Genomic DNA, 288,358 nt, shown 5'->3' with positions numbered 1-288,358 from the left:
TTCCATGATAGTTGATAAAATAAACTCCTTGTTGTTACAAATTTCCACTGTCGGTAGCTTTTTTGAATGAAATTCTACTCTATACCATGATATTCACTGAGAAGATCAGCATAGAATCATAGCAAGCAGATATTCCACAGCTCACACCCATCTTGCAGGCTGAGAAAGCAGGCTGAGAAAAACAGCTAAGAGCTGCTGCTGTGTTCATGTGTCAAAGGCAGTCACTTTGCCCTCTCAATGGGACTGCAGGTATTTGTGTGTAAGGAGAAAGGATATTCCTGTAGTCAGAGCTCCAGGACTTTCAGCAAGCCTCACTATGCCTCTCAGCTTCATCTTTGGCCTCAGATAATTTGTCCAACCTCTACCTCTTTTCCTTAGGCTTCATGCCCACCTTTGCAACGCACAGTGAGGTCTATAGATGAAAACACTGCTCTGCCTTTGGCTATTGGTGACCAAAAAAAGGGGCAGGTTCCCTGACTGGCCACAGTCTGTGAGGGCTGGGTTCTGGCTGAACACCCTCTGGCTGAGTTAAGAAAATGCAGTTTGACCTTTGTTGTGCTCCAGATGCAGCCACCCTTAAAGTCTGATCCTGCTACCTTGTGGACTACTTATTGCCTGGGTTAAATGTGTCAGCATTCACCTATCATTCATAGTGAAGATGCTATTCAGCTGCTGACTGCAAAAAAAGAGGTTGTTGCACATCTTGATACACAGACACAGGACAGAGGGCTGTAAATAAAAAGCATGAGCAGACTGAGGAAAGTACAAGCAGTGCAAGTTAGGAATGTTTGGTGAAAGGGGAGTGGTAGCTGCCTGTATCTCAGCATTTTTAATCCATTTCATTGGACCCCAAAGAGAACTTTGCTGTGGAATTTCCAGGCATCACATCCTCCTCAGCCACATAAGGTTCCTTTGAGGTAAATTCAGTCAACATCACATCAGAAATGCTTTTTATTATTATTTCTTTCTCTTTTAGTGGCTGAGAGCCTCCTGCCCTTGTTTGTTCCTGGGTCCATGGCACAGATTGCCAACATGTCAAAACAAGTTAGAGCTCTCACTGACCCAGGTCAAAAAACATCAACCCCCTTTATTTTGTAGGTCTGTTTGTTTGCTTGTTTGTTTTTAATTGATGTTTCCTCCCACAGCAGCTGTCACATCCAGGTGCACCTTAAGATTTTTATAAACAAGCAAGACCACTTTTACACAAGGTAATTTTCTGCTGGAACTGGCCAGGTTAGTGCAAATTGTAAACATCTGAGGTGGGTGACTATTAAACAGGGAAAGCCTGGGACTGTAACTGTGCCTTCTGTATCCTTAGTTGTTATGTAGGCTGCATCTTGGGATCCTACCTGTGAATCAGGGCCATATTGTAGGTTACCAATGCAACCTCAGGGTAGGCAGATGGTCCAGCCCAAAGTACTTCACAGAAAGAACACAACAGATGGGTACAAATAGAGACGGAGGGAAATGATGGAGCAGAACTGGTTGGTGTGGTAGCACAGGCTCTCAGCACATCAGCAGTCTCTTTGCCCTGAGCAGGCTCCCTGGGTCTCTGGCTGTGCCCAGTGGAGACGTTAATGCCAGCAAGAAGCAGGAGAACCCCAGAAATCAAGCAGAGCCCTACTGTTGCTCCTTCTGTCCCATTTCTTGGTGTTAAGAGCCCTCACTCTTCCAAGGTCACTTCAGTGCAGAGACTGGTGGTGGTTTATGAGGAGCTGTCTTTCAAGGGGACAGATACTTTACAGAGCTTCTTTTTTTTTTTTTTTTTTTATTCTTTCCTTCATACTCTGTGGAGCTCTTGCCAGCCTCTCTTCTAAGTTGGAAGTGCCATGTGCTCTGTGCTATTCCAAGCTGTATTTTTTTGGCAAGCAGAGAAAGGCAGCCCTGTTATGCTGTAATAATAGTCACCCTCATTCACTGAGGCTGCCATGTGTTGTGTTTGTGAGCCAAACATATTTTTGATTGTGTGATACCTAAATCCACTACCCAATATTTCCCATGCTTGAAGTTTTAATAAAAGCCATTCCAAGTTGCCTATACTCCAAAGGGAGTGTGTAATCTCCTTATTATGCCTGGCCTGGCTTGCTGGGCACATGAATAAACCTGGCTGTGTGTCATGATGTCTGTTTGTATCGCCTGACAGTAATTGGAACAGAGTTAAATAAAATCAGTGTTTTGTCTTCCCTTAGATTGGACTCATCAGCAGATGGGGAATGCTGCCATTCTTTCTGGTTTGGTGGTTTGTTTTTTTTTTTTTTTGGCAAGGAGCTGTGTGGCTGACAGACCCCTGCTAGGATGGAAAGAGATGGTTCAGTGAGGTTCAGGGAAGAACTAATAATATGTCATTTACTTCTGTCACACTTAGAATATGGTTTGGTTTGATAATTTAAAATGTTGGGGTTTAGGTTTGGTTATTTGTTTTTTTTTTTTTTTTAATCTTAAAGGAACCTGCTTTATTTCCTATCTCCTGGTTTGACATCTGTAGCAAAATGTGAGCGTTTGGAATATGCAAAGTAAAATCAAAGTGCAGAATTCCCTTTGAAGCTTAGTTTCTAGCCTCCCTCCCTCCCTTTTAATATTAGGCCTGCTGTAATTTTATTTCTCTGAAATTTTCAGTGTAATTGAAAGAGTGTTGAAGGAACAAAGCAAATATTTACATTGCACAAATGCCACTTGATGTGATTAGTTAAAAGCAATCTATTTAAAATTTAATGTGTATTAAGCACATGCATACACGTGCATGCACACAGAGAAGCCAGCAGAATTAAGTCTAAGTTTAGGTTTCCTAGTAGCTTCCAGGCTCTGGAGAACAATATCTAGAAATAGATTTTGACAGGTTTTAAAGGAGCAAACCCTACCCTCTAACTCACTTCAGGGTAGCAAACCTAAAAAGCATTTAGAGACTTCCAGTGCTGCCTTCCAGTCCTGCGAGGAGCCTCCTCTTAAACCTTGGGCTACTTTATTCAGCATTAGGGGCCAGATGCTCACCAATCCACAGACCTCCATAGTTTTTCAGAGCTAGGTGAACAAGAAACTGCCCTTGACTCTTGCTGTCTGTCCTGCCTGGTGCATGGAGGCTGGGACAAACTTCATGCCTCAGAACAAGAGAGCAGGGATGAAGCTCTGACTGTGTGGTACCTTGGTGCAGTGCAAATTAGGCCAATGTCATGTGCTCAAAGTTATGTCTGGAGGAGCCTGAGAGGTGACCACATTCATGTTCATAAAGATGTGCAGGGCAGTGTCAGGAGGAGGGAGCCAGGCTCTGCAGAGTGATGTCCAATGACAGGACAAGGGGCAATGGGGACAAGCTGAGCAGAAGAGGTTCCACACGAACATAATGAAAAACTTTTCCACTGTGAAGGCTGCCCTGAGAGGTGGTGGAGTCTCCTTCTCTGGAGACATTCCAAGCCCACCCACATGTGTTCCTGTGTGACCTGCCCTGGGTGATGCTGCTTTGGCAAGGGGGTTGGGCTTGATGATCTCTGGAGGTCCCTTCCAACTCCTAACATTCTGTGAGTCTGTGATTTAAGTGTTAACAGCATTAAACTCTAGCCTGTGATGTTTTGCAATGTTTTCAGTCAGCATTTCCTGAAAACCTGTGTCCCTCTGCCCCACACATGCCACAGGCAGAGGTCCTGCCACAGCTGGGATCCCCCAGGGAAGCAGACATTCTTCATATGCTTTCTCCAATAATTCTTAACACTTTCCTAACAGTTCCACGTAAGCCATCTTCTACTGTTGGAAGGGTCAAGATTCACCAAACCTGCTCTGTCAATTAGAGGAGGAAATAGCACTTAATCCAGACAAAAAAGCCTGATTTCATGTTGCTGAGAATGTCACTGTAAATGGCTGGATTAAAAGAGAATCTTAACAAAATCATGGAGCACAGAGAAGAAGCCATGTAGTGTTTTTGTAGCAGATGCCTCTTGTTCCCTGTGATCCTCTTTTAATGTGGCTTTGAAAGTTGCCCAGCAGTGCAGTATTATTTAGCTTTGCTTTAAATGTTAAAACATATTTCTTTTTCTTTTTTTTTCCCCCCTCAACCTAAAGGAGACCTTTATGTGGAATTAATGCACAAATTCACAAGGACCATTAAGCAAGGATAATGCTGGAGGGGAAAAGTACACTTTGAACATTGTTTCCATTATTCAGAATACATGAAGTTTCAACCCAAATAGAAATGAAAGACTATTGAGGAAACCTTGCAAATACCTGGAATTCTGACTTTTACTTTGCTCTTCTTAACTATGACATGGTTAAGGAAGAAAGGAGAATTGTTAAGAGGCTTTGCTATTGCAAGGGATATAACCACAGCTCTGTCTTAACTATAGGCATGTGCAAAAGTTCATCAGGAGCCAGAAAATTCACTGAACTTTGATACATCAAACTAAAAGGCATAACACAAGCTTGAAAGCACAAGAAAACTTTGTGTGTTTGCCCCAAATTAATGACACATGAGGTTGTATTTCTGCCTCAAGATGAAATGATGCAATTGTGTCTCATGGAAAATAGTTTCTCACCACTGCAGGATTGTTAGGCTTTACCAATCCCATGCTGCTTTTCCATTGATTTTTGAATGTAAGGTAATTATAGAGATGTAAAAGTGCAGCCTTACACCTGGTAGAGCTGATCATCCAATAACTGTTTCCTGTGGGCTTTATTGTATCAATTTTCAGGTACCAACTTTTGAACCTTTTCCTCCTCTGCTGGTGTTGCTGGGGTGAGTACCCTTTGTTCTAAACAAACCCTCTTACCCAGAGCACCAGGTAGCAGTCTCATTTCATACAATTTGCTGCAGATAATTCTCTTTTACTGTGTGTGGTGGGACTCTTTTGGTGCTCAGCAATCAGATAAGGGCCTTGGACACTTGTTCTTATTCATGAACATGTCTGTGCAGGCCTGGCTTTATAAGAATTAAGCCTGAAATATTTGCAGAGTGGCTGTCCACAAACTACAGCAAAACAGCTTTTCCTCTCTCTGCCAGCATTCAGCACATCTTGCCACTAGTTTTGTAGAGAGGGAATGCTAATATTTGGGGTTTCCCCCCCTCTTTTTTAAAGAACAGATATTTCTGCTTTCTTGCAGGACTGGGGTTTGGTAGCTATTTTGTTCTACGGTAACAATCTTTAAAAAAAATGGGGAAGGGAATTATTATTGATTTCAATTCTTGCCACTGTTCAGGGTTTTTGTTGTTTTCTGGGTTTTTTGTTTGTTTTGTTATGGGGGGTTTTGGGTTTTTTTTTTGTTTGGTTGGTTGTTTTTTTGGTTTGGGTTGGGTTGGGTTTTTTGGTGGGGTTTTTTTTTGGGGGGGGGAGATTTTTTGTTGGTGGTGGTTTGGTTTGGTTTAGGCTTTGTATTGACAGAGCAGGAAATATAATAGAAGAGGTGGAAGTGGCAAGCCAGGGATAGCTTTTGTAATTGCCTACTCACATCACAAGGATTCTTGGCCTGACCTAATGTATTCTTAATCTTTCTTTACAATATGTGGATGTTGCTCACTTAAATGGATTTCAGCTGGAGCAGGATTCCCTAATTAGACAGGAACATGGGAGAAATTGAGCGTTATCTCCAGTTATTCAATTTCCAGACAGCCTGTATTAACCATCATGCTTCTACCAGTTGGTCTTTAAAGATGGAAATAATGCATCCAGAGATGATTGTTGGAAATTATTTTCAATAGTCTAATAGCTTTTTAATTTTTTTTAAAGAGCTTATGTTCATCAGCTGGAGCACAGAGTAAGCAGATTGACTCAATCAACTCAGTTATTTTGTCCCTCTTAGCTAATGACAGGCTGTACTCAGATATTAATCTAATGGGGAAGCTGTGATTTTTATTTTATTTAATTGGGGTGGGCATAATCTTCTAAGCAGTAGCCCATGCAGTCAGTGAGTAAAGGCTGTGGGATTCTCTGGTAAGTAAAAGAGCCTTATAGGCTTTAAATAAATATGCAGATTTGTTCATTTGTCAGTGATTTGGGTGATTCTTGGTTACTTTGTTGTACTCATGTAGACTCATCTATGTAAGGAAGATGGAGAGTATGAATTCTTTCTTTTTATCTGTGTTTATCTATGTGTTTTATCTGTGCTGTGCTTGGGTGTCTGTACAGATGCTCTGAGGGAAAGATACAAGGGAACTGATTTCCTCAAAGGTGTCACTTACAGGCACCAAATCCAGCTGTGATCAAGACAAAGGGATAAGCCTGGCCTCTATGGTTACCTAGAAGCTTTCTTACAGTGAGACCAGGAGGAAGCACTTCACAGAAGGGTGAATGGAGGAAGCCTGTAAGCTTTCCAGACATGTTTTCCCTGTAAAACATCCCACAGCTCACTCTGACCTCTCTCCCCTCTGCAGACCAGCTCTGCATTTTACCCTCTCTCCAACCCAAGTCAAACTCTCCAGCATACCTCTGCCAAATATGGCTTTTATGGGACAATCTCTGAACTGGAGGCTCAGACTGAACTCAGGTTGAACTGAGGGCATCATAAAGAGCAAGCCTTATGTAGAAGGCCTACAAGAAGGGTTTCCACCTGTAGTGCAGCTTCTGTACCTGTAGTTTCTGCAAACAAACAGGAAGGGCAGGTCAAGCCATGTAGCTGTCCACATTTGCAGCACACACATACTTTGTAAAGTTTTCCAAAGGATATCAGAACCCTAGGCAGATGAGTTGGTTCTAAGCATTGATCTTTTTAAATGACTGTATGGGGAATTGTTTTCATCTGGCATATCTGGCCACAGAAGTAGAGAAAACCTTTGAACAACTCTAGCTGTGAGACAAGGTTGTTCGTATTCCCCTCTTGAATGGTTTGCTGAGTTTCTGCACTTCTGGAGCCCTCTTGTTAGAGTATTGCACAAACTGATAAGTTAATGTCTTTATAAATCAGAGAGGTACCAGTCTGGAGAGTGAGTTTCTGTACGGAATCTCTATGATAGGTATGTGATATCTGCATGGTGATAGCACAGAGAGGAAGATATTAGCAAATGAGGCAGTGTTCAATAAATATTGATTCCTTTGCAAGCCCTAATGTATGAAATTAGAAGAGTTAACACAAGCAAAGGTGACCATGCTGAAGCACAGTCAATGTACACATCAGGATTCAAATACAGATGTCCTTTTGCTCTTTTACTAGGCCTGGGATAAACCATTTCACTGTCATATTCCATGGTTAAATAAAGTGCAGGTGGTCAGTTGTAGAGTTGTAAAGTTACTCTGTCCTCCTGAGTTTTGATTTTGAATAATGCTATGTGGGTCAGCTTCTACATTAAATCATAGCAAAGATCTCAGCAGTCTGTGGCTAAAATGATCTGTCTCCACTCAAGAGTTCAGTGCTAGCACAGGGGCACCTGTGAATCACAGGAGTGTGTAGGGAAAGGTGCATTTGGACCTCTGGAGGAGCACATCAGTGCAGTGAGTGGTGAGTGACCCTCTGCTGCTGCTCCAGCTCAGCAGCTTCTTTTGTGCTGGCTCTGGGAACTCTCCAAAGCTTTGTGTTGTGCAGTGACAGGCACGTTCCAGGGCTGAGCTCACTGCATTGCTATGCTGGTGTGAAATTGTTGATTAGAAGGAACTTCAAGATATTGACATGATAGGAGACAGATGTATTCCAATCAGTTAAATTTTCCATGAAATTGATTTTCCATGGAAAAAATACTCAATTTCCTTCAAGTGCAGTGGATAAAAGGTAATCATTTAAGTGCATCTTTTTCTGTTCTGAAAGCAAAGTGGTTGACTAGATGTATGTTATGTTTTTCCTGCAGAAATCCCACTTGCCTGAAATCACTTTGCATGTGAACAAAGGTTGCTTCAGTCCACCTTTTGTGTCTGGTTGTGATTTACTCCCAGAGACTACAATCACTTGCTGGGAATGTTCTCATCTGTGGGAATACACACCGCAGGCTGTGCCAGTTCAAGCTTCCACATTGTCAGAGGTTCTGGGGAGGATTTTCATGAAATAAAAGAATAACAAAGAAGCTCTGTTTTTCCAGAGTCTGAAAAGAGGATGATAAAACTCCTACCTCCTTTGGTTTTAATTTTGTTTGGAATAGCAAAACTTGCAGCTGTCAAGTAACAGATGTGTTTTGGCAGCAGCCTACAAGATGCTGCTGATTGCTGTGGTGCTCACATGCCTGTTGCATAGGCCAGAGATACTGTGTTTGGATGCACAGGGACCAGTAGATGTGCTCCAGAATGGTTAGTTCCTAATCTAGTAAGTGTTCATCCTCTGCAGAATGAGTCAGCTGCAGCTGAAGCTTTGACTTTCATCTGTACACACAGTTTGTTGCCTTCTGAACAAAGAACTGTAGCAGTGTGACCCCTTTTTGTGTTCCAGACAACAGATCCCAATTACACCTTGGAAAGCACAAATCCAGTTTTCCAGATGCTTAAACTGTAAGTTCCAAATGACATGAAAACATGAGGTATTGGAATTTCCTGCAGAATAGGAATGCTGAATTTTAGTTTTGCAAATATGTGGATTCTTTTATTAAATGTATCCAAGCTTTCACCAAATTCCTGGAGTGCTTAAAACCCAGAGGGCTGGGAGTCCTGGAACCAGGCTTGCCTACTGAAAAAAAGGGCTTCTGAGGAGCTGGAGACTTTAGAAGCAGTGTGGTTACTGTAAATTCAGTGCAGTTTGCCTGCTGATTTACCAAATTAAGAGGGAGCCTTGCAGACTTGGCGTGTGAGTTTATTTGTTTGAGAGTTTAGGGCTGAGTTTCTTTATCCCCAGGTTACCATCAGCCTGCTGGGATGATTGCAGCAGAGCCATGAGGAAATGAAGTAATTTTCCAATGGAAACTTGCCTGGTTTTCATCAGAATTTTAGCCAAATTAATCAAGTAAAAGGCTTTGATGAACTTTTTGGTATTTTTTTTTTCTAGTGGAAAATGTTCTGTTGGAAAGTTTCTAAATGGCCACAAGGATCTGTGCATCTGATTACAGCTCCAGTGGTGGTTGCTGGTTGTTTCAATTTATTTGTTTGGGGTGATCTGGATACCACAGACATCCTGACTGCCATCTTCAATCAGGAGAGGAAAATCTCTTACAAAAATCAGTAATACAGCCTGTGAAATTAACTCTTCCTGCAAATCAGAAGAAACACACTGTAAAACTGCTTTGCTATGTCATATGTGAGTGATCTATTTAGCTCTGACTTTTGGTTAAGATCAGAAATGTAAGGAGATCACAAAAATCTGTACAAATTCCTTATGTTCAGTAAAATCTCATTGAGTGGAGGCTGTCTGCTCTTGCCTTAGTGTGAGTCCAGGTTTCCCATTAATGGACAGGAAAATTGTATTTAAAAAATAAAATCATGTTGTGCCTCTTATACATATCCCATATTTTAATTCTCTCTTGCTGGTAAAGAAGCCCTAACTGATGTATTCCATGGGCAGTTTAAATGGTGCCCACCAGTTTTGCTCTGGTTGAGGAGAGAAAGCTTACTGGGAGGGTTCTAGGGAGGAGAAAGAGAGATAGGTAAGCTCCAGATATCAAAAGTGGCTAACTGCCTTGCAAGGGCTCTCCACATCTATAAAAGTGTACTGGCAGAGGAAGAGTCATGGAGCTCCTTGGGTTCATGCCTAGGCAGAGAATTTGGTCAAAACTGCTGGAATGGGCTCTGCAGGAATGGAGTCTGAAATGGCTCTGAGTCAACAGCAGCTGCAGAAAATGTGGCCTGGGGAGACAATGGAAAGCCAAACATGCAGGTGTGCAGAGCTGAGGGAATTTTGCCCTGCAAAAGTCAGTTAAATATTCAACCAGAGGAGATTCCAGCTCTGTCTAGACTCTAGAGAGACTTAACACACAATGAAATACCAGAATGTTTTTATCATAAAAATGGAGATGTGTTGCTGCATATCCACTGTGCTCAGATGTGTTCACTCTTTTTACCTACCTTTAGGGGTAGTTACTTTTCATTCTGGTGTAGAGAGCCAGCCCTGCAGAGTCTGAAATGCAACAGCTTTGTACCTCTGCAGTAAGAACTGAAATTGCCATAGAGCTCTGGAAGCTTTTCACATGTACTGGCAAATGTTCTAGGAGACTCAATTGCTGAATCACTCAAAGGAATGAAATCAAATATGCCAGACCAACACTTCACAAAGTTTGGTTTCAGGTATTTCAGGTGTAAGGTATGTGTTGGGTCCTGGTTGAATCCATACCTTCTGTTCATCGGTGATGGGGACATAAGGAGGATAAGATGTGGACTTGTCATGTTAGTCTGGTCACTGATTAATAAAGATGATTGTTGAGTGAGAACAGTAGACCAGTTCCTGCTGCAGTGGTTGAGTTATTCAGGTTCAGATCCTCAAGGCAGGGTTGTGATGTACTTCACTTGCTGATGTTTACAAGGCTCTTGTGTCTAGGACTCCACGTGACTTGGGCTCCAGTGACTGCATTTTCTGTTCTCTATCTTATGGTGCATACAAAGAATCCTCCTCCAGTGGTTTTGATCTGCTCCTGAGAATATCCCTGGGTGGTGAAGGAGCTTGCAAGTAGGCCTCCAAGGAATATGTTGCAGCTGGGATGAGTTATTACATTTTTGTTGACTTGTAACCTAAAATCTATATCCCACTGAGTCTCGCTGCGTAGCCATCATCTCTTTACCTTGGGATTATTGATTGTATTAAAATGTTCACTTAGTACTCTGTGCAGATAAGGTTCTGGTTGCTTTTATTCATGTTGCCACATAGAAAGGTTATTCATGGGGGCCCATTTCCAGCTGTTGTGCCAATCTGGAAAGCAGGATGTTTTATCTTTAATTATTTATTGCAAATCTTTAAAACAAAAGAAGTTGCTTGCTGAGTTTAAATACTTATTCAAGAGGCCATCTTGCCCTCTTTATTTCCCTCTTTTATTTTGGTGCAGCATCTTCAAATTAAGGATGCATCAAACTTAAATGGGCCTCATCCTTTATTAGTTATGCAAAGACTTGTGTTCCTCAGGAAATGTTTGTGGCAGAACGTTTTTTGATTCCTGGTAACTGTGCCTGCAGTGTTGTTCTGGCACATGTGTAGATGTGGATATCATTTGGTGTACACAAAACACCCACACTCCCGTGGTTATTGCTTTAGATTTTCTTTTTGTGTCTTCAAATCATGGAAACAGCTTCCTTTACCATGCTGATTGCCACCCTTGCTGGACCCTTAGTGATACACAGACTTTACCATGTAATTATGTCACCAGGATTTTGATTTTTTTTTTTTTAACTGCAGTATCAGACATAAGAATATCCTGTTGTATCACATTGCAGAAAGCTCTGGCACTCATACTCAAAGTCATCTTCTTTCACACCAAGCTGTTTCATCAAACAGACCTTACCAGGATTTCCTCCAGTCACCTTCCCCAGGGACCAGTTTGGTACATGCTTCTTGGTGCCTGTTATGACAAGCTGTAGAGGCCACCTTGGCTTAGGAAATGCTCTTTGTAAATGTAAGCATCATCAAGATGAACCCTTACAGTTCATGGAGAGGTTTCTACAAGTGAGATCCTAACCATTTTTCAAGGCCAGGTTGGATGGGACCTTGAGCAACCAAGTCTGGTTGAAAGGGATCCCTGCCTGTGGCAGGGAGGTTGGAGTAGATGACCTCTGGGGTCCCTCCCAACCTAAACTATTATAAGATTCTATGATTTTCCACTAACCTGAAGGCCTGACCAAGCAGTGCTAGGGCTCCCAGAGCTCTTTTACTTACTTCCAAAGCAGCTGGGTGCTGTGAGATGTCATGGAGCCACTGGCTGTACAGGTTGACATCACTCTTTGGCTTCAGCATGTGCTAGCTGCTGGTCAGCTGCTATTGCTCTGGTGCAAAGATAGTGGAACCACAACAGGCTGAAATGAAAAAGGCTTAATTTCAACCCTCAGAGTTTTAAGTTAGGTTTGGGGTGGTTTTTCTTTTCCCCAATATTGCTGAAAAAAAAATTTGGGGTAAAATATAATTTTGAAGGAAAATATTTCATTTATGCAGTGACTCAGCTGAATTAATTGTCCTTTTCAAAATAGCTGACTATGGTTCACAGGCTCCAACCTGATTTTGGGGTTAAAAAAATTGCAGGTTTGGGTGATATGATTTTTTTATTGTTGTTGCAAATAAGCCTCCCAAACAGTTAATTTGCCCAGTCACAGCTGCTGTCTCTTCTTTTTATGACAAGGCAAACGTGTTTCAAAATCCTCTTTTCAGTTCTGGGCACAGAACCTTAGAACCAAGGAGCTTGCTCAAAACTGGAACAATTTATGCTGTTTGCATCCTTATTATGGCCAACATTTTCCATTGAAAAATCATGTGGGGTTTAGATTCATAATGGTGGAAAGGCAGAAGACACAAAGCATGAACCCAGAGCAGATCACAGTCTAGAATTTCTGCTTCATTTTTGTACTATGCAAAACAAAATCCATAAAGTGAGTCTTGGGAGTCAGGCTCAAGAGCCTCTTGATTAAGAATTAAATTACAGGTATGATTTACTAAATTTGTGCTTGGGGAAAGAAGGATTTTGATGATGCTGTGATTGGTAAACTATGCATTTGCTCAGCAACAGATTAGAATTACTGCGAATAGCATAACCACACATGAAGAATGCTTCACAAATCCCAGGAAATATGTTGTCTTGTGCATTAAGCCACACAGCCAAAAATCTTTTTCCATAACTGATTTGCTGAAGTAAGCCCAAGGGGAGTGTCAAGCTGACCCCAGCTCTACTCAGGGTAAAGTTTCTTCTGCTGTTAAAGATGTTGTCAGATGAGCTCTCCCATCAGCTCATTTATCCATTGGTTTTCTTCACTTTGCTTTTATATGATTGGTTTATAACACTGAAGTGTAGAACCTTTTGAAAGCCTTTTTTTTCTGCAATGACTAATGCATTTTTATGAGGCTAATTATTACAAATTCCTGTCAAAATTGCTTGGAATTATACTAGTTATAACTTCTTGTTCTTTGTTGTGTAAGTTTGGCATAAGGGGATCCTTAGCCATGTTTTGGGCTTCAAGATGCTGTTTCATACAAAGAGATGGCAGCAAGATCTGGAAGGAGAAATAATCCAGTCATTGCTAAGTCCTCTGGATGCTAAGAAGCAGAAGTCTGTGGTATGCAAGTTCCTGTGCTGCAGAAGCTTGATTCAAGAGCCTATTTATTCTTTTTCCTCCACTTTTGTCTATGTAAGTCACATCTAGCTCATAGCATTCAGCCAACATGAGTATGGCAGCGTTGCTGCTTCCTGTGGTGCTTGGGACATCAAAAACATCCACATTGTACCATGCTACTGTAGATCTACAGTCCCTTTGACCAGCCCACTGTGCAAAGTCTCTGTGCAAAGTCTCTGCCCTTCTGTTGCTGTCTTGCTGTCTTAAGGCAAGGAATTTAGACCAGTGCTTCATGCAAGCCCAAAGTATTTGGTATTTCACTTCAATGGGTGCAGCTATTCAGGAATTCACCTTAAGTGAGTAGGACAAAGGAGATGGGAATGGTCAGAATCCCGTTTTTGAGCATCCTGAGATCACATCAATTACTCTAATCCAGAAGAGCCTTTTTGCTTGCAGCTCCAAGGGCTACTGCAGCTGCCAGGCTTTCAGAGTGGGTAACAGTTGCTCTCACTTGATCCATCCTTTGTATTTCACAAAGATTAAAAATTGCCCTGTTCTTCTAAAACCTTTCAATGGCAGTCATTGCAGCTCTGGAGCTTTTGACCAAAAGCAGCAGAGCTCTGAAAGCAGAACATTTTATATAGTGCAGAAAGTGCTTGATTTACATCCAGCCTGTGCCTGGGCTCCCTCACCTACAGGATTCATTAAGGGGAGAGCCCTCAGTCATTTCACCAGAGCAGAGAAACCTGAAAGACTGCTCTCTTCTAATAGACAACAAAGCATATAATTAAAATCAGCAAAAATAGCATTAGCATTAACCATAAGGCCTTGCTGGTGTCGTTTTCAAAGCCATGAAGGGATTTTGGAGTCTCTAAGATCTAATCTGTTTGGATTTCAGTAAGGCATTAGCTACAGAGCCATGTGGAAAATTATTACTTAAGCTGGAAAACAGTGCATGGAACCAGCTAGAAAACAACCCCACATTTGGTGATGTTAAAAGAGCTATTGGGCTGGGCAGGGATTAAGCTGGAATGTCCCCCAAAACAGTGTGTGACTAACTGTAGCTAAAGTAGGAATGAATTAAGTTACCAACGTTACTGATGATGTGGTGTTGGGGAGCTTTGCCCAAAGAAGCAGAGGATGGTGTGAATATAAAATTCAAGGGAGTGATTAGGAGCCTAGCAATAAGGATTTCACCTGTGAGTCTTGTAATCTGGAAGTGTCTGAAGAGGAAGATCAGAGCAGTTCTACATTACATCCAGCAAATCATTGGCAACGTAACCACGGTGTTTGTGCTGCTCTTGTGTGAGCTGGGAGTGAGACCCTGTCTGGAATACTGGTGCTCATGTCCTATAGAACCATTCTATTTATCATTGTAGAAATAATTCTAATTATTTCAGCTGCCTCTAAGATCATCAAGTCCAACCATCAACCTAAGGCCATTAAATCATGCCCTGAAGTGCCACAACCACATCTCCAGGGACAGTGACTCCAGCACCTCCCCAGACAGGCTGCTCCAATGCTCACCTCTACACAAGAAAAACTAATTACTACAGAAGAGCTACAGAAAATGCTTCCAGGAGGACTAGATGATCTTCTGAGGTCCTTTCCAATCCCTAGCATTCTGTGTGTGAGGATGGGGAAGCTTGACTTCAGAGGCAAAGCTAGAAGATCAAGCTTGTTCTACCTTGCAGGGTACAATCATTGTCTGTAACGTGTCAGGGGGAAGGATGGAGAAGGGGAAATATCCCTAAGTATCTTAGGCAACAGTGGTGCAAGGTTAAGGACCTGTAAATTGACAGAGAGATTTAAACTTCTTTTTGGAAAAGGCTTCTAGCATTTTAGGGCAGTTTATATTAGGAATTTGGAACAGGTTGCTGGTGGGAGAACTGCTGGCAGTGTAGGTGTGTGCTTCTGACATCGATGTGCTGTTTAGGAAACAGTAAGATAAAATTGTTTGATCAGTGGCTGACAGATCTGTGACCCAGGAGAACGCTCCTCTTCCTCCTTCTGTGTTAACAAATTGAAATTTGCCTGGCCTTGTGGAGTCTTTGGGTCTGTATGTCGATGTAGGTACAATTGGAAGGATGTCTGGGGCTTTTTCCCACCCCAGGTGTATATATTTTAATTTCAAGACCTAAAGTCAGTTGCTAGGTACTTACCATATGTCACGTTTAAACCATGGCTATAAAGAAATTTCTTCTTAATTCTGCTCCACAGCATTTGATACTGAGACACAACAGCTACAGGAAACAGCAACTAAAGAGCACTAATTAAGACTCAGAGTGCTTTCAATAAACTTGTGCTGCAATGAACAAATTAACTGACAAAGGGAAAAGACAATATTGCCCTCCAGGGAATGTGCTGAAACAGAGATAACTCCAAGTAGTTCAGCAGTCTTTTGATTTGGAGGAAACCTTGAAATATGAGTCTGGCCCAGTAGCATTTCCACCTGATGTGTCAGAAGGACTAAGCACAAAAATGTCATCGTGTTAGAAAACAAACAAACAAAAAAGAATTCCAACTAAGGAAAATGCATCCAGGAAAACCATCAGAAAGCTTAAGCAGGGAGTTATTCCTGCTGCTCTGAAGGACAAAAGAAGAGACACTGGGTGAAATGAAGAGACACTGAACAGATTTTATGGGAATTTGCAATGTGAAGCAAAAAGAAGCAGGAGGCTAGAACCTGCCATGATGATTAGTGTTCTGTTTAATCAATGTTGAGGTGTCACCAGTGAGAGATGGCAGGTGTCACTTCCCTGTGTTAGAACAAAGTCAGTTCTTGGGAAGAAGGAGATGGGGAAGACTGGGAACACAAGAGCTTCTGCAGTGCTGGAATAAATCTTTGGTTCTTTGGAATGCATGCAACTAAACCATACAGATTTTTTTTTTTTTGGGAAAGGGAAAGGGAAAGGGAAAGGGAAAGGGAAAGGGAAAGGGAAAGCCTGGAAAGTCCCAAACACTAAGTTGAAGGAGTTATGTTTGTTCTGTGGTCCAGCATTCTGTATAACTATTTGGTGAGGGAAAGCAGTAGCACCTTATTGCATGGCATCAAAGTCTTCCTCTTTGGAAAGATCACGAGTTTTAGCCTACCAGGGAGAAACCAACACATTTTGAAGTATTATCAAGGTTTTCAACAAAACACTAGCAACAGAAACTTGCCCTTCTCTAGGCACAAAATAAAATTGTAACTAAATTATTACTGACAGTTTCTATGTGTTGAGAGACAATGATCTGTGGCAGGTTAAGACAAATTGCTGTGATAAAAACAACTGAAAAATACATCGGAGCACGATTGCGAGGTCAGGCATTGCAGGGAGCTCCCAGATTCAAGTCAAAGCACTAGAGAATTATTAATGTCAGAATTTACATAGGCCCTTAAATAAGATTTGTCATCATGAATTTTAAACCTCAGATTCATGGGAAAACTTCCCTTTAGTTGCAGGGTGATGTTCTGTACTTGAAACAGGCACTGCATAGTGAATGGGAGTCACTGACAACGTGGCACAGGACTAGAGAAATGAAGAGCACACACAGGATCTGTGCAGACCAGCTGAGGCCCCAGCTTTACCAAGAACTTGGTGACTTTTGCTCTAGCTCATTACAAGATGTAAGCAATTGCTCTGAGCTGCTCCCTGCTATGTGCATCTGAGCACATAAGTCTGGCATTCAGATAGGCAACACCAATGCCAAGGACTTTGAAACGTGTTCATGAGATCTTCCCTACCAGCCCAGTGCATTCTGTGACTCTGTGGCTTCCTAACATGGGTTTTGCTGGAGTCCTTTCCTGATGGGCCATGGCAGGAGTTTTGATATGTTAGTCTTGTCTTCCCAAATATGCAGAACTTGTCATGGACTATCAGCTACCAAAAGCTTCTTCTCCTTCAAATACCATTACTTAGGAAAGACTGGCAGAAGATGCACATCTGGCTTCTACAGATGTTGCATATTTCTATCATGTCAACCTTTTCAAATATGCCAGACACTCCATCTCAGTTGTGTCAATGTGAGCTGAAATTCCCCCCACACCAAACCATCACATCAGTAATTTCTTCTCCACTTCTCCCCACCTTGGAGGAATCCCATTCTTGTTAACTTCTGATGTTTTATGGCAATTTCTGCAGAACTGTATTAATCTTTCAATGCACAATATATTACCAGAGCAAGTGTCTGCTGGAACTACCCAACAGGAATGATCTTTTGCATCCACTGAATATCACATTCAAAGAGTCTGAAACTTAAGTGCACCTCTTAAAACCCCAAGCTTTTGTCTGCCTAAGTAATGCTCATTTGGAGACAAGCAGACAACATCTCATTGCTGAGTATGATTCAAGACATTTCCACTGCAGCTCTTCTGACCACAGTGAGGCTTTGTATTTGGCTCACTCTTGGCCCACCTCCTGAAGTTTAGTGAATTTGCTAGCTTGCTATCTCACCTTCCCAACCCACCTCTCCACCAACCCAGCTGCTAGAAAGTGGCTGCAAAACAGCCAGACACTGGCAGGCATGGTTTGAGTGCAGGATGAAGGACTGCAGCTGATTTCAGACTCCATCCAGTTAGATCTGGATACTTCTCAAAACTGGCAGGCACCTTTGCTAAGTTGCTGTCTGCTCGTTTTTAATCGCCTCTATAATTTCAATCTTCTCCACCTACTGTGGACAATAAATTAAAAAGAAAAAATATATAGTCAGGTGAAGGCTTTATTATTAGGGGTTTTTTTCTGATTTGAAATGCCCATAAGCTTGCCACGTTGACAAATGTTCTTTGGTCAGTAAATAATTCCACCTGCTCTGCCAAGTATGTGCCCAGAATGAATGTGTGCTGCTAAATGGTTGGAAAAGACCATTATTTGCCTTTTCAGTCCCACATTTTTTTTCCTTAAAACAGAATTTGCAGCAGCCTTGTCTCATTTCTAGGAAGAGAGAATGCAAGGACCACACATGAATTTGTATAGCCACTATTGCACAAGCTAATTAATCCAGTCTTTATCCCAGTACCCAGCACTGAAGGCACATACAAGCACAAAGCCAGTTACATTCTGCTGCCCACAGATGGAAATCCAAAGCCTGCTAGCATTTGCTCTTTCTTCTCTACACCCTCTCCTTCTGCTCCTGAACCATACCAAACTATGAGGCTGAAAAGGCCAGAAGAGGAGCACAATATTTCATCATTAGACTTCTCAAACGTCCCCATCATTATTCCACAGAATCATGGAGTTGTTGAGGGTGGAAGCCACCTCCAGAGATCAGCTAGCCCAGCCTCCCTGCAAAAGCAGAGGCATCCACACCAGGTTGCTCAGGGCTGTGTCCTGTTGGCTTTTGAATCTCTCTCAAGAAGGAGACTCTGTAACCCCTGTGGATAGCCTGTTCCTGCATTTGATCACCCTTAGAGTATAATAGGGCTTTTTTTCTTACGATTAAACAGAATTTCCTGTGTTTCAATTTGTGCTCACTGAAGATCCACTTTGTGTCCTTTGATCAAACCTCTCTTTTTAAGTGACTTTTCTTTAAACTAAATATCCCTGGGGTCATTATCCATACCAAAGGGGATGGAAATAAGTTCCATTAAGATTTAGATATCCATATCACAGCAGCCTGCACAGCTCAGTGATCAAACATTCTGTACACCTTGAAAAGATGCTGCCCTGGAGAGTTTCTCTTGCACCCTGATGATCTTTAAGAGGCATTTACTTCTAAAGGACTTTGTCTTCTCAGCTGCTCTGGAGCAGCTGAGATCACTGTTGTTCCTTAGTCAAGTCAGGGTCATTTATTATTTGTCCTAATCACCAAAGAAATGTTTAACTTCATCATTTCTTTAATGCAGAGATAAGTGGATTACAAATGCTACCTGGTTTCCAGTGCAATTTTAGAAGCAGATTAGAAGAGACAAGAAAATTCAGAATCATACTGAAAGTAACCCTACAGGTGTTGCTAAATTTGACATCAGGAGTTTTCATGAAGGAAAGCTTTGTAATGATTCAACTTTTCTGTCATCAGCAAGTAGGAGGAGTACTGGAAAATTAACACCACGAAAAGCAATGCAGCTAATAGGCTCTGTGAATAAGGATCCTTGCAAAGCTATTGCTGTAAGAAACCTCTAGTCCAGAAAAACAAAGTGAAATTATTATTATTAAATATACTAAGGACTGTCCCCTATAAACATATGAATTAGAAGGAAATAATCCACACTAGTTTTTTTTTTTCCATAGTTATACAAAACTAACAAAAAACTCTGTAAGCACGATGTGCTTCCACTTCAAAAAAGGCAAGCCCTTCATTTTCTTCAGTCTTTTGCACCATGTAAAATTTACTCTTATTTTATCTGTTCTGGGTTTTCTTTTGTTTTGTTCCTCACAGCTACATATCAACCATGGCAAAACAGAGAAGAAGAAAATAATTTTAAATGAGCACTTTCATTTTGTTAGGAGGAGCCTCCCCTCCCTGAAAAGTATTACAAAAGAAGAAAAGAAATAGATCTGAGAGTAGTAATAAATTCATATCCCCAAGTGAGACCAGCAAAATAATTTCTTATTATACATTGAATGTCATTGAGGTTCACCACGCTCATGAAGGCTATGAACTGCACAGATTCAAGGGACAAAAGGAACAAGGCCATGAATGCACAGACATCTCCTCAAACATACTGAACAGGTTTCTCTGTAAGGTCTCAGATCTCCCCACTCCCTGCCAAGCTTTTCTTTATCACCATCTGCCTTTCCTCTATTACCTATTTTTTTTTTTCACCCTGAAGAAGATTCTAAGGCTGTTCTACTTTTAAATAATAAAATGGCCAGTGGTTTAAAACATAGTGCTGACCTAATAAGATTGATTTTTCTTTAGGGAAGAAAATGGGGGGGAGGGGGGGTGGGAAAGAATACCAACAAATGCACTTCAGCAACATGGTGATTGAGGAATCTATAGAAATAATAGGTTACAGAGTTAAAGCTGTCTCTAAGACAGGCTATTGCATTTATTAAGTTGGTTTATTAACTTCTACTTGTGTTAAAACAGGAGAAATAGAATTCCCATATCACACATGAAAAGAAGAAAAAAAAATCCAGGTTTCTATAATATGCACAGGTTTATTAACAGCTGTGTAACTCTCTGCTGCTTCTGAATCCATTTTTCATGTTTAAACACAAGGGATGGGAATATTGATTACTGAATCTTTCAACCAAGTTCTGTCCTCTGAGGATGCAAACAAGACTGAAACCTGCTAGAATTAGAGCTCTGTGGTCTAGTTTTCCCCATCTCTATTTTCTTTGTTGAGCTCTTTCTAAAATGCAAGGCATCCTAAGATCTTGATGTTATCCAAAAGTCTTTATGAAATACCTTATTCAATGCTTTTCAATAGGATCTGACAGCTCTAGTCATGGAGACCCTCTCCAAGTCACAAAGTGCTCCTGTGCAGGTTGAGAGCAGATGGAAGACCTGGAAATGGTTTATCAATGAGCTTGATGGCATGCCAAGAAATTGTTCCCAAGAAGGTTTGTACTTGATGATCAAACTCAAGAACTAAGAGGACATAGAAGTCCTTCACCAGTGGCAAGGCTCACCACATCTCTGGTGCCACACAGTCAGAGAAAAGAGAGGCACCTCCAGGGGCAACCCACTTCATGTGTTGAAAACCATGACTGGCTGTTTCTCTGCAGGACACCACAGCACCTCCTCTCCGTGGGCTGCAGAGCTCCTCACACACCAGCAGCAATGGGGACACATAAGACAGCCCTCAAGCAGTGCAGTTTACAGAGGGGGAGAAGGCAGACTAGAAGAAAGGTGCCATTTGTTGGGTGGGGAGGTTTTGTTCCCATAAAATGAGAGGATTTAAAACTAAAACTAAGCAAAAGGTTAGCAGAAACCAGATTGTCAAGCAAGTGCTCAAAGCTTCTGAGAAAATAAGTGGGTTCTAGGTATGGCTGAATCCAAAGATGCAGTCAGACCTGGACAAGGGCTTGTGGCAGGTATGATGCCATATGCAGCTCTGCTGCAAGCAGAGGAACACAGTAAGCAGGAAACAGATTGTGCTGGGCTGTGCAGGGGCATCTCAGCACAAGTGTCCCAACTGGCAATTATTTACAGCTAGTGGAGGAATATTTGACACTTGTTTGTCAAGCACAGCCAGGAGTCACTTAGAGATTCCCACTCAGATTCACCACAAGGACAAGAGGCTGCCAAGGAAGGGTCACAGCAGCTCCCTGTTTTCAGGATGAATTCCTACCATAGCAACTTCTGCTTTAGGCTACAACAGCCCTTTAACACCATTTGCTTGGCAAAGCCAGGACAGACTCTGCTCCTGCTACACCTTCTGCTTCTGCTGCAGCACTCCAGGCAGCTTCCTCCTGCAAATTCCCAGCTGAGCAGCTGCCTTCAGGTTGAGCTGAACAGGAATCTGAGCTGGGATGTACATATCTGGTGTACAAAGCTCCTGTTATTTCAAGTATGTCCCAGCTAACCACAGCCATGAGGAGTCAGCTAAGCATCCCAATGCCTATTGTTTAGGCAACTAGGACTATGATTTGTAGAGAGGAGAAGAGGAGGTATAGAATCACAGAAGACTAAAGCACATTTTTTTTTTTTTTTTTGCTCTCTTCCCCTCTGGTCAAAACAATTCCTTTTAATTGCAATATACTTTGCAACCAGAATGTCATTCTTCTTGGAGGGGACTCCCCACTGAGAATTAAATGATCTATTTCAGTAATACTTTCAAAAGATACTACAAGGTTTTTTTAAATCACCAGCTCAGAAACGTGTCCTAAATAAAATACCAACAACAGAAAAAAAAAACAAACCTGTGTAAGCCATGCTACTATGCAGAGAGTCACAGTAAAAAGCACACAACTAGAACCTATCTTCCATCAGCTGATCTTTCTTTGGTGTATAATACATTCACAAGTGACAAACTTAGAATAAATGGCCCTACCTAAACAAAAGGGGGGTGTATGAACAAAGCCTCGTGGGAAAGTTCCCATGAGTCTCATGAGAAAGGTAAATACTTCCCAGTATGATTCTGTTAAGGTGTCTGGAGTGATTTCCCAGGTCCTGTGAAGTCAGCAAGAATTTTGCTGTCACCTCTGGACTTCCATGCAGGGCTTTGTGCTCAGAGAGAAGCTAGCTAACCAAAGAAACATGGACAGCAGTAAAATTCACATCTCTAGTTCAGATTAACCTAGGCAATGATCATATTTTAAGTGAGTATGATTCATGCAGAAGTATCTGATTACCTTCAATCACCACTCTCAGTTTTAAAGGATGGCTCAATTATCCCAAAGGTGCAATTTTTCATTCCTCACAAATCTAAAGTCCCACTGAGCACATGGAAGGCAAGAAGGAATTCTTTGAATGCTGTGGCACTGAGGCTAATGGGAGATCTGAATGCACAAGAAATGCAGGATCTGGTCATGAGATTATTTGGGGAAAGAATTATAATAGTCATAAAATGAAGGATATTTTTTAAAAAATGCTCCAGTATCTCATAAGTTATTTCTTTTCCATACTCCATTCTCAGCTGGCTCACTGCTGCTTCTGCTCTCCTTAATCTTTCCTTTCTAATTCTTCTTTTAAATATTTATTACAAATTTGCACAGATGGAGGGAAAGCTGGAGATCTGAAACAAAATTAATTTAATAAGGAAAGGACTAGAAGCCCATTATTGGTTCAGGCAGCCTCCTTTCATGCTGTATATTGTAACTAGGAATAATTAATTTGAAAGTCCTTGATCTTTGGGAGCTTTTTCATTAATATTATTATTAATAATAATAGCAATTCGCATTCACTCTCCTCACTTCCCTCTTGCTGGCTGTAAGTACTTCAGTGCCTCTAGGCACCCACATGCTGCCACAACACAGAGGGTTGGATTTAAAAGCATTTGCTTGCTGAGCTGTATGACAAAGGGCCCTAAGTGCAGGCAGGCTGCTGCAGAGACCTCTTTATTTACCCTGATGGCAGCCTGTCCCATTCCACCAGTCGGTAACCTGACGGGTGTGCTGGGGTTGCCCACTTGCAGCCTCCATTTGAGTGGCAGCAAAGGGCTGAAGCATTACAGTGCTTGCACTTGGGGAGGGTGGGTGTTGTGCAAGGGGAGGTGGCCAACTTTGGAGCACTGAGAGCTGGAACAACACTGCAGCACCTCCCTCACTTCAGACATCTACGCAGCAGGCACAACCTGAAGCACGAGAGAAAACAGAGCCCTGTGCTGCAAATGCATGAAGTGCCAGCACCTCAGCTGGCACATGCACAGATCTACTGCTGCCAGTTACAGCCTCAGCAGATGGGGCCTGGACTTCAGCACAGCAAACTGCCTTAGGGGGAACAACAACAGATCTTAACTCCAGTCCTATCACCCAAACAAAACGTTTTGCCACACTCCAGTGAGGTGCACAGCACACACATGGGTTTTCACTTCAGCCTTTCCATTTGTTGTTTACATGATGGTTGCAGTGATCGATGCCAGAGGGTACAGCCCTTACTGCTAGACATGTAGGCATCGTTGGGAGGAGCTGGGAAAAGACTCAATGTGATGCAAGCCATTCCCAAAAACAGTTCAGCTGGCAGAGCAGTCAGCCACAGAGCACTGGATCTACTGACCATGGTCAGCATGAAATAAGTCCAGTGTCCTCACCAGGTCACTCAACTGCTTTTGATTTAAAAAGTAATGCATCCAAAGCTCAATAGTTAAGTGATACAGAATTATTTTGTACTGAATAATGCACTCTCAGGTGTAACTCATTCCAGGAAGCTGTAAAAACAAAGTGACAGACACACAAACACCTTGGAGAATCAAGACAACCCAACTGTAACTTTCAAGTTTTGAGGACAGTTCAAACAGTGGTTGGTGGAGGTTTCAGAATGTAAATACAGGGGGGTTGTTTGACTACACTTTCCTTCTTCCCCTACTCAATTCCCAACCAGATATCTCTAGCATTAGAGCATCAACTGAAATAGCAAATAAATAAAATAAACTACCAACATCCATACCAAATCCCCTCCATAAGCGAAGGTCTACACCAGAAAGCTCACCAGAGTGGATTCTGAAAGGGGAACAAATAGCAAACAAACCTGAGTGAGGAATAGGATGGGTGGCTAAGCCAGGATATTTTCTGTCTCCTGAGCAAGCAAACAAAGCTCCCTGAACAGCACAATTTAGGTATTCCCTTGTTATACCTTTTGATGCCAGAATCAGTATGAAAGTCCTGTCTAATCCCTCCAGGCAGGCAATCACTGGCAGTAAACTGCACAAGTCTGAACAAACTCTTTATGTTTTTCTTCAGCTTTTGCAGAGAAGTGGATGCACCCAGGGAGAAATTCAACACCTCTTAAGCAAGGGGTCTAAACCACTCTGGAGCATGAAAGGGACTCCATGTCTCCTCTGGTTGTAGAGAAACTCAATTCCCCATTAGTGAAGTGGTGCTAAAAGCACTTCGGTGTCTCACAAAGCATCTTCTGGAAAAGCACCATGGAGAACTGTACAGCATCCAGGTAGTAACCACAGCAGAAAGCCTAAGTGTGCTCCAGACAGTTGACATGAGCTAGCTTTGCAGTGTTCAATCTGTTTCCCCTCCAGACAGCTGAAGCAGTTAAATAATAGACATGCACTCTTCACACTGCTCTAAGCCTATCATCTAAGCCTGCTGATAAAGAACTGAAAAACTAAGATCATAAAACACAGATCTCAGGATGAATATTATGGTCCCTCAGTGCTGCTGAGAGACAGCAACACATCTGAAGGGAGAGGAAATCCATCAAAACCAGGCATTGGACTGCCTGTTGATTCCCACCTTGGCCAGTTACCACAGTCACTTTGCTGGCCACTGTATGACTGCTACATGTAACCTATGTGTCACAAGGTTGTCCTCTTTTCCATAAGGAAGTTTGTGTCTTGTGCATGGGAAGCATCAAGCATGGAAAGACAATAAATGGCACACAAAGTGCTCTTTGCCATTTATTAACAGACTTGTTGATATCATAGAAAGAGTTGCAAAATAGATAAAGCATTGCCTTGCAGCAGCTCATAACCACTTCACCCACACAACCTTTCCTGTTCAGATGAGTGTGCTTAAATCCAGCCAGTATCATCTAACTCCATGCTTTCAAAACGCACAAATCCTGTCTTAAAATCTGCACAAAAGTCAAATCACTGTATGGCAGAGCTGGAAATCTCAGTGGATTGTGAAAGAAAACATTCGTTTTATAAAAGAAGAATAAGAATAACACCAACCCAATAATAAGATGAGGAGAAGAAATGTTCAGGAAATGGTTTTAAATGTTCATGTTCTGTGACATAAAATCTGCAAGACAGCTGCAAAATGCATTTAAATAGAATCAAAGCTGTCACACAGTTACAGCAGAGCATTTTCAACCTCCTTCAGAAAGAGACTGTTTCAACATATTTATTTTTTGGTGTTTTGGTCACATATTTTATTATGCCTTGAGGCAGGATTTCTTTCAAACCAAACTTTCTGTATTTTCTCAAGATGCAGCATTTAAACTTATTGATTATTCTCCTTTGTAAATGTTTATGCTCTGACTCCCATCACATTAATTCAGGTATTTCTGTCAACTAGTTTGTCAACTTTGTTGAACAAGTTATTTAAAAACAAACAAACAAACAAAACTATTTGTGCACTGCATTTCAGCACATCAGTTTTATCCAGCATAAACTAAGAGGTAAATAGTATAAACCCTGAGGTATTTAACCTCTTCCTCTAATTGAGAGCTGAATGCTGTCATCTTTTTCTTTTAAAGCCACAAGCAACTCCCCAAACTGATCCCTTCACTCTTTTCCAGTTTTTAATTAAATTAATATGGTTTGAGGGGGAAAAAAAAGTGAAGTTGATAGGCCTGCTGGTTCTATTCCCTGGGCTCAGGTAAATTTGTGGTAGTCCAAAGCATGGTTCATTGCTGAAGACAGACAGAATTGGTTCCCTTCCTATGACCTGCCTTGAGCCACAAGAGAAGAAAGACAACTTGGCATCAGGTGCTGACAGACAGATGACATAGCTGTCCCTTGGGGGTTGGGATTAGCCTACAACTCTTAGTTTAAGAGCATTCCTCTGAAGCAGAGAAGATTACAAACCATATGAAAATGTTCCCCAACTGGTGTGATTTTTGCAGCTAGCTATTACAGATGGTCACCAACTTTCCTGACAATCATTTGTGCCAAGCTGTAGCTTGAATTCCCATGCTCACTTCCTCAGTACCCATAAAACAGGCCAGTGCAGCACAGGTGCTGATTCAGACAGGAAACACAGTCTGGTGACAGACAGAGCTCATCCAGTCACCTGCCTGTAGCACATTTTATCTGCAGCCTAGGAGAAGAGCAGTCAGTTTAGCCAGGACTGAAATTAAAACATCATGTGTTCTTGACAAAGACATGAGTAAAAGCTGGACAAAATTGTATTCCAGCAGCCAACATGGTTCCATTAACCTGCTCTCTGAAATGAAGTCATTTGCAGGGTATCGGCTTTAGGAGAAAGGAGGAAGGAAAACTGCTCCCTATCAAACAAAAGAACTCCATCGTGGTCCTGTCCCAGCCAAAGTGGGGAAAAAAAACAGAGAAATAATGATTTCTACAGACAGGGGAGGGGGCACCTTGTTTAAGGTTGCTGTATGATCATAGAATCATCAGTCAGGGTTGGAAGGGACCACAAGGATCATCTAGTCCCAACCCCCCTGCCAAGGGCAGGGACACCTCACACTACATCAGGCTGGCCAGAGTCAGCTAGGACATGCTATACTTCCACTAATATCCCTTTTTCTGGAGGAGGTACACAAGCATAATACGTTTGTAGCACCTCCCAAAAGAGCTGGGTGGAACTGTCACGTCTTGAGTCTTGACACATCTTACCAGATTGTGAGAGAGCTCTATCAAGTTTCAAATGGTAGCATCAGTCTCTGTTTCTAACCTATAAATCACTGTGTAAGTGTTGCTGAGTCAAACCAAACTGCACAGATCTGCTCCCTAAAAGTGACTGCATAGGAAATCCTCAGCTTTTGAGCTCCTACCAGTCTGAAACATGCTACATTAAAAATTATCCTCGCTCTGATGGCCAATAATCATCCTTTTACCTCAGCTGTAATTCTCCCTCTCTTTGATAGCTGAAACCAACAACCATTTTAACTGCCTCACTTCACATGACTTACCTGTTTCACTAAAACCCTCTGTTTTACACACTGATGTACTCTCCAGACTGAGGGAATCAATGTGCCAGTGTAATTGCTGGACAGCCATACCCCATTTGACTTGTTTCATCTTTATTACAGGCAAAGTCAGCGAAAAAAAAAAGATCAGTTGCTACAGATAAATCATACCTTAGCTCAGTGCAAATATTTTTTGAGTGTTTTTTTTATGCAAGGATAAGCTGAGAAAAAGGTGGCAAAGCAAAATGACAACGACAATGTTTGGCTTTTAGAAGCATTCGGAGTTGCATCATTAGTTAATGTGGGTTTGGGTTTTGTGTTTTTTTTTTTTTTTGCAGACAGACAGCGTTACCTTGTGTACCTTGTTGCATAAAACTATCATTAACAAGATATACTGCCTAATTATGCTGCTCCCTTCTACTTCTGAGCTGGATTGCAGCTATAAATTTCACACAGTCCAGGCACTGCATGCAGAGGCTTCTGACAGAGCCCCATGACCATGAAGAACAGAATGTGGAGAGAGAGTGTCATTCCATTTGACAAACTGACTGGTATCACTGTCAGCATAATAGTCCCAGATCTGCAGCAGAAGAGAACAACATTGATTGTCAACATCAAAAGGGTCAAGATGAATTAAATATTTATGGCTCTGGGCTGTGTTGACAGCTCTTGATGTGTTCTCAGAGTTGATGGCTCCAAGCTGATGCAGCTCTTCTGAAAGTTGGCCCAGGAAGTCTGCAGTGGTTTCTGAGGTTTAGGTATTTCTCTCCTCTGCTAGTGACAGCCATGCATTGCAATGAGCCAGCAGCCTGCTGCAGTCCTTCAGGAGGAGGACAGTCCTACACACTGCACTTTGCTCTGGTTTCCTGAGCCATTGCCATCCACACTTTTCCACAGGGAAGAGAAAAGCACTAATTACAGGGAAAACATAGTAAACTAGGAGTGGTCACACAGAAAGAAGAGATGGCTTTTTATATTTAAAAAACCCCAAACAAACAAAAAACCAACAAAACAGTTTTATATATCTACTCTTTCCAAATCTGTGACAAACCTTATTGTCCCAAAACTCAGGGGTGTTGGGTATTTCCCCCTCACAAGTGATAGAATGAATTTCAAGTGAGACTAACCCCTGGCTCAAGGCTGTTTGTGCATTCCCAATGACTGCAAAAGTGGTAACATTATCCCCAGTTTTTACTGGGTGCAGGTGAATGGGAATGATTAATGTAGCATTCCAGCAGCACAAAACCACCCAGGAATGTAATAAGTGCCAATAAAATTATTTGCTGGAGACTAACTCTTGTGTAACAAAGCTAGATTTGTCTTCCAGTTAGGTTAATAGTGCAAATTTCATATTTTCATGTGAAGCCTCTAAATCAGCACCTAAGAACACAACATGACTGAAGTACACATTAAATAGATTCAAAATATCTACTTAGCTCAGAAGTATAGACATGAACAAGGGATTGACATCTGAGGTGCCATTACTAGCAAGTTCCCAAAAGGATTGGGATGAAACCCTTTACAAAGGAATGCTTCCATCAGTGAGAACTAACTAAAGCAAACTGAGCGAAGGGAATTGATATTGCAAACACTTGCAGACTGATAAATGAGGAAAAGATGAGAGCACTGACAAAGACCCACTTGGGAAACAGGAACAAAATATGGTTTAAATCAAAACTCACTGAAATGTTCATCTGGGAAAAATCCTAGAAATTCCAAATGGAAATGTCTATGAATCATCCAAGCCTGTCTTCTCACCGTGATCGAAGCCATCCAGACAGATATTTGTCTAACTTTTCTTTGAAAAAAATTTCTAATGACTGAATAAATCCAGTGTCCCATTTTCCTTCTTAACTCACAAAGTTTCCCTTCACATCTAGACTAAAACACCTTCAGTTGCAATTTCAGGTCACATTTACTTCTTAGCCAGTCCCCAGAGGGCATGAAGAACAAGGCACACTTCGTCCTTGCAACACCCTCTTACAACAGCAGCCTGCAACATTCTGTTACCCCAACTCCCCTTGGTCGTCTTTGTGGAAAGACAGTTTGTTCTGTTTTTCTTCCCTGGTTCTGCTTTCAAGGCAAAGGAACAATACTCAGGAAAATAGTAATGGAAAAAGAAAGCAGAGCTTGTGGTAAAGAAGTGACAATGTGGGCTCCAGGCACAGTTCTGTAGCAAAGACTTGATCCATATTTTTTTTAAATGTCAAAAGGAGAGTAGATAAGACACTGCCTCTGTCTACAGCTTTAGTTTCCACATTTAAAAGGAGAATATTGCCACAAAGATATTTGGAAATACAAGATTCACCTCTTTCCTGGTAATCTGTTTCCTTGGTAAAAGACATTTGCTTTATCTCTACTGGTTTCACCTTCCATCAACTGTTTCTCACACAGCCTCTCTCAGCTAGATTAAAACACCCTTCAGTACCCTCTGTTTTCTCCCTTTATCCATTTTAATAACCCTTCTGCTGTTCCAAGGGAACTGTTTCATGAGCATGTAAGTATATTCCCATGGCTCTCTTCTGCATCCACAGCGCTGGCTGACTTCTCACCTCTTCTATAAACAGGTGCAATAATCCTCAGCTTGTTCACATGCTAAAAGCCCCAAACACCAGTGTTAAAATCACAGGCTTTCCAGCCAAGTAGGTCAAGAGTTAGATTGGTAGTCAATAGGCTATTGACCCTTTTCTCACCTCCTTTTTCAGCCAGGCTCTGCTTATAAGGCATGAGACTGTCCATCCTGCTCTCTCTCCTCTTGTGACTTAACACAGAAGTCCATCTGGACCTTGCTTCTCCTCCACTTCTCATCGTTTTATATTTGATCATTCATTTTATCTCTTATCCTTATTCTCTTTCCCTTTTTCTTCCTTTTCCACCACCATTCTCTCTTTGCTCAATACCCTGTCTCTGCTCTGTTCTTTGCATTCACCTCTCCTCCTCTCACTGTTGTTCTGTTCCATACCTTCAGGCTGACACTTTCCTTCCTTTCTCTCAGTGCTACTATCTCTCCTTTACATTTCAATTTGATACAAATCACAGTAAAGGAGAACAGGAAAAACCTTGCCTAGTTCCAAATCTTATTTTCAAGCTCAAGAAGGCTGTCACACTTAGTTTGACACTAAACATTTAATGAATGACTTAGACCAACAAAAAAAACAAAACAAAAAAAAAAAAGTAAGGCAAAAACCAGACACCATGAATATCTCTGCAGTCTAAGTACTACCTGCCTTATGAACTTCAGCAGTCAAGTCCTGAGGATATTCCTCAAGGAAGCCCAAATTCCAGTCCAGCTGACAATCATGGAGCAGGGCTTTGAGTCTGGGTATCCATCACCTGCAGCAGGGTCTGGCAGGTTTCTCTCATCTCTTTTGGCAAGCAGTTTTTAACTCACTTGCCTACTCTGATTCCCTCTCCACCTTCTCAATGATCTTTTAATTCATGTACATAAACTCATGCAAAAAAGACTTTAACAGATCTGCTTTTATCAGCTAAAAACACTTGGGCAAGGTTTCCCCCACCAGTTCCTCCAGCGGAGGAATGAATAACGATGCTGTTTCATCCTCTGACCTGCATGCAGAAGAAAACATTTTCTTTAGAAAACAAACCCCAAGATTAGTAGGTAACAGTTAATTTCCTAATTAACTGCACAGTATATTCAGTTTTTTTCCTTTACATTACCAAAAATAAGGTTAGGGTGGAGAAATGATTTTCTGCATTAATGACATCTGGTACCAGCAATTTGCAGTTATTTTGACTGGTACGGTACTTAAATTACTAACAACACATAAAACTCAGTGAGCTAATAGCATTCTGTGGCAGCAAGAAACACACTTTGTCAAGATTATATTTCCACAGGACCAGATTAATTTAATTACAATTAATATTTTTGCAGTAAATGGCACCGACAGACACACATGGCAAATAATTTGCGTACAAATTACTCCCACTCCTGCTCTAGATGGTATCAGCTCCCAAAAGCCACTTTACAACTATGTGAATTCACTGTCACTCTCAATCATCAAAAATGAAAATGTGGGCAAAATTTTGCTGAAATAATACAAGTTGGTTTTTTTTCTTTTTTTGCAAATACCATGTGTCTGCTGTTTCCTCCAAGGCTGCAGACTGAGCAGAAAGAAAGAAACATTTGCTGTAACAAATGTCGATGCTCACTCTTGGCAAGACATCCCTTCAGCCTGTAGAAGAAAAGGCTCTGGGGAGACCTTAGAGAGGCCTTCCAGTACCTGAAAGGAGCCTACAGGAAAGTTGAAGAGGGTATGTGGTGATAGGACAAGGGGCAATGGTTTTAAACTACAGCAGGGTAGATTTAGATTGGACATGAGCAAGAAGTTCTTCACTATGGGGGTGGTGAGACACTGGAACGAGTTGCCCAGACAAGTTGTGGACACCTCACCTCTGGAAATGTTTCAAGATCAGGCTGGATGATGCTGTGAGCAGCCTGGCCTGGTGGGAGATGCCCCTGCCCATAGCAGTGGGGCTGGAACTAGATGATCTTTAATGTCCCTTCTAACTCAAGCCATTCTGTGGTTCTAGATAACCACAGATAAGCATCTTAAAGAAACTTCATGGATCTACATTATCAAAAAGGGCATCTGCATGAAATGATTTTGTTAAGATTTCTTTGGAATAAATACAAGAAAATCTATAGGTTTAGTGAAGAAACACCTAGAGATAGGGGGCCCTCCTGGAGAGCAAGCACTCTGGTGGCAGCAGAGCTAACAGCACTGATGGCCTGGGGATTTGCAGTCTGTAGCTAGGAGGCTCCCCACCCATTGCTCCACCTAAGCTCAAATTCAGGTGTTCAGACCCAGCCCAAACTGTGGCACAGCTGTCCTAATCACCACCACTGTTCCTGTGCCCACATAGGGATCTTCAGGAATGGCCTTAGTCCCAGTTGTTGCCTCACTTTGCAGTCCTGTTCATCCAGCCCAGGTGCTGTAGGGCTCTGCCCCACCAGTGTGGCAGGGATGGCCCATCCTGTGCTGTCACCACTCCTGGTGGTAGGCTTGCTCTGCTGTTGCTGCTCCCTGACAAGAGAACAATTTTTTCCACAGTTTAGAGTGGAAAGGAACACTCTCCCATGGGAGCTCCAGTGTGAGAAGTCAGCTCACATTGCAGGCTTTTGCTCAAAGACTGTTATAACCAATTCACTTCAAGGAGGAACAGAGTGCCTTTCTTCAAATCTAGTTAAACCTGGTTAAGAAAGGTTAAAGGAATGGTCTGAGGGGCAAAAAGAGCAAATATGTACATATCATATGACTGTATGAACCTTCAAAGCAGTAATTCCATGCCATTTGTGGTTTTATCTCCTGTTCTCAGTCTTCTTTCCACTGTGTTTCCAACAGGAGAAATTCTTTTTCTACCTAAACTCTGCCTGAAGTGGCTAAGCTCAGATTTGCAAAGCAGCTCTGGTCTACCTTGATTTAGATATCTAAATTAGCACTTTAAAGGTTCCAGCAGGTGAGCTGACAATACTTCATGACAGCTCTTTCCTGCCACCATGCCAAATTTTTGTATTATTAATGCTGCAGACACCTCCACTTCAAAGAATTCTATGATGATTCAAGGAGCAGAGTCTCATGTATGCACCTGAAATAATTTCATGATGGTTGATACATAGTTCAGCAATATTAACAGGAAGGTGCTTCCTGGTGTTTGGCTCACAGCCATTTGGCATTCAGATTTCAACATGAAACGGAATTCGTGCCACATGTAAAATATGCTATTTAGATGCCATCATCAAGCTCATTCTTCAAGGTCACATGCAAAGCAGAACCAGGAAGAAAACCCAAGAGGTAAAAGCTTTAGCAAAATGAAAATACAGCTAGGTAAGAAGCACAGCACTTCCCATGTTGTATTTTGCATTCATAGAAGCAGCACAGGCTGGCAGTGAACAGAACTGGAAGTTGTTTGTATTGCCAGCATGTAGCTGAAGTGAAAATTCAGCTCTAGTACAACCATATAACCTATCAGGAAGGGGAATAAAATTAAAAATAAAAAAGAAGAGGGAAGGGGGGAAAAGGCATTAGAGACTATTCAGTATTTCCTGGGAACTCAAGTGCATGACCTAACAGGGATTTTCAAGGTTTGAATAGAAGGTTTTAATGCAGGAAGTAAGAGTTACATATGATGAAGCTCGATGAATTCCTATGATCCCTTATTCAACAGAGATTCATAATCACTTCTCCTATCCTGTGTTTCACTCTTATGCAGAAAAACTCAAGAAGATAAATGCTTGGAGAGCATAATCTCTTCTTGTAGAAGTTACTCAATGATTCACAGGAAGCCAAGTTGGAGATTAACATATGATGAACACAATTAGCTTCAACTTCTCCAGCATTTCTGCAATCTAAGATCATTCACTTCAGACTCAATTGCCCAATTGTTGTGATATCACATTATTAAGGATATTTTGCCAACAGAAAATAATGAGAGGAAACCAGAGCTCCTCTGAGGAACTCTGAAGTTTTAGGCATCTGATTTAATGATGCACCCTTCAGAGCTGTAGAGAGCAAAGGTTTTCACAGAATGCAATAAACAATGATTCCTAACCTTTAGCACTGGTTTTACCATCAGTAGAGCCCCACTCCCTCACAGTGAGAGGCAAACTTTAACTAAATGCAAATGAGAAGGAAGTGTCCTGCTTTTCCTCCTCCAGCTGACAGCACAGGCAGCAGGAAAAATGTCTTCTGAGAGGAAACATTTGACTCTGTCCTCTAAGGCCCTGTATTAAACAGCTCTCTCTCCACTTGATTAGAGCCAAAACATGGAGAAAAATCCAGTTTGGGAAGTGTTTTGGAACATTTGTCCCTCTCTGCTTACACCCAAGATTTGGATTAATAATTTTGACTTCTCCTTAAGCTTCAACTCCTCCACTACCCAGATCAGTATATCACTTCTGACTTTCTGTACATAAGAGTTTAGTAACCATGAGCATTTCTCTAAAGCTCCTTCAGAAATCCATGAGTACTTGGTTCTATAAACTGAGATTACAGCTATTTAATATTTTAACAGAAACAAATTCAGTCAAACAAATTGAGACCAGTACATCTGTCTGTTGTGTTTCAAGTACTCATCCTAAGAAGGCAGTCCATAACTGCTATATCACAATATCACAGTACATCAGAGGCTGGAAGGGGTCTCAAGAGATCATCAGGTCCAACCCCCCTGCCAGAGCAGGATCACTTAGGGTAGTCTGCACAGGAATGCATCCAGGTGGGTTTGAAAAGTCTCCAGAGAAGGAGATTCCACAACCCCCCTGGGCAGCCTGTTCCAGGGCTCTGTCACCCTCACTGTAAAGAAGTTTCTCCTCATGTTGAGGTGAAATCTTCTATCTTCAAGTTTCAACCCATTGTTCCTTGGCTTATCACTGTGAACCACCCAAAAGAGCCTGGCCCCCTCCACTTGACCCCCACCTCTCAGATATTTATACACATTGATTAGATCCCCTCTCAGTCTTCTCAAACTAAACAGCCCCAGGTATTTGCATATTATGAAATATATATATATTCACACATGATTTTTGCAAGTCTCCTACTACCTACAAGTTCATACTAGCTGCTCTTTTGCAGCTCAGTGTTCCCTTTCATGAGCAGCAGTCATTCAACAAGCTTCAGTGCACACAAAATGCACCTTTAACACCAGGTCTTCAGTTGAATCAAGCCAAAAGCAACACTAATGTCACCAAAAGACATGCAGCTTGTCTAAAACATTACCACTGACAGGGTAGGCTCTCTCCAGGCTGAAGCAGGCACAGAATTAACTTGTTCCCACTCTCACTGGGGCATATACAGGTTACAGTTTGCACATTACAGTCCTTGCTCAGTGGTTTTAAATTGTATTAAAAATATTTTTTAAAAATAAAATAAAAAAAAAAATCACCATTCAGTATAGATTAGACTATCAACAGATTTTCATATGCCTATCCCATCCTGGAGAACTTCACCCTGGCTTGACATGTTATTACACACTGACAGTTCAGCCAAAATAGATATTGATGTTTGGGCAAATGGTAAAACCCCAGGCTCACAAACAGTAACAAATAAAATCTCAACAGGTGCTGACAGGTTACAGCCACACACATAACCCTGCTGCACCATTAAGTGATAATGAGAAGATAAGAGCTTGTCACACACCCCCCAAAAATAATTAAATAAATGAGAAGTTGAGAAAAAATTATTTATTATAGTTCCTTTATTCTTATTTCTATTGCCTCTGGCACTTGAAAGATGAATTTAATAACATTCTGTTGTAGTGTGGTGGGTTGAAATTTCCCTCCCACATTAACAACACCAGACTAGCTCAGTTGGGAAGCAAATTTAGCTGTTTTTACAAGCAAAAACTACAGTCTACAATGGAAGGTAATGAATATATACAAAATAGACAGTATTTACAACATTTACAGATATGTACAATTAACAGAAACAGCACAAAACCCTCCTGGCCAAAGCCAGCAAACTTGTCCCTCTGCCTCCCCCTTCCCTGCCCTCTCCCAGCCCCCCTGTCAAAAGGAAGAAAGACAAGAAGCAGAGAGGTTGTTAGAACTTAGCTTTCAAGGTCAGTATGAGGGTGTGTTATCTCCGAAGCAAAGCCAGAAGAGAAACGCAGAAGCGCCCTGCTAGACTGCCCAGCAGAGAAACACCAGACACACTGAACTTTGCTTTGAGTACTGAATCTTAGAGGCTTCTGTCTCCCCAGGGGAAGTGTTTAGAACAATCATTATTTTGCTTTCTTACACCCAGTCGTGATTTATTTACATTCTTTTACTTTTCTGCTCGAACTCTGTGAGAAGAAACTAAAGGCATAGCCTTAAACCCACCACACTTTCATTTTAAAGAACTGAAACCAAACAAAAACCATTCTAGAGAAGCTTACAAGACTACCTCTTGAAAAACAGGAGCCACGTCAGAAGAAACAGCAGCAAGCTGCTTCTGTAGAGGGATTTGGACATGTAAACAATCCAGTCACATTGCAAAAGCATCATTTCTCTGCTATAAATATGCACAGGAATTATTCATATTCCTACATAACAGCCAGCTCAATGCACTCCCATCCCAGCCTGCCAGGATGGCTCACTTCTTATTAAGATATAGAACAAAAGAGAACAATAGAACATAATTGCTTTACAAATGGCTTTGTAGAGCAATTATATCATCAGTCCTGAGTGGTTCCACTTTCTGGGTGTTCTGCCACTAATATTCTCAATACATATTTGTCAGGAACTAAGTGGATATCACTGGAGGAAAAAAAACTGACATAGTAGAGAGCATATGACTTGATTCCAGGGTTCCAGTCCCACACAGTGTATTGAAAAGGAGTGGTTGGGAGCCCTCAAGGAGCCCTTGAGACAGCCAAAAGAGGAACAGCTGACAGCTGCTTCTGTGTACCAGCTTTACAGCTCCCAAAACTTAATACCTTCAGATTTATCTGCTTTTGAGGGCAGAGAACCACCTGACAATCTGCCTACCAACCAAGACAGAGACCAGTCTCAAAAGGCCAATAGGCTTTTTCAGATCTGAATGCCTTCTAGGTCCATCAATGACAGCCTACACAGCCTCTGCAATCAAGCCCTGCAAGAAATCATGCCCACATCTCCCTTGCACTTCATCTGCTAGGTAGGGTCATCTGCAATTGTGTTAGATGTGAGATGTTGTATCAGAGGTTAAACAGAATCATCTGAAGCTACATCTGCTACCTGCTGGTCAGCTACAACATGCAATAACCCACAGCCAAGCAGAAGATATGCAACCAGTTCAACACCTGCTCCCTCTTAGACACTGACTCATACAAGACTATTTTCTCCCCAACAATACCAGCCATAAAGCAACACTTTGAGGTGAATTATCTCTCAGTGCCCTTGTTCTAAGTATTATCTTTTCAGCCTGATACTTTGAACTGAAGTCTCATTTAGCTTACTGGGACAAATCTAGAGCTGCTAATGCTACTTCTGACTCACAATACACTCAAATTTCCTTTGCTTTGGTTCCTTCCCACACTTGAACACCTTAGTTAATCTCTCTGCAACAGTTACCCTTCTTTATAGCATGTAGACAGGACAAGAATAAGCATCCTATTATTCAAGTACTGCAGGTGCTGTTAGCATGTGTAATTACACAGGCTGAGGTGCCAACACTGAAAGCAGAGAGCTCAAATTCCCTGCAATTACTCAGGGCACAGCAAGAGTCTTCAGATTCCAGTTCTATTTCCTGAAGCTGTCTCTGTCAGGCAGATCCCAGTTACTACCTTATTTCAACATAAGAATCATATTAATCCTGTGCAGCTGACCATGACATAGTGACCAAATTTGGTAGTAATCTGCATTTTACAATCTCCTACTACAATTTGTAACCTATACACTGCTCAGGAATGCCTTGCTTTAAAAAGGAGAGAGCAAGCATCACCTGCATACAAACAATGTCTGGAGAAAATACAGATATCACAGAACAGTCTAGCTTAGAAGGGACCTTTAGGGATTGTGTAGTCCCACCCTACTCAATGAAGTCAGTAGAGCAGGTTGCCCAGGATGCTGTCCAGCCAGACTTAGCTCTGAACTGGACACAGGACTCTCACATCAGTTCTGTGCAGACAGGAAGGATCATCTGCCTCAGCCCTATGCTTTTCCTAATGCAGCCCAGGATGCACTGCCCTTGTGTCTTGCTGGGTTGTGCTTCCAGCAGGTATTTGGGTGGTTAAAAGTGGCCCATAAGGACCAAAGCCTTTGAACATTAGGCATCTTCCCATTGTCTGAGGAAAGCTTGACCTAATACTTCTTCCCAACCAGTTAGTCCATGGCAGACACTCCCCACAATACTGCCTTTATTGCCTGCCTGTTAATCTTGACCTACAGACTCTCCACTGGCTCATCACCCCACCTGAAGGCAGAGCTCTATGCATTCCTGCTCTGCCTCACAAAGTGCAACTCCTTCTCACCTCCCCTCAGCTTGACCTTTCTAAAGGGCTTGTATCATCCATGGCAGCAGGCCAGCTGTCTGAATATCTCTGTGATTCCAGGGAGACTACAGACCTAATTCTCAGAAGTGAGAGCACCTCCCCCATCACGTTGTCCTCTCAGCAATTCTTTATTTGTCTGTTAAAGTAATTTTTACAAGCAATTAAATAAGACTCCTGGGGTATATCTCCCTCCAACACTTTGATCAGAGGCTAAAAATGCTTCACATGCACTACTTAATACAGCTTGTACCTGACAGGTATGAACAGAGCCATTATATTGTCACATTCAATCCTCTGAAGCCACTAATGCAGCACAATGTGAGCGACGGTGTCAGAGGCTTAGTAAGGTACAGGGGATGAAGCACAGGAAGGTTAAGGTGAAAAAAAAAACAAAGCACCACCAACATTTTGGGAACAAATGAGCTGAATTCATTGTTTGCATAAGCCCAGACAGCAACCTGAAAGAAATGCAGCTCAAGCAATCACTCAGAGTAGAGACCTAGCTAGGATTTTATTTCAGCTAACTTGACTGTTTTGCAAACAAGGTATTTTCACCAGGACGTAATGAAAAGACACCAGAGCAATGCCTGAAACATTTCTAGCATTGTAGTTGGTTCCAACCCCTGCTGCTAAAACAAGCACAAAGTGTATTATGCCAGCTTTGCTGTGAGAACAGGAGTTATCACATTTCCCTGAAGGTGTGCATCCCTTGGTGTTTATCCAGAGGGAAAGGAACCATATATGAAAGCTAAGAAATAACCTACATGGTAATTACAATTAATAGCATTTACCTCTTACTGAGAGCTTTACATTTCTTAAATGTTTTCCAAACACTAATTAATTGCAAATGCGGGGGGGGGGGGAAACGTCATTGCATTATGTAGAAAACCAAATATGCTGTGATGTACTAATTAATGAGTATGTACCACTGTCTTGTACTCACTGTGACCTGAGCCTTTCCACAGGGTGGTCCATGTGGTTTGAGACTGTTCCCAGCAGTAAGGGCAAGAGAGCATTTTGGAATACTGATTTTTGTGATCCGCTTCCTTCCAATCTAAATTGCCAAGCAGGATTGCTCCACAAAAGGAAGAGTGAGAGAAAAGCAAAACTTGTCTTTAAGATAGACTTTGACAAAGACAGAGCCCTAGGATGCTTCATTCTGAATTTACCAGAGTAGAATTCTCCAATAACCAAAGATTTCCACAAAGTTTTCCAAACCTCAAAAGGCTACCTAACAAATCAAGGATCAAATTTGCACTGCATCATCACCAAAAGCAAAACCACATAGATAGGGGTTTTGTTTGATTGGGTTGGTTTAGATGGGAGCTTTTGGTTTGTTTGCTTTATTACCCCAGCAGACACCTTGAAATGAAGAAAGGCTGAGAATCCTTGAAATCATCAGAAATACTGAAAATACTACTACTACTTTTCACCAAACTATCACTGCTCTCTGACAGTGTAATGGGAAAAGGAAGTTTAGTTATCAGCTCACAAGACATCCAAGCAAACTCTTCATGGAATGTTGTTTATCTCAGTCAAAAAGCTGACCCATTCTCAATAGAACAGCCTGAAGAGGACAACTTCTTTCACTTCCCATCACTGCTAAACATATTTTTAGTGCTTTGGCACTCATACCTCCTCCAAACACGGTTTTCAAAGCTTTCTTTTTCATCTCTCCATAGATTAGCTCAATGGACCTCTTGTGAAGAGTCCTATTTCCTTGAGAAGCTGCTATTAGATCTTCTCAAAATCATCTTCCTGTGCTAAGTTACAAACACACTAAGACATGTAACACAATGTAGGCAAAAATATGCAGTCTATTGCAGAACTTATTCATCCAGGTTCCCTAAGAGCTTCACCTGAATTCAGGTAGCACTTCATAAGTCTCCATAGTAGATTTAAACTGTGATAGTTAAAAGCAAATGGAGTTTCCACCCAGAGCTCCTTACAGCAGACTTCTCAACAAGGTGGAAGCTTTGAAACCAAAATGCAGTTAGTGTTTTCCTTGTTATCAGTGTCTGAACACCAATGTGATAGATACATCATAAATGCACTTTCCTAGTGCATCAGGACAGAAACAGAGGGACTCTCTATCCCCTTTCCACGTGAAGTCTTCATCCTTGCCCTCAAGAATCTCTTGGAAAGAAATCTGTTTCCAAGCTCAACATAAGGGTGCAGGTTACTTTGCAACTGTCATTTTACTATAGATGCTGCTTTGGAAATCCAATTAAAAATCCAATACTTCAAGCTTTGTCTCATTAGTTTTCATCCTGCCTGACAATCTGAGGAAAATGAAATCCTGAACTGCCATTTAAAGAGTGAAAGAGAAGTGGTTTAATTTAAGGAAGTCACTTTAGAGGAGGATAGTTGTGTCTGACTCATTTTAAAGGACTTTATGTGCTAAGCATTTCAATGCCTTCATTTGTAAAGGGCTCTCCAAGCCTGAATTCTAATTTTGCCCTTTTACTTATTTTGTAACACAAAGTTTTGGTAAAACTGACAAGCAATGGCCACTTCTGCTCCATTTAACCTGAGGAGGCAAAGGCAGACTCACAACGTCATTACAATGTTAGGAAGCTCTAGTTTAAATCCCTGACTCAGGAGGTTCTTAGGGAAGTTGAAGAAATCACATGGATCAGCTCTGAAAAATACTTCAGGATTGACTGAAATAGAAAACCCTTAACATTTTGAGATATTTAAATAAAGATACAGAATTAAAGAGAGAGAAGAGCTTCTGAAGAATCCTCTACATCTTCTGGTGACTATCTACCTTTACAAGTCTTGGTCTGCATTCTCCATTTGCCAACAGCTCCAGGATGTGGGCACCTTCCATTCCAAATGCATTTGTGAGGATGAAGCTCAAAGCAATCAGGTAGTAGAGAGATGAGCAACATGAGCGGCCAGGACAGGGGAGTTGCTCAGTAGAGCACCTAAAACAAAATGGGCATCTTCCTATGGGCACAAGACTGCCCATAAATACCTTTCTTGCACTCCAGATGGATGCATTCTTATTAAGGCACTGTTGCCTCTACTGAGCACACACAGAGCACACCAGCACCCAGCCCCATTCAGATGAAAGAGCACAGAGCTTGCTGCCATCAAGGCATGCACTTCAGCCACCACTGGCTAGCTGAGAGACTGCAGCCCACCTCTGTCTTGTAACTGAATGTCAGAGAAGCCCAAATCACTAACTGCCACTGCCCCTCAGTCCTTTCTTCAGTTGTCCCAGGGGCCTTGCACTGAAGTTCACAGTGTCACTAAGAGCACTCCTGAACCAGTTTGCATTAGCAACAGGACACTGAACTCCTATGCAGCTCTACCTACAGGTGAGCAGTGTCAGAAGATGATAAGATCACTAAAAAGCAAAGTGCTGTGGCTTCCAGCAGTGACACAGTACATCAGATTAAAGAATTTCTGTTGTTAGATAATAATGAAGGCAGCAACAGCATCTACTTCTACACAGTGTTATTCACCCAGCCCAGCAAGGCTCCCATCACCAACCACTGAATCTGCCAGGGCACATCCAGGAAAGGGTCACTTCTGCATCTGCTTCAATTCTTCTACTCCTTCCCTAAGCATCTGCTCCTTACCACTCATGGAAGGTCCTAGAACTTCTGCTGAACCTAAACACAGATACCTGCATGTTCTAAACCAGACCCAAGGCAAAAGGGTTACTCAGTTTTTCCAGAGGCTCTCAAGAATGAAGATTAAGGGCAAATCATACAAATTGAGCCCAATACTTTTATTCTGCCTCGTACAAAGTCTTTCTACACACACACAATCCAACAAGAGAAAATGGCACTTTAAGCTGTATCACAAAGAAAACTCTCATAAAATCTCTCTTTCGATATCTTGTCAAAATCAGCATGCTCTGTGACTAGATGACTGTCAGGGTGATCTATAGCCCCAAGCTAGCACTGTAATATAAGCTAAATTGCCTGAGTCACAAGCAATGATAGAGTCATTCTACAGGAAATTGGAAATCAATTCTTGTCATCACTGTACATAACTCCTTTATCAGAGTTCCAGTTCACCAGTGTAATGCAAGGGAAAGAAGCCTGGAACTGACAATCATGGCAAGCCAAACAGTCACACATACATATTTAAGTGCAGAAGTTCTGTTGCTTTGCATATGGGAGGTGACAGGTGTGAGCAGCCTGACTGGGGAAAGTATCAAAGGTTAATGGTGGTCATGCACCAGGAAGCTGAAAAACCTGTGGTGTGCTGCATCCTGATACATCAGGAGGATGAATGTAGCTATGGTATGAGCCTGATAACTGAGGCCATAGCCAGCAGAGCATTCTGTGTGCAATGAGTCCTGGCAGAAATGGAACAACCTTCTGCTATGTCTCATACTGGAAGTTTTTCAGCTCTGGTGAGACCACACCTGGAGTACTGCACCCAGTTCTGGAGCCTCTACTACAAGAGGGATATGGACATGCTGGAAGGTGTCCAGAGAAGGGCCACCAGGATGAGCAGAGGGCTGCAGCACCTCTCCTATGAGGACAGACTGAAAGAGTTGGGGCTGTTCAGTCTGGAGAAGAGAAGGCTCTGAGGTGACCTTATTGTGGCCTTTCAATATCTGAAGGTGGCTACAAGAAAGCTGGGGAGGGACTTTTTAGGATATCAGGTAGTGATAGGACTAGGGGGAATGGAATAAAGCTGGAAGTGGGGAGATTCAGGCTGGATGTGAGGAAGAAGTTCTTCCCCATGAGAGTGGTGAGAGCCTGGAATGGGCTGTCCAGGGAAGTGGTTGAGGCCCCATCCCTGGAGCTGTTTGAGGCCAGGCTGGATGAGGCTCTGGCCAGCCTGATGTAGTGTGAGGTGTCCCTGCCCATGGCAGGGGGATTGCAACTGGCTGATCCTTGTGGTCCCTTCCAACCCTGACTGATTCCATGATTCTATTCTATGAGATGCCTTCATAATCATGATCAAAGCATCTCAGAAAGCAGAAGAGCAACGTCAGTGCTGGCAGGTTTATTCACTAGTTTTGCTAGCAGACATTTCATTCTTGAGCTGCACTCACATATACAGAAAGAACATCCTTAGCTACCAAGAAGCACAAAAGTTAAAGTGGTGACAACCACAAAGGGACTCCGGAAAGCCTGCAGAAGTCCACAGAGAATGAAAAATTAGATTTCAGCTGCACAAGCAGACAGAACTGCAATGTTGTAAGCAACACTACTCAGACTGAATACTGTATCTGCAGAGTCCTTTAAAGTCCATGTCGTCCTGCAGCATGAAGCACACCATAGTGTGATTTCCTAATGGGAAGCCATCAGCCTATGAGCCAGTTGTACTGACACACCTGAGAACCTCTCAGTCCAAGAAGATTAGCCTCTCCCCACTGAGCAAAGGTTCTACCAGTTGCAAACTTCTAACCATCTTGCAACAGGACCAAGGCAGAACCACACTGTTTGCTAGCACATATTATGCACACAGATAGAAGACATGAAGCAATCCAAAAAGCCTGACCATGTAAGAAACAGCTCATGCAAGAAAGGGTTAGTGCTTATGAAAAACTAACTGAAAAGGAAGCCAGTGCTGTAAATTATATTCATTACTGGATTCATTCCTCTCCCCTCCTTGCCCTCTCCAAACCGAAGCTTACTTTACAGCATCACTTAAAGAACCCAGAAGTGAATTATACCAAACAAAAGTTTTGCAAGTCATGAATCTTCTCCATAACTGCCATCATAACCATGGGAAAAATACTTTATAGCTGCAATAATCCTCTGTAAAGAAGATTACCAAAGTTAACAGCCACAATTGAACACTAACTGGTCCCAGCTTTGTTTCAGTCCTTAATTCAGACACTTTGTTAACTGCTAGTTATTGCTGAAGCACAGTGAATTCTGCTTGGCAAATCATTTTAGAGCGTTTCTCCATGTATTAAAAGGCCTAAAAGAGAGGTTAGGAAAAGCAATAAACTTAAAAGTAGGGAGAGCTACAGTCAGAGAGAAATCTTCTATCAATGCACAGCATTGTAGTGAGACACATCCCTGACATGAAGAAGTAATTTGCATGTTTACTGATGCATTGTGGATATTTGTTTAAAGCCTTTAACACAAGCTGTTAGCTATGCAGCACTGATTCATTTAAGTTCTGATGATTTCTCAAAGTTTTAATTAGTTCTGAGGAAATGCTTTATGTAGAAGTCACAAGTCACTGTGAGGTAGACCTCCTTCTTTCCTTCTTCTTGTGATTCAAACCTCACAGGAAGAATCCTGTGTGTTAGACTTGTGCAGAGAATAACACTCCTTGAACAGAGAGCTGCAGCACTTCTCTGGCTGCCACTCAGCACCAAGTAACCCAAATAGTGCCTATATTAAATCAAAGCAAGCAAAGGGATGCTAGACTTCACCAGTTTGAAAGATAACCAGGGAAAACTTCATGTGATAATTCTTTCTTACCACAAACCACCCAAAATTTCACACAGCTACATGTGACTGAGGAAAACCTACCTGAAGGATTTTTTTTTGTCCCTAAAGTCATTAAGCTGATAACAAACACACTTTTCACAGCAAGGTTGTATGATGGACTGATAAACCAAGAAGCTAAGCATTCAAGTCATCCTTTTGGCAGCCACCACAGAAAGCCCAACAGGACAGAGCCATTTCATGACATACTGAACTGACTCGTGTGGTGCTGCCTGTATCTTCAATAAGAGAATAAACTTCATTCTGCAACAGCTAAACTATAACCTTCCTAACAATGCCCTGGATACTACTTGATTCTTTACAGTCAACTTTGGTTGAGATACTTTAAACAAGCACTGACTGCTCAGGGATAAGCCCCTAAAGACAGTTAAAGGAATTCAGGGGGGATGAGAAAAGCTTAGGAGGGAAATGTAAGAAACCACTGAGAAACCCAAGTACAGTGCAGAGAGAGACTGCAATAGTCTTAATGATCCACATTCCTCTCTCATTGCTCTGTACTTAAGAATCACACCAGAAAGAATCGAGTGTAAAAGCCACATGTGTAACTCAGCCTCACCTGCCTGTGTAAGTGAAGCCAAAGCAATCACTCAGGACCTTACTCTGCTTGTGCAGCTTTTCACATTGCTCTGCTAAAAGCAATATGATGGCAATTACTGAATGTCATCACGGGGCTCACAAACTGCTAAAGAAAATACTAACTACAGCAGCATAATGACACATGATGGTAGTTAAACCATTCACATTTGCCAGCTAGGAGCACACAGATGGTCAATTGCTGATGTTTGGCTGATGAGCTGCTTGCTAAGCCACTGTAACTCAGGATCTTAGAAATAAATGCTAGGAGCTCCCACTGGAGAAAAAAAAAAAAAAAAACAAGAGTTTGTGTTCCAAATTGCTTTGGATGAATTTGATTATCAGGCCTCAGTAGGAACTGTGTTGCCCTGCAATGCTTCAAAAGAACTGGTACCATGTCTTTTACTAAAGCTTCTAGTGAAGCTTTTTTTGCCCCTGTACTCAGCACTAGTGAGGCCACACCTCAAATATTGTGTTCACTTTTGGGGTTCTCACTACAAGAAGGGCATGGAATTGCTAGAGCATGTCAGAGAAGGGCACTGAAGGCTTGTGAAAGGCCTGGAGAACAGGTTTGGTGAAGAGCTGCTGAGGGAAAAGGTGGCTGAGGGGAGACCTTCTCACTTGACAGCTCCCTGAAAGGAGGTTGTAATGGGGTAGGTGTTGGTCTCTTCTGCCTAGTATCAAGCGATAGGACAAGAGGAAATGACCTCAAGTTGTGCCAGGGGAAGGTTAGAATGGATACAAGGAATTTTTTTTTTTACTAAAAGAGTGGTCAGGCATTGGAACAGGCTGTCCAGGGAGGTGGTGGAGTCACCAGCCCTGGAAGCGTTCAACAAACCTGTAGAGATGGCACTTTGGGACACTGTTTAGTGCCCATGGTGGGGTTGGTTCAAGGGTTGGACTAGATCTTTAAGGTCTTTTCCAACTGAAAGCATTCTATGATTCTGCTCATGCTCTTTGACATCACGTGTTGCATCTTGGTGCCATACCACAACCATAATTTCTTTGGTACTTACAATGTGACTTTGATTACAACACACTGAGATTTGTAGAGACTAGAGGCAGAACACCAAGCTGGTTCAAAGGACACTTTCCCTCTGCATACCCTGGAGCTAACTATATGCATCTACCACAGTAGTGCAGAACAGTCAAAAAGTGACGATTATCCTCAATTTCCCCCAAGAACTGATGCTGCAGCCCCAGCCATTCTTCACTGTGGGTCTTGCTCCATGAAGCAGGAAGCAGTTTTCTTTCCACATGACTGCAAGTCACAGCCAGGAGTCCCAAGTGACACAGCACTGCAGGGCTAATGGTGCTGATGTATCTAGCTAGAACGAAAGCTCAGTAATAGCCACGGCAAGAAAAAATAAATTTATTTACTATGGTGGTGAGTAGTTTTGTGAACCCACAGCACCATCATCTGGTAAAATGCTTGCAGTGCTTCCTGCCCCTGCCACCAGGCTATTTTGAGCATCGTTTTAATACCTACCTCAGCATTGCATAGGGTTTTACATTATAAAACATTTCAGGTAATTATGTTTGGAATGAAAAAAGTAATTTGCTTGATTTTTTTTTTTTATCATTTTACCACCATTTTCTCCATCTTTCTAGTGTTAATTCCATTAATTCTTCCTTTTCCCTCAGTCTCGCAGGAGGGGGTTTTCAAAAGCAATAGATCTTTGAGTGAGTTCTGGAAAAATCTCTCATCCAGAACAATACAAATAAATCTCTAACCAGCTTTGCTAGCAGACTGAGAAAGACAAGCATAAATCCAACTATGGCTCAAATTCAGTCTTTTTACAACCTAAGAAGTCTATTGGAAAGGAAAACTGATGGTTGCTGCACTGCTTGTTACCTGTACTATTATTTTTAAACATTTCTTAGCTGTTCAATTCAAGAGACATTCCTTCCCTGGGAAGGTTTAACTCTGTCTCTCTTGCAGTCAAGTAGGATGTGATGACTCCATTGACTACCTCATTCTGAGGCACTCCACAAACCTGCTACAGGAGGACAGCAGAACAGAGCTTTTGCCACAGAGCAGAGAGCTGAAAGCAGACGTTCTCAGCTAGAAATTGTCATCTGGGAAATCAGATGAAACCCCTCAATTCCCATTGCCTTGGGCATCTTGAGAGACAGGAAACTGCACTCTACTTAGAGCTTCTATCACTTGATTTGCCACCCTAGCTCCTCAGCCCTCCCTTGTCTTTCCTGTTGAGAGCACACTGTTCGCATCCATATCATGGGACAGAAGCAGCTAGGGAGTTTTCTCACCCTGCACTAAGAGAATTCAGAACTGCTACCACACACCCTCCTGCCCTCAGCTTTAGCCCACCACGCACACACTCTGTCTTCATTGCACTTTCCTGCTGGCACTGAAGAGCTAACCTAAACTCAGCATCTCCCTGCACAGCGCACAGTTACTGTTAATGAGCCTCTCCCCTCTACATTTCAAAGCCCAAACAGACAAATAGCCAGCATGTCCTGGGTCTTCCACGTGCAAAGGTTGCCTCTTGCTTCCATTCATGATACCTGCTAGGTTGCTCTGACTCAACTCTCCCAGCACTGAGACACACAACGTGCTGGATGGATTTAGTAGTCCAGGTCACCCCTAGCTTCACGACCTCCTTCCAAAGCTGTGTTCATTATCTGCTGACTGCAGTTCCCTTACCATTCATGGCACTAGGGGCCAGAACAGGCACACACAGAAGCAAGACCACCAACAGCACTGAGTCCCCTCCACCGCTGTCAAAGATAATTGTATAACACAAACACCTTGCAACTATGCAAGCAAGCTGAACCCAGGGGGGTTTAAACTCATCCAAAGGGTTTAGACATAAGAATCATTTAAGTTAAACTTAGTAGCTACTGAACAAGTATCACTTTTAACAAGGCAAAACAAAGTTTCAGTGGTGAACAGCAGCAAGAATCAGATTTTAAAACATCCTTGTAAACATATTTTTAAAAAATAAATCAAAGTATTCACAGCTTGAAGAGTTTGGCAATAGCCTTCATGTAAACTGCAAGTCCAACTGGATGCCTCAGTTCTCTAAATAAAGCTCATGAACTAAACTGTGTGTCTTCTCTGCTCATGATTTCTGCTGCCTCCACCACCACTCCCTTTAAAAAAAGTTAGGTTAGCCAGTGCCTGAATGAACCTGCTAGAAAGAAGAGGACCCATAGAGCCAGCTGTAGGTAGAGATGGAGACTACATGAGAAGTGACTTTTATCCTTGTGAGACAGGGTAGAATTAGCCTGACCTTTTAGTTGTCGAGCAGGCCATAAGCCAATGAAAACCTCTTCCCACACAATAAATCCAAACTTTACAGCAGGATTTTGGTATCTGTCTGGGACACATCAAATCATCCTAGTTTTCATCCATTTCATCCATTGCCCATGGCAGAGGGTTGGAACCAGATTTTTAAGGACCCTTCCAACCTAAACTATTCTGTGATTCTATATCTGCTTCTCAAGGCCTGATGAGGACTTTGACCTGTTCAAATCTCCCTTGCAAAGTAGGGGACACAGCACAGTGCAGCATTCCTTGCAGTACTGAAGAACTCAGCCCAGGCATCAGCGTGATGAAACTTAATCACAGAGCACTTGGCCTGAGATGCCTTGGAATGCATGGCTCTGAGTGGTTAATAAAGTTGCAGTGAGGCATCTACCAAATGATTTTTAAAATAAACACCATTGATTTCCTTGCTGGGAAATGTAGCACTTCAGTGACAAAATCAGAAGTGGCTCAGCTACCTGGTCCCTGGGGAACAGGGAGGTGCTGCTGAAGACAGTAGGAATCTTATCTGGCACTGCAAGTACTGTGGTGTCTGTTGCCCATGCAGCTGTAGCTGGATTTATGGACCATTTCAATGGAGCACAGCAAGGACTCGGCCATGTCCATCTTCTACTCTGGGCAAGTGCTCTGACAATCATGTTTTTGAGCTGTTACAAGGGTGCATCTCTTATGTTCAGAAGCCTCGTAGTAGGAATTCTCCTTAAAAGTTTTAACAAAGCCAGTGTGCTTCAAGGAAACATTTTTCTCATTTTGAGAAGCCAGCGTTTTCTGATGTATAATGTGCCTCTGGGCACCTTGGGGGAAAACAATTTCATCATGTTTCATAAATACCTCCAAACAAACTTGCTCTGCCTTTTCCTTTTCTTGGTCACTTGCTCTTGTGCAGTCTCCTCAGTCAGCAGCAGTTCAGTTCTTCCATGGCAAAGGAACAAGAGAAGTGGCTGTGTTGGCTAACTGTGGGAGGTTAAGCCTAAGGGGACTGGGCTGCTCTCAACAGCTGAAGGCAGCTTGCAGTTCCCCAGCCAGAGGAAGTCTTTACATCCATTCACATACTCACTCCCTTCTTTTCCCAAAAGAAATGAGTTACAGAACTGTCTTTCCCTGCAACCACTGCACAGCTCACAGTCTCAGTTGAACACTTGTACAAGTGGGCCAGAAAGGCCAAGGCCATGCAGCAGTTTTCCAGTATGGATTTCCATTATTTATTTCTGATCTCCCCTGAAATGATGTCAAACTGTTCTCAACTGTGTTGTGTCCAGCAGTGACAAATGGAGCTGGTGGAGACAAACAACAGCCTCATGGAAAGCACACCCAAACCAGACCCAGATCACAGGCCAGGAATTCCTGCAGACTATTAGCTTAAAAACTAGAAGTCACAAAACAACCAAGTCAGTTAAGCCCCTGGAGAGCAAACCCACTGATGGAAGTGAGCATAAAAGTACAGTGCCAAAAGAGAACAGCTGCATGCAGGGGCATTTCAATAGATAAACACTCCAGAGTACCTCAAAGATTTCTAAGCACCAGCCAGTACCCAAAACACATTTAGTAATTGAACACAGTAATGCAGCTAGGAGCATGCACACAAGAAGAGTGTGCTGGCACTGCACAGCTCATTGTTTTGGGTCACAATTGACAGCTCTCCACTGATGCCAATTAAATGCAGCTGCAAGACTGAAATGGACAAAAGGGACAAAGTGCTGAGGAAGAGAAACAGAAGAATGTGAAATTCAGCAGCCATGTGTTACTCATGAAAGGCTGTTTAGTGAATGTTTCAACATGTGCCTTTGGTTATTAAAGAAAAAACAGAATGTACCTCTCAGCTTTAAACAAAAATTAATGAAAAATAAAGGAAGGTGTACAAAAGAGTGACTTATCTGCACTAGTGACTGCTTAGAGATTGTCTGCATCAAGCACTTCTATTAATTAATAGTCACAGGCATAAAACTTCAACAACAAATGGAAGATCACTGAAAGCTTCTAGAGTTGCAGTGTTTCTCCTAGACAGACTTTGGAGTCTGCAGGCATTTATCTCAAGTCACTAAAGCAAGTACAACTGTCTTTTGCTGTATCAAAAACTGAAAAGCTGCCAGCAATACTTATGCATTCTACAGAAAACATTCTGCATGACTTCCATCTGGTATTCATCAGTCTAACTGGATGCAAGGATGGCATATGTTAGTGTTCTCCCACAGCCTAGAGAAAGCAATCATCTTGCCCTTCTTGATGCAAACAGCATTTTGGGGGTTGTTTTTTTGTGTGGGGGGGGTGTTGAGGATTTTTTGTTTGCTTTTTGTTAGTTTGTTTTGCTGGGTTGGTTGGTTTGCATCCAGCAGATATTTTTATTTAGCAGTTTTTAACGTGCTACAAACATTCCTATCTAGGGAAAGGCCTCCTAGGCATTCTCAATGGAAGTAGCAGACCACTGGATGGTGTTAAGTCCAATTTTTTCCAGAGCAGAAGCCTGCCTACAATCACATCAAAAGACTACAGAGAAAGCACCAGGTGGTTTGCACCACTGAGAGAGATGTGGAGCTCTCACTTTGCCCACCCATTGGAAGTCCCTCTCTAGCTGAACAAAATCCAACATTCAAAGACACTTTGTTTTCCATCATTAGTAATGGTACATGGCTGCAAGCCTTAGAAACATGTGGATAAGCTAAATTTTGATTTCTCTTTGTAAACCAACATGTTCTATTTTCTGAGTGTAGACCTCCCAAGCCAGCTTTGTTGCAGAAGGGAAAAGGCTGTGTCTAGGTGAGGTTAGCTGCAGAGATGTGTGTATTTGCTAAAATCTGGACTGAGGACTTAAAGAATTGACACTGTTGCACTTCTGATCACAAAAGAAACTGATGAGCTAGCTGAACACTGAAAAAAAAAATCCCACAAAGGTTCCAGTTTCTGACTGATAAACCACTGCCACAAAGTTAGACCCAGTGAACTCGTGGCAATGTTCTCTTCCATGTAAACGGACAACAGATCAGGTTCCAGGCTGAGTATGAGCACAGAGCCTGCTCAAGTTTCAGCCAGCAGATGTGGAGAAGAGTGCTCTCTGCCAAAGACACACAAGCTTAGATTTGGAGTTTGTTTTTTGATTTTTCTTACTCCTTTCTTACTGATTTTGAAAGTGTTGCCATTAAGTAAATTAAACAATGAGAAACCCCAGACAGTGTTGGGGGAACAAACAGATGAATTCATCAACTATTAAAAACCAAAACCAGCAAAAAACTTCTCAGTATTCTAGATTCTATTGAAAACAGTCTTTTAGTCCTCTCACAACTATTTTCTTTGAATCTAATGCCCCAATCCTGCTCTCTGCATTCCATGGTATTAAACTCCTTGAAAATGAATGAGAAACACAAATTCAAATAGCAAGCTGGCAGCAAAATTGTACCAACTACAGGGAAATACAATAAAGCTTTCAACATCACCAGCTAAGAACAAACCAGTAAGGATTACCTCCAGGACTTTGCATTTCACAAGGAGGAAGAATAAACTTTTCAGCAGCATGGCCAAAAGGCATGGTGTGGAGGGGACATTAGTGTGGAAAACCTGACCCAGATATTTTTTTCTGGCTTTCCTATTTTCCCAGAATCAACAGTGCATTTATCACTGAAGGATATGCTTCAGACATATAAACACAAATATTTGTTTTTGAGAAATATGGATTCTGCTGAGAGATGAGACTGGCAAGATAGAAGCTAATAGATCTGAAGACTATGCTTGCAGAGCAGAGGTGCCATGCAGCAGACACCTCAGGTAGCTCACTCTGTCTCCTGTTAGAAGCTCTTCATTTCCAACATTAGTCCCACAGCCCTTTTCCCCCAGGCCCAATTGTGAATTTGTCTTTCTCAAACTGCAGCTCATCATCTTCCAACTGCATTTTTACTTAAGGTCCTACCAACACAATGGACAACAGTGTTACTATGACTAAACTTTGCCCAAGTTCTAAATAACAGAGGGGGAAAAGGTTAAGTATCAGATGCTTTTCAGTGGAGAACTGTTTAACAGAACCTTCTTCTCATAACAGAAGAGGAAGGCTGGATGGCCAGGCTGGATGTGGCTCTGGGCAACCTGATCTAGTGTGAGGTGTCACTGCTCATGGCAGGGGGGTTGGAACTAGATGATCCTTGAGGTGCCTTCCAATCCTAATAATTCTATGATTCTAAGATGCAGTCACATCTCTGCCTCATTTGGACAGACTGAGCCTGCTATTTGCAGCTGAAGGTACAATGCCTCCCAGGAAGGAAAAGCAGAGAAAATTGCCTTCAGGCTCCCACTGCTCAAGCACCCCACTAACCATAGAATCATAGAATCAGTCAGGGTTGGAAGGGACCACAAGGATCATCTAATTCAGAAGCCAGGTAATGCAGGTCTTAGCCCACCACCTCTCAGATCTCTAAGAAGTCTTCCTACACATTCTCCTTTTCTGCATTTTAAAGACTTACATACATATGAACTTGAGAAGTGCTCCAAAAGTGATTTCCATGCAAAGGTGGAGTCTTCCCTACACAGACATCTTCTGTGAGCGACTTCTCAGAATCCTGAGAGGAAATCTATAGTTTTACCATAGTAATGCTTTGGAACAGAAGAAACAATGGCTATTGATTTCAGTTATAGCTGCCCATTGTTCTGTTTTCAGCAGGACATGGTTCAGAAAAATGAACAGAAATGGAAGGAATGCTTTACAGCAGCATCGTATTAATGATTCAGAGGCTAATCATGTCTTATCGAGCTGTGAGCATCAGCCAGCCAAAAGCAGAAAAAATGGGAGCCATGTCATCAGGCTGCATATTTAGTCCATCTATTTAACATGTGCTTTATTTTTACATCATAGCACTCTACATGTTCAGTTGTGCACTCTCTAGAAGCAATTAAGTCTTAATAACTTGACACCTTGCCACCGCTCTCTCCTGTTTTGCCATCTACATTTTTGCATCAAGCAAGCGATATAAAAGTGAATAAAAATCTGTGAAGGTCCTTTTAACCTTGACAGTCTGTTGCATTGTGAAAATCAGAGTTGATCAAGAATTGCTCTTATTTCTCAAATCTTGCCTCTCATCCAAACACATGGATTTAAACATTTACGTGTCTATTCATAATTTATTGGAGAATTTGCAGCTCACATTACAAATACAAGTCTAGCCTGCAGGAAAAACAATGACTAATAGTTGAAAGAAAGCATTCCAATTCATCATCCTGAAGGACACCAATGCTCACTGCTTGGTCCTCAGGTACCAGTGAAGTCCGATTAGGGAAGTCTGACATCAAATATGTCACACAGAAAAATATATCACTTTCAAAGAGCAATAGCAGTTAGATCAGAGGCTGTGGTCTTTTTCTCTCCTGGTACATACCAGTGGGAAGATTTGTCTTTAAAGAAGTTCCCAACGATTTGAACCCCTTAAAGAAGCTGATGGGGAAAAGCTGTGCTTGGAGTTGTGTTCCCACTGCTGCATTCTGCTTCAGAGGACATCTGCCAGACTGTATTTCCTCTTTCCAATTTCAGTGTTAAGTATGGAGACAAATATTGGAGCCAGGAGATGCTGCCTCTTGGATACAGCTGCTGCTTATCTACCACCTTTCGCTTGTGTAGGACGGGGATCCTACTCTGACCACGTCTGCAGCTCAGCAGGACGTTGTCACAAGAAGACCTGTTTCTCCTGTCACAACATAGCAGCCTTGCCAAATGCCATTCAGAATTTGCTTGGGTTACATCTTTGGCATCCATGCCACAGACTGTTGATCCTTAGATTAATGGCCTAAAAAACACAAGCATCTCCCCACTGAATCAGGAAGCATTTGCACCTCTCCAAATGTGGCTTACTGAAAAAGTCTTTTGTGTCAAAAGGCTATGTTCATCTCCAAGGTCCTCCTCCCAAGGCACTGTGCACCTCCAGCATAAATCCAGACTTTGGGGATAAATAAAAGACTACAGTTAGTTTATGTTCTGTAGACTTATAGCCACATAAAGCATTTTACAAACAAAAAACTTCAAAGACAAACCAAAAGGGATGTAGGTTTACCTGAGGGCCAAGGGAGTCATGATGCTTGAAGAGCTCCTACAGAAAGGCTGGAGAAGGACTTCTCATAAGCAATAGGACAAGGAGGAATGGTTTGAAGCTGAGGGAGAGTAGGGTTAGACTGGATCTTAGGAAGAAGTTCATCAGTACAAGGGTAGTGAGACTCTGGAATAGGTTGCCCAGGGAGGTTGTGGATGCCTCCTCCCTAGGGGTGTTCAAGGCCAGGTTGGATGAGGTCTTGAGCAGCCAAGTCTAGTTGAGAGGTGTCCCTGCCCATAGTGGGGAGGTTGAGTAGATCTCTTCCAACCTGAGACATTCTTTGATTCTTTCTACTTCCTCCTCATTAACAGCAGCTGGCTCAGTGTATGCAGTGTTACATGGCATGACCATGGTCTGTGGCTGTGTGATCATGCTGTTCAGATGAGGGCTGTGCCTGCTTCAGTTTCCAGTTGCACATGGTGATGATTAAAGGCTTGCTTTGGAAAGGCACAGCAGCTCTGGAAGGGGTTCCTCATAACAAACCATCTTTCTAGTGTGTTGAATGAATCTCACATGAAGAGTTTCCAGTGCCCTCTAGCAGCCTAGAAGATATTTTTCTAGGATTTTAGTACAGATTAATTTTTTTCCTACCCTCTTCTGGGTGATCAGGAAATGATGGAATTTGAGATATGGGCTGGTCAGTTTTTAAGTCAAGTCCCTTTTGTCTGGACCAGTGGCTAGGAAGAAAGTAAGAGCAGAGAGATTTGCCAAACACTAACAGCTACCTCTGTTCCAATAAAAAGCATGCTGGCTTCCTGAATACATTATGCTAAATCTGTATGTAAATGAGACCTGTATAAATAGAATTGGGTATTAACTGACAGTAGATTTTTTTTTTTTTTAGTGGGGAGGAGGTGGGGGATGTTGTTACTAAAGGAGTTAAATTCTAACATCTGGTTTTAATTCTACCAGCTTATTTGTCTGTTTATACCTACAGGCTTTCAAGACATCACTCAACACTGCTAATTAAAGCTGACAAGTCTTGTTCACTGCAGTGCTTTCTTGTATCCCTGCAAGCCACTTACTCATGTCAGTGCTGTCACTGCAGGTGACACCACTTCTTGATGGAGAGATGACAAGGTGCCAGAGTGCCCCCACAAGGGATGAGAAGAGGTTCACCTTGTCCCTTGTCAGGCAGAGGAGGGAAGAAATGATGGATGGCAGTGACCGTTGCTCTGTCCACAAGCTTTTTTCTCATCTCCTGTCTGGGCCAGGATTTTCTACCACAGCTGACTTGAAACTCAAATCCATAGCAATATTCTCTAGCATATTTCTAAAATGACACAGAAAATGAGACCCCAATTTACCAGTATGATACCAATTATATTGGGAGGAGACATGACATGTTATAGACATACAAACACATATTTTGGCTTTCTCCTAGCAGTCAGAATTCCATCTGCAGTCATGCCCTAAGGAAACTTGCTGTTTGTGCTTCAGTCCAAACAACACAATGCTGATTCAAGAGAGCAGCAGTGCATCTGCAAGCAGTCCATGGCTATGAAAGCAATTGCAGAAGGGCTTGTTTGACTCAGATAAGATGATGAACCTTCAGGAAGAAGCCACAAGGACAAATGCCAACAAGTTTATTCATTGCTTTGTATACTAGACTTCAGACTTCATAAATACTATTGGTTAGCCACTTACATGTGTTTTTCTTGAAAACAAACCCTGTGCAGCCCACAGAATACTGGTGGAAGGTCAGCAAGACAGCCCACTGTAAAATCCCAGCCTCTGAACTCTGCTTCATTTTGTATTTGCCCTGTCCTGAGTGTGCTATCACCAGTGCAAGGCAGAGAGGTGAACACTGTGATCCACACTAGGCTGAACAGACCACAAGACATGCAAGGAGGAGAAATCCCAGACAGATAACAAGTCACTCAGTAGCTGTGTACATTTTTGCCCCCACACAAGAGTTTCACAATCAGAAAAGACTTTTTTTTTTCCCCTTTTTTTCCTTTCCCCTCTTTTTGGAACAACCAACATGCTTTCAAGTGTGTTTTTAAATCTGTTTGAGTCTGGAGGAGGCTTTTTGTACACAGACATGCCGTGCTTAGTACCTGGAGGCCTGGCTCCCTGGGTGAGGTGTCTAGACATCTCTGCAGTGGAAATCATAACTGCACAGCCTAGCACTCTATTGAATCCACTAGCTTTAGCATTAGGAGTAATTTCATGCCCCAGGATGCCATAATTAAACACATCTGTTGCATGAAAATTATCCACAGCCAACTTGAATGCAAAGCACACTACCCCCAAACTGTGTTCTCAGGATCAACTTTGCCTCCTAAGAAAAATCACATTAAATACCACACACAGTAACATCATCAGCAATGCTTCAGCCACTCCAAAACTCACCTGAAATTCCAACAGGTCTGCAAGCAGATCCACTTTCAAGAGAGATGGATTTAAATCAGGAATGGTAGTTTTGACAAGTCATATTCTAACAACCATTACACTGCATGCTAGGAATCTAAAAATTATGTATTCCAAATACTTGGAAAAAAACAATTAAAGCACTTTTTCAGTCCTCTAAGAAGCAAAAATAGTCATAAAGAAAACAACTGTTAATTTCAGCCCATTTTTTAGCTTCATTTGTCTACAGCTACACTTTCTAGTTCAATACACAAAAACATTATGACAGATATGCAAATCTGATATTTTCAGGCAGGAAAGGTGAATCCCTATATATGAAAGGTTGAAGTCTGATCTTTAAAAGAAGCCTGCAGCTGGTTTCTGTCATCTTTCTTTCTCTCCTTGATTCACAGCAAGAAGAGCCACAGCTGAAGGAAAATTATTTTGTGCAGACTGAGCCAAGAATTCACCTTTTCTTTGTGGGAAAACACCCTGGCACTTCTCAAAGATTTAAAAAAAAAAAAAAAAAAAAAGAGAGAGAGAGGGCAGATATAAAAATCAGGCTTTTCAGATGTTTGGATACAAAATTTTGCAAGCAAAAAAAAAAAAAAAAAAGAATCATATACAAGTGTATCCCACTAATTCAAACACATTTCCATTTCTTTCTTTCTTTCCTCCTCTACTCTAGCATTGGTACTGGAGTAGGAGATATCTTTGCAACTGTTGCTTCTACTCTGCAGAATAAAAGTAAATATTTTTTTTTATTTCCACTTTCCCTCCTCACACTTCCTACTGTTGCTTGATTTTCTCCAGCCTCAGGTTTGAGAGATCATTTATCTAATAATGCTTCAATTCTTCAGGTGCAATGAGCTAAAAAGCACATGAATCTCCTTTAAAACAAACATTTTCTTCCTACATATATATATATATAATTTTTTTTTTTTTTTACTCTACTGATGTGTGTCACTGAGAGCCTCTAAAGTACCCTTTCAAAGATAGAACTTCTGATGTTCACTTGTGGGATTGTTAAACCCTGGCACATTTCTGTCACTGTGGTTCTGCTCTGTCACGTTCCCTTCTCAGAGCCCTCCAGCTGCACTGGTTGGCTCTGAGAAAATAACCTCTCCAAGCAACACTAACAAGCAGAGGCATGGACAAGTGCATCTACTGCCTAAAATCAAGCTGTCCAACCTCCTTGGAAACTCAAGTTATTATGAGGCTTGCACAACAGAAAAAAAAAAAAACAAAGCTCATAACACAAAACCTCAGGAACACTGAGAGCTCACATCTATGAAAGTCCACTGCACATTCACATACAAACCTCAGAGCAGGTTGCTGTGAGTCTGTCTATCAATTAAAAAGAGTTGACAGCTGCAGGAAAAGTTCCTTGAAGAGATCTGCTTGACATTTAAAATGCATCAAAATTAACAGTGAGCACCCTTTTATCCGAAAAATCCTCCAAGAAATCAGTCACTCTAGAGGAGGCAACAGAAAACCAGCAAAGCATTCCCTCATTTCAGCAGTGCTTTGGGGATGTGAATGCTCCACGTTTTCTGGGTAAATGTTGCATTGCCTAATTGAAATGCAGCCCATATAGCACCCAGGCTTACTTCTGGATCACTAAGAAATTGGTCCGATTTGAAAATGTCAGGATGTGGTTAGCAATTCAAATGGCCACAGTGGTAATTACTGCTTTTCATGTTCCAGCATGTTGCACTGCATCAAAACTGACACAAATGCCTGGGTTTATAATATCACAGCATGGAAATAAATGTCCAAAATGATATGAAAATGTACTAGTAAGAGATTAATAACTGTTCTTCTAGGAAGAAAGATGGCTCCTTTCAACCACTATATTTAAAAAAAAAAAATTAAAAAACCTTCTCTGATAGCATCTCTCCTTGAGGGAAAGTGAATTATATTATCACTTGTAAGCTATAATCATTTCTGTCAGCACCAGTCAGAATATTTGAAGGAAAAGAGGAGGAGAAACAGGGAAGGGGCTGGGGGGGGGGAAGACTGTAATCTTATAAATAAGTCCAGAGAGATGCTACTTAAAGGTTCCCCTCTAGCATTTTGTTCTCTCTCCCAGCCAGCAGAGTAGAGCATATTTCAAGTGTTTTATTTGGATCATAAAGTGGAAGGAACTATGTGGATAGGGAGCAATGCATCATGAGTGATGTGCTCAGCTCTGCAATCTTTGGTACCAATGTGTCATTTTGAAACACGAGCCTAAAGCAATATGTGTCAGGGAAACTTTTTTCTTTCTTTCTTTCTTTTTTTTTTTTTCCCAGGGAAGAAGGAGGGAGAAAGGTCTTTTGAAGTCTAATGTGCCCCCAGAAGTCTGTTTATGAAATAAAATAAATAAGGCAAGTTAAGTCTTTAGTAGTTCTCTTGTGCAGCAGCCAAACCACATACCAGAGTCACTCAACTGCCTTCTAGCTACCAAGTGGTTTGAACAGAGATCTACACTTGGTACTTCTGCAGGAGCTATAGAGTGGAGACATCACTCAGCAGACCTCATGAGCAGCTTCAGTCCTGTTTTGTCACCTGATAGATCACACCACACAGTCTCTGACTGAGAGCACAATGAACAGACTGGTGCAATGTCTCCAGAGGTGCACCTGAGCCTCAGAGGAAGACCCAGGCTTTCTCTGCACACTCATATTTTCTTTCCACCTAAGAGGCTGGGTGTCCATGAAGTTAAGATGGAAAGATGTTGTGTTGGACAACGCTTTCCCCCTGCCCCTCCTACACAGCAGCATTCCTGTTTTGGGGAGTTTGTTCTTAGCAGATCTATAGCATTCCCTGTAACTCAGCAAATAATGAGGTGCTACTAGAGCTGCAGGTCCCTCAGAAAATTTCCCCGTCATAAGCTGATCCTGATGCCAAGGGGAACAGTTTTACATTACCCACACCCCTGGTCTCTCATTGCCACTCTAGTCTCTTTTACCAAGGTAGATGTTCTTGAAAATCACCCAGGGAAGCAGATCAGAGAGCTGACTGAGATTGAACCACAATGATCAGATGAACCAGGAGAGGACAGCACGGAAATCACTGGTTTGATCCACTCTTTCCTGTGGTTCTCAGGCACATAGCATAGTGGGCCAGGGAAATGACAAAGTTGCCATAAGCATAAGGTTTCCTCATGTTAACAGCGTCAAGTTTCCTCCTGTAACTTAGGCCAGGTTAAAACATTACACAAACAAAGCAGGCAGCCAGCAACTAGTCTCAGGAGACATCATGGCCATGTAAAAGAAAGTCAAAACACACATCTCTGCCTTCCAGAGGGAGGAAAGTCTGCAGGAGACAGCAACATGCTCAATACTCTATGACACACACAGACATACACTGATGCACTGAGCAGCCCACCTCATCATTTGAAGCCCTGCAAGCACTGCATCAGGGATGCTCAGCCCTCATATCTGCCATTGCCTTTGGCACACCCTGCCTCAATTTCCCCAGTTCTAAAAGAAGTGCAAGCATCTTTTTTTTCTGCCTTAATGATGTACTTTAACAGAAACAAGCACCAAGTCTTCCCTCATAACAGAAGGCTGAAGTATTTTCTCTGTCGATAATTCGTGAAGCATCGCTGGCACTGAGACAAACAGTAGCCAGCAAATTTGAAGTTTATCAATACACAAGAAAAAAATCACAGCTAGGGAAGCCTCTGCCACGTCACTTCTACTGGGCAAACATGCCAAGAACTTGGAACTTCAGGTGAGTTGACAGCAGATGTGATCTTAAGATACCACCAGGTGATCACCACATAGTACTCTACCAGCCTCCCAGTGCTAGGCAACCAGGTTCATCCTACAAGAGTTCATCTCCCTGGCTCAAGTACAAGTCTTCAAAGATTTTATCTGTATTTGCTGTACAATTTCTCATGCACAGGAGGTTGAAACAGTACAGACACAGAATCACAGAAAGTTAGTGGCTGGAAGGGACCTCAAAAGATCATCTAGTCCAACCCCCCTGCAGAGCAGGATCACCTATACCAGATCACACAGGAATGCATCTAGGTGGGTCTTGAATATATCCAGAGAGGGAGACTCCACTCCAACTCTGATCAGAATGACCTGATCAGAACTTCCAAACCATTGCTATATGGTTTGGCTGGCCTATGGATCTCAAAGCTGACAGCTGTGCACAGCAGGTGACACTGGTACTGCCTTTCTTGTTTGTAAAAGTATACTCAGATGGTTACCACCACTGTTTTGTCACCAAAAGTCTATTACCATTGTTTTGTCATGAAAACAGAAAAATAAATCTTAAAAATTGACACTGGAAATCATAAAAATAAAATCTCTCCTTTAAAGAAGATAGTCCTTTGTAAAGAAAAAAGAAAAAAAAAAAAAAACAAACCATCAAGCAAGGAATTCTGAGGTTTAAGCTACAAGCTGTGGGAGCAAAAACTTTTTCCATGCAGGGCTCACCGTACAAAGGGCCAACCTCATCACAGGGCTCCTAGGAGTGAGTTACAAACACTAATAGTAGTAGTAGTAAGTCATTAAAAAGAAGGTGGCAAATAGGCAAGCTGTATTCCCAGTAGATGAACACAGCCTAACAATTGACAATGAACACGTTTGAAGTCGACTTCAAGTAATATGCTAACAAGAATTATGTGCATCTGCTTCATGTTCCCTGAAAATAATGCCATCAAAACTGAATTCCAATGTTTCAAAGCTACTGAGAGCCTGAACGTGCCTTTGACTAATTAAAACTCACCACATTACTGAGGTTGCAAGCCTAGCCCTTTGGACATGAGTGAATTCTGGCTAAGGTCACTTCATCAAACAAAATAATGAATGTCTGTGTTCAAAAGGCATGAACAATCCTTCTTTTTTTTTTTTTAATTAACATATTGCTGTATTGAGGGAGATTTATGGAGTCATTTGAATTTTGGAAGACCCACAATAGCACTCTTCAGTCTTAATAATACAGAGACATAACAATATGCAATAAAATTAAAAGTAAAAGAAAAAAAAATAACAAAGCAGGTCAATGCTAAAAATTTGGCTGAATTATTAATAAGCCAAAAACAGTGTATGACATAAAACCAACTTTTTTTACTGAAGAGTATCAATTAGATTTCATTTTATTTAATTTATTAAAATAAATACGGGGAAAAAAAACAAACAAACAAACAAACAGAAACAAACCACCATAGATTTAACTCTGGTTTGAATACATCTTACTGAAGCTGTTGCATCTTCCAAGTTCTTTGTGTAAATTATAGACATTCTTTTTTTCCTAAGTCAAAAGTAAAATGAGAGCAGAGAATCAGACCTGGTCTCTAAACAGGAGGTTCAAGGTACCACAACAAGTTACATGTTTATTCTAGTCTTCATTTTTCTATAACCTAATCTGAAATAAAAGGGGAAAATTAAGATCATGGTACAAAAAAAATCAAGATTAGGATTCTCAGATTGCATGATGCAGAAAACCAGATTAGCACAGTGCTAATGGACTGAAATTCTGAATCTGCCAGGCACACAGCTGTAACAGACAGGAGGTGCTGGGAGAGCTTAGCCAAGGTGTGCAATTATCCCTGCACCAGCAGCTCCACATCTCAGTGCAACCAGTTCCCTATCAGGAGGGGCCTCTGGGTATCACTGCAATATAAATAAGTGTTTAGGTGAGAAACTGACAGTTTTAAAGACCATTATTTCCTTTGTGAAGCATGGAAAACCATGCTAAAGCATTCCCTGTGGGATCCATTCCTGTCTGAACACAGATTTACTCACTCTGCTCCAACTGACCCACATGACCCTAGACAATTTATTATTTTTTTTTCCTAGCATATTGGCACTGACAAACTCTGAAACCTACTAAATTAAAATAATCTTCTTATGCACCGAAACAAAACCTCCCTCATTTTACCAGACACTGATCTAATTATTGCATGAATAAAACTAATCAGTGTTAATTACACAGTTTAAAAGTGCATGCTGTGGACCCACAGATCACCACAGACAATAGTTCTCTAGGTGCCAGCTGGGCTTCAGGCTTGCTAAACCAGAGCTTTCTGTAAAGTTCTTCTTCAGAAAATAGATTGGTTTCAAAATATTCTCTCAAACATTCAATTATAGAAAAAGAATTGGAAGAAGTTTCCTACCATTTGCTTTCCAGTCAGTATACTGTGTCTAAAGCTTACAGTTTTGAAGATGAGGCAAAATGATTTCATGCATTTGTGGTGCTACAGCAGCAAAGGGCTGGATTTAGAAATCCAGAGCCCCACACTCAGCTGCCCTGAGAAAGCCAAACAGCAGTTTGCTGGACTACTGCAACAGGGATGTTATCTCCACCACATAACATTTTAGCATTAATCTGAAAGGCTGCCAAAGGACTTGAATCACAGATAGAGTGTTCAGGTTTAAAAAGAAATTAAATGTAACCCATGAGGTATTCAGCAGCTTTGTTTAATTAAGCAGAAACAGACCAGGATGTACTATTGGCCCTTCCAGAGAGAACACATTAAAGAAAACATGGGGCAGTGTGACAGCCTGTTCCCTTTTGTGCCATGTGGTAGGCAAAATCTGATCTAAGGCTTTCCAGAACTTCATGATCTGTGATCTGGGAACTCCAGTTTTACCTTTGCCCAGCTACAATCCAGCTCTGAGCTGAAGTATCAATGACATTCTCTTGCATACAAGTTCAGCAGCTCTGGGTTGAAAACCACTTTGACATTTCTGGCTTGGTAACCTGCCCTCAACAAATGCATTTGATGCTCACATAGAGCCCCTTGGCTGCTTGCTTCCAGAGCCATCTGTCAGGATGGCACTCTGCCTGCTTATGAGGTGATCTGCCAGTTTTACTGGGGCAGGGATGCCAAGAAGAGGTGGTTTTAAATGCACAGCCAGCACATTAATCCACTGCCATCTTGTCTTAATGCCCTTCCTCCACCACCTCAATGAAGGCAAGAGCAGCCATACAAGAAGGGGCCAGAAGCGCAAGCAGAGCCCTCTCTGATTCCTGACATGGCTCATTAACACAGGCCTTAAAATGAAGGCAAAAACATTGAGAGCTGAATGATTACAAAGCAACCTGCTCATCAAAAGCCTGGAAACATTTCAGCAGAAAAAAAATCTGCATATGGGCTTCTCCAGAGAAAGTGCTATAAACCCTGGAGTGAACCCTCTCATTTAAAAATGAAAATGCCTCAGTGCTGTTTAACATGTACAGCAAATTAAAGCCACTCCAGCTCTGACACTGTGCCTGTATAGAGAGATTTAATACATTTTGCTTAAACCAGGGCTGAAATTAATTTAAAATGACTTTTCTGTGTTGTTTTCTGTGTTTTCTTATCTCAACAGTGGTGACAAGCTTTCAATTGAACTATTTTATTGCCTGAATGTGATTAATAGGGATGTAAGCACAACTAGTTCCTCTGTAGCTTCATTTCTGGGAAGGTTAAAATCCTGAAGAATGAATTTAGTAGTATTTAATTGTCATGCCTGTCCCTCTAAGTCTTACATGTCTCTCATCCTAATAGAAGGCACTGAACAGAGAAGCCATCTGCAAGACTGAAGACTTCACTACATGCCACAGGCAGGGAACCTTTTGCCTGGGGAGGTCACACAGCCCGTGGTGAGGATAGTACAAGCTGCCACAACTCCCCCAGCCTATGACAGAACCTAATTCCACTTGGTAATGAGGCAGGAGAACTTTCATGGGATCAGAAAGAACTATAAATCACCTCCCATTCACATTTAAAGACTTGATGAGGAAAAGAGAGCAGTGAAGAAGGTCATGGACTGCAGGAACTGTAGTGAGAGGACTTGCACTTGTGCCAGGTTTCACACCAGTGATGGAGCTGAAGCAGTGAGCAATCAGGTAGAACATGTTAGCCATTGTGTGCCTCCAAGCCATTGACAGGCAGGCTCTACACTGCTGGCACAGGCAGAGCCTGTGTTCAAAACGAGCCCCAAGGCTAACAGCAACAACACAGGGCAGATCAAATCACACAACGTTAAAAAGCAAAGCTGATGCAGTTCCAGTGCACACAGGGGGTTCCTCTGAGGAGGTGAGATCCAGCCAGCACACAGAAACATGACTGACCCTGTTTTTGGCAGGCAAGAGATTTCTGTAAATACATTTGATTTCCCCAGTTCTGTGGCACACAAAGGTGCCAATTTTGAAACACATTTGAACACTGAGTGCAAAACAAATGCTTTCCAGTCCTGAATTAACAGTTGGGTCCTGTTTGGACAAAGCCCATTTGGGAGTTGGGGGAAGGAAAGGCACAACCAAAACAACCCCAAACACTTCATCCTTATTCTGCTCAGACATCTTAACATTTAGCTTCTCTCCACTTTTCCTTATGACTTCATCTTTGTTTCTTGCTCGCCAGATCCTTCCTCTACCCTTCCCACTCCAAAGTCCTGAACAGCTCTCAGAAAACCCAAGGCCCTAATTCCCAAATACAATCACCTACATTTGTGAACTCAGCCACAGCAACCTCCTATGCAGTTGTGTCTCTGCTGCACCAGAAAGAAACACTAACTGGACGCCCACTGAGCTAGCGTAAGCTCAGTGAGCAACATGAAACTCCACAAGAACAGAACAATGCTGATTTCCACCAGCTGAGCCCAGTTTCTGCTGACAAGAGGGACCAGCACTTCCACTAGAGGATTTCATGTTCAGTAATATCAGACTAAGTGCCTGCAGTATTAGGTGCAGCAGCAATCTCGATGCACAAGGCAAGTTTCTTGTTTGCTCCCCATAAGTAGCTGCCATTATTTCTGGCTGCTTGTCAGCTCCTTGCTCCATATAACTCAGCACTGTTAACTAACACCACTCAAGTGTTTCAGCAGAAAGGCACTTGCTATCAGTTCAATTGTAAAAGATAGAAGAGCTGTGAAGAATGCCTTGATATTTGTAGTACTAGTTGTGGGGAAGGGGGGAAAAAAAAAATTTAGTCTTGCCACAACCACGCATGCTTTTGGGCAGCAGGCCAACCATACCAACTTACACCAACCATTTTTAACACCCTCATTCCCATCACATCACCCAGACTCTTCCCATCATGCAGCCAGATGCAGGAGCCCCTGCAAGTGGCAGGAGAGGGATGTAAACATGCCCTTACTGAGCAGCTGCTTTCTTCTTTAACAGAACAGGGGAAGGAGAGGTCCCCACAAGGCAAAGCAGTCTCTTCACCTCCTTCTGACTGGAACATTAGAGCAGACAGGAGAGGAAAGTGCCTGGGACTTCCCCAGATAGTTGAATAGCTAACCAGGGCCATTAGCAGTTACCTTAAAACCTGTGAGGCTCATCTAATGTGCAGCCAGTACTGAACTATGCTCCTGAGCCCTAGTATGAGGAAAGCAAAGCATGGCTTTCTCCTTCCAGCCTTCCTCTGAGCTCTGCTCCCAGTTCTTTGGTGGAACAGAGACCTCAACCCACCTCTGACAGGAAACCAGTCATGGAATCTTAGCTCACCTCTTAAAAAGAGACCACAGAAGTCTGACACATTCCTTCCAGTGCTGCTTACTCAGGAAGAAATCAGCACCCTCCAGGCCAGAATGTTTTCCATCCAGTGTATGCATTGCTCAATTTGTGCATAGTTTCCTGCAAGATCTCTATTTATCTCCCATTTCAAAACTCACTGCACATTAAGCTAAATTCTTTCCATTCTTGCCACTTCTACACTATAATTACATTACAGATTTCCTAAGCTAAAGCTGTGAAAAGCAACAATCCACTCTGTGTGAATGGGAGCAGATTACACTCACTCAAAATTCTATAGAATTTGTTTATATTTGCTTGATTTGCAAACAGTTGTGGGGAAAGAGGATTACTGTAACCACCATGTTTGTTTGGTTTTTCAAGTGCTTGTTTTTCCATCATGTAGCAGATAACATCTGTAGTCATCATGTCTTAGCACACTGAGCTTCCAAGACAGATAATTATAGCAGAGACAGACAAGATAAGGCTTGTTGGAGTATCTCAGCTGATGCATTTCCCTGCAAGCACAAGAGTCTCCAGTGCTACTGTTTATTGATACCCTGGCTCTACAAGGCCCAGAAAGACAACCTCCTACTATTTTCTTTTGAGTGCTTTTAAGTTTTCAGAACTGGCAATACAATAAAAAAGAGTTTTCAGAACTGGCAATATAATAAAAATACAATGAAGGCTAAAGTTTTGACCTATCATTAATGGAAGCAGCTCAGGAGAAAGTTCCATTACATAGCAAGGTAATACATGACTGCTCCTACTTTTTATGCTGCTCAGGTCTTGCTACAATGATTTGGATTTTGCAGCCTTTCCTCCAAGGAAGTTCTTAATATGAAGGGTGGAAATCTAGTGAAAATAAAGACAAGCCCTGTGAGGAGAGGCTGAGGGATCTGGGGGTGTTTAGCCTGGAGAAGAGGAGGCTCAGGGGTGACCTCATTGCTGTCTACAACTACCTGAAGGGAGGTTGTAGCCAGGAGGGGGTTGGTCTCTTCTCCCAGGCAACCAGCACCAGAACAAGAGGACACAGTCTCAAGCTGCACCAGGGGAGGTTTAGGCTGGAGGTGAGGAGAAAGTTCTTCACAGAGAGAGTGGTTGGACATTGGAATGTGCTGCCCAGGGAGGTGGTGGAGTCACCATCCCTGGAGGTGTTCAAAAAAGGATTGGATGTGGCACTTGAAGCCATGGCTTAGTCATGAGGTGCTGGGTGATAGGTTGGACTTGATGATCTCCGAGGTCTTTTCCAGCCTTTTTGATTCTATGATTAATGTGTAACACAAAGGGAAGGTGCTCCTGACTAACACCTCCAAGGACTATATTTTCACTCAGACACCTCATTCTTTCCTTTAGAGAACCTGAGAACTTTAAATAAATATATCCAGCTCCACTGGATGCATTTTGGCTTGGAAATACCATTTCAGTTATCATGAGCCCATTAACATAGGAGAAGAACTGGTAATACCATGCTGCCAGAAGTAATTGCACATTAGTTAGCATATAGCCCCTGTAAGAAATGTCCACATTACTATACAAATTGCCTTTTCAATAAAAATTAAACTTTTATTCCTCCTTCTAATAGCAACAACATGGGTCCTTGGTGTTTTTAAAATGGTTTTTAAAAAAATAAAAAAATAACTCCTATTTCCCAGAGTTTTAGATGACTTGAAGCTTGACCCAGCAGTTGAGTGAGGAAGGAGAAATTTAGCAGATATAATACAAGCAACTTGGTTAAAACAGATGAGTGTGCTTGGAAAAATCTAGTATCCATTTTAAGAGCTATCAGCTCAGAGGAGACCATTAGGAGTGAAGGTAGGGTGGAAATATAACCACCATAACCACTCTGAATATTACCAAAGGCAGCACATTTCCAATTCACAGCTAATGTTTGAGCTATTTTGTGGGCAAAAGTAAAAGATAAAATACACATCAAGAAGACATTTAGTTCCCCCCCAGATTCAGAGCTGCTGCTTTCAAGATAGCTGCAGCTGGACAGAAGTCACCTATAAAAGTAAATATGTTAATTTTTATCCCTTTCATATTCTCAACTCACTTCAAAACTGCTTTTCCAGATCACCCAAATGTTAGTGAGTGCAGAAATGAAGGAGTCCTTCAGTTCAGCTCTAACAGATAGCCACATCTGCCATAAAACACAGAAATTTTGTTCTTTCCTTGCAAAATTCCAGTTTGAGATGGAAAGGGGATGACAACAGGCTGGCTGGGGGGATGCTTGCACTGTTTTCTTGGTGAAACAAAATGCCACAAAAACCCCACAATGCTAAGGAGGGGTGGGGAAGAAAAAAACCAACCCACCAAACCAATTTCAGGTGCTAGTTTACATTTTCAAACATCCCTAATCTAAATCAACACGACATTCAAGATAGGACGAATTTCAGTTCTCACAAGCTGGCACTATTTCTTTCCAGACTTTGATGTAAAATTCGACTATTTTGGAAAATAATCTTTGTTCTGCCACTATTACACTTTCTTATCTGGATAACTCTCCTTCCTACTATTACCTTCATGTAAAACACATCCTTCTGACTGGCTTTGTTCCCAACATGATGACCAAAAACTCATTAATAATTCTGAATTAGTGTGACAGGGATTAACACCTACATGTGATGAAAATGAATTTGTTTATTCTGTGAGACAGGGCACCACTTTATTGCACACATTGACTTTCTAACTTCACAGGAAAGGGTCTGATTTATGTGACAGAAGTAGAAAAACCTATCCAAGCAGAAATCACCAGCTGAGTACCTTAAATAAAATCCCTGACTGCTTCTGCCATGACCTTTCTCTCCAGCTGCCCACCAGTTTAGTTCTTTTAACCAGTTCAGTTTCCAAAGTTGTTTCTTGGGTTGTTGTGGGGTTTTCTTACTTCCCCTCATGTTTACCTAATATATATACTACCATTAAACCACAGCAGCCTCCTCAGATGACAGTCTCATTTATCACTAGAGCTCAGGGATCCTTGAATCAATCTGAACAGAATAAATCATTAGCCTTTTCTTCTCTGGAGAAGCTAAACAAAGCCATTGTCAGCTCAGAAAACAGGAGATACACATGGGGGACACTGGATATTCAGGAAGTCAACAGGAATGGGCCCAGAAGTTAGCAGATCTATAGCTTCCTAGGGGCCACATCCCTGGCTGTTCTGGAGAATCAGTCTGTCTCTCCTCACAGGAAACACTCAGTGAATCATCAGACATGGGGCCCACGTGGCTATGCCCTTTTCTGCACACACAGCTCCATTCTACATCTTCCTCATTTCTGTATTTCAGGTTCTCTTCCTTCAAGGATGTTAAGCTCCTCCAAGTAGAACACATTTTAGCTCTTTTAAAGCACAGTGAATATTTCATACCTGTGTACCTGGACAGATTCCTTAATGATGATTCCGTACAGATAAAGGAAAGTCAAAATGCTAGAGGTAAAGCAATAATCCCCTGAACAAAACCAGACCCCATAATCCACACAAGGACTTTTCAGATCTACTCTTTCATATAAAATCCAGAAATTTAAACATAAACCAAGAACTTTATGTTATAAAGGGGGGAAAAGTTACTCTTCAAGGAACAAAACTCAGTCCCTAACTGTAAGTGATTAGGGAAACAAATTTACTTTAGATCTTATCTGTAAGGATAGCTCCACACCCACACTTGTGGGCAGGACCCATATTTGCTCTGGCCATGCTCCTACCTAACTGGAAAGCAGGTAACCACATCAGGCTAGCACTGAGCACAACCTAACACTCCTTGTCTTTGAGCAAGGATTAGCAGCCCAGTTCCAATGTGAGCTAACTCAGTAAGACAGTTTCCAACTCAAGAGTTCATCTACCTATGGTTGGCCCATTCCCATCAGCCCATAGACACAGCTCTGATCCAGATGAAGGGCTGGATATTCCTGGATAAAATTCTTGGAGAGGAGCCAAGCTTGCTGCTGACATACATGGACACAATGGACAATGACCTCATCAGCTGTGCATGCTCTGTGCCTACTGCTTGGATGCTGCCAGCATGTAGAAGTCCTGGACAAAGTCTTAGTAACAAGGGACATTCCTAGATGGCAAATACCTCCTCAGTCTCTCCAGTAAAACTATGCCTGAAACATGAGAGTGGTGAGAGCCTGGAATGGGTTGTCCAGGGAGGTGGTTGAGGCCCCATCCCTGGAGGTGTTTGCAGCCAGGCTGGATGAGGCTCTGGCCAGCCTGATCCAGTGTGAGGTGTCCCTGCTCATGGCAGGGGGTTGGGACTGGCTGATCCTTGTGGTCCCTTCCAACCCTGACTGATTCTAGTCTAGTCTATGTAGCCAAAGTAGAGAGCATTAGAATCTGGTGATGGGTCTAATCCCTAGAAGATGGTGGCAGGTCTAATCCCATCATCATGCTGCTTCTGCTTTAAATCTAAACTCTCCATCTCAGCTTACATAAAAGGATAAGATTGTGAGCTCCAGGAAATCACTGTTCCAGACTATTGGCTGCAGTGCCAGGAAAGGTAATTCTGCACTTCAGAGAAAGGCCTTGGTGCATCATGCATGATAGACAGAAATAAAGGCTGCTTCTTTCAACAGTTATTTTTTACTCTATTACTATTTACTCTTCATCTTCAGTTTTTTGTTTGTTTCAGGGAGAAACAGGTATCTGAATGACCCACAGAGGCTGCTAAGTTTAAGTTTGTATCCACACTGCCACTAAGACAAGTGTTCTTCACACCATCAGGAAAGTTATTATCACCATAGATGTCAGTGCCAGGGAAGGCCAACTGGTCAGCAAAGCCTGGATGTCAGTTCAATGGTGTAGTTTTAAAGGCAGGCCCCTACATTTTGATCAAAAATCCCAGATAGTCAACCAACAGACTTAGAAAAAGAACATAGGATGGAACATTCCGAAAGGCTGAACTCTTCTTCTCGCTAGGAGTGGCATAGGGCTTCCATGGAAGGGCCAAGATTGGGGAATTGCTACGTCTACAGGCAGCAAGTGAAGTTATTTACACACTAGAGAAAACAAAAAAAAAATTAATCCCTGAGCAAGAGTTGAAAAGAACATGCCAGCAGAGACAGCACCACATCAGATTCAAAGATACGTCAAAATGTCCTGCAGAAACCCTGGCAGTTCCTAAAAGACCCTAACAGGAAACCTGCTGGGAGGTTGTACACTGAATTCCCTCCACAATGCAGGTTTTGCAGCCCTAAGAAAAAAAATATAAGGTTTGCAACCTACCTCCAAATAAGGACAGGAGGCATTTTTAGCATACCATTGTTACTCAAACTGAAAGCATGAGCTTGCTAGATGCATTTCTGTCCTGAGCTACATGAAAACACTGACCAAGACTTCTTTGTCCTAACTGCAATGAGCTGTTACCTATGCTCAGTCAGTTGTTTGCCCTTTGGGACAAAAGCCCTGTTTCTCCATAGCTATACTCACTGTGAGCAATGCTTCCTAACATCTCCACATCAGGATCAAAACTGAGGTAGCCCTGCTCCACGTCAGCAAACGCAGGCAGACTATAAAGAAGCCACTTACCACTAGCACATGGTGGATCCTGGAAATAATAAATGACACATCAAAGGCAGCTTCCCAGCTGTAAAAGATTCTCCTTTCTAGGTTATCAGCTCATCCAACCACCACATTACTTTGTTACAGTTCATATTCAATACAAAAGCAAACACAAGTGGTTTACTGGACTAAATATGGGATGATTTGATACAAACAAACCCCAAAAACAATAGCCTTAATATCACCTTTTCTGTTATTAGAAAGCACTTTTATGATAAAAACAAAAGGTTCTTGACTTTCAGTAATTCACCATTTGGTCCTGATGTACTTAAAAAAAAAAAAAAAAAAAGTCCTCAGAGGCTTCAAAAAGCCCTAAAATAGAGAAACATCTGCTAAAATTTAGGTGCAGCTGTTTAGAGAAGAGGTCCAATGCTTGGAAAGGCAGTATTTAAAGTTCCCTCTGCAATCAATAAAAATTCTATTCAAATGTCATGGGAGAGGGTGAAATATTTGCTCAGGTTCAAAGTGATTGTGTGTTTTTTGTTGGTTTGGAGGGGTTTTATTTTTTTATTTGTTTTGTTTTTAAGCACTTAGGTCTTTTGGTCGTCAAAATTTGGTCACCCTGGTGTTTCAGATTAAATCCAACCAGGTCAAATTCCAACCATGCCGTAGCTTGATGCTTTTCCAAAGCAGGTGAAGTTGTTTCAGTTGTAAGAATAAGGATGCCCAAAGCAGTTTGACTTTGGATACAGGAGACCTGCTGCTCAGTAGCTGCACTTCAGTGGTGAACAAAGTGACCCTGTGTTAAGCCTATTACCAGCTTTAGGCTCTTTTTAACAACTCTATAGAGATCTGCATGCAAAACATCTTACATGGCATCACTGCATTATTGGGGTTAATACTGAGTGGTATTTAAGTCCCAGATTAACACATTAGATAGTAGGATGCTTTTTGGTCAGAGAAGTGTGAATGTAGAATGTTATAATCCTCAGCCACAGCAAGGGGAGTGGTGTTCAAGTTGATAATTTAATTTTTTAATTGAAATGGAAGGAGCAGACCAACTCCAGTTGTTCAGCAACAGCATCAATCACTAAACCCTGTATTAGGGAGATAGCAGCAATCTGAGCACATCAAAGAAAAAAAAATCACAAACCAAATCAAGAAAAATACATGAGACTCAAACATGAAGCTTATATTTACCTGTCTAATGCTATCTGGTGCCTGTGAGTACAAAGCACAGGATAAACTACCTTGCATAAATTGGAGAATAAAGGGTTGATTTAACAAGGAAAAAGAAGACTAAGAGAGATTACATCCTTCCCCAGTTACTCAAATCAATGACTAAGGTTATGGAGATTGTCACATTTCAGACTCCATAACCTCAATATTTCTTGTACAGTCTGTACAACTCCAAGCATTATTTCTACATCATTTAAATAATGACAGTAATGCAGTTTTAAGAACATGATAAAACCTGAATAGTCCTTTATGTTTCTGTAGGAAGAGGAAGCAGGAAGGATTAGAACTGTAATTCAGAAGCATAATGTTGGTACATGGAACCAATTTTCCAAAAGATAAAGTGTTTGTCAAGGATGTATAGATGTCAATACCTTTTGCTTTGCATAATCACTTGAAATACAGACCTTCCTGCTTCCTGCTGGGCTGGGGAAAGAACAAGAGTTTTCTCATCTCAAAATCTACGTTTTCAGGGCAGGGATGTCACAAAACCTGAACTCCAGATGGCTCTCCCCTGAAACATCCCTTCTCTTTTTACCACAAAAGCATCATGAGCAGGCTGTTTAGACACATCAAGAGAACAATTTCTGTATGAGGAATAACTTAAGTAGGTGGTAGGAAACAGAGAAGGGAAGGTCAGAGATTTGAAATCAGAGGAAGCATAAATGGAAGGGTCACCTCCTGTGAACTGCACAGTGTGAGCACCCCTGGAACTTCTTGCTGCAAAGCCCTGGGGGTGCTTGCAGCTTATGTAAGTCCAAAAATCAAGCAGATAAATTCAGATGGCTCAGGGCCTTCCTGAGCCACAGAGAGCTGATGGACACAATTCAGAAGAACATCACTGTGTTCTTGTCATGTTCCTATATTCACACTCCAGGTATTCATCCCTAACCTGTGCTGGAAACAGAGCAGAAGCTCAAGGCACCTTACATCTATTCTAATACAGTCCCATGTTGATGGTTCTCCTTCAGGCAAAACCAGTGGAAAATGCTGAGAATTGAAGATATTCATGATAAAATATGCATTTCTTTGCTGACTTTTCAGTTTAACAGCAATGGGCTAAAGGAAACAATTTGATTTTTATTTTTTAATTAGTTGGGTCAAAAGAAGATGGCTTGTCAGAGTTAATCTTACTGCTGCACGATGCATGTCTGTGAGCACAAACGCTACCCAGAATATCCAAGTGACTTTTAAGAGACTTTTATGGGTATTTCACTCTCAAAGGATACTGGACGAGATCAATGGATGCCAACTGAGATCATTATGTATGACTTACCTTGCCCATTTCCTTCCCTTTCTGCCTTTGAGGCTCTCTCAGTGCAGTGAATGTCTTTCTGGGGAATTTCATTTAATATCTTGGCAGCATACTCAATTCTTCCTGTCAGATCCTTGAGGCAGTCCTATAAATAAAGGGCAGAATGGTTTATTACTAGAGTCAGCAAAAGAATTGTGCACGGTGATGTCCTTACTCGTAGCACAACATTATTAAAACATGCCTGCTCTTTCTGTGGTTCAGAGGCAAAGGGAGTCAAACAACTGTAACTTACTGGCTTCACTTTTCTCCTAGATCAATGTTAACAGTTTGCATTTTCATTTTGCTCCACATGAGCTGCCATCTCTGGCTCCTCTACTTCTGCTCACTCACACAAGCCCACACCTCGCTGCTCCTGCATGAACACATACTTCATTTGTCTTTGATCACAGTTCACAGTATATCAGAGGTTGGAAGGCACCTCCAGAGATCATCAGGTCCCCTGCCAGAGCAGGATCACTTAGGGTAGTCCACACAGGAATGCATCCAGATGGGTTCTGAAAGTCTCCAGAGAAGGAGACTCCACAACCCCCCTGGGCAGCCTGTTCCAGTGCTCTGTCACCCTCACTGTAAAGAAGTTTCTCCTCATGTTGAGCTGAAATTTTCCATGTTCAAGTTTGAACCCGTTGTTCCTTGTCTTATCACTGTGCACCACCCAAAAGAGCCTGGCCCCCTCCACTTGACACCCATCCCTCAGATGTTTGTACACATTTATGAGATCCCCTCTCAGTCTTCTCTTCTCCAGACTAAACAGCCCCAAGGCTCTGTCTCTCTTCACAGGGGAGATGCTCAAGTGCCCTAAGCATCCTCATGACTCTCCAGCAGGTCCCTGTCTCTCCTGAACTGGGGAGCCCAAAACTGGACACAGTATTCCAGGTGTGGTCTCAGCAGGGCAGAGTAGAGAGGTAGAAGAACTTCCCTAGCCCTGCTGGACACACCTTTCTTGCTGCATCCCAGGATCCCATTGGCTCTCTTGGCCACCAGAGCACATTGTTGTTCCATGCAGAACTTGCTGTCCACCAGCACTCCAAGGTCTTTCTCTGTGGAGCTGCTTTGCAGCAGGGCAGCCTCTAACCTGTCCTGGTGCCTGTTGTTATTCCTCCCCAGATGCAGGACCCTGCACTAATCCTTATTAAACTCCATGAGTTTTGCCTGCACTCAGCTCTGCAGCCTGTCCAGGTAACTTCTTCTAGCATTCAAGAGACCTAGAAGGAAGTCAGAGGGTTCCTATTCCACATCCACTGAAACTTTGACAGTCTGCTGCTGTAGTGGCCTCAAAACTTTGATTCAAAGAAAAATAAGAGCAGGTTACTGCTAAATGTACTAGTTTAAAAACAACCTGCTTCAAAAAGACTTCAAAATATTTATTAGTGTCCAGAGTAATCCATTCAGGGATGATTTACAAACACACATTGCATCCAGATTCATGATTTTACACTGATGCCCATCCTGTTTGTGCACACTATGTCCATGGCCTTACATGATATGGAAGAATTTTAGTATTTACCTTTAAAAAAAAAAATTAAGATATTTCAAACATGAGGATAGCCCTAAAACAGCACCAAACTCTACCATTTCACCATTTGGGAATTGCAGTCCTACAAACACTAACATCAAAAACTTCACCAGTTTTGAAGTGAGCAAAGTTGCTTAATATATTTCCAGCATGATTCTCCTCAAGCATCAAAAGTACTTTCATTTTCTTATTTTAAGTCATTAAACAGTGTTAATTAAAAACTTAAAACTTGATGTTATCTTCTAACAGAACAGCAAGGAAAAAAGTGCAAAAAGCATCAGAGGCATCTTACTCAGGTGCAGCAGTTTTAAGGCAAGCACATCCACCCTGTGAGTATCTCTTCACCTTTCTGAGCAGACAAATAGTTAAATCACATTGTTCTAGGGGCTTAGCTGAGGCAGATCAGTATGGCTCCACTAGGCCTTATTCACTGTTCAATCATAGAAAGGCTTAGGCTGGAAGAGACCTTAGAGGTCATCTAATCCAACCTCCCTAACATGAGCAAGGCTGCCTCTCAACTAGACCAGGTTACTCAAGGCCCCATCCAACCTGGCCTTGAACATCTCCAGGGAGGGGGAATCCACAACCTCTCTTGGAAATCCATTCCAGAGTCTTGCCCACCCTCATAGTGAAGAATTGCTTCCTAAAATCCCATCTAAACCTATTCTCCTTGTGATGGTTTGAAACTGTCTTTTTAATTTTTCCTTGCAAAGTTCAAAACAGAGAAAGAGTGTAAATAAGTCACTATTGGGTGTAAGAAAGCAAAATACTGATTGTTCTAAACACTTCCATTGGATAGATAGAAATGTTTAAGAACTATTACCCAAAACAAAGTAGGCACTCTGCACATTCTGCGTTCTGCAGTGGGGGCAGTTGCTGGGCTGTCTGGCTGCTGTTTCTTCTTCTCTTCTGGCTGAAGATAACACACTGACCTTGGCAGCTAAGTTAACAACTTTCTGCTTAACTAACTCTTGTTTTCTGTCCAAGGGGGTCTGGGAGGAAGCTCCTGGGAGAGGGAGGCCCTTTTGGGGGGAAGCAAAGGGGGATTGGTTGTGCTTTTCTGTTGATTGTATATATTTGTAAATGTCATGAATTTTGTATGTTTGTACATATTCATTGCATTTCATCATAGATTGTAGATTCTGCTTGTAAATACAGCTTTCATTCACTTCCAGACTGAGCTAGCCTGGTTATTGTCAGTGGGGGGGAATTTCAGCTCACACTGACACACTCCTTCACTTGAAATCCATTTCTCCTTATCCTATTGGTGAAGAGCCTTCCTGTAGGTTGCCTTCAGGTATTGGAAGGCAGTTATAAGGTCCCCCCCAAAGAGCCTTCCCTTCTCCAGGCTGAAATAAAACTCATTCTGTTCAGATCAGTCGTTGACTTTCTCAGAACACACAGCACAACATTCAAGTCCTGAATTTTTAACAGCAGGTTTCCGTGAGGACTTCAGTTTTAAGAGAGCTTCATTCGAGTGTAGTAACACAGTTCAAGTAGACTTCACTTACACTCAGGGGGGCTTTTGTCAAACAGAGCCATGGGGAACACTCACAGCAGTAAGCCCTGTGACCAGTAGTATGATTTCATCCCTACTGATGCCAGAATCAAAAGGATTTGCGATTATTGGAGTACTACAAATAGCAGCTGCCATCCATTAACACAACATCAGAATGTGAGGAAATAAAAAGCCCCATTACACATGGTTTGTAATTGTTACAAGCCACACATTAAACCTGCGTAAAGTGACATCATTATCTGAATGGCATCCAGAGGAATGAACTGCATACTTCAGAGCAAAAAGATCTATTCACTGGACATCTGTTGATGGCACACAGAAATTCTGATTTCAATTTATCTTGACAACAGCTTCAGAAAGAGTGTCTAAGATGATCTCAAGTGGGGAAAAAAAAAATAAAGGTTTCTAAAATTACTTCTTTAGATTTGTCTCAAGAAGGGGAAAAAAATAAAGGTTTCTAAAATTACTTCTTTAGATTTGTCTGAAATGTAAAAAAAACCAAAAATATAGATACATCAACTTAAATTATGCATCAAAAATAATTCCAAGATTCATTTAGCAACTAATGGAAATATTAAATATGAACAAGTAGATTCTTCATACTCTATGAATACATTTTTTTTTCTTCTATACAAGCACAATTAATATAAATAGTTTCATAGTCAAGAATTAAAGCAGCACTGTGGGGTGAGCCCTTCAGACATATTAAGCACAAAAAGAAAACCCTCTGAAATCATATGCATGTGTTTTGAAACACAAGCATGCAGTAATGCTCCTTGCTGCCTTTGGAACAGGTATCAATGTCAAACTTGGGGCTGGAATGTCATCACTGCTGGCAGGGCACTACTGTGAGGACACTCATGAATGCAGTGGTCCCACTGACACCATCAGGTGTTGTTTATGCATGATCCAAGTCTAGATGTCAAGGCAAAACAGAAGGAGCCAGCAGGGAATACACCATGGAAGAAAGTAGTTAAGAAGGAAAGGATTAGCTACATAGATACCAATAAAAGTGAATTTTTTTCCCCCTCTTCTCATTCCAAGGGAAAGTTAAGCGCAGAACTAAATTCTGCTGCAAACAGGAATGATCCTGATATGAAAGAGCTGACAGTTAGGTCTTAAACACACTTAAGAGAAACTTAAAATTGGACACACTTTGTACAATATTCACATTTGGATTGTAAAAAAAAAAAAAAAATCCAAACAACTCCTAACCTATATTCTGCTAAAGCACAGAATCACAAAATTGTCAGGGTTGGAAGGGACCTCAAAGATCATCCACTTCCAATCCCCCTGCCATAGGTAGGGACTCCTCAAACTAGATCAGGTTGCTCACAGCCACATCCAGCCTGGCCTTAAAAACCTCCAGGGATGAGGCTTCCACCACCTCCCTGGGCAACCTGCTTCAGTGTCTCACCACCCTCATGGTGAAGAGCTTCTTCCTAACATCCAGTCTGAAATATGGGGTCCTTTTTGCAAAAGAAAGGCAACACAAAAATAGACATTTAAACACTTGCCTTTTTTTTTTTTTTTTTAAATGAGCTCACCTGCATGTGGCTTTTACTGTCAAAATCTATATCCACTTTGATCTGAACCATGGAACACCTTTAAGGAGAAAAGGAGGATTGCTGTGGGTGGCTTGGCCTAGATGACCTCTAGAAGTCCCTTCCAACCAGTGCATTCTATGAAGTGATTCACCAAAAGCAGCCCTTCTCAGAAAGCATTTAAGTACTTCCCCAGAGGCTTATTCTTTCACTGAACAAGCATCTGAAATACCTTCTGCTTTTTGGACTAGATGCATCAACCTACAAAGCAGTTTTGCTGCTGGGGAACCTGACCACATTTCAGGAGATCTGGATTCCAACTTCTTATATTCCCTAGACTTGCTTTCCCAAGGGAGATAAAATAAATTATTTGATTTCTCCTGAACCTGGCTCCCCAGATGTAGACATCAAATACATTTCTTTGCATCCCTCTGTACCCACTGATTTGGATTTCAAAGCGTGCAGGTTTCAAAGCTACATTTGTGCAGTCCTCTAAGATCCTGATCCTGTTTGATTCCCGTTGGCATATGCTAATGACACATGCTGGGTTTACACCTATGACAGCACCAGCACTATCCAGATATGGATGCAAAAGCAGAGAACTTGAGGTGGTGGGAAATAATGTGCTATAGCTACAACAGCAGATGGTTCTGCAGAAACAGCTTTCCTCTCCATTTGAGGGATATGAAATAAGGAAGCAGAGTGCTAGACCTTTACTAAGAGGTTACAAAATTGTTTGATCAGAAAAGTTGTTCTCCTAGATTACCCAAAACAATAAATACACATCCACTGCTCTGGTGGAGTACACCACATTGCCATGAAGATTCAGGTCACAAGATGGCTGTAAACATCCTTCCCTCTCAGGTACAACACTGTAATACATTAACTTGACTATTTCATCTTACCAAGACCACATTAACCTTCCATCATTATGAGGTATGTACTGCCTAACATGAGAGACAAAACCAGCCTCATTTCAGGGCACATGTTCATTGGAATCAAGCTAGGTAAAGTCCTATCAGTCATTAAACCTGACCAGAGAAGAACTGATTGAATTATTTGTGCAAAACCAGTGCCATCTTGGGATACTTTCAGTTTCCCCTTTGTTAAAATTCACAGGAGTCCTCATTAAAGAGATGAAGGTGCATTAAATGAATGCAGAAATTAGAGCTAATTTTAAATATGCAGTGGTTTAACAGAACCTTGTAATCTGCTCAGGTGCATTACACTTGTGATTTCCTTAATGTTTCTTTAATGATTTTTGGAAGGAAAGTCTCTGTTGCATTGCAAACCAGTTTTGTTCAGACACATTTAAGTTTTCCCACAGTGGTACAAGCAAGTTATCAAGAGAACTAATTAGCTTGACCTCCTGTTTGCCCAGTAATGAGAAATGCATCAACCAGGTCTCTCTTTTCATGTCTGAGTCTGTCAATTAAAGCTCAGGCTTTCTATTCATCGTATTGTCCTCAGGAATATTTACCACAAGCACAGCCAATACAAGCAGCACCCTATCCACTCACCTCTTCACACCACCAGGTAATAGCTTTGAATTTTCTTCAGAGGAGGAAAACAACAGCCTTAATGAAACTTCCTTTGCAGGAGCCAGATAAAAATCCTTCAGAATTGAGAGTTGCTTAAGCAAATTAAAACCTGCGGACTCAGACACTAATGGACCTCTCAAGCAAGAGTCGCTCTCAAAAGACTAACCTTATCCTGATTTATTTGGAAATTCAGAGATTGCTACACTTGCATAAACCATAGATGCTGAGTTCTCTGGCACTCTAATAACACATTTTTGCACACACAAGTCCTTAGCTCATACATTGAGCCTGTTCTTACAAACGGAGCAAATCAGAAGACAAACCAAATGCAAAGGCAAATACCTGAGGACTAACAGGAGCAGTGGGAGCACCTTAAAGGTTTTGGGAATTGATTCTCAGGTGATTCCTAACAGATCCAGGAGACCAAAACCCCCAATATTCCAAGTCCCAACTTTGATCCCATTGTACCAGGCAAAACCAGCCCACCTTTATATAACTGCACCCCTAACACTTCCTTGGAAGAAAGTTAATCATAAAGTACTTCAGTTTCCAGCAGCTTTGGGCAGCAGTCAGTCTTAGTTGATCAGGTATTATTTGCTGTGCAGCAAGAATACACCAAAATCAGTAATAGCAGGCATTAGAATTCAACTGGTGTTCAACCAGCTGAATTAGAAGCAATGTCTTGTGGTTAGAGCATTGCCTGGGAACTGAGTTTCTTTCCTAATTCTGCCTTAGAACAAGCTTTTAAACCTCAGGGTGGCCATCAGTTCCTCTTTTCTCAGGCCATTTCTCCAGCTGATAAATGGAGATAAATATATTCTCTGTTATAGCATGCTTTGAGAACTATGTAATAGTAAGATTATATTAGCACTAAGGAGTAATCAGCACCCCATGGTAGATAACACTCCTTCAAAGCATGGGCAAAGTCCCACTGCACTTCAATTTTAATACAAAACAACAACAGATAATTAGCAAAGAGTGGCTGCCAGCCAGGCATCTTGTTTTCTCAGTCACAGATTTATATAACCATCATGAACTCCGTTGGTTCAAACTCCCTGTTCTCTTAATTTTCAAAATGAGAGCAGAATCCATCTTTTGCTCTCTCGGGCATCATGCCACCCAAGAGCTGGTGATGACTGCTCAGAATCCACAACAGGACAAGCTACAAAGTTAAAAGCAACCCTGAGCCTGTAAACATTTTTAATTTGGGGGTTTGCTTGTATCAGAATTTTAAAACCTTAAGTATTTTACCTTACCCAAAAGAAAAAAAAAAAAGTCACTCTGGGGGGAAAACACAACACAGAATATTTTTGGTTTATAATTAAATGGTAACATCTTAGAGAAATGTGTGACAAGGACACCTGCCAACATGATGCAGCCTTCTCCCTCCTGGAGATTAACCACATCATCTAATGAGAACAGACAAGCAGGACAGGTAGGTCAGCATGCTGGCAGCCAACCTGTGTTCAATGGGCAACTGCATTCATGGGGCATTGTGCAAGTTAACATGAGAAAGACCAAAGAGAAGTTTTCCTTTCACAGTACTCACCCATTTTAAACTAGAAACCACTCTGTAGTTTTTATATGATGTGGGAAGGAAACAAAACAGAAACTGGAAACAACTTGAAGATTATAGTACCCCTAATGCTAGCTGCATAATCGAATGGCAAAACTCACTCATTTATTACATCAGTATTTCTTTCTTAGTGCCATAAACTAAGCATATTTGTTGGCAGTTCTCCCTTGGCAGGAGCAATTCTTTTATTCATGAACCCCTTCATTTTAAGGGCTGACTCTTTAGAGCCCATTAGAACAACATCATCAACACATTTTGTTTGTTTGTTTGTTTTTTAATGCAAGGAGAGCAACGTTAAGCAAGCTGCCATTCCCATCTTGCAGAATAAATCTGTTCTTCTTTCCCACACTTCTATGCCAGTGCATAAAGCATTGACTTCTGCAAAGTTTCTTCTGATTTACATGGACATGGAAGCAGAGTCACAAACTCATAGCATGCTCAAAGGTATTTCTGGAGTGTCTCCTCCTGTTGCTGAGTCAGCATGCAGCTAGCCTAAGACAGCAGAGGAATTTCAAGTGCTGTTGTGCTGCAAAGGCAAACGTGCCTTGCTTCCAGGGCTGAGGATTATTATTCACATTTCCACAGTGCCCTGAGAGGAAGGCCCTATGTGCTAGCTCCTGTACAAGTCTCAAGACAGAACATTTTCTGAATATTTACCACCTAACCAGATAACAGCAGGACTAGAGCTAGAAAGTTGAGACAGAAACCTCCCTCAAAGTCTCCCGGAGCATCTGTGCAGCTCAGGGCCACAGCACTGTGTTTCCTCTCCACGTGGTCTCCCTCTGAGCAGTGCTTTCTGGCAGAACTTGGTGTCATCCTTCTGAACTATGACACAGATAGAGCCTCAGCTGTTTAGCATGATCATAGAATGGTTTAGGCTAGAAGGGATCTTAGAGATCATCTACTCCAATCTCCCCACTATGGGCGGGGATGCCTCTCAACTAGACTTGGCTGTTCAAGGCCCCATCTGAAGATGCCCTCCAAGAAGGAGGCATCCACAGCCTCCCTGGGTAGCCTGTTCCAGAGTCTCACCACCCTTGTACTGAACTTTCTAAGATCCAGTCTAACCCCAATCTCCCTCAGCTTCAAACCATTCCTCCTTGTCCTGTGGCTGGACACCTTTATGAGAAGTCCCTTTCCAGCCTTCCTGTCAGCTGGAGGTTGAGGATGATTATACCAAATGTCACTATAAAATACCAGATCTATGTGTATAACAGGTGATTTTCTTCAAGACAGGAACTATTCCTCTGCAAGTCTCTGGGTCAAAACAATTCAATGAACCATTGCAATTTATCAGGTATTTTAAAAGGCAATTTTCTAGGTATTCATGGAGCTCCTGCCTAAAAAACACACACTCTCCAGTTGGTTAGGCACATTATTAAAACATCTAAATCCAATCCTTCAGTCAGCTATTGACACCAACTAAAATTTATTATCACTATTTGTCCATGACTTGCATGTCTTCACAAAAAAAAAAAAAAAAAGCACCACACAAGTATGAATAATTCAGTTCTCATTTCACACTAACAGTACATTAATTTATTCATCAATTAGTCACAGATGAAAAGCAGAAGAAAAATATTCCTTAGCACTCCCAGTGCCAGATTTCAACCTGAAATAAAACAGTTCTCAGACATCTCAGAGTCTGTGTATTTTAGCAGATGCCATCATATTTACCAGCAGCCTTAGCATCAAAGTTGGCACTTGCAGTCATACCATCCTCCAACCCAAATTCCATCTTTCTACCTCAAATAATTCAATAGAGAGACATCCTCCCACATCGTCCTCTTTCCCTCTCTATCATGCAGGCAGAGCTTGGTTTGTCTTGCATAAAACAAGGAGCAGAGAGAGTGTGGAAATGCCAGCAGGGTTAGCACTTGCACTAAGAACACAGGTTGTCTGAAAAGAGACCTTCCCTTCAAGTCTAGTCAATACAGCAGGGCACTGCCAACCTCTCTTCTACTGCATTCTTTTTGTATGACAGATTTTTCGTGGTTCTATTAAAGACAAATATTTCAGTCAGGAGGTAACACACTCCACATAAGATGCTTGACTTGGAGGTCTGTGTCCAGCTGGACATCTGACCAGCATCAGCTCCAGTCCTTTGCTTATTGTGGGCACCAGACTGCAGTTCTTTGGTGGCAAAGAGGTTTCTAAAGGATTATTCTGTGCAGTGCCCAGAGCAACAAAGGTCCAGGTTACACTGGAATCTCAAGGTACCAGCAGAACACAAACAACAAAGTGGAGTTTAAGCAGGGAACAGTCTACTAAACCACGAATTTTATGTAGCAGCTTGTAGCACAGATATTGACTTTTTTCTAATGGAGTTAGGTGACACATAAATCACAACGTTTAGCTTTATGTCCCACAATATTTAGTCTTTAAAAAAAAAAAAAAAAGACAGACAAGAGATTGCAGCTGATTCACTGCTAACTCCCCACCTCAAAGCAGGTCATATGAACTCAGTTAAATCTGACTAATACACAGTTGTCAAAATTGGATGACTGTAACCTTTCCTTCCATGTGTGGCACAGGTATCTGCCACTGCCTTTTCCCTCTGATAAGGGAAGGGTAACCAAAACATCATTTCTGCTAGAACTGATCCTTAAAAGCACTAGCTGAATGGACACCTGAGAGGAGAGTGTTATTCATACCTCTCTGTTTACTCCACCCCCTGATTCAGGTCACAGCAAGCAGGTCTAATTCAAGAAGCTCAACAGACAAATCTGTCACAGCTCCCAAGGAGGAAACACCCAGAAAGGGTAATGCAGAAGCTCAAAGTCCTTGCTGCCTAGTTCTTTTTCCTGTTTTGCTTGCCTGACTTGGACAAAGAATATTTTTTTTCATTATTTCCTGCCTGATTTATGTTTACAGAGATGTACAACAGAAACCCATGTTACCCTTTTGTAATTAGATACTGTGCAGCCACCTGCCAGACTGTCTGTGCTCCAACAGCTCAGCATGTGCCTGTATAACCAAGGTACAGAAATCACTGGAATGCTGCATGGGGTGACAAACTGCAGTAAAGATCTTACAGGGAGGCAGTCTGCTTACTTACACCTAGGATATAATACTCTACATGCAACTCAAAAAAAAAAAAACAACCCAATACTTAGTGGCATAGAAGAGATGAACAGACAGGCAGCAGTATTCTTCTTCCTTGCTATTTTCTGGTCTTGTTTTCTGCCTAGGATATAACACTTTTAAAATTTCTTTTTCAGTCTGTGGGCACTATGAATGTATCAGCACTCTGTAAAGGTGTTTACAGATGTGTTTTATAAGAAGTAAAAACAAATACAATTTTCCAAACTGATCCTTCATATGGGAATGCTCCATTTGGGGAACATTAGAAAAGTCTTATTTTCAGAGTACCTGGTGGAAGGAAGGTGGAAACATCAGACCCTCTCATAAGTATGTTCACAAAGCCCCAGATATAACTACCTGCCCTGAAAGTAGGCTTGTGCATTATGCCCACCAAGGCATTACTGAAATATCAGTGAAACCCCTTGAGTGTCTAACTAGGCACTTTCTGACCTGAAGCAAGAGCCAGAATTCCTGGAACCACTTCAGTCTCCCACTGCAGTCAATGAATCCCTAAAAATCAAGAGGATTTGACACTTGAACAACATTGAAGCTTTGTCCTCAATGCCACAATTTTGCACAGAGCTGAGGTGCAGGCTGTGCAGGTGTTTCATGACCAGATGGCCCTTATAATCTGTACTTTAAAGGCATACTGGGTATTTTTATCATATATGCAAGCACATATCCATTTTCTCTTTGGGGACAGCAAACAGAGCAAGCAGATGATGACCTCACAGATTCCCAGTCCCCAACAGGACAAATTTTACTAGCCTGCTGCATGTTTATCCCTACTGGCTCCCTAGGCCAAAGGCACAGCAAGCTCATTGGAAATTGTGTCAGATCCTTAATACCAAAAGCTGCCTTCAGTGAAAATTGCAAATCACTGCTGGCCAGCAGCAAATCATCCTAACCAGCACCATTTACAGAACAATAAAGATTCACTCTGTAGGAAAGGATGTTTTGATTTCACTCTGTATCAGCCCCACCATGTTCAAGTAACAGTTACACCCCATATGCAAATGCACATCCACAACACCCCAACCACTGCACTTCCACAGGAAGGATCTTCTCAGCCCTGTAGCAAGAAGCACATTGTCCTTTGTCAGGTTCATTATGAATCTATCAATCCATTCAAAGGCTGAGCTCCTTCTATAGATGAAAATAGCCTCTTTATTCTGGCTGAAGAGTAGATAGCCTATCTAGGACACTAACAGAAAAACTTCAATTCCTCTACTATATACCAAATAATGCATCACCCCAATATTCATTTTCTCTAAATTGCTTCTAACTAGCCAAGTCAGAGGGTGCAAAGCACATCTCAGCGTGGAAAGCAACAATAAAGCCCACAGAGGAGACAGGGCAAAGACAGGTTGCATACTTATAAGAAAAATAAAGAACAAAAGGCCATTTACAACACCTCCTGTACAATAATTACACATAGAGTGCATTTGGCTAAAAGGGGGGAACCTGCAACAACTGCCAGTCACAAACACATTCCCACAACTGCCATTTCTGCTGGATGCTTCCCTCCTCATCTAGGTCACATTTCAGATGGCCTCTTTCAAGCCCTGTATCTGTGTCAACGATGTATGGGTTAGCTAAAACAAATCAAATGGAGTTCCACAGCATCCAAATGCACAGCTCTTCAGATCACTTCACAGCCTTGAACAACAGGGATGCCAACACAGGTTTCTGTCCCACAAAAGAGAGTTAACCCCCCAAGGCAGATGAGCAATCACATAGAAACTTTCAAGTTCTCAAAAGATGAAAACCAGACATGCTTAAGGGTATCCAACCTATCCTTGCCAGGGTCCAGCAGTCATATCATTTTCCTGTCACTGGTTCCAAGATGAAGGCTGCAGGCTGAGAATCAGCACTGACACCTGGTCTGTGTCCAGAGCAGACAAGGACATATGCACCACAAACCTCTCTGGCAAGCTTAGCATCCACCTGGATTCACTAGAGGAAGGGTGAAGCATGAATCATCTACCTGCAGTCCCCTCCCCAACTGGCTCACTGAACAGCTCTTCATAATAACTGGAAGTGACAATGACAGTTGTGCAGTAAATAACAGCTCTTTCCTTAAGATGAGAGGGGCTGGATGTCTTTTGGAGTAAAGCTGGCACTGCACTTTAAAATGCTGAGTCTAAACATTAAAAAGCCTTATGAATGACTGTGTCATTAAAAATAAATAAATAAATAAAATCCTGTGCAATATGGAAGTGCTCATCTCAGTCTGATGTTTTTAGCTGGAAAATAGGAGATATAGCTTCAGCATCTGTATATTCTTTGAACTGAAACTAGCAAATTCTGCAATACAGTATCCAGTTACCTGGTACCTGCTTTTACTTTCCAGTAATAGAGGGTTTATTCCAGATATGTATCAGATGCAGTCTTGAATGGCTTTACACTCACAGAGGCATTAAAGAGCAGAAGTAATACAGAAGGGCTCCCAAAAAAGATCAAGCAGGATCTGGCATGGCCCAGAAAGAGAGAAACGTCTCCCTTGGTGGGGGGGATAAGTAAAATAAGATGATCAGGTCCAGTACTTGCTGGCATCCCTACAAAAAGACAAAGATGTTAATAATGATACTTTTGCAAATTGCCTGCAACCCTGTTTTCTGACCTAAAAAAAAAAAAAAAAGCAAACAAACAAAAAAAACCAAGAAAACTCCTTTTAATGTACACCTCGCACAAAGTTGAGTAAAAGAAAAGAAACTTTACAGTAGCTACAATTGGAAAGTGAAACTGGTGCCTTGCTTAAGTCAAAATAATTACTGTAGTGAAACACCTTGCAGACCTTCTTCAGGCTGATATAAGAGAATTTAATCCAGAGTAGGATATTGTGATTTAAGAAAGCTACCGCTGGATTTGGTATTTTATAGTGACATTTGGTACAACCAACCTCAACCTCCATCCTACAGGAAGGCTGGAGAGGGACTTCTCATAAAGGTGTCCAGTAACAGGACAAGGCGGAGTGGTTTTAAGCTGAAAGACAGCAGGGTTAGACTAGATCTTAGGAAGAAGTTTTTCAGTTGAGGGTGTGGGACTCTGGAATAGGTTGCCCAAGGAGGTTGTGGATGCCTCCAACCTGGGGGTGCTCAAGGCCAGGCTGGATGAGGCCTTGATCAGTCTAGTTGAGAGCTGTCCCTGCCCATGGTGGGGAGGCTGGAGTAGATCATCTCCAAGATCTTTCCAACTGAAGCCATTCTAGGAGTCTGTGATGCAGGCTGAGGAAGTAAGTTGTTCTACAAACAGGTTCCTCCGAGGGCCATATTCATACAGCCTAAATTAAAGTCAGGTCCCTCTACTTGGTATTTTCTAAAAGCAGACCATGGTTCAGTGACACATTTCAGTCCCACGAGGTGCTGGGTTTTTCAGCAGTTGCTCCATCCCTGGCTTTGTCATCACTGACAAATCACAACAAACTTAAGTGATTTTAATCCATTTCTTAATGAAATTACATGATGGGGCTTCTTGGATTATCTCTCCTAAACATGATGGGCAATGACTGCTACTGCACTACTGCCTACCTGCCTTTCTACAGTCCTGAACAAATGCCTGGGTTTTTTAATGACTTCCTTGAATCCCTGTCATCAAAAAGAAAGATGCATAAATCCATATTCCCTTTAGAACACAATTAGGCAGAGCCTGTACACTCTTGATGCTGAGATCTCAGCAGTGAATCTTCTGAAATATCACAGCAGAGTCTCATCTGTTGCATCCTAGGGCCGAATGGAGAGGGGGGGGGGGGGAAATAATAATAAGCAGCACCTTCAGCTTCAATCAGCAGCACGTACCACGATAGCAAATTGCTGCTGTGTTTGAAGAAGGATCTGAAATGCAAATGATCAAGAGGCCATTAGAGACATTAAAGATTTACCAGACGTATGTTCATCCTGTTTTTATTAGGGGGGGATACAGGGAGAGGCATCAGTTCCAAAGAAACGGATAATGAAATACAGTTACCATATTCATGCTTTCACAGAACAGTTACGTGGCTCATTAAAAGCATGGTTAATGTTTCATGTGGGCAAAGAAAAAATGCTAACATAACAATAAATATTCCCCATTCAGCTCTGCCTTTAATGACTGTTATTTACATCAGTAATTTTGCTCACAGGATGGAAAGCTGACCCAGAGTCGCCTCACTACAGCCTAACCTTCAGATGACTCTCCATTCAACTTGCAATGGCCATACAGATTCCTCAGAGGGAAGAGCCTCTGAGATTCTTTTGCTGCCTACACTAGCATAGCATCAGGACTAAACAGGGTGATCTTGCAATATAGATTTGAACTCTCCAAAGCAAAGAGAGGATTCGAACCTATTCCTTTTCAAAGGGCACTCCTGACTGCTGCAAAAGCAACAATACCTACACATGTATGAATGAACTTTCTTGGGATCCCTTTAATTTTCATCTTTATATCATATTCATATCTAAATCATCTTTATGATCAGGGCTATAAGGTTAAAATCCCTACTTTTCAACTAAAATTGGACCTAGAAGCTTCTATTTTCAGTCAGCAGGCTTTGGGGCTGTATTATTGTCACAGTCACATCATGTTGTTTCCACCAAAACAGCTGGAGATTTCCAGTGCAGGAAGCAATTATGATGAGAAGTGTCAATGTGTCATTCTCCCCAAGTCAACTGTTTAACTTCACGTTATAGCATCTGACAAGCATCCAGCTCGTAGTCTCCACCAAGAAAAAGGAAAGAGGAGAGGGAGCATGCATGTGAGGCACAAAAGAAAAAGAACAGTTTACCCACTGCTGTGCAAGCAGATTTTGACATTGCTGACTGATGCCACGGTTGTGGTGCATTTCTAGAGTTTAATTGCTTTGGCAGAAGGCAGGCTTAGGTCTGTATGCATGAATGAACACCCTGCTTGCCTTGCCCTGACAATGCAGATACAAAAGTGTCAATCTAAACCCACATGCTAAATAATTAGACGTTCAATAAGCGGGGAGAGTGTTTTAGGAGGCAATAGTCACAATTCAGGGCAGGGAGAAGAGAAAACGTCCTGCCTGTCAGGTGGACAACAAAGAAACAGTTACTCAGCCATACCTTTCAGGCCTAAAAAGCAACAAAGAACACACCCATGGCACAGCATCTTCCCAGGGAACCTCCACACAGAGAATCACAGAATGTTAGGAGCTGGAAGGGACCTTGCGAGATCAATCCAGTCCAACCCCCCTGCCAGAGCAGGATCACCTATACCAGATCACACAGGAACACATCCAGGCAGGTCTGAACAGCCACATTAGAAAACAAATCAAGCACAAAACTAGACAATAACAAACCAGCAACATGGCTACACATTCCCAAGAGCAAGCACAAGCACCCTCCTCCTCCTCTGGGTCCTCCCTGCATGTACTGGCAATTGGGCACAGTCAGTTCACTCCAGCCTGCCAGAGCACACTGCAGCCTGACTCTCCAAGGGCACAGGCAGTTTTACCCAGAGAAAGTGAACCAGCCAGCTCTGTGTGAGCAAGGAAGCCTTGGCTCGTGCCAAAGTCAGAATGGTTTTCTGGTTCACAGTCTCAAACTCTTCACTTTGACCCACCTGGACAGGCCCTGGACAGAAACACAGAGCTCTATGGAATGGCTCTCCTTTCAGGAGCCTGCATGGGTCAAGCCTGTGCACCAAAGAATAGACTCCACAGGTAGCAAAAACCACTCCAACAACTTGGAGTCCTAATATCTCACTCTCCCATCAGGCTCTGGCACCACAAGCATCACGCTGTTAATTTTGAAGATAGCAATTTGTGAAAGTATTTGGAAGGGAGGCAAAAAAACCCAGGGCTGGGAGGGAACTTTACCAAAAAGTGCTTCAATACTTTTAAGTTGGAGGGAAGACAAGGAAGTGATACAAAACATATGAGATCCTGAGTCCCAGTTCTGCTCAGAGCAGGAATCTCCTGTTAGTATATTCTCCAGCTACACATGGTATATTAAATTAATGGAAACTCTGAGCTCTAGCACATGTTTAATAGTTACAGTCTGCTTTTCAGAGCAATGATACGACTTTCTTACTGTAGACCAAAAAAATCCACATATGGATGCATTTATGTCTGTTGAAAATACCCATGAAGGCTTTGATTCTACTCAACAATGCATATATTGTCCATGGTCAAACAGTGCTTTAGGCTGCATTAAGCGACACAGAAGTAAGCTGGTAAAAAGTGTCCCAGCTCCTTTTAACCCAGCAAAATCTTAATAAAGAAATAAAAACCAGCAGCAACCGGGAGAAAGATGTTCTTCCACAATTCAGCTTGAAGTCCAACAAGCCTTTTCTCCTCCCACAGGAGGGCCAAAACATCATTCTACAACCCAGACCTCTCGCACAGCTGTGAAAGACTGTGGGACACGGCAGGACATGGGACATCTTTTTCTGCTGAGTTTCATCCTACAAACCAAGTGTCACTATCTAGGCTAAGCACATTTGGCTAACCCTTGGTGGCAAAACCCAAAGCAAGAAAACCAAGGTCTAAATCCTCAATATATGCCACCCAGAAGTATGAGGGTGACATTTGCACCTTTGAATGGTGCTGCACACTGAAGTACATCAAGAATCAAACATTTGTGCCAGTACACCAAAATAACTGTGGAAACATAATTGTGTAGTCAGAAAGTTAATCAGAGATACAGGGAAGTCACAGATGCTTTTTAACTCCTGACATGCTGGGTGCACAGGCAGCGTGGATGCCTCTGAAACAGCTCCCTCCGACCACTTAACTTCTCATGTTCCCAAAAGCCACTAAAGTTGGGCCACAGGAACACCATCCCGTTCTCCTCCTCCCATGGGACAGAGAGACGAAGCAACACTGTCCCAGAACACCCAATAGCCACGCCAAGGCCGTGCCACAGCAGCCTGCACAGGGACAAGCAGCTCTGCCAGCCGAGGGGGATGGCTCCTGCACGGCTTTCTCCGGTGAGCCAAGGGTGACATCTGCCGGGGCTGGGACTGCTGCACAGCAGGACCCTCGGCATCCAAAGCAGCGAGGTGAGCTCAGCCCAGAGACCCTGCACTGCACACAGGGCTTTAATCTGCACACAGGGCTTTAATCTGCACAACCCTTTCTGCAAACTCACACAGCTACCAATGCTTCAGAGGGAGCCACGCAGACTCCGGAGGTTCTAGACAAACTGTTGGCACACCGTGTCAAACCCCTGCAACACGAAGGCAGGGATTTTGCTTGTGTCAGGAAGAAAGGAGAACTGTCCACCACAGAGCTGTGAAGGAGACAAAAAGCAGGGATGTGAAGGGGCCAAAGCATTCACAGCAATCCTTTCCAACTCTGTTCCACAAGACTTTACAGGGACAGTGATAACCACCCTAGAAGTGTAACAGAGAACATGCTCACAAGGGGAAAACAAAACAAAACCCCCTTCAACCAAAATACATTCAGACATTGCTATCTTAGAAGACAAAGAAAGATGCCCAATAGCTGGGCTTTAGACACAATAGTTGATAGCAGCTTGGAAGGAAAACAAAAAATAGGAACCATTGTTGTAATTACATCATCTACCTGCCCAAGTTTGCCAAAAGCATATGAAATTGTCCCAAGATAGAGGTTTGTACCACAGTGTCTGATGGCTGGCTGTAACTAAGTCTCACCACTTTAGTGCTTCTTTCCCCTTCTGCACACAAGATGCAGATATTTTTACAGTAATTCCAGATCTCCTCATGAGAGGGCTATCATTGAATGAATGGAAGCCTATTTTATGTGAAATTGTAATTGAGAACAGATATTCTATAGTATTGACAGATTCAGGAAGGGAGCTATAATGGAAATAATGAATGAGTCACTAGCAGGGAAAGCCAATGCAAAGCACCCAGGCTCCACAATAACACAGATCTGGCATTCACACACCAGGATTAAACTTCTGCAAGTCAGCTTAAAATTACAGTGTTTACAGCCAACACACTGCCACTCCTGAGCAAAGGCTGCAAGAGGTCAATATCCAGATCTGTTCAGAAGAAAATCTCTAGAAACCTCAGCAGAGAAAAATGCACCTTTGTGCAGCAAGTAACAGAGAATGAGATGCAGCTCATAGCATGGTTGAGTGTTCCTTACACTTCAAGCTCAGGCTGGGATGTCTTTACAGCGTCATCTTTGATTAGCTCTCCAGGATCTGTGGGCAGCACAGGTTTTGCAGTGACAATAGGGTTGGGGAGTACATTTTAACTCATCCTGGAAGTCACTCCCAGTCGTTTTCCTTCAGCACCAACCTCAAATGCATTCAGTTCCCTGTGATTTTGAGATAGGAAGCTCCAGACAGACTTGGGTGACAAGTATTTCCCATTCTGTTCCACCCTCCCCACCCTCAGACCTCAGGGCAAAGTAGGAAGAATGAGGGGGGGGCCAAGAGGGAGATGAAATAATCTCCAAGGGGGGAAAAAAAAAAAAATACCGCCCTCAGCCCTTCTTTCTGCAGCTCTAACTTCTTGTCTGCTCAGCTGCAGGAGGATGAAGGCACAGTAATAGAGCATTGCTGCCACCTTGTGCTGCGTGAAATCTCTACAAGCAGGGGTTTGCTTTTCCCCTTCCTATTTTTCACATGCCCAGAACCAACACTTCCATTAGCGTGTTCCGTACAGAGGCTGAGCAAAAGACGCTGGTCTCACCCTGCCAAGGGGCTGCCACTGCCTTTCAGATGGGTGCCCAGGCCAGGAAGCTTAGTGGGTTCTGTTCTGCCCTCCCCTGGTGGTCCACAGCCCCCCAACAGCCTCCCAGCCAGAGCAGAGGGTCCCAGTGCTCCCAGGAGCCTCTGCAGCCACACACTGCAAGGTGCCAGCTGTCCCCATTCCCCTGGAACCAAAAGGCACCTTTAGCATCACTGGATGGGAGGCAAGCAGCCTGTAATCGCTTTTCACTGGCCAGCAATTAGGGGGGTTGATTCTGACTGAAACTAAATCAACCAACTCAACAGCAAAGCTGATTTTACAAGAGCTGCTGGCCCAAAAAGGTTTGTGTTTGTGCTCAAGCACAGTTTGAATACAGCAATATTCTGATGAAGGGATTTTTGCTACCCTGATTTCTCAGAAAAGTGTTTGAAGGGGACTGGATGACACCGCAGCTCTCTGGCAGGTACATACAGAACATTTAGAGAGCAGCCCCATACAATTTATTAGAGAGGAAACTGAATGGTTTCTTCATAAATGACATGCAAAAGCCTATAAAGTAATAATAGAAAAAGATAGATATCCTACAGCATGTTTGAACAATCCATGAAAGCTTAATAGAGAAAGATTAGAAGATTCTACAGTTTCTCACAAACACACACTCCTGAAGAAAGGATATCTGAGCACAGCACTAATGCATTTTAACAGAACCATTTGTCTCATTGATATTTTTGACAGTTTTTTTAAATTGCACTTGTTATCTACTTTTATCCCTGTCTCTGAGATCAATTTCAATTAAAAACTAAGTCTAACAGCACATTATTGCAATTGTTCTTCCCCAGAGGCTTAACATTAACCAAGAAATTGCACCTTTGTCCAAAAATGCCAAAATATTTTCACATACTTTAAGTGTTAGTTCAAACAGATGCTATCACAGCAATAGAAAGGCAGCTGGTGAGCCAGAAAATAAAGGAAACTTCCTCAGAGGGCGATGATCCTTCATTTCTGAACTACCTTTCAGGCCTGACAGGGTCACCAGAATTTCTTGACTGCAAGCAGGTGTTGGAAAGCACCTCCAAAAGTTAGCTTTGTGGCTATCCTCTACAGCTCCCCTGCCCATTGCCACCAGAAGCTTCACAGAATTGACAGGCCCCTCATGTAAAATTCCTTTTGTCTCATCTGACCAAAGGATTGGCTCTAGCCAGATTTGTTCTTCATCCAAACATATCTCGGCCTGCTCTGCCAATTCTTCTTAATACTATAAAAAGCCAACCACCAAACCAAACCCTAAGCCTAGAAAGTGTTACAGAATTAACTGTTTGATGTTTTCTTTCCCCTGATTCCCTGTCCTTGTTCTGTGCTAGTCACTGACATTCAGCAAGATTTCACATATAGTTACAAAGAAGTTTTACTTCACTTCTGTTACTTCTACCTTTTCACTTGTTCTGCTAATTCAAACATTACTTTTTCTATTCCCTTCCCCTCCAGCATCAACACTGCCTTTTCTCTTTTCCTCCCCCATGTGCTGATTCTATACTTCAGGGAAAAAAAAAAAAAAAAAAAAACAGCATTTAGGCATGTGAAGTTGAGCACATGAATCATGAGGGAGATTCTCATTCTAGTCCCTGCTCAGCATCATTTTAAATGACGGAGGATGAAAAAAACCTCTGCTGTGAATCAACGAGAATGAAACTAAAACATGAAGCATCCTGCATCCCAGTCAGTCATGTTGTGGCTACAAACTACAACTGAAAGGACAGGTGCGTGCATGCCTCTCCACAGTGCAAAGACATTTTCACAAAGCCTTTTCCAAAGCAGCATGAAAAAAAAAAGTGAAATATCATTCTGACTTTGTCTCAAATGACCAAGATACCCAGAAGCTGTTAAAACGTTTCTGGCCAGAGAAAACCTTTAACAATTTGTTAATAAATAGAATTCTCTCTCTTTTTTTTTTAACTTCTAATTGGGACTAGCAATAAGATAAGGTTAGAGTTCAGAGAAGGAGATTGTACAAAGTAAGGGCATAGCTGTGGTGCTTTTCTCTTCTGGGTACAGTGCAGCAGCTCTGCTGTGGAGGCAGGCAGCCATTTTGCATCCACTTCAATTAAAGGCAGTCACCGGAGTGACTCGTCCTCAGCATGCTCCCTGACAAACACCCTGCCGTCGTTTCCACTCCAGAAGAAGTGCTTCTGACAAAGACTACAGACAGCCTTTGTGCATGGAGAGGAAAAAAAAATAATTAAAAAAAAAAAGAAACACAGCATTACTGTTCATGTCCATCCTCTAGTGAACATGCAAAGCATATGTGTTGTGACAGCCGCCCACGACAGGAGCTTGGCTCTTTCGCTGAAGCTGTCGGCGCTCATTGTTTTAGCTCTGGAGTCCTCCAGTTCAGTCCTGGAGCGTGAGCCAAAACTGGCTGCAACACAGACGGTGTGGAAATACCAGCAGACAGTCAATGGTCTGAAAAACTAATGCCTAACTCAGATATATCCAGGGAAGACTCAGCAGTTGGACCTCTCCAACATGTCCCACAGCACAACTTTCAAACAAAGGAATTGCAATTTTATCCTTGCCAGCCACAGAAGAGCAGTTCTCCAAGTGGTGACACCTCTGACACAGCTGCTTCCTGTCTGACACATCATTGTGCTGTAGTACAAACTCCAACTAATCTTTCTCATTAAGGGCCTCAATTTTACAATGTCACCATGTAGGTTCTATTGAGAAAGGTCATTCTCATCTTAAATAAAACATTTGTCTCCTAAAGCAGGAGTAATGCATATTATTTTCATTATGGATTAAGTGTGTTAATAGAATACTTCACCCTAATCCTGTTTTCTGAGAAGCATGGCTACTTACTGTCTCAAAATGAACTGTGTAATGAGAGTGATTTCAGCCAGCACCAGGCTCCAACAGGTTTTATGCAAACACCACAGATGTTGCGGTTAACATCCGCAGCCGATGATCTGATTAAGCCTGTGCTGAGTGGTACTGGAACATACCATGAATTAATTACCATCAGCAGGGTGAAGGGTTGAAGGTGATTAGAATTTAAATTTGTCATGTTTATACAAATAAATTGGGGCAAATGAATACACAGAAATACTTCAGTGTTTAAAAATCAATTTGTTTCCAGAGAAAAGAATCCAAGCTCTGGGTACAAAGCAGTAAACTCTAATATACAGGGTGTGGATTTCCACTGCAAGACACCTTCCAGCTTCAGTTATTGTCACAAATTCATGGAAAAAAAATTTGCTTGAATACAATCCTGAACTCCTGTTTGGTGGCATGACAGCATACAGAAGCACACATCGTACCAGTTGGTGGTACTGGGTACAAGTGGAGAGAGCTGCTCAAGTCTGCCCAGTCCCCTAATGACACAGGTCATACTGTCATCCTTGCAGCTCTAAAGTACCACTCCATTCTGTCAGAGAAATGCAGAAAAATCCCCAGGTATCCAGAGAAAGAGATGAATAAACTGTAACCTCTTAAGTGAGATCAGTTGAGATAGAGATTACAGTGTAGTCACATTTGCTTCTGGTCAAGCTGGATTACTTTGAGTTTCAGCCAGGAGTTAAAGCCATCCTCACATGTTCAGAAGAGGCAGGTTAACATGAGGATGAGTCTTAGCCCTAGGCACTGGGAATCAGAAGTGAAGAACTGAGTCCAAATTTTCTAACAGAAGTGTACTGAACTGAGAGGTCATCATGGTTTACTAGCAGATCTACTTCCTCCTAAAATCAGACATGGAACTCAAAATACCATGAAGAAATTGTGGCTTTCTGGACCATGGACTTGCATAATGTATCTCAGGGAAAGGATCCACCACTTACACCTGCCAGGCTGCCACTCTCTATGCATGAAAGAAACTGGTCAAGGCACCTGAGGTGGATACACTTCTGACATTATTTCATCAGCTGCTACCAAATCAGATGGTTTTCTGTTGTGCTCCATTCTTAACAGAGAAGAGAATTGCTGAACTTTGGATATAGGAGAACCCTGAAAGCGTATTCAAACATAAATTGTTTCTAAAGGTCTGATTGCTTGCAGTTTGGGACTGCCTTAGCTCAGATTTGTCATTTTAAAGTGCTGAGGTTAGCCTGCACTATGTACTGCAATGCTGCCTGGAAACCACAGAAGCAGAGCAGATCCTCACCTGAGGGTAGTCCCACTCAGACACCAGTTCTGCTGAAGTCATTGCAACGTGATGCTGCACACACACTGATGAGCTCTGCTTCCTGCCCTGGGACCAGTGCAGATACCACTGAGGAACAGCTCTGAGCTGGCTGGCATGGTTACTGAGCATAATGCAATCACATGAGAGCTTTCTAGGCAAAGTTCTTTTAAGGCATTGCTGGACCAGACTTCCAACATCTGTGCTGTACTCCACTGCAAGTCCCCTGCTAGTTAATTTGGAGCAAAGAGAACTGGCTGCAGACAGATAGCCACAAGGAATGATTTACTGTTCCCATTTTATATTTGGCCTAATTTAACAGCAAACACACAAACAGAGCAGGAACATGCACTCAGGTGCCACTCTTCCATGGGCAAGCTCTTCACTTCATAACTGGATTAATGTCCCACTGACCTCATCTAAACATGCAGAAGCAGCCAGCAAGAGAGCTACACTTTCAATGCAGTCTGCTAGACCTACACTGAGGTTATCAAACAATCTGCTAGAAGAGGATAGAACCTGTAGAAAAATAAATTACACTTCAAAAAGGAGAAAAACACATTCTGGAGTGGTTCCTTGCAGCACCAGCATGTACTTCCTTCAGCCAAAGCTTAAAAGCCTCACCTCAAAAGCTGCTTTCATCTTTCAGAAAACACTTTCAAAACAACAAAACGAAGCAGAAACAACAAAACCCAAACAAACAAACAAAACCCCAGAAGCCAAACAAAAAACCCAAACAAGAAAATACTAATAAAGCCTACATAACATTCTCCAGCTCTTCATTCCACAGCTCCACACAGTCTTAAACTCCTGCTTCCAATCTCACACACTGCCCCCAGCCTGTTGTCTTTAAACCCCACACTCGTAATACTTACCAAGCAGCTTTCTGCCAGCACTTCCCCTGGGGTGATAAGCCCAGCAATGGCCAAGCTTGCTAAAGCTGCTCCTGAACATAAACTGCTACTGAAGCATCAGGACACAAAGGGGGTGTCTGCCTCTCCCCAAGTAAGTTCCTCCTCACTTTGACCCCCTGCAACAAGCACAGCTGTTCCCTATGAAGACCCCCACCCCTGCCCCAACTGGCATCACCTGTGTGGACACAAGCAGCAACCACAAACAAAAGCTCAGAAACTTTTATTTCTGACCTGCTCTCAAGTCAAACATATACAAAACCAGAATTTCAGTTAAGCTTTTCCTCCAGCTGGAGCTATCTGAGGAGCAAAGCTGAGCATTAATCTAACAAGTCCAGACCTGCTTTCAAACACATTTTCCTTCACACTTCAGTCCTTACAGCTTGGCTAATAACACTCCTACAGCAGCAATTTTCATCCTGTGGTTCACAGTCCTCTGGGAATCAGGGAAAGGACCACAAACTATTCAGGAGAGCTCCTCAAGAGGCATCTGAGAAAACCATCTTTTTGAACACCCCAGAGCATCTTGCATATGGACCCATAAAACTTTTCAGGCAAGTCCCTTGAAATTTGAATGGGAGGCTCCAAGAGCTGAGACTGACAGCTACTGTTCACCAAGATATTCCAATGTCATTAGAGAACTCACTGGTTTAAGAGTCAAAAAATCCAAGTTATTTTGTCCTTCTAGCATAGTGATAGGACTTGTCACAGTGCTGTGCCTCAGTTTCTCCACCTGTGAAAGGAGAAAATACTGCATCTGTTTTGTTTGGGCATTTTTGAAGATTTAAAACCCACCTGAGGAAAAAAAAAAGTTATTTAAAATGTATGTGTTGCTGCTGTTCTGTCTCTTAAATTCACTTACATAAACCTATGCTCAGTACATCAGATAGTCACCTTGAGCTCCTGGGTCTCCTGTAATCAAACTCTGGGCTTCAAGCACTGGATGCTGAAGATCTATAAACCATCCTGTTTGACTACACATAAATAAAGGCCCTTGAGTTGCTTTAGTGTTTACACATCGAGGGGGGGTGGGAACATCACAATATACTGTAAATATTAACGTAGCTGGTGACAGTTACACCCTTCTGAGTCATATGTTTGCAAGCAATTGACACACAAATCCCAGCAAACAGGACCACCCAAAACCAGAACAGAAACAGAAGGCAAAAAAGCCTTGGTGAAGCAGCAGGATATCCATGCTGCCATTATAACACCATTAAGACAAACCTTCCCAGCAGAATCACCCAGTCAACACAGGAACAGAAAGAGAAGATTTCATATACCCTGCATGTTATCAGAAGCATTTCTGTTGCTGCCAGCTGTTAAGCAGAGCTTGGTAATGAGCTAAACCCTGAACATCTTCAAGGACACCTTATTAGTTCAAACCCTGAAGGATGTTGTTTCTTCAAGTACATTTGCTAATTTGCTGTTAATCATGCACAAGGTCTTGTATAAGGACTTTGTGCTACCTACTGTCCAGACACAAACTTATTAACATTACTCCTATTCCAGCAAACACACAATTATGGGCTCATAATTATATGTGTGTTTGAAATCTCAGACACAACTCTCCTGTGTTACATGACCTGGTCTTTGCATGGCTTTGTTTTAAAAGCCTCATCTGAATTCCTGCTCCTTTCATGGAGGAATCCCACAAAGGAGCTTTTGTATATGCTTATCATTTCTAAAAATGCATGACTTCATCAGAAGCAGCCTCATTTCTGCTCTGTGGAAGCATGACCCAAAGCCAGTTAGAAATCAGTAGGAGCTTCCCATTAGGTAGCTGGTTCCTTGAAAAGCCCTTGTACCTCCTTGATGAGTCATCTACTCTTTGTTATGTTATGCACTAATTTGTACAGGAAAAGAACCCTCCTGCCACTCTCAATCCCTTGTGTTATGTTTCTTCAAATTATAGCTTCCTGGAAGCTTCTGTTGCCTTTAAAATATAAATGTCTGTTTTGACCTCCTTCTCCCTTACTGACATCACAGAGATCAAGGAAGCTGAATAGGCTATGTCCTTCCTCTACACACTGCTACTTCTCCCAGTGCAAGCATTTCATCCCCAGGCTTGCTCAAACAGGCATGGTTTCAAGGCAGAAAGCTCTAGCTGAGCCTCCCAGAGGAAAGAGGACACAGGTCAGGAGCTGCCTCAGCTACAAAGAGCCCAACTCATGGTAACCATTCACTCTGCAGAGACTGTCTGCCCAAATTTGTCTCTACACAGAGACAAACCCAGCAGGATGCTCTCAGACAGAAACATGCACCCTCAGCAAAACACTGAACAATGAAGGAGAAAGAGGAAGCACTCCAGAAAAAAAAATGAAATAAAATCTTTTAAAACAGTGAGACTACAACTCTCATCCTAAACATTTGGGTTAACTTTGGCATGCTGAGCAAGACCTACCGTGATCCAGTGTCCTAGCACCAAAAATAATGCAGCCCAGCTGTGCCACACCTCACACAGCTGTGAACAGGGCTACAAAGGTGCTCATGCTGTTCTAATTAGTCTCTTAAGGGAAACAATTACCAAAAATTTTACTCTTTGAAAGACAGGAGGCCTGCTGCACTGTTCCCAGGGAACGTTTGCACTTCAGTCTCACATTTGTTTTCATCCTGTAGCAGAATGAGTACTTAGATTTTTCAAACACTTCATTCAGCACTGAAATTAAAAGCCAACTTCTTTTAAATGCATAATAGTCTGAAGGCCTTCACCTGGCTGCAGCATTAGGAAACCTACCACATTATGTGAAAGCTGCCCTGGGTTTGGCCTGGGCAGCATGCTCTTACTTCTGAACACCATTTTCCCCACAAGTGATGCAGCATGTTTGAAACACAGGGCATTAATGTCACCTTAGGAAAACACGATCATGGTGTCTCCTCTGCCTGAACCAGACCCTTGGAAAGCTGCCTCCTGACTTTAATCAACATAATCTGCAACTACATCTCTCTTCTCCTCAAACTAACTCCTTCTTAGGAATTCTGGATGTATACTTTACCAACAAACCACAGAACGTTAGAGGTTGGGAGGAACCATCAGAGATGAAGTCCAGTCCCCCCTGCCAGAGCAGGATCACTGAGGGTAGTCCACACAGAAATGCATCCAAGCTAAGCTATGCCTCAGTCAACCATTCTTGCCATTAATGAGAATTGCTTTCACATACAAATGCCTTTAGGATAAATCCTAATAGTAACTTGTGGGTGAAGTAACTACTATAGACTTCTTTGAACCACATATAAATCTTCAATCTGAAAAACAAATTACTAAAGTGCACAATGTTATCTTTTTGCCTCCAGACAAAAAGGCAAAAAAAAAAAAAAAAAAAAAGAGGAAGTCAAAATTGCTGCATACTTGCATTTTACTCATTTTGATCATTTGCACTTCGTGGTAAATCAATTTGTGCTGCTCCCATGAGGGTTTAGGAGTTCATATTTCCTTTCATCTGGCAACCAAATTCTTATCTAATTGTCCTGTACTGACATCTCTCTCTGAAGCAGAGTTCCTCAGGGGTAGCTTCAGGGAACCCAGGCTGCAACTGTTTAGCACAAGAGTAACCCAAACCTCTTTTTTTTGTTTTGTTGGGTTTTTTTCTTTTTTATGTCTCTTTGAAGTATTAAAGCTAAATGTTTCACACACAACACCAGTACAAATTCTACCTTTAAAATAACCCCAATGGGTTAAACTTGAGCAGCTCAACATTCTCATTCAGCAAGCTTCCCCCGTGGGTTGGTAGGAAGCCAGAAACATGGAATGGTTGGATATCTGTGTTAGTAGCAAAAGGACAACTGAGCTTGCTAAATCAACACGAGTTCTACACAGCAATTAGCAGGATCAGCAACACCACGCTGCTAGTAACATTTACAGGACTGCCAACAGAGAACTTGAGAAGGATTAAAAAAAAAAATACAGAGACTGAAAATGCTTTTAAATATCACATTGTTCTCACTTAATACCAAAGGTCACAAAACAAAGATTGTGATAACCTCATGCTGATGGTCCCATGCACAGTGCTCCTGCCACACTGATGATCTCACAAAATATTTAATTCCACACATTTGCTGATTTTGCTGGTGGAAGAGGTATTTTTTTTTTTCCTTAGGGGTTTCTCCATGGCTCACCATTCCCTTGCTGTATGGCGTGTGCCATTCCATTTATAGATACAAGAACATACTGCTTCATTAATGCAGAAACATCCCTGATCAGGGAAAAGACTTTTAAAGAAAAAAAAAAAATCAATTCCAACCAGGGAAGCCTGATAAAGGACTGGAAATCTCTCAGACAGGCACAGAAATAAAGGTGAGTTAGATCTTTAAAAGAATACAATGCACTCTGAAACTCAGCACTACAAACTCACCTGTGGCAAAGAAAAAGCTATTTCTGGTTTATTTACCCAAATTATTTTAAGTCCCACTCTCTCACCAAAGATGATTTTTTTTTTCCCATGTGTATTTTAAATATCCACTCTTGTTTACCCCAGATTGAGATTTTTCTTCCTTCAGCACAAGACACTGCAGGGAAGCCACAGCAAGAAGTCAGTGAAGAGGCTCCCACCAGAGACTCCAGAACAAACCTTCTGAAGGGCTTACTGGCAACATCCTAGAGGTAAAATGGACCCCAGCCCTCACCATCCACCTTCTCACAGCCTGCAGAGAGCACTGAAGCTGATACCCACCTGGAGACACTGGTGCTTCTGACACAGCCTGCAGAGAGCACTGAAGCTGATACCCACCTGGAGACACTGGTGCTTCTGACACAGCCATAAGCACCATAGGCCACCCAAAAGGTTTTCTGACTGAAGAAAGAGCTGTGACAGAGCTGAGGGCATTCAGGCCCCAAATGTACCACGTTCTGGAGGCTGGTCTCCCCCATCAGCCATTTCAGCAATGGCATCAAGCATGGCCCTTGCCACAGGGGTGACCCATAGCTGCCAGCACATAGGTCTTCATGAGGTAGTTTTACTAAGAGTCACTGCAAACACATTTTCCCTAAGCATCTCAGCAGGGCAGGTGGGAGCTACAGGTCATTCCTCCTGGCACCAGCCTCCTTTGGGCACTGTAGAGATGAGGCAGGGCAGAGGGAAAAGATGAAGCTGGGGAAATCAAATGTTGCCCAGCACACTGGGAAGGGACCATCAACCTCATTCCTTGATGGGAATTGGAGCAGGGGGAGAAATGGCCTCAGCTGGGGAAACCTACCTCTTCCTCTGCCCACTAATTAAAGCACCAAATCATTAAAATGAGTGTTTCTATCTCTTTCAGGAAGTTCCCTAGAGAGGTGAGCTGTGTTCCTTCCTTCTGCCTTGCCAGCAGAGGCTCAGCAGCAAATGCTGGAATGGCAGGACTGACCTGCTTCAGCAGGTGAGTCAGCTTCTAGCACCAATAAGGAAATAGGAATCCCTAGCTGGAAAATCATTGTTAGTCCAAGGCAATGCCAACTGTAGAGATAAGTGTGTTAGTTTTTATGTCTGGGGTTTCTTTAATGCTGTGGATGGCTTTATGTTAATAAACTCTTAACTAATCTTGCCTCAATAACCCCAATAAAACAAACTGGTGGGGAGGGAAAAGGTAGAAGGCTGCAGTTGTTAGACAGGAGTTTGCAAACATTTGGAGATTAAAGCCTCACACCAGTAAAAAGCCTAAGGCAAACAAATTCCCTCAGCTTTGCCCTGCCTGTGCATAGGCCTGGCTTGGAGGAGTGGAGCTATGGGAGCTGTAGATAGGAGAGGATGCTGAGCTCACTGCTTGTAATCACAAATCTTCTGTCCCTGAATCAAAGGGTTCATGGATAAAGCTAATTTGTGATAGTTTCAGGCCAAATTCATCTAGCCCAAGGGACTTTTAATTTTCTTCTAGTAATTTTAATCAATTAAATAGCACAGGCATTTTCTAAAATAAACAGCTCTGTTGCCTGATACAGCTTAGATGCAAATAGGAAGAAATGCACTGGGGCTGATACTATTTCTGCTTTTTTCCTCTTTAATCTTGTTACTGGAAATCCAATTATGTATAAAATTCTCAGATTGGGGGGTTTATATATATAATTTTTTTCTTTAACCCAGTATTACAGGCGGTGTGTGAAAAGCAGCCAGTACTGTTGTTTCTAGTGCAACATTTTTCTTTTTTTTTTTTTCACATCTGACCTGATACAACTCACAAGTTGTACAGTCTGAGACCTAGAGCTTGCAGAGAAATCCTTCAGCACCAATTAGACTGGTTTTCCTGAGGCTAGAAGCTGAAGGTCACCTCTTTCTTTCAAGATGGCCAGTAGTGTTTCTATTGTGCACAGAGGAAGTGCTCTGAATAGCAGCTGGATTTTCCTGGTGTTTTTTCCATGGTAAGCACTAGGGTGAAGCAAAACTGAGCATGGCACCCAAAATCACTCCAAATCTCCAGTGTGATATCTTTATGTGTGGTTTTTTGATCCCTGTGCTTCCATTTCCTGTGCCAATAATCACTTGATCTGATTCTATAGGGAAAACAAACTCTGTAATACTTCTTGCCATTTGCACAGCCCTGGATGAATTTTTTTTTTTCATTGCCTCTTAGCTATTCTTACATCACCAAGCATTAAAATTATTTTTCTGCTATGAAATGCAAAATCAAAAGAAGTGGTCACTTTACAGTAGTAGACATCACACACACACACCCCCCAAAAAAAAAAATCTGTTTTTTCTAGTATTTTAGTTATTTTCAGAACACTTTACGTAACAGGGAAGGAGGTGCTGTGAAAATCACCTATTTCTCCAGCTGAGAATCCTTCTCCTACGTAATCACTCTCATGTGCTGATTTTTTTTTCCCATGCCTACCATGACTCCTACAGTCTCTAGGCAGAAAACACTGAACTGTGAATGACTTTCCACCCCTTCAGGGATTCTGGCAAGTCTGAGTAATGATCACTTCCATTCTGAAAACAGCTGCAGCAAGGAATGTATTGGATTGCTAAAGATTTTCCTGACTAATAATCCCTCTGCATTTCTTCTGTGTATGGCAGAGTGATGTTGCCATTTGTGCAGTGTAAAATGTTCTAGAGCTCAATAGCCCAGCATAGATATAAAGCAGGGTAGATTTTTATTGCCTGCGTATGCAACACCTGTGTTTAGCTTTCAGAATATGAAAGGTAGCCCTGGGACTTCGTAGCAGCTACAAAATAATAACTTTCAGTGGGGAAGCGATGTAAATCTATGTTGCTTGCATTGGTTGGCAACTTGCTAATTTGTTCTAAACCTAGCACTAATGTTTCACTTGTGAAGCTCTGTGCAAATGTCTTTTTAAAGCTGGGAGAAGGCACAGGATCAGGAGTAGATCAGTCCTTGATGTGCTTGTCTCCATAATTAGCTGTCTATAGGCTATCCAGCTGTTTCATAAGGGTGTTGGGAAAGGCTTGTGCATTATTTGCTCAGCCGAGGAGTTTAGTTCCATTTTCAGGCATGCTTTTGAAAGAAGTTTCCTCGTAGTTTTTAATATGACACACAGCATGAGAACAGTTCCTCAGTTAAGAAAAAGGGTGAAAATCCTTCAGTTTGGAAGTCAACCTAGAGAAATATAATGCATAAGAAGATCCCCAGTGTATACAGCTCTTGATGGTAATGCTTGTGTCTCTTTTTCTCTATATCAGCTGAGAAAATAAGTACAATAAATTCTGCCAAATAAAACTCTCAGCATAATTCACCTACTTCATTTCTCTCCCATGGGTGAAGTTTGAACTACTGAGGTGACCTTTTATAAGCTAAGATATAACAGACCTCTGGTGCTACCTAGGAGCGTGTATCAGATTTTAAACTGTTGGGCTGAAACTCCCATCCCTGAAGCCAGACAACTGAGTACAGTAAAATTTTGCTAGCTCATTACCAAATGGTGGTCAGTTCAGCGTTATATACCTTTAAAAATATTTCTAAATTCCTTCTCAGTGTCATTTCCAGGGGAACATTAATTCATTTCACTGATGTGATGCTTGGGTTTCATTTTATCAGTTAGTAAGGCATTCTAGGTTCTTTCCTCTGTCAGCTTGGCAGTGCCAGGCAAGAAGCTTTAAGCTTGTTCTCCTTTATTAAAAGGGATTTGTGTTGTATTATTTTGGTTTTAAAGTGCAAGTGATACTTGTATGAAGTTGCAATGAGTCATGTTCTGTCATCATTAGGCAGACTAGGGCAATACTCCTCCAGGAACAGCCCTGGTGGCATCAATAAAATAAGTGAAATGCTGATTATCAGCAGAGCAATCTGAACCTTTGTTTGAGTTCATTGTTCTACTCCTCATCCCTGCTGAGTAGTAAAACTTTGGCCCTCCTTTCCATGTGTTATGTAGCTATTGAAGATTAGAAGCAGCATATTATCAAATCATAAAGAGGCTAGGAAAGAGCTTGCTAGGTCATCTGATCTGTCATCATCTTCCAGAGAAGAATCATTGCTATTCTAATCACAAAACACGGAACACAATCAAGGCTCTGCAAAGATCTTCTGCAGTGTGTGGATGGGTATCTATCAGAGGCAATTCTCTAGGGTGATGGCAGTGTTTCTAGTTATGAATTCTCCATTTGTTTTTCCCCAGTTTGCCATCACATACACTACAGCAAGCACTTCGTGTTTCTTAAGATAAAAGTATCTCTGCTGCTCTGAGGCAAAGCTGTGAGTCCTCTGGCAAGCAGTTACCCACAGACTCAGTGAACTGGAAGAAAGCAGGCTGCTTACCAGTAGAGTAGAGGGTTTGCAGTCTGGACAAGTGGCACTGTTTGACCTTCAGCTTGGGTGGTCTGACCAATCTGCCTGACTCCTGTTTAGTGTGTGGGAGCCGTGCAGTGCAGGATTATGCACATGTTTATCCCTGAAACCAAGGGAGTGCATTAGTGAAACTGCATGCACAGCCCTGGCTAATAATGCCACTTCTGCTGGTGATGGAGTCAATGACTGGAAAGGGATTATGTTTGTTGACAGAGAGCACATCTGGCTGCCATACAGCCGTGCACTCCAGAGGTCTAATTCTGTCCTGATTTACTCCCCATCCGGTTCATGGTTGTAACTCTTCCAGATGTGCCACATGTTGATAAATTAATCTTTTTATCAGTAACTAAACTGGCAGAGAACTTGGTCTTCTGTTTGTGCCTACAGATTTTAATCTAACTTTAGTGATACACTTGGGTTTAGGAGGCTGAATACAAGCACTTGCTGTATGCCCAGGTCTGCAGTGCCAGTACTTCTTGACCAAAGCCCATGCCTATTACAGTAGAGATCTCCAAGTCCATTGCTTTATTTAAAGGAGTGAGTGTTTTCCTCTTTAAAAGGTTTAATTTCTAGGACAGAAGAGTTGCACTGTAAAAATGCATATGTGTGTGTGTGTTTATATAAAGAATAATAATGATGATAAGCTTTTGGCCAATGAAAAACTTCCTTCTTTTCCGCAGGATTCCTCAGTCTTGCAGCAAGAACTGAACCAGAGTCTAGAAGTTTCTCCTTTTTTTTTTCCAGTATCTGTACTTGTTCTTAGGAGTGCTGCTACCCTTTTGAGACCTGCTTCTGTATACAATAGAGAGGAGCAGCATAAACTGCAGTTTGAAAAACAGTCATGGGATGACAGCTCTTGACAAACATGCATAAAATTCCTTTTTCCACTCTCAGATGGCTCAGATAAGTATGGGCAGTTCTAGTGCTAAATTTCTAATTAGATGTTTAATTAATCTGTGTCGTCATTCATTCCAGCTTTATTTTTAGTGGTTACTTTAATTGTTCCTTCTTTTATGGGTGCTTGTTCATCACAATAAAGAAATAAATGTATCTAGCAAGTGTTAAAGGAGCTACAATTTAATTTGCATATCTACTTTTCACCACACTGTGGCTGATTTCTCAGTGCTTTCTTAATCAGTTTAGAATATTTATTCTCAGGAGAGCTTTTGTTAAATTTTGTTTTACATATGTGACTTCTTCACAGCTTCCATTCTACCATTTAGGACAGGAAGTCAGGTGAAAAAAATCCAATGGACTTCTTCCAGGACAGCAAAAGCATTCTCAGCCACATGAAGAAAATCCAGTGGCTGTTGAATTTAGAAAAAAATATTTTGGACAATATATTCTATTGATGTTTTTATAGAATCATCATAGAGTGGCTTAGGTTGGAAGGGATCTTCGTTATCATCTACTCCAACCTTCTAACCATGGGCAGGGATTCCTGTCAGCTAGACTTGGCTGATCAAGGAAGGCCTCATCCAACCTGGCCTTGAATATTCCCATGGAAGAGGCAGCCACAACCTCCCTGGGCAGCCTATTCCCACCACCCTGGTACTGAAGAACTTCTTCCTATGATCCAATCTAAACCTACTCTCTCTTAGCTTCAAATCATTCCCCCTTGTCCTATTGCTAGACACCCCCATGAAAAGTCCCTCTCCAGCCTTCCTGTGGGATCCCTTCAGGTATGGGCAGGCAGCTATAAGGTCCCCCAAGAGTCTTCTTTTTAGGCTGAACAACCTCAGCTCCTCAGCCTATCCTCACAACAGAAGTGTTTTCCATGGCAGTGCCACTTTTGCACCCTTTTTGGCTCTCTGGTGAAGCAGTGCAGCTCTCTTTTTTTTTTTTTTTTGCAGATAGAGAAGGTATTTTTGGTAAACTGGTGAATTTAGTTAATTAAGTTTCAGACCTCCCTGCTCATTGATGTATTGTTGTTTTTTTTTTTTAACCATTGACATTGTATTTTGACAGAATCCAAATTCCCTTCACTTCAGTAACCACAGGGTGCTTTATGTACTAACTGTAGGGTCAGGTACCTTGTGTGCTCACTGCCCCTCTGTGTGTCAGGAATGTAGAACAAATGTAATTAAACTGATTTAGTGAGCATGATCCGAAAGAATGAGAGTGAAACTTGGAGTCAAGCTTCTGAGTTTATATTTAAGTGATGACAATGATTAACTCTTCCACTCCTTTCCTGTCTGTAAAATAGGGGTTTATATGTTTATACCTTTCTAACAAAAGCTTTGGGTTGCTTAATTACAACATTTAACACGACAGCTGCTAATGTGGGTGCTGCAGCATTAATTCTTTGGGATTTCATAGGATCCCAAACTTGATAAAGCACCTTTTTATGCCTTGTGAGGAATAGTCCAGTAACTCTGCAATGCTTGCTTTCTGTTTCTTTTCATTTGTTGTTTAGCTTGGCTTTTATTTTTTTTAATGTCAGCAATTTACAAGTGTGTTGTAACTAATTTCTCCACAGTAATGTCCTTATGCTGAACAGACTCATTCTTCACATACCAGGCTCAACAAGCTCCTGAAGTAGTTTTAAATACATAGTTTGCTGCTTTGAATGAAACAGTTTTCTAGTATAAGGACATGTTGGAAGACTCAGAGCTTGTCCTTTTACTGATTTACTTTGTTCCAGTGGCACTTTGCCCTTTGTTGGTTTTCTCCCTTGAACCATTTGTTAAAGAATCACAGAATATCTCAGGCTGGAAGAGATCCATCTTGTCCTGCACAGTCCATGTGCATGTGAAGTTGTGCAAGGAGGAAAATAGAAGATAGTGACACATACTTTGCCAACTCTGAGCAACCAGGGAGTTGGTATAGTGGTTGGTATATCTGCAAGCCAAGTGCAGAAGATGCAAGGACATTCACTATCAGTAGTTTAGATGATCTACTTTTTGCTCAGCTACACACAAACTCATGTAAAGAACGCATAGCATAAAGATCCTGATTCAAAAGAGAACCTAACATCTGTAAAGCTCTTTCTCATCAGTAAGTTGTAAAGGTATGAGCTATAGATGAGTAGTCAGATGGCTGCTCAAAATTACAAAGACAGTGGTTCTAAATGTCCTTTCCACTACCTGGAGTTTGGTTTAACTCCCCTGACCTCACTGGAGCTAACTGTGTGTGAACTACTGTAGAGCAGCAGAGAATCCTGTCTGCAGAGATTCTGCAGAAGTCTAAATGATATTTAATGAAATGATAGCTGTGGCCTTCCCCAATGAGTGTGTCAGATACAGGGTAATAGCACTTGGTTTAACTTGGCTAATTAGCTATCTAACCAACCTTGTTTATTTGCAGAGTCTTAATTCTCATCATAATGATCAGAACCTCTGTCCATGCATACTGTGCTGAGTTCCAGCTGCAACCACTTCAAGTTCTCCCCCTGCTTCTCCACATACTTAACCAACACTTTGTTCCTTATCCAAGTCTTGGACATGAGCTTCACATTACAGACTGAACAATCTGTCTTCTGCCATAAGCCATGATGCATTTTATAACAGCAAATATCCTCAGGGTTCCCAGAAAGGATCCTCTTTTAGCTTTGAGATTAATATTTCCTCAATAAATAGTCCTGTTTCCTGCACCTACCCACTGCAGTAGGCCACAGCTGTATCTCTTCAAGGACAAAAGAAAATAAGAGGTTCCTCTCCTGTTCTGCTCTGACCTGCTTGTTTCCACCTAGGGTTTAACAGCTTCTTAGATCTGAGAACTCCTTTGGAGAATCAAAGTGGATCAGTCAAACGGTTTAAATACTTGATTTCTAATGTTTTGATTCATAATTTTCTAATGTTTTGATTCATAGTATTTACTTTCTAATACAAATTGTCTGCTTTTTTTGCAAAAGGGCAGTTAAATGTGCTTATGATTAGCTCTTGCACTTTTTGTAGTACTTTTTGTATCCTCCTGAAATAACATAGACAAACCCTCCTAACAAAAACTGATTTGTAAAGAATTTGGTTGATGGCACTCAGATTGTTCAAACAAATGATCCTTTGGGTCTTTCTGTGTTTACAGTGAGGATGAGCTGGCTTCCATGGATGCTGATTTGATCTGAGCATTTAAATCTTTGTAGGCAGCAGTGAACTGTGCTACTTTAGTTTGTGCAGGTCAGACTCACAGCCAAATTCTGGGTGCTGAGTACTTTCTGTCATTTTTGAATAGGCAGAAAGACCATTCTGCTTAGAGTTAGGGTACAGTCCCTGTAATGCATCTTTTGCCCTGGGAACAATGTGCTTGCAAGAGTCTTGTGTAGGGAAAGAGGCAGGTTGCTTTCAAGTGAGGCAGGGGCTCACCAGCTCAGGGCAGTGCAGAAGGTGGTGTGTTTTCTGCACAGATAACTAGAAAGGTGCACTGCAATATGAATCTTTGCTTCCCTGTGTAAAGCCAAGATAAGTCTCCTGGCCTCTGCTGTGCCCAAATAAGCTGACAAACCTGATGAATGGAAGAGCTTAGTATCTCAGAATCAAGAAAAAAGCACAGAGGTGAATTCTGCAAACGTTCTGTTCTGAATGCACTTGAATTATCAGCTGTAGCTTACCAGCAGCTGAGCACGTGGCTCACCCTTCTGAATCCAGCCTTCTGAATCAAAGCCAAGGATGTAGCTGTGGATATGCCAGTCAGATGGGTTATCTTGCCTTAGAAAAGGGATGTCAGTGGCAGGATGTGCTTGTGATATTTTGAGGTTGGTTTTTAAGGAGGAATGCAGCAAATATCTGGCTATAAGCCCTGCTCTTATGTAAAGAATTAAACAACAGTGATTCTCCTCAAAGTAACTCTGTGCTCCAGAAGAGCAGCATGGCTGAGGGTCAGTGTTCCTGATAGCATTTGTGTTCTCAGGAGCACCTCTGGCTACTGATCATGCAGAAGCAGTAGCCTGGTGATCAGGTATTAATGGGAGAAAAAACTTGGAGCTGTAAATGCATCCCCCTCTTTCCCCTCTGAGGACACTCAAACAAGAAGTAGCAGCAGAGAGAAGCTTGCAACAAGTCAGAGATCATCAGGAATACACAGAAGGTCTCAAGGTTAAACAGCTTTGGGTGTGCAGTGTTACACTGGACTCCCTTTCAGATAGAGTAGAAGGAATTCCTGGGCTTTGCTGTATGTTGAGGATGTAACCTGGAATTTTCTCAGCCTGAAAGCTAAAGAGAGTGGAGGAGGTTGGCTGATTTAATGCTACCATTAAGAATAAAAAATTAATAGCTGAAATAAAGACCTTCATAACTTTTATTTCAAGGTCTGTGTATGGTAAATTAGCTCAAGGACCTTAAAGAAGACATGAAAGAAGGAGTCTTACATGAATTTTCCAAAGACTGCAGAAGAGAGGAAAGATAACAGACTGTGCACACCTGGCTCTGAGGCTCACAGCTCTGTTACTTCAGGAGCATTGTGTCCATGAAAAGAGGGCACTGCATTTCTGATCCAAGTGACCAGGATGTTGCACACAATCTCTGTAGCTGTCCAGAAATCTTATCTTCTGAACTTGAGCTGTCCTTAAAATTATTTAGTGTCATGTTAGTGTTCCCTTTATAGCCCTCTTATCTCTTTTCCAAACTTGAGTTTGGTGTACCCCACTTGAACACTTCCCTATTCACACCTCACTGAAGTGCATGCTGCAGTGTCCCATGTTTCCCTGTGCACAACCTTCTGCCTCTTGCCCCTGCATTAACCCTTGCTACTCCTTGCAGTAATGATAGTGTGAAGTACTGTTCCAAACATGGAAGAAGAGGATAAAACTGGGAGTTAGAGATGTGCTTTGTACTTCTGGTTATGCTGCTAGCTGACAGGCCACTTCAATGTAATCATTTAACTAGTAAGCATATGGAAGCAAAGGGGTAGCCTCTCTCTGCTTTATTGTTGCAGTTTTTCAAGGGAGATGCTTATTTTGTAGTTGTTCAGCTGTGTTCAAACACGCTGAAGAAGACCGGAGGTCAGCTCACTGGGACTGATTAAAACTCACAGATGGGAGAGGTCAAGCTGCACTCTGAAAGGGAGAGAGAGAGAGAGGGATGCTTTTTTGACCTTGATTTCAGCTGCATTTGGTAAGAGAAGCTGGCTGATCGCACAGGTGCCCGAGAGCATGCCTCTCAAAATGAAGATCATCTTCTTGGTGAGATTGTCTTCATTTAGTAAATTAAAACTTATCATCAACAACCTAGGGCATGGAGGAGATGGCCTCTTCTGTTAATGATTTTGTTGATTACAAGAACTTGTATTTAATTGCAATGTGCATGACTGGTAGGTTCCAGGCAAACAGTGTGTCATGGGAGAAACAGGGGAAAGTGAGTTTGTTCTGCCAATAGGTCAGGCTTGCTTTTTGTTTTTTTTCCCCATTCCTCCCTGTATGTTCTATATGCACATTAATCAATGCAGGCAATCTTTAATTAGAGGCAAATGGCACTTGCTGCTTCCCAAATCAATGTGTCTTCTAAAGCAGCTGCTAGCATGTAAGCAAAATGCTAGGAGGAAAATGGAACAAGCTCTGCTTTGCACTGAAGTCATCTTCACTGCCTGGCAAAGTCTCACCTCGTCTTTCAAGCAGGTAGCTTTCAAAGGAAAGAAAAAATATTTTCCTACCTCTATAAAACAAAGAGTTGATTTACAGCCATTTTTTGTATGGTTGGGTTTTGGTGGTTGGGTTTTTTTTTTAAACTGGGGGAGAAAAGGACCAAATATATATCAGTGAAATGCCTCTCAGAGGAGGGTTTTCAATACATGTATGAATGAATGAAATTTTAAGAGGAGAGTTTTCAATACATGTATCAGTGAATCACTATTGCACTGTGGCCAAGTTACTTTGACACTGAGTGTGTGGCTGTACAGAGGACCTGAAGTGGGAAGCTCATGACTCTTAGTCCCACTGCTGTGCTTTTGGCTGCCCTGCAGCAGCTGACTGCGGTCATCTGAAATAGTTTTAGTCTGGTGCAGCTCCCTCAGGTCTGCACAAAGCTTGGTGGGTGTGGGTGGGGTACAGGATGTTAAAGCTGTGTGCAGGCATCTTGTATGTTTGAGATGGAAAAAAAAACTCACAGAATCACAGAAACATTCAGGTTGGAAAAGACCCTCAGGATCACCAAGTCCAACCCAGAACCCTACTCTACAAGGCTCACCCCTAAACCATATCCCCAAGCACCACATCCAAACAACCTTTAAACACATCCAGGGTTTGATAGCCTAATCACCCTGAAGGAATGAGCTTGTCTGGGGTTTAACAATGACAGCATGGAACATGTAGATGGGTAACGATTATATACACTCTGCCATTTACAAACGTGGAGGAGTGCAGGGGTTTTTCAGGGGTTATTACTTAGGATGTTATGGATTCTTTAAGTTCTCATTCCCTGGAAATCCTTTCCCATGAGCTGATAGCTATTTTAAAATTCAGAGGTGGCTTTCAAAGGTGGAGATGTTTACTTTGGGTGAAGGTTTCCTCTGTAAATTGAAGGAGTGTGAGCCTTAACAATGAAATGCTCGCTCTGAAAGCGGAAATGCTTTCCAGCCTAGGTTTCCCACAGTGTTGTATATAGGATGCTTTGCAACATGAGGATAAACAACATGACAGTTTTGAATATACATCAAAACATGTGTAAGCTTGCCTAATATTTTTCACTTACACTGGCATAGCTCAAGATGGAAGTTTGGTTGTTTTGTTGTTTTTTTTTTTGCTAGGAAAAATGTCTTATCAGCATAGCTGGTTTTAAAAATTCTGAAATGTGAAAAATAAATTAAAACCAGCTTGCTCAGACTCTGTATTCCTTATTTCACACATCAGATGATTTTTAAACATGAATTCTGAATCAAAACTGGAGGAGGGGGGGGAAGAAATTTGGCAGCAACAAAAATCACTATCTGGTTTAGCTTTAAATTTGATGCTCTGCTTACAACAATATCCAAAATTCCCTGAATTGAAGCCTAGTTGGTGTCCCACGTTTTGTCCCCATGGGTGGTTTGGGCTATAAATCAGTAGTCCTGTTTTCTGTTCCTCTGCACTCTGGGCAATAAAGTGCACCTAATGAAATGACAAGTAAGAGCTTGCCTTACCAGGTCAGTAAAGTCAGATCCCTCCAGCATGTATCCCCTTGCACTGGGGAACTGAATGTCAACAAAGGCAAAGGGGTTTGTTTGTCTCCTGGTGATAGCCAAGAGTATGGCTGCATTGTCTTCAGTGGGCACGATTTTACAGTGGCTTATTGTCCTGCATCAGTTTCTCTAGAGGGCCACAAAGATGTTCTAAGGGCTGAAACACTTCTGCTAAGAGGATAGGTTGAGGGAGCTGGGGTTGTTCAGCATAGAGAAGAGAAGACTCTGGCAGGGACTTTATAGCTGCCTTCCAATACCTGAAGGGATCCCACAGGAAGGCTGGAGAGGGACTTTTCATAGGGTAGTAACAGGACAAGGGGGAATGGTTTAAGCTGAGAGAGAGTAGGTTTAAGCTGAGAGAGAGTAGGTTTAGACTGGGTCTTAGGAAGAGGTTCTTCAGTACAATGGTGGTAGTACTCTGCAGTAGGCTGCCCAGGGAGGTTGTGGCTGCCTCCTCCCTGGAGGTGTTCAGGGCCAGGATGGATGAGTGCATGTTACTCATGGTCAAGGAGTATCAGATGTAGCTCTGCACCTTCTTCCCTATTCATCCTGCCTGACTCTGGCCCTGAGACTTCGCTCACCAGTTCTCTTCCTTCATTGTTAAAGCTACTAAAATGATTTACCTGGCAAAAGACAGTTATAGTGCTGCCATCAAAAGGATGGCAAGCAAGCAGTTAAGGGAACTTGCAGTGATGTTTTGCTGCACTGACAGCTGATGTGACAATCTGATGCATTATAAATGCACACTTCAGAAGTGTACTTAATCCTAGCACAGAAGGATGCAAGAACAGCTCAGCTCAAACATGACAAATGAGGACCTGTGGATTGGAGCAGTGATGTGTTTCAGTGCTACTGGTATGATTTTAAGGTGAGTAGGAAGAGGCCTTATAGGCTTAATGTGTGCAAGGGATTTGGCTAGAGGGCAAAAGGGAAAGAGGCTATGAAGTTGTGCTTCCTCTAAGAAACACAATCTGAGCCCACTAACTGAATCCCAGAAGCATTTTGACACAGCTCACTGTAAAAATTGGAGATTTCAGGAAAATCTTTGCAGGCTAAAATGACTACTGAACATTTCTCCAAGTCAGTTGTTAAATCATTTGATGCACAGCCCAGGGGAGTTTAAGTCAGACCCCTGAAAAACCTGCAACCCTATTATGAGCTGACCTAGCAGACACTGTTTTAGGCATGAAAACTGCAGGAGCTGTCGCTGAATAGACCTTTGTCTATGTGCCAAGCTGCCTCTTGCTGCCCTAGAATACTGCAGAGAGGTTGGGATCTCTGGTCTAGCAGTTGTTTATCACCATTTGTTCCTGCTACACTGTGTTTTAGCTCACTAGGAGGAGTTCATGATTCATATTAATGTGAAATACACGCCTGCTAATGTAAGTCATCCAACTTGTACCAAACCCAGGGTCAGCACCATGACCATTATCACTAATGCTGTGAGGGGAAATGCTGCTAATGTGAATAATCTTATAATGAATAGTCTTTTTAATAGCCTCTGGTTCTGTATCTCATCCAGAAGGCAGGCACATGTTCTGATAAATTAGAGCTCTTGTGAAGGACGTGTGGCAGAAGCTTGTAAATTGCATATCCAACATAAAGCAGGCTTCCTTAAAAATTCTAGATTAGTAACCTTTGCTTTTACATCTTCTGGCCCTTATCTGCCTGCACAGGGCATTCTTTCCTTCTGTACCATTCATCTGTGATGCAGTGGTCATGATCTTTGTCACTGAGAGATCTGTAGAAGTAAGAGCAAGAACCTTTACAGTTTAAAATGAAATAATATGTCCCCTAGCTGGAAGCTAACACACACTCACATCATCTGTGCATCAAACACAGAGGGAAGGAGCAGTGCATGTTCAACTAGTGGATTGCATCACTTCACCCTCTTTAAAGCATTGAGGAAACAGAAATTTAGGCTAAAGCAAGCATCATGTGCCTTATTGCAGATTTTCCAGATAATGCTGTGTTTGTATTTGATGGATTTGTTTATTAGCTTGCTTACAAAACTGCTACGCATTGATCATTCTGAGAAAGTGCCTCCAGATAAACCAAGAATGAATCTGCTGCAGATACCACTCAGGCCATTGCTGGTTTATGGTAATTTGCAGCTATAAGGTACTAAAAATGTTTTTAATGAGGCCCATGTTAATAAAAATAACCACAGAATCACAGAATTAACCAGGCTGGAAAAGAGTTAGTAATAGTACGTTACAATCAGGTTCTGAGTTTTGCTCCTGGCTGGAGAACATAAGTGAATTTGGGGCTGGAATTTAGCTGTTCTTTGGCATTTGCTGCAATTGGCATGACCTCTTCGTATGAAGGTTAGAGGGAAGAGGAAAAACAGATTATGAATGGCAGGAAAGGACTTATGAGTGAGACTCCAGTTTAAACAGAAGAGCTTTAGGTCTGTTCGTCTACCTTTATGAACCAACATTTTGCTTCATTAGTACCACTGGACTTCATCTTCCCCCCTCTACACACAGAGTCTGCCAGGTTTGGTTCTGGAATTAATGACAAATATCAGTGTACCATCCTCAGGGCAAGAGATCTTCTGCAGCTTCCGGGAGGAACTGAACAAAAATTTTACAAAACAAGTTATTTACAGGAATTGTTCCTCAACAGCAAGTGGGGCAAGTCCTGCTCTGAATTTATGTTGAACTTAACAAAGCAGCCAGAAGGATGTGGACAGAAAAACACTTGCACAGCTTGTGGAGGAAAACTTAGCATGAAAAACTAATCAAGAGTTTGTTCATCAATGTTCATTTAGGAAGTTCCCTCAGCTTCGGGTCCCTGGAGGGTGAAAATATACTGGGGATAAACCCTCAAGTTTCCTTTCTTCCTGTGTTTCCCAGGCTGCTATTATTTGTGTCAGGGCAACAGATTAGCCACATAAGAGGCATAATAGGTAGATATAAAACCTCTACTCAAAATATTATCCAACTTGCTTTGCCTAGCTTTACCTCAGCCTATGCAAACTTGTCTTTCCCTTATTGTTAGAACATGCCAGTGTGTTTTATGGATTAGATAACCTCTTTGGATTTTTTGGGGTGGATTGTTGTAATTTTTGTGTGTTTTTTGTTGGTTGGTTTGGGGGACTTTTTTGTTCTTTTTGTTTGTTTGTTTGTTGGTGGTTGTTTGGTTGGGGTTTTTCTTTTTCCCAATTCTTTCAGAATCCATAAGAGATAGCCAAAGGAAACTTGAGATCTTGCTGTCTGCCCCAGTAGGTCTATTGTTCTGTTAGTTAGAAATGAGAGTAATTGAAATCTACATCAATTTAATTTTTAATGAATTGCCCTGTGTGACTGATTATTTTTAATAGTTGCTTTATGATCTTCTGGGAAATTTTAATTTTTTTTTTAACTACATTTGTAGGAAAAGGTTTTCACATGAGCATGAAGAATTTGTAGGATTTGAGTCTTAGATCCGAAAGTTTAATCTTTTTTTTAGGCTAAAGTAATTTTTTTCTGATGATGATCTCATAGTTAATCTTCGTGGTTGTTTTCTGAACCCACAACAGTGTTTTCCCAAGACCCTGAAGTGGGTCTTAATAAACAGCAATCACTACACAGCCTCTTTCCTAGTCATTAGTGACAAACAAAACCTAGCTCTAAGCTGTGGAGACTCACACAATCATCAGTGCTTGGACAGAGGCAATAGAGCCTTACCTTCTGCTCTATATATTTCTTAATATCTGTACAAACTTTGGCAAGTTTTCTATGGGAGTTTTCCCCTGAACTTACTTGAGGATCTAACTGAAGTAGACCAGAAGTAGCAGGAAGCAGGTGTACATTCCAGGGCTGGAGAATCTCAGTTCAGCAAACTGCACAGGTCAAAGAGTGCTACTAGAAAACAATTTTCCCATCACCATAATGATGAGATTATGCCCATACCCATATCGAAATGGCATCACAGGCTGCCATGGCAATCTTCATATAAAATCAGATTGGATGTAGAACTAACTTTTTTTCCACTCAGTTAAGAAGGATTAGGGACTAGATTTGGATGTTTTCCAGATCCCTTGAATTCTACTTTGTCAACAGTGGCATTGATTTGAAGGCAAAGAGATTATTCCACTTAATCTCCATGAAATATGTTCTTTCACCCAAAGAGTACATTCCTAGAGAAGGTTCAAGGGGATCCTTTTCAGGCTCGTTTGCAGACACACAGAGAATGCACAAAATCTGCATAGGTGTGTTTAATGAATCACTTTTCTTGTGCATGTCAGCAGTAAAATGAGGGCTAATGTGTGTAATCTTTGCATGCCAGCAGAATCTCAGTGTCAGGATAGTTGTCAGGGATCAAGGATGCCAGTCTAGGATGTCTTGCTGCCTACCATGTATAGCAGGAATTTACACACTCTTGCATTACTGACTTAGAAGCACAGGAAGCTTGCTTTCTTCATCCATCTCTTCCACCCAGCCTTGCAGCTCGAGGCAGTGTGAGAACCCTCCCTGCCACCTGGGGATGTGCACCTCATCTGCTACACTGGGGCAGTGGCTTTGCAGAGCTCCCCTCGGCACATGCTGTTTTGGAGGATTTATCCTCAATTCCAAGGCTTAAAGCAGGCTTTAGTGCTTGGGAGAAAACAAACAAGAAAATACTTGTTGGATTGGCAAATGTGCATGGCTAGGAATCAACATCCAATGGAAGGTTTGTTGTATGGAAAAAAACCTCTTTTATTTTTTTCCTTTTCTGTCTGGTTTTCCTTTTTTTCGTCTGAGTTAGACAAAAATATTTGCATCTACAGCAAATATCTGGACACTCAGGAACACATGGCCAAAGTAGGTTTTTTTTTTTCTTCACTGTTATCATGCATGTGAGTAGATCTTGATCTAGATTCCATTCTACCTCATCTAGATTCCAATCTACCTCATCTAGATTCCATTCTACCTCATCTAGATTGCATTCTACCTCATCTAGACTCCATTCTACCTCATCTAGACTCCATTCTACCTCATCTAGACTCCATTCTACCTCATCTAGATTCCATTCTACCTCAAGAAAATCAAAATTCATTTTCTCAGTAAAGCTTATCTATATTAAACTACTCTCTTCATATTCTTATCTTGCCATGGCTATGACTTTTTAATTGTTGTTTTGCCTAATTACTTGTCTCTGAGTTTTTTGGATTGAAGTAAAATAAATTTAAAAAACTAAATGTGGTGCAGAATTTGAGTGGTCAACTGTTGAGTAACTGAGCTCTACTTAAGTTGTGCTCACAGCATTTATTGATCCATTGTACTTGGACACATGATGTTTGTGTTCTAATTAAGAACATGAATGACTGGAGGGTAACTTCAGCTCTTCAGCAAGGACAAAGCCTGATTCTGAGTTTATATTTGTTAGTGCACTGACATCCCATAAAATAGACCTTGTGTGGCAGATTTCAGGGGGAGAGGAAAAAAAAAGAAGTTAAGAAGAGAAAGGTTCTTCATTTTCCTGCTATCTATTGCTATCTATTGCCATCCAGAAGCAGGACAGCGATGTGAAGTTTTGTACAGCATCTGCATGTACCGGAGGTTTGTTTCCCTTTCAGAGTTAGAGTTTAAATGCTTTCTGATCATTTTTTTTCTGATAAATGGTCAGAAGCTGAATGCATTCAGTGATGCACATGCAGGTTGTTTTTTTCCAGTGGTGACCACTGTGGCAAGTTTGATCTCTTTCTGAGGGATGTATGAGGAGTTTGTTGACAAGCACGTTATACAAACTGGAGAAAGTGAAGCACCACCTCTCAGGGTTGCACAGTGCTTCAAGTACTTTTGTAGCCTATCCTCTTCATTAAGTGAAAAGGTAGTGAAGGACTCTATTGACCTTTTTGCAGGGGGAATTAATCAAATTTCCTGTCTGTATTCTGGCAGCAGAACAATTTAAACGTGAAGGGTTTAGACAAGTGTATTTTCCACTGGTTCTCAATTTGTTGGCCTCATACGAGCAGGTGGGGAACTGGAACTTGGCTTGGTTGAGTTGCATGTTTGTACACATCTGTGCTGCTTCTTGCCTGCTGATGTGGCACAAACAGCAGCTTCCCTATCACCCTATTGCTGTCTGTAAGCATCTGATAAGGAGGGGGAAGCACTGGCAGATAAGATGATGGAAGCTGCCAGGGTTTTCAGCCTTGAGTATTTGAAGGGGCAGCTGACTCTTACCCTGATAATGGTGAGTTATTTTCTTGTAATATCCTTTTGGAGAGGGACAGCCTTGTGAGCATGATGCTTCTTTTTACTCTTCAGTACAAAATATTAACGTTAGCATTTTGTGCCTCATTATATGTTATGCTTATGCCTCTTACGACCCAGTTGTTGGACAGCAAATGACATCATTTCAAATACTAAAAGATGAGGTTCTTTGAGTATTTAGCTTGTTAAAATGATTTTATAGAATAAGCGAGTATTTGGCCAAGTAGAGAGCAAATGGGCAGTCTCCCAACAAAGTTTTGCTGTGTACAGTCAGGAGTAGCAGATGTGGGCTATGGAGCTTCACTGTCTGCTTTGCTGTTAGCACTTCCTGACTCCCACAAAGAGGGTGTCAGGGCAGTCCCTGGTTAAAAAAAGGTGCAATGGGACACACATACACTGTGGTTTAAAAGACAGAGAGCGAAGGGAAGTGAATAGGCAACCTGTCCTCTCATGTTACAGGAGAAATTGTTTTCCTTTTAAATTCAGTCTATTAAGGAATACCCAGTTCAACTTAGTGGAGACTCCGAGGCTTGAAATTCAGTGCAACAAAATATTAAAATATCAGTGAGGCCTATAAACCATTTGAGAACTGCCTGCTGATGTTATCTGTGAGTTTCAAAACCAATTGTTAGGTCAGCAGATGTTGATTATAGTGCCTGTTCCTTTCACTGTGACAGTTACTATCAGCCTACCGATGCAGATAGGATCTCCTCGGAGGCGTGAGAACCTGTCCTCACTCAGGGAGAATTGTTTTCCACGTGCCTGAAACGGGCCACCCAACAGCTTCTTGCTCTGCATAACACAAATAAAAGGGTACTGATAAACATTCTTCGCTCTTCCTTCTCTTTCCTCTCTATGGCCTCCAAACCTCCAGTGGAGGAAGCTGGAGTGTAGGCATGTTTCAGCCTGGGCCAAGCGCTGCCAGTGCAAGAGAAGAGTTGCAGGTGGCACAAATGGACGTCTGGGATAGTTCCTGAGCTGAATAAACTTCCATCAATACACTGATTTCTTCCCTCACAGCATGAAGAGAACATTTATCTGTGGTTCTGATGCAGTTTGCTTAAAGCAGAACAAATGCTCTTTTTTTCTGGTTTTAAACTGAATGAAAAACAAGTCGGGGCCAGACCCATCAGAGGACATGGCTACGCTTCTCGTGTCTGGAAGCTGAGACAGGAGTGTTGCTTCACTTTAACACATTTAGATGTGAGCACAGGAATTGCTTCCCTGGTTTCAGAGAGAAAACAGTTCCTGCCTCTTTAAAAGTATGTTAATCTGCTTACTGGGGAATATGTCCATGAAAACTGTCTCTAAAGTAGTTAACTGCCATGAGGGAGATTTCATCACCTATTCTGTAACCGACATGGTTTCTATTACACATTGGGGAGGAAAAATCCAAGACAAAGTATACATGAGTACCAGCTAAGAGGTGCCATAAATCATCTTTGCAGAGTGATGAGAATGCTGTACTCAAATTACTTTTAAGAGTAAGCCTGCTATTCTGTAGTAACTATGTAGCTCTCTTTCCCTTAGGTACAGGAAGTCCTCAGTGCCTCCTGCATCCAAGCAGCTCTTTCGAGAATTACATTGATTTATTTAAATCCTGCAAAACTCAATTTGAAAATCAAACTGGGTTAGGGATGCAAGAAGTGTTTTCCATCTTTAAGGAACTTCTATTAAATTAGGAAAAAGACACGCTAAAACCCATTAAAGTAGAGGGAATCATGTAGAAGCAAACATGAAACAAAAACAAAGTGAAAACTGTGATGAAGCATTTTGTCTAGAAATATTTTGTACTGGATACCAGAAAATATTCTTTAAGTTCTATAAAATCCTTTGCCATGTTTCCTTCCCAGCATACACACCCTAATCTCTAATGAAATATAACCCAAACAAATCTTGGGTTTGTGCTGCGTTGACAGCCTGATCCTAAGAAATGTTTAACTTCTACATTGAATATGAATAGGCATGTGTGTTCCTAATGTATTTTCTGAGACCAAACATGAGCAGATCATAGGAGCAAATGTATTCCTGCTGTTGTCTGTGCCCTTAGGTGTCTAATCTGTCCATTTCACACACTCATGCATGCTTTCTTTTCTTCCCTTATCTTTTTAATGAACAGTAACACTGCAGCAGCATGTAATATATAGCCCCATGCCTGCTCTGAGGTGTAGAGCAGAAAAGAACCTGGTTTGCAAGGTAAGCTAGCTGTGGAAGAGAAGAAGATATCTCTTTGGAGATAAATAGAGGTTATAGAAACAAGGTTTAGAAGGTATCATTGATGACACTTTTGGACTTAAATATATAGGTGGATGTTTTAAAAATATATAGGAGAATCTTTTGAAATGTTCAACTCCTCGTCATCTGACCATACAAACTTGTGGTCAGCAATGAGCTGCAGAAGTGACCCTTTGGAACCTATATTAATGTTTACCTGGCAACGTTCTGGAGTTTTATAATCACAGAATCACAGTATGTTAGGGGTTGGAAGGGACCTCCAGAGATCATCCAGTCCACTCCCCCTGCCAAAGAAGGGTCACCTAGGGCAGGTCACACAGAAATACATCCAGGCAGGTTTTGAAAGTCTCAACAGAAGGAGACTCCACAACCACTCTGGGCAGCCTGCTCCAGTGCTCCATCAGCCTCAGTGTAAAGTGTCTCCTTGTGTTGAGGTGGAACCTCCTGTGTTCCAGCTTGTACCCATTATTCCTTGTCCTATCACTGGGCACCACTGAAACGAGACTGGCACCTTTATCTTGACAGCCACCCTCAGATACTTATTGATAAGATCCATACAGTTATTAGCAAAATGCTTCTCTTTCCCTTCTCAACTCATCTATTAATGGGCATCTGTATTCTGTGAAGATTTTTCAATTAAATTTGCTGCTGCATAATGAGAAATGATAGAAGCCATCAAGCCTGTGTTGAGAGAGAGGTTAAGCCACACAGAGACTTCTATCCACCTGCATGGAGAAGGAACATAGGAGAGCAGGAATGAGTATTAAGTCCTACATTTGAGTGCTGGTTGTGGATTTGAAATTTTCAGGGGTGAGGAAGGAAGGAACTAAGCTGCAGTGCTGACACTCGGATGTTGCAGCTAGGTCTGGTTTATTCTTCTGTACAAAATTCTACAATTTTCCAAGTCATTGACGTAAGCGTGGAAAATAGAGAGTATAATGCATTGTTAAATCAGCTTTAGTGGGAACTTCTCATCAGGAAAATCTAACTGAGGCTGCTATTTTTGTGGCAGCTTAGTGTTATAATGGCAGCACACTCCACTAACAAGTGGAATCTCAAGATTCAGAACATGCTCCCTGCTCACATCCTTGGAAAGCAAATATAACTCCAGATAGAGCTATGCTTGAAAGGATGAATTTAACTCACTCAGCACATATCATCAACACAGATGCAAAACAGGAGAAGGTGGAATGGCTAAAGCCACTTAATGCACTCTTCTTGTATTCCTTGGTGAAGAGTGTGCAAAAGGATATTGGAGTGACAAGGGAAAAAATAAAGCAACCTACTTTGTTCTGGCCTGGTTCACCAAGGGTATGGGGGTTGCATTGTTCTGTTGTCATCTTGAGAGGAGCACTTTTCTCTGTGCTTCCTTTGAGGTTACCAGAGTGAGGCATGAAGAAGTATCCAGGTGGCTTTGAGCACACATCTGTCTCCAGCACTCTTCATCACTCACACAATAATTCTAGGCTTAGAGATAGTAAAAAGATGTTCCTTCTTAGGAGGTTATCAGAAAGAATTAATCAAGAATTTCTTCTTGAAATGTCTGTGTTGTGAAATACTTCAGTGAAACCAAACCCTTTTTTTCAGGAGAGGGTTTGTTCTGAGCCTATGCTATGCACATTTTGTCTTTTAAAATCATTTTTACAGGAAATATTTTGACATTATTGAAACATCTGCTTTCAACAATCTCTTTCATAAGCTGTGCCATTTGAAACAGGTAAATGGAAGTTTAAACTGGAAAAGGTAAGACAAAATGAATAGTGGTGAGGGGGGGAAATGACACTGAATTATTCATTCTGATTTAAATGAGGGAAAAATATTTTTCAAGTTCACGTTCATACTGGCTGGAAGAGTGTTCCTCATTCTATTCTAAGAAATTAAGGAATTGGAAAATGCCTAGTTGAAAATAAGTGATCAGAGCAGAATAACTGTTAGCTCCTGAGCTTTGTAGGAGGACTTCATCTTCTGATATCCTTACATCAGTTGATGATGTTACAGTTTACCATTCTGAGGACCATGAGAGTTTCTATTAGAGTTTGTCCTCACTGGCTTTCTGTTTGTGCTCAGCCTTTAAAAGTGAATTCTGCACACCTCAATCAAAACCCCAAGGGAATTCCAGCTTTGTAAAGACTGCAGGTTCAGTACTAAGGATTTACTCTGCAGTAAAATCTATGTTTCTCACCCTATTTCAGATGCAACTGTTGCACAAAGTGATAGATTAGCATAGGGGGAACCAGCCCCTCCATTAATTATGACACCACGAAGGCAAACTGGTTTAGTAAGTCCTCTATAAATTGCTACAAGAAAGCAAGCATGGAGTAACTACAGAAAGATATTGGTCTTTTCCTTAAATCTCTTTTTGTTTCCACATATCATGCTGGTAGGTAGGGGAAAAGCCTGAAAATCAGAGCTGGTGTAAACTAGTGCTGCCCCAGGAAAGTCTGGTGGAGTTAGAATATTTCATGCTAGCTTCCAAAGAAGGCCTTGCACCAAAATGACCATCACATGGAAGTGACAACAATGTTATGGACTTGCACAAAAATGACCATGATGTGGAAGTGAGGAGGATGTTATCCTGACTGCCTAAATTTGGTGCACCTGCTGCTGGAGCAGATAAAACCAGATGTAATAGACAGAACTATGCTATGTCTGGGAAGCAACCTGCATTCTGTTTTGTCAACACTTCAGCAATGCCACTCTCTCCAGAAAGAGTCCCTTTTAAAAGGAGAAAAAGCAAACAAGGCAAAAGGGAAAAGAAAAACAAACTAACAAACCCCCAAACTTGTAGTCATTTCTTCTCATTTACACCAAAGGCACTTGACCAGAAGTTCTTTTTAACTTTTTTGAGTGACAAAAAGAAAATAAGAAAAAAACAAACCACTCTAGCTTTGCAGCAGTAGCCTGAAGATTGTTTCTCCTCGTTGTCCAGCCATTTGAGTCTCTGCCAAACCTGCATTACTAGCAAGATACCTTTCTGATAAAGGTAAATCTTTGCCTCTGTGTTGGACAACAGTGACATAGGAATATTCTTCTTGCCTATCAGATGAAGCCTTCTGTGGTTAGCTGGTTGATGCATATTTGTCATGGGTATTTTGTGTTTTCAAAGGAAATGCTTAGCCTGAAAGTTGGGAAGAAGCAGACTTAAAAGCTGCAAATATGTGTCAATGGTTCTAAATATGGAGATGACAAGTGTGCCAAAATCTGGCTTTGAAGCTTGACTGAATCAAACCTCACAGGATTATGTTATGGATCTTTCTCCTACTGTTAGTCAGAACCCTATAGCCAAGCATCATTTCCAACAAAGCTTGTAAGTATTTACACTGCATTAACTAAGCACTTTTTAAGAAGTCCTTGGCATATATGGGGCCTGGAGGTGTTTGGGAAGGGAATTCAAACAATGTAGTTGCTTGTTAGAACACAGAATAAGATTCAAGAACCAGAAAGAGCCTTTTTGTTTTCCATCAGGGCAAGGGAAAAAAAATGGAAAAAAAACCCCAAAACTTCCTGCAGTTAGATTCTTTCAAATAAAATCTTACTACAGACACAGTAAGAGGATCTAGCATTTTTAGACAGATTTTTTAGGGCTCTTAAACATCATCAGAAAATGCTGTTCTGATAGTCAGGGGGCTCAGCTTGTACCTTGTTCCACTGATTCACCGAAATGGTGCTGGCAGGCAGTATGTAAGTGTGTGTGCAAGGAGAGTCAGCCTCAGGCTGAAGGGCAGACAGCAAGGCAGTATTTCTTTCCTTCTGAGTCTTATGCTTCATCTTTCTAAATGTAGTGCTATCACACAGAGCCACAAGGTTTTGTTCTTGTTTGTTTAGTTTTCTTTAGCCAAAATAATTATCAAGTCCCCAGTGTGAGTGCAGTGATATCATTTGTGTTAAACTAGAGAGTGAGAACAGAGTGCTGTTTCATGGGAAGTTTTGTGCTTTTGTCTTCTTGTTTGTTCTCTCCTTGAGAAAGAAAACCCAAAGTGCTGGACTCTGTCCTTTGAAGAAAGAAACAGAGATGGGAACCAGCCCTCTTCCCATATGGTAGCAGCCCAGAGGGAAAGACCAGGTTCAAACATTTCTTCTAATCCTGGCCATCCGTACTGAAGAGGTTGCCCTGTGTGGTTTGTGTTTGCATGTCTGTCTGTTGCTCTGTCTGACCCTGCAGTATCTGGACAGTGCAGAACCCCAGAAGGAATGCTGTATCTGCCTGGTCTTGTCAAGCAATTGCGCTGTGAGCACAAGAACCTCTTCCCAGCTAATATTTCACCGAAGCTGATCTTTTTCCACAGAAAGCTTTGGTTTCAACAAATCAGCACTTTCCAACAGAGAAGTCTTTAGCCAAAGAAATTCCCCAAATATTTAGTTGTGGTTGTGGTAGCTTCTCAGTAGGGGGAGTTCTGGTATGCTTAGTTATAGGTTCACGTCCAAGAATTTGGAGAACAACATAAAGTGTTTCCATGAGTGTCGTTGGCACATGAGGAAGGAACAAAAGCCTCTGGGACTTCTGCTCTTCCTTAAAGCTTCATTATCTCCTGCTCTTCATTCTTTCTGCATGTTCCTGAGTTAAACAGATACTGCCCACTAGTTTAGTCCATGATCATTTCCCCTTGGGACAAATTATTCCAGTGCAGACACCTTTCTGTCATTCAACTTACTGGATCAAAAGCAGTGAAATATTCTGGCAAATATATTGCCTTACCTTTAGCTTGCCTATTTGTTCTGCAAACATGCAGCCTCATTTAGCATTATCTCTGCTCAGAAGTTTATCCCATTTCTAGTTCTACCCGAGAAGCAGATAAAAGAACTGCATACTCACTCCACTTTGAGTAAGAAATGAATGTATGTTACATGAGAAAAGAGGTAAGGAAGACTCTAGTTAATGCTTAGTCCTCAGGTAACAAGCAGATTAGAAAGTAGGTAACTATCTGGAGTCTCTCTTCTTGGTGTAACTCTTTTTTTTTGTTTGTTTTCCTTTTCTGCTAGGCATGAAAGGCAACGCAGAAAAAAACCCAAACCCTAAGACCAATTTATTGCTGGGTTCCTTCTGCAGGACTACATTTCCTCCCTTGTGAAAACAAGCCATTAGAAAAAAAAATTAAATAATAATCAGCTGCTAGTTGAGAAAATGCCTTTCACTGTCCATCCACCTGACTGCCAGATCTTGCTCTTGCCTCTCAGCCAGAGTTGTCCTCCTCTTTCTTTGTCAGGCCTCATGTATAGTGAGAAGTATTGGTTCACAGTACACAGTGCACACTATTTATTGCATCTCTGCTTCTCCCCTCCCATCCCCCTCTGCACTCTCTACCCTCCCTCCTTGTTAGACATGATTACATGTTGTTTGGCCTCATTCCATTTGGGTTACTTTGCTGTATCATCCTGAATTTGTGCGTAGCGTAACAGCTCCTAAGATCTCCTAGTTTGAACCAAATGACAGAGTAGGCAGAGTTCATTAAAATAAATAACAGCATAGCATGAAACACAGCCCTGAAGTAATCAAAACTGAAATCTGAACAAGTGACTCTGAGTGTAAAGAAGTCTGTTATATGCTCTCTGATACAGGCAGAAATGGGGGCTTGGAAACAGCCAGTTTTGTATGCTCTATTTAAACCTGTCAGCTCTCCAGACAAAGACATGGGTGGTTATAGCAGGGGGACAGAAAGCAGTTGGGAAGGGGGGTATGTTTGACAGTCATATAGAACCTTTTGTCTGGATTTCTCTCTTGATCCTCAAAGATGGAACATTCTTCATGCTGTTGTTGCTGCTTTCTTTGTTGGGGCCAGCAGCAGAGCTGTATTTTAAGCCTAGGAGTGGAAATGTTTTGTGTAAAGCAAACTTTATGAGCAGTTAAATGAAGATGACTCTTCCTCCTTCCACTTGCTCCTGTGTGCCTCACTGTCCCATTTCTGTAGTGTGCTTGTTTTCAGTGTTTGTAATGTTCCATTTTAAAATCTCAGTGTTTTTTTTTCCCCCTGCTGTCTTAAAGACTCTTTGTTCCTCAATTCAGCTTTAGTTCCTCAGGGCACTCAAATTACTGCTAAAATTTTTCTCTTAAAAGAGAGGCTCGTGGTTTACTGAGGGTTTGTGCCTGTTACTAGATAGAGTGCAGCAGAAGAGGCTACAAAAATACCTCATCCTTATATTCTGCCATCAGCATTTGGTACTGTCAGAAACAGGATTCAAGGCAAGATGGTCCAGTTCTGTAGCTCATTATGTTCCTCGCTGCGTTTGTTTCAGCAGCTCCTTGAGCATCTATGAGTCTACAAATATGGTGTACAAACCAAGCAGAAAGTATTCCCTGGCCACCATGGTGGAATACACAATCTGGATGGGAAAACATGTTTCTGGTTCCCTGGGGAGGTACCCTGTTGATAGATATGACATGTCAATGATTTTTGCACTTGCAAATTGGAGCCTGAAGCAATTGTACATAAGCCCAAGTGTTACAGAAGCAGGTCTTGTCTAGGCACATGTGTACATTTACTGACTCTGCAGTTATTTTTACACCTCTTTAGTACATCCTTCATTTTGGTTTTGTTCTGTCTCTGGTAGTAAAATCCAAAGAGTGCATGAGAGTAGTCGTGCATGCTGCTGTATCCTGTTTTCAAGGGATAACAATGGGTTAAAAATCTTACCCTGGTATGAGAGGCAAGAAGTAGTTGGTGGAATCAAAAGGTTGGAGATACTGGAAGGAAGACCCTATGTTAGAGGCTAATGGGAATAACTGGGCTGTATCTTTCAAATCACTCCAGAAGGGCTCATTTGTATCAAAGTAATCACATAGAAAAAGACCCTTCTGAAGAAGACAAACAGGAGAGAATGGATGCTGATAAGGAGATGGAGTAAAAGGAAATTGAGGCTGTTAGAGAGCAGGCAGCTACCCTGTTGGAGCTCCTGCCAAGAGAGACCTGGACATGCTGGTTCAGGCCCTCCACCTCTTACAGACAAATGACCAGCAGGCCCTGCTTTGTCTCAGCAAAGCTGCCTTGCCTAACTGGGACTCCTGCCAGCTTGCCTCAGCTTCTCTTAAAGAGGGCAAACATTAGACTGGATTTAAAATAATTCACTGTTTCCCCCTCTTTGCTGAATTTCTGTCACAGGAGCTCCCTGTCAGTCTTGCAGCCAGACAAAAGCTTCGACTAGCACAGCAAAAGTGTAGGAATTAGTGCCTTAGGGCAGGCTGCAACTTCTAAAGCCAGCATCAACAGCAATGAATGCACTGCCACCACCAAAGCTCCCTAGTGAGGAAGGAGCACGGTATTCACAGGTCCCTAAAGTAAAAAAAAAAAAAAGCCCCAGGACTCAACCAGGGGCTATACCAACCAAGAGACACAAGGGGTCCTCAAGTGGAAGTAGCAAACCCCTGTGAGCCCAGCTTAGCTACACCAGTTGTAAAAAAAGTGTAGCACGGTCAGAAGGGTCCTGCCCTGCATGTACATAAGGCTGCTCTATGAATAGATGGGCAAATAACACTGCCTCACCATTGTGGTATGGGATGTAACATACTGAGAGTGTGAGAGGCAACGTGCAGGGAATGTTTTCATTGTGGCATTTCATCCACAATTACATCTTCTGAACAGCAGAATTCTGTGGTCCAGCAGGACGTACAGGATTTGGGGCTGTACATTGGGCACTTTGCAGCACACAGAAAACTCTCATGGAATATGTCAACAGCTTACACATTGATGGGGTCTTCAGGAGTCCTCATATTGCTGGGGAGTCCTACCCAAGCCCCCATGGGACTAGGTAGGACTGTGTGAGAGATGTTATGTTCTTCATTTGGAGGTGCAGCAAAGGACATTGAAACGATCCATGCTTTTCACTGATCTATGCTTTTCCACAAAATCTTGACCCTACCAGACACCTTCTTGCAGAAGATGCACTGTCCACAGCCTTCTGCACTGTCCACAACCTTCTGCACTGTCAGGAGCTGGCCTCTTTCTTGGCACAAGGTTTCTATGGAGCCAGGGACAGCCTTTGTTTGATTCAGTGCAAAACAGGGAGGTTAAGGGGAAACTGTAGATAAATTTTGCACATGTTTCTAATCCTTAATTTGCAGATCATTAACTTCACACTGTAACCCTTGGGAGACAAGGTCACCTGCCTCATGGGCTGGGAAGGTGCTTTTGCAAATAAGAGTGTTTGTTCAACATTGCTGATCCCTGCTGATCCGTTATGAAAGCCACATTAGTTATTGTAGCCACACGTTATGTACAGTCATGTGATGCTTGAGGCCTGAAATGCATTTAGCAAGCCAGAAGAGATAAGGCAGGCTACAATCTGGCTTTCTTCCCTTAGGTTTGCAGAACGTGTTTGCAGATGTGCTGATCTCTAGGAGGCTGGTGGGGGCAAAGAGGCAAATAGGAGGTGGTGTTTTCTCCAACTGCCTGTTTCAGCATCAGGAGGTAATGAGAAGATGAGGTCATCTTTAACACCTTCTAGTAGCTGTGAAGATCTCCTTCCCACATCCTGAGCCAGGCTGTTTGCATCAACACTGATCTTCAGCCTTTGTGACTTTAGTCATTCCACCTGGCTTTATGTAGAGCTATTGGGCTGAGCTGGGTCTGTTTCAATGGTGCTTATTGCAGCAGCCAGGTTGAAGTAGCTCCCCTGATCAGTGAACCAGCATGATCAGCATCTTGGCTAGGAAACTTTCAGCTTCTAGCTCATCTGATGTCTATCACATGCACTACCTTTCCTCTTTCTGTTACCAGTTTTACCTCCTAGGTTTTTAACGTTTCCAGGAAAGTCATAGGTGAAATTTGTTAATGCATTTAGGTATAACTGAGAAGGAGGGATTCAGAGGAGTGGCTGTAGCCATTGCATCTCTGAGGATGTGGACAACATTTCTCAGCCACTAACTACGAGAACAAGGAATTGGAGTAGAATACCAAGACTGAATATTTGTGCTTGGCTCCTCACAGGACAAAGCTGAGCAAATTTTGCTTGCCTTAGATGGGGACAAAACTAGTGTGACATTTTGTGGGGTACCGAGCTTAGATGTTGGTTCTGCAGTTGGTAGCTGCTACACATGACAAGTGTAGAAGCAGTTTCATCTCTTCTATCCAGAGGCTACATAACAATGATTACAAGTGCCAAAGCTTCCTTTTCTTAGTCCAGTACTGGGAGTCCCATTGTTTCCTGTTCTTCTAGGACCAGTAGCTGCTAGGTGTCACCAAAGCATGTAATATAGGTGGGGGAACCAAGAAGTGAGGTTTTGTCCTTCCTGAACAAGGCATTTAGTTGTACAGTCTTCATTTGCAAGCTGACTTGTGAATGTTTAATTGGAGCTCTTTACTGCTAATCAGGCTAAGGGTAACGTGGCCTTGCACACAGAGTGGGAGCTGCCTCTGCACATCCTTTTACTGGCTTACATCCCCAGATCTTGTGCAGGACATCTGGATCTCTCCGAGGAGCAGAGTCTCATCCACACCTCTGCTGCCCTGGGAGCTGACCTGCTCAGCCCACTTTGTACTTCAACAGTAAATTAAAGGTCTTCATTAGCTTGTTTGATAGTTGAATAAAATGCTTTGAAACACTGGCACATTAACTGCAATCAAGTTTTGAAAGGTCTCTGGTTGCTAGAAGGAAATTAGCCTGATAAATCGCTCTTTTCAATTAAACAAATGGGTAATTTTTCACAAGCAAGCCCAGGAGCTATCATCTGGGAAGCTGCCTTTTTTTTTTTTTTTTTTTAGCTTTTAAAAAATTATTATTTAATATTTTACGCATGATTATTCTTAAAGAACCTACTCTGTTTTTCAGAAGTGACTAATTGTCACTGGAGTGTAAGATAGCAGCTTGCAAACCCATCCTGTCTCTCTGCCTCAGACAACCCCATTGAGGTCTCCTGATCGAGCAGTGGCCTATGAGTTGTACTTTCAAAATGATAATATCTAATGGTGTGACCTTGGTTCACTGCCTGCCTTTCTGTGCCTTTGTTTACCTATTTGTCTAAAGAAGCATTACCCTCCTTGGGTCAAAAAGGGCTGTTTAACTTAAGCAAGGAGCTCCAAGATAATTATAGTTATTTAGTAACTTTCCTCTCAGAGTAAACTGGTTAAGGCTGCTAGGAAATGTAATGTCTTCCCTTTTGGTTAAAACCAGGAACTGACCTGAAGATACCTCTGGTCCTTACAGCTTTAAACACAGTCTGCATTCAAAAAGTACTCTCAGAGCTTGGAAGCTGGAACAGATTGCTGTGTCCCATGTGTAGTGAGGCTGAAAGGGACCCCAGAAATGCACACTGACCCCGGTTTCACACCACAGCTATGGATGTGCTAAGAACTTCATATGCTCTGTGTAGTGCAGGAAAGTAAATGCCAGTATAAACAACTGTGACACTGGATTCATCTTGCCTTGGGCATACTTATCCAGGGTATTGCCATTACATCATTCCCATTAGGGCTTGTATTATCTCCTGGTTTATATCTTAGAAGCTGTTACAAGCTCTAGTCAGAGGTCAAGATGCTGTTGAACTTCAGATGTTTCTGAAAGAAAAGCATAATTCTGCCAAGAGCAGAGCAACGTTAGGTTTGCAGCAGTGCAATGTCATACAAATTGTATGAGATAATTTAATCTAAATTATATATATATATATTTTTAATGAGGTTTTATTGCCAAAAATGTAGGCACTGCATGTTAAAATCCATATGTAAAAAAGTTCCCATAGCTTCCATCTTTTGAGAACTAAATAATCTGGGGCTTTTTTTTACGGTATCAGAAGAGAACCACAGATGATCTCAGAACTTCCTTCCACCATCTAAATAAAATAATACTTAAATATCCTACTGTAGTTTGGAATAACTGCATAAAACATGATGACTCACGTGATTAGACATTCTCCTTTATTTTTCCTCTGTGTACAGTGCTGATCTTCATGAACTGTTCATCACAGGGCATAATTACAGGGCGTAATTACATTCCTTTCACCTAAACTGTTTCCATGTTGGCTTTTTTTTTTTTTTTTTTTTTTTTTTTTAATTCCTGTTTCCTGAAGCACTGCTTGTTGGTGAGTGTTTCAGTTTGGTTTGGAAGCAATCAGCATGCAGAGACTTGGCTGCTGGGCTGCAGTGTGCTTGATGGGAAAACTTCACGTTCAGACAAAATTCAGACTCGCAGGAGAATGTTGGTGACCTGTACCTGGCTGTCCCTTGGTTGCTGCAGAGATAAATGTTCAAGGCAAAAACAAATCTTTTGGAACTGAGGTTTTCCACACAACACAGCATTCCTGCTGAGGACCTCACTTCTAGGCAAGCTGTGCCCCAGGGTCTCACCCTGTGCCAGCTCTCACCTTGCTCACCAGTAAGGAGGTCCTTGTGCTCATGACCAGAAGCTGAGATATCTGAAAACTGCCCCTCAGACCAAGTACAATCTGCATTCTTCTGCTGGGGAACCCAAACCACCTCTAGCCTCAAGGCTTCCAAACCCATATTTTGCTTAGTGGGTGGCATCTGACCTAGAGCACTGAGAAATCTCATCTACTTATGATGGCTCATAAGTGCTCTGCTCTCCATCCAGGCAGGAGATGACTCATGGTCCTTAGTCCTCATACTGAGATTTGTTTTGCTGCTATCTCATCTTCTTGTTTTCTTGTCCCTTTTCCCCATTTCTTTGTTCTGTCTGCCCAGCATGCACTGTGGTAGCTGACACTGGAAGCTGTGTGGGCAGGGAATGGATTTTGGCTTTAATAAAGAAGTGTGGTTACATCATCTTGCACAACAGGTCCCTTGCTCTGTGGCTGGGCCAAGTCAGTCCTTAGAGTTGCAAAAATATGGAAAACTTGGAATTGCAATAATCAAAAGATATTATAGTGTGTTATATATAATAACAACACATTCTAGGCTGCTCTCTGCATGGAATCTCCCAGGTATACCTGGCAACAAGGGGGAGAGAGATCTGAATACTAATGACAGTTGGAGGATGGGGCACTTAATAGTGTTTTGGCTAATTGCCAGGTTGCCTGCTCTTGAAAAATTTGCCTGTGCTGAGCTAGGCAATTTTCTTTCTTTCTTTCTTTTTTTTTTTTTTTCCCCCCCCAAAGTGTAGAAAATTAGGCTGGGTGTTAGCAGGGCTTTATGTTTTCCTAATGCTTCCTACAGTCGACTATGTCAAGGTTCACATAGCCATGAGGCTTGTGTTTCCAGCTCAAAGAGGCCTTCAGGCCTTCTTTGAAAGTCTTGGAAAACCATAGCAGCTGAACAGACCCAGGCAAGAGATTGCAATTTTGGAGAGCACCAGATGTAAACTTGCAAAATGTAGAAGTACTTTTGTGTTTTGGGGGGATTTTTTAGCCTGCTTGCTTGATTCTTCTTTTTCTTTTTTCTTTTTTTTTTTTTTTTCAGTAAATGCAGATGACTAACTCAGGGCCTCTTTTCTCCTTCCCTGCAGGCAGAACAATGTCTCTGATGATTTGCTTGCTTCAAAAGGTCCCCACTGATTTTACCTTTGGGTCTGTTCTACCATCTCTCATTGTTTCGTGTAAGCATTTTCTGTGGTAATTAGAGTGGTAATAGCACAATCCCTGGTGGCCTTCCTGGAGTGTCTGGCCTCTCTGGGTTGAGAAAGCTCTGCTTGGGGCAGCATGGTTTTTCTCTATGTGGGAAGGGGACAAGCCAATGCTGTGAACATTGTCCTGATTACGATGGAAAATCTTGTAAAGGAGGAAAGTTTTGCAGTGTTCCCAGAAGTGATTCAGGCTGCATTTGTCTGATTTCCTCTGGAAGCTCACAGCAACCTTGGCGGTGCATGTTTTGTCCCTGGCTGCTTCCTTCTGGACTCTGTGGTCTGCATTGTCCCAGAGGAACACAGATATCTCTGTGATTTGTAGATGCAGGTGCAGGCACTTCTTGTTGCTGGGCACAGATACGTTCAGAGCTTTGAAGACCAAGACCTTGAACTGGCAGTGAAAGCAGATTAAAAATCCTCTTCAGCTTCCTAAAATGCAACGCCTACAGTCTTCTGAATTTGTGTGAGGCAACGAAGGAAAACAGCTCCTCAGTTTTTCAAGGCTTATCAAATCTCCACTTAATTTTGTAAACTTTCATTGTTGCCTTTCCTCTGAGTGAGTTTGAATTACCATTGACATGAATTCTTCTAACTTGAAATATTTCCTTTTAGGATAGAACAAAATTAAGACAGCCTTTCAGAAGTGTGGCCATGGGGCAGAGGAAGAACAGACATGTCCAGGGGAGAAATACAGCCATCCAGTGGGAACTAACAGAGTAGAAGAGGTTTGAAAACCTAGTTTTAGAAGCCTGCCTCCAGAGCTGGATTCAAGGAATTTCTGCCACAACACCACAGGCCCTAAAAGCTTAATTTACAGCTGCAGAAGCTTTGCCTGCTGTATATAGGGAGGAGGAGTGGCCTGGAGCAGGGCTTGGCTAACTGAGCTCTGAGCTTGTGCCATTGGGCAATGCTGTGCCTCAGTTTCCCCATGGTTACCACAGGAGAGTTGCTATTGATGGTCTTTACAAAGCTTGTTTGAGATCTAGTGAAAAGTGCCATGGTGGTCTAAGTGGCATTGTTGTTGTGTTCTTGGCCCAAGTCCTGTGTTAAGAATTCCCCAAGCCTGAGTTTAATCCCTGGTTTAGTTTGCATGGTGTCAGCAGGGCTCAGTGCAGAGGAGCCAGTGCTCACAGCCAGCCTGGCTTGCGGTCAGCATCCTGGTGCCAGCCCCGTGGCACTCCCAGTGCCAGAGCAGATTCCATTCCTCAGGTGCTGGTTAGAAGGTTTGTGCATTCCCACCTCCCTTCAACCTCCTTGTTGAGGAGCAGGATGCAGACTGGGACCGAGAGGCCGTTCACCCTTCCAACACTAACAGCTGTCATACATACAAGGTTGGGTTTGTGTTCTTAGCAACGGTGGGTTTTACCTCCGTGTTACTTTCATTCAAAGTGGGCTCTTTCTCCACTTTATCTTTGCTGCACAGCGCGATGGATGAAGTCTCCCCATCCGCCATGCAAAAGCATAAAGAGTGTAAGATTAGTGCATTTCCCTACCGTTCATAAACTTCTGAGATTCTCCTTTCTGCTGGCTTTTGGCTTGTAGAAGATTTTCCAGATGCCCCTTGCGCCTCCCCTGCCCGAGTCCAACGAGAGAGATGCAACAGAAATGAACCTGACCAGGGGCTTACAAACCTTGCTAAAAAATATGTTTACTTTCTAGTTATCTGACATGCCCACATCGCCCCTGAAGGCAGAAGCGGTGGGGTGCGATGCGGTGGGGAGCGCTCCCTGGGCCCCCTCCCCAGGGCAGGGCGCAGCAGTCGATGCCGATGCCGGCGGCGGAGCCGTCCCGCGGTAGCGGCGGGCGGACTGCAAGGCCCGGCATGCGGCGGGGCGCTGCGCAGGCGCGCTGGGCCGCGCTTGAGTGGCAAGTTGTTTGTTCCAGCGAGCACCAGCTGCTCGGCACTCCGGGCTCCGCTGCCTCCCTGCCCGGCTCCGCTCCGCGCCCCGCCGGCCTCCCCCGCCGGTCCAACTTTTGCACCCTCTGCTCCCTCATCCCAGCCCCCGTCCCCACCCCCGGAGCCGGGAAGGGAGAGAAGGAGCCAGAGGAGGGGGGAAAGGAAAAAAAAAATTAAAAAAAGGCACCGACAATAACAGCCCCCCTCCCCCTCCCCATTCAAAAACACAAAATAAACCCCAGGGATAGATGAACTACAAATGAGAAAGAGGAAAAGATGGAACTGCACATCCTAGAGCACAGGCTCAGAGTGGCCAGCATAGCCAAGGAGAGCATCCAGTTGTTTACCTATGGATTAATCAAACTTGCTTTCCTGTCCTCCAAGACGAGGTAGGTGCTGGGGATGGGGCAGCGCGGGGGCTGGGTGTGCTTTCGCTGCAAGGGGGCTGGGTGCTGGGGGGGTCTCTTTGCGAGGAGCAAGGTGCTGAGGGGGGGTTCCTATCTTGCGAGGAGGCAGGGTGCTGGCGGGGGGGAGGGGGTGTTTCCCACCTTGCGAGGAAGCAGGGTGCTGGAGGGGGGGACAGGGGGGTCCCACCTTCCAGGGTGCTGGGTTAGGGACACCCTCCTTGCGAGGGGGCAGGGTGTTTAGGAGGGATCACCTCCCTGCCAGGGGGCAGGGTGCTGGGAGGTACCCTCTGCCTCTGCGAAGGGGCTGGGGTGGAGGGGGGGTACCTTCACTGCAAGGGGGCAGGGCAGTCTCCTTTTTGTAAAGGAGTGGGTCGATGGGGAGCCCTCCTTGAAAAAAAAAGCAGGTCCCGGGATGGAGAACGCTCCTTGCACGGAGTCCTGGGGTGAGGGGCACCCTTGCCAGGGGGCACGGTATTGGGATAGAGGGCACTCTCCTTGCCAGGGGGTAGAGTACCCTCCTTCCTGCAGAGGGGCAGGGTGTTGAGTCCGGAGGACACCCTCCTGATAAATCGGCAGGGTGCTAGGGTGGATGAGGAGACCCCTCCTTGCAAGAAGCCAGGGTGCCGGAATGAGGGGGGACACCCACCTCATTAGAGGACAGGGTTATTGGTGGGGGGGGGTGAGTGCGGACACCTCCCCATCCCAAGTGTGGGAGTTGATGATGGGTCTCAGCGCTGGAGTTTGGGGTCCCCCCCCATGACGCCGGAGGGCAGCCCCCGGTGCGGCTCCCGCTGCCCTTCCCGGGCCGCTGCGCTCGGCCGCGAGTGGCTGAATGAAAACAGGTGGGGGCCGGGGGCCGGCCGGGGCAGGCGGCGGGCTCGGGGCGACCGCCGGACAACAAAGGCAACAACAGCAACCAGAGGAGGAGGAGTGGTGGTGGATTTTTTTTTTTTCCCTCTCGCCTTTTCTTTTCCTTGGTTGTTGTTCCTTGCAGCACTCCCTGAGAGCGAATCCTCCACACGCGTGTTTGTTCCAAAAGGTGCTTTTTCAGTGCTGCCAAATTGGGAGAGGACGGGGGGCAATGCAATGCCTTGCACTTGGTTCTCTTTAAAAATCGTGGTATTGAGTAATATGGATTGTGATAGCTTTCGGGGAAAAAACAAAAAGAGAGGGAAGAAAAATAAAACACCAAACTGGAGTGGAAGGCACTGTGAGAATTTTATTCTCTTCTAAGAGGAGGAAAAAAAAACAAACATATTCAGGCCAGTTTATTGAGTGTATGAAGCTGCCTAGGCCTTTCACAGCAAAACAACTTGAACTGCAATTGCATATTCTTGTGCCTTCACTTAGCTTGTTGACTTTGTTGCTCTATTCAGAAAGAGGAATACAAATGTAAATAGCACAGCTCAAACTCTTCTTGTTTTTCCAGCCTGATAATTAGTATTTCGGTTTCTGCCCAGATTCATCTCGAATAGCGTTCTTGTATGAAGGTGGGAAATGTTCCTTGGCAGTAGGAAAATAATAAATAGATAATAAATTTGCTTTTTATTTCTTAAATTGTTTTCTTCTAAGCTGTAATTCAATCCTCTCTCTGCGATAGTGCTTGTGGATGAATGGACCTATTTGTGGTGTAATTTGATTACACTCCCTTATCTCACAGTTAAACTTCATGCATTGAAATTTCACTCTGATTTGGGGCTCGTCCCATTTGGCTCACCACTAAGGTTGTTTGCAGTGTAAGGTATATCAGCACCTTGTTTACTGCTGTCCCTGAATACTTAACTGGGCATTAAAGGCTCTTCAGTCTTACATTTCTATTTTTAATGTGTTGTTTCATTATAAATGAAAGCAGTTGCTGGTTTGGTTTTTGGTTTGTTTTTTTGGGTTTTTTTTTTTTGGAGGGTTGTTGTTCCCCCTCCCATGCTTAAAATGTCACTGTAAAGGTCAACAGGGAGATCTTTAAATCTGCCACCCTTAATGCATAGTCTGGGGTTTGGTGAGGGTTTCCTTTCAAGTTCAGAGATGGTCCTCTTGTGGTTTTGTTTCACACTACGTTTCAAATCTTCAGCGTTAGAGAGCTGTGAGAGGGTTAGGACAGTAAGATAAGCCTTTTGGATTATGTATATGATACCTTGCCCTACACTTGGGTGCAGCACTTGACATTTAGGTATTGCTTCTGGTTACTGGGGTGTCTGGCCCTTTCCATGTACAGTGAGTATCAATAATCTTTCCCTACTTTCATCGGTTCTCACTGGTCAGGAACAAAAAACTGTTTGTGGAAAGGTTTGTTGGCACAGGAAACTTCTACTTGTTTCCCTTTTGTTTGTTTTGCTGTTTTTGCAGACAGTAGAGATGCAGGGGAGAGAGGGGGAAGCTTGTTTATGTCGTTCATAAGACAACTGACAATACTGAAACGTTGCTTTCTCCCCTGTGCTTTTTACGTTGCCTTCTCCTGTGTGCTTTTTTTATGTGCCCTGAAGCAACCAAGGTCCCTGCCCCAGAGCCTTTCTGCTCTGATGATTGCCATGTGTATGAGGAAGGTGAGAGTCTTGGAGATGTAACTCCAGAAATTTATGATCCCACTGTCTTTTTTTTCCCTCTTCCTTTAAGCAGTGAGTGTGCCCAGGAGACAATAAGTTTTTATATGGGTGCAAGACAAATCTTCTTTCCCAACTACCCCATCTGAAAAGGACCACTTGGGGGATGGAAGGGGAAGGTGGCCTACATCGTTCCTAATCTGCTCTGATGAGATAGCAAAGGTGCCATTACTTATACCACCTACATTTTTCCCAGTGAGACCTTGAGCAGAGTTTTTCACCTGTGCTGCAAGGCTGCCAGTAAGAAATAATGATTTGTGAGACATATGTGATCCAGAGAGGTGGTGATGACATCATCATCACTATCCTTATCCATGTATGAAACTCCTATTTTTACATAGGCTCTTCTGAGAAGTGACCTGGAGGGAGTGTTGGAGACTCCTTTATGTTCTCATACACCAGGGAAAAGGGCTGGAACCTTTTTTTACATCTTGTACATTTTTCTTAATCCTATTGGGAAGGAAAAGTAACAAATCTCCCTCTCTTTATTTGGCCTTTTGCCACTTCCAGTGTGCCCTTGTTCATGGCATGAGGTTTTTAATTTAGCTTCTGTTACAATAGCAGTCTTTTTTTGAACAAAGAACAGCAATTTTGGAACTATTCCGATGGCCAGAAGCAAGAAAGCAGTTAAGGAGGTGAAGAGGTGAGGCTAGCAGTGAATAAAAGAGTGGGCTGAGCTGAGCTGAAAGAAAAACACTATTAATCATAACTTTGAGTTAGGCATGAGGTGCTTTATGCAAAGTTGCATTAAGACAGGTAGTCCAGAAATAAATAACAGCAGAACTCTGAAGCAGTTACACTGAGCTGTGTGTTCTTAATACTCTGCCTGTATAAGCCAGTGCAGAGTGAGCTCAGTGAGCTGAGCTGTGCCAGGCACCCTAGTGGAGGATCACATCCCTGGAATTTCTAGTTGCTTGCTAATCTTTTTGCTATTGCTGTCATCATCACCCTAGTGTTTTGCTGATTGTATCGTTGCTGTATTTGGCTAGAGAGTTCCGTGGAGCCAGGGATCTTCGCTTATTCAGAAGGTGTGCTGCATCTTTATGTGTGCAAATACAAGAAGCCTGCCTGGTGTTAACATTATGCCCTTTTTCTTTTGTGTGCGTGCTCTGTAAATGCTAGTTCTGTCGGGCAGAGGACTCTGCTCATCTGTAAACTCCTACCTTCAGCTTCCTGTGTGCTGCAAAAAGAACAGCTCTCCTCTTACCAAAATTGTCTCTGCTTCCTTGGTCGGAGTTAAACCATCTCATGCTGTTGGGTGATGTGCCACAAGTAACTTCCTCGAGGACTTCAGAGATGTAGTCATGTGCTGCTACACTTCTGTCATTTTCTTTTTCTTTTTTTTTTTTTTTACCTATTTGCAAAATATTTTTAACTGCATCTCCTTTTACTGCATAGGAATTAAATCTGACTGGAGGGGAAGGAAGGACAGTCTTGGATAGTGCTTGCACTGAGCCACCAGTGCATGCAGTAGGGAGAAGGAAGGGGAACCTGACATTGCCTTTTCAAGGTGTACAGAAATGTATGGAGACTTCAAGACCTGGAGAATAAAGTGGGGTCAGGATTCTCCCAAGCACTGCATCTGTATTGTGCAATTGGCCCAATTTCTGGACAGTGCTTTGGTAGACCTTTGAACAAGTAGCCTGAGTTCACAAGTAGCCTTTCCTCTCTCTATTCCATTATGTGATACAGAGATGTGGTGGTAAAGGGTCAAAGTAGTTGAGGGAGGAAGGTATTATTTAAATTGTAATGCTATTAAGTTATAACAAGGATGAAGTTGAGTGGTCAGTTTATGCCCAGGGTTGTGTGGTTAACATAATGGTAGGTCAGGTAGCATCACAAGCATTGGAATCTCCAGCTGGGAGTTTTCAGCTACTGTGTAGTTTGGGCTGATCATTATTTCTGCATGCTAAAGAGAAGAAAAAAGTTCTGCATCTGTAAAGGATGAGACCCTGGTCACAGAAATGTTTAAGGCAGCCAAAAGCTTCTGTCAGCCTGGTTTCTTTGCCACAACGCTCAGGTCTTCTAGAGGTGCAGTTGGTGTGTATTGGGGGTTGTGTGAGTGAGATGCTTCCCAGAGAAGCAGGATAGGGTGGAAGAGCCAGGCTGGGCTCTACCCTGTGTTCAGTGCTGCAGCCTCTTGAAGGCAGGAGGTATTCTTAGAGTGGAGAGGTGCTTCAAACTATCCATTCTAATAAAAAAACGTCACGAGAAGTGAACACTGATGACGTGCACAGAATAACCTGGGTTTTCTTTGGTCCTTGAACAAACAATGGAACTGGGATTGTTATCTTGAAATTCGTGGTGGCATTTTTGGCAATCTGTCCGTTTTGCTTAGTAATAATTGACACCTCCACTTACAAACAGGGTGTTGTTGCTAATGAGACACTCTGAAGTGTTTCTCCTTCCCTGATCGCTTGTTTACCGCCTGGGTGTCCTGAAATTTGAGATACTGTAATAAAAGGTCTGTTTGGGATTTCAGAGCATAATACTACAAACAAGTGCTTAAAATGTATCTATGTATCACTGGAGGGCATTCAAGAGCTCAGTGTAGCCTGTTTCCTTTGGTAGGAGCTCAGACAAACAAATGTTGTTTATGCCCTTGTATGAAATCCAGAAGGGTCTGCAACATTGGGTGGTCATCTGGCAAAGGCAAATTACTCCTCTGGTTAAAATCTTCCTTTCTTTCCTTCCCTTTTTTTTTTTTCTTTAATGATTGTTATTTTTTACCTTTGGCTTCTGCCATCCTGTGTGCCCTAGGAAGACCATTGAATGAAGATTTTTGCAAGTGGTAGGAATGTGTTTACTCATCTAATCCAGCTTGCTCCTGTTTTTTTTTGGTATGGAAAAGACTCTCCAAAATGTCATCCTTTTTTTTTTTTTCTTTTCCCCCTTTCCCCTGGAAGTGTATGTGATATTTGAGGCTTGGGGACTTCTTTTTCAGTCTGACTTGGTGACCATCTGTTACAGAAGCACTGAGCACTGATGTCCAGACACCACGGGAGGCTGGAGTGGTGGCAAGCCTCATGGCTAATGCCTCCTGCCTGCGCTTCCTCAGAATGCTTTGCCTTCTGGGTTGCATCCCCACGTGTGTGTATGGTGCTGAACTTGCTGGTGGATGTTCAGGATGAGTAAGAGTGAGTGAGAATCAGAGAAATGAAAAAAAGGAGAGAGAATAGAAGTTTGGGTTACTGAAGGACATAAACTCTTTAATTTTGAGTGTCATCAAATTGTGTTCAAGGGCACTGAATGTTTTAGCTGCTGCTGGACTGTGAGAACCTTCTGCAGTGTTTTAATACATTAAACCTGGGAAAGAGCAGATTTCCTTCCTGATGGTCTCTTATTGTTTACCTACAAATGTTATTATTTTCCTTTCTTTTCTGCTTCTGGTACATGGGCAGACCAGTGGGGCACTGCCTTATTTTGTATCTGTCTTTGCCTGGCAGTCCTGTCATGCAGTCCTCAACCTACCGTGTGGTCCCATCAGGCTAAGGCTGATGCCAAGTCAGAAGCTGACAGGAGTGCTTAGAAACTAAATGAAATTCAAAAGAAGGAACAGAAGTACCAGATCAAGCCTGCAGTGTAATGCTGGGGAGCACTGTGTGTTGGAAAAAGGTTGGTTTAAATACTGGACATTTTAACAGGGCTGTTCTTTTTTCAAAGTATTTTATTTCTCTTGTCTGAACTTGAACATTTGCCTTTTCAAATAAATAAATACCTGGCTGTAGTTTGTAGTGGGCTGGTTGTTTTTCCTTATTTCCTGTCCTAAACTGTTTCCATCCGTTGGCAAAACTGCTGCATGGACATAAAGCAGCATCTGGGGATAAGGTACATTAGTGGTGTTTGGGAAACAACAGTGGTGCCCAGTGAGTTTGAGCTGAGAAATAAAGAAGAAAAATATTTATCTTTTGCCATGTAACTCATTAAAAATCCCTTCAGCTCAATATTTGTTTATTACTTTCAGATGAAAGTCAATATTTAAATAAAAAATGTGGAGTTTAATAGTTCCTAGCTGAGTCCTCCTGCAGGCTGGATGCTCTTTGCTTCAGCAGTAGAGCAAATGTATTACCGCAGGTCTGTTAGGGAGAAGTATCACTGTTGTGCATTCCTCATCAAGAAGTAACAGCTGAGTTGTTCATTAACACAATAGTTTGAATCCACAGGCTACTCCTTCCACTTAGTTGCAACTTAAATTAGCCTCCATTTGATGGCTGGAACTATTTGACAATGCCTTGTTTGTGCTCTATAAATATGTAAATCTTTCCACTCTATTCTTTTCTCTTTTTTTTTTTAATCTGTTGAGCACACTACCTCATTTATCTAATACACAACTCTTTAATCGTCCTGCACGTTTCAGTGTTTTAATGTATTTGGGCAAGGGCTACAATTTCTGTCTTCATTTTTTTCAGAGGAAACAGTGCAGATTTGTTCTTTTGTTTACTGCCAATTCCAGAGTAAACTCCAGCTCTGATCTGCTGAGAGCTGAAGGTTGGTAAAGGAAGAATTATACAACAGGAATGTGAGGAAATAACTCCATTCATTGCAGTTCAGAATCAACAGAGCAAAGTCTGTAAGTTGCAGTTATGATTTCAAAGTAGAAAGATCTCTCCTCTCCCTGAGCTCAGCTTGGCTTTGTGTAGCTAACTATAAGAATTTTTGTTGAGGGAGAAGAGAACAGACAGAAATGTTTTATCATGGCACAAAAGAAGTAAAGCTTGATTAAGCCTGGTTTGTGACTATACGCTCCCTTGTTAGTTTCAGATGTACTCCACAGAGTTTTGCTGTGCTGACCATGGAAACAGAGAATCTGATCTCATTTTCTGTGGGCTCATGTATAATTAACATTTTGTACTGGTTGATAAAGTTTTATTTATTATTAGCAGTGAGTGCCTAAACTTCCTCACCAGCCAGAACAGACTTCCTTACTATGGTCTGTAAAATGTGCTTTACTAGAGATGAAAATGAAAAGTCTACTGCTGAACTGCAAACTGCTGTACCTGGGATTATCAGAGTTTCTCTTTAGCATAGGGAAAAGAGAAGTGGTGAGTTTGTGTGGTGGCAGCAAACCATTTTGGGCACTTCTGAGGTTTGCTTTTGTGGGGATGTCTCAGTAGGCAGAGTGAGGATTTTTTTCATGCCTTTTGTGGTACAGTTAAGTTTCTTTAATGTGATGGAAGAGATATTTTGAACTCTGCTACTTATTGGCCAGTAACAGTAGGGAGATGTTGGCTGTTACTGGTGGTAGGCTGTCCTCAACCCAAAATTCTTCCAATACAAATTGTTTATAAAGTAGGAACCAAACCCTCTTGAGTGTGGATCTATTTGATCAAGACATAACTATAAAGGCAAAGTTCATTTTCTTTGCCTCCAAAGTTTTCCTGTCCTTGTTACAGAGGCTACTAGAGATGTCATAATGTGTTGCAGGCTACATCACTCGAAGTCAGTTGCAAGCTTTAAGTTTTATGTAAAGTATTCAGATAGGTGAATTAAAAAAATTAGAGTGGGGGAAAGTTTCAAGTGTTGACGTGGCTAGAACAGTAAAATGTAGGTGTGACTCTCCCTGTCCTTTTCTGTTCAGGCTTTTTAGAAATGTTATGTGTCAGAGAACCTGGGTAATGATATGCACTGGCTTGAGTGATACCTGAATATTTATCCTGGTTCTGTGGTTAAAAGATCAGTGTTCAACCCTTTATTATGCCACACATGTATCCTGTTTTACAGGGTGAGTTGGTTGAAGCTGACAAGTTGGAGACCTTGATTGAAATGCCCCATGTTAATCTTGTTTAACATTTGTAGCTTTTATTTCTTTCCCTAAAGAAAGATTGACTCTCCTCTTTTGCTAGCCTCTGAGGCACTCACTTGCAAATAAATGTAGTCTTGGCAAAAAAATAGGGGGGGGGAGGAAAAAAAATAAAGGTGGTTGTTAGTAATGAGCCTTCTCATACTCTGTATGCATCTAAGCAGCTGTGTACATTTACATAGATTTACTTAATCTTTATTTTTATGCTCTTTGCAAAATGATGGATGACTTACGACATGATTAATCTTTCAGTTGTGATCTTTTTCAAGCTGCTTTTGGGTGAAAATTGGAGTTTGATTGTAACACGGAGAACAAACATTTTCATTTGCTATTTTTAAACTAATAGGCACCGTTAAATGTGCTGAGTATTCAGGAAAATATCTCAGCCTGGTTTGTGTTTATAACTGTGCTGTGTAATGTGACCTGTGCTAAACAAATGCAACTGATGGTGAGTTGAGACTGGGCTTGTCAAGGCTTTGGAGCTTGTAGATCTCAGCCTCCCACACCTATTTCTTGTTTGCAGACTGGAAGAAAAATAAAAACAACTTTATTTGCTTTTTTCAGTTCCTGATTTGTTTCTTGGCCTGGAATGAACTAGTGAGCATTCTGAACTGAACTGACTAATTTGAAGTGAGGAAAATACTCTTGCAAAAGATGCTGTTGGTGTGAAAATTTGGTTAATTGCATAAATGAACTGGTTCCAGTTCCTTTGTCACTGATTTCTCCTCAGCTGACTTGTTTATTTCGTTTTGGAGTTTCAGCAGCAAACACAGTTCTTGTGCTAATTGTTTCAATGATCTTATTCACACCTACGCTGCCATCACTCCAGAAATTATTTCAGATCTTTTAAAATCAGATTAGCTAATGTTAAAATTAGAATTGTGCTTTAAATTATGTTCAGACTACTTAGGTTAATTCTAACACTCCCCTTCTGCAACCATCTCTCACCGCTGTGGGGATAAGTTGAGGACAGTTTAGGATGCACTGAGCTGATGTGTGTTGGGTTGTATGTTATTGCCTAGGAAAGTGCCAAATAGAGTTTTAATTTGTGTGGCTTGTTTGCATCTGCTGAGCTAGTAAGGTGTGAAACAATGCTCTCCCCTCCTGAGCTCATCACAGGTTTTAGACCAGTTAGCGAATGGTTTTCTGCAGCAAGTGGTGGGACTGTGGTTTGCAATATTTTCCTTTCATGGACACAAACTGAGATAGATTTTTGGTTTTGTTAAGAGGTGGTGGGTTTGTTGTTTTTGTTTTTTCATGCAAAACATAATCTAGCAATTTCTGTGCAAATGTTATTAATACATTACTCTGGGCAATGAAATGGATTTGAGTTGCGTGCGTTGCAGGCAGGGTAAGGGCAGTTACAAATGCACACAAAAGCTGGATTCCTAAACAACAAAGCATTTTTCTGTCACAGAGCTTTTGTTAATGGTCACTTTCTTTTCAGTATTTCAGGTGTTAACAGTGTTTTGATGATTGCCAGGAACCACTTTGCTAGAGCAGTATCATTTTGGTTGAGCATAGAAGAAGTTAGCAAAAATTCAGTTTGACCAAAGCAGACTTTATGTTGTTCTGGAGGGGAGAGATGGGAAGGAGGGGAGATGAAGAACAGAAGATGACAAAGCACAGGATTGGCTTGATGAAAAAGCATGGATGTCTCGTTGATACGTGGAGTCCTCATGCAGGACTTTGACAGTTAATGCCATAGTGGAGCCTTTTCTGTCTAAGTCTGGTCCCATGCTGTCATCACAACGTTAGAAAACAGCAAATCTTCACAGAATGGTTGAGGTCGAGAAGGCTCTCTGCAGATCATCCAGCCCAACCCCCAAGCTTAGGGAGAGGCAGCTAGAGCAGATTGCTCAGGATTTTGTCCAGTTGGATATTGCACTTAAAGCCATGCATGGAGCTTTGCATTCTTCTGTTTTAACATGGTTTTGTCCTTGTGGCATTGCAACTCTTTGCTCCATTTGATATTATTTTCCACGTTGCTTTATGATTTTGGAGATCTCTTCCAACCTGGTTGATTCTGTGATAATGTCTGATTTAAACAGGACAAAGTGCCTTTGGAACTTAAGAGTGAGGTTGTGCAACCTCTCTGTTTTGGACAGGAGTGTCGGTGTGGAGAAACTGTCTGCTGCAGTAATTTATTAGTCCTTCATGTTTCTTTGTGACTATTTCATGTGAATCTGCTATTGGGTGTAAACTGTGGAAAAACTAGCTGAAGTTAGAGCAGCCTTAAACCAGGAGCCAAAACATTTCCCTGAGTACAAGCAAAGCTTGCCTTCAGAAGGGGCAAATACTCACTTCTGTACCAGTGCAGGCACCTGAATTCCACTTTGTAATAGTTTTAGAGGGATGTGCAAGGCTAATGAAGCTACTTCAACCCAAACCGTCTACACAGGAGTTTTATTGATGTCCTTGACTTAAGTAAGAGGAATTATTAGAATGGCATGAAATCTTAATGTTGCTTGGTTTGACTTTAATGTAGAGGATTGTGTGATGGATGCCATGCAGTGAAAGTTTTGCTTTGGTTATTGTAGAGTTTCTGAAATCCTACTGTAACAGTGGGCATGAGATGAAACTGTACGATATGAAAGAGTTTCCTCAGGAGTCTTCATGCTGGTATCGAGTTACTCCTGCATTTCTGAGTGGTTCTCATAATTCCTGTATGTACAGTCATTTTGTTGGCTTTTTGCCTTGGCACATTACCCATCACAGTGCAGTATGTGGGGGCTGCTGAGGCTTGACCCCAGGACAAGTGCTCTGTGTTCATGTGTAGGGCAAGCCTTGTGTCTGAGGAAGGATAAAAGTCTCCAAGGGAAGGGTTTGTGCCGAATCACTGAGCTATCCCCTGGTTAGCTCTTAGGCTGTGACAGGCCAGAAATACTTTTCATTTGCACAGGAGTGTGAAATCAGCCTGGAATGACTAATGTGAAAGGACTTTGTGTGTCCTGTACCCGTTTGAATGGCTTTGTTCATTCAAATGGTGGCTGAATTGTAATCTTAGGCAACGATTTAAATATGAAATAGTCCCAAAACAATATGGTTATCTATTAGCTTTTAATGATCTTGTGAAGCAGTGTATTTTGAATGGGTATCTCATTGTGAAGGTGATAATGACCTAATTATTGGTGGGGAGGGGGGGAAACAGACAACCACAACAGGAAGAAAATCAGAAATGATAAACAGCATGTGCACATGTGTGTGTAAAATGCCTCATAGAAGATTTGTGTGCTTTTGAGATGCATGTGTGCATATGCTTTAATTTCCTTCTGTGTTTATAGTGTATCACTGAGACATTAAACTGATGCATCCTTGGCTGTTAATCCGTTTGATAGTCTTCCATGGCATGTTATTACTGTTTATCTCCTTTGGAGTTCCTGCTGACTGGAACATAACCATGCATTTTTCTTGGGGATTTGTAGATGGCCACAGTGCTTACGACAGTTAATGGCTCTATCTTTAGGTGCAGTCTGCCTTGGCTGGATAACTGAGGATGTAGTTGGAGGATCATAGCAAAGCAGTTGATTAAATTCCTGCCCCCCACCCCAGCCCCAGTCTACAGTTCCCACCTCCAGTGTTGTGGAAGTTGCTGATAACTTGGATGAGTGTGATCCAAATTTGGGGAGGGCAACCAAACCAGCAAAACCCCCCCCACATCTTTGAAGCCAAATTATTCACAGGCTCACAGACAGCTGCAGTAGGGCAGCTATGGGATGGTTCATTTCAGAGTTGCAGAAGAAATTATTGACTTCTTAACCTTTCTTCACTGCCCAGGAGAATGGTCAGATGATGAGATCTTGTTGTAGGGATAGGAATAATTTACTTGTAAATGTAAGAGGTGTGTGCATAGCAATGGTGTTACCCTTGGTGCAGAACGACAGGGCAGGTGGATCCTATGTGTATCACTGGTTTCACTTTTTTAAATATTACATTTCCTCATTTTGTGTTTTTAATTGCAACAGTTTTGGGTTTTTGTTTTTTTTTTTTTTTTCCTTTTACTTGGGTTCGGAAAAACTCAGTGCCAGGAATAGAACAGTTCCTGGGTTCCAAGCAGAGTGGTGCTTTTCCCTGCCTTGTTTAAACATATTACTGATTATGTATTCCTTGCAGGATCAGCACAGAGAAGGAGACAATGAAAGAATTTCATGGTGCTCCTTGAATGAGTCTTATATAAAGCAAAGTTTAAAATGAATTAGGACTTACCTTTAAAGCACTCATCAAATGTTCTCAGTGTCAGGTTTTCTTCCCACTTAATGTTCACTTTATATCAAATGTAATGTGAGGTACATGATAATATTTTCAGAATCACCTAAGTCCCATTTTTAAAAAAGAGAGGCTTAAGCACTTTGCACCCCAAGGTTCATTGGAAGCCAATGGGGCTTACAGAAATGCCTGTTGCTGTTGGGAGGGGAAGAGCACTTCAGGGCTTTAAAAATGTTGCCTCCTGGACAGACTGGCTGACAGTATTCAGGGCAAGAGTGTGGTAAACACACAGCAAAGGGGAGGGGAGGCTTAGTGTGGCTGTTCATGCAGGCAAGAGTGAAGATATAAGTCTGAGAATCAGTTTAGGGAATCCAAACAGAGGGCTCTTTGTTCTTCTCTCTCCACACAGCCATGTGGGGTAGGGACTGGCTTTGCTCAGCTTCTCCAGCAGTGCAGCACAGGCCCCATGTACTGCAGGGTTTGTCCATTGCACTGCATCCTGCCTGCACCCCTGCGAGGTGGGGAGATGCTGCTGACTTTCTTTGTACAGGAAGAAAGTGAGGCACAGAGGAGGGCAAGTGGCTTATCCATTTCATAAAGCAGGTCTGCAGTAGGACCTGACTGTGTTTTTGCTAAGCCCTGCATCATCTTCACTGCTAGAACTGCCTCTATTTGGTAAGACAGATGAGGGCCATGTTTTCAGTCCATGCCTGTGCTAGCCACTTAAAATCTTTGCCCTCTAGCTGCTGCTTTCTTTTTCTTATGCCTTTTCTGTTGTGGGTTTGTTGTTTTAGTTTTTGGGTTTGGGTTTTTTTTGGGGGGGGTTGGTTGGGGTTTTTTTGGTAGGTTCATTAGTGGAGGTGTGCTCTGTTGTCTTTGCTTGCACCTTGAGAGAGAAATGTGATTTGAAAGATGTCTGAGCTTCCAGTAATAGCAACAGTCTTCCTAAGAGTCACAAAGAAAAGGAAACAACCAGGAATGTCCTTGTCTCTGTGTGTGGCTTCTTCATTACACATAAACACACACGTGTATGCATGTGGCTAAGATATATGTAGGTATTCTGTGTGACATTCCAAAGCCACAGCGCTCTTGAAATGGAAATTACCTCAGCTAGAAAGAAATGAGAGGTAGCTCTTGCTGACAAACAAATCCACATGTTTTTTAGGGGCTCTAATAGCTGTGCTTCAGGACACAGAATGTCTCTCTTCCCAGTATCCTTCAGATGACAGCTGCCACAGCAAAGGCTGGATATGAAGAATACATTTTCACACGGCTGTATCCCGAGCAGTGGGAAGACTCCAGAGCTCAGAACAATAGCAGAATACGGAGCTGCCAGCAGGGAGTCTGAGTGGACGAGTATAATCATGCACTGCTCAGCTTTCAAGGAAATTACAGTTAGTGCACTGACTTGCTCATAATAGTGATGCATTGTTTAGCTTAATAACTTACCAGCTCTCCAGGAACCAGCTAGTGATCACTGTCATCATACACTGCTAATCATTCTGTTCTCAGATTGGCCCAAGATGAACTAAGGACCTGTCACATCACCTATTAAATTGGCAAATTGAGTACACTATAATTTTATTTTTTTATTTTTTTTTTAAACCTAAAAAGAACACTGCTGCCCACCTCCTCTGTTCTCTTGTTTTGCATTGTCTTTGGTGAATATAATTGTGCATGTAGCTTTTTTTGTTGTTGTTGTTAAATGTCAGGTTGAAAGGACATTGTCAAACTGTGTTGGGATTTTGTTGTTTATTTAAAAAAAAATATTTGTAGAGTTTTTGTTGACTTGCTGTTCTTTGTGGTAACTACTAGGGGGCTGCATCTGAAACCTGCTTTTCAAGGAACATTTGCTTTTCATAAAGCACTTGGGGCAGAGGGGCATATTTTTGTGGTGCCTGTCTGTAGTACCTAGGCTCCTGTCAATCACCAGTAAATGTAGCCTGACAATGGCCCTCTGTACAAGCAAAGAGTGATTATCCCTCCTATACAAATGTGGAGTTCAGGCAGGGAAGATTGAGTGATTTACCCAGAGGCATGCAGGGAGCTGTGGAAGAACAAGAAGGAGAAGCAAGCTGGTTTGAGTCCTGATCCCGGTAGGCAGTATATCCTTGCTGAATGCATGCTGGCTTCTTGTCAAAGGGTTATTTGTGAGCCCTGAGCTGCTAGCACTGGAGCATTTCTTCTGCAGGAAAAGTGGCCACTGATACACAAGCAGATTTTACTACGTAATATATCTGAATCTGTTCTTTCAAGAGGCAGCATTTTAAACTCTTCTGGCTCTTACCTCTTGCCACTCTTTAATTTTTATTTACTAGCTGGAAAAGCTGGGACCAAGGCATTGGGATCTTGTTTTGCACTTGCAAGTGCCTGGTTTTGTGACTGTAGATGGAAAGCTAAAGCTTCCTATGTCAAGACTAATCCACACAGCAATAATTTATCTGTAGTTTTAAACTATGTAGCTTGGATAAATCTGATGCTGTAAGCATAGAACTTGGTATGGACTAAGTGACTCTTTACTCTGTTTTCAGATAGATATTTTTTATTATTTATTTTATTTTTGGTAGCCCCCACTGGTCTGTGCTTCTATGTACATGAAAGCTCCTTCTTGATACCCTGACAGCAGCAATAGTTGGATGCCAAGTAAAATCTATTCTCATGGAGTACTGCAAAACAACTATGTGTGCTGACACTTAGATGAAAGGTCTTAGAAGAATGCAAAGTACCAAAGCTGTGGTGTCACCTTTTTTGTGGTCAGTAGTGCACAGAGACACAAGGCACAGTGGGGGGAGATCTTCAACCTGTTCTGTACTTGGGGCTGAAATGATGCATCTATTAAAAGGGGAGGGGGAAACAGATGGATATGCCCAACTGAACCCAGCCTCCTTGCTGTTCTGAATAGTGCAGGCAGCTGCAGGATTGCATCTACTGAGCTCAGAAATTGTGCAAACAGTGGGGTGGGCTATTTTTATTAGACCAGAATGAGTACACCAGGATTTAAATGAAACCCTGGGCGTATCTGTGTGGGGTTTTTTTTCAGTTATTTGAGGTGTTTGATTTGGTTTCACCTCTCCTGTGTCTCTTGAGGAAGACAGTTGTATTTCTTGGTCAGTGATGACTAGAATTAAAATAGGAGTGAGCCTTCTGCTGCAAGATTTATTGCCTGGCATATCTATGTTGTCTGCTGAAGTGTCATCTTTTGTTATGTTTTGAGAAGATGCTGCCTGACTCTGATAGCTCTGAACCACATGAGAAACCATTTGGCCACAGCTATTCTTGTCAATTATGGCAGTATACTTCTAGCTCAAATGATGTAGATCTTCAGGGATAGGATTGAAGAATTCAGGTCTACAGAAATAATAACCAGAAAATAGCAGGTTGTGAAATGATGGTCTCTACAAAGACTTAGCTTTGCATGTGCTTGACATACATCACCTATTTCTGGCAGCAGGAAGTGAGAAAAATGCTGAGTAAGTATCTCTTGGCCCTAAGATCAAGTTTCACAATAAGGAAATACCTGGAGCCTGTAGGTGTGGCTTTCTCTTTTCCATGGGAATGTTTCCTACTTCTCCAGGAGTTTGCAGTCTTCTTTTGAAAACAATTGTTCTTGTAGTTTCCACTGCACATAAACCTGGTTTTATTGACTCCAGTTGCTCTTGAGCCAAAGGGAAGACCTTCAGCCCAAACTCCAAGGTTGTACTAGTTCGCTATATTTTGCGTTGTACTAAGCTGAAAAGTATTGCCACATACAATGGAACTGAGTAGAATTGATTTGGAAAGCCTAAAACCTGGCATGAAATAATCTTACTGTGTACTTTGGTACAGTGTAACTTCTGCCTAATGATTTATCTTACTGGTTGGATTGCAATAGTTGGTAGTTGTGCTTGATCAGAGCTTTTTCAGCAAGAGAAAGCTCTTTCTTTACCACACCTACAGATACCAGAGTGGAAATGCTAGTATTGAGGCTAATGATTCTGTTACAAATCTGCTTGGGGGATGCCCTGATAAGCCAGTTGTACACCTGACAGAGTCAAGTTTCTCTTCATTGATGGCAGGGAGTTGGAGCCTAGGCTGAAAAATACATGTGAGAAGGAATGTTTCTGCAACATCCTCTTCATGCAAGTTGGACATCAATACACTTCAGATTTCTCAGGGGAAAAAAAACCTCCCCTTTGCTGGATGTGGCATGCATTGGGATCATCACATTAATTCAAGTCATATTAAAGCCAGCTCTTGATTATTTCTGGGTGAATTGTGTAAATGGTGAAGTTTCTATACTGAGGGAACAAAAGATCCCATCTGGATCTAGACAAGCAAACTGCAAGCAGCATGGCATTTTGTTGTTGATTTCCTAGCTTGGGAAACTCAGCAGGCCACAGGATTGCTGAGGGTTCTTTCCCCAGCATCCCATTCCTGACTCATTTGTGTCATTTCTGCTACTTAAAGGTTTTTTTTTTTTCTTTTTTTCTTTTTTGGCAAGGCTCTCCCATCCCTTTGTTCTCCTGGACAACTGATGTTTACAGTGCTCCCATCCTGTTGCTCAGCTGCTCCACCATGGTTTGAGGCCACTGTGGTGAATGTGAAAATGCTGATAGTCTGTGTGATGGTTTCCTGAGGCTTGCTCTTTTACTTCTTCCCTTCTTTTGTGTGTGTGCTGTCTTTTGTGCCTATGAGTCTGTTCAACGCTAGTTCGTTGAAAACAAAATTCCAGGGTGGCTGTGTGCCATCATTTCAAGGAATGTCTGTTCACAAAGATGGAGAGGTTTAAGAAGAAATTATTTTGCTCTTCAGGCATGAATATGTTGGGTAAAAGTGTAACTGGCACAGGACTACCTTTGTCTGGGAGTCTGGCCAGATACAAATTTTTTGTTTCCATTTAAGGCATGGGTCTGCACCCTCTGTAGGCTTTTTCATCCATGTTTTGTTTACAGCTGTCAGTGCTGCTCAGGAGCAGGATGTGATGCCTCTCACTGAGAGTAGCCCATGATGCCTCAGAACATCTCCCACCCTGCTAGGTAATAGTGGGCTGCCATGCTGAGAGAGGGAAGATGCAGGGAAGAAGGTCTACTGGACTTAATGAAGGGTCTAAGAAACTTACCTGTAAATTTGGGGTGGGGGAGATTGGGTTGAGCTTTGTTTTTTGAAACTGAAGGGGAGTATCTCTACACCCCTATTGTGTAAGCTTAATCAAAGATTCATCCATTGGGTGCAGGTCACAGTAGTGTTGACCTCTTTACATCATCTTTATTTAGAGCAGGCAAGACTGAAGTTTGCTAGTGCTCAAATCATTGCACTAAAACAACCATCCAGTCATTTTTTTCTTCACCAGGTCTTTGGCTTTCTGATTTTGGAGCCTCATTTTGTTCTTTTTTTTTTTTTTTAATTTGACTTCAGGTAACTTGTATGGTTTTATTGCAGCTGGCAGTGCTGCAGGGTGATTTCAATCCAGGCAGTACTCTGATTCAAGGATGAAGTGAACAGGAGCACAGCTCAATGTGGAATCTGTTTTAGCAGACAATGAGCAAAGTAAGCCTGTGTAAGAAGAGAAATCTGTGCTCAGTCAAAAGCAGTGGCTGTGTTGACATTAATGTAATTGGAAGGGATGGCCTTTGTGCCTGTCTGTTGATAGATTTGAGTGTTACTTTCTTTTTCCAGCACACTTACAGTCAGGTTTTTCAGGGTTCTTTAAAACATGCTGCCCACTGCTCCCAGAGCTCTAGAATGAAGCCTTATGCACTAACTAAAATTCCACCTTATGCACCAACTAAAACCCCACCTCAGTTGTAGCTTTTTGCTTATTGCAGCCACAGGTGAAAACTGAATCTTATTTTATGAAAATCCAGTAAATTATGCTTCAGCTTTCCTTTGGACAGGTCAGCAGTGACTGGTCAGGTCAGTGACAGGTCAACAGAGGCTGAGGGGAGACCTCATTGCTCTCTACAACTGCCTGAAAGGATGTTGTAGAGAGGCTGGTGCTGGTCTCTTCTCACAGGTAATTAGTGATGGAGCGAGAGGGAGTGGCCTCAAGCTATGACTGGGTAGGTTTAGACTGGACAGTAGGAAAAAAATTTTGACAACAAGAGTGGTCAGGTACTGGAATGTGCTGCCCAGGGAGGTGGTGGAGTCACCAACCCCGGATATGTTTCAAGGTGGTTTGGATGTGGTGCTTGGGGATATGGTTTAGGGGTGACCCTTGCAGAGTAGGGTTAATGGTTGGACTTGGTGATCCTGAGGGTCTCTTCCAACCTGAATGTTTCTGTGATTCTGTATGCTGTCGGATTTCTGTTGTGGAGAAAGCTGGCCTGTGATGTGATGTAAAAGATCTCACTTCCCCTCTCCCCCTGTTTATTCATCTGAGCACAGCGACTACTTTGACATGAAGGTAACTCCTTCCCCTCAGAGAGACTGACCTGGCATGGTAGCTTCCCAGGAAATCTATCAAAGCTGCTTCACCTTGACCTGTGTACCTTCACTACATGTAACATTGCTATTAAACTAGTAGTAGACTTGGGTACAGACTTGCACACTGACAGGTTTGAAGCATCACGCTCTGTAGTGCCATTTTTAGTGTCTTCAGCCACACGTTTGTATGGCCACATGGATCTTCCTCCTGAAGAGTTTGCATCTGTGGAGTGACCTTCCCATTCTGCAACTGACAGACTGGGGGCATGGTCCCTTCTTGGTGCCATGTGAAAAACCAGGGTTGTATAGTTATGTATCACCAAACTAGGGAATGCTGTGGCTGTGTCCTGAATTGGGAAGTTAGAGACTGGCTTCAGTGAAATTATCTGATATTCTGTTTAGCTGATTCATTGCTGGCTTTTTCCAAACCCCATGATTTCCCCTGGTTGTTTTCTTCCATAAATAACTTGTTTGTCTTGATCTGGGTTGCTTGCTCCTTTAATAATGACATCCTTCATGAAAGCAGTTTCTTCACCCCAGAAAAGATGCACAGACTCTTCTCTGTGGGCTCATACCAGCGTTTGTTCTCTTGGATTGTGCTTGTGTCTTAATAAATTGAGTCCGGAGTGCTTGGGGGATTGGGGATTGTGTTTATTCATTTTCAGAGAAAAGCTCTTGGTCCCTTTGCTGACAGTTTGTGTTCAGTTTGCCACTGTTTGAAATCATCTGCAAGTTGTACACAGGCAGCCTGTCAGTCTGTGGTACAAGACAAGGAATGAGTGACAGGACTTGTTCCAGCACACCATAACTGTTAGGCTTGCTCCCTCAAGCCCTGTGAAGCCTCACCGTGTCAGGGTGTGGGGGAGAGAGTTGTGTGTTGTTGTTGAGGCATCTCCTTTTGGCTCCTTTATCTTTTACATCTCAGGCCTTGGAGGTATTTGGTTCTTCCCAAAATGTGCTGTTTTGGGGGAAAAGCCATTTGTGCTGCACTGGCTTAGCCTTTGCTGCTGAAGCTGTGAGATCTGATGAAGGTGAGGAGCTTCTTGAGGCAGCGACGGCATGCGTGAGAGGTCTGAGCGCAGGCTGCAAGCTGCTGTTGATACAGGTGGTGGAACAGTGGGCAGGATAGGTGCCATGCAAAAGACTTAGCAGCTATGGGCTTGATATAGGAATTACTAATAAGATTTTTTTTTTTCACCTCCTGTTTTTCAGAAGGTTGAACTATATAATTACGAAGCTTTTTCATCTCTCTTTCTCCCCCTCTCTCTCACACACAATCATCTGTTCCCTTTATCTTTTTAATTCTCCTTTCTCTTTAATCTGCAGAAAACAAATTCCTGCAGAATTCCTGGCATGGAGATGGAGACTGATAACACTGTGTGTAATACTGAAGTAGGAGCTGAAGCTGCAGCTGCTTCATAGTTTCCAGCACAGGGCTCTTGCAGTGTAGCTGATGGGAGATTCCGGAGTGAAGCCTCTCAAGGGCATTGCGTCCTCTTGCTCTGCATCAAAGTCCAGTTGTGTGCCTGAGTTGCCAGTATGGGAGAGGGCAACAGTTAGAGAGGCTGAGCAGGCAGCACATGTGTAGCAAGCCCAGAACTAGGAACCAGGATTCCCAGCTTCTATTCTTAGCTCAGTAACCAGTTCATTGCAAAGCCTTTTGCAAATAATTCAGACCTAATCCTGCACATGGAGCAGCCCCTGATAAAGTCCTCCCAGTTTTTCATGGAGATCAGCTTCTTAACTGATGTTTTTCTGTCACTCAGGAGGACTGGGAAATGAAAATCAACCTCTTTATGTAGAAAGTGCAATACTTTGTTATTGCTTGTGGAGCAGTAATGTGGGCACCACTGTGTGATGTGTGTGGCCTGGCATCTGTAAAGGAGGATTGATTGATTGCTGTTATCAGCTGGATCTTTGGAGCATGGGATTTTTGGCCTCTCATCAGAATACACTTTTACATGATTATAGAGGATAATGCTGGAAATGCCTCTGCACTGGGCCTGCCACATGGCCAGATGGCAAGGTCAATGTACCATGGACCTTGCTCGATTGCTTTGTGTGCCAGGATAAGTGCTGGTGCTGCTTTCTTTATGATACCAGCTCAGCTAGAAATTGTGGAGTTCTGTGGCTGTCAGTAAATCCAGGGAGCTAGAAATGAATAACTACAGTGAACTCTACTTTTATTTGCCTTAAATTAATTTTCTACCCTTTTCAAAGGTGAATGGGAACGTTCCATTTTTGTTTGGTGTTTTTAAGATAATCCGAGCTGCAATCTTAACATGAAATGGACTTAAAAACATTTGGGGCTAGGACTTAATTTCTGGAGTACCTTGCAAGACGAAAGTGCACAAGAAAAATGCTTCTGTAGTGTGCATAGCCCTTACTTTTACATTTGGCTGTGCTGTTTTCTGTAGCATGTGCAGTTGTGGTATCTGCCGAGTGCAGCAGCTTGCTCTGCTGGTTTGTGTGAGGCTTTATTTTCCCGGTGCAGGGACAGAGGTGGATTAATCTAGAGAGCTGTTGGCAAAAATCTGTTAGCAGGCTTTTCAGTGGGGGATCAGCTCAAAAATATCCAAACCAAACCAAACCAACACAAAACAAACAAAAAAAACCCAAACCCACAACTTGATTTTTGTGTCAGTTGAGGTTTTGATAAGTGTTGGAGAAAGTATGGTCTCTTTCTAATGTCAGTTTGGAAAACACAGAGCCTGGTAGTGATTTTTTTTTTTTTTTTTTTTTTTTTTTTTTTTTTTTTTTTTTTTTTTTTTTAGGAAATGTTTGTTAGTGTAGTGGCATTTCAAGTGCTTGCCTGTGAAGGGGCAGGTCTGTCCCAGTGCTTATATATATTTGACAGGCAGGCCTTGCTGAATAAATTATTTAGGTGAAGGAAGAGGCAGAGGAGCAGAGCTATCGCCTCCCGTGCCCCTCAGGCTGGGACTGCGTCCTCCCTTCCTCTTCTCCCCACTGAATGGAAATACTGTCCTCATTTGTACAGCAAACTATTTCTGGGAGCCTGGGGGAGCAGTGGTGCAAAAAGCACTGGTAGCCCATAGTCAGAAGTTTGAGGATGACTTCTAATTTGTTGCGAGCTGCATGGCTGTGCCTTTAAATACACATATAAATCCACTGATGTTTTGCCAGCTTGCAGTTGATTTGATTGCCTCTGACTGCATATGAGACAATGGACTGGAGCTACCACCAGTGCTGGTGACTCCTGGTCCTTGTGGTGTGTCCCTGGGTGGAGCTCTTGCTAGTGCCCGTGTCCTGCTGCAGTGAGCCTCTGAGATTGATGCACTAGGGCTGGGTGTCCCTCCCAAGTAATTATAATAATAATAATAATTGTCCTTCTGTTCCTGGCAATCAGCTTTGGTTGTGCTTTGAAGCCCTTGTGTGTGCAGCAGGCTCCTGTTCTTTAATGAGATTCTCCTTATTTTGTTCTAATACTTGCCCAAATGTACTTCCTTATCCTCAATGTTTCAGAGTCTTTTGCTTTCCTGTCTGCTCTCTCTCCTCTATCAGCTTGAAATCCTTCTGCCTTGGAGGGGAAGGCTCTCAGAAAGAGCTGCTTTGCTGCCTGAGGGCACCATTACCCCCTCTGGGTAAAGCATGGACCATGCTGGGGTAAGTTGGCTGGTTTGCTTGTCTCAAGAGGACTAGAAGTAGTCTTCCAGCTTTCTTCCCTCTCCTTTATAGAGAGGGTGGCACCCCTGAGCACTTCTCACCCCAGAAGAGCAAGGAGGACTCATCCCCAACAAAATGGGCATCAGAAAACGGCCAGGAAAAAAGCCTTTGCTCTGCTTCTAGTACTGCCCTAGACAAGCACCTTAGAATGTGCTTAGATGTAGCCCAACTCTGCCTGAATTGTACACTTGATGCTTTTAGTATTTTGGCTAAAACCTGCCCCCAAACTAATGGATGCTCTTTTGTATACTGATGGCTTTTTCCCCATGATTTGTACTGTGTTTTCAGCCATAAAGCAATTTGGGTTTCTCGTTTTATGTTCATTTCCTTTTGCTGACACTAGAGCATCATATGATTTAGGGCTTTGTTTTCAAGCTTGATATGAAGGCTAATAACTTCCTTCTTGCATCCTCTCAGTAGGAAAGCACAGGCCTTGATCTTTCATGAAGGAGAAAAGCAAGGAAAAGAATTTAAGTGCATGGAAGTCTTTGGTAAGCCCCCAGCTTTAAGTTGATGACAACAAAACATTAGGAGCTAAGCTCCAAATTCCATAGCTCTATCTCAGTGGACAGAGTTTTCAATTTGGTTGGTTGTATGCAGTTTAAATTCAGCCTGCAGCAGAGTGCTTTTAGTAATTAGAGGTACCTGGATATTTATTGTTTATGTAAAAGTCAGTCTGCATTTGCCTTGCTTGAGCTCTGTGACTTGCTTTGATTATCCATCCTAGAGCCTTCTAGGTAATTAAGCTGTATATTTTCTCCCTGTCACTTTCTTCATATTCTCTCTTGCCTTAATTTGATAAGAGAGGGAGAAACTACATGAGGAACCTTGGAGAGCATTAGTAAATTGTTTCAGTGGAAAGTGTGTGCCTGCTTTACAGAGATGGCAGTGTAAGGGCAGCCTGCTTTCTGGGCACTTTGGGGAAGAAGAAAGGTTATTGCCTCCTTATCGAGTGTTACTTTAATACAACCAAGGGAACATCAGCTCTGGGGATGGCTCATGTAAAGCAAGACTGCCAAAGCTGAGAGGAACCTCATTTCACTTCTGATCCAAGTCATTGTGGTTAAACTGCTATCTAACATTTCTGCTAAGGGGCTAGCTGGTAATGGCTGAAGGCACGCACCACAAAGGGCAGTACTCCCCAGTACCAGACGGTTTGGGGATGTCTCTCTGACAAGTGACAGCCTTAATAAGATGATGTGCTTTTATCCAAGCTTGGGTTCTATGAGCTTGAGGTGTTTTTTCCTCTAGGGTCAGCATGTGTGGTTCCCCATATCCCTAGTTCACCAGGCTGCCTTGGGGCATGCCTAACTTCAAGCGTGTGAGTCACTCCATTTAAAATTTATTGGCTAGGTATGTGATAAAGTCACTGGATAAATTGGGAATGCAAGTTGTAAGAAGGGACTGGGGACTGCTCCCCAACTCTCTCATCTGGCTGTGACCCTTTCTGTGGTGGTATAATTGCAAGATTTGGTAACAAACTCTCTCAAAGTTTGACAGAAGAAAAGTTAGCTGCCTCTTTTGGAAACAGACCTGTGGGTTTCCAAGGTGATAAACTCAGAAAAACTTATTTTGAAAGTAACTAAGCTCCATTAGAGTTTCATTAAGAAGAACTTTTTATCCATGGCTGGCAGAACCCTTTTAAGCATTTGATGTAGAGGTATTGGAATTCCTTAAATGCTTTATGGAGGCATTAACTTAGTCTCTAAGTGTTTGTGATATTCCTCAAGACATTTTCAACAAGGCAGATAAAGGATATGTGAAAAGATAATAAAATCAATAATACTGCTTGCCCACAAACTTTGTGCCAAGGGAGTTTTTACAACCTGCTCATGCCAGTGGCTGTTTTAATTGTTGGGTTCTAGAATTTAAAAAAAAAATAAAAGGAAGACGAATGGTTTTAAACATTTTTCACACAGATCAAGTATGCATACATCATCAAAACAATGGAATTAAAGTCTTGCTTTTATTACTTTTATTAAAAATAAAGTTATGCTTGTTTATGCTTTGCTCTGAGCTTCTTTTAGTTTCACATGAATCATATTTACCCTGCTTTTTCTGTTCAGGTGCCTAAAATACATACCCTTGAGCTTCATCTGATGTATTTTTATAAGCTGGATTTTAAGAAAAGCTCCTATCACAGGATCAGTGATAGCAAAACAGATCAGCAATGCTGAATTTTATTCCAAGTGGAATCCCAAAGAGTGCCAGATAAGACCTCTTAGATCTGACTTAAAGTGACAGAGACTATTTTGAGTCTGGATAGGGCTTTCCAGGTGACTCTCAGCCAAGGTTTGGGGGTTGGGTTGTACTTTTGAAGAGCAACTCTGGAGACATATTCCCTGTAAAGGGCAGCTTTGTTCAACATTGCCTCTGAGCACTGTTCTAGCAGCTGGTCAGGGCTTCACAACTGCAGTTGTATGGTGTCAGTTGTGTTGGAGACAACCTCTAAATGCAGGTTTGTGCTTAGGATCTGGATGGGAAATTGTTCTGATTTTAACTTCTAGCCATCACTTGCCATCAGGTGAAGGTTCAGGTTGTAAAAGCCAGTTGGTTCTTTGAAGCAAAAGAGTCGAATAAGTAAAAAAAAACTAACAAAAAAAACCCAGCACAGCATGATGTGGACAAGTGCTGATGGCATCTGTTCAAACAGGCAGAGACCTGCCAGAGGCCAAGTGGAAAGAATGTGATGTTGTGAGCTTGTTGGAGTTGCTTCTCCAGGTTGTGACAGTAGAGGATCTTTTTTTGATTATTACTATGTGGAATATGAGCATAAAAAATGAGAGCTGACTCTGCTGGTTGAGCTCTTCTCATTTCTGCTTGGTTACTTCTAGCCTGGTTGTGCAAGGTGAGTGCTACGCAGTAGCCAAGTAGAGTCAGAGAAAACACTGCTTGGAGACCTCTTATGGCTGGTCAGCTATTTTAGAAGTGGTGTTACCAAAAACTCTGAGGAGCAATAGCTGTCAAAGGACCAGCAGCATTTCATTAGGAGTGGTTAAGGTGGACACCTGTGTGAGGTAGGTGTGGGCTGGACATTCCAATTTCAGTACAGACATACTCAGACATCCAAAAACCTTAGGAGATTGGGCTGAAAGTCTGGGAAGACTGGCTTTAAAAGGTGAGTTTTATTTAGAAGTATTCAGTGTGTGTTTCTCCTTCAGACTGTACACAGGCATTCAGTTTGGGCTTGTTTACAAACAAACCTGAACCTATTCATTTGTTTAGTTTTAATAAAATCTTAGAATGCATTGGGTTGGAAGAGACCTTTAAAGGCCATCTAGTCCAACCCCCCTGCAGTAAGAAGGGACATCCCAAACTAGGCTGAGAGCCCCATCAAACCTTACCTTCAATGTCTCCAGGGATGGGGCCCCCCCCACCTCCCTGGGCAACCTTTTCCAGTATTCCACCACCCTCAGAGTAAAGAACTTCTTCCTGATGTCTCATTGGCATAATCACATTATTCTAGGTAGAGATTTTGAGGAAAGATAGCCTCCTTTCTTAACCCTGTTGCAGTGAATGATGTCCCAGTGTTAGGGAGGAGGCTAGAAGAGGGGAGCAGTTTGCTCCAAAGCTGCAGTACCTCAGCAGTTCCCAACCTCTCTAAATTTATGGAGATCATTCATTTGGAAGTGATCCCATACCTTTGCAGAAGGAAGTTCTCCTGTTTCTCAAGCTGCGTCCCCACTCCCCTCCCAGCTGCCCAGAAGACCTTGGTGTAAGCTTTGAGTGTGAAATTGTTTCTGAAGAAAACTGATATGGAGGCTTGGGGTAACAGAGAGGGATTGATGAACTGACTTTGAGGTAGGAATAATGAATGCATGCCTCTTCTGCCACAGAGGTTTAAACTAAATGCTCATGGCTGTATGAATGATAGTGCTTGGAAGACTTATGTGACATCTGAACGTGAAGAGCTTTCATTTCTTGTTGCAAGCCAAGTTTTGACCAAGCCTGGAATTTCCTGCACAGGAGTCTGCAGGGATGTGGCTTCTTGATACAGGATCAAAATGCTGAGCCATCATTAAATTTAGTGATGAAGGGCATCTGTTGGAAACTCTTCCTGGAAGAACAGTGCCAGGCCCTAGGCAGTGAGCTGAAGGAGCTAAAGTAAGGAAGTAAATGAAGAAAGGAAGTTCCATTTTCCTCTTTTTGCCTTTGAAACAGCAACACCTTGCAAGTTTAGAACCTGTGCTGTTGAAAATATAACTGCTCCTTTTGTGCTGGCTGGTGCTTGAATGAAGCAGTGGTTGCACACCTCTGGGTTACAAAAGATGAGCAGTGCCCTTGGCAAGTAACTTCCAGAAAATCCTTGTTTGAATAGTTCTCAAGTTGAGCCTTGCAGGTAAACTTTAAGTGTGAGGAACAGGGCTGCTCAGTGCTCAGCCTCTGTACATGCTGTGTCCTGGGCTGGCTTCTCTCTCTCATGACCAGCACCAGGCTCTTGGTCTGCCCTTGGCCACTCGCATGCACAGTCCACGTGTAGGTTCTTTTCAGGGGGCCTTTAGAGTTGCTGAGGTAACCTTCTCCCTTCTGCAACACTTTTCTTCTTCCTGACCTTAATCTTTCTATTTCCTTCTTCCAGGAAGTTTCATAGTGCAGTCACAGGAGGCTTGTCCTGCCCTCAGCACAGGGAGAGCCATGATTTGCATCTCTTTGTAGCAAGCTGGGTGATCTTTTCACCATGCCTTCCTCCTCCGAGTTGTGGTGCTGCTGTTTTACAGCACTGGGAAGCTTGAGTTTGCTCAGTGTATGCTAGGAGGTATGGAAATGGTGAGCTGGGGGGGGGGAAAAACAAACCTAAGAGCTGCAAGAGTCAGGGTGGCACTGAGGTAAAATGAGCTGTTCTTTAATTTAATACTTGGGGAGGGGAAATCTGGGCCATTGTTGTGTGCCTGTGGTGTTTGGTCATTCCTAAGGCTTTACTTCATGGCCAGGTACTAACTTGAAGGGACCCCTGTGGGCAGCTAAAGCACAGGGTGTATCTCAGCATGCAGGCAGCTGATGGAAGGGCAGGGCAGGCAGGATGGTTGGCTGATGGAGGCAGGCATTTTGTTTCGCAGTTGTTTGCCTTGTGACAGGCATTTATTTTAAAGTTACACTCGATCCTTCTGGCAGCTTCTCTGTCACATCCCAGACTTGTTGGGCAGCCAGCACTTAAGGCTTGAGTCCTCTCCCTTGTTCCCTGGCCTTGCTGGACTCTGGATACAAGTGGGAAGCTCCAAAAGCTGACACAGGATAGGTCCCATGTTTTCCTTGTGGGACACCCTGATGGAACAAGGGTCAGATATCAGAATGGCTGCCTGCCACAGTTTCACACCCTGCAGGAGAGATTTAAAACATATTTGCATTTTTATTATGTTACTTGTGAGCATATAAGCCAAACATTTATTTTTTTCTCTCTTCCCCCCCCTTCCCCCCCCCCTCCATTTTGCACTATACAAACTTCTTGCTGGTCTATCTGAAGCAGCTTTATGGTGGTGCCATCAGGGACTGAAAAGTCCTTGTTTGCTAACACGAGATAGAAAAACAAAAAGCTGCATAGGTACAGCTGCCTTTTCTCAAAAACCAGAGTGCTGCACACATTGCCCTTTTAGCAGTCAAACCCTATGCATGAAGCAGTGGCCCTATAGCAAAGAACTGGGCTGTTTACCGAGTTGTTACCATGTTTAATCAGCTTTCTATTTTGATGAGTATCTCGTTGGCATGTAAGATATCTGCTTTCCAGACACTTGCACTTGTGTGTTGGGTTGATTGATGATTGATTTATTTATTTCAAGAGTGATAAGGAACTTCACAGACCTGTATTAGGAGGGACGGTCCCAGCCCAAAAGGTGCTTACAGAGATCACCAAGACCTGCCTTAGCATGCAGTTCTGAGGAGGAGATAAATGTCATTTGGAAAGGTGGTTTCCAAGAAAGTTGTATTTCCCAGAAAGCCTCTCTGGAATATTTTTATGACCTGCTGTGCTGGTTTTGGCTAAGTTGGAGTTAAACTTTCTTCGTAGTAGCTGGTGTGGGGCTGTGTTTGGGATTTGTGCTGGAAACAGTGTTGATATCACAGAGATGTTTCAGCTACCTCCCTGAGCAGTGCTTAAGCAGGGTCAAGGTCTGAGTAGCAGTGAGTAGGCTGGGGATGCACCAGACGTTGTGAAGGGGACACAGCAGGGAGAGCTGGCTCCAACTGGCCAAAGGGATATTCCAAACCATGTGAACTCTGTTTTGCTTTGTTTGTGCATGTGGTTTTAGCTTTACCTGTTAAACCGTCTTTGTCTCAACCCATGAGTTTTCTTTTTACCATTCTGTTTTCCACATCCCACCACAGGGGTGTGAGCAAGTGGCTGTATGGGGCTTAGCTGTTGGCTAGGGTTAAACCATGACAACTGGACAGATTTTGAGGGAAAATTCTGTTCTGAGTTTTCTCTTGTTAGCTTATGCAAACAGGCCGGTTCAGACAAAGGAATAAAATCATCATTTGCCCTTAATATTGTAGCACTGAACTACAAAAAGGAGCTTAAAAAGTATTTTCATGTGTAATAATGTTCTTGTTGCTTGTGTTTCAAATGAGTTAAGCCCTCAGTTCCTGACACAGGCACTTTTGACTTGCTGGGCTTGTCAGAAGGGCTCTGCTTTGGGCCCAGGCACTGCTGTGGGTGCAGGCACCTGGTGAGTCAGGGCAGTAGAGCTGCTTTCTGCCCTTCAGTGGCTTCCTGGGGACTTTGCTCCTTCATCAGCACAAGTTTGCAGTTGGAAAACGCAACAGATAAACAACTAACAGTGGCTAAATCCAGCAAAACTGCAGAAAATACACTGCCAAGTGAGCTTAACCAGAGCCTAACATCTGTTTTGTTCTTGCTTTGAAAGCTGCACAGTTTGCTGCCAAAGCATGGCCATGGTGTGTACATGGAGGCAGCAAGCAAATCACCTAAAGTATTTTGCATCTTCAGACTTGTGGAAGTCTTTTTTCAGCTATCAGCAAACTCTCGTACAGCTCAGGGGGCTGGCTTGGATGAGGAGTGAGGTGAACACAATAATATCCTTCCCATCCTGCAGCCCTGTGTTGATCACTGCACTTGCAGCATGATCCTTTATTGCTGGCTCCATCCCAAGTTGGGGGGGTGGGGTGTTCTTTCCATGAGCTTGTGTTTGGGGATGAGGGTGGACTTCAAGCAGAAAGCCTTGAGAAGTTCCTTCAAGCATCACTGCAGTAGAAGAGGGCTGGGGAAAAGGTGGTTGCCTCCAGTTAGGTCACATCTCTGCTCCTAGACTGAGGCTCCACTGCTGGCTCTGGGAATCAATGTTGTTCAGCCTGATGTTTGTGCTGATTTTTCTTTTCTTTGTCTCCACGTTGCCAAATCAAAGACCTGTGACACCTCTCACAAAAGGACAGTTTTGAGTCGATAAACTTAACCATCTCTCCTCTCCAAAATACTTTTCTAACCAAGGAATTTCTTGCTTACTATAGTTTCTTTGAAAGGCCTGGTGTCAATGGGAGCCCTTGCTCATCAAGTCTGCAGTCAACCTGTCCTCCCAAAGTGGAGAAGCAGGCAGGAAACTCTCTTGTTACCCAGTAGAGCTAATCGATTAATTAGCAGGGGACGAAGTGCACCAAACAATCTGTTATGCCAGATGGATGCTTCAGTGTTAATTTATGTTCTGAAAATAACTGGACACAGATATGCTCAGCACTTCACCCCAGATCCTGCTTTCATTGCATTCAGCAGTGAAGATGTTGGCTTTAGTGATCCAAGTGGATAATTCTTCATGAAAAATGTATTTTGGCAGCAAAAGGTAGCAGTAAAAATCAAATTAATAAAAAATTGTCCAGAGCTTTACTTTCTTAAACAGGCAGGGCAAAACCTGGAGTTTTGCTTTTATCTGCTTTTATCTGAATGCCAAGAAATGAGTAATTTGGGCTTTTTTTTTGCTTTTTTGCTTTTTTCATTCTTATAAATAATTTTTGATGCCTTTTCCTAAGGAAGTCTGAACCTAAAGCATAGTGCTGCAAAAGTCAAGATGTATACTGCTTTCTCTTTGAAGGTACTGGGAAGGAAGCTGAAAGGAAAAAAAAAAAAGAAGTAATTAAGTTTAAAAAGTCATGGTGGTGGCTTATGCTCTCCACTTGATTTTAAATGAGTGAGGACTGATGCAGATTTCCTTCCATATTAGGTTTGTTTTGTTTTGTTTTGTCTCTTGCTCCTCCAGCTTTTCATAGCCAGAAGTTGGTGTGCCAGGCAGATCCAATTCTTATGAACTGCCTGTTGGAGAACCACAGAAATCACTGACAAGCTGTGGTCAGGCTTCAGTAGGAAAGTGAAGGCTGTTGCTGCTTGCTGGAGGGGAGAACATGGCCCCACCAGCTCTGTGACACTGGGGGAGGTTGCAAGTTGGAGTTTTGTCACAGCAGTTTGTCATGGTTTGCAAAGGGCACTGGATTTGTTCTGTCATGCTCATGCAAGAAGCCAGGTACCTACTGAGGGGATTCTTTGTAAAGCTGAAGACAAGACAGGCCCTGGAAGATGGAAGAAATTACAATTTTTCTGTTTTTTTTTTCTTTTTTTTTCTTCTTTTTTTTTTCCAGTTGGTTGGTGGGTTTTTGGTTTCTTGGTTGGCTGGGTTTTGTGTTTTTGTTTTTTGTTTTTTTTTTATTAAAATTTAAAATACTGGAAAAAAAAAAACACTGGGGAGAGAAAAAAAAATCAAAATATTTAGGTACTGACCTTTTACCTCTGTCCAGGTGCTTTCTGCTAGTTATTTACAGGCTAGATTGTGTGACTCAGAAGCCAACTAAAGTAACTTCTCTTTTTGCTCCATTAGTATGCTTTAAAAATAGAGCTCTGCTTGGTATGCAGAGAGTGATCTCACAGACTTCAGTTCTGTTTTCAGTGTTTAACCAAATCATTGAATTACTTTTACCTTTGTGATGCTGTTAGGATTATTTTTAATTAAGTGAAGTGTTTTAACATGCTCTAATTTGTTTTTCAGCAAATGTGTCTTAACACTTGATAGAGAGGCTCTGGTTCTGGGAACAAGACGTGCTCTATCTTGCCTCATTTACCTGAGAGTTAGGTAAATACTCCTTGAGGACCTGGGAAGGGGAGGTTATTGATGAATTGCCTTCTATTACAGCCATCTACAGGTCCCAGATTACTTGTGTGTGGACTGCAGGGAGGAGATGCCATGTACAGGTTAAACCCTCTGCTCCTGAGTCGTGCTGCAGGAGCAGCTTAGTCCCTCCATAAACTGTGCAGAAAGCAGAGGCTGAATCTGAGCAAGTCATTAGCTCAACTCATTCTTACTCCCTGATGTACTCTCAGCCTACTTTTAAGGTTACACTCAAGCCTGAGTATACATTTCCTTGAAAAAACATGCCATAAATAATAAACTACTTCTTCACCAAAGCAACATTGCACAAGAAGTTCTGTACATTTTGAAACAGATGAACTGGTGAGGGGTCAAACCCACTGCAAAACAACCTGTACCTGGCTCTTTCTGCCAGGCTTGTGAAGTCTGGCATGGCACAGGAAGATTGGCATGGGCCATACGGTGACCAAGGACCCTAACTGTGGTGATGTTCCAATGAGAGGATGTTGGCCCTGTTGTTACCGATCGTTTTGTCAATGTGTGTGACCCTGGAGTGTGATGAGGAGTCAGAGATTCATGGAATGGTTTGGGTTGGAAAGGATCTTAAAGATCATCTAGTTCCAGCTCCCCTGCCAAGGGCAGGGACACCTTCCACTAGAAGAGATTGCTCGAGGTGCCTCATATGAAGGAACCACAACTGCCAGATGCTGTGGTTTCACTCCCTTTGCACTCCCAGTCATTCCTTGCTGCTGTCTCTTCAGTCCTGGCTGAGGGACTGATTCAATCAAATGAGGAAACTTAATGTCTCTCCTCACCCCCAAGCAGACCTGGGTTTAGCCAGGAACAATTCCCTACTCTTGTTTTATGTGATTCAGTTTCAGTTATAAGAACTCTTCTGCTGACCAAACAACTGCTTTAGAAGGGAGAGAGTCAGCCAAGTGCCTCTTTCACCACCTTCTCAAAGAGCCTGCAGAACTCCAGTGTGGCTGTGGCATTACAGTGTAATGACTGTCCACTCTCAGCAGCAACCTGTCACCCCCTGAGCTGATTCACAGCCATTTTCTTAGCAAAATGCAGCTTTAGGGCTTCAAGGGAGCATCATTGGCTCTTCACATGGTCTTAGCCCAAGTGTGGAAGATGGAGTAAAATTATCTGTAGAGAGGCTTAATCTAAGAAGGTTTGAAGGTGCCAGAAAAAAAGAGGTTGCACAGCAATGGACAGACATGTGACAAAATCTGGGAAGCAGAGTCTGGGCACATTAACCTCATCTGTGCCATTGCAAGGGGGTTTTCTTCCCTGTCAGAGTGAGCATTATGGTTTGCAGAGGACATAAAGGGCTGGGGCAGAGCTGAGCCACAGCAGCTCTGAGACTTTGGTATTGAGACTTCACCCTTACTTTGTTACTCCCAAAACCCAGAGTTGGGTTTAGGTTAATCCTACCTGTTTATCTCCTGTTTGCTGCAGGCTTTTCTTGTTCTGTTGTCCTTGTTCCTATTGGGTTTTCATCTGTCTCTGTGTCAGATGGCAGTGAGGTGTAGGGCTGGGATGTGCCTGCTGTTCCTGCATCCCCTGTATCGCTGCAGACAAGTGTGAATTGCTGAAATGGAAGTGTTGTGTGATGATGGGGCTTCTAAAATGGATGCCCTCAACTGTCTGGTTTTACAAGCAGGCTTTCAGGGGGAGGAGGAAGAAGGAGTTGGAGCTGCCTGCGCACAAGAATTTGCCATGTCAGTCTGTTCCCGTTTTGCTTGCAAGTAGGAGGTTTATCCTTATTTAAGCTGTTTTCAGGAACCCATGTATACAACTCCTCTCCCTCCAGGTCAACCAAAGGTATTTAAGCAGGATATGCAGCTAGGTGGTATCTTAATGTTGTGCTTGGTAGCTTCCAGAAACTCAGAAGTAGCTAGAGGATGTTTGTGTTTGTTGTTTGTTTTGGAAGGCAGGGTGAAGCTTAGACGAGAGATGTTGACCTTGCAGATAACTTTTAGAGAGGTAGGGTTAGAATTTGTGTTTATAGCTACCCAGTGACTGCCTGCTCAATGAAAACCCTGTTAGGTGTCCAAGAGTATCAGGAAACCCACAGTAGTGTAAGGAAGAGGGAAGGGAAGCCAGTGGTTTTTTTATAGGTCAGGTTGCAAGAAAAGTTGGGTTCCTGGGCAATTGTGTTTATTACTGGGGGACAGTTGTGGGGGTGTTAGGTGTAAGCAGACAGATGCATTGCAGATGAAAGCTGCAAGTCTCTTTCAGCATGTGGACTACATGAGTGAGTGGCACTGAAGCACTACTTTCAGAAGTGATCACTTCTCTCTGCTGTGGGGTTATGTTCTCTGTCATCCAGCCCAAGCAGTGTATGGCAGGAAGCACTTCTAGTAATGTGCAAGCTTCAAACCAGTGTGTTGCCATCTGAGCTGTTGCAGAGCAAGAGCTGGGGGCTCTTCAGGGGGCAAAGCTGTGTCCATAGGGTCACAAAATGGTTTATGGTGTCCCTGTCAGGGTATGTTTAAGTGCAGCAATAAATACAAATATTGTATTTGAGCCATAATCACTGTGCTGTAGCAGCACTGATTAAATGTGTAACAACATCTATGGGGGGGAATGTAGAATTACACAGTTCATTCACTACCCAGGTAGGAAAAATTGCACTCCTTGTGTGTCTCCTCTATAACTCAGCTGGGATTTATTGTCATAACTAAATAATTTTGTACCAACAAGTAGCCATTTTCCCCCCATTGCAGCTTTAAATACTGATCTGGAGGTAGAAAGGCAGCTCTGAGGTTCCTGTGGCTGTGTCTTGCCTGTGTTTCCTTCCTGCACAGCAGACAGAGTCCCTGACATTGTCTGAAGTGCTGCATCCCCTCCGCTCCCAGCAGGAGCCCCGGGGGTGCTGGCAGCCTCCGTAGCTGCTTTCCAAGACCTGTGCACCAGCAGAAAGTGAGAAACTTCTACTTTTACCTGGAATGGGAACTTTGTCTCCTTCTATCTCTCTGTATTCTTTCATTTTTCCTTCCACAGTAGTGCATGTCCTTAGTGGAAACAAGTCTGTGAGGGGTTGCAGATGTCTCTACAACCTTTCTGGAGGGAGCAGCCTTCTTGGCATCAGGACTGAATGGAGATGTAGTTGGTGCTGGCAGGAGCAGGGCTGTGTCCTTGGGCTGCTAACAGGGACTTGCAAGTGCTTTTATAGGTTATAAAGGGAGGGCCTGGGCTAGTCTATGAGCTGGGACTTGGGCTCTGCTGTTCAGTTTTGGTACTGCTGCTGCAGCTGCTTCACAAGTTTCAAGAGCAGCAGCCCATCCTTTGGGCAGCAAAAATCTTCTTGAAGCACCAAGTATTGGCATTTGTGGCCTTAATTTCTCTCTCTCCTTTCTCTATCTGCAAAGCAGGATAAATGTCATCTCTCAGTTTGCCAGGTTGTCCTCCTCCAGCACAGCCTTAGGGCATCAACAGCAAGCCAGGGCTGCAGCTGACTTGAGGCCGGGGTTCTGGCAGTGCTGCTGTTGTTGCCTGGTCGGTTAGGTTTGTTTGTGTGTTTTCTCCTTCTTTCTAATTATGCTGATATTTACTGCTCAGCAGCTGTAGTCTGGGAAGGAACGTGGTGAGCGACAGCTCTGCAGCTGACAACCGCCTTGTGCCTTGGCTGCTTGTCAGCAAAGGGCTGTTGCTGGCTGGGGTGGAGCTGTGCAGCCACTGCCTGCAACTGGCCAAAAGGTTGTTTGGAGTTTTAACTGCTAGGTAGACCCCTAAAAGTACCCTTAAAAATGAGACTGGTTTGTGTGGTAGGAACTACCTGAGAATTTATGATGAAGGGCTGATCTGAGGAACAGGATCTGCCACAGTGAAAAGCTCCCGCAGAATAGATGCTTGGGCAGATCTTGGGTGGGTGATGCTTTCCTCGTCCATTCAGCGTCAGTAAAGATGCCAGTGTATTTTATTTTTTGTATGATAGTTCAGCAGAAGAGGTAAAACACTAAAATCATGGAGAAAAGCCAGAAAATGCAACCTCGGGCGGGGTAACACATTATGACTTCTACTACTCTAACAACTTGAGTAGAGGTTTATGACAACCTGTGTATTCAGGGCTTTAATTCAGCTCTCGTGAAGTTTGCAATCATCCTTAAAATTCATTAAACTAAAGTGCATGGAAGTGCCAAGGCACAGGGAAGAGATAAGAAGTACTCAAGAGCAGGCATAGAAGAGCTTATGCACATGCTCTAAGCATTCACATACCTGTCCCTCAAGATGCAGCTCCTTTACATTCGTCTGTCATTTCACTGGGAGCTGCATCCCAAAACACAAGCAGTTGCCAATGCATATTAATGAATATTAGCACTGACAGGGCGCTGCCGTACTGTCAAAATGGGTAGCTGTGCAACTTGCTGATTGCTGTGATTTTGAAGCAGAGAGGTAGGTGGGTTTGTGCACATATTATTCAGCTGCCCGAGGAGAAAGAACAAACAACCCATTGTGTCCATCTGAGAAAGGATAAAAGGAAAAAAAAAAAAAAAAGAAAACAACAAACCCAAACCCCCAACCTGCTGTGGCGAAGACAAATCAGTTTTTAGCAGTGCTGCTGGGGACACTGTTGATGACAAATGCTGAATTCTGGCTTCAATGTGTGGGGTGGGAAGATTAAACGTGCTCTGCCATTTAATAAACTTCACACTAAGCTCAGGTTTTTTTCTCTGCCTCGCTCCCTTATCAAAGGAATGAAGCAACTTATCAGATATTTCCAGGCATGCTTCAGATATTATTACCAACTTCAATAATATCAACTGCCTTGGCTGCCAGGAAAAGAAATAGAAGGTGAGACGCAGGTCAGAAGCCCATGGTTTGGACCAAGTGCTGTCACCAAGTTAACTCCTTTTGTTACAAAACCAAAGTCAGGATTGCACAGAAAGGGTCATACTTCAGGCATCAGACAACTTCAACAAAGGTGGGAGCAAGAGAAGCGAAGCCCTTGGTGTATTTTCAAACAAGAACTGTCTACAAAGAAAGCCAGAGACTGCTGGCACCTTATTGTCCCTATGTGTCCAGACAGACCCCATCTTGTACCAACAGCTCAGAAACTGCTGACATACTGGCATAGAAGTGAGGAAGTGTCAGAAATCAGTGCTCCTCACTGCACTTTTACTGAGCTGCAGTGACTTCTTGTTATGCCAGGCTACCAAATTTGCATGGGTTTCTGATTGTAACAATCTTATGGCTGCCTTGTTGCTGATATATGTAGAGAGAGGTGAAGCTGTCACATTATCACAAGCCCTTTTAAAAAGAAGTTCTTTCTGAATACAGTGGGTAAGCTGCACTCCACAGGTGTGGAGAAAAGTCTTGAAGGTGGTACCTGCCCCATTCCTGGCTAACTGCAGTTTTTCTGTGGGTTTGTGCTGCAGGTGAATCCAACAGAGCCACTTCTTTCTGACCAGGGGACCAAAAGTTGGAGTCTCTCCTTGTCCTGTATAACAAATTCAATCAGAACAGTCCTGGCAGGATAGCACAATGGTAGGAAAGGGTCCATCTTCAGTAATTTTACTCTGCACATATAAAATAAGAATTTTGTTACTAACTTTAATGAGAGAAGGATTAAGCCAGGAGGTGGAGTTAAATTAGAAGCAAAGCTTGTGATTCACTGGGCTGGAACAATCCTATCAAATAAGATCAATGCAATACCCAGCTACAAGCCAGCCATACTCTTAACTCCTGAGCATCAAATCACCATTAGTGGCTTAACACCAGTGAGGTTCACACCTGCTGACTTGCTGCCCTAAGAACAGCTATGGAGAAGGAGTTAGTTTCCCATAACATTTATGCCTATCAGGAAGCTACTAGGAACTTCTTCCCCTCTCAGGCCTGCGTAATTTATTGCTGTTTATTCCTGTTTCTCTGCCTCACAAACTAAGGCCAGCATTTTGAACTTCCCCACCTAAAGGCAGGCACCAATGTCTGCTGCCAAGTCCTTCAAGCAGCCTCCCAAGTGCTGACCTACTGGTAATTCCTGTTGCCATCAGCTGGAGCTGCAGTGGCTCAGCACCTCTGTAGAGAGCAACCTTTTTTAGCTATGACAGTTTGAACACTTCCCTGCGAAGATTTTATTCCTGATGTTAAACATTTGGGTAAGTAAAGGCAAACAGTCAGTGCAAAACCAGCCAGAGGTGGCCAGGGATCCCCTTGGTTAGCAGTGTTCCCAAATAACCTTGTACATGGAACAAGCACTCCCAAGTCTTGTTATAAAGCATGATTTAGTTTGCAGTAGATCCCCCCTGTAAGTGATGCTCTTACTCTACAGAGAAAAAGGCTGCTTAAAAAACCCTCCCTTCCATCCCCAATTACCTCCAAGTATCAGTCTTCAGCATCTCAGATGTGGAAATGAAGCTATACTTAACTAAGTAAGCAGAAAACTTCAAAGTCCAGCATAACCCTGCCAGATTTCCTCTCTGCTTTGCACAGACTCAGAAGACGGTTTTGCTGGTGTGCTTACAGCAGTATCCTCAGCCTGAATGCATTCATAAAAACCAGCCTCCCTCTCTGTAACTGCAGCTACAGTCAACACAGCATTTGGATCTTTTGAGGAGACAAGAACCTGGGGAGTCTGTTTGTATACAGTAACAACTCCAAGCCTGAAATAAAACCTATTTGTATGGTCATCAGCACTCTAATATCTTATTTCTGATCCTCCTTGATGCATTTAACCTTATGAGACTGAAGGAGGAAAAACTTCCCCCCATTTTACAGGTCGTATTTGAGAATTCAAAGCTGCCAGCACTATCATTCTAGATTTCTTGTGTGATCTCAGGTCATTCTCTCTGCTCTGTGAGTTCCCTTTCACATCTGCCTCAGAAAAAAAAAAAGACTTCAAGAAGGACTGGCATTATGACACTATGCCAAAAAGCCCAGAAGTTCTGATACACGCTGAGGAGGCTGAGCCCTTTCAAGGATGGGGTCAACAGAGTGGAGCACAGTCACTAGAGAGCAATTAGAAGGGACTGAAGTTTGATGAAAAGAGAAGGAGGGAGACCATACTAGAGAGAAGCAGATACGTACAGCTGGGCTCAGTCTGTGCTAACAGCCCCTATTAGCTTGGCATTTTTAAAGAGAAGAATTGCAGAGGTGCCAGACAAACCAGGAGAGCAGCATGAACCAATTCAGCCACACCAAGATAAAAATCTTTATAATTGCTCTAACTTAAGCAAAAAACCTGACATGGTGATACAGCAACTTTTCCCCAGGCGGCAGCTCAGGCTGTGGAGCACAACTGAACCCATCCACAGTGTTCATCCTTCTGCCCTCCCCACTCCATTCCAAAGAAATGGAGTGAAAACTGGGTAGCTGAATCCCAGCAGTGAAAGAACCCAAAGCAAGAGCTACTGCCCAGATCTCCATAGCCAGGCACTTGCCCACATGCTCACCTTCACAGCTAAAGTCACTGCTTTAAGGAACAACGCTGCCAAAGCATCAAAATCCACACTAGGCACTATCATGCACAGAAAAAAAAGGAGTTCATGCGTTTCCATGGGGATGGTGGTGATGACATATTTAGCAGCAGCAAGAGAAGGCAGCATGCATGATCAGCACACCAATGTCCTGGACAGCAGAACAGCCACAGCACCTAAAAGCTGGGAGAGCCACAAAATGACAGACGGTAGATTTCCATTCGGGCTTTAACGTCGAGGCAGTGTTCTCTGGAGAGCAGGAGCTGGTGGAGAAGGTCCCTGCTACTTCATGTCTTCACATCAGACAAGTGATGCCTTAACTCCTCCCCGGATTTGCTTGTTATAGAAATCCCAGCGGAGGAGGCCTGCCACATCTAAAGAAGGGCAAGTCCCACAACTCCTCCCTCCCAATTCCACAGTGCCAGAAAGCACCATCAGGTCTCACAACTTCCATGTGGGATGGTCAGGCAAAGCACAGGGCCGGCTGGGGATGCACAGACAAACAGGATGGTGCAGGAAAGGGGACCAGGCACTGTCTGCAGAGGCCTCCCTGCAGTGCAAAGCACTCTTCTGCTGAATCCCACGTAACAAGCTGTGTGCAGAGCCCAGATCAAGCTGACACTTGCAAGGCCATCAGGCAAGCTCCCCGTTTGGGAGCTGTGCAATACAGAGCTGAAAAGTCCTCTAGGGAAACAAAGCAAGAGAGTTTCTTGCTGGCCATAAAGACTGAGAGGCTTATAGCTCAGAGCTGAAGGGCAGAGTGTATCTCCCAGCACCAGCTAGTGCTAAAGGAGCATCCTCAGAGCAGTCATTAAAACCTTCTTGACTGCATTAGACCTCTGGTGTCATTTTATGCTCAAATAAAGAGTAAGGCAAAGGACTGCAGCAAAATTAGTAAAAATATCAAAGCCTTCTACCAAGTGCAACACTTGAAGGTCACTTCTGCACCTGCCTATGTCAATACTTTTGCACCCTAACCAGCATGGGGCAGGGATCAGAGGTTGGTTCCTTACACAGCTGCGTTTCTGTACCAATTCCTTTAGGAAAGCAAACAAGCCAGTTGTAGGCAACCCAAATGCACACAGACACAGCAAAAGCATCCAGTTACAGAGGGCTTGATAAAATTAAACTCTCCAATGAATTTCAATTATATTCCTTCAACAGCTTTATAAATGGTAATCTGAAACTACTGGCAAAAACAAAGTCATTTGACTGGTCACTGAAGTCCATTTCTGTGGCAGAGCTGTAGCATTGGAAGCCCTGTTTAAAGAAAAGGAAGAAATTAAAACTCAACTAATCACCATATACCAGCCCAAAGAATTCAGTACAAAGCTCTGTGCTGGCAAACACCCTGCAAACACCAGAGCTGGGCATCATTTGTGTCCAGTGCTGCCAGGGAAAAATGGGACTCTGAAGGCTGACAAACCCCTAGGCAGGAGCAATGCAGCGTCCAGCATCGCTCACCAGGCTTTCCGGCAGCCTGGTTCCCTTTGCTGCCCGAGACTTAGCGATTCAGGACATGCATCACCTGCAAACATAGTTTACAAATAGATCTTTGCATCTCCCTGAAGCAAACAGGTGTAAATTGTCATTAACTTCATCACTTTCATCTTCACCCATGGAAGCAGGGTTGAAACCAACTTCCAGAGCCTCGGTCGGAGCCGTGCCTGAGCTCGGCGCCAGACACGCCCCTATCTGCTCCACAGAGAGTGTAATGCTCCTGTCATGCCTCTGCACTCCCACTGCTGGAGATGGAAATTGGAAGCAGCTATCAGGCAAATTTAAGAGCTCCTGCATTAGGACAGTGACCCTGAAAACAGAGTCATGAGAGCATGAATCTGCTTTAAAAGATAAACCAGGCTTTACTGCAGAATCAGAAAAGTGGCAGATCATTAAGTGAACTCTGAAATTTATAGTTTAAGGCCCAAAACACCATTTCATCACTCAATCTAAGTCTCTTTTAGTGTCAGTATCACACTGGAGCTGGGCTTCAAGGGGTGGAAGATGAAGGACTGTGGACACTGAAAGTTTCCAGGAGCATTTTCTGTTGCTCTCCAAGGCTGGGAACATAGCAGGAAAGGCACTGTAAAACCAGCACATCCAGAAACCCTCAGAAAGAGCTGATAAGCTCAGAGGATTCCTGAGAGGTTGGTGTGCTTTTTTCCACTCTGATTTTCTTTTCTTGGAGAAGAAAAATACATGGAAAAGGATTTTCAGCAGCCATCCCAAAATACTGTAGTGAATTCATGTCGAAGCCATGAGCTGTACCTCAGAGCCCTGAGTCCCAGTGCTGCCACTTCCATTAGATTTCTTCCCTCTTATTGCAGATAAGGATCCAGGCTCGTCCTGGCAGTTAGAACAACCACATACGCTCTACCCACGTTTGGCTGTTGCAGTTTTCACTCTAAGCTTTCTCGGGCAAGTTCTTTTTATGTAGGTAGTAATTTGCCCTCTCCTGTGCTTGAGAGGAAAAAAAGAAAAAGCCTTTTCAATCATAGACATAAAGCCAGGGAGGAATGCAGGAGCAAGTGCTGCATTCTTATTTTGCCAGGGACATTTTCTTAGAGCAGAGGAGTTGGCCTTTTCCCAAGGGAAAGAGGCTGCCCTTCGCATTTGCCTCTTGAGAACAAGAGCTCTCACACAAAGCATCTTAAAATGGGAAAGTATCTTTTCTGCCTTTCTTTTCTTCGCTGAACCCACAGCACTTTGTGCCAGAGAACTCAGCACCTGTATGTCCAGTTGTTTTCCCGCACTTGAAGTTCAGCTTTATAGGCAAGTTTTGGACTCGGTGTCAAAATCCATGGCGTGTGCTAGGGTGAGGACAGCCAGGATAGTGTCTGTTTTTGGCCCTCAAAACTTATCTTTGGAGGACTGGCATTCCTGAAACTGTCATGAGACTGGTTTTGTCTTTGAGGTACATAACTTGAAAGAAAGAAGTTCTAAGTGAGACCTAAAATAAATCTTTCTTGCACCAGGTAGAAGAAGTAGATGCTGGCCTGTGTTGAGGAAACAGATTTGTCTTGTTGCACCTGGAGTGAGGTGTCCCCCTTACTAAGCAAAAAAGGTTTTCTGTTGTTCCTTTGGGTTCCCTTGTCTCTGGTGAGGGCTTCATTTGTTGTGGTGTTTTTCTATACAAACAACTTAGACATCTTTGAGTGCCATCAACTGTGTAAATTCTGTCTTCCCCAAATCCAGCTGGGTAACAAGATGAACCAGCAAGGCTGCTTTGGCTGATCCCTCACCGTTAATTGTACAACTAATCCCTTTGGGCTCGAGTTCACAATGCTGCCCATGAGTGGATCAGAGGAGTTCACTTCCTTAGGAATGGGGTTTGGGGGTTTTATTGGGGCTGATCTGATAAAAAGATTTTTCACCTAGTGAAACCAGGGGGAGATTACAAATTATTTTTATACACATTAGTCTGGTGCATTTGTGTCTTAGGGATGCAGCTGTGAATTTCTATAGGAGGATGTAAATGTGTTTATTCAAGATAGAAGTAACTTTTCTTAGGCAGCTGAGTGACATTTCCCTTACCTCTCTTACCTGCTGTGGAGTGGAATTTCTCATGACGAACATGGGTGCTGGGGAAAACCAGCAGTACTAGTCATTCAGTCATGTCTTTAAGAAAAGGACAAAAATAAAGCTGTCAATCAGCTCTACAGCATATATTTAGCGTGTCCATTTAAAGATCTGCAGCTTTAATATATCTGAAACTCATGCAGAGGAATGAATAAGAAGCCATAGCACAAATTGGTGCTGGATAACATTCTGTTCCATGTGCAGCATGAAATTGGTTGGCACCACAACCTCATTTGGATCTCACTTGTTGTGTCTTCTGCCTCCTACCAGCCTGGAAGGGAGCTGGAGCTGTGCCTTAGCCAGATTAACCCAACATGAATAATCTCTGGTTTACTGAGAGTTTATCTAACTTATTTAACTTTAGTGACAGCAAGGAGCGCTTAGATGGGGTTTCCCCCAGCCTACTGCCAGTGCTCAGTGATTCACTGGATCTAGAAATGGTAACAGCTCCTGGTGAAGTCCTTCCTCATCTTACTGAGAAAGAGACCCCATGGTACAGCGGCACCTTGGGTGGGAAGCAGAAGTTCCTCACACTTAACAGGGTGAGACTAGGCACCACCTGTGCAAAGACATCTAATTCATTGTGAGATGTGAAATCATAGCAAATTTAATCATATGGGTTTTCAGAGGTATTGAAGTGCCTGACTGCTTTACCATTTCTCTTGAAGGGACAGATGCCTTGGAAACCTCACAGTCTGCACTGTGAGCAACCCTGTCTACCTTTCGAAAATCTGGCCACTGGGTTTTTAGTTTGGAAGTTGGCTGGCTGGCAAGTAGCTGTGGAAAAGTGCTGCTGTCAGTGAGGCAGAAGCAACTCTTAAGTTGATTTTCCCCTCACATGAATGACTAAAACATACCTCCCCCCAGCCTGATTTCTGGGAGGTTCTCCTCAAGCCTTGTTTGCTCAGTGGCTTATAGCTAATACGCCACGCTGAAACCTGAAGTTAACTCAGCCATGTCAGGGTGAACAGATGGCCACCTCCAAGGAGAAGATACTAAGTACTCTGTACAGGTTCTGCAGCGTGGTGAAAATCCAGGTAACGGAAACAGGCAAAAGTGAAGGCTGAATTATGTTGTGTTCCTGAGTCATCAGCTATTGATGCAGAAGATCCTGCTACCTATGCTTTTGTGGTGATGCTGCTAAGTAGCATTTCCAGCCCTCTGGGCAATGACTTCAAAGGGTAGCAGAGATAAAAACAGACCACTGTTGACTTTGAGAGAAATGTTATATTTATACAGGCAGATGTTGAGGTAACTGAAAAACTTTCAGACTGCTTTAATGAAAATTTGCCAGTCCTCAACCTTCAAAAGCTCATACTCAGGCTTGCCTTCTCTTCTCTGAGCTCTTCACAGAGCTGGCTTTTGTGTGCCTCTGTTTCCTAGCAGAGGAGAGCTGTTTTCCAAAATGAAAAAGGAGCTCCATGAGGGAAGCAAGACCTGCTGTGACCTGACAGGGCAACAAGGATGGCTGAGCCCTGTCCTTTGCCAGAGATGCCCCTCAAGTCACGACCATCTCCCTAGGGCAAACATGGAGACAGACTTTGTTTCTTATGGGCCCATCCAGGTCAGCGTGTTTGGGTCAGATCTGCTTGGTGGTGATGTTACTGTATTTGTGTCCACAGCTCAGGCACTGGAAGAGCTTTCTCCCACCAGCGCAGCAGGCCACGTGCTTCAGCTGGAGACATTTCACAGCTGGGTTTTCCAGCCCCTTCAGGCAGTTGATACAACAAAACACCACAGCTTTATGTGGGATTTCTAAAACTGCTAGGACTGCGCCTCACAAAGCATGCCTGGGCTGCAGTTAGTGATGGAAACGAGCAGCCAAACTAGTAAAGCTGGTTTCCTCCTGCTTTCTCTTGCAGCAAGACTCTCTGGAGTCTGGCATGGTGTGAGCTCTGAGGTTTCCTGTGGTTGGGACATGCCCCCTGTGAATTCTTTGCTGTCTAATAAGGTTTGTGCTTGCATTATGGTCTTGCCCTCAGCCCTCTGCAGACAGGCTTTCCTCTTCTGTCTAGCACCCATTTTGATGAACCTTACTTGAATTTAGTACTTTCAAGCTCTCCAACTCAAACATTTGGCAGACATTAACCAATTGGTCAAAAACTTATATGATAGAGACAGGTGGCATAGCATGGTGGCATTCAAACTGCCTTTCTCTTGAAAACTAAGCACAAAGTCGGGGATCCTTCAGTACTCCCTTCCCAAATCTTCCTTGCTCTCTTTGGGAAGAGAGTGATCATCTCTTCCATGTTCCACCTGTTGCTGAGCAACTGAATAGCAAAAAAAAAAAAAAAAGCAACATCTCCTCTTAAGATCTCACTTCCTTCAGTAGGTCACCACTGCTCTTCCATGCTGGGCAGCTTGAGTGACTCATGGATTGGCCCTGTCTACCTCTAAGGCAGCTCCCTGGCTGACAGCCAGCTCACTGCTCTTGGCAACAGCCATGTAACTGGAGGAGCTTCTAGGTGTGTGACCCTGGATCATGCTTCATCTGCTGGAGCGCATGCACAGCTTCTCCAAATGCCTCCCGGGCATCTCAAACCCTCTGTTGAGGTTAAGCAGTGAAATGCAGTTCTAGGGAAGGCAGCAATAAACAATTCCACATTCCCAGAGCATTCATGTGCCAGATCTGCAGGGGACAGCAGCACATAGACCTTGCTAGCAGCCTTCTTGAAGCTCCATCACAGAGCAGGCTTTTGATCCTGCACACTCAGAGTGAATAGCACCTAAATCCATGGGTGACATTGCTGTTTATGGTACAAAATGGTATTTGGACTCTTTGATGTGATAGGAACAGACTGCTTTGTATGTCAGAGGATCATTCTGCAATTCCTGGCAGTACTCATTTTAGCAGAAGGGCAAAAAGCAAACTGGCAAACACCTTGCTGGCCAATAAATGAGTGGTAACTCTTGGTTGGATTTATTCAGGTTCTTTGAGATATAAATGTATTCTTGATGGCCAGAGAAATCAGTCATTCTGCATTAGGAAGCTTGATTGATGTCTTCAATGGGTCTTTATGAAGGGCTGTGTAAGTGGATCTGGAAATAACCTACAGGGAAAATTTGTGGTCTGGTTCATTCAATACACAAATATTCCATTGTATTTTTTGTTAGTTTCGCTTTTGTGGCTACTGAAGGAAATTTTGATTGTACAGATAGATGAAAATGAGTTACTTCATCCCTCCAAAACACCCCTTGTGTGACATTCATCACCCTGAACTCCTGTGACTTGCACCACATCTGAATTTTAATCATTGTATTGTTACAGTTCAGGTTGATACCTCTGTTACTGTGACAAGATCAGATGTGTTTAATTACAGAACAGGATCCTGCTGAGGTTTACAGATAGTGCTTGCCTCAAGGATGTTGCACCTGAAGTATGTGCTTGCTCATCTTCTTTAGCAGCCTCCATACTCTATGCAGCTTCCCATCCCCACAGTTAAGGTGTGGAGAAAGAAAGAATGCTTGGCAAAGCTTAAGATGTGGGAGAAAGTATATCAGGGTGGGCAGAATAGACTAGAATTGTGTATCAAGATATTCTGGATCATGAATAACAATAAAGCTCTGGCCAGCCTCATCTAGTATGAGGTGTCCCTGCCCATGGCAGGGGGGTTGGAAGTAGATGATCCTTGTGGTCCCTTCCAACCCTGACTGATTCTATGATTCTAACTGTTCTAGATTTGGACCATGATGGACATTGTGGAGACTGAGGTCTTCTCTCTGATAACATAGGTACATTAATGCAGTATCTTGGACTGGAGTAACAAAGACAACTCTTGCCTTGGCAACTGGGCATGCTGGTCACAGCCTTGGAGGAGGCTGCTTTGTTCCTAACCTTCCAGTGGGATTTGAATCTTGGCACTGAAGGAAGAAAAGCTTGTGCAATAACCAGTGGGTTTCCAACACCTTCTCTGTTGCTCCCTCTCATGATTTATAACAGGCTCTAAGATCAGAGGTGCATTTATGATTGTTTTCTGTTCTTTGAGCAGCTTCCACCCCCTCACTCCTTGTCTGATCAAAAACCCCATGTTGTTTACTTACTGACATAGGTCAGCGACAGCAGGGGAAAAATGGTGACTAAGCCAATTAATTGCTGCCAGAACAAAGCCTGCAGACTGTATCTTCAAGTGTGAGCTTGACAGTAAAGCCTTGGGCTCAGCAAAACAGAAGCCATCCATACTGAAAGAGAGATTTTCCTTTCCCAGACTGTCCCCTTAGCAGTGACATCCTGCTTCCCAACAGTTTTGTTATAAATCCTTCAAGTGCTATCTGGGAAGGGAGCACAGGCAGCATGTGTTCAGAGAAACCTCCTGAAACTGCTGCTGGAGACATCTGGTTACTGGAGGCCAGATCCTGCTGGAGACCTGTGCACCATGTCAGACCAGATTAAGTGTAGATACTTTAGTCATGCTTACAAAAATCTTACTTGTATTCTTCACTTGTCCAGGACTGAATTTTATTTTTCAGGTCATTACTTCCTTTTCCAGCTTTTATGGTGTTGCTTGGGTTGATCTGCAGATGAGGATGTCAGGGTGCTGGTGCTTTGGGTCAGACCCTGCTGGCCTGTAGAACCATGTTTTCTCACTGTGTAATGTGCAGACAGCAATATCTGGAGGGTTTGTTTCTGTTTCTGCTGTGAAAGCAGTCTTGTGTATTGCTGAAGGCTGTGCTGCCTTTATCCTCAGCATAGGTTAAAAATGTTCTGTAGCTGTTATGAACTGTTTATTCTACTGGAGGACTTGCTAGAAGAGCACTAAGTGTTCAGACCTGTCTGGGCTGTGTGAGGCCAGAGAGAATTACTACTTTTATGCTTTGTCCTGTGAAGCTGAGATCCAATAAAACCTGATACAGATACTTTCTTTAGAAGGTGCTTTGAAGTCTACTTGTGAAAAGCAGCAAGTAGGAGCCAGGTGGAATTGTGCCTTTCTAAGAGTCTTTTCTTCTTCTGTTCCTCAATAATAGCAATGTTTCCCTGTCAGGTCCATGCACAGCCTACCAGTAAGATGTTCTCTGGTTCTTAGTCTGCCTCTGATTGTCTTGCTTCAAGGTTGGACTTAGTTTTGTATCTTCTTTTGAGAATATTCAAGGGTTCTTTGTGACCTAAATGTATTTATGAGAGACAACTTTCTGATGGTGCTATCACAGCATTTGCTGGCTCTGGAGGAGGCAGAGTTGTGTTTTGTGACTCAGGCTATAAGCTTTCATTGTTATTTTTGCCTCTTGTGTTATACTACCCAAGGTCCAGGCTGCATCTCACCTAAATTCTTGTCATTTGTCCTGGTTTTGCAGTTCCTCAGTAGAAGAAACTTTTTATTAGACTCCTCAGGAAGCATTCAGCAAAACTGAGGTTAATTCACTCGGGTGAACCAATAGCTTCTGTCTTATGATCATGCTTGGAAATGTTTTGAAATACCATTGGTGGAAAGGACTCCTGCAGACAATGAGTAAGTATCCTCATCAGTATCTGTAAGGCGTGGTAGATCCTGATTGGAGTGGAAACAGATTGTTAGTACACCTCAAGCATATCCCTCAATTTACAGGACTGTGCTTCCCCTGAGATCCACAGACACTTGCTCTACAGGTCTGTTATCCTGGAGCCCTGTAGAGCTGAAGTACTTGTTAGAAAGTGAATGCAGAACTGAGGTGGCAGAAGAGCCTCTTAGGTTAAAGGCTCAGCTTGCCAGGATTTTGACTTACAGCCCTTCTGAGTTGGATGACGGTGGTGATGTAAACTTGGGCACCTGAGCTGGTAGCGTTTTTCCACAGCAGGGTAATTTTTCTCTTGGAGCTTTTCAGCCAGCCAGTGGTGTGAGAATGTAGGTGTCATAGGTACTTGAGATGTCTCAGGACATCTGTCTGGAGGTGACTCATCTTCTCTCAGTCATCTGATGGTTTAAAAGTTACTGTTGCTAAATATAAAAAGCAACATCTGAGTTCATCTTTTCTGTCCATTTACTGGTTGGAAGAGTAAAGTCAGGGAGGGAGGGCTTATTGATTATTGCCCAGCCTAGCCCTCATTCATTTTGGTGGGCCTCAACACAGCTGCACACAGAAGATGATCCAAGATTATTACTTTTGAGCTTCTCATACTTTGGAAGTGAGCATTGATGGTGCAGCCTTGTATTGTTCTAAGAGTATTTGTTCTTCCTCAAACCCTTTCAATAGGGAAGTTGGTGTAGCTTGTTATGTTTAGGTTGTTTTTTTTTTTTTCATCCCAGCTAGTGATTTCACAATCTTAATTTTCTGTAAATCTTTGACAGCTGTTATTTTGTTGCTTTAATTTTTTTCAGTCTAATTTGATACTCATCATGCACAGCACTTGGTGAGGACAGGCACAAATAGCTGATTACAGCCTGTTGGGTCTTCATAAGGCCTGGCTGCTTTGGCTGTTTCTGGAGAATGTGTTTCTGGACTCTGTTGGTTACTCTTCCCTTTTTCCCTTCCTCTCCTCTGTGGGGCTGCAGGGAATGGACAAAGCAGTAAAACACAAACCAAAAAGGTGATTAGAATTTCGTGTGAAATGGTGTTTTAAATGGTTCTGCACTTGGCTAAGCTACATTTTCAAGTGAAGAGGGTAGGGTTGGGGAAAATCTGTTAAACTATTAAAACCTGCCAGGGGCACAGCATTTCCTTTCACTTCCAAAATGCCTATCCAAGGCTGAGACAATTGGAAATGGAAAGATGTTGTCTGTGCCCTCAGGCTCTCACTTAGAACTACCTTAACTTCTTGCTGTTTCTGCTTGTGGAAAGGTTTTCCCAGCACTTTAAATGCATTATATTTGTTCCCATAGACTTTAAATCCTCTTTAAAATGTAGACAGACCACTGCTAGTTAGATGCTTTTTAATTTGATTAAGATGACAGCTAACCCTGATCTCTAAGCTATGAGTTTGAGAATCAGGATTTGAAACACTGAGTTCTCTGTGGCTCTGAGGCAAATGGCTCTGATTTCCCTCAGCCAGACAACCAGTTCAGCTTAGTGCTTGTGATTCTCACTTCCCCACAAGTGTCTCCTAACTCAGCATGAAGAGTCCCTCTAGGATATATGCCTAGGTGGACTGAGAGGATGCAATACCACAGGAAGGGCTTTGCTCCACAACCATGTGTGTCTGGGGTTGTTTGACCCTCAGGTCAGTAACCTGAAGGGTGGTAGGTGTCAGAGATTGCCAGAGCTGCACAACAACTTCCTAAAGCAAAAAAAAAAAGCCAACCAAACAAACAAAAGAACTGAGACCCACAGGTTTTTATTTCATGCTGTCTCTTCCTCTCTTACTCTGAGCTGTGCTATCCTTTGGAATACAAGGCTGGTCAAAACGAAGAGCCCAGTGCTGTGGCTCCCATAGCACTGATTGTGCTGCTCAGGGAAGTGAAACGGGGCCTGTGTGCATACAAACCCTGGGGCATCCTCCAAGAGACTGAAGTGTAAAGGATGTCCTAAAGGAAGATTTCATGTCTCACCTTGTTCCCCAGTGAACTGTTATATCTTGAACCCATCTCTTCCTGCACATACTGGCTTTTGTGTTATCTGGCTATCTCATGCAGATACACCAGCACGCAGGGTTTAGATGGAAAACCTTGTGCTGGCAGATCAGTTCAGTGCCTGCCCCACTTTCATGTGTTGGGAAGCAATGAATTATTCTTCTTTAATCACCTTGGCCATAGTAACTTCTCTCATCACCCCACACTGAGATGTTGCTTCTTGCAGTTGGACTGTTCTCATCAGTTTTTTCACGTCTTGGATCATCTTTGGCTCCTTCTCCGTGTTTCTTCCAAATGAATTTCACCTCCCTTGGTAGCCTCAGGATGGTTTGATCATAAAGTACTTGGTGGCTGGGTATGTGCTGGATTTGTGCTTTGGGTTAATGTGATGTTCTTGCCTTTCTGCCCAGCTAGCCCTGTTTTCTCAGCTTCTTTGAATTCCTTGACCTCTTTGGAGAACAGCCCATGTTGACTCCAGAATGTCTTTCCTGAGTGGTAGTAGCTCATTTAGAGCCTGTCATTCTTCATTCAGAATTTAACTTATTTCCCCCCAGTATGCATTAATTTTCATTTATTGACTTAATATTTTATGTGCCATCTTATTAGTCAGCCATCAGGCTTTATGAGATCTTTAGGTGGAAATTGAATGTATGAATCCTTGGCTCTAAGCAGTTTTCTCATCACCCAGCAAACTTAACAGCCTCACAAAACAGTATTCCTGCTGCACACTTTTGGTACATGCTCTTTAGAGATACCTGAGCCTCTTTATGCTAGGTGGTGTACAGACAACACGAGAGAGTTCTTGTGCTGAACTTTTCAGAGGATCAGAAGCCAGATCTGAAGGCAGTGCAGGTACTGTCCAGCCAGTTAAAGGAGCCAGCAACCATATGCAAAGCCCTAGAACACAGTGAGGGGATGAGTAACCCCAGTAGTTTCTGGAAACAGAGCATTAATTTGAGGCTAGAGCTGCTTTTGAGCTTGTTTGGCACCTTTCACGCTGGTGGCTCCCTGGGGCAGACCAAGTGAGCCTAAGCCCCATGGAGTGGCTGTTATGTTGCTTCAGAGTGATAAGCAACAAGAAATGTCCATGGGATGGTGCTGACCATGACACTCGTTTTGACCCAAACAGTGACCCACTCTGTATTGTCAGTGGACTTCACTTCTCCAGGAGCTCTGCCTTTTGTTTTGGGTGCTGATCTGTGAGCTGGTTTTCAGGAGCAATATTCAGAAACTACAGAATTCAGTCTGAGCCATGTGTTGTTCACTTGCTGATTTATCCTGATTTATGTTTTCCTTGTGTCTGGTAGGCTTGGGAAGAAGTTTGATGCTTCTACCTTTACCATGGGCTCTTCCTTCACAGCCTGAAGAGACCAATTTAGAAAGAGTGTTTTGGAAGAGCATTGTTAAAAATAATCCTGGCTCGCATCTTCAGGGCTGAAACTTTGTGGGTTGTCAATATTGACTTACTTGGAAAAAAAAAATTCTTGAAATGCATTTTCCTTTTTGCTTATCTCTAACAGGAACTTTATCCAAAAAAAAAAAAAAAAAAGCCCAAAGAAAACAGAGAGGATTGGCACAAGAGCAGTTTCCTTTTGCTTCATTAGCAAAGGAAGCAAATGAAGCTTCCTTTCAGTCCCTCTGAGTGCACTAGATTTGGTAAACACCTTAACTACAGGTTAATGGAAAGCTGGATACAGGCACATCTACAACACTATTTTCCACATGATGTTAGCTAGATTGTGCAGAAATATTGCTTTTCTTGTTCATCACTGGGCTGCTTAAGACCCACCCTGGGTAGGACCCAAAAGCAGAGCTTGGGAGAATGAGTCGTCAAAGGCAGCCTCTCCTGTAGACGTGTCCTTGATTCATGTAAGAAACTAACCCCGCTCTGTGCTTAAGGGAAAGTTGATGAAACTATTTTTGTTTTTTTTTACTCAGGCTTAACAATGCCTCTTAAATTGCTAATTGCAGTAACTTTGGGGCTGAAGTGCAGATTCACAGCCAGCTTTCCCCCTCGCATGGAGTTGCAGCGTCGGGCTTTGGACCTGCTCGCAAATGGAAGCTCTTTGAAAATGATGAGGGCTGAAATGTGTTTTTCCTGCTGCTCCATTTCGATGGAGTATGAGCTTGCTCTCCCTCCTCCTCCCCCTCCAATCCCCCTGCCACACATGTTCTCAATTACTGCCTGCATTGAAGCTGCAAACATTTCTTGTGCATCTCGCTTTCTATATCGAGCGCTGGAAATATATTTTAGTAATTTGTAGGAGAACTATTATGTCCCATGCTGGGAAAATTGTGTTTATGGTTCCTGCAGGGAAACAAGTTCATCAATTCCAGTCCACAACAGTTTTGCTGTTTCTTTCTCCTCCTTTTGTATCTTGGAGCAATATCGTAAGCACCTCTTGCCCCCTTTGGGTTGAGCCTGGGTTTCTCCCATCCTCGAAATAAAAACCATATGCTGTGCAGTCTGTGTTTTTCAGTGCTGTCCACAAAATAATCACTGGGTTTTGGCTCAACACAATAATAGCTACTATGTACCCCAAATATTTGGATTTGGATGTGCAGCGGCACTGCACTTAGGAAAACTCAATTGTATTTTATTATCGGTGGGATTTCTGAGTCAATACTCTGCAGCAGAGGGCATGAAAGGAGTAACAAAAGAGAGAATCAGACTTGCCAGTGCTGATGTGTAGTGCCTGATATGGAAGGGGAAAGGCAACAGGGCTTACTCTTTTGCTCAGCATTTGCATTGTCCTCCTAGGATAGTCCTTCTGGATCCAGTTGGTGAAATGTATTCACAAGCCTTTGTTGTACATTAAATCATGCTTTGTTTTCAACTCTAAACCTTAGCTTCCACACCCACATCTGTAACATGTTTCTCAGTTCACTTTCTGATTTGTAGAAGATAATTGTGTGTTTAAGGAAAATTCTGCCTTGTACTCCACCTCTCCTCTGCTGAAGGTAAGTTCAGCTCTGACAGTGATCAGTGGATAGTGTTACCTCTGTAAAGAGGATGGTTTTTAAAGCACAGTTACCTTCTGTTTAAATAAATGATGGGCTATTTCAAATGGAAATAATTGCTTTTGCATTTCTTGTGTGGGTAAGCTGGCTCCCATCAGATGGGCTTTGGGGAGTGCTAGCATGCTGGGATAGCAAAAAAAAAAAGGAAAAGGTGTGTCTGGATCAATTAGTTAATTGTCAGATAATAAATGAATCCTTTTCCAATGCACACAACTAAGCTTCCTTTTCATTTACTGCTCCAACTTCCCCTTCAGAGACCTGATTACAGCATTTGCTCCCAAAGCAATGAGCTCCTGCCATTTTGATGTAAGCATTCACTGACCCTCTACAGAGATATGGGAAATGATTTTCCTGTCATTAACAATGATAAAACTGTAAACAGTATTGTTAAAGAGGCTTTGGGGGAGGAATCAAACTAAAAGGAACAAATCAAAGGACTCAGAGAAGTGATGTGCACTTTTTCCATCCTCCCTGAAGAAGGAAATTAGTACAGACAGCACTGCACTATGCATCAGATATTAGTTCCATCTTTGCAAATAATGTTAAGGTTTTTGCAAGTTTAGGGATTTGGATGCTTTTGCCATTGTTCTATTGCTATGTTTCTGATATATTGGTTCAAAAACGAAAGCTGGAGGATGAACAGCAATAAAACATGGGCAAAGTGATGCTTGAGATGCTCATTTAGTTCCCATTAGCACAGTAAATGAGAATATGATGAGGTTTGGTTTGGTTTTATATCCCCATACTTCTCATGAGGGATGTGTTTAGACCTGCATCACAAATGGAAGCTGAGTCATAGGCTGGCCCATAGGACCAGCATGGAGTAAGGTGTTGGATTAGAGTCTCTGGAGCTACTAATGTAAATCTGGCAGTTCTGGCATGGGTTGGGTTTGTTGCTGGGTGGTTGTTTGCTTTTTTAAGCGGATAAGAGTCTTGTCTCACTGTCCCATTTGTAAATCCAAAGACACTGCAATCTAAATTAATGGACTGAAATAATTTCTGATGTAATTTATGGGTTTGCCTAAAGGGAAGAGAGCTTTCTCTGCTGCTATGTAGGCTTTGGTCAGTAGCAATGACCACAACCTCCCTTGCTGACCTCCTCACACGTGGAAATGTGCCTGCAGCCTTTGGGACTGAACTCTTTGACCCAGGACGTGTGTCAATGCCTGTCTGAACTGGGAGGCTGGAAATGTAACTGGGTTTGGGGTGCTTTCACTGCTAAAACAGGATCTGGCTTAGTGATTGCAGCCAGTTTTGTGTCTGTCCTCACGTAGTTGGCTGTAATGACCAGAGGAACAAATGATCTAAGGCTGCCTTATCTTCTGAATAGTTCTGTGGTTGGCTACTCTCAAAGTCTCTGAGTCCAAGGGCTGTGGCACCATCACACTGCTGGGCTCTTAGTCCCTTCTCACAGCTGTTCCTAACAGAATTTTTTGAGAGAGGCAGAAAGGGGAATATCTGTTTAAATACAGGGTTCAGGTTAGCAGAGGAGGATGTGCAGAGAGACCTTGAGGGCACCTTTCTGTTCTCCCTGAAGGGCTCTGGCCTCAGAGGAGTTGTCCTTGCTCTTCCTGCACGTTAATGGTTATTATGGTTCCTGCTAGTGGTTATGGTCAGCTTAGCAGAGGCAGCACCTTGACAGTATGGCCACAACCAGGCCATATGCAAAGCTCTTGATGTCACTGATGCTGGTGGTTCCCAGAGAGACCTTCCTGCTGTGGACAGAGGTGTGGCTTTGGCATTTTCACTTGTGCTATGACTCATCTTTTGCCTTAGCTTCACTTCCCTTCATTTTATCTAGTGCCAAGCCTCTGAGTATTTCACTTTGACATAAAGAGTGGCGAGTCTTTTTTTTTTTTCTAGCAGTCTCCTGGTTTTGTGGATCTGCACTACTCCTGAGTAGTCCTCAGCAGCTCTGCACTGCCCTGGCTGGAGCTACAGAAACATTCCCAGAGCCCACAAGGAAAAGCTGAGTACAGGCAGTGCAAGACAGTCCTAATAGGAGTCTTGTGTGAGTGATATAGAAACACACTACTGCAGTCCTTCAGAGGATAGTGTTAAAGGCAGGTTTCTATCAAGAAAAATACTCCCTGCTTTTGTCTTTTGCCCATTTTATAGAGTGAAACTAGTGTTGGGTTTGATGGAAGAGTTGGGAAGAGAGTCAGTGCAAACCACTAACTGGCTTATATTCAGTGAATTGCATGGACAAAACCCAGGGTTTTGTGGCTTCTTTTTAACTTGGAGAATGATTCTAATAAATCCTGGTCTCTTTTTTGTTGTTGTTGTTACAGCTCTGTGAACATTGCAAGTTTGTCATTACTTGTTTTGTTTTCCTCCCAACTTCAAATTTCTACTGGGTGGCTTTCCCTAAAAGTTCACTTTGTCAAGCTGAGTTTCTAGAACAGGATACAGGTCAACCACCAGTGATGGCTGGGGAAAGAGAATTTACTCAGCCATGCCTTCAGTGTTCAGAACAAAAATCTGCTTTCTTTATGCAGTTTGCCTTTTGGGGATTGTAGCATCTTTAGTGACCCAAAACCCAACTCTGTGCAAGACCTATTCCTATTTAAGACCTCATGCAACTCTAGGCATAACTCATTCCTACAACTAGGCTTTGCTTATATATCCCAGAACTGGGAAGCCATGAACTCATACAGACAGGATTCACTAACCTTGTTGACTTAAATTCACTTAATTTCCCCTTATACCACAAGTAGAGCTCCTTAAGTTGCAAGGAGGGCTGTGGTCAAGCTGAGGGAGGCTCGTTCTAGTGAAAGCTCAACATCAACAAAACTGATCAACCTCTGGGTAGGTTTAGACTGGACATTAGGAAAAAAATGTTCACATAAAGTGTGGTCAGGCATTGGAAAGGGCTGCCCAGGGAGGTGGTTGAGTCACCAGCCCTGGATGTGTTTGGATGTGGTGCTTGGGGATACGGTTTAGGGGTGAACCTTGCAGAGTAGAGTTAATGGTTGGACTTGGTGATCCTGAGGGTCTTCTCCAACCTGAATGTTTCTGTGATTCTGTGATCAGCCCTCACTTACCTTAACAGCTGGGGGGGGAAAAGCAGCTTCTGGAAGTGCTTGTGAGCTGGCAGGATCACCTGCTGGATCAGGGCTAGCATTGATGCTTTGTACCTGCCTCTGTTGCAAACATGCTTCAGTGCTTCTCCTGCCATGCAAGCAGATTGTCACGCTGTCAGTGTTTACTCAGAGCTATGTAAGATCATCAGCCTGAGCAGAAATGATGCCCATCATCCCAGGGGGGATGCTGGCTTGGGAAGAGCTGAGTGTCTGTGCTTGTCCCGCGCCTCGTGCCTCCCGCGCTGCACACCCAGCGTGCACAGCACCCAGCCCTGGCTCTCTGGGGCTCCAATGACTCCTTGCTGCAAGGCCTGTTTCTGAAACACTGCTCAGAGGCTTGGCATGAGCCTTTTACAGAGAGTTTAACATCCAGAAATAAAGCTGTGCTCAGCTTGCCTTGAGCTCCATAGATCCAGAACTGCAAAAAAGGCTTTGGCTGTGTTAACCCTTAGTGACTCCAGGGAGGTGCCCAGAGCTCATCACCCAGGTGCCCAACAGCTTTGAATGCACACCAGGGTGTTCCTGGGGTGAACAGAAGCATCCCACCAAGGATCCTGCACAGTTACTGACTACAGTTGTAGCTGGACACCCAGTTGCCACCACCTTGTGCCATGCACTGAAGAACCTTAAGATACAAGGGAAGCTGTGGCTTTAGCTTTGCCTCTTGCCTGCCCTTAGCAGAGTGATTTTGTCTTCTCAACAGGTAGGCAAGATCAGCTAAGAATTATTATTGTCTCAGAACTTGGAAGTTCTCACATTTGTATTATAAGAAAAAATAGGAAATTGTTTTGAGTAAGAAGGAGCACCTGTGATTGACTTCATGGCTGTGTTTCCCTACAACAGGCATGCTGATGTTTTCCAGGCAGTCAAGGGACAAAGATAAATAGTCCACTCTGTTCATACCCATGTGCTGATGAATTTGGACTCAGAATTACTGTGTGATGACAGGAAAGAAGGTTAACCAGTACCTTGTAGGCAGTATTATGCAACAGCTCTCAAAGTTTGTGAGAATAACAGAGGATGAAGGACCTGGTAATGCTCCTCTGGTTTCTGTCTCCAGCAGTTAGAGAATGGAGACATGTCTGCTTTCAGCAGAGAAGCAGCTAGCTCCATCAGCAGTCCAACACACAAGTTTTTTGCCCATGATGAATATAGAAAGTTCAAATAGCATCTGGGAAAGTAAAACCTAACCGAATGTATTTCTTTCCTCTCATTTCTCCTGTCCTCCAGACTTCTCTCCTGCTTTAGTGTGTTCCCTACCTAAGCAGATGATAAAAATAAGTTTTCCAAGATGGGAGAAGGCCAGCTCTGCCCTGTGTAACTCATCTGTGGCTGCAGCAGAGGGAGGTGGTGTCTGTCACAGCTCACTTAATATAATGGGATTGTTACTCTGCTCCAAGAGCAGCTCTTGCAGTGCCTGCCCCTTGTGCAAGCCATAGAGATACCTGTGGATGCAGGGGAAGTGTGAGGTGTATGTGGCAGCCATAAATGCTGTGAAACAGAAGGCAGTTTCAAAGGTCTTAGAAGAGCACATAGGAATAGAAGCATGAACACAGACCTATCTAAATGCTGGTTTGCTCTGATGTTTTTTCATCTTTACAATGAGTGGAGGATCTTGTTCCTCTCTGCAGCTCCGAATCATGGCTGTTGGATTCTTCCATCCCCCTTGTCGTTTGCTGCACCAAAATAAACAAACATTTCTCAAGCAGAAAGCATTAACCAGTGAAGAGTCTTTCTGGAATTAAGATTTGAGGGGCTCAGTTATGGCAAAATGCAGTAGTGCCTTCCATGAAAGGTTTGTGGCTGACATAATGTTTTTTTATTTCAATTCAAACTAAAAGGAAGTGTTTCAACTTGAAACTACAAGAAGTGTTTTTCTAGCTTTGATTTATCAAGAACTATGTTCCCTCAGCTTCTCTTGCTCCTTTTCAAGAAGTAAGATGGTAGAGAAAACAAAATGATGAATGAGAACCAGAGGTGAGCTAAGTACCTTTTACTTTTTAAAGTATTTTTTTAGGTTACTTGAGGAAAATTGAGATTATGTTGTTATAACATTTTTTTTAGATGAAAGTCTGCTTCCTCTGAGCACTGATAGGCTTTCAGGCAAACTGTATCCACCAAATGCTCATAAGCACCAGTATCCAGTACCACTAAGTATCCAGTAAGAATGCTAAAACCTAAAGTATGATGCCCTGTGGTTGTGTGAGGTGAGGTGCAGCACTGATGCAGATCTGCTGCAGGTTCCTGTCCTGCTTTGCAGCCTTGAGCACCCTTATCACTGATGATACTTAGATGGTGCCTGGCAGCCTGGAGTCTCAAAGTGCAAATGAGCCATTTGGAGGTAACTGGGTGACTTTTTTTCAGTATGTGGATGGAAGGACTGCTGCCAAGCATCTGGCCTTTGCATTGAACTTTACTGCTTTTGCCAGAGCAGTAAAGTTCAGATCCAGGATTTTTATTCAGCCTCATTCACTAATATAGGTGGTGGGTGGTGATGTTCCAAGTAAAAATTGCACAGCAGAGCTCACTTGAAATAATTTATGACCCAGGAAGAAAAAAATCTATGCTAAGAATAACTTTTAATTACGTCAGGTCAGTAAATTATTCTACAGATTCATGCCCAGGACAAGTCTTGGGTATAGAAGATGTGTTAGCTTCAGGATGTGCACACTTTAAGTCTCTGGGTCGTGTATTGTTCTCACTGCATTCACACACACACCAAAAAAAAAAAAAACAACTCTGTATTTAGCTCCTTCAGTGGACACATAACAGACGAGAGCAGTAACACTTGCATGGTCTTAAACTGCTTTTAGATTTCCTGCAGTCCATCTCTGCTAAGCACTGCAGACTTTGCCTGTTGGCAGTCCTGCTGGGGTGGCAAACCAGCGTCATTCACGTTCATCAGATGGAGAGGCTTAATGAGGGAGCTGCACTTGGGTGGACTCAGACTTTTCATCTCTCTTACACCATTCCCTTTCAGGAAGATGAGCTTTCCACTCCATTCCAGCATGCAGCATGCCACAGTTTCTTCCTGTGGTGTATTTTCTTACTACTACTTCAGTGTAGTTTTGGCTTCTCTCTCCACATTTGGCAAGAATTTATTTCTACACATAAGTTGAAATAAAACAGTTTTTCTTGCAGGATCTTTCTAAATATGACAGTAGAAGTCTGTTGAAGGGGGGAAACGAACCAGCCAAGTTGTGTGTTGCCTTCTAATTGTTTTTTTGTTGTTGTTGTTGTTGTTGGGGGTTTTTTTAAGGCATATTTTAAAAAACCTGCTGTCACGAGAAATGAAGGAAAGATGTTTTAGTATCCCAAGGAACAGTTTTAGAAAGCAGTGCTGCAAATGGTGTGCCTTGACTACTGAAAGCTTCATGGCTTGGGCTTTGCTAGTCATGCAAAATAAACTCCAAGTGTGTGTTTAGAGAAACAAAATAATCTCTCCTGTGGTTATGTTGCAGGATAACTCTTCCGTATCGTAGATTTGTTTAATATGCAGCTTGGGATGTCTGGACTAACCAAGTCTGACTCCAGAAAAATGAAAGTCATATCAGAATGAGTAGTGGATATTGTTCCAAGCTACTGCTCATCTTTCATTTGCAGCAGTAATTTGATTTCCATGGGCTCTTGTAGTCCAGACCACATGGAAGTGTTCTGATGAACCACAGTTTGGTACTGCTTTACTGAAGGCCAATATGGCAGACACACAGCTGACTTTTTTTTTTAAATAATCCTTGTTTATTTTTACCATGTGTCCTGGCTTTATCAATAAGCTGCACTTAAGATCAGTATCTTCTTCAGCACATCCACATCTGTTTTCTCATCCTTTTTCTGTTCTGTCTTGATTTCTGTTCCTTCAGGATGCCAATCATTTTTCCATTATTCTGCTCCCAGCTGTCTCAAATACAGGCTTAGGGAACTTTCCCAGCTACACAAAAGTATCAAGGAGTGGGGTTGACTGAAGGTCCCCCCCTTTTAACTTTGTACAATGTAATCTGTAGCTTTAGCTATCATTATTATTATTATGGATTAGACAAGACCAAGTTTTGGCATAGCAGAGGCTGTAGGACTTCCCTGTATTTATGTCTGCTCATGAATACTTGCTTTCCTTGGCCACACATCTGTTAGTTTTGTTCTCTGTTGGTTTTGAAAATGATTAACTTTCTGTAATGAACCAAACTTTGCTATCACAGTGACTCTTTAGGCAGTCCCTGGTGGTATTTGCTAACGTCTCTGTCCCTGATCTGAACACAGCTAAAGGCTGGGAAGGAATGTTGCCACTGTCCTTTGACCATTTCTAACCAGGCTGTGACATCTTTAGTGTTTCCCTTGGTAGGGAGGGCAGTGCAGAGTGTGTTTAAAAAGCTCATATGAACAATAATGCTCCTTCTAACAGAGCAGCAGCCTTCTGCAGAATTAAGTTACTGTAAGAAAGGTGAAACCACCACTTTTCTGGCTGGAAAGCTGTCTGGCAGAAAGGGACCTGGGGGTTCTAATGGACAAGCAACTGAATATGAGCAAGCAGTGTGCCCAGGTGGCCAAGAAAGCCAGTGGAATCCTGGCTGGGATTAGAAATGCTGTGTCCTGTAGGAGCAGGGAGGTGATTGTCCCCTTGGACTCAGCTCTGGTGAGGCCACACCTTGAGTATTGTGTCCAGTTTTGGGCATCTCAATTCAAGAGAGATGTGGAGGTGCTGGAGCCAGTGCAGAGGAGGGCAAGGAAGCTGGGAAGGGCCTGGAGAATAAATCTGATGAAGAGTGACCGAAGGAGCTGTGGCTGTTTAGGTTGGACAAGAGGAGGCTGAGGGGAGACCTCATTGCTGTCTACGACTACCTGAAAGGAGGTTGTGGAGAGGCTGCTGCTGGTCTCTTCTCACAGGTAATTAGTGATAGAACAAGAGGGAATGGCCTCAAGCTGCCACTGGGTAGGTTTAGACTGGACATTAGGAAACCCTTTTTCCCAGCAAGAGTGATCAGGTACTGGAATGGGCTGGGCAGAGAGGTGGTTGCATTCCCAACCCTGGATGTGTTTAAAGGTGGTTTGGATGCAGTGCTTGAGGATATGGTTTAGGGGTGAACTTTGCAGAGTAGGGATACTGGTTGGACTTGGTGATCCTGAGGGTCTTTTCCAACCTGAATGTTTCTGTGGTTCTGTGAGAGTCAGCTGACACCTATTGCAAGGGGCTTGCTTCTGTGTTTGGAGTTCAGCTGAGCTGTGTTTTGTCTGTCTTACTCAAAAGACGGCAAAGCCTCTTGGCTAACAAATAAATATGTTGTTTAGAAAACACCAGCCATCTCACTGTTTGCAACTTGCAGTGTCACTTGCCTGTGTAGTCTTGTAATTAGATGGTGTAAAGTACTTAACATGTTACACAAATATGTCAAAACGCATTAGCAGCACAAGTGTTCTTTGCTCCTTTCCTAAATACACTTCACAATATGTCCTACACGAGCCCACCTCTTGTCAGTATTTATAAACTGCAAAGAAGTTAAGATCACTAAGAATTAGATGATTACCATGAGACTCTCTCTTTCTGTACCAAGGAGATGTATTATCATGGTCATATACAGAGCGAAGCATCCAAATCCCTTCTCAACTGAAATGAGAAGATGGCCTGGAATAAAACCCAACAAATTGTGTTCTCCATATTCACTCAGATCAACTTTCTGCTTCTTAATTCCTGTTCAGTTCAAATTCTTCTTTGCAAACTTTTGGGTCCCCTCCAGACTTTGCATTTTGAATGCCTTTTAGGCATTGTGTTGCTTTGGAATGGCATTTGGCCATGGTTTCTGACGTGGGGAGGCCAGCCACCCACCTGCTTCTGGGAAGGATCTTTCCCACAGAACAGCTTTGCAGCACTTTACCCTGCCAGAGGCAACAACTACCTAAGGAGTTTCCTTATAAAGGAGAGGTCAGGACTGGTGGCTTTCCTAAAGACCATCATCTATGCTGAGGTTTCAAATGCCCCATAGCAGTCAGGGGAGACAGGGATCTGCTGGAGAGTGTCTGATGGAGAGCTACGAGGATGACTGCAGGACTTGGACATCTCTCCTATGAAGAAAGGGTGAGACACCTGGGCCTGTTTAATCTTGAGAAGGATGAGAGGGGATCTTAGGAGGAGGCTCCAAAGTGAACTTATTGTGGCATTCCAGTATCTGAAGGGGGCTACAAGAACGCTGGGGAGGGACTTTTTAGGATATCAGGGAGTGACAGGACTAGGGGGAATGGAACAAAGCTGGAAGTGGGGAGATTCAGGCTGGACATAAAGAAGTTCTTCACTATGAGAGTGGTGAGAACCTGGAATGGGTTGCCCAGGGAGGTGGTTGGGGCCCCATCCCTGGAGGTGTTTAAGGCCAGGCTGGAATGGGTTGTCCAGGGATGTGGTTGAGGTCCCATCTCTGGAGGTAAGGCCAGGCTGGATGAGGCTCTGGCCAGCCTGATCTAGTGTGAGGTGTCCCTGCCCATGGCAGGGGGGGTTGGAACTGGATGATCTTTGTGGTCCCTTCCAACCCTGACTGATTCTATGATTATCAGCATCTGTAAATATCTGAGGCATAGGTGTCAGGGTGAAGGTGCCAGGCTCTTTTCAGTGGTGCCCAGTGATAGGACAAGGAACAACAGGTACAAGCTAGAACACAGGAGGTTCCACCTCAATACTAGGAGACAGTTCTTTAGGGTGAGGGTACTGGAGCCCTGGAGAGACTTCCCAGAGAGGAAGACTTTCTCTGGAGACTTTCAAAACCCACCTGGATGTGTTCCTGTGTGATGTGCTTTGGCAGGGGGATTGGACTGGAGGCCCCTTCCAACCCCTAACATCTTGTGATTCTGTGCTTTGTGTGTGACCCAGAACCCATGGAAGTTGCATCTATTCCACTACCATCACCCTTGCTACCTAGGCAGGCTTGGGGAGCAAATGTCAGGAGGGAGACGCTTACGGTGTGGACCTGCAAGTGAGGCCAACCAGTACACTTCCCTGCCTGCTTTCTTCTCCCATGGAGACTCCAGTGCTGTTTGCAAACTGCAATGATGCAGTTCCTGCGTCCTACACACACTTTCCTGCTCTGTGCAGGCTTGGGTATGGCTTCCATAGAGAGCATAAGCTTCGCAGTTTCAAAGATCTCATCTAATAATAGATTGGTCTACATTTGCTGTGCTGCCAGAAAAAGACATATGTTGTGAGGCAGTCGAAGTCAGCAACAGTGCTGAAGTGGAAATGTGCTGAAACATGGGGAAGGCAGAAATCCAGAAGAATCTATCTGAGGTTTGGCTATTAAAAACCTAAACATCCTGTCCCTTTTACATACGTGCTGTCCACAAAGCCGTCCTTAGAGCAATACTGTTTACCTGATGTCTCAAAATGATGGAAGAGCAATGCTCTTCCTCTCTTGGCTTTGGTTTGATAGTAGAAGGTGCTGTTGGCATTCAGCTTATTGGGAATTGGGGTAAGAGGAAAGAGAAATGATTGGAATAGCTTGAATGGAAGAGGCATGTGTAGTGTAGTGCAGGAGAGGAAAACGACATTGAGTTCCTTCTGTTGCTGGTGATTCAAGACACAAGTTTTGAGCTGCACTCACAGCTGAAGTAGATCTTTACACATATCTCTACTGAGGCACAGGTTTTAGGGTGAGGACTTGACTTTTGGCAGGCATGCAGTGGTGAGAACATTTTCTCTGCCACATTTTATCACATGATGTTTGCCATTCCAGGTTTTCATTTTTATATTTTCCTTGGGATAAAGAATGCATCACAGACTTGAACAAAGGGAATGTTCTGCCACAGGAACCACTGGTGAAAAGGCTTTGCTTTTAAATTCAGATGGCTCCGTGCTGCTGACCTTTTCCAGAACTGCAGTGAGGTGGGGATTGGGCTTTGAGCTGGTGTATGAAGATGTGAGGTTTTGACAGGCGTTCTGAGCCAGCAATTATGGGATTTCGTCTGTACATATCTCTTAAATATCATCAATTTTAGATGTGTGCTAAGAAAATGGCATCTGTCACAATCAGACTTTCACTGTTGGGGTCAATGTGTGCACACAGACATGTATTGCTCTTCTGGAAGAAAATTCCTCCATAAATGCCACGGCAGATCAGGAAAGATTATTTAAAACAAAATAATACATTTTCTCCTTTAACACCCCTGCCTTCTCCCAGCCAGTTTGCATGTGGCTCAGTCGAGCAAAAAATTTTATTTCAGTGACTTGTGCAGGTAATTCATTCACTAAATAATAAAATACTTACACCTCCTGGACCCATCTGGAGGAGCATCCCAGAAGTCCTTGTTACCCAGCATGGATCACCCCTCACTCAGGTAGCATCCTTGTGCAGTGAAAGAAGCAAGAGTCAAAAAATTTTGGATTGCTTCTGTTTTCTGCTTCTCTTGGCACTGTTCCTGGAGAGAGCTGAGTTGGTAAATGGGGCTGTCACTGTAGCTATTACCAATGACACAAAATAATTAAGTTGTGGTTTCTGTTGTGGTGGGGCCACTTCTGGATTTCATGGTGATATGTCTGTGCTGGGAGAGAGAGTGTCATGCTTGATTGTGGTGACGGATGCTTCCAGGAAAACAGGATGGCTCTCCCAAGGCAGGTTATCTAATCCTTTCCATTTGCATGCAATCCTGTTGGTTACATGGCAGATTGCTAACAGAGCTGCATGTTGTTTCTTCTGCTTCTGATGAGATGAGAAGGGAGGGCAGCAGCCATCTCGTTTCTCTCCCTGTTGTTTTTGGAGGGGGTAGCTGCAATCTCTGTTCTTTTCAGCCAGTCAAAAGAGCATTCAAGCCAATTGTCAGTCTGGTCCTCTGATCAAGTGAATGCTTCCATTTTTCGGTGTCTTGAGCCACCAGCATGGGGTCCCTGTCTTTCAGAAGTCCTGAAGACCTTGAGGCACAGATGCTCAGCAGTGCTGAGAAGCCTCAGTAATCCCTGGTTACTGAGTCCTGCTGAACTGTGCTCCATGCAGGAATTATCATGTGGACATGCTGTAGAATTTGGAGACCTTAGAAACAATCCTTCTTTTTCCAGTATTTAAAGTATTTTTTGTAGGTTGCCTCAGATGAGTCTGATACTACTGCAGTGGAACTGCAACATCCTGCCCTTTGGTCCTTACAGGCACAGACTCTTTCTGTTGCACCCAGTTTAGCCTCCTAGAAGGGAAAATTTCTGCTGTGGCTTGGGTGGCAAACACAGTCCATGTGCTCTGGCAAGCTGCTGGAGGTGCCAGGACCCCTGCCTGGGCGGGCTATCCATCCAGCACTGTGCCCATGCAGGACAAGTGCTGAAGGTGAACATAAGCTTGCAACAAGATGAAACCTTCCTGCTGTTGTGGGGGACCAGCTGGAGAGAAGCTGGAGACATTCTGCGTTTTGTAGTAGATGTTGGTACCTTAGGGAAAAAGCTTATAATCTATGTGTGGTGCTAAACCTTAAGGCTAAGGCTGCTTTTTTGTGTGTGTGTGTGTCTGCAGTGGAAGAATCCTGTGTCACATTGGGTTTGTGTCTCATGTTGGAGGTGACATTGTGCTCAGTGCTGGATGAGTTGGAGCGGCTGTGCTGCACATGGCCTGCAGTGTCAAAAGATGAGCATGGAGCAGAGCAGAGGCAACAGGAGATTAAGAGGGAGGGAAGCTCAGCCTTGTTTTCATGGGCTCAGTGCTGCTTCCACTTGTCTCCTCACCTGGAGCTCCCCAGGGAAGGGAAGAGAAGCAGCTACTAAGGGGCAGGGCAAAGAGCAGCAAAGGGAATTGGGATGCTGCCTGCTGGTTGTTGAAGCAGCAAGAAGAGATCCTGGGGCTTGGCTGAGAGATTGTATGTCAAACCTTGACAAGGCAAGAGATGTCAGTAGGCAAGCAGGGATGATGGGTGCATGTGTGAGCCATGGGAAAGCTCTTAGAGGGCGTTGGAGTGATCAGTCAGTGAGCAAAGCCTTTTGCTCTGTGTCAGTGCAATACAGCATGTCCTGGGCTGTGCTGAGAAGCCTTAAGGGATATGGTAATTAAGAAAAGTAACTAAGAACTAAGTCATAAAAATAATAAGTGTTTTACCAGCTCCGTTGTGCATAGGCAGGCAGCAGGGAATGTGGGTCATGCAGTGTGAGTGGCTGAGCCAGGAATAAAATCCAGGTCTGTTAATGCCTCAGGCCTCTCCATAAACACCAGACTGTGACTCTTTTACTCCAGCACAGCTTGGGTGGGAAAGGACCTCCATTTTAGGTGGAAGACCAAGCTCTACTCAGTCCAGCAGCTAATCCTGTTCTCCTGCTGTTTGCCTTCACCAGGTGCAAGTTCTTCAGCCTCACAGAAACCCCAGAAGACTACACCATCATTGTGGATGAAGAGGGCTTCCTAGGTAAGTGTCAGCATGTGCCACTTTGGTATCCAACCTGGAGGTGGAGGAGGAAAACATGTCACCTCTTGCTGAGATTATAAACCAAAGTGTTTGTAAAACAGATCTGTTTGTCAGCTCTGCTAGCATAGCTCTGAAAGGTGCTTTGATCACTTAAGCACAGTCTCTGCTGCTGTGCTGTATGAGGCGTTTCACACATGGAACAGGAATATATTTTAATGCCAAAAGAAGAGCACACACACACAAGTCTTAAAGAGCATCTTGAGCATATTCAAGAAAGCAAAACCATCTGTGTATCATTGTTTTAAAATAAGCTGGCCTTTGTCCCCAAACCTCCACAAGCACACCACATCTTGCATCTCCAGTTTCTTCATCCAACCTTTCGCTTTAAAAGGAGCTCTCAGAGATGAGTAATTCATAAATCCCCACCAGCATCACAGTGCTGGGGAGGTGCAGATCAGGTCCTTTGGCTCATCACCTAACACTGTGACTGATCCCCCTTTCTTAGACCCAGCTTTCTCCATACTAAATGTGCCATCTTTGCCCGTGGTGGCTGAAGGTCTCTCCGAGCCTGTGTCAAAGGTGGAGTTGGCTGTGCATCAGAAAAGGTGGTTGGCATCTGCTTGGGAGCTGCAGACACTTGGCACAAGGGCGAGTGCTGATGGAGAGAATGGTTTGGCTTTGTGGATGGAAAGAGTTTGCAATAACATTTATCATGTGGGGAGGTTTTGTTTGCAGCAGTGTTACTGAGGTGTTGGAATGAGGAAGCATTGTGCAGCTCTTATTATTTTTGTTCGATCGCTGCTTTCCCTGTGGTTGGAATTGGAAGTCTACACATTTGACTGGTGTGCAGAAAATGCATTAAAATAGGGGAAAAGGTTTCACTCCTGAATAGGAATTAACTGTCAAGTAACTGCTTGTGACACTGCGATAGTCAATGGGTTTGTAACATCCAAACCCTGAAGAGGAAATTAGAAACTACACCATCTTGATTTAGAACGGAGGCAAAGTTTTATAACCAGCAGCACTGCTGAATGACTCCCCTTTCTGTTTCAGGAGTGCTCATAAACAGAGAACAGAACAACTGATTGCATTTTAGAGCACAATAGTGGCTAAACAGTTTCATAAAATAATCACTAGGATTGAGAATAGGTGAGTGGATCTTTCCAGCTCTTACTGTTTGTAATCTGGGTGCTGGAGGGTTTGATTGTTAAGTGTATGCCACATGTTCCGCTTCTGCTTCTGCTCCCAAAAGAGGAGGGGACGTGATTCTGCTGCCAAAATGTCCCTTGTTGCATTTATTCAGAGCATACATGCACAAAAATTGTGTTACTACTATTAGTAGTATCAGCTTTTTATTATTGGTAGCAGCTGGGGGAAATTGATTCAGACCTGGTTTTGCCACAATAGTAGGATCCACAGCCTCTCTCTAAGGGCTTTGTTTTAAGAGAGGAGTCTCCAAAGGAGAAGATGTTTTTCCCATGGGCAACAGCATGTGACAGAGCAAGAAACCCAGAGATTCCCATTCTCAAGAGGGTGTCTGTGCCACTGAACCAAGCTTGTCCCTGCAGATTTGCCATGCTAGGGGCACGCTCATCTCCAGCATCACATCTGTGTCTGTGATGTCCATGGCACTCATTTCTCTGCCCAGCTGGCACAAACCAGATTCCTCAATTCAATCACTGGTGGCAAGTTTGGATTGCAACCACCCCCATACAGCCTCAAGCAGCCATGCTGCTATTTATCTCTCCAGAAATGATTTCAGCTTGAAACAAAGGTGAGCTGGAGCAGTGGCTTTGCTCATCACTTGTGGGGGATTGTGTTGCTCCATGTGTGCTGCTGGTTGTGCTGGGAGCAAATCCCAGGTCTAGCCAGACCAGTGTCCCCGAGGAGCTGTGTGTCCCAGGGTTATCTCTGTGGACCAGACAGTGCTGCTGCACTTCAAAGCAGCAGTCCTCTCTGCCTGGAGCCTTTTGACTTTGTTACCTTGGCTCTCATAGGCAGACAAATTTACTGCTAATGGTCACAGTGCCCATTTGCCTCTGTTGGGCTGTGGTTTTGGCAGCATGGAACATCAGTTTCTCAGATACACTGTCTGTGCAGTTGGGGTGTTAAAGCAGGACTTTGCAGGGGGAAAGATCACTTTCCAGGCAGTGCAGGGGAAGGAAGGAGCATGCTGAAGTCATCCTCTACCACAGCATGGCATGAAAGCCAGGTGCAAGACCCAGCATGGGCAGTAGTGTCAGGGAGGTGGCAGCTTCATCACCTTTGCTTTTTGCTAGTAAGTATTGATCTGCTGGCAAGATTTGTATGTTCTGGGTCCTGCTAGGTCTCCTAACACAACTCCCATGCCCTTTGCTCTTATTTCTCACCACCATATCCAAGGCTTCCTGTCAGAGTTAGTTAGCCTTGGTCTCCATCTCCACTGTTGCTCCATCCATGTTCCTCATTTCCATGTGCTATAAGCTTTTTGTTGCTCCATCCATGTTCTTCATTTTTATCTGCTGTAAGTAGTTCATGGTCTGGAAGCTGTTGAGGAGCCACCATCTCAGGTGCTGTATAACAGTGAAAGGGCTTGCTCTGTTTCACTCCCAGCTTCCCCTCACAGTCTGGCTATAAATGCCTCCAGAAGAGGAATCTCACCTGGCCTTTGTATAGTATGCAATCAGCCCATGGGCTTCCACAAGATGAAAATGTCTAAGAACTGTAGCATTTTACCTTCTTGCAAGTCAGCACCAATGCCTTGAGTGCATCAGCTGCTTCCTGCTAGTGAAGAGCTGGGTTCAGCTCAAGAATTACAGGATAAATCTTCACCATTGGTGACCAATTTAAGTAGCAAGTCCAACAGCAAGTGACAGTTTTGGGTTTTTTTTCCTTCCCTCTCCAGGTAACTTTTGTTCATGCAGTGTTTAACAAACTCGATGTTAAGTCTCTGTAGGGCAGGTTTTTCTGTGTGGAAAATTAGCATTTTTCTTTCTCACAGAATCAACAGAAACATTCAGGTTGGAAAAGACCCTCAGGATCACCAAGTCAAACCCATAACCCTACTCTACAAAGTTCACCCCTAAACCATATCCCCAAGCACCACATCCAAACCACCTTGAAACACATCCAGGCTTGGTGACTCCACCACCTCCCTGGGCAGCACATTCCAGTACCTGACCACTCTTGCTGTGAAAAATTTTTTTCCTCATGTCCAGTCTAAACCTACCCAGTCATAGCTTGAGGCCATTCTCTCTTGTTCTATCACTAATTACCTGGGAGAAGAGACCAGCACCAACCTCACCACAACCTTTGTAGAGAGCAATGAGATCTGCCCTCAGCCTCCTCTTTTCCAAACTAACCATCCCCAGCTCCCTCAGTTGCTCCTCATAAAATTTATTCTCCAGGCCCTTCACCAGCTTCCTTGTCCTCCTCTGCACTGGCTCCAGCACCTCCACATCTCAGGCACCTGTATAAATTGTTGCTGCAGCAGCAGTGAGGTAACTCTCCTGTTAGCTGGCACCTTGCACGTTAGCCAGGCCCCTTCCCTTGCATATCACAGACAGCTCTGAAGGAGCAAGAACAGGCTGGAGAAATACTGGCACTTCCAGCAACCCCTGAGGTTAACACTTCACACATACTGACATGCAATAATTATTCTTAACTGTTTTGTCAAAAAGTAATCCTCAGGCTTGTTTCCCTGAGAGTGGGGCTGGTAAAGAAGTCATTATTTCTTCTCCCCAGAAAACGGCTGCAGTGGAAAGCCATAACCTGCTTAAGCATTCATCATGCTGGAAGAGAACAGCTTCAGCCTAATTCTTTGCTTTAATTCCCCAGCAGTGAGGTGGGGATTATATCTGCACAGAACCTTGTTTGTTCCCATGGCCATTTCTTGGGCTTTGGCCTGTTAATGAGGAACAATTTTATTCAGCAAGTCACAGGGGGGGACAGTGCACAGAAAGCTCTTTTCCTGGCTAGATACTGAGATGAATTAGCAGAAGGAGTTTGGCCATGGGCCCTGCTGTGTGAAGACAAGTGTCTCATCTACTGGGGTGCTTGGACAGCCATGTAAAATCCTTGCATTTATCACCTGCTGTGCAGCCAGCACGTGGCAGAGAAGTCGAGCGGCTGCTGCTCCTTGAAATCCAGGAATATTTGTTTGAGTTTGGTTTGCTGTTTTCCCAGGGTTTGGCTGAAAGCAGGAGCTGCCTGTGCATGGAGCAGATATGCCATAGCCCCCATCCTCTCTGCCTAGACTGGCTCCTTTTCAAAGGGCAGCAAGGACAGACTGTTTCTGGGCAGCTGCACCAGCAGAGCTTTCAGGCTGTGGTCTTACTGGTGCCAGTAGTCTCGGTGCTTCAAAGGTTTTAGCTTTCACACACAGAAAGGAAAGCAGATGCCAGCACATCTGGAGATAGCCCTGCTCTCAGAAACCTTGTTGGTGTGTACCAGGAAGCAGTTGCTGACATTGCAGTCCTGTCCTGGAGGTGCCACCTGAATTAAATAATGGGGTGTGGGGGTAGCAGCGTTCCTCCAGTGACACTCCCAACAGCTATCACATCACAGCTTCTGTACCATCTATCCAGAGAGCCTTTATGGGAGGGAAAGGAGTACTTTGGGTGTTTGGTTTGATTGCCCCTTTTCTGTGCCTGAGCCCCTCCAGCTGGTTTGTCTGCAGGCTTCCTTCATCCTTTTTTTCTCTTAGAAGTCCACTGCCATGTTAAGGGATAGCTCTGCTTGGGTAGCTTTGAATGCAGTGCCATGCAAACAGCCCCCACTTCACAGCACTTCTCTAATGGCACAGCACAGTGTGCAAGGAAGAGCCAACACTCTCCCTCAACCACCTTTGTTCTCTACAAGCCTAATGAAGGAAGAGTCCATCCAGTGCAGGCTATATAAGTTGGTCCCATTGCATGGAGGTGAGAGATGGCTACAAGTACCCTCAGGTTTTCCTTTGTTTCAGTATCTCTTGCATCCACTTCAAAATAAGCCCAGCTGTTTGGTAAGGACCTTCCCAGAACTGCCTATGTGCTAAGGGAGGGGGAGCCTCTCTGTAGTCTTTTTGTACCTAGAAGGCAACAATCATAGAATCACAGAACCATAGAACCAAGTCCTACTTTAAAAATTTCTGCCCTGTTTGTGATGAAAAGAGAAGCCTCCTTATCTGAGAACCTCATGCTGGGCAGTGAATGGAGTCTGAAGGCTTCTTGGTCCACTGGGGAGCTAACCTGTGGCCTGTTGCTGCCCAGCCTAGCCTCCTGGCAGCTGTGACCCTGGCAGCTGTTGAGTTGCTGCATGAACATTTGGTTATATGGGGCCTGGGACAGTCTGTCACCCAGGTGAAGCTGTACTGAAAAAAAGAAGATTGAAAAGCAATGTGTTAGCACCATTTTCAAGGTGAGATCACTGCCTTGCCAGCCCTGTCACCTGAGCAGTGTCCTTTGCATGCAGTCTTTCTCTGTGAACTTAAAAGGTATCAGAGAAGGGAAAAGAAATCAAATGCTGGCATCAAAGGAGGAGGGAATTCTTGTGATTTCCCAGTTAATAAATGCGCATGTTCTAGTTTCAGGGAAATTGGGGGTAAGGGGAACTCATCACCTTCATGTACTCTGCTCACCTCTCTCCTAGAACTGGCAAGCCCATTTCATGTAGGTCATTGCAATCAGGAGGGCTTAGGTCCTGGCTGGTCTCTTCTGGACTGGAACCAAATAGGAGAGGCAGTTTGATTTCAGAACTGAGGCAGTGGTGGGAAACATCTGTGTCCTTCTCTGATGCAGATCCCTTTTGTGAACACAGAGCAAGACTCTCAGTCTCCCCACACTGAGGTTCATCTGCCAGATGGAGGTGACAATCCTTCCTTTAACCTTTTTTGATTGCCCATTATGGCTAGTAACCTCTCTAAAGCCAGAAGCCATGCATTTACACAGTTCCCTGAAGGAGGAGGCTCCTAATCTCAGTTCAGACCTCAAAATAAACTGCCCAGTACATAAAAGAATAATGGAACTATTTGAAAAATCTCCACTAGTTCAAGTGGCAAAGAGGTTTTGTCAGAATTCATAAAATGTTGAGCTCATTCTAATAAAAAGAAAGGAGAAAAAGAATAAAAAAAGCCTTCTTGCTGGCAGTGCTGTGTTTTGATAACCATCATCCTCAGACAACCTGTTCCCTCTCTGACCTTGGATTCAGGACCATCTTATGCTTTAATACCACACCAAGTCCCTTTTTCAATAACAATCAAAATGGCAAATTGCTTTCAGTGTCCTCTCTCTCATCCTGTATATAAAATGGGCAAGAAATCAGCTTATAAAGAAGTGCAAGCACAGAACTCATCTAGCTGGGAGCAATCTGTAACTTTATTTAAAGATATAGAGGGAAGCAAGCAAATAGATTCATCTGGGGTTTTTTGAATATTTCTTCTAGAACTATTTCTCCTTTAATTTTTTTTTCTTTTTATTGCCCAGTGACTGGCCCTTTGTATCTGGGGCACAGTGGCTTAATTTGCTTGCTGACATTTATAACACCAAATTCCTTTCCCTGGACTGCCAGGAGAGCCTGCTGGTTGCTAGGCAGAAGATGTTTTTCTGTGTTAAACACGTGCACAATCACTCTTTTTTGGATCTCTGTTGGCCAGACTGCACTGTGTCTGTGGTTTTCAGGGTTTTTTTTTTTTTGTTTGTTTTTTTTAGGTAATGTGCTATTAATGACCTAAATTCAAATTAAAAACATGGGGATTTGACTGCTGGCTAATTAGAACTATGTGCTTGGTTGGGAAGATTTTTCCTGCAGTGCATACCTGCTGAAACAAATCAATAAACATCTTGGGGGGGCTGTGATTCCATGGGATTTCTGCCTTCTCCCAAAAGGCAGTAGGGTTTGGTAGGTAAAGCTTTCTCAGGAAAGGGAAGGAAGGATGAGAAATATATAATATTGCCAGATCTACTTTGTGTCACCTGGGGAAAGGAGCACTTTAGCTTCTCCTCAGAGCTTGTATGTGAGTGGGTTTGCAAGTCCTGATGGCATATATTATTCCTTAGGTTTGTAACCTGTCACATAAAAATCTTTTTGTCCAGCTTCTCTGCTTGCTCCTGTTAAAATGCTGCATAAATAATACCTATTTGTCAGTGTTTCCTCCAGCAGATGGGTGTGTGTCAATACTTGTTTTGGTTTCACAGCTTGTGGTGAGAAAGTCCAGACTCCTCTTCCTGAACCACTTGACCAGCTGGGATTTCCCCCTCTTAAATTTATTACATCTTGGCTGCTTCCTAGCACTTTCCAAAGTTGGAGATAGATGAGCAGATAGATACCATGGCTCACTCTTATCAACCCACTCTCATGAATGCAGGACATAAATAAAAATCTTTTCTGGCTGAATAGAAGGAAGAATTCCCTGAAATTTTGAAGTTGGGCTCTACAAGCAAGATGCAGCTCTCCAGAGAAGTAGCAGCCCTGCTTATTTGTTTCACTAGACAGCAGCTGACCATCCTACTGTTGCACAGGTCCATTACTGGTTTGGGTTTTGTTCGGGTTTGTTTCTCTTTTGGGTTCTAAAGGCAAGGCTTAAGGGCAGTTGGCTTTTATTGTTTGCTTGTATCTGGAGCTAACCACAGTCTGCCAGTTAGGTGGAGATGAGCCAGGGGAGCTAACTGTGCAGTCCATGGAGAGGGTGGGACAAAGCTGGATGTACTCTGTAAGACCTTTTGAGGTATGTTTGTATTGTAAGTGCTGCAATTTCTCATCTTTCCCTGCTTTTTGAGTGAGTTTGATTTGGAGCACCCTGTGAGAGATGAGGCTGGGCTGAAAGCATTCAACCCTCGGTTCCCAAGCTTTGTGAGTTGTGAACCTAATTTGAAGTGTCCAGCTATACTTCTCAAGTTCATGACATGACAAGGAAGTGGATTTCCTCTACCTTGGTGTCCCATAAATGCTGTGACCTTAGTCTAGAAATGGTGAGACTACCATAACCTTCCCCAAACCAGTCTGTCACCACCAGCAGACAAAGAAAACATTTCTTATGTGGTAATCGCTTGCAAAATACCAACACATGGCACTCCCCTGGGTTGGTCCCTGAGCAGATTTGCCAGATTTTTCTTCAGTGCAAGAGATGGATGCCTCCATGCCTCAGGTTTCCCTGGGATCAGCAGTCATTCAGCAAGGTGGGAAAAATTCTGTCCCTGCCAGACTTGGAGGGTCCTTCTGGTCAAGTGAGGAGGGAAAGGCAAAGAAGTTAAAATCCTTGCTGTACCTAGAGGCTGTCAGGCAGAGGTGTCACGTTTTGTGCCCCAAATCTTCAACTTTATTTTCTCCTGGTGCTGTAATCAGTCTTTCCCATCTTTCTGCCATCCGTGATATAAAGCCTCCAGAGCTAATGGCGGATCAAGAGTAGCTCTCAGAACTGCAGTGCAACCTGTCTAGTTGTTTGGTTTTCCCTAGAAGGACCTAAATCCCTTGTATCTAAGTCTGGAAATGCAGTGTGATGCATCTGTTTGACTCCAAACTAAGTTCTCTTTTGAGGGGAGGTCTGATGCTTTGAGTTTGTTCTTGTGCACTTAAAAAGGGGATGTGCTTTGCTTTGTGTGCACTGTTAAGCTGAGAGTGACACACTGGCCAGCCATCATCTTCAGGCTTTTTGGCCTGACAGTCACAATAAAGTCTCTTTTGGGTTCTTGGAAGGGCTGCCTCTTGGGCAAATGAACCTTTCTCAAGTGAGCAGCTTTGCTGCTGCAATCACAAGGTGAAGGGCTGGGGAGTCAGAGCAGCCTGGTGAAAGTTCCCAGGTCTGCTGCAAGCTTTTCTGTTTGACCTTGGACAAGTCTCTCATTGTGTCTCAGTTTCCTCACTTGAAAAATAGGGATAATCCTATTAAATCACCTCATAACAGGCCTTATAAAGACTAATTAGTAAACATGTGGAAATGCTTTGATAATGTAACAAGGGCTGTGATAAATAATAATTGAGGTAGGTTCTGTCCCACAGGATTCACCTTCACAATGGCTACACTTGCAGACCTACTGAATAAATCATCTCTACAGTGGAACAGATTGGAGATTATAGGGGGGGAAAAATACCCTTTAATGAAAAACAATAATAATATTTTTAGTATTTCATATCTTGGTATTTAATCTTGCACAGGAGTAAGTCTCACAACCTCAAGGTTAGAGTCACACAACAGTTAGGAATTTAATCTAGTTTGAAATGTAATTATTTGCTCTGCTCTGTCAGTCTGGTGAAATAGCCTGAAATGTGATTGTCAGAAAAAGAAGAAGAGGAGGATTCCTCTTACTGTTTTGCTTGAAAATACAGAAGGAATTGGAAATGTGAGTCCAACTGCATCAGTTGCTTTTTTGTCTCTTCTTCTATTTTAGTAATTTTTGTTTTGCAGTAACTTGAGCCTTCAACTGTCTGGGATAGGTCCTCCCCACCCCTCACCCCCAGCTTGCAGATTTTGTGAGCAAAGCCTTTGCCAAGAGTTTTTGAAACACAGAGAAAGTTTTGTCAGGAAGTGACAAATCTGCTGATTTCTGCAGTTCCTGTCCCTTGATTACCAGAGACAAAACCCTCAGTTCTTTCAGACTGTGGAACCCATTTGCTCCTGAAGCAGTGAGTGGGTGAGCAGAGGCTGGCTGGGAGCAAAAAGCAATGGTCAATAGGTTGAGGAGGACCCAACTCTTGATGATGGCAGAGAGAGGGCATCAAAGTCAGTGCCTTCAGGAGGCAGTCCTGGGCAGAAGGACAGATGCACACACATCCATGCTCTGAACACAGCTTTTAATCTTCATCCCTTACCACTCTTCAGTGATTTTTTCTTTTAAAAAAACAATTTCTGCTCCCTTCTTACTTATCTTGAGCAAACAACAGCTTTTGGAGCTTGGATCTGGGTTTGATTTTCCAGATTTGCTCATTATTAGTGGTGCATTATCCTGTGAAGAGGAAGGAAGAGAACAGCTTGATTTCCTGAGAGCAGACTGGAGCCTAACCTGGATTTGCCTTCCTAACCCTGTTCTCCAGTGAGAGTGGACATGGTGATTATTTTTGGAGTCTACCTTACCATGTTCCACATTTCTAGCCAAACATAATAATGCTGCTTTGTTTTTGGAGTGTATTCATGCTTCCTGTCTTATGATATCCCTGTGAAGTAAGAATTAGGGTTTTTTTGCTCCCACGTATGAGAAAACTGATAAAAAGGAGACCAAAGGATGTGTTTGGAGTCACATACTGCTTGGTGGGATGGATCAGCTTTCGCCTCAACTGCAAGCCCAAAATGCCATCTACTTGTCTGCACTTCAGAATGGGGGCTTTGTTTTTGCAAAGACTTGAACATCTGTTCTGAGATGCTGCTGTAAGCCCACAGTTTTCTAGTGATCCTCCCAGCAGCCTGTAGTGAGTCACTCAGCCCTCCGTGCTCACAGCCAGGTGGAAGTGTGCTGTCACTTTAGAACAGCCTCTGCATTACATCTGGACTTTATTGTGCAATGCCATTTATTGCTAAAGCAGTGTCTAGCCTGGCAAGAACTCACCTCCTTGCTCCTTTGACCTTGGCTGTTAGTCTTCAGATTTTTTGTTTCTCACCAGGAGGAAGCTAAGAAAGGAAGCCACCATGAACATGTTTTCCAAATGGCCATTTTTGACTGCACCAGGCTCATTGGAAATGCTCTCCTCCTTTTTGTTGCATTCTTAAATGCCTCTGTAGAAGTATAGCCAGCTCATTTTTAGATTGCAGCCAAAGGATTGCAAGAGGAGGAGTAATTGATTGAAAATGAGATGAAAGCAGAGGTTTCTGTAGAAGCATTTCCTTTTATCAGCCCTTGATTGCTCTCTTAGTGGACACTTGTACTGAAGGTCTTTCCTCAGGAGGTGCTGATTATTTAAGTGGAGAGAAAGCAGTGCCTGTGCTTACATATGGATTTGCAAGCTCCCAGTCTCTGAAGGACTCCCACATGAGCCATTCCAGGAGGGCCAGTATCATGTTATCCTATGGCTTGACAGGAAAGGATAGTTGCATGCCCTAGTTAGATGTTTAGTCCCTTGGAAAGCTGAGGAGCTGCTTGTCAGAGTCAAGATTTCAGAGCTGGGCTTTGTGTTTGTACAGCTTCATTTAATTCCAAGTTACCCTTGGGTTATTTAATTTCCTGACAGCTGCAAAAACAGTATTCTGGGATAACAATGGCCTCTAATTAGGCAACGTGCCTGAAGTGGTAGAGTGTTGTATTTGACCATGGCACTAATATTTTGCATGCAGCTTAGAGATGAGAAAGTTGGGTGAGTTGCACTTCCAGCTCCCCTTGGCAGGGATGTGTCTGTCTTGTGATACTCAGTGTATAATGCTAAAGGCATGCCCACTCCTCTGCCCCTCTGGTTAAAGCAATTCTCATCTCTCTGGACTGTGTCATCAGTAAATCTGCCTTTCAGCTGTAACCACCTTCCAGAAAGATGTTTTATCAACACAGCAAGACTTGCACAGCTGAGGCTGTGGAGGGTCTTTAGAGCCAGGCAGGCCACAACAAAGCCAATGAGATTTACCTGGACTCTTCCTGGGAGTTCTGTTACACTGTGGAGTTGCCCATGTGTTGCTTTTATGGCTCATGCACTTAGTACACAATCAAGCAGGGAGAGAAATAAATGTACAAGTCAACCATTCTTCCAAATCATTTATTCAGTTTGGAAAGGATGTTAGCATTAGGTTATGTTAATCAGATCCTGACTCATGATTTGTGCTTATGGAAGCTTTATGCATTGGGCTGTACAAATTGATGGCTTTTGAATTCTCTCCTGTGAGAGAAGGAAATGGTTATTCAGGAGTCCTTCCTCTCCTTTAATTCTTAGACTTTCCCTTGAAGTCTTGAATCTGAAAGAAAATAGATTTTTTTTTTTAATTTTTCACTGATTTACTCCCTCTTTTAATTCCTTTCCAGAGCCAATTTCCACACCATGTCCTCATCATTGCAGAGCTTTTTCTGTAGAGTCCTGTTTGGATAACCATGATGGTGCAAAATTTCAGTTCAGATATATCAGATGCCTACTTAAAAGTCTTGCAACCTTAAGAAGGGGTTTGCTAGTCTTCAATCAGAGTTCACCACTGCCTTTCACTCACTCAGTCCTTACACTCCTGGCCTGTACCACCAACCAGAGGGCTCCTCTGAAGGTTTCTGCTAGATATCCATTTGCTTTGGGGTGACTGATATCCTGCTCAGACATGCTAATATGATGAAATAGGAATTACTGCATCAATACTAACAGGGAAAACTTACTGTCTGCATTAATCTGGAGTTACTCAGTTCTGGTGAGATGCTGATCTGTTTGTGAAAACTGAGGATGTCAGCTCAGATTGGCTTGTGGCTTCATGAGCAACACCCATAGGTTGCCCTCTGCCTAAGGTCTGCAAGAATGGAAAAATCACAGGCTCACAGGATGTTAGGGGTTGGAAGGGACCTCCAGAGATCATCAAGTCCAACCCCCCTGCCAGAGCAGGACCATAGAATCTAGCACAGGTCGCATAGGAATGTATCCAGATGGCTCTTGAAAGCCTCCAGAGAAGGAGACTCCACAACCTCTCTGAGGAGCCTGTTCCAGTGCTCTGTGACCCTCACAGTGAAGAAGTTCCTCCTCATGTTGAGGTGGAACCTCCTGTGCTGTAATTTACATCCTTGAGCAATAAAGTTTGCATCCTTCCTTCCCCACTGCAGTTCCCCACCAGTCCTCAGCCGAGGGATTCCTAAATTTCCAGTTGAATCCATGTCACCATATTGAACAGCTATCAGTATGCCAAGCCACCACAAAGTTGTCTAATCCCCTCTTGAAGCCTCTTCATTATTTCTGTCTCTGTGACATCCTCTGTGTGTGCTGGATGGATTTGTACTTCACGTCCTCTAAGCCTCCTTTTGGATCATTTCATCCCATTTCAGGTATTGCTTGTTTGCACTATAGCATGATGATGTCTCTTGTCTTACTCACAGTGCTCCACCTAGCAGTTCCTAGAGAGCTTTGAACATCAGCTTGATGTTTCTCAGAGAAGTCTCCACGGTGTCTCCAAGACACTGGGATGAAAAGCCTTAATAGACATGGAAACACAGATCCTGCCAGTGGCCCCTCTTGCTTTATCCTGCAAAAGTCCCTCCAGTGAGAACTGACTCTCGATGGCTCTTTTTCTTAAAAGTCCATCAGAGGATCTCCCTTTTCATTCCATTTGGAATAGGGAAGTAGTGGGATAGTTTGTAAAGACAAATTCTGCCTTCTGACGAGTTGTTTCACAATATATCTTCCCTTAAAATCCCATCTCTGGGAGCTGAACTTAAAACTATAACACTCTTTTAACAGAAAAAAATCCAGCTGATTTTCTCATGATAAAGAAGAATGAAAGTGTAAAGTATGAACACTTCATCACAGTGAGCTTGGGTTCATACCTCCCTCTGTCTTTCCCCATCCCCCCCCTCTAAATAAATTTGAATCATTTTTTTTTTTAACCCTCAATTCTGAACCTATTTGAGGAGTAAGATGCAGTTCACAGTGGTTAACTTCTTTCAGAATAGCATCAAAACTCAGGTTTAGTTTCTTCTACAATCTCCTTCCAAGCTTTCCACATAGCATCCAAGGCAAAAGTGGAAAACATCATGTCCCCAGGTTTGCTTTGCATGAGTTCTATCCATTTCCTGTGGGATTTTTTTTACTCTTCCTGGGATGTCCATCACCATGTTTTGCCAACACACTCTCATGTTTATTTTACAAGATTTACCAACTCCAGTTCCAACTTCCCTACTTCCACATTTATTGGATTTTGGAAGTCAGGGTGAACTGCACCTCCACAGTCACAGCCTGCATTTATTGTGTGAGCTGGGTTTAGAGTACATGAAATTGAAGTTTCATAAGGTGTGAGAGGTTATTTCTCCAGGGCTGGAGGTGTCAGCAGCACTGGGCTTGTGGCTGGCATGCCCTTGGAGAGTCCCCCAGCAACCACATTTCTTTATCTTTGTATCTTGCACATTGCTGGGCAGATTGGAAGTGCTAAATAAATAGTAATCTCAGGAGTCCTGCTGAAGTAACTGTGTCTGCAAGGTATTTATTTCACAGTTGTTTTTCTCTTCTGTTTCCCTGGGCTTGGGTAAGTTATTTACTGAAACACTTTGAGCTGAACTTGTGTAATTAAGAGTTGCCAGTTTATATAATGCCTGGGTGTATGCACCTCTATTTGTATATGCATGGATTTATTCAGGGATGGAGAAAGGGGATTAAGTGAGAACATTTTTAGCTCTTCTCTTTCAGAAACTTGTCCTTAAACTCTAGCTTAGAAACTGGAAAGTATATTAGATTTTTAAGCTTTAATATGTTTAGTGAGAGCGTCTGCAAGGACCAGCAGCCCAGGACCTAGCCAAGGTTTATTTCAGCTGGTGAATTAGGTAGGCAGCTCACACAGAGACATGAACATTCAAAACTGAGAGCAGCCCAACAGGGGAGGGTATGCCCAGAAGCTCGGTGGCAGGTTGTGTCCTGATCTCTGGGTACTGCTGCAGTAAGAGCTGGAATCCTCCTCAGTGATACCAGATTTTCAATTTTGGTGAATTAATTTGTGGATTTTTTTTTTTATTAAAAAAAAAAAAAGAGAAGGAACTAAAAAAAAAAGAAGGAAAAAAGAAGAAAAAAAAAAGAAAAAAAGAGCTAGAATTGAGCCTTCAGAGATGTGGGCTGAGGATTTATGTGGGTCATCATGTGGATGAGCCTCTGGTGGCTGAGCCTCTGGTGGATGCCTGTTTTGGCATTTCAACCAGTGAGCAAAAAATAAAGCAGGCTCTTGAACAAGCTTTCTGCTGTCTGCAGCAGACAGGAGTGCCTGCTCTGATGGATGTTTACCATGTCTCTTCATGCTCCAAACAGAGAAGAGATCGTTTTCCCCCCCAGAGAAATTCATTTTTAGAATTTGTATAAACAAATTCTTGACCTAGATGAGGACTTCCAACATGCCACAATGTGCCTGGTTTTAGTGGCTTGTCTGTACCTTTACAAGGAAATGTATTGGTGTGTCCAAGAATCAAGGACAGTCCATGCCAGCTTCTCAGATTGCCTCCCAGTTGGATGAAAGGAAACCACAAACTGAAACCAGTTTGCTTTCAAAAGTACAACCTGTGTCTCATAAACACAGAGTTCAAAAGAACTGCAGAGTACACTTCCCCAACCCCAAAGAAACACTCTGGGGAACAGGAGGTTTAGTAGCAGTGCTCTATGTGGAGCAGTGGCTGCACCTTCAAGGCACGTGCACCTGCTTAATTTTAAGCATATTAAGCTGGGGCTTAGAGAGCCACTCATGTGCTGAATGTGGCTGAATGTGGCTTCAATATCCAAAAGGATCAGGACTTCTTTGGGTACCCCCCAGGAGAAGAAGGGAGAGAAGGCAGCCAGAAGAAGCCTGGCTCCTGACAGTGGGAAGGAGCAGGCTATCAGCTGAGGTTTCACTCACATGAAAGCCTCATTTTGTGGATGTAGCTGACTTGGGTTATGTGACAAGGGGGAGGTGATGGTCTGTTGGCAGTGCAAAACCCTGCTTTGGAGCAGGGCTCTTCAGCACAGCACACAAGGCACGAGCTGGAGAGCTCGCTGCAGGGCAGCCCTGGTGGGCACCCAACAGGATCTCAGACAGAGTTTGTCACTGATGCTCAGCCTTTCCCCAGCTGCTTTAGAAACTCTCTCCACTTGAAGAGTTTCTGAAGGGATATTTAATACACAAGAAAGAGCCAATTCTATAGAGATTCCTGTGGTTGAGTTTGGTATGTTTTTGATGGGTTGTTCTAGGTGGGGACACTTGTGTTGTCAGTTTTGATTAGTCGGGCTGCTGATGCAGGGTGCAGCCTGCTTCCTTGTTTGAAAGTGGAAAAATGGTGCTTAAAAAGCACTTGGTGGAAAATTGGGGAAAGGAAAATAATTAGTTACTGCTTTTCATCTGCTGCTTTTCATGCTTTTGAATTTTTCTGGTTGTTTTTGTTGTTTTTCTTCCAGCGAGTTCAAGGCAGCTGGGTTCTGGTCTGTGACCAGGGCTCTCAGCCTCTGCTGGGGCATAAATAATAATAGTTTTGTGGTCCAGGAAGCAAAAAACTGAAAGTCTCTTCTGCATTTGGCAAGTTCTTTTTTTCCAAGCCGCCAGTCCAGCTAGAAGGTTCTAGGTCGTAAATAAAGCCCAGAAGGTTCTTACTCCCAAGGTGAGCAGAAGGCAGAGGCTTAATGTGAACAATTTCCCACATGGAAGGGGACTGCCTTGATGAGCTGTGTGTTAGTAAGAGGACAGAGTCCCTGTTGCTGGGTAGTGGCAATACAGAGAATTTCTGCAGTGTGCACATGTGCAGTAATCTGTTGGGTTTGGTTCTTTTTCTCCTAGCTTCTTCCTTCAATTCTTTTAACAGTTTGGCTGCCAAGAGGGACTTGTGGATTAGAGAGTAAGATTGATTTGGCCTTTTCCATTGAAGCAAGTGAAACAAGGCAGCCCCTTGTCAATATAAGTCTCATTTAACCTGATCTTCCTTGGTTTGGTGGAGTAGTGCAATAAGAGCTGGAGTTGCTGATGCACACTGGATGGGGAGCTGCTGTGGCTACTGAAAATGCAGAGAGTGCTTAGTGAGGTGGGGAGCACTTGATAAAGAGAAGGCCCTGGTACTCTGAAATGCCAGAGAGAAATTGTGTGGAAAATTCTTTCAACTAATGGTCTGAAAAATATTCTGCAAAGGCTATTTTCTACCCTTACTTCTAATTACATCTTAAACATTAATAGCCTGAGCAACTGGAGAATCACACACACTAATGTCACAGTTCACTTGGAGCAATTTGTTTTGTAAGATCATGAACTCTGTCAGCAGAAGTTTAGTGCTTGCTATAGGTGGGGCTATATGGCACAGCCTTCTCTTAGCTTTGCTCAGTGTTTCCCATTAAACTGCCCCAGTTCTGGGGTGAGATTCTCACGGGGTACCAGACAAGATTTTCTTTTTTTCTCAAGATTTTTTTTTTTTCCTATATAAGCCGTTCTTGGGAGCAGCTTGGAAGGAAATACTGCAAAATCATTGAATCATAGAATGGGTTGGGTTGGAAGAGACTTGGAATATCATCTAGTCCAATGCTACTACAGGGAACAGGGAGTTCTTCAACTAGATCAGATTGATCAAAGTTCCATCCAGCCTGACCTTGAACACTTCTAAAGATGGAGCATCCACAACCTCTCTAAGGAACCTATTCCAGTGCCTCACCACCCTCCCAGTAAATAAATGCTTGTATCTAATCTAAATATACCCTCTTGCAGCTTAAAACTGGCCTGTCACTGTACTCCTTAAGAAAGAATCCCTCTCTTTCCTTCCTGTGGGCACCCTTTAAGTACTGAAAAGCCACAAGAAAGTCTCCCTGGAGCCTTCTCCAGGCTGAACAACCCCAACTCACAGCCTGTCAACCTTTTCTTTGAAGAGCTCTCGTCCTCTCATGCTCTGGCAGGGGAGGTATCCTTGCATGAGAAGACAACTTCACCTTATTAAAACCATTCAGCCCAGAGGCTTCTTGCACCTCAGAGCTTTTCAGCCAAGGTATCAGAAGTGATGTGGAGCCAGCTGTGGTTTTTCACAGTGCCATAGTGCCACTGATGCTTGCAGAGCACTCTGTGCCCCCAGGTTGTGGGTAAAGCACGAGAAAAAACAGCTTGGAAACAACTACCTCAGTGCTGCAGTGAGGAGCAGGGTCCCTGGGGGTGTGCAGCAGCAGGGCAGGTTTCTGGCCCTACTGTTACCAACATCAGGCATAAAGAGAATAAAGATGGAAAGAGTGAGTCCAAGACTGGAGAGAGACGTCTATGAGGGAGAGCAGCAGGGATGGAGATGAGGACAGGCTGGTGGGGTGGGTGGATGGATCTGGTGTCAGGGGGAAGGTGCTGGGGAGAAGACAAGGCACAGGACCAGTGGAGAGGAGGAGGAGGCAAAAAAAGAGTAAAGCTGAATGTATGAGTAAGGAGAATGGAAGGAGACATGGGGGATGGAGTGCTGTTGGTGAGGGTGGCTGGGATGGTGACAGGAGGGAAGAGAAGAAAGAGGAAGAGGCTGGTAGATGTTGGGTTTGTGGATGAACAGAAAATAGCCATCCAGGGCACTCTTTCCTCCCATTGCCCACAAGAACACCTATGGCAGCAGGTACCTGTCCCAGTGATCAGCAAAGGATGTCTTTGATTCCACACCAGCTCTAGGCAGCAGGTCTGTATGGTCTAAAGGAGGAACAAGTGCAGAACATGGTGAACCTTTGAAGCAGCTGAAGGTTTTCAGCACCCAAGCTGGACGCTGTACTGGTGGTGTTTCTGAGCTTTTTGTTTGAACTGTTACTAAAAGTGCCTGGGGCTATGCAAAAGCCTGGTGCCAAAACTCAGTTTGCCTGAGATAATTTGCCTCCTCTTGTGTCTGCTTCATGATGCAGGCATTCAGGTGCATCATTACACTCTGCTGCTTTGAAATCCATTACCTGAGTGCCCAAAGCTCCTGTGCTTGTCTTGGGACTGCAGATGGTGCATCCTTCCCACTGCTGGAAGCTGGGGACTAAAAGTAAAGCAAATAGCAAAAAAAGAAAGATTGGCTTCGTGGTAAATAAGATTGTGTCCCTGTCTGTGACAACATCACTTTGGTAGCCTCCTACCTTCAGAGCACTCAATATTGCATCACTTCAAACAACATTTTTATGTGTACAATAAATCTTCAGTAGCTGTGCTGGAATGGTTGGTGTAGAGCAGGCTCCAGGATGTTGGTTTGTGAGAAGTTGTCTGCAAGGAACCAAAGTTTCCAGCTCATAGTGCTAAATTGGTGGTCAAGCTCCACTCTCTGCTCAGTGGGACCTAGGTACAGGCAGTAGTGGTTTACTTGATTTGCAGCATCCTTGAAGGATGAGCTGTCCCACCTGGGACTGATCAGTACTCTGGGGCATGATCCCAGACCACTGATGAATGTATTTAGCTTTCCAAGCATAGGTAATAGCCCCCCAAATTCCAGGCCATCATGAGATCTGGAGTAAATTGGAGAAACCCTACAGATAATGTCCAGCTATATTGAGAAGAAGGAGCACCCTCTTCAGTAAGGGCACAGGTAAGTTAGAAAATATTGATAAATTAAATGTTAATAATTATTGACTCCAGTGCAGCAGGTCAAGAGATTGCCTTTACCTGTTTGAAGTGCCGTCCATGTCACACATGGGAGAGACAAGGCTGCACCAACCCAGGTTTTAGGGGTTGGTTGCTCTCTTTCAGGATCAGTTGGGAGTCCTGGGAGTGGAGAGTCATCTCCAACTGTGTCTGGTTCAGAAGCAGTCCAGATTTGTTTACCCTAAGGAAGAGGTCAGGCGAGGCCAGCGCAGACACAACGGCTTTGTTCTGTAGGACGCTTTGCTTCTATGCTTGCTTTCATACCATGCTGTCCCATGGTGTTTCACAACAACAGCAGGGCACAGCAGAGCTGAAAAGGTTAGCTGTCCTTTCAGCTGTATTTTTAGCACCCAAGATGGGTAGGTCCAATTCTGTTCCTTTACAAATTAAGAGTTAGCTGCGTCATGGGAGTACTTTGGAAAGAGAGTTGGGGAGGAGAGCCTGAAGGCAAGACTCTAAGCTGAGGATCATGAGCAGTGAGGTTGCTGGTAGGGCTGTGTGCCTGTCTCCCCACCAGCTCAGGAGGAGAGGGTGAAGCTGTGGAGCAGTGTTTTAACCTGCCTCCTTCTCTGGGACGTCCATCGTCTCTCTCCATCAGTTCTTATACAACTCTTATCAGGAGTTGTATTTATATGAAGATTCCTGGTTCATTTCTTTGCTCAAGAGCTTGTGCTGAGCTGCTGCTAAGCCCTGTCATGGGACTTTCCTTTGCTTTTGATTCCCTGCGATGCACAGAGAAGTTCCACTTCACACTTCTCGGATTATGTCTGCAGAAATGAATTTAAACTATTCTTGCCTGTGCTTATCTTCTTTGCTCTCCTAGCGTTTCTCATGCTCTGAAAGCAGCCAGAATGCATTTTTGCTTACCTCTGTTGTCTCCCTGTATTAGGTTGAAATGGAAACTCATGAGGGCAAGAAACCTCTTTGCAAACAACTGGAGCCCCTTCAGGGTAGTGCTCTCTCCAGTCAGCTTGTTCTGAGTAAAGTGATCAGTGAAAACTTGTATTGGAAACTTACATGGTGCAAGCATTTAAAACAAAACTGCATGTTAAACCAAATCTGGTGGGTGAGGCATGCTGAAGATACTGATGTCTGCTTGCTGCCTTCTTTAATTAGCACCTCACCTTCCTACACAGGGTTCCCCTCTCCCCAGCTGTGCACCCCTGCAGGGGGAGCAGGTAGAAGCCAAACTGCAGTGGTGCTGCCTGCTCAGCAATTTGCCCTCACAATCACCCTTTGGGTCTGTACCTTGTTTTGCTTCAGGATCTCCAGAATCAACAAAATCAACTTTTTGTGAGGGTCTGTGGTGATAGGACAAGGGGCAGTGGTTTTAAACTAGAGCAGGGTAGATTTAGGTTGGACATTAGGAAGAAGCTCTTTACTACAAGGGTGGAGAGACACTGGAATGGGTTGCCCAGAGAAGCTGTGGATGCCTCATCCCTGGAAGTGTTTAAACCCAGGCTAGATGAGGCTTTGAGCAACCTGAGCTAGTGGGAGGTGTCCCTGCAGGGGCACAGGGGTGGTGGAAGCAGATGATCTTTAAGGGCCCTTCCCAATCCATTCTGTGATTCCATGACTGTGAGCTGCAACCCTGACCATCACTTGCAGAGAGGGAAGAAGTGACTGACAGGTCAGAAGAGTGAGCTTGCTGCCTGCTTCTGGCTGATCAGTGGTTTGCTGTGCTACAGCTGCACTGAGATCCTGTGGTGGGGTGGCCACAGTCTGCTCAGCCAGGACCCTGCTCAGACCACTGCTCTGCAGGTCTCTTGCACCCTTTCAGTGGTTATTGCTTTGGCAGGGTTTTGATGAGCACTGTTTACCCATTTTCTTTCATGCAGACCAATCTGAAAACCTTTTGATGGCGTTACTTTCCAAACTCTGATTATTTTTTTCTCATTTTAAACATTTGCCCTGCTGTTGATGAGGATTTGCAGTAATGCAAATACCTCTTGCTGCATCTCGAGGGAGAGTACACACTCTGTTGGGGAAGTTCTTTTTTTATAAGTAATCTTTTTGCCTTTCCCCCCTAATTTAAATGGAAAGCAACACTTTACTAATCTTTTAAAACTGTCAGCTTAATTCTGTGTTTGTTACCACTGTGACCTCTTGTCTCTGCAGCATTCTGGGCCATTGGCAGACTGAGGGAAGTTAATAGACATTTCACTCAGCACAAGTGGGCAGGAGCCTGATGAAAAGTCAGCTCTCCTGACCCAGCCCAGGCAGGTTTGGGCATACCTGGAGCTGCAAGAGATGTTAATGCAGGCTGAGAGATGCTTCTAGTCGTTTGTGTCAGGGGCTGTGACAATACATTTAATCAATAGGCTATTAAGAGGCGTTGGGCTCTATTGCTGGGTGGTTTCAAATAATGCATTGAGCAGAACTGGGAGTGATCTTGGGCTAACTGGCTCTGTGCTGTGCCTGAAAATCATTTTGTTTGTTGTCTCCATGGTACACACTACAGATGTACAGGGCTCTCAGCACAGAGAGAGAGAGGCAGCACATCACCACATGCATGTAGGAAGAGGTGGTCTGTGTCCTGCAGCTTTACCTGTAAAAGCTAGGCAGGAATTAGGAGCAGGGCATGTTATCATCCCAGTCTCAGAGACTGAGAACTGAGGTGCAGAGAGATTTCTCTGCAAGATAATCTGTAGCAGGGACTGATCCCAGCCCCCCAAGCTGTTATTCTGTGCCCCAAATGGCCTCTTCTTTGCTGGAGCTGGTTTAAAAATACATGTCAGTGAAACAGAGCTTGCAGGCCTCTTTGGCTGAGTGCCTGCAGCTAATCACTAGAGATTTCACAGGGAAGTCTTTTCAGAGTGCCTGTTTGATTAATGGCTCATATTTTGCAGATCTGAGGCTTTTTATTTTATTCTTAAATTTATTACATAGCATTCATACCCGTTAAATATGTTTTAATTCCATCTTAAATACAGTGGCTTTTTTTTTTTTTCACTCAGCAGCAGCAGCACATTTGCAGGGGCTCATGCTTGGCTGTGCAGCTGGTTAGCTGGGGTTCCTCACAGCCTTGTTGCACACACTTCCCCAGAAGCCTCATAAAAGTAAGAAACCAAGGAGCTCTGGAACACCATCCAACTAAACTTCAGTGCATTATGCTTCAAGGTTATGAGGGATAACTGTGCTGCTTTCAGAGGGGAGAGGTTTGATGGGTCAGGCTGTTGCAAAGGCATGTGCAGAGGAGGCTGGGTGGGAATGGAAATGCATGTTAGGGTCCACCAAGGTGTGGAGACCAAGTGGAGCAAGGGAAGGAGTGAGCTACTTGCCTCCTGACCTCTGGTCTGGTGTGGTAACTGGTTTGAGCTCCAATGTGAGCCCACAGCAGTTGGCAGAGCACAGCTAAAATCCAGGAGTCCCTCCTGCTACGTTTGCTGCTCTCCCTCCTGCCAGGTTGTTTGCAGTGTCCCAAGGACATCACAGTAGAGCCACTTTGGGCTTTGTCCCAGTCTGGTCCCTGAGCACAGGAGGTCAATACAGAACCAATTTGTTATCATCCCTTTACCCTGGCTGGGACTAATGGGGTGGGGGAGGCTGGACAAAGGCGGCTCCTGATGGAGAAGGGTTGTGCTATTCTGTCCTCATAGAGTTCAGCATTTTCCTTGGCCCGCCTTTGAGTATGTCAGAGTGAAACCTGATTTTCACAAGTTCACACAGTCTGTACATGGCTCCCATCCTTTTAAATTAAACATCCTTTTCTTCCCCCCCAGCAGGAAGACCCCCCAGGCGTGCTCCCGTTGTGGCCTCGCTATTTGTGGCCAGGCTGTTTGCTGCCAACTCCTCCAACAGAAGTGCTGCAGCAGCAGCAACTGCAAGGGGCTGTTTGATAAACAGTGTCCCACCATATGCTCAGCTGTTGATTCCTGAGGACAGCTTTCCTCCCTGCCCCCATTTGCATACATACATGCATGAAGAGCCCACCAATGGAAGTGTCCAGCCCTGTTGAAGGCTTCATTAAGAAGGGATTTAGCAGTTGTGCCGTGTTTGCGTGCAGAGCTTTGATCTTGAGAAGGGCACTCAACAGCAGAAACAACCCTGTGTCCCAGCCCGTATCAAATGCCTTTATCCTGAGCACCTGGGGCTGGAGGCTCAGCAGGGCAGAGCAGCTTTGAAATGAATTAGGAGCGTTTCTCCTGAGAACCATAAACGTTTGTCTCAGTTAAGCTTGGGTTTTGCTATTTCCTGGTGCTGCAAGTGATCGCTTGTTGTAAAATCCCTTAATGGCTTCTATAGAGGAGAAAACCATGACAAATGCAGGTAAACTTACTGCTTTGGCTTGTTTTGACACTTGTTTCTCTAGCCTTTGCAGTCCTGAATGACAAATGGCCATATTCTTTGTGGTTAGCAGTGGACCACTTGCAGGGCAATATGGAGCAGGAGTCTGAAGCATGCAGTCCTTCACAGCTCGACTTCTCAAACCAGCTTTTTCATCACATTATTCTTTCCTCAGTTATCCAAGATGGTAATAGATGGGTGTCAGAAGCCCGTAGAACAGAGCAAGGCTGTGTTCCCCTTGATAAGACCTTGGTAAGTTCTTGTGTGCTGTTCCTTCCCCTTCCAGCTGCAGGTCTAGCACTGACCTAGCACTGTCGTGCCAGCTAACTGTTTTTTATCCCTTCTGCTGGGCAATGGGTGGAAGTTGAAGCATAGAAAGTTCCATGGAAACAGGAGGAAGAATTATTTCACTGTGAGGGTGACAGAACACTGGAACAGGCTGCCCAGGGTGGGTTGTGGAGTCTCTCTCTCTGGAGATATTCAAGACCTGCCTGGATGAGTTCCTGGGTGATCTGCTCTAGGTGATCCTGTTCTGGCAGTGGGGTTGGACTGGATGATCTCTTGAGGTCCCTTCCAACCCCTGACATTCTGTGATTCTGCTCCCTCTTCATCCTGTTTCCTTGGAGCTTTTGCTCATGTTCACACAACCAGCCCTGCCAGGCTGTCCCCCTGCACAGGGCTGCAGTTGCTGCCTTCAGAGCCACTAGCAGTGATGGGGTCTGCTGTGTGCCACAACAGCTTTGAAAGCTAGAAAGCTGCTTTCTGCATTGACTCAGTGCTCTCCAGGCAGCTGCATTTGTGTTCTCTCCTTCTCTGCTCTCTCAGGGTTGTTTTTGTTCCCATGTGTAACACCCAGTGACACACTCAGCACGATGCCTTCCCATCTAGGTAGCCCAGGGTTTGGTCTATTTATAAACCTAGGACAAGTCAGGAGAGCATCAGTGGTGTTGCTGGGTTTGGGAGGTGGGAGAGTGAAACAGCAGAAGGGAGCAGCTTGCTAGCTAAGGAGTGGTTATTTGTCAGATCATCTCTTTTGCTCTTTCTGGAACTGGACCATTTGTTTTGGAGGACCAGCCTGAAAAAGGCAGAATTACTGAGTGCTGTGTCTGTCAGAGAGGCTCTGTGCTGGGCTAACAAAAGCAAAGTGAGCCCTTGCCTGAGCCTGTTGGGCAGTGTGATGTGGGAGCTCATGGTGTGCCACTGGAGTGATTTTTATTGTGCATTCAGAGTCACAGAGCCTGCTTCAGCTCTCTTTAGGCTCAGAGATAGGAAATATTTCTAGCTTTTGGAAAGTTCCTTCTTTTTTTTTCCATGTAGCACCTAGTTTGGAAGCAGAAGTCTCAGTTGTTCTGCCAGTATGGCTGTTAGGAAAAAAAAAAAATATGCCGGGGAAGATTTTAAATGAGCACCAATGGGCAATGATCTGGCTGGCAGATAAAGAAAATCTCCCTCAGTTTTTCCTTAGCATCTCTTACGTAGTGCTCTCCCTCCCTTTATTTTTGTCTTCTGAGCTATCATCACAATGAGATAAAAAACCCTCCAGTATTGAGAAATTTAGTGTCTGCACAGAATCACAGCCTGTCCCTTTAAACTACAGATAAGCCTTAGTGGAATTTCTATTCTGGGAATAGTTAATTCTGTTTGAGGTTGGGCAAGAGAGAAGTGCTCACAGGCTTAGTAACAATATTTTTACTCCATTTGATTTTTCTCCTAAGGATTTGCCTCCCTCATTTGATGGTAAATGCAATTATTGATCAATCTCCCACTAAGGAGAAGATGTGGGGGGAGGGAGGTGGGGAGGGAAAGAGGGAGAGAAAGAAAAGAAAAACAAACAAAAAGCCCAAAAGAGAGTGTTTGTAGCTGTAGTGCTGTTATATAATAGCCATTATGTAATGCCTGTTGGTGCCAACTAAAAATATACTGAAGATAACTTCCAATTCATTGAAGCATTTAACTAGCATCGTCCCAGGCTTTCTGGTTTGGGATTGAAACCCTTCTGCAGATGTTGGGAAGAGGTTGTGAGTCCCCTAGACCACACAGCAACCTGTTCTTTTATCTCTCTTTTTCTCCAGTCTTGTTTTTCTCTTCTGCCTGGTGTTTCAGAAATGGTAAATGCATCTTCAAGCCTCCTCTTAGCACACCCTACTCACCACAGCCCCTTTGGTAATGCTTTGTGCAGCGGAGTTTCAGATGCCCCTGGTAGAGCCTGGATGTTCAGGAGGAGGTGAGCCTGCAGCATAGCAGGGAATAGATTTTGCAATTGCTCATGCAGCAGCCATTGAAAACTCGACAGCTTCATGGGTAGTGTTTTATAGGGAGATCTCCTCCTGGAGCTGAGGTGCAGCTAAAAGTGTGTTGCTTTTTCCATCCCTAAGCCTCTCCTTGAACTGCCAGCAGGACCTGACATCTGTGCCCAAATGCTCAACCCAGCTGCAATTGCAAGAAGTGGAGTAAACCCCCAAGGTGCCCTTAGCCAGCACTGGAGAGGTGTGATGCTGACCATGTTTTGCACTTATTTCCTGTAGCAAAACATTGCTGTGTCTGTGCGGGGCCTGGAGCACCATTCCCAGAGGCAGGGCAGGCAGCCTAGGCTGAGCAGTGCTGTAAGATGGAGATGCATTGGCTGGGGCTGGAGGGCAGTGGCAGGTTCTCTGGGCATCAGCAGGGTAGACAGGACAAGGGGACATGACAAGCCACTGGAGGTGACCCAAGGAGGAGCTTCAGGGAGGTAACACAGGCAGCAGCAGTGAGCTGCACTGATGCTAGGGACCCTGCAGGGTTTGTTATTTTGACAACAAAAGTTCATATAGTCCTGACTGAAAGAGCCAGGAGTAAAAACCTCTTTCCATCCACACAGGGAGGATTTCAGTCTGCATAGAGACTTGTAGCACTGTCAATAACACAATGTATCACAAAATTACATGAGTGCTTTAATTAAAGCCTCACAGTAGTACCAGGAGAGGGTATCTAGACCTGTTACCATCACAGGTGAAACTGAGCCATGGTTGAAGTTGGATCATGTAGGGATTCAGGGAAGCAGGGTTTGGACTCCTCATCTTTTGCTGTAATTGCCATTTCTGTTCCTAACCACTGAAAACAATCACTGTGCTGTTTTATACCCAAACACAAGACCAGAATGTCAGTATCAATGGCATAAATCTATATTCAGGTTTCTTCTGCCAGTAGATGCATCCTGTTCATGAGCTATGGCATCCCTGTGGTCAAGCAAACTACTGCTTGCATTGCAGGAGGCACAGGTGCTATTTTAGGTGAGCAGAGATTGTGTCTAACTGTCCAAGGCCTCCAGCATCACTGATTCAGTTCCCAGTGGGGATCAGCAAGGGGCTTTGTTTTTCAAAGGAGCTTGCAGAGCGTTTGTTTTGCCTGAATTTTCCCAGGAAGCATCTTGGCTGCGTCCAAGCAAGTGTTACATATATCAGGTGGTCCATTTTGCTCTTGAAGGTGCAGCAGAAATCATTAGTAGCCATAGTAATTAGTGATGTTGCTATTGCTTTATTACAGCAACATAATGAAGTATGAGTGCAGATAACTCCTGGTTAAACTCAATTTCCTCTGCAGCAACAGAAATGTTGACAAACTAATGAAGGGAACCGAGGGCTCTCTGCGACAGAGTTGGCTCTGTGTCAGCCACCATGGCAAGTGCCAGAAGATCACAGCATATCAGAGACTGGAAGGAACCTCAAGAGATCATCAGGTCCACTCCCCCTGCCAGACCAGCATCACTTAGGGTAGTCTGCACAGGAATGCATCCAGGTGGGTTTGGAAAGTCTCCAGAGAAGGAGACTCCACAACCCCCCAGGGCAGCCTGTTCCAGGGCTCTGTCACCCTCACTGTAAAGAAGTTTCTCCTCATGTTGAGCTGAAATCTTCTGTGTTCATTGTTCCTTGGCTTATCACTGTGAACCACCCAAAAGAGCCTGGCCCCATCCCCTTGACACCCACCCCTCAGATATTTATAGACATTGATCAGATCCCCTCTCAGCCTTCTCTTCTCCAGGCTACAAAAAGCTCCAGGGCTCTCAGTCTCTCTTCATAAGGGAGATGCTCAAGTCCCCTGAGAATCCTCATGGCTCTCCACTGGATTCTCTCCAGCAGTTCTCTGTTTCTCTTGAGCTGGGGAGCACAGAACTGAATGCAGTACTCCAGGTGTGGTCTCACCAGGGCAGAGTAGAGAGGCAGAAGAACTTCCCTAGCCTTGCTGGACACCTTTCTTAATGCATCCCAGGATCCCATTGGCTCTCTTGGCCACAAGAAGCACATTGTTGTTCCACGGAGAACTTGCTGTCTACCAGCACTCCAAGGTCTTTCTCTGTGGAGCTGCTTTCCAGATGTTGCATCCAGGATGCAACAGATCAGATGTTGCATCCAGGTTTGAGGAGGGGGAAATCCTGATGAATAGAACTAGGATTTTATCAAACAAGTGTTTTTGTCTGCCTGCTTTTAAATAAACCACCTACATTCTGCCACATCAGTGGGCTTCATGGCCCAGCTCCTGGTCAGATGAAGGAAGCCTTTCTCCTGGAAGATGCCTGTGTAGGAAGGGCAGAGGGTCAGGACATAGAAATCATATCCCTGCATGATCAAACAGCATAACCTACTTGTGTGTTGATGCTTGTCTCTGGTAGTTGCTGAGTGGAGCAATATGAATGCTTACTCAAAACCATCACAAATTAGGTGAGTGATCATTGTGTAGCACTATGGGATAGAGGTGGAGGAGTCTACAGCCTCAGGCCAGCATGATTGGCTTGCTGTGGGGTAAAGCCACTTGTCTACAGTGTTCATTGCTTTATTTGTGTGAAGGAGAGCAAGCCTGCAAAGGGGTTTGCTGATGAGGCTGTTTGCAGAAGCCACTCTCCATTCCCTTGTGCCTCTGTTCATGCCAGGTGGCAGGCAGAGAAGCACAAAAGCTGGGGCAAAGAAGGGGCTGTGGCTTCAGTGCTGCCTGCTGGGTCCATTCAGAGCAACACATGATGGACTTTGGTGCTCTGCTCTTGGTGACGCCAGCAGCATCTTCACTGAAGATGTGGCCATGAATGTTTTAGTGCCAGCAGAGCTGAAAGTCTGCAGCACTGCAGCAATTCCACGAGCCACTGTCCTGTGCTCATGGGAGATTCAGAGGGGAAGGTGGTGTGGGACAGATGCTCAGCCCATCAGCCAAGCTGGAGACCACTGCACTGGAAAGTCCTGGCTCTGTGTGCCTTTAATGGGGCCAGTCTGGGGAACTGCCTGTGTTGCACCATGGTTTTGCATACTCATGGGCAAGATGTGTTGAGAAAGAGCATTCATTAGGTTCTGAATAGGCACAAATAAAGCAGGCAGGACTGCATCAGCGATATTGTTGTGGGGGGATTGTAATTTAAAACAGCATTTCATCTGGAAGCTGTGACCAGCTCTTTGACTGGAAATCAGCTGGGTTTGTTATTGTGCCTGTGTTTAAATTGTGCTTTCCTTTTAATCTCTTTAGCCTACATCTTGCATTAAAAATCCACTTAATTTCATGACCAGAAGATACCCTGGCTGCTCCTCCTGTAACAACTGCTTCACCACCAGATATGCCATAGCCATTAAATCGACCCCTGCAGTGACCTGCATATCTTTTAAGCATTTAAATGAGCTCGACAAATTAGGCTTTTAGGATTAGTCATTGTAGATTTGCAGCATCATTGGTGTGTTGCCAAGGACCCCAGTTTTGTCACCATGACTACTGCTGCAGGGTTACCGAGAAACACAAACTGCAGGAAAGTTTATTCAACAGAACCCTCACGTGCCAGGATGGGAGCGGCGAGGCTGCACCCTCCGGGGCACGGGGACTGTCTGCTTGCTGATGCCCAGCACAGCCTGGAGTGGGGTCTCCAGAGGAGAGAGGATGCTGTTATCCACCCAAGGGAAACCACCATCGTATGTATTTCTTGCATTGTCACTTGTGCCTGGACAGCAAGCAGAGGTGTTCTGAGGTGGGGAGGTAGTAGTGGGATGTGCGCTTGGTCCACAGCCTGCTCGAATCCTGTGGGGATTGTCCCTTCCCAGGCAAGGCTGTCCCCACCATGGGGTGTGGAGCTGTTGGAGGGTTGATGGTGTGAGGAAGCATTTGTAATGATAAAATGCCCTGCTGCTGTCTTGGTGAGAGCAGTGGGCATGAATTGTCAAGTTGGGGGTGATTTTTTTTAAGCTTGAGCACTGAGAAACAGGATGCTGTGGTTTGTCTCCAGCTGGGAATACCCAAACCAACTCTCCTCTGCTGTTGTTTCTTTAAATATATGCCTGCCTTGTGCAAGGGGAAGCTCCTGACCCTGTATCCACCTTCTTTCCTAGATCTTCTTCAGACACATGGGAATTAGGGCTTTAGAAATAGGACTGCTGGAAAACTCCTAAGCACCATCCCTTCAAGACTGGTGCTCTTCTGTCACTTGAAAACCTAGCCCTGTAGCTCTCCTTCTCTCCCTGATGCTTTTTCCATGTATACACATGAGTCTACTCAGGAACTCATGAAGAGAACAGGTGCCTTTGGTAGCCTCTCCTTGGCATGTTTTTCCCCACACTGTTGATATATATGGTTCTTTCTTATGTAGTCATCTCCTCAGCCAGAGCCTCACAGGGGCTCAGGACTGAAGTCATCCTCCTGGCTTGAGCCTTCTGTCCTCTCTGACCCATGTCCTCTCTTATTCAGCCTTTCAACAAAGTGCCAGAAATTGTCAGAAAATGCTCACTGGCACTTAATGGAAGTAGGGTTGAAGCTATGAGATGTCTTCTATAGTCCTTGGAGGGAGAGGGAAATCCAGGGAATGGTTATTATCTCCCACCAGCTCTGGTACTTTCTTCTGCCCTGGGCAATGCTGGGTCTGCCCAGTGCTTTAGTGCAGGGCAGGAGTAGAGCTTGTTTTCAGAGGGCATTTCTCCTCCTGCATGAATGTGCCTTTTCCATCTCACCCCATCCTTTCCTGCTCCCCAGGACCTCCTCATAGGTCTCATGGCCAAATATCTCTGTAAGGATGGCTGTCCTGCTGTCTTGTCTGAAGGTGGGATGCTCCCTGTGCTGTTGCACCAGCTCTGGGATGCCAGCTTAACCATCTTGGCGTGGAGGCCCGAGTGGGTTTTTTGTTTTTGAAAGAGATTCTTTGAATTCAAAAACACAGCAAATTCCTGGTGGAGGCAGCTGACAGATCATGCTCTGCAAGGGCTCCATGCCTGGGACTTGCTCTTCTGTGGTCTCTCCCTGACCTTCCAGCAGCAGTGCCAAAAACCTCTGTCGTGGGTTACAGATCAAAAATACATAAATAGAACAAACCAACACTCTGGGGTCAGAAAGGGGACAAATGCTCCTGATGCCAGCTCGCATGTGTGGCCTCAAGACAAATTGCCTGTCCTACAAGCCTGATGCTGTCTGAAAGTGGGGCTGGTTGGAAAGGAGAGCCTTGCTGTGCGTGCAGAAGCTGGCACACTTATGTGCTATGTATAGGAGCATGTGTGGAGCTGCACACAAGCACATTATATGTTTACGTGCTAGCAAAGCACCACAGCCCAACTACTTCCTCACTTTGGAGGTTTCCCACTTTAACCATTCTGGTTTCCCTTCTATGTTTTGTTTTTACTTCTGATTTCCCACAAATGAGTGGTCAGGGAGTTCTGCTACCACTCTCCTGAAGGTTTCCTTCCCCTGAGCTAAACTGCTTCTGCAGGGGATTTTCACTTGTGCACTAAAGTGCTTGTTAGAGGTCTGTGTGGGTGACTAAATGCTATTTGCTTTCCAGTGTCAGTCCCATTCTACATTGGTATTTGTCTTGAATGTTCTGGAGAAATAGAGGGAAAAAATACATTTTCACTTCAGACCCATCTCAGTGTAAGTGAATTTGGTGCCAATTTCTGTCGAGGCTGGCCACACTGATCTGATGGTTAGAGTGGAAATAGAGAAGTTAAATCCTGAGTTGTGGTAATCCTGTTGGGGTGAACTGGCTGCCTCCAAAGTGCACAGCCTGGTGTGGAAATCATCTCCTTTTTAATTACCGCTAATGCTGCTGTTTGGGTGGAAGGCAGTGCTGGATGACCTGAGAGCCTGGCTGGCTGAGGAACACCAATGTTCTCCCCAGGAAAGCGTGCACCATGCAGAGAACAAATCTCTCTGCTTGGCTGGTTCCAACCAAGCTTGCTGGAGGCAGAGGAAAAGCTCTCAAGGACCTCAGATTCCTGCAATGAATTGTGCAAATTGGTGAGCAGGAAATGGGAGCAGTACTGTGGCCCTGCTCGATCATTCTTGCTCCAGGTCCTGTACTGAGCAGGCTTCCTTACATGTGTTGCTCCCATTGCATTGTGCTGCAGACAGCAGATGCCAAGGATAGGAGAGCCAGCACTGGGAGAGTGGCTGTTGCTGCTTCATCCCCTCAGTGTGAGCCCCTCCTGGAGCCTGTCTTTGCCTTCTCCTCACCACATTAATCTCTTCTCTTGTTCTTATTTCCCCCCCCCAAAATAATCGAATGAAATGCTGAAGAAGAGGTGACAATGCCATCACGTCTCTCATGATGGATAGCATTGGACCTGGTCCCTGGAGCTGGAACTGCTGGGTGATTTTGGGTGCTCCCTTGTAGTATGATGTTGCAATCTATCAGTGTGTACTCTTGAACTGTCTTGTTCTTTGTCGCTCAGGGTAATAATTACCCAGACCATTTTACCTTCCAAATGCATTGCAGCTATTAATCACTCAGCAGCATTCCTGAAAGGACAGGGTTTGGATCCCCATCACATAAATAAGGAAAGCAAGACGAAGAAGGTAGCAACAGAACTTCACAGGATGTGTCTGCTGCTCTGGGCTGGGTCAGTTTTGGGGGAGGGTTTGATTTGCAGCCTGTTTTTTCTGAGGCGCTGAGTCCCCGAGCAGCGCCAGGCTGAGAGCAGCGTTTGTGCAGTCAGACCCTGAGTGTCCCAGGGTGGGGAGAGGCTTTTGAAAAATTGCCCCTAAATTAGAAAGTTGATTTAGGAGCTAGGACTTAGATCAGCTTTCCTCCAACTGTGAGGCTTGTTTTTCTGGAGGACACTGCAGGGAGACAGGAGGCAAGTTCCCAGCGAAGCCAGCGTGGCGTGAGGACAGGCAGCAGTTTGTAGCTTCCCTGCAGCATTTTCACAAGGCATGAAGCTAAAATGTTAACCAGCAACCTAAAATCCAAGAGAGGACTCAGGTTTTGCCAAACACCAACCAACCAGGAAAAAACCCTGCTGTCTTCCATTGCTTCATTTGCAGCTCACCCTTACATCCTGACCATTTTTATTTATGGTTTCTAGCCTGCATCTCTCTGCATCCCAGCAAAGGAAGTGCTGTGATCAAATGTTAATGCTCAGGAAGATCTAGCTGTGAGCAGCAGTGCTCACATCCTGCTGTTTAATTTTCCTTGTCATGGGCTACACTGATCAGGGGCAGGGACTTTCCTCCCTGTGCCTCCCAGCTCATCCTGCACGGTGCTGTGGGGAACTGCGGTGGCCATCGCTACCTTCCTCCCTCCCAGCACTGAATATGTGGTGTGCCCTATCTCTGATACTCCTTATCAGGGCCCAGCTTTGTTTACTTGCATAATTCCCTGGGTGCCTTATCAGATTAGCATGATTTCAAAGTGTTAAGAGTATCAGTGCCTGAAAGAGTTTTTGCACTCGGCTTGCCTTGGCCTCCCTGCGTTCAGATTAGATGCAAACACATTCATGAGAACAGAAAACTGCTGCAACAAAGGTGGTTTTCTTTTCATCCTAGATTAATAATAGAAGCATGGAGACCTGTTAGAAAGGAGCAAGGCTTTCCCTTGTAGTTGCTTTAATCCTTGTCATGTCTTTGGTGTCTGGCTCTTTTGTGGGTTAGTTGCTCAGGAATGGTGGAGCAAGCCCCCCACGTCCCACAGCAAAGGCCATGTGTGCTTCCTGGGCTCATGGGGAGAGGGAGTGATCCCTGCTGGTCCCAGTGGGTTGGGGAACAGCAGGGCCTGTCTGAGCAAATGGCACATTTCTCCTGGGTGAGTTTGGAGATTATTTTTTTTGTTGTTTAAAGAAGGGCCATGAAGAGGATACACTGGAGTCAGCCACAGTCATTCCTTCTTCCCTCCCTTCCTCCTGCTCCGATAGCAACAGTAAAGCAGGTTACATGTATGTGAGCATTATGGCAGCACATAGGAAATAAGGAGATTTTCCTGTTCCTAACAGTGGCAGAAATAGTCAGACTGGTGTCTTAACATCCAGAATGACAGTGGATTTAGTGTGTATGCTGTGGAGCGGTCTGGTTGGAGAGGGCCACCCAGTCCCCTGTGAGGATGGTCCTGAGCCTTGCTGCAGACCTGGGCAGAGCCTTACCTGAGCTGATAACCACCTGCTTGATGTGTTTGTCTTGTGGCCAGCTTGCACCTTGTGCCCATCCACATACCCAGCACAGCTAGGATCTGTTTACAGAGTAGTTTTGCCTTCCTTGGAGTGCTGGGTGCAGTACAAAATAGGTTTGTGGTATAACTGGACAGGTATCTTTAACTCTAGACAGAAAAAAAAAAAATTGCTGTGCTTTCCCTGTTGATACCACATACCCATTCCCAGGGTGCAGTGGCAGCAGCCCCTCCAGCTCCCTCCTGGCCCCCTTTTGCCTGGCTGCAAAAGCATCCAACAGCCACATTCATATTGTAGGCTGGGCTCAGCCAGGGCCAGGCGATGACTTTCATCTCCAGAAAGATCTATTGTTATTCTTGCTTGCTCTCACCCTTTCCTTACCACCTTCCCTGCAAATTCCCATCCTTTGGCTGGCTGAATAATTTCAAGGTGCTAATTGCCCTGCACCACAGCTGATCCATTGATCTGGAACACAAACAGTCTCGAGGTAATTTTCTGTCTGAGCCAGTCTGGGGCTTACGCAAGTGCTGGTGTTTGTTTCCTTGTTTTTAATTTCCTGCAAAGAAAAGCTTTTGTGTTGCTCTGGATGAGATGCCTGTGCTTCAGTCCACGGCTGCTCCATCAGGCCACGTGGGTCTCCAGGAAAATTGACACTAACAATACCCATTCCTTATGGAATTGAAGCCTGGGAGTGAGAATTGAAAAGTCCTGCTCGGTCATGTCCCTCTCAAAACCGTGAGGCTGTTCCTTGTGCTACCAGGGTTGGACTAGGTGACCTTTAAAGGTCCCTTCCAACCCCATGCTGTGATTCTGTGCTTCTCTTGCCCATCTCTAGTCCTACATTTGGGGCAGCCTGAGAGCAGCTTCAGCCTCTTTGTCCTGTTAGAAGAATACGTGTTCTGTTAGCTAAATACTTGCAGGCAGAGGTTGCTCCTCTTGGAGGGCTCAGCTACTCTTTTCTGTGCCATCCCTTTCTCTGACAGCTGACCACCAAAAAAAAGCAAGCAGTGCTGGGTAACCACTGGAGCATGCAGCCTGCAGCCTGCACAGCAAAGAGTTAATTCTTCTCTGGCTATTGCTTCTCGCAGCCTCAGCAGAAGCGTTGTGCCTTTGCAGGGGTGTGGGATGATGTAATGTTAGCAACTCCCGGGGCTCTGGTAGTAGGAGGCGATGCAAAAATAAACTCATCTGCATTCAGTTCTCTCCCCAGCTCGTGTGCACAGGTTGGGTTTACCTGGAGGACTTGCACTGGTGCCTTGCAAATAAAATCAGTGGTTGTTTTGCTCATCAGGGCAGAGGGCAAGGTCAGTGCTGCAGCTCCGGGTGGGGAGCAGGGCAGGGAGCCAAAGGGGGCACACAGCCCAGTGCCAGGGAGCTGCACCCCTCCAGGGCAGCAGCTTTGGTGACCAGAGCACAGTGTGAGCTTTGCATCCCATTTCTGGGAGCAATCTTGTCTCCAGGTGCAGTGTGCACAGCAGAAATGAGCGGCAGTTGTCTAGCCCTGAATCACAAGCAGGGATTGAAAGGTGAAATACAACACAGCATCCATCTCCCTCCAGACACGTGGCTCTTCTTTAGAGGGTGGGACAAGGTGCCCGTGGCTCAGACCCCTTCTGATGAAAGCTGCAGCTGAGCTCCAAGGTGTGTGTGTAACCAGGTAGGAGCAGGGGAGGTGTTTGCACCACTTCCAGTCCTGGCCTCTTTCTGGGCTGGTAAATCCTATCCCTCAGGCAGATCTGTCACCTTGGCAGGAGGGAAGGTCTGCTCCCCACCATGCCTTTGGAGGGGTGCTGGCTCTTGTGCAGTGACCCATAACTTAGTTTCTTCTGCTGCTCTTTCAGAAGGATCTGCCCGGGTGAGTGTGTGCAGCCCTCAGACCTTGTCCTTGACTTTCCAGAAATGGCAAAGGTTAATGACATCTCTGGAAAAACTCAGCACCTCCCAGCCAAGGAAAAACTTTCCCCAGTTCAGAATCCCCCTCTGCCTATCCACCAGGTCACAGAGAGAGGAGGAAAGGGGAGATAGAAAGAAACATCTTACAAAACAGAAGCAGAGGTGTTGTGAATCCTTTTCCCAGGACCACCCTGTGTCACTTGCATGCCTGGCACTGGTGGGAGATGGGAGTGGAGCAGAACTCAGCTGACAGCTGGGAAGGGTCTTTGTTTTTTATGATGATGGGCTCAGGTGACAAGTGGCAAGCAGGTATCACCCTCACAGTGCTGGGTTGGGTAGCCAGCCAGCACTCCCAGGTTTCTCTCTGCTTTGCCTGCAAGCATGTCTGTACTGCCCAAATATTCCCTTTAGACTGATGTCATTGGGAGGTGCTTTGGATCCATTCTGTGCTCTCAGAGTGAGATGGGAACACCCAGCAAATGGACCTGTGTGATCATCTGTCTTTGGACACTATTGAAAGTGCTTCTGGTCTGACTCAGTGTGGTCATTGGTGTGCATCCAGCATATTGGTGTGCATCCAGAACATCTCCAAGAAGGCTGTCACCTCCTCCCCATCTTTAACCTGAGCAAGGGGAGGGGGACACTTAGAAAAACACTTAAGAAACTGGAGAGCTTGACATTGTCATGTAAAGATACTTGCCTTGCAGAGCCCTGCTCTAGCACTGTCCATTAGAGACCCACCTGAACATTCTAAATGGCCTTTCTCATTCCTTTCACATGGCTGTGGCTCTGGACATGACCCAGGATGCACACTAGCCTGGCTGTGGCACCACATGGGACCACAGCAGCACTCCAGGAGCAATGATCTCATGTACCACGAGGGGAACATCTTCACCAGGTTTCTCTACTTGCCCTAACCTTCATTCCAGGCTCAGGAGAAGGATACCAGGCTGGGGGCTTCCATGAGGCCAGGGAAAAATGATGGCAGCAGCAAAATCCCTACAAAACTCACAAACACATCAGACATGAAATAGTGAGACAGGGTCAGGCACATGAGCTTATGGATCTTCAGAGAATTGTGCTGGGTGCCTCTGTCTAGCAGACTGGGCTGCAGCAGCTCAAGATGTGCCACAGAACCTGTCACTGGTTGGGTTTGTGGCTAGTGTGGGACAAGCAGGAGCTCCAGGCACTATTGCTGGCCTCTGGTTGCCAAGGTCAGCTGTCTGTCAGGTCAGCACAGGGGTGCTGAGCCTTTGGTAGAAGATGGGCAAGCTGAAATTTGGGGGGATATTTCCTGATTTTAATGGAAATACCTTGTGCTTCACATGGCTGCAGATGTCTCCTGCCAAGGGAACTTGGATTGCAAACACATGCATTGTCCCCTGGGAAATCCTGGCCTTTCATTAATGCAGGAGGATCCAGCTGCTCTCCAGATGCAGACCAAAGGGGTCACTTGTTTTGGTTGTAGGTTGGAGCCTAACAGGCAGAGACAAAAGCAACTGCTTGGATTTCTGCAGCTGCTGCTGCTTTTCCTACTTCAGAGGGAGAGAGGAGGCTGGGAGACCTCTCACCTTAATGGCACAGGCACCTCAGGGATGGCTCTGAGTGCCACAGGTGGCTTTGGGAAAACTGCATGAAATGAAAATACCAGGAGGCAAATGGAGGGGAGCTGCTTCCTTTAAGTGCACCAGGACAGGTGGGCAACTCACAGCTCCTGGGATGATTTGTGCTGCTATTCCTGTAGAACCCAGGAACCACAATGTTCTGGGGTGCCAATGTTTCAAATATGTACTGTGAGAGAGAAGGACTTTAGCAACCAAACACTTCATGTGGAAGGGAAACACAGGTAAGGGGGAGGCTGTGGTGTGTTCAAGGTCACCTCACAAGCTAGCAACAGAGTAAGGCAGGTAAGCCATAGTTACTGAGGCCAGGCCACTGTGATGGACTCACAGCATCCACCTTGGATGCTGGAAGCCTTGCCACTGCCCAGTATCACAGGATCACAGAATGCTAGAGGTTGGAAAGGACCTTCAAAGCTCATCCAGTTCAACGCTCTGCCAGAGCAGGATCACCTAGAGCAGGTCACGCAGGAATGCATCCAGATGGGTTTTGAATGTCTGCAGAGGAGTCTCCACCACCTCTCTGGGCAGCCTGCTCCAGGGCTCTGTCACCCTCCCAGTGAAAAAGTTTTTCTTTCTGTTCCCATGAAATCCTCCTCTGCTCCAGCTTGCCCCCATTGCCCCTTGTCCTGTCATTGGACATCACTGAGCAGGGCCTGGCTCCATCCTCCTGACACTGCCCTGCACATCTTTATGAGCATGAATGAGGTCACCCCTCAGGCTCTTGGAACCCCAGCTCCCTCAGCCTGTCCTCACAAAGGAGATGTTCCACTCCCTTCAGCATCTTTGTGGCTCTGTGCTGGACTCTTTCAAGCAGTTCCCTGAGGTTTTTGTTGACCTGAGGGGCCCAGAACTGGACAAAATATTCCAGATGCAGCCTCACCAGGGCAGAGTAGAGAGGGAGGAGAACCTCTCTTGACCTATTAACCACAGCCCTTCTAATCCACCCCAGGATGCCACTGGCCTTCTTGGCCACAAGGCTGCATGCAGCCTGTGTCTGGTAGGGGTAAGGCACCAGTGGGACAGCCTGCAGCTCTACTTACCCCTAAGCCAGCAGCCAGCTGGGCAAGGAGTATAAAACACCTTTAAAACTATCTGCTCCAGAAAACACCAATGCTCAAGTGCTGTGGGAGAGCAGTGAACACTTCCAGGTTTTCCAGCATGCAATTGATGTGTACCTGGATTTCGTATTTAAAAGAGGAATAAGCAGTGGGAATTAGAAAGGATGTATTTCCCTGATGTTTCAGACTGCTGATGATAGTTGGCATGATGGGGGGCTCCTCAGCACATATTTTCAATTACAACAATCCCCCTGCCTGCAGCATCCTGTATTTATCTTCTAAATACCCATGAAAAGCTTCCGTGAGCTTGTGCAAATATTTGTCTGCTGTTTGCTGGCAGTCTGGACAGGCACCAAATCCAGGAGTGCAGTGGTACAAGTCAGCTGTGTTCTGCTGGAGTCATCCCTGCCAGAGGCAGCTCCAGCAAACACCTCATCCACAGGCCTGGAGGGCTGCAGGGAGGAAGGGGCCCACATCTTCAACTTGGAAAGGCAGCTGTCAACATCGAGGTGTTTTAGGTCAAAACCAGCAAGGCAGAGTGCAGCAGGAGAGCTTCATCCCCTGTGCTGCTTCCTCAGCACCTCAGAGGTCGGCTGCCCTTTAATTCTGGCTCTGCTCCCTAGCCCTGTATGCTGAGCACATGGCAGGAATGTAACCCATGCTTCAGAGGTCTGGAGTGAAGAGACACAGCCCCATCCCTGTGAGAAAAGAGCAAAGTGTTAAAACCACTCACTGCAGTGACCAGGACCAGCTGGGGAGACACCAGCAGCCCTGATAGCAAAGGCACATCTCCTGGAAGCTTGCTTCTCCCTGTCTGTAGTGCCATGATGACCTTTGAATCAGATCACCCATGTTTTCCCTCTTAACAAGCACAGGAGACATCATCCCAAACCTTGGTTATGGAAGGGGCACAAGGGGCTTGCAGCTGGCCAGGGCTGTCTGGGGCCCCGTGAGCATTGCTGGGCTTTGGAGCACCCCAGTTCTGGCCAAGCCAGAATGAAGCAGCAATGCTGGGTTGGACCTGGTGTGTGCTTGGGTACATGTGCATCATGGGCTGCCCACCCTCTTGCTTCCAGGAACATGTAACATGCCCAGGCCAGAGCCCCAGGGGCTGCATGCACAGCACACTTCTTGCTTCTGCTTCTTAAAGTCATAAAATGCAGCAGACAGTTTTTAGCCTGGCTTTTTGCTGGCTTTCTGCATTCACAGCAGGCTCCAGGACCAATATTCACTTTATTTTACCTCTTCACCAAGAATGTGGGTTTTTTTTTTTCAGGTTCCTCTGCTTGCTTGCTTGCTTTCAGGCAGCAGAGAGATGCTGAATAGCTTATGCTGGGTAAAAGTCACTGGTTTGTCTCTTCAGTCCCAGGCTGGATTGCTGGAACTAGCCCATATTTCTGTCTGCACCCCTAATTGGGAGGCAGGGATGGAGATGAGCAGGGGACTCCAGAGGTGTAAATGGATCAGTCAGCCACATGGCGTCATCTCTGCTCTGTACAAGTGCAGCTGGGGATGTGCTGAGCAGAAAGAGGAAGTTTAATTAGCACATAGTCCTTCCCAGGCTCAGGAGCTAGTGTAATACACAGCCACCTCTGCTCATTTTAACAGACCAGCTGGTGAACTTCCCAGGAAGGTGTCACCCCTCAGCATCTGCATCATCTCACTCCTCAAAATCCAGGTAGGCTGTGTCCATGTCAGCAGAGGGGAGGGTCCCTTTGGTGCCTGCTGAGAGAGGGATGCTCATGTTTCTGGATTGACAGAAGCAGCAACAGACTGTCCCCCTCCATCGTCCTGTGCCATGGACATTGTGCCTGGGCAGGGAGAAGCAGTACCAGACTGTCCCCCTCCATCATCCTGTGCCATGGACATTGTGCCTGGGCAGGGAGAAGCAGTACCAGACTGTCCCCTTCCATCATCCTGTGCCATGGACATTGTGCCTGGGCAGAGAGAAGCAGTACCAGACTGTCCCCTTCCATCATCCTGTGCCATGGACATTGTGCATGGGCAGGGAGAAGCAGTACCAGACTGTCCCCTTCCATCATCCTGTGCCATGGGCATTGTGCCTGGGCAGAGAGAAGCAGTACCAGACTGTCCCCCTCCATCATCCTGTGCCATGGACATTGTGCCTGGGCAGGGAGAAGCAGTACCAGACTGTCCCCTTCCATCATCTTGTGCCATGGGCATTGTGCCTGGGATGTCTTCTTGTGACTGCCGTAAATAGTAAAACCAAGTTGACTTCTCCATCTCAGAGTGTGACATCTCCAGTGTCAGGAAGATTTTCCTGCTTCATGGGGATATGTGGGCAGATCTTTAACAGTGGAGGAGCTACACAGAGCTGAACCCTCTCTTCCCCACAGGCTCCTCAGAAAGACCTTGCTAGAGAGCTGCTGGATTGCAGTGCTCAGCCCTGTTGTCTAGGACAGTGGATGGGGCTGGGCAGAAAAAGTAGGTGCTGCATGGGAAAAAGTTCCCAGCTGTTTTGACAGTTCAAAACAATTATGTAGGGGGCCAATGGAGCTTCAGTGGAGATGGCTGAGCAGACACAGCCTCTCCATTAGCTCCCAAGGCAGCTGGAAATACTCAGTATTAAATCTCTTGATGTCTCTGGTTAGGAGCTATTTCTCTATCTTCGAGAACAGGGCTGGATGCCTCAGACCACCTTGGTGCTCTTGGAAGCTGTTGTTTTGGGTTTTTTTTTTTTTTGAGTCTCTCAGTTTTTATAAAATAAAAGTGGGATGAATGTGTTCATCATTTCCCTCCAGTAAGGGGCTTGGAGTTTCCATCAGAGGGACATGGGCCCTGGGGTCACCTCGTGTGTGCAGTTTGTCCCAGTCACACAAACAGTTTGACATTCAGACTGGGTAGAGTTGGAACTGAACTGTCAGGAAAACGTGAGAAAGCAGCACTGGGTGGCTTCTGCCATTGTAATGCAAACCCATAAATAGCCTTCAGATTTAGCTAATCCATAACTGGAAGAAAATCTGCAACAGCAGACAAGGAGCAGTGCAAGATAACTTTTCCTGTGAGGAGCAAGGGAAGCTGTGGCTGCATCACTTGGTGTTACTGGGGGAGCACTCCTAGGAGGTGTGATGTAGGAAGAGCTGGGCCATACTGGGTGCTGTACAATGCTGGCTGCTCAGAGGCTGAGGACAGGCTCTGGCTGCCTGTTTTGCCCTAGAGTGATTTCTTGTTTGCTTCTTTCTTCTCTCTGTCCCTCTGTCTGTCTTTAATGGTGATACAGTGGAAAGTGAGAAACCTTTGCCTTTTAAACCTGGCTTACTGTCTCTGGAACTGCACTACTATCAACAGCTTCCTCCCTCAGTGATGAAGGAAAGATGCTTAAAAAGGCAAAACTTCCCAGTTCCTTCCATTCTCATCCTGTTTTCAGACACTTAAATCTTCACCACGCTCCCTCTTCGGGCAGAAATTTTCCATGCTGCTTGTCTGCCTAGTGCTGATTTTTGCATTAACTGTGAAATGCTTCAGTTGTGAGATATGCTTAAACCTCAGCTAAACAGGTCAGCTGTTTCCAGAAAGCAAAATTTAGAAGTAATAGAGGGGAGGGGGGGGAGTATACCCAGTTTAGAGATGGGAAACTGAGGCAGAGAAATACTGGGGTTAAATATCAAGCTGTCATTTCCTCAGTGCAGAACGTTTGAGTTTATGAACTGAACAATGTTCTTTTGACAGTTTTGTGAGTGGGATAATACCTAAATAGGAAAATGAGATAACAGGTTTCACAGCTTCTCTGTTGAATCAAAGAAAAACCAAAAACAAACCCAAAAACCCTCTCAGTTTTGCATGTTCTGTTAGGAGAAAATGTCAAAAGCATAGAAGCACATGGCTGGAGAGGATGAGGTTCCCTGCCTGTGGATCCAGCCCTGCAGAGGTGCCTGGGCATCCCATCAGGAGAAAATCTAGGATGCTCAAAGAAGAAGAGATGAAAATCAAAATTTGCTGGCCCACTGTGATCCTGGAGAAGCCTGCTGTCCCATTTGCTTGTAGTGCTTGGTGTCTAATGAACATTTGGAGCTACCAGGGCTTTGCTGGAGGAGATGTCTCAGTGCTAGCTAGTGCCTCTGACACTGAGCTGGAGCACATGCTGCAGGGTGGATGTGATGCTGGAGGCATTGTGCTCCTCACATGGTCACTTGTGCTCTCAGGGCTGGCTGCCTGCCTCCAACACCCAGCTTGTCCAGAGAGGTGGTAGATTCCCCATCCCTGCAACCATTCCAGGGCAGGTTGGATGGGCTCTGAGCAGCCTGCTGTAGTTGAAGATGTCCCTGCTGACTGCACTGACTTGGACTAGATGACCTTGAAAGGTCCCTCCCAACTCAACCCAGCCTATGATGGTGTCCAGTATTACCCTCTGAAGAAGGTGGCAGCTGACCAAACTGTTAGCTTAAATGGAAAGAATTGCAAAAGCTGCTTGGTTGTGAGCTTGCCAAGCCTCTTCCCAGGACACGCTCCAGCTCGTTGGCATGAGAGATGGTTTCAGCTGAATCAGAGCTGTGGGATTTGCTTCCTTCTCTTGCACACAAAAGCATTCACTTTCTGGGCCTAATCATCACGTTTCCCAATGCCAGGCCAAGTGATGTGCTTTCATCTGGCTTGGCTATTGTGCTTAGATAAGTCCCTTGGTGTGGGGGTGCTTGGTGGCTCTCAAACCAAGCTGACACCAAGGACTTTCTGCCTGGCAGCCATCTCGCACCAGGCCACAGACTGCCTCTGTGGCTTGGGTAGAATTTGTCCAGCAGCAGAAGTCTTTGCTCCCAGTTATGAAGTGTGAAGCTAGCAGTGTGTTTTGAAGCAAAAAGCAAGGGTATTTGCATTCTCTGAAAGGTTGGGATTTGCAGTGCAACATCTCCAAGACATCTTCACTGCCCTGATGGAGTCCCCATGGGGGAAACACAGCCCTGGACCTCTTTGACTTGTCCTTGTGGCAGAGCAAAGTGAGAAACAAGGCATCCTGCAGGAATAGCCTTCATGCTTGTGGAGTAATGGGGACTAGGGCACAGAGAGCAGGGCACTGGACCAGCTTCAGAGGTCTTCCTGGATTTTGGCACACTACAGAAACTGATAAATGAGATCTCTACCCTGCTTCATCCTCTTCCATACAGCTTTCTGGAACCGAAACAAAGTACTGCATTTCCTAATGTTAAAGGCATGTTTTCTTAGCCTAATGCCTCAAAAGAAATGAGGCTCAGGTGGTTATCTTCCTCTCATTCCCCTCTCAAGATCTGGAGCTCATGTGGTCAGTTTCCCAAGCGCCCTGGAGGATAAAACAGTTCCTGGAACGTTTTCTGAGCAGAGACATCCAGTTCAGACACCATGCACTTTATTAGCTGTCAGGGAAACCACACCAGTGGGTGCTGAAAACCTACCTTGGGCATCCCAGTTCCCCATGGGCCCATTGATGCTTGAGCCATCACAGGCTCATCCTTGCAGCACCCAGTGACCTCCAGCCCCTGCACGGTGAAGCCGACAGAGAAGTCAGAAAGATGCCCAGGCTTCAGCTCAGGCTTTGTGACCTGAGGTAATCTCTCTCTTCATTATGAGATGGGATTTTAAAACTGCAGAGCAATGGAAAACTTCCACTGGGCAGTGGGAATAAACATAAAAATCCTATTAAAAAAAAAAAATATATATATATACATAAAGTGTGCTGCCACACAGAGGCACTGGCGACAGCTCTCCCAATCCATCATGAATTTTGCAGTTGGTAGCACTTTTATTTTTAATGCCTGACCATTGGAGTCCTGCTAGTGCAGGAGCCTTTTTCCTCTGTCTTTTTAATACAAGCAAGAGCCTAGCTGCCAGTTTTGCAGAAGGAGGCTATAAAAGGTGAAGTAAGTGCAGTGTAAGGGATCTAAAGGCAGAAGGCTGCTCAAAAAAAAAAAAAAAAAGAAAAAGCCACAGTATTTCTTAATTCTTTTTTTAACATTTGGTGTTAGCCATGGCTGCAAACAGAAGTCCTAGAGTGAGGAGTTGAATGAGCAATGGGTTCATTCAGAGTGCCAGGACAAAATGCATGAGTAGCAGATAGAATCATAGCATGGTAGGGCTTGGAAGAGACCTCTGGAGATGATCCATTCTAACCCCCCTGTTAATGCAGGTATACCCAGAGCAGGTTGCCCAGGATCACAATATCCAGGTAGGTTTGGAACCTCCCCAGAGAAGGAGACTCCACAACTTCTCTGGGCAGCCTGCTCCAGGGTCGCATCACCCTCACAGCAAAGAGTTTTCTCCTTAAGTTCAAGCAAAACCTCCTGTGTTCTAGTTTGTACCCATTGCCCTTTGTCCTACAACTGGTCACCACTGGAAGGAGCCCAGCCCCATCCTCATGACCTTCACCCTTTAGCTGCTCTGTGCACATCACCCAGAGTACTCTGCTGGAGTGCAAAACTTGGAGTGAAGGTAAGTTCTTGGGAGGTGATCCAACACACCACACCAAAGAAACAAACCATTTCTCTCCAAGCACCACAGAACAGTCCACCAAGTATCTACAGTTTCACTTGAGAGCTAATCAGGGTCCTCACATGGGTGTCTGCTCACTGTTAGGCTGGAATGAGGGCCACAGGAGCAGCTCCACAGGGTCTCCTTTTTGGAGGAAGGGAATGAGTGCCTGGTTGGCAGTGCTTTACACAGCATCAGTGTGGGAAGGTGAGAAGCATTCCTGCTATGGAACTCTGCATTTTCCAGTTGTTCCCTCCTTAACTTTAACCCTTTCAGGAGAAATCTGAACCCATTTCAGTTAGGTACAGAAAGCAGGGAGGGGGTAGGGGGGAAGTTCTGGTGGTGTTTCACAACCTCAGAGCATTGTGCATGTTTTCCAGTGCTGTTTCAGAGGGAGAAGACTCCCTCCCAGGACTTTGCCTCCTGCTGAGCAGGGGACGTAAGACTGAGGGGTCTCCAGGGTGGCAAACAGAGGCAGAAAGTTGTCACTGTTTTCCCACTGTTGTGCAGACCCACACCATCAAGCCTTGGTCAAGGCTGCAGACCAGCAGGTTGTCCTTTCCTCCTTTCTGTGACCACCTTGGCTGCTTGCAGAGTGCCATCATCTGGCCAGCACCATCCCAAAGGTACTGCAGGAGTGCCACCTGGAGCACCAGCTCACACTACTGACAGCAGTTTGCAGTGCTCTGGCAGCAGCAATTCGATCTTCCCTTGGGTCTCAGCCAACCTTTGTTGTCCTCCCTGGAACTGGTATTGATTATGTGAGCTCAGGAGCCAATTATGGCCAATATGATACTCACTACCTCACATCCCAGGGAGGCTGCTTTGCTTCAGCTGTAGCTGCCAAATGGGCCAGCGAGGCTCTGGACAGACCTCTGACCTTTCCACTCACCCAGGCTGTGAATAAGCAGTTTTAACTCATGCCTGAAGCTCACTTGACATGGGTTGGTTTGGTTTGGCTTGAGCAGGAGTTGGGGAGTGCTGTGTCCCATGCTGTGTCTCTGTCTGCCAGGTGGCACTGCAGAGAATTTTGGATGGGAGAAAATCTGTGCCAGTAGGGAGTGGTGCCATGAGCTATTGGAGCCCATCAGCAGCTGATACCAAGTGTTGAACTGCCAAGCAAAATCAGATGCAAGATGAGTGCTGTTCTTGGGCTTGCAGGGTGATCACATCTTGCCTGGCTTGGTGAGGTTCTGTGCCAGCTACCGTGGATGAAAGGGTGACTGGAGTCTATGAGCCTCCTCTGCTGGCCTGTGATGGTTGTGATGGTGGGCAGCAAAAGAGGGTTGTGGGGGCTGCAGGCTGCTGGATTGCTCCTGGGTGCCTGCTCCTGGCCTCCAGTTTGCAGTGTGTTACACAGCAAAACCACAACAATCCAAAGGCTTCACCCCAATGCAAATTCAAATCAAAGATCCTGATCACAACCACTTGACCTTGAATAGCCTCCACCACCTCCCTGGACAACCTGTTCCACCCTCATACTAAAGAACTTCCTCCCAATGTCCAATCTAAACCTACCCTACTCCAGTTTCAAACCATTGCCCCTTGTCCTATCACTACAAGTCCTTCTGAACAGTCTCTCCCCAGCTTTCTTGTAGGTCCCCTTCTGGTAGTGGAAGGCTGCTATAAGGTCTCCCCAGAGCCTTCTCCTCTCCAGGCTGAACAACCCCAGCTCTCTCAGCCTGTCTTTGTAGGAGAGGTGCTCCAAGCCTCTGATCATTTTCATGCTCAGAAGCAGGAGTGACCTGTGCTCCAGTAATCCAGCTGCAAGAGGATCTTGAGAGCCCAGCAGAGATTTCACCTGGTCCCTCATGGTGCAGGGACGGGGGTGCTGCAGAGCTGAAGCTGTGGGGTGTCAGGCCCTGTGCCCTCCTGGGGCAGAAGTGGTGGAGATGGTGAGTTTGGTTGGGTTGGTGCTGAAACATGGGCGATTCCTCCTCTTGCTGATGCTTTATTGCCTGGCTCTGCCTCTCTGAGTCTGCGTTACCCTTACGTCAGATGTTTTTCAGCTCTCCTTGGGTTTGCTGCCTGTAGCAGCTTCCTGGGCAAAGCACCTTCCCACGTGGCCTCTTTGATGCTATTTAGATGAATTTGTTGAGCCTCTAGCCTGGGTTTGTTTCGTTAAAATCTGAGCTGTACTTTTCCATCTGGCTGCTTAGGGGAAACAGTGTCCAGAATTGGTATTTCAGTCACTTTCTGTGTGGGGTTTGGGTTTTTTTGGGGTTTTTTTTGGAAGTTAATTGAATTATGAGAAGCAGGTTGCTTAAGCAAACACGGTGGCCCCTGTCACACTTCATGTGGCCTCCAGAACACATAAAACCAAACACAATCAACACTTCCCAGTAATTACAAAAGCAATGGACACACCACCCTTTCTGCCCCCTGAGGAAGAGGTTGATGAGGTCTTCCTGGGGCAGCTCCTCCAGCGTTGCTGCTGCTGGAGTGAAATGTGATCATGCCTCCATCCACGGTGAAATACAGCATCTTCCATCACAGCCCTGACCCTCAATAGTATTTAAACTGGTATTTAATGAACTGCAGCACAGCAGGAGCATTATCTACTCCATGTAAAGAGAGGAGAACGAGTCCTTCCCTCCTCTCACTGCTGATAAGGAGGCACTGGTGGAGCTGGGCACATCTGGGACCTACCCACTGCGGGTGGAGCAGAGGACCCCCGGAGCACAGGGAGCTGCCCATGCAGCTGGGGCAGTTACTGGGGCAGCCACAGTGGCAGAGGCTTTTGGGGATGAGTTTGCAGAGAGCAAAGGTGTCACTTGACCTTTCTGTGATTTAGTTGCCTGGCTGCTCCGATGGCTTCGGGAAATGGAAGCGAAAATAGCGGTGACGTGCGGGTGGCCTCCTCTGTGCCTGCCTGCTCCCTGCTGCCAGGGAGCAAATCCATGGCCAAAGAAGGAACACATCTTTGTTTTCTGTCCTCCTCCTCCTTCTTCTTCTTCTCATTTATTTTGCAGGCAAGGAGGAGAAGTGGGAATAGAGGAAAAAAAGACGTCAGCTGCTTATTAGATGAGCAGCAGTTGTTTTGAGCCCTAGCTTCTCCATGCCAGTTGATGCAGTAAGCTTTGTCTTGGGGGTGCTTTTCTGCTGCAGAGGGGTGTCAGATCAGAAAACAGTATTTTGCTGCAATAATTTTCTGCAAGGCAACCTGCACTGGTCTCTCTGAGGTAACATGCTGTTGATTAATGCCCAAACTTACCCACTCTCCCTGGTGTCTAGTTTTCATTCCATGTCAGCTCTGATTATTCAGTAAAAAAGAAACATTGGCCTATGAAGCTAAACATCAAAATGCAGAAGCAGAACCCTCTGTGTCCCCACTGTTTGCAGTGTGTTTGCTCAGGGTTATTTTTATGCCACACACAATTGAGGTTGTCGAGGAGAGCGAAATGAGCAGTGTTTGTTGTTCAGTCCGTTTTGGGTTGCCACTGCTGTCACTGTCTCACAGCAGTGGTGCCTGGGGATTCAGGGGCTGTGAGGTCATGGATTTATTACATGGTGTCTAGAGCTGTACAGGAGCAGCTCCCAAAGGTCTCACTGAAGGAGAAGGAAAGGATACTGTCTGGAGGAGTCAGGAGTGGGTGCACAGGACAGGACACATGGGTATGGAGACATGAAGTGGCTTGTCTGTGGTGCCAGGACACTGGCTGCAAGAGCAGCACTGCTGGGATTTCTGCTTTTGGACTGCTGGGCTGTATCTAACCCCTCAGCAAAGTAGGAAGGTTTGTGCTGGGACCTCTGCCGTGTCTTGGATCTGAACTTCCGCTGCCTGGCTCTGCATCTGAGGTCAGGTTCCTTGTGCCAAGCAGATTTAACTGGGATTATGCATTTGTAAGTCTGGATCTGAAGGGTTTGTTTCTATAATTTGCCAAACCAGAATCCAAAGTCCACTTTGAAAAGTTCATGCCTTCGTTCCAGAGTCCCTGTGTGGTTTTACAGGCTGTTAATACGTTAAGGTTTCTATGAAAGAGTTAATAATTTGTATTAAATGGTTTGGCAGCAGATTGTTAACTACTTAATGACAGTGGACTAGAAGCAAAGGGAAGGGAACAAGGCTTGTTCTAAAAAAGATTTCCATTACCTTAGTATGTGATCACCTTGTGGTCTCAAGTGTATTTGTTATAACATCCATCCTGAACAGAGCTGTGCAGCTCTTGTCTTCTGCTTTGGAGGTGGAGGCAGCAGCCTGCAGGTGCTCTGCATCTCCAAACTCCTGGGCTAGTACCCAGGCTGCTCTGTCAACCTCCCATCTCAAGTCCAGGACAGCAAACTTTGGGTTTAGTGCAGAACAAAGGAAACAAACCAGAAAAGCTCCAGTAAAGTATTTGGAGAATTATGTGAGTGAAGAGATTAAAGTCAAAGACCTCAGGCTGTTTCCATGTGGGGATGTCAGCAGTGCTGGACCCCAGCATCCAAGCAAATCACTGAGGCTCAAGTACTTCCTGTGTTGCCCTTGAAAATCTGTATGAGTCCTGCAGTGGATGTGGATGCAGATGGTGTGCCTAAGAAGCAGCACAGTACCACCCTGGGAAGCCCAGGAGGTTGGCTGGAAAAATGGGCACTGGGGTCACATACAGACCAGATGGTGGACCTGGCTCTCTCTGCCTCTAAACCCAACCTCTGTCCTCCCCCTCTGTCTCTCTGCAGAGCTGCCCTCCTCGGAACACTTGAGCGTGGCCGATGCAACGTGGCTTGCCCTCAACGTGGTGTCTGGTGGAGGTGGCTTCTCTGGCTCCCAGCCCATTGGAGTGACCAAAATTGCCAAGTCAGTAATAGCACCACTAGCTGACCAAAACATCTCAGTGTTCATGCTCTCCACCTATCAGACGGACTTCATCCTGGTAAGAGGACACGAGGGGAGCAGGTGGAGTAACCTCCTCCCCCAGATGGAGGTTCACTTGGGTGGTTTTGATGACATTTCTGGGGACAGGTTGGTTGAGGAGCAACAGAAGTACCAAAGTCTGCTCTCTCCAGAGTTCTGTGCCTTGCACTTAGGCTCTCTGACGTTCCAGGAGCTTTTCCCACGGGATGAGGCATTTGTTGGTATGGATTACCTGGTATCTGAAGAGAGTGCTGAGCCCACAGTGCAGTCTCTCCCTTAATGGAGGCACTGGCAGCATTTCCCACCACCACTCAGACAGTGGTTTTCTGAGAGTTAGAGGAACATTGTGTCTGCTGTCAGGTTGGCTGATGGTGGCCAAGAGGCTCTGGAGCTGCTTTGGGGATAGACAGACAGACTGTGTGCTCACACACCAGGCACAACCACGTAGGCTTTATTCCTTAGGAAAGAAGGCTGAGGAACAGGCAGTGCTGAGGTCTAGAAGGGATGATGGGAAAGAGGTGGAACATTCCCTCTTAGAAGTCTCCACACTTTCCACAGTCTTAAAAGCCCTGTGGTGCATAATCCCACTGCTGTTGGCTGTGATATCCCCAAATGTGCTTCTCTAGACACATCCAAATGGTCACAGGATCACAGGATGTTAGGGGTTGGAAGGGACCACTGAAGATCATCAAGTCCAGCCCCCTGCCAGAGCAGGACCAGAGAATCCAGCACAGGTCACACAGGAATGCATCCAGATGAGTCTTGAAGGAGACTCCACAACCTCTCTGGGCAGCCTGTTCCAGTGCTCTGTGACCCTCACAGTGAAGAAGTTCCTCCTCACATTGAGGTAGAACATGTAGTTTCTATCCATTGCCCCTTGTCCTCTCACAGGGTGCAACTGAGCAGAGCCTGTCCCCTCCCTTTTGACCCCAGCCCTCCGATATTTATAAACAATGATTAAATCCCCTTGGTAATTATCCTTAGGCATTTGCTGGCTCAGGCAGGAGTGATGTGTCCTTCTCTGTGGCCTGAGCAGCCATTCCCCACGCTCCCATGCAGAGTATCCTCACTTCTGGTGCACAGCATCATGAGCTAACCCTGCTGTCCCTGCAGGTACGTGAGCGAGACCTGCCCTTCGTGATGCACACACTGGCTGCTGAGTTCACCATCCTCAGAGTAGTCAATGGGGAGACAGTGGCTGCTGATGACCTTGGGATAACCAATGGATTTGTCAAACCAAAACTAGGTAAGGACTCATGGGCTCATTTTGCCGAGGGACTTGGTCTCCATGACACACCTGGAGGTGGAAGTGTGCCTGCCACCCTCCTTCAGTGCTCTGGTGAATGTTTGCTCTGTTGGAGGGTGCCTGAGACTGTCCCAGAGGTTTGAGTGGGTGCTTAGCTTTCTGAGCAGTGCTGAGTTTGAGCCTTTTAATGCTGGTTTCACATCTCTACAGGAGCCATGCCTGGTGTAGGGTGGAAGGTGAGAGTACAGTTCATTTCAGATGCACAACTAACATTGTCTGTAGCCCCTGCTTCCACATTCCAACATTTCAAAGGGCCTATGCAACAGCTTGCTGAAGTACTGCAGAGAACACTGGTGTTCAACTTTCACACTTCAATACCAGTCAGCATCAAGACCACAAGGAGCCCAGGGCTGTACAGAACCTTGGGATGTTTCCAGTCTAGAGGAACAAGCATCAAGCAAAGGGCAGAAGCAGGAATAGGAACTATTTAAGTACATATGTTTACCTGTGTGTCATTTTTGGGCTCAGAACCAACCAGAGCAGGGATCAGTTGTTCTGAGGTGCCACTCAGCATTGTCACTTGACAGTTGTAAATGATCTTCTGTAACAAAGTGAGCCTTAACCTAAAAGCATAAAGGAAGGGCACAGTGAAACACACACTGGTTATGCACAGGTATGCAGTTTGCTCTGTTGATCTTTTGATAGCTTCATGCCTTAAATGCCAGCTGCTTCTCAGCCCCTGGTCACTGGGTCTCTGCCAAGCTGCTGCCTGGCAGCTGGTTTGGAATTTTTTGTAGATATTATGGCAAAATAGGCCCCCAGAAAGGAGGGAAAAGAGTGGGTGCTGCCATCACCCACAGCCAGAGACAAGCCTTCCACAGCCCTGCCTTTAGCTGCTGGAAGGCTGAATTTATGTCTACTGGTCAGTGTGTGTTGGCACCTCCTTTAGCTTGCCCCTTGTCTCATGTGGATGCACCCAATGGCCTGAAAGTCCCTACAGTCTGAGAGCTGACCTCTGCCCTGTGTGGGTCAGGGTACTCAGGAAGATCTCACCCTCTACCCTGGGGAGAACACCACAGGAACAGGTTGTCCCCAGGCTCCTTGGTCTGGCCTTCAGCAGCCTCCTCACAAACATGCTGTCAGTTTTCTCTGTGGCCACTGCTGGTGCATGGATAGCATCTGGTGGGATGTGAACCTGCTGCAGATGTGGCTTCATAGCTGTGTGTGGTGTGTGTGTCTCTTTCAGTTCAGAGGCCTGTCATTCATCCCCTTTCCAGTCCAAGTAATATGTTCTGCGTCACCAGCCTGGATCCAGATACCCTTCCCACTGTTGCTACACTCCTAATGGATGTCATGTTTTACTCCAATGGGTAGGTCCTGGTGAGGGAGACAAGCTCCTAGGGGAGATGGGGCTGGTGTCTGGAGGCACAAATTCGTATAACTCCTCCAGGATGCCCAGGATTCTGCTGCTGTGGTGCTCTGCACCTAGGGAGGGAGGTTTCAGAGGCTCCAGAGGGTTGTCCTGAGAGGTGGAAGCTCAAAGAAATGCCCTGGCTCTGCCAAGCTGAGCCTTTTCAGATTTAAGCCAAGTGCAGCAATGCAATCAATGTGCTACAAGGATGAACCACTGCCTGTGCTGATGACCATCAATGCCTGTGGCTTCTGGCCCACAGCCAGGAGGATCTGGGGACAGGAATGGGAGAGTTTTGTCAATGTGGGGAGTGGCATTTTTTGACCCTGCAAAATCAAAGCAGTGAAAAGCAGTATGATGGGATAGGACTTGGTGTCACTTCCCTAAATTGGTGTAAGAACTTTTCTGGTTTCACTGGCTCTGTTTTAAAAGCCTTCCCTTGCTCTTCCAGCCACTGTTAATGCTCTGCTCTTCTCTTCCTCCAGAGTAAAAGACCCGGTGGTGGGCAACGAAGACTCGGGACACATTCGCTTCTTCTCCTTTTCTCTCATTGAGGGTTACATCTCCTTGGTCATGGATGTCCAGACACAGCAGAGGTGAGCTTTGATCTTAGAGTCTCCTGGGTGCCCAAAAAGCATCTGGGATGTTCTCAAAGGAGCAGGAAGCAGCTTGAGCTCCTCTGTGTTCGTTGTTTGGGAGCCTCATCGCATGGGTGTCATTTACCTTCGCTTTGAGTGAAGCCTGTCGTTCCAGTTCCTGAACGTTGGGCTTGTCTGTCCAAGCCCCCAGTGAGCCCATGAGCCAATCCCATGGAGGGTTATCTCACTTCTGAGAGAGGAGCACTGGTGCAAAGTGACCTTGACATTTTTATTCTGTTGTTCATTAGCTGTGCTTTTAAGAGCAAAACTAAACCAGCTCTGAGGTGGGTGGTTGTAGTTGCACTGCTAAAGGCCAAAAGTAGGGTGTGGACATCAGGGATGCTCTCCCCCTGCTTTCCTTTTACACATGGCTGGCCTTGGTGCAGAGTCTCTTGTGATGCTAATGTACTGAGTCGTGCCTGTGCAGCAGGAGCCCCTGGCTCGTTTGTCTGGCGAGGAGAAAGTCAACGAGGGAGCAAATCTCAGCCTGTTTGTGTGTGTTCTTCACATCACAGAAGCCTCTGAGGTCTGGAGGCTAAACAGGATGCTGTACTGAGATGCACTGCATAGGTTTGCTTTTGACACACAGTGCAGTGTCTGGATTTGATTCTTGCCTGCCCTAGGGACTTGTTTGAAAACTATTAATTGCCCTCTTGAAAGTTTCTTCAGCCTTAATTGGAGAAAAATCTCTGTCTGCCTTCAAGAGAGGCTAGAGGGTTGGAGCAGCAGCCTGGTGCTTGGGGAACCTGGCAGCCAATCTCCTCTCTGTCTCAGACTGCCTGCTTCACCTGGGGGCAAGTCTCTTAGCCACTTGTCTTCTTTCCCCTCCTAAGAAATGGGGATCTCTGCAGGGATCCCAGGGCTGGTAAAGGAAAAAAAGCACTGATGGTGCTCAGCCACAGACACAGTGGTCACCTTTCACATTCCTGAGAGAGGAGGTATGGAACAGATTCTGTTCCTGGGGTTTCTAAGTGCAGCCTTCAGATGAACAGTCTTGATCTTTGCAAAGCTGGGGTATGGCCTGTTCCTTAGAAATCTCTTTCCATGCCTCTCTGGGTGCCTGAGCACAGTTCCAGCATCATTTGCCATAGGACCCCTGGAGGTGCACCTGTCCCACTTGCCTGGAGTTTCCTCAGTTTCACCGAGCTGCCCCCGTCGCTATTACTGGCTGCAAGGAGCACAGGGGATGCAGGAACAGCAGCATCCCTGCAGGCAGGATCTGACACACTGCTGTGTTTTAATTGCCACGTTTGGTGTTCCTTTTCCTTTTACAGATTCCCTAATAATTTGTTGTTTACAAGTGCATCTGGTGAACTCTGGAAGATGGTGCGGATTGGTGGGCAGCCCCTTGGCTTCGGTAGGTGAACATTTGGAGGATCAGTTGGTGCACCAGGTAGTCAATCGCCTCGGGGCCTTCAAGGATGGTGGAAAAATCCATCTGAGGCTGAGGCTGAGGCTTTTTAAGAGCCAGCAGCTTGACATGACTTTGCAAGCTGAGATTTTCAAACAGGAGGAGTCTGACTCCTACCTAATAAGTCAGACTTCTAAATATCCTCCTGAAAGCGCTGCCTGCTTGGCAGCTCCATCTAAATTGCATTCATCTGCTGGACTTCAGCAGGAGCTACAGCTGGGCCTCTGTTGAAGTGGCCAAGAGGAAGGCCTTGTGGATTACTGAAACCAGTGGTCAGAAGGCACTGTCATACTCCAGCACAGCCCTTGGGCAATGCTGTGGCTTCAGTGGGTTTAGCACTGATTTGCTGCAGTCCTTTTCACAGAGCTGTTTCACACCCAGCACTGCAAACACTTTTCTCTACCCAGAAGAATGCTGGACCTAAGCAGCACAGGGCAAATGCCTCCCATCTGCAGGAGTGATCTTGTTATTTTTCTGCCCACTGTAATTTTAAGGAGGCCAAGCTGAATGCTGGAACAAAAGCTCAGTCTTGAGAAAACACTGGGGCTCCTTCCCCTGGGCTCTGAAGCAGTTACAAAACACAGGTTTCAAGAACGTTTCTGAGAAGTGTTTGGTCAATTTCTGTGTTTAATGGCAACTTCCACAGCAGACAACCAAAAGTTGTGCTTCGTGTAGCTTAGAAGCACAGCATGGAGAAATGGGATGGTGTGTTTCATTGATCATCAGGACACCCAGCAGTCCCCTAAAGATGCAGTTTAAATATGACAGCTTACAATCAGCTGGAAAGGCTCAGTTAGGAGCAGTGAAACTCAGATTTCATTTGGAAACAAGGTGCCATTGATCTGCAGTATACAGGACAGATGAACCATTTAAATTGGCATGAAATCCTGGCTGAGGGACTCTGGTGGTCTAAGAACAATGTGTCCAGGCTGATGAGCTGAGCAGCATCTCCTCTCTCAGAGATGCAGAGCAAAGTGTCTAATAGCAACAACTAAAGGGAAAAAATGGAGATTAAGAGACTGGGTTTGATGCTTCCTTCCTGAATGTCATAAATTGCCTTTCTTTGGACCTCTGAAGATCACTCCAGTGCTAATTTTTGTGCATTTGGAGGATTTACAATTCTCTGTAACAAACAAGAAGGCAGTAAGATCAGATGTGCAGTGTTATCATGGTGGCCCAAAGAGAAAAGAACACATTACTGCAGAGATCCCTTCTGATGGGAGTTTGTGAAGGTAAGCTCCTTGGGCAGGCAGGGGGCTGGTGAGACCCAGGAGTCTTGTGAGGCTGCCAGGTGCCATTCAGTGATTGATTATTTCTCTCCCCCACAGATGAATGTGGAATTGTGGCTCAGATTTCTGAGCCCTTGGCCGCAGCTGACATCCCAGCCTACTACATCAGTACTTTTAAGTTTGATCACGCTTTGGTGAGTATCAAGACAGCTTCCCTGGAGTAGGGGACATCTTCCTCCCAGGAGAAGACTCTTGAGGAGAACATAATTTCCTATCTGGAGAGCTTGTGGGAGTGCCTTTGCTCTGAGTAGCCCAACAGATGCCTCTCTGCAGCCTCCTGGCTGTCACTGCCCTGGGTCAGAGGTTCCTGAGCCAAGCCCAGCCCTGTCCCAAGGCAAAGCTGTGTTAGGGAGTGTCATTCTTGCAGGAGGCTGGTTTGTATCCTTAAAGGCCTGCAGCAGTGGAGCAGTGGACCTCCCCAAGCAGTCCTTTCCACTGTGTCACTATCTTTTATTAGAAACAGCCACAAACTCTCTCTGTTTTCCTGCAAACACAGTCAGAGGCTCTCAGGAGGGTGCCTCAGTCTGTCTCCCAGGAGCAGACCCCTGCCTTCATCTCTTGGTACCTATGCAGCCCTCACCTTTGCATTCTGAAACCTATCTGTGAGTCCTGATAAGCTCTTCTGTGCCTGCATCCTCCTCCTCATGGTGTAGGGCTTTGGCAAAATGGCACCAACTGGCAGCCCAGGAGGGGATTGTGAAGCAGAGCAGGGTGTTGCCATGTTTGTTCTCATGAGTGCAGCTGCAGCACAGCCCTCAGCATGAGGCTTGCCAGTCGTGCCAGGTTCTCTTCTCTTGGATACTGCTGGGTATTTTGCCTTTTAGGAGTACCTCAGCTCTTCCTTTGGATGTACAGGACACCCTCAAAAATGAGCAATTTCCTTGAAAAGGGAAAATTCCTATCCCAGTAGCCATCAGCTGGCTGGCATCTGAATTGGAGCCCATTCCCCATGTCTGAGGGAGGGAGTCAGTAACCTGTGTGCTAACAAAACTTGGTGCTTCTGGAGTCCTCTCCTTAAAGATGCCCTTTATGGCATTATCATTCTCCTTTCATCACTCTCAATTCACTCTTCAGACCCTCCTTTTGAACTGCCAAAGCTCCAGTGAGTTCAAGGCAGGTTTCTTCCAGCTGATGGCTTTGGGTTTTCACAGTTGGTGTGAACCATTTGCAGCCTATAGGTCCCATGTGTGTAAAGAGTAAAAGCAAATATTATCCCAGATAGCAAAGGTCAAAGTGTTATATATGTTTGTCTTATTTTCTTGAATATTAACTGTGCTGATAAGATAAGCTAATAAAACACCATTTTCAAATCAATACTGTTAGCTCTGCCTGGCATTCCTGCCTGCTGGGGTGGCCCAGGTGCATGCTTGCTGTGCAGAGCACAGGGTGCAGAGTGCTTCTAGTTGTCAAGCAGCATCTGCAGTGAAAAATACATATTTCACTTGAAACTTCTGCCATGCAATTATGATGACCCTGCAGCCAGCTCCACCTTTTAAGTGTCTCTTCCTGCTGTGTCAAACCCTGTGAGCAGCTGGCAGGGTATTAGTTGGGCAGGGCACTAAGGGCTGCAGATCTTCCTCACTCCCAGCAGTGTTTTAGCATTTCCCCTGCTACTTGCTGTTTTCTTTTCACACAGGCTTGAAAGCTTTTCATCTGGGCAGTGCTGTTCCAGCTGTCAGATCCCTCCACCATATGGAAGGTGCATTTCAAGCCCTCCTTTGTTTGCCTTTGCTCTGGGTATGGTGGCTGGGCAGTGTGCTTGCTGGCTCCAGGTTGGTTTGGTTTTGTTGGCCAAGACCCTAAGCTCCATTTTGACATGACTTTGCTACACAGACACCTTGACTTCTAGTGACATTTCTCAAGGTCTAAGTGCATCTTGAATCCTTTCTCTACATCCTCCCTTTCCTTATTTAAAGTTGTTCAGTACTTGTCAACAATTTAGAAAATCTTGTGGTTGCCTTTGACCTGCTCTTTCTTCTCCTGTACATTTTAAGGTGGATTTTGTTGGTTATTTGTTTTTTTGTTTGGCCTGGGTGTTCTTCTGGTCTTCTTGCAGTGCTGTAACTGTGTTTGGCCTGGAAATCAGGACCATGGTTTAGCACCAGACTTGGTAGAGTTAGATAATGGTTGGACTTGGTGATCTTGAAGGTCTTTTCTAACCAAAATGATTCTATGACCTGTGCTTGAAAAAAAAAAACAATTCCTGAGATAGTCTGAGATGGGAACCTCTAGGTCTCTGGTGTGTCCCTTGGGTGATAGAAGGTCAGGCTGGAGAGAGCTATGGTTTCCACCTCCCTCTAGAGAAAACAAGTGTGAAGAGTCCCTTTTCCAGGTGCTCTGCTCTCACTGCCTCATGCTGAGAGGCAGCCTCATGCTCTTCTTCACCAGTATCTTGCTTTTCTTCACCAGCATTTTGATTCTGAAGCTGTGTGGGGCATACTTTGGAGCTTTAGTTTTTTCCCTTCATGGTAAATGCTTTGATCTGCCCTCCAGCTGACCACTCAATGTATTGCACCACATCCCCTGGAGCAGGGATCTTTTATAAGGGGCAGAAAGGGGGAGGACTTCTCCACTGAGGGCAAACTAGGATGTGTCCTACAAATCAAAACTGTTGACACATCCACATCTATCCTGGAGAAAAGCCAGCCCAAACACTTGTGGTGTGATTGAGACCATTTCCTTGATGTTAAAGCAGGCAAGCATTGTGCAGTGAAGGGAAGCTCAGCCCTCTCTCTTTAAGTCAGAAGGTGGTTCCATGCAGGTCAAAGCCAGCCATCCAGGACTGGCCAATTCTGCTTCCTCCCTGCTTGTGGACTGCACTGCAGGAGCATCTGGAGAGACCTGCTGATCATCCATTGGGGCTGGCGAAGAGAAGGTGTTCTGCAAAATTGATTCTGGTGTCTTTTCTCATTATCTTCTGGAGAAGCAAAGTGTCAGACAGCTTCTTCCACTGCAGTGTTCAGTGTACTGGGACAAGTGATGGAGGGGAGGCAGTGGAGAGGCCTGCCTCAAATCTCTCCCTGCAGTGGAGATTTGCTGGGCTTTTGTTCCTCCTCCAGAAGAATTTGCTGTGTGGTTATTTTAAGATCATTTTTTCCCTTTCCTAGCTGACTTGTGTTCACACATCATCAGAGCTAGCCACTCCTAGCCCATCTTCCCACTGGAAAATTGAGTGTTTCTCTTGTTATCCCTCACAGGGGATTCTCAGCCTGGTTGTATTTGCACTGTCTGAGCTCTGGCAGGTGTCCAGTGAATCCAGGTATTGTGCTCCTGGCCAAGGATTCCAATACCTCACAGAGGAGACAGTCCCACTTCAACTTACTTAGCATGAATTATTTTGGCTTCTTGCAGCAGCTCACAGATAATTTACTTTTCCCTCTGTCCCCTTTCCACTTTCCAAGAGCTGTTGGCTGCCTGTCCCCTGAGTGTCTTCTTTAGTTTATGTAATGGTCAGATGCCTCCTTTCTGTCTGATGGAACTTCACTGCTGATATCCTTCTCTGCTGGGCACAGTCACTCGGAGATCTTTTGCATCTTCTGCTACAAGAGTTTTTCCTTGCAGTAGGTGTGAAAAGACACCCACCAATAGTTTTGTATATGGACTTCTGTGGTTAAGTCTCATCACAAGACTGGATAAGAAAGCTCAGGTGCTGCACCACACCATCTGGCACCCCCCACCACAAGCAGCTCACAGTTCTCTTCTTCTTTTGATGAACTTGTTGCCCTCTCAGTCACTGGGGTCTCCCCACCCACACTTATGGATCCCAAAGCTGTAGCATTGCTCAGAGAGCCTCTTGGAGCCCTTAGGCATCCCCATCAGCATGCAGGAGTGAACTCCAGGTGTGCAAATGCTTTCCCAACTAAAGGAAGGGAAAGGGGAGGGGAGGAAGAGGAGGAGGAAAGGAAATGCCCAAACAGTTGCCTCCCCAGCAGCACCACTATCCAGCCAGCAAACCAGCCAGCTCCTTCTTACAGTGTTTGCTCCTAGGGGGGCCTTGGGTTGATGCTTTTGATCCAGAGGGTGTCTCTTGTAGGTGGATTCCTTTCTCCATGGAGAAACAAGAAAGGCCCTGGCTCCTTGGGGCTTGTCTGGCTTGATCTCCTACCTCTCCTTACCTTGTCTGGCTTTTGCTACAGCATTACCTTTCTTTTTTGTTTTCTTGCAGGTACCTGAAGAAAATATAAATGGTGTGGTCAATGCACTCCAAGTCAGTCAAGCTGAAAAGCATTAGAGATCTTCTGAGCTGGTTCCAGATGCTTTTTATTATTATAATTATTATTATTATTATAATTATTATTATTATTATTCTTTTTTTTTTCTCACAGTATTTCTTGACAAAAAAAAAAAAATCTGATTCCAGAGAGAGTGACATGAAAAGAGACTGTGGAAGGTTGAGCAGAAACAGCTCCAATAAGCCTTTGTTTTAATTATTATTATTATTATTATTATTATTGTTATTTTATTAAATTTATGAATGAGGGGCAGGAGGAGAGGGAGTGCAGAGGGTTTCCTGGCCTTCAGCTCCAAGGTGAAGTGCGACCTGCCTGCTGTGGGGGTGGAAGGAGCTGCTGGGGGCACTCGGGTGCCTCCCCCTAGTGAGTGCTCTGCTGAGGGCTGGGCGGCACGGCCGGGGCGGGAGGGCTGCTTGCTCAGGGAGAGCCCTGAGCACCACCAGTGAAATGGAATGTGGAATTAAACTGAAAAGATGTTGCAGAGTGCTGCCTCATCTCCTCGCATCCGGCTTCCTGAGGGCTGTCCTTGCCTGTGCTGAGACAGGATGGGGACTGGGATCTGCTGCTTCCCCTGGGAAAGGAGTTTGGTGCCGGCAAACGCCCAGCTGGTTGGGTTTCAGCTTTTGCCTTTCTCCCTCCAGTCAAAGCCTGGGCAGGGGGAGTGTTGCTGCAGCCCACCCCCCTGGCTGGTGCTGTCACCAAGACCTGCCTGCATTGCAGCTTGGCTGGTTTAGCTCAGTTTTCTCCAGTCACCTTCCCACTGCCCCCAGAATCCGCCTGCCATGTCCCTTGCTCCAGGGTAGCTGCTGTCCCCTTGCTGCCACTTCAGAGCCATCCCTGAGCCCTTGTTCCCCAGGCCAGCAAGAGGAGGGAGGTGTCTTTTCTCCTGGCCCCTTGGGCATTTTCCCATCCACCTTTTACCCATTCATGGGGACACAAAGGACTGCCCAGGGTCCCTGGGGAGCTGCTGCTCCACATCCCAGGCTTGGCCAAGAGCCACCACAGCCACATGTCCCCAGCAGGGCCTAAGCCCTGTTGGGACCTTCTTGTGAGTTTTTCCTTCTGGTCCTGTCACAGGGAGGTGATGTGAAGCTTTTTCTGTGTGTTTGCTCCTGGCTTGCACCAAAGCTGGAGGCCAGCAGGAGTCAGGTGTTGAGACTCATGATGGTACCCACCTCCCAGTCACGCTCTGGATCTGCTCCCAGCAGCCTGGAGGACAGCAGGGACCTGTGCCAGGAGACCCAAGCATCACCAAGACATAGGCACCAGCAGTTTGCACTGTGCTGTGACCATGCAGTGAGGGATGGTGAACAGGAGAAGCCATCTGCAGAGGACTCCAGTTGTATCTTGCATGGCTAGACTTCTCATTTAATTTCTGCCATGAAGAGGTTGTAGGTCTTACAGTTTCAGTGAGGGCTGCCCAGCCTCCTGAGGCTGTGTCTTGCAGGTCTGAGCCAGGGTTTGGCATTAATCTGAAGGCAGTAAGCAAGCACCTGAGGTCATGCCACAGGGGTGGTGCATACTGGTGTGCAGGACATGCAAACAGGTTCATACTGACATGTAGAACATGCAGACACACACACACACAGGAGCTTATAACTTGCTGTTGGATTCTCCAGCCATGGTGCTAGAGGGCTGAGCTTAACAGTGGTGGTTACTGTTGCTGCTGGTCTTAGACACTGAGTTTCAAGTCCTCCTGATTTTTCGTCAGTGGGACATTGTGTGGCAGCTGGACAGGGTAGCAGAGCATCCCCAGGACGAGGCATGGACAACTTTCCTTTGTGGGCCCTGAGTTGAAGCATCCTTGCCGGGCACATGTTTAACACTGACCAGTTTGGTTTGCTGGTCCTTCACATGGGCCTGCAGAATTGCCCCCATGATACCTTCTATTCATTCCAGGTTCCTGGAGTAAGGATCTATTGCTTGGAAAGATGCTTTGGTCTCCTGCCATGTGTCATGAGGCTGTGGGGTGCAGTGTGAGGCAGCACTGGAGGTGTTTGGTGTGAGGCTGCAGAGCATCGCTGGCAGTGAGCTGAGTCGAAGGACGCAGCAGGGCAGGCACCAAGCTTTTCACCACACATGTTCAAGTGAGGAGCAGCAGAAAAGGTGACCTGGAGCAAAGCTGTGGCTCCCTCTTGAGCAGGCGGAGACCCACACCCAAACCCTCCACCCCAACAGAGGCAGAGGGAAATGTCCTCCCCACACAGGCTGTGTTAGGACAGTCAGTGCTGGGTGATGCCCAAGTCTCACTCAGCAGTGTGGCCACTGTCACACACTTCTTAGGAAGGAGGAGCTGAGAAACCTGTCTGAAGGGTGCAAGAAACCCCAGTGAGATTAGGTGTGTCATCATCCCTGTCACAGGTCTAAAGCTTGTACTGGCTGTTTAAATGGAAGCAGCTCATCTGCATACACTGTGGTCAAGAAAAGAGTCTGACTTTTAGCCTCCTGGCACCTGGGTTGGTCTCTTCTGGTCAAGTGCAAGAGCATCCACATAAGAATTAGGTGTGAGACTGCTAGTCTGGACTGCAGCCTTAATGCAGAAGGTTTAATCCATTAAAAAGTCAAACAATCAGCACACCACTGCCACACAATCCGACTGCAGCTACCCACAAAAGCAACTGGGCTCTCAGCTAGGCAGGATTTCAGCTGTTAAACTGGGGTCTCAGGGTAGCTAGGCAGGATTTCAGCTGTTAAACTGGGGTCTCAGGGTAGCTAGGCTGGATTTCAGCTGTTAAACTGGGGTCTCAGGGTAGCTAGGCAGGATTTCAGCTGTTAAACTGGGGTCTCAGGGTAGCTAGGCAGGATTTCAGCTGTTCCAGTGTCTGGACCCCTCAGGCACTGCATACACGGAGAGGTCTTTCAGCATTCGTTGGTTTCCTTCCTCTACCTGCCCAGTCCCTCTGCAGGAGGTATTGGGGGGTGGGGAGAGAGCTCCAACCTCTTGCAAAAAGTGCTACAAAAATAGATTCTGATGACTCATGACTCAGTAATGTTATTTTGAATGCTCCAGGCTAATTATTAGTTCTCTGAGTCATTTGTTTTTGAAGGATCCTGTGGAGAAAAGAGTTTGCTGTAATGTAGCAGGTGCCTAAAATAATCTCTGGTTTATGAGCTCTCATGGCTTTTATTCCCAGTCTGGCAGTTCAGACAAGCCCAACCTGGCTGCTCAGGGGCTCACAGGGTAGTGATGGAGCTACAGGAGCCATGCCAGGACCAGCTCTCCTGCAGGGAACTGCTGCTGCAGCCCCTTGGCCTGGCAGGGTGTGGAACAGGGCATCTGGGCATGGATCTCTCAGCCCTTCCCTCTTGCAGCCCCCCTGGCCCTGGTCACTGAGGTGTGTTGCAGTCCTGCTCCTCCTCCACCAATGTGCTCTGCATGAACATGGCTCTGCCTGAGTGTCTTCTCCTGAAGAGCTTCCAGGTTATTTTAAGCCAAACCCAGCAGCCTGGTGCTGTTTGGAGGGCAAATTACTCTTGCTAATCAATGCAAAAATCAAGTAGGTTATTTTGGTTCTAATTGGAGCTGCTCCCCTGGCCTGTGGCCCCCCCCCCCCCCTTGCTGCAGGCATATTTAGGGCTGCAGGTATATATTTTGGGCTGGCTAATTTGCCATACTTTGAAGGACAAAGTGAGGCAAAAGTGCCTTCCAGTGCATCCCTGTAATGACCTGGGGTCCTGCACAGCCCTGGTCATGGTGGAGGCAACATAAACCTCTCAGGTTGTGGCTGCCTTTGACAGGTGGTGAGGGTTGGAGAGGCTATTTTTCTATTTTCTGATTTGTTTTTACTTCACACACACAAAAAAGTTATTTCCTAGACACAGAGCAGTATGGGGAGGGGTGCAGGGGTCACTTCTGTGAGAAGACATTAAGAAATAGGTCCCCACTCAGCTCCCAGACAGGCCCAGGCTGGCCATGGCCAAGCCCATCAGCAGTGACATTAATGCCACATGTCCAGGGAAGGGTCTAGAGGACCCTTTTATGAGTTATGAGGAGCAGCTGAGGGAACTGGGGTTGTTCAGCCTGGAGAAAAGGAGGCTGAGGAGGCTGAGGAGACCACCTCACTCCCCACAACTGAAAGGAGGTTGTAGTGGGGTGGGAATTGGTCTCTTCTCCCAAGTAACAAGCAACAGGATGAGAGGAAACAGCCTCAGGTTTTGCCAAGGGGAGGTTTAGACTGGACAGGTGGAAAACTTGCTCCACTGAGAGTGGTTAAGCCCTGGAAGAGGCTGCTCAGGGAAGCAGTGGAATTGTTGTCCCTGAATGTGTTCAAAACCCATGTAGAGGTGGCACTTAGGGACATGAGTTAGTGGTGGGCTTGGCTGTGTTGTGCTAATGGTTGGGCTTGCTCTTGGAGGGCTTGTCCACCCTATGATTCCATGATTTAGGAAGGGGATGGACAACGCTGCAGCTGGGAGAGAGGAGTGAGAAACAATCATGCAGAGACCAAAGTCAGTGAACCACCAAGGTCAAGAGGAGGCAGAAAAGACAGGAGTGCAGTTGAGCCTGGAAAGAAGGGAGGGGTGGGGGAAAGGTGGCTTTAGGTTTGTTCTTATTCCTTGCTACCCTGCTGTGGTCACTGGCACTAAAACAGTTCCCCCATCTTAAGCCTTTTCTGCACTGCTAAGTGTTCTGTTCTTGACCTTTGCATGGTACCTTCTCTCCTGTCCTGCTGATGGAGGGGCAGTAACAGTGCAGCTGGGTGGGCACCTGGCCAAGGGCAAACCCCCCCCACCATGACTTCAACCAGAAGGATGAGTGCTGGCATTTCCAGACTGCAGGCTCTCTGCCACTGACTTTGCTCCCACTAAGCAGCATGGTCAAGAATGCCCACAGCTCCTGCAGCCATGTAAACATCCCCCCCCTCACTGCATAAAGCCATACACCACTTCTAGTTAGGGATAAGGACCTTGTTGGCAGTGTGAGGTGTCCCTGCCCATGGCAGGGGGCTTGGAACTAGATGATCCTTGTGGTCCCTTCCAACCCTGATTCTATGATTCTACTCCCCTGAGGCTGCCCAAGTTGCAGGTGCAAATTAAAGCCCCCTTAAGGGGGGCTCACAGCAGTGACGGTCTGACACAGCTTAACAGCAGCTTTCTGCTTGCCCTGCCTCAACCCACACCACTTACACCCCCAACAGCAGTCACAACTCACATCTCTGGGTACCTTGTTTCACCTTTCCTGTATTTTATAGAATCCCAGAATGCCAAGTTGGAAGGGACCCCAAGGATCATCTGGACCAGCAGGACATGGGGGAAGATTCTGCCCCTCTGCTCTGCTCTCGTGATACCCCACCCAGAGCACTGCATCCAGTTCTGGTGCCCCCAGCACAAGAGGGACATGGAGCTGCTGGAAGGGCTCCAGAGGCCACAAAGAGGGTAGGAGAACCTCCCCTGTGGGGACAGGCTGAGTGAGCTGGGGCTGTGCAGCCTTGAGAAGGCTCTGGGGAGACCTTAGGGCAGCTTTCCAGTACCTGAGGGGGGGGCCCTACAAGAAAGCCAGGAAGGGACTTTTTACAAGGAATGAGAGGGAATGGATTGAAGCCTGAAGAGGGCAGATTTAGACTGGAGATTAGAAAGAAATTCTTTACAGTGAGGGTGGTGAGACTGGAACAGGTTTGCCCAGGGAAGTCATGGCTGCCCTTTCCCTGGAGGTGTTCAAGGCCAGGTTGGATGAGGCCTTGAGCAACCTGGGCTGGTGGGAGGTGTCCCTGCCCATGGCAGGGGATTTAGAAGTAGATGATCTTCAAGGTCCCTTCCAAGCTAAACCACTCTATGAATCTATGAACCTTTCCAGGTGACAGTGTAATTGAAACGAGCTGGCCCAGCACCCTCTCAAGCTGAGTCTTAAAACTGACCAATGGAGGGGAATCCACCACTCCCCTTGGGAGGATTCTGTCTGTTCTTTTGGGGAAGCATTTTCTTCTGGAGTCCAATGAGAACCTCCCCAGCAGTAACTTGTCCCCATCACCGCTTGTCCTTTCCATGGGACTCCCTGAAAAAGGGAGTCCCCATCATCCTGGTAGCCACCCTTCATGTACTGGTCCATGGCAACAAGGTCTCTAAGCCTTCTCTACACAAAGCTGAACCCACCCAGCTCTCTCAGCCTTTCCTCACACTGCAGAGGGCTTATAGTGCTCTGATCATTCTCATGGCCCTTCTCTGGACACTTTCCAGCCTCTCTGCCTCTTTTTATACAGCAGGGACCAAAACTGCAGGCAGTGCTCCAGGTGTGGCCTGACAAGCCTTGAGTCAACTGGGACAATGACTTCTTCAAGCTCTTCAAGGCTTAGTTCAGCCAGGTAGAGCTTACTCCCCACCTCAAGTTTTGGTAATCACACAGCTGTGATATAAAACTTCAGCTAGTGGAGCCAAAATGCACATACCTGGTGTCCCCTGGGCCCATGGAGATGCTGCCTGCTTACACTGCTGCAGGTGCAGAGGTGTCCCAGCTGACAGAAGAGCTTTCCTGTCACATCACTGCAAGCTGCAATGCCTCAGTTTAAATGCAGAGTGCAGGACAGAGCAGCTCAGGTGTGAAAGTCAAGCTCAAGAATATTCCATTACTACCAACAAAGACTTTTTCATCACTTTATTAGAAAGGTATGAACTTGGAACTTCCCAAAGTAACATACACAGCAGAAGTATCCCACACAAAGAAATGATACAGCTGTGCCTGATGTCTGGAGTATTATTGCCCAGGAGAGTTTCCCACACTTTGGTGTGAGATGTGTGCCTGCTACAGGCACAGAGAGCTGCTGCACAGCTTGCTGTGTTCTGAACACACCACAACTTCTTTGGTACCAAGGAAGAGGGTTGTGCTTCTTGCCCATGAAGACCCCCTGCCCTGCTGGGTGCTACTGAAAAGCCTGGCTCATTTAAAAGGCCTCTCAGCAGCTAAGAGCCACCACACCCCTGAAGACAGAGCGCAGGGAGACCCCAGAAAATCCTAGGCAGGGGTTTGTGACCAGCACAGGAAGGCAGAAGCACTCAGGGAGCAGTTGAGTGCTGCTCATGTCCACTGCCTGAGCACCCAGCCTGCAGGTAGCTGAGGGAGTTCATTACCAGTCTACCTCACTAATAGGCTGGGGCTGGCTCCTGTCCCCATCAGCCACCCCTGCACAGCAGCACAGCCAGCCCTGCATCTGCCTTTCCACACTGGCTCATCTAACAGCACTCTCTCCCTGCAAACACCTTCTCACTCTTACAGTTTAAGGAACATGTTCAGTCCTTAAGAGTCCACACAGAAGCCAGCCACAGCCTGGGCACACCACTGCCCCCAGGCCACTGGCTGTGCATCCAGCTTCTGCTCAGCAGCAGCCTGGGCAGAGTGCAACTGGTGGTGGACACTGAGGACAGCTGTGCTGGACACCAGACAGCATGACTTCTTCCATATTAAAAACAATTATCTAACAAAAAAAGACCTTTCCCTTGAGGAATAACTTGGTGTCAGCCCCACACTGACACCTCAGAGCTGGTGACAGTGAAAGCATTCCTAAATAAGTGTCCTTGGCACAAGATGAGATCTGTAGCACATCTTCCCTGAGGGGGATACTCTTCATCCTCAGGCAGAGAGACTCACCAGGTGAGGGCTGGGCCACAGACTCTCTGGGAGCTCATCATGAACCAACCAGAGCACTCCTTGCACTTCCACTCCCCTCAGTGAACACACTTCCTGCAGCCAGGCTGGAGCTGACACCACCCCCAGGCACTGCCATGGCCATCTCTGCTGACAGTCACTTCTTGCTTGGCTTCACAGGAGTCTTCCTTTCCAAGAAGCTCATCACCAAGTCCCAGCAACAGTAACTAGGTGAAAGACTTCACCATGCTCACCATGTGATCAACTCCACAGGCAACATCCACCACCTCACCAGGCACAGTCACCTGCAACAGACACACAAGAGGAGATTACTGCTCAGGCTGGAACTTGGCCCCTGTATTTCCCATTGCTCATCCATCCTCCTGCTGCTTGGCACACCAGCTGGTTTTACAGGGACTTGCACCAAGGGAAGTGCCATGCTGAAAACCCAGAGGAAGCAAGAGTCAGCACCAGGCACACTGGTGCAGGGAGCTGTGAAATGTTCTCCTCCTCCCTCCAGAGAGGCACAGAAACCTTTGGAAGGACAGACCATCAGACTGAGGAAGCAGCCTCAGCCCATCTGTTCAGCAGCACACAGAGCATAATCCAGGCAGCAGAGGAGGAGCTGCCCAAGCACCAGGAGGCTTTGCCTCTTCTCTCACCAGCAAGGACCAGAAACAGGCAGAAGCTCAACTCAGCCCAAGGCAGAAGCTCAACTCAGCCCAAGGCAGAAGCTCAACTCAGCCCAAGGCAGAAGCTCAACTCAGCCCAAGGCAGCTTTTGCTTTGATGCTAAGCAGACCCAGCTCACTCTCTAGTGGTCACAGCTCATTCACTTGAAGATGACTTCAAGCTCCAGGAAAGCAGAGGCTACAGATGGAAGGTTTCCCTCAGAGCTAAAGGGGAGGAGATAACTAACTCTAGGGTAGGAGGTCACACACAGTATCCTGGTAACTGCCCTTGCTTTGGTATGTTGCTGTGGTGGTGTTAGGGAAACCTGGAGAAGCCACACTTGAGGAATTCAGAAACTCCTCTCAGCCACAGCAGTGTGATTTTAGGCAAATGCTCCAGGCCTGGTCTTTTTCTGTTGATTTTTAAAAGGAAGAGAAAGCATGCTAAAGAAATACATCCACTGCAAGTTCACACACACAGAAAGGGACTCCAGGGTGGTCCACTTTGATTGCCTCCCTCCTCTCCTGCTTGGCCTTCATGGAGACTGGGAACATCTGCTAGGCTGAGTGCTGAACTCCAGAGCCAAAGACTCTTCTACACCCACAGAGTCTGGCTCTCAGAGCTATCCAAGGGAAGGGAGTGGAACTGGAAGTGCTGCAAAACAGCTATGAAAACAGTTCAGTGGGTAAGGATCTCCTACTGTAACTACACAAGCAGCCCAGTGACCCACCACCACAACTGCTTGACTTGGAAGAGGAGCAGGGGAAGGAAGCCCACAGCTATGTGGACCTGCTGCCCCTACAGCCCAACCACCACAAGCAAAACATTTCAATGTGCAGTGCAAATCTGTTGGGTGCCAGGTGACCAGTACTGCTGGTGTTCTCTGCAGCAGGTACAGAGGAGAACTGCAGGTGAGAAGGGGAGGGAAGAAGCAGTAAGGGGCAGCAGGTGTAAGACTAGACAGGAGGGAGACAAGAACTGCTCAGGTGTGATGGCACAGCACCAGATGTTTCTTTGAGATCTGAAATTGATACTGAAATAGCAGAGTAAAAATTTTCCTGGATACCTCCACCTCTTAGTGGGCTATACAAGGACCTCTGGAAATCAAAGCAGTTCCACAGTCATCTTAGGCTTGCAGCTCTTTGAAAAGCACTCAGCAAAACTACAAAGCAAATGATGCTTCTTGCCCTCAGGATAACAAAGAGTAAAGAATACCCTCTTGGCTTTAATAACACCATCCTTACCCTCCATGGGAAATAGTGATCTTCCATCCTTCCAGTTCCCAGGCACCCTCTTAGATTCTTGCCCCATACAAAGAGTTCTCCTCTGTCTATACAGTGAAAAAAAATAAGAAAAAGAATAAAATGGGCCATTAAAAAGGAAGAATTTTATTTGTGATGCTGGCAAGTGTGGCTGCAGTGCTTCTGGGAGTACAAAGGGTTAGACATGCAGTATGAAAGCCACCAAGTTTAGTTCCAAGGACAATAAATGTACTTTGCTTGGGGAAAATGATGCCTAATGAGCAGGACAAGCAGCAAGTTCCAGGCGCAAATCTTTGCATCCCTCCCTTAGAGCTCTTGCTTTGGAATTCTGTTTGAAGAAAGAGTTCAGCAGAAGAGATTCCAGGGAATCATTGGTGAAGTGAATGACTGCACTGGAAGTCAGACAATTACAGCTGACCCACATCAACGATCAGCACAGCAAAGCCTGCAAGCAAAGCAGTGAATCTGTCCCAAGCTGTCACCTGGGGACTGGTTAACTCAGCTGCCTGACAGAAGTGGCCTTCAAATGACAGCTTGGGGAAGAAAAAAAAACAAAAAAACAAAAACCAAAACAAACAACTTGTCTTCAACAGAGCTGGAGAGTTTTAGGCTCCTCAGTAAAACATGTAAATCTCAAGTGTTCAGATCAGCCCCACAGCAGAGACAACCAAAAGATGATCTCTAACATTTCCTGATTACCAGGTGAAGCACCCTGCAACCAGACTGACAGCGTCATGCAGAGCACTTCCCCAAGGAGGACTGGGAGGTGCCAAGGTGCTTGGTCGATCAGCAACCTCTGTCTTTCAGTCCCCAGCCCCTGGGTTTTCTGCACTGCTGCCCTCTGCTGCCCATTGTGAAACCCCTCTGAAATTCAGAACTTCCTTGAAAGGCATGGAGTGCAGCTTGAACAGACCAGAGCACCACTGCAGTTGTGTGGTGTGGGCCCTCCCACCTCGGATTGCTAACTCAAGCTGGTCAGCAGAGCCAAGAAACCCTGACATCTCGCTCCAGCTTAGGCTGGTGTAGTTTGTTCATTTGTCACACCAATTCCGGATGCTTTCAAAGTGTAACAATGACTTATTCTGTACCAGGAAATCAAAAAAAAAAAAAAAAAAATCTTCTCCACAGCAGCAGGACCAGAAACTTACTTGTAAGGGCAGCAAAGTGGCTGAGTCCACAGCGAACGTGAGCAACACGGACGTCCGGATTGAAGTCCGAGCGGCCAAAAAGGCTGGGTGGGATCATCTCTGGCACTGCTGTCTCTATTAGGTTTGGTCCTTTCCCAAGAATTCCATATCCCCAGACAAAAACACTTCCTTCTTCTGCATTTCAATAAGAACACACTCTGTAAGAAAGCCTGTGCTTGTGAAATTCGTGCCGTGACCCAAAGTTAATCAGATCCAAAGGGATATTTTTCCTTTCTCCCAGAGCAGTCTTTTGGCTAGCAAGCAGACCAAGCAGAACAATGCCAGCACAGTGTGGGCTGGATAGAATACTTGAGCTTACTGACTGATGGGGCAGAAGTTGAGTGTTTTATTGTCACAGCTTTTCCCTCTGAGGCATGGCCACACCAGCAGGAGGCTGGTCACCCTGGCCTGGCATTGTGCCTTCTATCAGGTGCCTGGGAAAGACAGCAGTTGGATGGCACAAGACAGTGGAAGTTACTCTTTCTACTAGCTCTGCTCCCTTCAGACTAGCTCAAGTCTCTTGTCATCCCAACCCCCATACTGTGTGTATGAGATGATCCTCCACAGGAGCTGTACAGCCCTCTCCTTCATTCCTTTACTCAGTGGCTTTCAAGCTGTGTTCCCTTGGCCACTGGCAATCCAAAGCAGCAGTCACCAAGAAACCTGCTGCAGAGTTGCACTGCTCTCAGAACTCCCTATTTGTCCAGCCTAGTTTATCAAGATTTATTTACATGCCAGATTTATATTGAGTCTGAAGGATTCTTTTTTCTCTCAGATGTTGCTTTACTCCTTCCATCTTCACTGTAGGCCTCCCATGGCCTGTGTAATCAGCAAACAAGATCAGAGCCACAAGCAGCAAGCAGGCTCTTGTTCTAGTTTGCAGAGGCACACACTGGAAGCAATGCTCTGTGGCCAGTGACAACTCCCCATGTGCATTCTTAAACCAGAGGTTTCTCAGGCTCCCAGCTTCCCTCCTCCTCCTGTTCCCAGTGCACAAGATGCCTGCTCCATGTGGGATGTTAGAGGTGGATGTCACAATCCACCTGCTGCATGACAGTTGTAAAGGCAAACTCACCTGTCAGCACCATGTTGCCTGTCCCTCCACAGGCAGCCTCCTTTATCTTCCCAATCTTGAATGGCAGGTGCCTGGGCACATTCACCTGTGTGAGGTTGCAGGAGAGCTGTTAGAGATAAGGTAAACTGCAAACTAGACAGACATTTGTCACTTGTCCTCTAGTTCTGGTTATACCTTACATAGACAATCCTGACACAACCAACCTTTCATGTCCAAATGACAGAATGAACACAAGCCCTAAGATTTAAGAAACTACCTTAAATAAGGCTGAAAGTGGACAGAGTGGGAGAAGGTGCCCACTGGAAAGCTTCCATGCATGGCAACAAAGCTGTCTCCCTCTGACCACCCTCAGGCACCCACCCAGGAAACTACCACACTGCTTAGCCCAGTCATTGTCACCAGGCCTTAAGGGTCTCAGTAATTACCCCACATTAAGGATACACAGGGAACAGGGACATGGTTTAGTGGTGACCTGGCAGTGCTGGGCTAATGGTTTGACTCAATCTTAGAAGTCTGGTCCAAGCCAAACAATTCTATGATTCTGTGATTATTTTACTAAAGCCATAACAATGCAACTCTCTGCTCTTAGCCCTCTGCCAAGAGCAGCTTAGGTATTAATTAATTCCCTGTCTCCATCTCCTAAGCTAAGTGCAAGAGGAGACCATCTGCCCACTTACCTCAGTACTACAATACCTGATGTCAAGTCAGCACTGTATTTTTGCCCCAGAAAAACTTCTGTCTGTGAGACACTAGGGTTTGTTTAAGACTCAGGTGAAGAATTCACTAAACATGTAGGCTGATTGGAAGGGACTTCCAATCTGGATCAGCACCATGCTGAAAGCAGGACCACTCTCTATCAGCCAAATGACTAATTCCTGTCCTGGAATCAGCACAAGCACTCAAGCTGCACCTCAGTTTGGTGCAAAGTCCATGGAAGGAGCACATGGGGTGTAAGTCTTCCTTTATAACACACTAAAACTGAGGTGAGGTCACAAGTCTTTGCCTATCAACAGCTGGCAAACACACTGCCCCAAAGCTATACAAGCATTTCAGACAGATTGGTTTTGTAAGCATGGGTAGAAACAGCCTGCTGGTGGTGTTAGTTTGTATTGATTTACACTGCTGTCAGAAGAACCCAGAGCAGGGAGGAGTGGGTAATTTTTAACTGTGTGCAGCAGCTGAGCTGGAACATGTTAAAACAGGCCCCCAGGCCAACTGACCTGTGTGGTTTCTGTGACACATGCCAACTGCAAGTACTCTGAATTTCCCCAGCCAAAGACATCTCCTTCTTCTGAGACAGCCAGACAGCAGTCCCCATAGGAAGAGACCTGGATGATGTTTACTCCAGCAATGTCACCCTGTAGCTTAGTAGGAACACTGGTGATGTTGTAGTGTCCTAGACCTGAAAGGAAAAAAAAAGTAGAAAGATGATGGAATTTTTTTTCCCAGATATACTTTTAACACCTACACAGGAGCATTTTGTCATGTTATAACTCAGTCTTCCCATCCACATCTCTTAACCACCAGCTCCAATGAACAAGCAACCACAGACACCACTTCTGCCAGCCAAAGGTACCTCTCTGGAGTACAAAACAACTTTATACAATCACACCTGGAGGATACCAGTGAAGAAGTTCTTTGACAGCAGGAGCCACCAGAAGAAGGGCCTGGCCAAGGATCCCATGCTGTGACAGCAATAGCTGCCAAAGGTCTCTGTCAGTTCAAAAGCAGTGAAAGAAGGAAAACAGACCCTGAAACCAGAGAAGCAGGAAGGCAAAGCCTGCACAGAACCAGGGAGCTCACCTTCTCATGCCACCTCCACATCCCTCTGCAAGCTCTTAAACATTAGACACATTCTCCTCAGATGGCCTGCTTGGAGTGTCAGCAGGGCATCCCCAAGCTGCTTTAAAGTGATCTGTTTTGTCTCAGTTTGGTTACACAAAGTGTAACTGAACATCTGCACCAGGTCCTTTCTGTCCAGACATGCATGACAACACATATCACAAGCTTTGAGTCAGGACAGCTTGTTATAGCCATCAATTCACTAAAATGCAAGCTGAGCTGAGCTCCTACCTGTTTGTCCATCAGCTCCCCATCCACATGCATAGACTGTGCCTTTCTTGGTTCTGAACAGACTGTGGTCCTGCCCACACACAACCTGCACACAAATACAAAGCCACAGCTGGTCAGGAAAGGTTGTTCAGGATCAAACACAAAGTATTATCAGCAGACAAACCCAGCAAAGAACCTCAACAATGCCCAGCAACTCAGATTTTGACTTGTCTCTCCCAGCCAGACTGCCCTACAGACAGGGAAGGCTGAGAACAGCACAAGACAGCACAGACAACAGCAGAGTTTTATTTGTGGAAAGTGATGCTGCAGTTGATTTGTTCTCAGGACCAAAACAAGGCCTAGTTAACAGAAAGCTCAACTCAGCAGTGCAACACAATAAACCAGCAAAGAGTAAATAAGCAACACCCTTCACAGAGTGCTGCCACATGGCTCTCAATGCCAGCTGTAGACTCCTATTGATTCCTTGCCATGCAAAAGCTCTAGGAACACATCTGTTCTCAAACTGACATTTCTGTTGAACTAGCAATCATGTCTGCCACAGGCTTGGCATGAATTAAAGCCAAGATCTTCAAAAGGAGGCATTAAAAATTAGCCAAAGATGAAAAGGGATTTAATCCACAAGTTAAAAGAGTGACTATCAAGAACATTAAGCACATCACTGCTGTCATCAAAGTACAACAGGTACCAATTACTGAAGCCCCTTGAAAAAAAAAAAAAACACATAAAAAGCATGAAAAATCCAAACAGAAGTCTACAAACCTAATTCAAAACATCATTAAGCTGTACCATGGCACACTCTCATCACATGGACCTCAATGAATGACCCTGCTTTCTAGGATACTGCAGGAAACAGGAGCAGTGTTTGCCCTCAGATAGCAGAGAATTGTGCCTGGAAGTACTGCAGCCACCTGCAGACTTGGTGGCAGTATGTCCAAGTCTCTCTGGTACTAGAGAGCCCAATATGTTGAGTGTGGCATCACCAGTGCTGAGCAGAAGGAAAGGACCACCTCCTTGGACCTGCTGGCAACACTCTTCCTAATGCAACCCAGGATTCCATTTGCCTTCTCTACAGCAAGGTCATGCTGCTAGCTCATGGTCAGCTTGGTGTCCACCAGGACCCCCAGGCCTTTTCTGCAGAGCTGCTTCCCAGCAGGTCAGCCCCCAAACTTCAGTGGTGTCTGAGGCTGTTCCTCCCCAGGTGCAGCACTGCATCCTTGCCCTTGCTGAACTTCATCAGCCCATCTCTCCAGCCTCTGGATGGCATCACCATCACTTGGTCTATCAGCCACTCCTCCAGGTTTATGCCATCTGCAAACCTGCTGAGGGTTCACTCAGCTCCATCATCCATTCACCAGTGAAAATGTTAAGCAGATCAGAGCCAGTATGGGATACAGCACTAACTACTGGCAGTCAGCTAGGCCTCATGCCAGGGCTAACCACCCTCTGAGCTCACCTGCTCAGCCAGTTTTCAACCCACCCTTAGAATTCACTTCAGGTGATCCTCTTACCTGGACAACACTGCTGTCAAACTCCTTCAGCTGATGAATTACATAGCTTTCACTGGACACCACCAAGAAGAGAAAAGGCAACACAGAGGAGGTCAGTGGACTGAACTGAAAAATGTGAAGGTTGACCTGCCTTTGCTGAAAGCCACTTTGCTATCACAGCAGAGATCCTTTCGTATGTTCTCTTACATATTCAAAGAGCACTGCAAAATTACTGCACACAGAGGGAAAGTAATTTGCATTCTCTTATTGAAGAGCTGTCACTTTTAAAACACAACCTCTCCTGGGAACTGGGTGTGGGAGCAACCCTCAAACACATTCCTTAGTCTAGAAGCACTAGACAGCACTGCAGCACCTACAGAAACACTACACCTCGCTGGAGATTAACCAGGTATCCCAGAGCATGATGTAGTGTTACATCCATGTCATTCTTTCACAAAGTCAGGAATTCTGAACAATCCAACGACTTAACTTCCAGAATCAAGGCAAAGAAAAGCTAGCTAAATTGCAGCTGTTTTCTTAAACTCTACAGGCCACATCTTCTGGCTCACAGAGAGAGCAATGAACAAGATCACTTCTAGGCCTTGTCAGGGAATCAGCAATTCAATATATTTCCCCTATCCACTTACATCACTACTATCTTACGAAGCATTTTGAGAATATGCTTTGGTGTGTGGCTCACAAAAAGCCTATGAAGGAAAAGCACTGCAGATTCAAAGGCAGTTACAGCCAAGAGACTCAACAAAAGGGTGCCTCTTTCATCACTAAATGGCATTTCTGACACTCTCAGAAATAGCACTTGCACTCCAAGAGGTGAAAGGGAAAAAGACCAACTACTAACACCAATTACCTCAAGCAATTTATGAAGGCTGGGTTTTCTCACCATGTCCTGTGAAATTGCCACATGCTGACATCATTCTGTCTTTTGTCAGTGTGGTCTGAGAAGTGCTAGTGCCCAGCCTGGGTATAAAGCCAAGCCATTTATAGGACACCTGCAGCATAAAAGCCTGTTCTCAGCCTCCTTCATCCTAAATGATATCCTTATCCTACCAGATTTCTCCCACCTCCAGGCTTTTCTGTAGGGTTGCTTTCACACAGTTATGTTTTTAGCATTAAAGAAGTGCAGGATCTCTGGATTCTCACCTGTAAATTTCATCTTCAACAATGTTCCGGCCACACTGTCCATAAGAATTGTTCCCCATTGTGAAAACTGGAAAACAATGATAAAATGCACTGGGTTTGTGACTGTCCAATCCCCTGAAAGCCTCCTTTCAGCTACACAAAACACTGTCATGTAGGCCTCAGCCTGAAAGGTAGAATGTAGCACTGCAAAAATTGGCATAAGCTTTCTTCAGACCAAATCCACTTAAATTCAAGTGACTGAATCCATTTTCGCCAACAGCATCCTGGGGATATGTTGCAGGCAGAGCAGCAGTACCTGGAGCTGACTGGCTGCTTCTCAGTAATTGCCTGGTTCATCCCACTGTTGCCAAGGAGACTCAGGAGCACATCAGCACTCCCACAGGAGCCTTAAATCAACAGCCAACCAGCTCACCCACTGATAAGCAGCACTGGATTGCTCAGTGCAGCACTGAAGCCACCGCACCAGTGGAATTCCCAGAGACATGGAGAGCCAATTCACAACCAGGGTCTTCTGCACAAAGGCCATTAATTAATTGCTTTCACAAACGAAGCACTCTGGGGCTTCAAGGGGAAAGTAGCACAGGAGTATTGGCACAGCCATCCAGAACAGAACACGTCTGACTGAACAAGACAAGCAGGCTACACTTCAGCAAGGCCTGGGGCTAGATAAACAAACCACATTTTGCAGCACCTGTAGTGAAAAAGCTTCCAAAGTGTTTACAGCCTGAGCCAGCAGAGCTCAACACACAGGAATCAGCTCAGGGCTGGCCCTCCAGGGAACAATCCCAGAAAGGCACACGGCTCCCTGAGTCACAACCACAGCGCAGACAGCCCACTGGGGTCTGGCTCTAGAGGGCAGAAGACAATCTTGTCTGGAGCTCTGAATAAATGCACAGTCAGCTGTCCCTTGTCACCAGCACAGGTGATACCATACCTCCTTCCCTGTCTGTCAGGATCAGGGAATGTGCTCTCCCACAGGACACCTGCAAGACTCGAGTCTGCTGCGGCTTCTCCAGTGGTAATGGAATTGGAGATGGCTCCAAGACATACTCATAGCCCTTAGCTGAAGGAAGGCAGACAAGTTTACAAAGTCAGTAGCTTCCACAAAGCAAATTTATCACATATTTGCCAATCTGTTGTGCACGCACACTCACTTCCCTTTGGTTAGAAAAGCAGACGTATCTCAGAAGGCCAAGATACAAAACCAGCAAAGGGCTGACTGAGATTCATCAGAGGCATGGAGTTAAAAGCCACTGGGATGCCTGAAGCCACTGGGGATCCCTGCCTAATCAAAACCCCACCATACGTAGGGCTGAATGGTATTAAGGCTCCAGAAGGCCAGAATTGAAAACCTGAGGCTCTCAGCCACATGTTCAACCACCTTGGTGACTAAGGCTGGATTACTAGGGAGCTTAACACCAAGCCCAAACTAAGTACTCTGTGCAACTGAGGATACTGCAAATAAGGTACAATAGCAGCAATCACAGAAAGACAGCACAAAATGTGAAGGAAAAAAAGTCTTAGGGCTTCATATTTAAAGAACAGTAGATTAAAGGGCCTTCCAGAAAAAAAGGAATGCAAGAAACATTAGCTAGCCTGGCTCCACAGGGGATAAGAGATCTAAGGTTTAGGGAGGAAAATGACAGGCTGCACTAGAAGAAGACATAGTAACTTGAAGAATATGTAATCAGGGACAGTCAGCTGGGAGGGGAAAAAAAGAAAAGAACAGCAAAACACAAATCACTACCAGGGAAAAGGTTAAGGGGAGATAAAAAGCTCTGATATCAAAGAAAGCCACTGCAAGAAGTGAAATCAAAGCCCAGAAGACCCAAAGCAGTATTCTGCTCACATGTAGCAGTGCTGCAACTAGTTCTCACTGCCTGCAGTTAAAAAAAAAAAAAAGGCAGCAAATCCCCACATATCCTTTAACAGCAAGACACTGCTTGATGCAAGGACTGGCTGCTTGCAAACAGTGGGAGTTTGCTGTGCAACACAGCAGGAACCGAAAGGCAGCAAAGTTTGTATCTATCTAAGGAGATGTGGAAGCAAAGAACCTTTTCTTTTCTCTCTGCTCCTTCCAGCAAAGCGACACAAGGGGCTGGAAGGTGTGGTGCTCACCACTGGTATTTAAGGGATTCTGGAGCAAAGAGGCAATGGGGTAGCTAAGGAAGAGAAGGGTGAGAGTAAAATAGTAGTTTGGCTTAAAACCAGCTGAAGCTTCAGCATGAAATACAAAGCTGGTCTGTGGGAAGGTAGAGATGGAGCAGCAGCAATCTCACTGATCTGCACTGCACTTTCAACAGATCCTCCCAAACACTCTTGAACGACAAATCTGTTCAACCTACCCATGGATTCTCTGGCACAAACAAACTGCAGGTCAGAAGAAAAACAAGAAAATGGCAAGACACTGCTGGGACATTAGCATGTACAGAACTAAGAATGAGAGATGAAGCCTTTAAAAGCAGACATGAGTGGAAGCCTCTGGGGAGCCTTCATTTTGCAGCTCCACATTTCTGGAGATCTATCCAGCGTGCTAGCAGCAGTGCCCAGCAGCAGCACCACCAGAAACTGCACCATTCTCTGCAGACAGGAGATGAAATTTTCTTCTGCTTCTCTGCAACATTTGATCTTTTGCTCATATCAGATGCACCATACCTTAATAAATTATGCTCTTACAGATTATAAAGAGAAAAAAAATGGCTTTTAACGTGGTTAATGTTCATAGAGAAATGTTTTCAATCAGAGATAACCATTCTGCAAGGGAAGTAAATTGGTGGCTTTCAGATCTGTCTTAGGTGGAATGTTCTGGAGACATTCAAGGTCAAACTTGATAGGCCCCTGAGCAACCTGATCCAGTTGGATATGTCCCTACTCACTGCAGGGGGCAGGGGGGGTTGGACAAGATGACCTTTGAGGGTCCCTTCCAACCCAAAACATTCTATGATTCTGCACAGAAATCATCACCTTAAATGTGTTTGAGAGCCTGGTACAAGAAAGAACAAATGAATAACATGAGTTTTCCTCAAAAGTAATTGGGAATTAAAATAAAAAAACACATTAAAAAAAAATCCACTGACTATACAGAAAGATCTCAGTGAAAAAGGAAATTATAGGTGCAAAGGTAACAGAAGGCAGTGAAACCTCTTGCCCAAATTGTTTCATTAACTAGTCCACCACACTGTCTACTATCAAACTACAGAGATTCAAAGCAACACCTTAACCAACACACACACACAGAGCTGCACAATAAATACTTAGATTTTAGTTCCATCCAAGCATGTGCAGGGCATAGAGTGGGTGCACACCTTGCCCTTACAAACCACACAAAAACACACCTAAGTTTCAAAATAAAAATTGGATAAATAATAAATAAATAGGCCTCTCTTAGGAAAAGGGGGGAAAAAAAACAAACCAAAACAAAAGCAAAGCACAGCCTCACACTCTGCATCAAAGCCTCCTGGACAGTATCAAAACCCCCTGGACATTTTTCATGCCTTCTAACATTGAGCTTCCCACATCATCTTACTTCGATCTCTTCTGCTTCTCTGGAATCCAAGCTGGGAATCCTTGTTGAGCCCCATGCCCCACACTTTGGTGATGTCTGTGGTACTGGAGGCCAGCAACGTGAATCCATAACCGCAGGCAGCAGAGGATATCTTTGAAGACAAACAAACCCCACACTGTTCAATCACAAAGCAAGCTTCACCCCATGCCATTTGGTCAGCAGTATTCATCCTTCATATCCAAATATGACTTAAACTCAGGGTGTGTATGGATTTTGCAAAAATGATCAGAAACACTCTCAGTGATAAGCACAACAGCGTGAAGCCAAGTCCAACATTTCTGGCTTAGAGCTCTGTTTCCATGTACATACATCTTTAATTTTGCATTATTTCGGACCTATTCAAGCACAGCAGGAAGATCTATTTGCTGATCAGCAGTCCATTAAAAAACACCCAGCAAAAATAGAGATATTGAGAGAATAACACTCCCTTTTTTTACTCCTTTTGCTCTGACTCCCTCTGAATTGGACATCAGAGTGTAAGAGGACCATAAAGACAAAAGGGTAATAAAAGGCTTTTCAGCACAAGGTTCCAATTTTGGCAAGGTGAGAGCAGCCAAGAAAGCCACTGAAAACCAGTCCCTATTTCTCTGATAAACGTTGCCACTTCCATTCTCTTATGACTCCTGACAAAAGAACACAGACATTCTCCAACTTGTTTGCTACCCAAAATCTCCCTAATGCTGCTATATCCATTTGAAAAAACAACCATGGCGAAGTCTTTGAAAACCCTGACTGCTCAACGCCTTCCAGAGCTGAAAGCAGAACCTGCCGAGAGGCAGCGGGCCGGACAGAGGAGATGCGCAGAGGGTGTCTGAGAAGCAGCGCTGAGCTCACCCTGCCGGGGCAAAGCAGAGCCACCACCCCCGCCCCGGGCCCACCTTCTCCTCCGTTTCCAGTCGGTAAGGCGTGGGCTGGATGCGCCGCGGCTTCTTCCAGCCCGCGTCCGGCTTCACGAAGCTGGGGATGCCCAGGGCGCCCGAGTAGCTGAAGCCCCACACGAAGACACGGTCCTTCCGCTTGGCCGCCTTCCCCACGTACTGGAAGATCGGAGCTGCCTCCTCGGCCTCCTTCAGCTGGCGGACGCTCTGCGGGTGCGCCGGCTTGGCCAGACCCCTATGGAGGGCGGGCGGCAGACGCCGCGCTCCCCTCAGGGCTGCCCACATCTCCAGCTGTCGCCCCCCGCGCCCCTCAGGCCTCCGCCGCCGCCATCTTGCCGACCTCTCACCTGTGACCCCGCCGCCGGCTCAACACCGCTGCACGCATGAGCCGGGGTGCGGCGGGATGCGCGCCTCTTAAAGGGGCAATGGCGGCCTGCAGAGCGTGGGCCCCACCTGGACCCTGCCTCAAATACAAACCCAGACTCAAATACAAACCCAGACCCAAACCTAGTCCTAGACTCAAATTCAGGCCCTAACCTGGACACAGCAGCTGACACAAACCCAAATACAGACTCAAGTTTAAACGCAGACCCAAACCTAAACCTAGATTCAGACCCAGACCCAAATCCAGACCCTAACCTGGACCTAGAACCAGTCCCAGACCAAAGCTTAAACCCAGACTGAAAACAAGACCCAAATCCCGTTTTCCTCCCTATTGGCATCTTTCACAAGAGACCCTTGCCCAGTGCCCTGCCTTGGTGTGCTTGGGAGAAAAGCCTTTCCTGACACCACGCTGTAATAAATAAAAATGAAATTATTTGTTAATCATATGTGAGGACCCTGACTGTTCTCTGCTTACCCTTTCCTAGACAATCTGTTCCAGCCAAAATGTGAAACAGCCTCCTTATCACCTTTCCAAATACCAGAGGGCTTCTCCCCACACCAGTAAATACCTGTGGGGGCAGGGACAATAGGTGACTATTGCTGTCATCAGGGCAGGGGAAGAACGTTTCACACCTTGTCTACTCTATTCACACTTCTGCTGATGAGACAATGCCCAGGCCAGGGTAGAGCTGTGGGGAAGCTGTAGACCTGACTCACAGCAGGAGAAACTGAATGCCCTGGGAGGTTGATACGGGCTGTGAATACAGCTAGGGAGCCTCCAGAGTGGGCAGATTGGATTTGTAGATTCTGTTAGTCCTCTGACATAGAGTTCCTCATCCTATCTGCTAAATCCTGCAGCCAGTGTTAAAGGAGCAGGAAATCTGGGGCAATGAGTGTTTAACTGTGGGGTTCAGACATCAGGTCTCTGAATTTGGGTTGTTCGGCACTTCAACTAGTTCCTGTATCAGACAGACAAAAAGCTCAAGTTCAAATCACAGCAATAATGAAAGCAGCTGAGCTGGGATGTCTAAAAAGCCACTGAAATATGAAAAACAAGATTTAAGGAGTGGATACTAAATATGTAGCTGTTACATAATGTCTATCATATACATTGCTTCCCTCCTCATGGCAAGGAGAAGAGTTTCACTGGCCTGGACAAATCTGCTGTGCCGTAGCTAGTGGAGAGTTTCAAATTCCTTGACTTTAAAATGTAATGAACCACCTACTCTATCACAACAATAATTGTTTTCTACATATTTCTTACCCATAAAATACGTATCTAATCCGAAGTCTTTGTAATAAATAGAAATGGAATTATCTGTTAATCATATGATGTTAAGTTTAAATGATGTTAGATTAATAATTATCTTTTATAATAGCTTAATAGTGGAATGTAGGTTGCTTTGCTTATTTGCCAAGACTTGTAACTAAACTACAACAGACAGCCTTGTGTATCATAGGCAGCTTTGTGTATCTGTCAAAGTCCTGTATTCTAACATTCCTAAGCCGGATCCACGACTCCTTGCTGGATATCTACGCATATGCAGAATGATAAACTGGCTCCGAGTATGCAGAACAAGAGATAAGGAACTGAAACAATG

The 288,358-nt window shown here is 44.2% G+C and overlaps 2 protein-coding genes and 1 long non-coding RNA gene across 3 annotated transcripts; 1 reads left to right on the top strand and 2 right to left on the bottom strand.

Annotated features, from left to right (window-relative positions):
* Window positions 1–138,605: 138,605 nt before the first annotated feature.
* Window positions 138,606–265,453, top strand: CASTOR2 (cytosolic arginine sensor for mTORC1 subunit 2). Its single transcript, XM_054394227.1, has 9 exons — window positions 138,606–138,876; window positions 205,519–205,589; window positions 255,037–255,230; window positions 256,325–256,457; window positions 257,704–257,827; window positions 258,354–258,464; window positions 259,781–259,863; window positions 261,246–261,340; window positions 265,372–265,453. Exons 1-9 carry the CDS (start codon window positions 138,764–138,766, stop codon window positions 265,435–265,437), a joined length of 990 nt encoding a protein of 329 aa, XP_054250202.1. The 5' UTR covers window positions 138,606–138,763; the 3' UTR covers window positions 265,438–265,453.
* On the bottom strand, window positions 217,359–224,801 carry LOC128976840 (uncharacterized). Its single transcript, XR_008489394.1, has 3 exons — window positions 224,719–224,801; window positions 224,028–224,101; window positions 217,359–217,410 (listed from the first exon to the last, which is right to left on the bottom strand). It is a non-coding gene; the product is annotated as an uncharacterized LOC128976840 (long non-coding RNA).
* A 6,573-nt stretch (window positions 265,454–272,026) lies between the features above and the next one.
* RCC1L (RCC1 like) lies at window positions 272,027–286,658 on the bottom strand. The gene is made up of 11 exons (XM_054394573.1): window positions 286,374–286,658; window positions 285,457–285,586; window positions 282,865–282,993; window positions 281,931–281,997; window positions 280,791–280,842; window positions 279,283–279,367; window positions 278,430–278,611; window positions 277,210–277,294; window positions 276,096–276,269; window positions 274,930–275,015; window positions 272,027–273,319 (listed from the first exon to the last, which is right to left on the bottom strand). The coding sequence occupies exons 1-11, from the start codon at window positions 286,656–286,658 to the stop codon at window positions 273,242–273,244; spliced, it is 1,353 nt and encodes a 450-aa protein (XP_054250548.1). The 3' UTR covers window positions 272,027–273,241.
* Between the last annotated feature and the right edge of the window lie 1,700 nt (window positions 286,659–288,358).

This window comes from Indicator indicator, chromosome 30, assembly GCF_027791375.1.
Source record: "Indicator indicator isolate 239-I01 chromosome 30, UM_Iind_1.1, whole genome shotgun sequence".
In the NCBI taxonomy this organism is placed as follows: Eukaryota; Metazoa; Chordata; class Aves; order Piciformes; family Indicatoridae; genus Indicator; species Indicator indicator.
Note: the sequence above shows the minus strand (reverse complement) of the source record. Positions and strands in the feature narration are given on the sequence as shown.

Coding starts and splice junctions, on each gene's coding strand:
- RCC1L (XM_054394573.1), bottom strand. CDS start 286,658: ATGTGGGCAGCCCTGAGGGGAGCGCGGCGTCTGCCGCCCGCCCTCCAT. Junction 282,994..285,456: donor GAGAAGCAGAAGAGATCGAA/GTAAGATGATGT, acceptor GCCTTCCTTCAG/CTAAGGGCTATGAGTATGTC. Junction 280,843..281,930: donor GTTGAAGATGAAATTTACAG/GTGAGAATCCAG, acceptor GGTGGTGTCCAG/TGAAAGCTATGTAATTCATC.
- CASTOR2 (XM_054394227.1), top strand. CDS start 138,764: ATGGAACTGCACATCCTAGAGCACAGGCTCAGAGTGGCCAGCATAGCC. Junction 256,458..257,703: donor ATTTGTCAAACCAAAACTAG/GTAAGGACTCAT, acceptor TGTCTCTTTCAG/TTCAGAGGCCTGTCATTCAT. Junction 258,465..259,780: donor GATGTCCAGACACAGCAGAG/GTGAGCTTTGAT, acceptor TTCCTTTTACAG/ATTCCCTAATAATTTGTTGT.